General features: G+C 37.8%; 6 protein-coding genes and 1 long non-coding RNA gene across 16 annotated transcripts in view; 5 read left to right on the top strand and 2 right to left on the bottom strand.

The window, feature by feature from the left end:
• KIFAP3 (kinesin associated protein 3) overlaps nucleotides 1–99,615 on the top strand; it is a 138,986-nt gene extending 39,371 nt beyond the window's left edge. Inside the window, exons 8-20 of the mRNA XM_061160297.1 lie at nucleotides 585–683; nucleotides 5,706–5,884; nucleotides 13,015–13,177; nucleotides 35,583–35,683; nucleotides 43,303–43,411; nucleotides 44,624–44,736; nucleotides 45,182–45,347; nucleotides 45,969–46,094; nucleotides 49,844–49,942; nucleotides 51,739–51,824; nucleotides 62,762–62,951; nucleotides 71,267–71,366; nucleotides 99,146–99,615. Coding sequence (XP_061016280.1) covers nucleotides 585–683; nucleotides 5,706–5,884; nucleotides 13,015–13,177; nucleotides 35,583–35,683; nucleotides 43,303–43,411; nucleotides 44,624–44,736; nucleotides 45,182–45,347; nucleotides 45,969–46,094; nucleotides 49,844–49,942; nucleotides 51,739–51,824; nucleotides 62,762–62,951; nucleotides 71,267–71,366; nucleotides 99,146–99,254 — 1,640 coding nt within the window. The 3' untranslated portion in view covers nucleotides 99,255–99,615. The remainder of the gene's footprint in view (nucleotides 1–584; nucleotides 684–5,705; nucleotides 5,885–13,014; nucleotides 13,178–35,582; nucleotides 35,684–43,302; nucleotides 43,412–44,623; nucleotides 44,737–45,181; nucleotides 45,348–45,968; nucleotides 46,095–49,843; nucleotides 49,943–51,738; nucleotides 51,825–62,761; nucleotides 62,952–71,266; nucleotides 71,367–99,145) is intronic.
• A 19,088-nt stretch (nucleotides 99,616–118,703) lies between these two features.
• Nucleotides 118,704–158,109, top strand: SCYL3 (SCY1 like pseudokinase 3). Of its 6 annotated transcripts, none has more exons than XM_061160289.1 (14): nucleotides 118,719–118,962; nucleotides 124,503–124,720; nucleotides 132,017–132,202; nucleotides 134,010–134,123; nucleotides 137,016–137,072; nucleotides 138,165–138,267; nucleotides 139,473–139,584; nucleotides 141,633–141,710; nucleotides 143,912–144,051; nucleotides 144,697–144,881; nucleotides 152,862–153,033; nucleotides 155,337–155,495; nucleotides 156,303–156,976; nucleotides 157,399–158,109. In XM_061160289.1, exons 2-14 carry the CDS (start codon nucleotides 124,556–124,558, stop codon nucleotides 157,456–157,458), a joined length of 2,205 nt encoding a protein of 734 aa, XP_061016272.1. In that variant the 5' UTR covers nucleotides 118,719–118,962; nucleotides 124,503–124,555; the 3' UTR covers nucleotides 157,459–158,109. The 6 variants fall into 6 exon arrangements, with proteins under 6 accessions (XP_061016274.1, XP_061016272.1, XP_061016273.1 ...); XM_061160290.1 differs by lacking the exon at nucleotides 118,719–118,962 and adding an exon at nucleotides 119,121–119,262; XM_061160291.1 differs by lacking the exon at nucleotides 155,337–155,495 and having other exon boundaries at nucleotides 118,704–118,962.
• FIRRM (FIGNL1 interacting regulator of recombination and mitosis) lies at nucleotides 157,088–206,839 on the bottom strand. Of its 3 annotated transcripts, XM_061160286.1 has the most exons (25): nucleotides 206,647–206,835; nucleotides 201,094–201,133; nucleotides 199,801–199,889; nucleotides 198,299–198,403; nucleotides 197,660–197,800; nucleotides 196,718–196,883; nucleotides 193,756–193,840; nucleotides 192,022–192,160; nucleotides 185,851–185,931; nucleotides 180,968–181,032; nucleotides 177,939–178,087; nucleotides 177,565–177,694; nucleotides 176,288–176,474; nucleotides 174,031–174,113; nucleotides 173,630–173,681; nucleotides 172,031–172,120; nucleotides 167,644–167,829; nucleotides 165,733–165,855; nucleotides 164,524–164,619; nucleotides 162,841–162,954; nucleotides 161,160–161,264; nucleotides 160,464–160,544; nucleotides 159,502–159,621; nucleotides 158,258–158,437; nucleotides 157,088–157,772 (listed from the first exon to the last, which is right to left on the bottom strand). In XM_061160286.1, exons 1-25 carry the CDS (start codon nucleotides 206,755–206,757, stop codon nucleotides 157,749–157,751), a joined length of 2,742 nt encoding a protein of 913 aa, XP_061016269.1. In that variant the 5' UTR covers nucleotides 206,758–206,835; the 3' UTR covers nucleotides 157,088–157,748. The 3 variants fall into 3 exon arrangements, with proteins under 3 accessions (XP_061016269.1, XP_061016270.1, XP_061016271.1); XM_061160287.1 differs by lacking the exon at nucleotides 161,160–161,264 and having other exon boundaries at nucleotides 206,647–206,837; XM_061160288.1 differs by lacking the exons at nucleotides 157,088–157,772; nucleotides 158,258–158,437 and adding an exon at nucleotides 158,529–158,741 and having other exon boundaries at nucleotides 206,647–206,839.
• Nucleotides 206,840–206,903: 64 nt separating this feature from the next.
• Nucleotides 206,904–209,317, top strand: METTL18 (methyltransferase 18, RPL3 N3(tau)-histidine). Its single transcript, XM_061160296.1, has 2 exons — nucleotides 206,904–207,071; nucleotides 207,938–209,317. The coding sequence occupies exon 2, from the start codon at nucleotides 208,148–208,150 to the stop codon at nucleotides 209,267–209,269; it is 1,122 nt and encodes a 373-aa protein (XP_061016279.1). The 5' UTR covers nucleotides 206,904–207,071; nucleotides 207,938–208,147; the 3' UTR covers nucleotides 209,270–209,317.
• A 4,975-nt stretch (nucleotides 209,318–214,292) lies between these two features.
• On the top strand, nucleotides 214,293–278,834 carry SELE (selectin E). Its single transcript, XM_061160281.1, has 13 exons — nucleotides 214,293–214,500; nucleotides 265,439–265,589; nucleotides 265,926–266,010; nucleotides 266,919–267,305; nucleotides 268,309–268,416; nucleotides 269,403–269,585; nucleotides 270,506–270,691; nucleotides 270,790–270,978; nucleotides 272,580–272,756; nucleotides 273,297–273,407; nucleotides 274,267–274,288; nucleotides 276,069–276,140; nucleotides 277,540–278,834. Exons 2-12 carry the CDS (start codon nucleotides 265,461–265,463, stop codon nucleotides 276,118–276,120), a joined length of 1,629 nt encoding a protein of 542 aa, XP_061016264.1. The 5' UTR covers nucleotides 214,293–214,500; nucleotides 265,439–265,460; the 3' UTR covers nucleotides 276,121–276,140; nucleotides 277,540–278,834.
• LOC133069128 (uncharacterized) lies at nucleotides 226,882–234,388 on the bottom strand. Its single transcript, XR_009695783.1, has 3 exons — nucleotides 234,292–234,388; nucleotides 230,869–231,005; nucleotides 226,882–226,928 (listed from the first exon to the last, which is right to left on the bottom strand). It is a non-coding gene; the product is annotated as an uncharacterized LOC133069128 (long non-coding RNA).
• A 5,415-nt stretch (nucleotides 278,835–284,249) lies between the features above and the next one.
• Nucleotides 284,250–288,358, top strand: part of SELL (selectin L) — a 22,020-nt gene continuing 17,911 nt past the window's right edge. For all 3 annotated transcript variants that reach the window (XM_061160285.1, XM_061160283.1, XM_061160284.1), the window contains exons 1-3: nucleotides 284,250–284,408; nucleotides 285,408–285,489; nucleotides 286,766–287,152. In XM_061160285.1, coding sequence (XP_061016268.1) covers nucleotides 284,406–284,408; nucleotides 285,408–285,489; nucleotides 286,766–287,152 — 472 coding nt within the window. In that variant the 5' untranslated portion in view covers nucleotides 284,250–284,405. The remainder of the gene's footprint in view (nucleotides 284,409–285,407; nucleotides 285,490–286,765; nucleotides 287,153–288,358) is intronic.

Raw genomic sequence — 288,358 nt, 5'->3', positions numbered from 1 at the left:
TGTTTTTGAATGCTTGGGGATCCTGAAGTCATACTGCAGTAATTGGTTATTTCTGCAGGTGTGCAGGGGACTGTCTGGGGTTATAACATATAATTTTAAAATGTTTTTCTCTCGCTTTGGGATATTTTATTTTTGTATGTAATCTGAAGAGGGTGCTAACAAGCTTTAGATCTAATCTACATCCTTTGAATATACTAGACATCTGTCTGAAGTAGAAATCACTATCCTTATCAAGTGAAGCATTCTTTAAGGCTGTAACCTTTTTGGTTCATAGGCCCACTTTTTAATCTGGTGAAAGTTGGAGACTTGTGCACATTTATAAAATGCATACAGTTTTTCAGGATTTATGTATTTGGTGAAGCCTAAACATGTGGTCACCCAAGGTCTGCAAGCACATCCGTGAACCCTAGGTTAAGAAGTTCTAGTCCAACACAATTACTGTGCAGAGTAGAATATTTTAATTAAACTCATGGTTGCAGAAAATAACTGGATAAAATTGCACATAAAATTTAATAGTTTTTCATAGTGTTTTTCGGTAGGTTTTCTTTGCTTCTTTGGATATGGATGATCCTTAACTTGTTTACTTGATGAAGACCCTGAAAACCAAACCTTGAGAAAAGATTATGAAAAAACATTTAAAAAATACCAGGGGCTTGTGGTAAAACAGGAACAGCTGTTACGAGGTATGAGTACATAAGCAATGAGAATGCAACAGAGTGCTTACTGTACATTTAGTTTGTTTATGTTTGTTAGATGAATAAAGCTAGTGTCAGAATAATTGAAAATTTTATGAATCTTAATGTGCTACAAAATCTTGTCTTTAGCATTGATATTAATGTTTTAAATTTCACTCTATCTTTCCACCAAAAGGTCCCATCCAGTTCTTAAATGTATAAATCACATTCTTGAAATTGTTTTGATCAGAAAGGATTTTTTAATCCATTGTGTGGCCTTTTCAGTAATAAGAATCTTGTCTCTCAAACCCTACCATATGTGTCTTATATGGTGACAATTTTGTTGCTTTCCTAGGAAACTGATGTAAAACTTTTCAAGATATATCTCTTTAGTAAAAAAAAAAATAGTCTCCTCTTTCTAGGGTTTGTTGACAGATTTAACAGTTTAATAATATGATTTCTTAGGCATTGATAAGATGCAAAATCTTGTATCATTTATAAGAAATTACTGCTTTGTAGCTGACTATTGATTTTTCACCCAGCTTTTATTGAGATATAATTGACATATAACAAACATTGTATAAATTTAAGGTATACAGTGTAATGATTTGATACACATATATATAGCAAAATGTTCACCACAATAAGATTACTTAACAAATCCTTCATCTCACATAATTACCATTCTGTTGTTGTTATGGTGAGAACAGTTAACATCTACTGTCATAGCACCATTCAAGTATACAATACAGTATCTTTACCTGTGGTCACCATGCTATATATTAGATCCCAGAACTTATTCATCTTATAATTGAAAGTGTGTATTCTTTGAATACCATCTCCCATTTCTTCCACAATACAGCTTCTGGTAACCATCAATTTACTTATTTTTGTGAAGTCAAAGTTTTTACAATCCACATAAAAGCATATAAGTGAGAACCTACAGTGTTTGTTTTCCTCTGTCTAACTTATTTCACTTAGCACGATGCCCTCAAGATCCATCTTTGTTGACTCAAATAATCAGAATATCATCCCTTTTTATTAACAAATAATATCCTATTCTGTATATATATGTTACATATAATATATGTAAGTAATATACAGTATATATTTCATATGTATTATCAGCTCAGTTCAGTTGCTCAATTGTGTCTGACTCTGCACCTCCATGGACTGCAGCACGCCAGGCTTCCCTGTCCATCACCAACTCCCTGAGCTTGCTCAGACTCATGTTCATCAAGTCGATGGTGCCATCCAGCCATCTCATCCTCTGTCATCCCCTTCTCCCCCTGCCTTCAGTCTTTGCCAGCATCAGGGTCTTTTCCAATGAGTCAGCTCTTTGCATCAGGTGGCCAAAGTGTTGGAGTTTCAGCTTCAGCATCAGTCCTTCCAAAAGAATATTCAGGACTGATTTCCTTTAGGATTGACTGGTTTGAACTCCTTGCAGTCCAGGGAACTCTCAAAAGCCTTCTCCAACAGCACAGTTCAAAAGCATCGATTCTCTGGTGCTCAGATTTCTTTATGGAATATATATTATATTTTATATAAATGTGTATTTCACATCTACTCTATCCATTCATCTATCTATAGACACTAGAGTCGCTTCCACATTTCAACTGTTATGAATAATGCTGGAGTGAACATGGGAGTGCAAATCTCTCTTTGAGATCATGATTTTATTTCCTTTGGATGGATACCCAGAATTAGGATTGCTGGATCATATTGTAGGTCTGTTTTTAACTTTTTGATAAACACCATACTGTTTTCCAGAGTGACTGAACCCAATTTATATTCCTTTCAACAGTACGCCAAGGGTTCACTTTTGTCCACATCTTGTCAGCATTTATCTGTTGTCTTTTTGATAATAGCCATTCTGACAGGTGTGAGGTGTTATCTCAGTGTAGTATTGATTTCATTTGCTTGATGATTAGTGATGTTGAGCTTTTTTCACGTGTCTGTTGGCCATCTGTATGTCTTCTTTGGAAAAATTTCTATTCAGATCCTTTGCCCATTTTTTAATTGAGTTTGATTTTTTGATGTTTAGTTGTGTGAGTTCTTTATATGTTTTGTATATTAACCTCTTATCAGATATGTCATTTGCAAATATCTTCCTTCATTCAGTAGGTTGCCTTTTCATTTTGTTAACAGTATCCAGTGGTGTATAAAATAGCTTTTTAGTTTGATGTAGTCAAATTTGTTTGTTTTTACTTTTGTTTCCCTTGCCTGAAGAGACATATTCAAAAAATTATTGTTAAGGTTGATGTTATAGAGCATCTTGCCTGTTTTCTTATAGGAGTTTTATGGTTTCAGGTCTTATATTTAAGCCTTTAATCCATTTTGAGTTTATGTATATGGTGTGAAAAAGTAGTCCGGTTTGATTCTTTTACATGTAGCTGTCTAGTTTTCCTAACACTATTGAAAAAGCCATCTTTAGCACTTGTATATTCTTGCCTTCATTGTCATAGATTGACAGTTATTCTTGCACTCTCTGTTCTGGTCCATTCATCTGTGTGTCCGTTTTTTGTACTGTACCACACTGTTCTGATTACTGTAACTTTGTAGTATAGTTTGGAATCAGAGTGGAATATCTCCAACTTTGTTCTTTGTCAAGATTGTTTTGGCTGTTTGTGGTCTTTGTGTTTCCATGTGCATATGTGTTTAAAATTGTATTTTATTGTTGGAGTGATCCCTTTATCATTATGTCATGTCCTCCTTTGTTTCAAGTTATAGTCTTTGGCTTAAAGTATATTTATCTGATATAACTATTGCTCCTCCATTTTTCTTTTTGTTAGCATTTGCATGGAATAGCTTTTTCCATCCTCTCACTTTCAGTTAGTTTGTGGCTTTAGATCTGAACTGATTATCTTGTAGGCAGCATATGTATAGGTCTTGTTTTTATATCCAGTCAGCCACTGCATGTCTTGATTGGAGCTTTTAGTCCATTTACACTTAAAGTAATTATTGACAGTTATGTAAGTGGCTCAGTGGTAAAGAATCCACCAGCAAATGCAAGAGATGCAAGAGAAGTAGGTTCAGTTCCTGGGTCTGGAAGATCCCCTGGAGAAGGAAATGGTAACCCACTCCAGGATTCTTGCCTGGAGAATGCCAAAGACAGAAGAGCCTGGGAGGCTACAGTTCGTAAAGTCACAAAGAGTCAGACACAACTCAGCAACTGAGCATTCACATACATACTTTTTGCTGTTGTTTTGTTTTGACTAGTTTAATTATATTGTGCTTTGGTGTAGCTGGGCTTCCCTCATAGCTCAGTTGGTAAAGAATCCGAATTCTATGTGGGAGACCTGGCTTCAATCTCTGGGTTAGGAAGATCACCTGGAGAAGGGAAAGGCTACCCACTTCCAGTATTCTGTCCTGGAGAATTCCATGGAGTATAGTCCATGGGGTCACAAAGAGTTGGACGTGGCTGAGTGAGTTTCACTTTCACTTTGATGTAGCTTTCTTCATGTTTCTTATTCTTGGATTTCACTGACCTTACTGGGAATGTGAATTTATATTTTTTATCAAATTTTAAAAATTATCAATTATTATTTATTCAGGGCTCCAGAATATTCAGTTATATTAGGTCATTGAAGTTGGTTCCATAGTTCACTGATATCTTTACATTTTTGCTGTTGTAGTTTTCCTTTGTGTGTTTAATTTTGGATAGTTTTTAGTTTTGCCTTTAATTTCAATAATCTTTTCTTCTCCAGTCTCTAAACTACCATCAATTCAATTTAGTATACAAATCTCAGGCATTGCAGTGTTCATTGCTAGACATTTGATTTAACTTTATATCTTCCATGTCTCTACTTAACTTGTATAACATTTGAAATAGTTATATGACTTTTAATATTCCTGTTCCATAATTATAACTTTGGTGTCAGTTCTGGGATACTTTCAACTGGATGATTTTTCTTCCCCTTATAGATTGTGTTTTCTTGCTTTTTAAAAAATAATTAGTTAATTAATTAATTTGACTGTGCTGGGTCTTAGTTGTGACTCATGTGATAGTTGGCGCATGCAGGATCTAAGTCCCCACCAGGGATTGAACCGATGCCCCCTGGATTGGGAGCTTGGAATCTTAGCCATTGGACCATCAGGGAAGTCCCTCCTGCTTTTTTTAAATGGTTAATAATCTTTGATTGGAGGTGGGACTATGTGAAATTTCCATTGGTAGGTGATGAATGTTATTTTATTCCTATAAATATTTGTGAGCTTTATTTTGAGGCATAATTAGATTACTTGGTAACAGTTTAATCCTTTTTGATCTTGTTCTTAAGATTTGTTAGTTTGGACATGAGCGGCATTTAGTCTAAAACTAATTATTCCATACTTCTGGGGCAACACCCATATGAATATGAAAAATAGGTTTTAGGATCCTTAAATTCAGGCTTTCCAGGTGGCAGTAGTGATAAGGAACCCACCTGCCAATGCAGGACATGTAAGAGAGGCTAGTTCAGTCCTTGGGTTGGGAAGATTCCCTGGAGGAGGGCATGACAACCCACTCCAGTATTGTTGCCTGAAGAATCCCATGGACAGAGGAGCCTGGTGGACTACAGTCCATACGGTCGCAGAGTTGGACATGACTGAAGCGACTTAGCATGTACATCATTAAATTCAGCTCTGGCTATACTGTACATTTTTTTAACACAGCAGCCTTTGGGTGTTGAAATTTTACCTTGTTTTCCACATGTATAAAATTATTTTTCTCTATTTTCCAGTTTTATTATTTTCTAATATGTACCTTTAATTGATATTTGATTACCATGAAACTTTCAGCTTGAAAATGTAGGAATCATTGTCTTATTTTGGTTATTGTGTCTTTCTCAGCATCATGAAAATATTATTATATATATGCTATATTATAGCATATATATCAATGTTAATAATTTTGTAATGAATAGCTAGTTAAAATTTTCAAGATAACATTATCTTCTTAGAACTACATCTGTCACTTTAGTGAGTAGAAATGATTTATTAAATTGTTGATTCAATGTGCCGGTTATTTAACTCTCATTTATTTTATTTTTCTAGTTGCTCTTTATTTGCTTCTGAATCTTGCTGAGGATACACGTACAGAGCTGAAGATGAGGAACAAGAACATAGTTCACATGCTGGTGAAAGCTCTTGATCGGGACAATTTTGAGCTGCTTATTCTAGTTGTGTCATTTTTGAAGAAACTCAGCATTTTTATGGAGAATAAAAATGACATGGTAACTTATGTTGAAACAGTCCATGTTCACCATTTTCAAATTAGAATATTTTGATAAAAAGTAAACACATTATCCCCCTATTAAGATAATTCTGAATTAAAAAAATTACAATAGCAGTAATTCACTTAAGTGGCTTCATTAGGAAATACATTTCATATTAGTTAATAATCCAGATAATTGAACTTTTCTGAATAAAATATTTTCCTAATATATTATACAGAATGGATCTTTCCATATTATACAGAATGAATCTTTCCATATTAAACATAATATATAGAAAGTAATTTTAACTTCAGATTGTGATTCAGAGTTATCTGGCCTTATTATTTTCCCCTAAGTTCTTTTTTCTCCTGCATTTCTGGTATTAGTGTGTGGCAATATAGTTTAGCCCAGCCTCCTCCTTATTTATTGTTCCAGTTGGTAGCTGCAGTCTGTTGATTCTGCTTTATAGATCCCTTGAGGCTATCCTTTCATTCTGTTACCAGAGCCATTGTATTAGTTAACGCCCTGTTTATTTGTACCGTCTTCATTTCTTTTTGTATCATTAGAGTAGGTTCCCATTTGCCATCTTGTATTGATGCAGTTATTTTTGATAAATGGTACAAATTGATCATACATTATTTCTGCAGCTTAAAAGTATATGTAATACAGAAAGATGTAAAGATGGAATAGGGAATTCTCTGGTGGTCCAGTGGCTGGGACTCTTCACTTCCACTGCAGGGGTGCAGTTCTGTTCCTGGTTGGGAAACCTAAGATCCCACATGCCACAAGGCACAACAAAACAGTAAATAAATAAAGAGAATAAAAATTATCTGCTTTTTTCCATGTTATTAAAGAGTCTTTGTAAGAACGATGTTACATTAAATAGATCATACAATAACCATACCTTGCCTTCAGATGCTTAAGTTGCTTATACTTTCAGCTATTATAAATAAGACTTCAGTGGACACATTTGTACATGCATTTTTTGTCTATATTCTGTTTGTTTTCTTAGGATAGATTTCTAGGAGTGAAACTGTTGGGTCATTGGCTTTAACCTGATTGGAAACTTAGAACTATATGCTGTTACAAGTCATTAGGTGACTGTGTCTGCTTCAGGTAGTCTAAATATATAGTATTTCTACCTGTTTTTTTCTTCCTTCTTTTAAAATCTAATGAGCTAGGAAATAACTTATGCTTATTGAATGACATGCTATACTCTTTGAATACCTGAGACTGATTAATTAGGTTTATTAAATGCCTTGAATTCTAATACTTGAAATACATGAAATTTTATTTTACCCAAAAATATTTAGCTTGCATCATTTTCGTCATTAGTTTTGATGATTATTGAAGATCGCTGTGTGTGATACTGTTTTAGGATTGAATTTACTTAAATTAGTCAAAAATATGTTTTTTATTTTCATTGATCTTATATTCTAGAAGAATATGACATGGTGATATATTAATATATACTCCTGAGTATAGTTAGAATGTGGCTAAGTATTTGTTTCCCCTTGCTGTAAGTTGAAATATATTCTTCCATTTATGTGTTTGAAATAAGTTCACCTTTAACAAGTGTGCACAATTCAAATTGATTTGCTGTAAGTATGTATCTGCTATGCACTGCTTTTATTTGTATTTAGATAATACTCTTCTTCTTATGTATTTATTCTGTCAAAAGATGATCTCAGAAACATAATGAAAAATTATTTTCTGGTAAAATCATAGATTCAGAAGATAAAATATAAATTATCTTATCAAATCTCACAAATTATTGGGGAGGAAAAACTGAGGATCAGAAAAGGTAATTCATCCAAAGTCATAAGAATAGTTTGATTGGCAGGAATTTTAGTGTACATGATGTGCATTTCATTTTTCATTGTGGAAAAGAATTCATTTTTCCTAAGGGTATTATATAGAATCAGCATTCTTAGAGCTCAACTAGACCTAATATCTATGTCTGCATTTGTAGATTAACTCTTTATTATAAAGATGAAGTAGCAGAGAGTTAGAGAGGTTAAATAATTGGCTCAAGGAAACATCTCCAGGATTTGACTTTCTACTCTTCCTCTCTGACTCCAAGACAAAATTCATTTTATGTTACTTTTTAAAATAACATTTTTAGCAAGATGAAGTATAAGCAATTTTTAAATGTTGGCTTTCAGAAACACTGAAAAATAATTACTTAAATACTGAAATAAATTTGCTTATAAGTGTTTGATAAGCTGTCACTTTGCATAGAACTTTTAATAAAAGTGCTAATTAACTATAAATTTCATTTTAGAGGCATCAAATTGAGAGGGCATTATTGAGATAAAATTACTAAATTTAGCTTTGGGGATTGGGCTTTATCAATCAAAAACATGATTAGAAGACTGTGTTTAGTTTGCATAAAAAGACCTTTCAATTAATTACTTAAATTGAGTTTTCATTTTTAATATAAATACAATATGCTTAAAAGGGACTAAGTCATTCTAGAATATAAATTTAAGAACAACATGGTGTCTAGTGTTTAACTATATTATTGTGCTACCTGGCACGTTTTACATTTCATTCTGTGCAATGGAAATACTAATTAATTAAAAAAAAAACTCTCCAAGTTACTTTATTAAGTTTGCTATAACAACCAGTGTGTATTGTGGCTTTTTTGAAAGAAAAATATTACTTAGTATAATTAGTAACAGATGAAGCCTGTGGCAATTTTATTTAAAAAGAATGGAGGGGAGGGATAACTGATCTGTTTCTGACATTGTATTATTTATTTAAATAAAGTGTTCATTTTACTGTTGAAATGAACTAATATTGACCTTGCTTTTTGGGGTTATGTATTTTAAAGGAAATTTAGTTTGCATAAAAAATCTTTCAATTAATGATTTAAATTGAGTTTTAATTTTTTAGTATAAATACAATATGCTTAAAAGGGACTAAGTCATTCTAGAATATAAATTTAAGAACAGAGAGGATATATGTTCCTGGGGTTGCATATCTTATTAATTTTTGAGCCTTGTTTTTGTATTTTTAATATAAGTTTTATCAGTTATGTTTTAGAAGTATTTACTCCCTCTCTATGGTTCATGTTTTTATTTTCCTGTGAGGAACAAAGGTTAGGAAATACAATACATAAAAAAACTTCAATGGATTATATTTTGGTGTTGTATCTAAGAAATCTTTGCTTAACTTAAGGTCATGGAGATTTTCTTCAAAAAGTTTTGTAGAGTTTGTCGTGGTGGTGGTGTTGCTTTTGTTTTAGTCTGTGATCCTTGCATTTTTAGTTAATTTTACATATGGTGCTTACATATGATTAATTAACTTTACATATTAAGTTAATTTTACATATGATATAATTTTACATATATATCAATAGCCATGTTTTGAATATGGATTTCTAATTGTCCTTGCACCATTTGTTGAAGAGACTGTCCGTTCTCCACTAAATTGCCTTTGTACCTTATTAAAATGCCTTTGTACTGTTGTTGAAAATCAATTGCCCTATGTAAGTGTGATTTTATTTTTAGATTCTTTTCTGTTCCATTAATCTGCTTCTATGCTTTTGCTGATGCATGTTTTTCTTGATTACTGTAACTTTTGTAATAAGTCTTGAAATCAGGTAGAGTGAGCCTCAAAAGTTGTTGCTGTTTTTCAGAATTGTTCTGGCTACTTCAAATTCTTTATCTTTCCATACATACTTAGAATCAAGTAGTATGTTTTGTTAAAGAAAACAAAATATCTTGGAATCTTGATTGAGATTGAATTGACTCTATTGGCAGGATACAGTGTGTTAACCATATTGAAGTTCCCAATCTATGAACATGGTATAACTCTCCATTTTTTTAGGTCTTTCTTGATTTCTTTCATGATTTTGTAGTTTTAAGCATACATATTTTGCCCATATTTTGTTAAATCTATATACCTAAGTGTTTTACCATTGTAACAATAGTTGCTAAAAAAGAAAGTATCAGTTTTCTGACTGTTGAATGATAGAATATAGATACATAATTTGTATATTGACCTTCTTATGTCTTGAGACATTGCTAAATTCATTTTTTACTTGTGGCTTTTTGACCTGCCCACCTCTGGGTTTACTTATTCTGGCATTAGCTATGTCAAGTCTACTAATGAGCCCTTTGAAGATTTCCTTCATATGTGTTTTAAAATTTAATTCCTTTGGTGTCATTTTTTTCTGTGAGATACTCTGTCCCCTTACCTGTGGTGTTCATCTTTTCCATTAGGGTCTTTAACATGTTAATCATAGTTATTTTAAATTATCTGTCTAGTAATTATACAAGTCATATCTGAATCTGGTTCTGTTGATGGCGTTATCAGTGGGTTTTTTTCTTGCTGTTTTGTGTATCATAATTTTTTTGTTGTTGAAAGCTGGATACTATGTGTAGATTAGTAGAGAGTGAGATAAATGATATTTATGTATGGAAATGGTCAGACTTTTTTAGGGTTTTAATGTTGGGACTTAAGTCATTTTTGTCAGGAGTTTAACTGTTTGGTTACCCTCCAGGCATCATCAGCTTCAAATTCATCTAGCATTATTTTGTCTTTGGTGGAATATTGATTGCCAGAGGATTTTTCTCAGGTGTTCATGTTCCACCCTCCACTTCAGGCTTTTGCAGTATGCCTGTACCTCAAAGAGAATCTTTCTCCTCATTTTAACTCTCCTCCAGTAATATACTGCTGTTGTTTGTCACTTGGCTTTGTTAATTTGTGCCAGGAGCGGGGAGGAGGAGAGAAGAAACTTTTTCCATTGTCCTAATTTAGTTTCAGGCTAGTTTTAGGCTTGTCCTGTGTCCATGATTTTCAGCAGTGGGGCTTCCTAAGTCATACTGTCAACTTCTTTCCTCAGGATTATTTTTTCTGTTTCCTTCCCCTTGCTGCAGTGGGTCTTCACCAGTGCTTCAGATGTGACAGGATTTGCCATATTTCCCTGAATCTTAAGTCTTTTGTCTTTTAGGAGAAATAGGAGAAAAAAGATCTGAACAAGATTTTGTGCGTTTTCCTCATTAACAGTAATGCCTCTTTCTCAGGCCCATGCCTCTGTGTGGAAGTTTTCTACCATCTTCTGTTCTATCCCTAGTATTTCTTGTGACCATCTAATAAGGTCCTTGGAAAAGAGTTTGCAAGTGGTTGCAAACTCCCTGAGCATCTATAGCTTCAGAGTTCTGTAGTCTCAGGCTGCTTCACATTTGGCATTTAGCTAAGCTATTTGTTTAAAAGTTTTTGTTCAGTGTTCTTAGTGAATTCTGTGGTAGCCCTCTTTTTCTTCAGCGCTCTGCTCCTTATAAACCAGTGCTCATGACCCTTATCTCCTTGTGTATGCCTATTTTCCTTATATTTCAGACCAATTGATTTCCCTGCAACCTTACCTCTGATGCTGTTTTATTTTTTAAGTTGTGATTTTGGAGGGAGGCAGGAGGGGGGGTTGGGAAGGGGAACACATGTAAATCCATGGCTGATTCATGTCAATGTATGGCAAAAACCACTACAATATTGTAAAGTAATTAGCCTCCAACTAATAAAAATAAATGGGAAAAAAAATAAAATTTAAATTAGTTAAATTATGTAAAAAAAAATAAGTTGTGATTTTGTATTTGGGTTTTTCTTACAGTTAGAGTAAAAACCACATGCCTTCTCAGTTAAGAAACATTTGTTGAATGAATAAATAAACTGAAAAAGAAGTTATTCACTGTAATCATAGAAGCTAGTAATAGAATTACAATTCTGTATAACATGACAAATACTTGTCACTGGCCTAAGTGGGAATTATTGTGTGATGTTAACGACTGAATCCCACAGCCTGCTTGGAAGATTAAGCTGGGAGAAAGAGAGAACCAAAATTAGAGAGTCTTTGGAGACAAACTTGTACTTCTTCGTGCAGAGCTCTAGGATATAACTGCAGTGTGTCCATGAAATATAGATACACGTCTGAAGGAAAAATTGTTGTTGGATTGTCAGTTTAACATTAAAAATAATTGTTTACTCATTGGCATAGAATGAAAGGAAAAATTATATTGAGGCCTCAGTTATTAATGTGGTTTTTATGAGGTCATTGAAAATTTTCACTAGAGATATGGGAAGGATGGTATAAATAGATGCTTTCAGTTACTTCAGTCGCTCAGTCATGTCCGACTCTTTGCTACCCCATGGACTGCAGCACACCAGGCCTCCCTGTCCATCACCAACTCCTGGAGTTTACTCAAACTCATGTCCATTGAGTCAGTGATGCCATCCAACCATCTCATCCTCTGTCGTCCCCTTCTCCTCTCGCCTTCAATCTTTCCCAGCATCAGGGTCTTTTCAAGTGAATCAGCTCTTCGCATCAGGTGGCCAAAGTATTGGAGCCTGGTGGGCTGCAGTCCATGGGGTCATAAAGAGTAGAAGACAACTCAGCACACAGATACACAGATTATCATTGTCTTTGTTATTGCTGTTTGCCGCTAAGTCCTGTCCAACTCTTTTGCGACCCCAGGGACTGTAACCCCACTAGGCTCCTCTGTCCATAAGATTTACCAGGCAAGAATGTGGAGTGGGTTGCCGTTTCCTTCTCCAGGGGATCTGCCTGACCCAGGTATCAAACTCGCATCTCCTGCTTGGCAGTCAGGTTCTTTATCACAGAGCTACTGGGAAAACCCTATCAATGTATTTACCAGAGGGCAAATTATTATACATTGTTTAAACCTTGGTTTCAAATTTAGTCTTTGCTAGGTAGCTTGTAGTTCCTTCCACATTGTTTCTAGAGTACTTGGTGCATTCCACATTTATCACATTGCATTTTAATTATTTGTTTCATGTCTCTGCTCTGTTTTTAGACTGGAATCCTTAAAAGCCAAGACAGAATCTTGTTTAATCTAGGACAGGTTCTGGCACTTAGTAGGTGGAGTTCATAATGTGCTTTCAAGAACCCAAAGTAATTTGTCTTCCAGTTGATGCTATGAAATAAGAGAAGGAAGGGATGAACTGGAAATATATATTTTCTCCTCAGAAGTTTGGTTTCAGAGAAGTTTACAGATTAAAATGAGAGTAATAAACCCATATTACTTATACATATTCATGAGGGTGAAAATAATGAAAAGATAATTCTTTGTAATCTTTTTTGTCTTATTGTATAATAGAGACTGCATTTGTATTATTATTTTCTATAGGTGGAAATGGATATTGTTGAAAAACTGGTAAAAATGATACCTTGTGAGCATGAAGATCTGCTAAATATCACCCTCCGACTTCTACTAAACCTGTCCTTTGACACAGGACTGAGGAATAAGATGGTACAAGTTGGACTGCTTCCCAAACTCACTGCACTCTTAGGTATGCTTTTTAAAAATTGATAGTGCTGCTTAGAATTTCCAACATCACTGGAAAATTTAAGTCTGTCTTGAAAAGTCTGCTGAAAAAATTGTTCTGTGTATGTTCTTTGATTAGGTACTTAATTATTAAGAATGAATGAAAAATGACTGTGCTAGGATTTCCATGGTGGTATAGAATGAAATGAAATAGGAACTTTTAGCTGTTTGACTTCATTTACCCCTGTGAAAGTGAAGCCAAAGTGAAAATATACTACCATGGGAGCAAGAAGGAAAAATTACCCTCTCTTCAGCATTTTTTTAAAGTAGATACTCTTTGAGTTCTTATATTTTGCCATACCTTTAAAATACTCATTACCAATACACAAGCCTTTATGGAGCCTTTTTGTCATTAAGTAGAAAAGGTCATTTTTATATAGTGTTAGTTAGAAAATGTTATATTAGAGGATTCCATTCATACATCATTTTCTTTTAGCTTTTAGCAAGATACCTATATAGCAAAGGTGGATTCAAGAGTTAATGCTTTTGTGCTCAGACATAATGCTTCTTATACATAAAACCTCTTAGTACAGAATGCTTCTTAGCAGAGTATTTCAAAACCCTTTTTGGTCTATTAAGTGTCTGTCTTTATAGGCACCTGCTCCTCCCCAGCATATGCTTTATACCTTGTCCATACTGATCTCCTTACCATTCTCTCAAAAGTTCTCTTATGCCTAAGTGCCTGTCCACCTGCCTTTTTCCTCCACCTGGAATGCCACTGCCTCTCTTAACTAGAAAGCAGATTTTTCTCGGCTTTTCTAACCGTTTCTTTGTTTAGCACTGCAGTTTCATTTGTAGCTTTCTCCATATATTCAAATATTTTTAAGTGGTGGAATAGATGGAATGATTTAAAATTAAGTTTATTCTTAGTTGTCTAAAATCTGTGAATCTACTTTCTCATTGGCTTCATCATTATTTTTTTACAACACTTGAAGTAAAATTTATTGAATGTGTACTCTGCCAGCTATTTTGCTTTGTGCTTTATATATTATCTTGTGGAACCCTCATCTGAGGATTTACATTTATATCCATTTATATCCATTTATTTCCATTTACAGTGGATAAAAGACAAAGCCCAAATTCAAACTCAGGTATATCTGCTGCCAAAGTTGGATTTATTATCTACTATAATAAGCTACTGTGTATAGTTATATTAAGTCGACTATGATTAAGTAGATAGGGAACACTATAATTTAAAATCTCAGTTCTCCAAGTCCCTTTGAAAAAAAAGTTTTAAGGAAATTTATTTCTTACTTTCTTTTTCTCAGAAAAGGAAAACTTTTAGTCTGTTAGTCAAAGAACATTTGATCCATTGGCCATTCCACAAATATTGCACAGAGCTTTGATTATGCATTTTAGAAGAAACTCTTATTGAAGAGCATTTTCAGAAACTGCTTATGGGGAACCAAAGCAATACTACTATTTAGTGAGGAAACAGCAAAACTTTAAAAGTAAAATGGGTGGGACTCAAATTTAATTTATATGATCCTTTTTTATCATAAATTCAGCAGAATTATGTATCAAATATCAGGTTAGATTCTTAATGTATGAAGATGAATAAATTACAGTCCTTTGTCCTGAGATAATTCATTGTCTGTTTGGCTTGTTCAGTATCAAGTCAACTTACTTCTAGGAAAAAAATGATTTAAATGAGATTTTTGGGAAATTACTCATAGGATTTTCATTTCATATTTTATTCAGTTCAGTTCAGTTCAGTCACTCAGTCATGTCCGACTCTTTGCGACCCCATGAATCGCAGCATGCCGGGCCTCCGTGTCCATCACAAACTCCCAGAGTTCACTCAAACTCATGCCTATCGAGTCTGTGACGCCATCCAGCCATCTCATCCTCTCTCGTCCCCTTCTCCTCCTGCATATTTTATTAACAAGTAGTAAATTTTGGCATATATAAGATATTCAATACAAAAAATATTTCTTTAATCTCTCCTGGAGCTCATTTCTGGAGTCAGACTGTCTTATTAGAATTGTTACTTTTTTTACTTTTTAATAATATTACATTGGGCAGGTTACCCAAACTCTGATTTAGTTTCCTCATCTCTAAAATGAGGATAATAATTATAACCAATTTAAACTTATTTTGAAGATTAAATGAGCTATTGCATGCAAGGTGCTTAGAATGGTACCTGACACATAATATTTTCTTAATAAATATTAGCTATAATCATTTTATTACCAACATCATCATTGTTATCATTTAATATTAAGTGGACATTCTGTAAGTGTTGCTGACTTACCTTTCTGTAAGCACAAGTTTCCTTCTTACAGATATTAAATCATTGTTAACAAACAGGGTAGATTATTTTTACTTCCCTGTGATATGCATGTTTATTCAGTTTAAGTCATTAAAATGTTGCTAATCTACTAGGGCAGAGCATAATGCTAAACACTGTAGAAAATATTTTTCAATCTATAGACATTTTGAAATTTAAAAGAAAGAATGCGTCCATATTGTTACTTCATTACAAAGTGCCGTTTGAGACAGATATTGATAGACTTATCTCTTTAACAAGATGATATTTACAAAGGAAGGAAGAATAGAGGCTGTAGAAAGAATTTCAGATAAAGTGGTCAGTATTACCTAAGGCATAGATGGTGCCAGATAAATATGAGAAACAATAACTCAGTATATAGTGGGAGATAAGTTTGAAAAAATGGGTTCATATACATTTATGTGGTGGTATGAAGCTTAAGGCTGTGCTAAGAGTTATACTTAATATAGTTGATGATAGTAATAATTACAGGATTTTGAGCTAGTTGGGTCGTAATCAGAGTATTGCCCTAGGGAAAATAATCTGGCATCATTCTATTAGGTACACAAAAACTAGAGTCTAAAGATGAGAACAATAGCCTGTTGTGGTAGCAGGACAAGTGAGGAAAGCCTCGATTAGGGAAGAGGTGATATGTCAGGTATGAGGCAAAAGGAAAGGGTAAAGAGACATAGCGTCATTGTTCATCATTCAGTCACTCAGTCACATCCTACTCTTTGCAACCCCCCTGGACTGCAGCACACCAGGCTTCCCTATCCTTCACCATCTCCTGGAGCTTGCTCACTCATGTCCATTGAGTCAGTGATGCCATCCAATTATCTCGTCCTCTGTCGTCCCCTTCTCCTCCTGCCTTCAATCTTTCACAGCATCAGGGTCTTTTCTAATGAATTGGCTCTTCACAACAGGTGGCCAAAGTATTGGAACTTCAGCATCAGTCCTACCAATGAATATTCAGGGTTGACTTACTTTAGGATTGACTGGTTTGATCTCGTTGCAGTCCAAGGGATTCTCAGGAGTCTTCTTCAAAAGCATCAGTTCTTTGGCGCTCAACCTTCTTTATGGTTCGACTATCACATCCACACATAACTACTGGAAAAACCATAGCTTTGACTCTAAAGATCTTTGTTAGCAAAGTAATATCTCTGTTTCTTAATATGCTGTCAAGGTTTGTCATACTTTTTCTTCCAAGGAGTAAGCATCTTATAATTTCATGGCTGCAGTCACCATCTGCAGTGATTTTGGAGCCCGAGAAAAACTCTGTCACTGTTTCCATTGTTTCCCCATCCATTTGCCATGAAGTGTTGGGACTTGATGCCGAGATCTTAGTTTTTTGAATGTTGAGTTTTAAACCAGCTTTTTCAATATGTAGAGTACATGTTACAAAATGCCAGGCTGGATGAAGCACAAGCTGGAATCAAGACAATTGAGAAGTATCAACAACCTCAGATGTGCAGATGACACCACCCTTAAGGCAGAAAATGAAGGTGATGAGGTGAAAGTGGAGAATGGAAAAGGTACCTTAAAACTCATCATTCAAAAAACAAAGATCTTGGCATCCGGTTCCGTCACTTCATGGCAAATAAATGGGGAAACAGTGATAGACTATTTTCTTTAGCTCTAGAATCACAGCAGATGGTGACTGCAGCCACGAAATTAAAAGACGCTTGTTTCTTGGAAGAAAAGCTATGACAAGTCTAGACAGCGGATTGAAAAACAGAGACATTACTTTGCCAACAAAGGTCCATATAGTCAAAGCTATGGTTTTCCCAGGAGTCATGTATGGATGGGAGAGTTGGACCATAAAAAAAAGCCTGAATGCTGAAGAATTGATGCTTTTGATCTGTGGTGTTGGAGAAGACTCTTGAGAGTCCCTTGGACTGCAAGGAGATCAAACCAGTCAATCCTGAAGGAAGTCAACCCTGAATATTCATTAGAAGGACTGATGCTGAAGCTGAAGTTCCAATACTTTGGCCACCTGATGCAAAGAGCCGACTCATTAGAAAAGACCCTGATGCTAGGAAAGATTGAAGGCAGGAGGAGAAGGGGACGACAGAGGACGAGATAATTGGATGGCATCACTGACTCAATTGACATGAGTTTGAGCAAGCTCCAGGAGATGGTGAAGGATAGGGAAGCCTGGTGTGAGGCAGTCCGTGGGCTCTCAGAGTCAGACATGACTGAGCCGCTGAACAGAAGTTAATAGAACTCTGCATAGAAGTTAAATAAGCGGGGTGACACTATACAGTCTTGACTTACTCCTTTCCCTGTTTTGAACCTGTTCGTTGTTCCATGTCCACTTCTGACTGATATTCTTGACCTGCATGTAGGTTTCTCAGGAGGCAGGTAAGGTGGTCTGGTATTCCTATCTCTTGAAGAATTTTCCACAGTTTGTTGTGATCCACACAGTTGAAGGCATTAGTGTAGTCAATGAAACAGAAGTAGATATTTTTCTATAATTCTCTTGCTTTTTCTATGATCCAGCAGGTATTGGCAATTTGATCTGTGCTTCCTGTGCCTTTTCTAAATCCAGCTTGTACATCTGGAAGTCCTTTGTTCACATACTGTTGAGCCTGGCTTGAAGGAATTTGAGCTTTGCTTTGCTAATATGTGAAATAAGTGCAGTTGTGTGGTAGTTAGAACATGCTTTGACATTACCCTTCTTTGGGATTGAATGAAAGCCGACCTTTTCCAGTCCTGTGTCCACTGCTGGGTTTTCCAAATCTGCTGGCATATTGAATATAGCATTTAAACAGCATCATATTTTAGGGTTTGAAATAGCTCAGACATATCATAGGTAAACTTAATGTGACATGGCTGCTGTTTGGATATGGATAATGATTAACTATTCATAAACACTCAATGACTGTTAGAATGTTACTGCTAGGAACAGAAATAGAGAAGTATAAAAGAAGTAATTTGAGGGCATCAGTGATAGATTTAATTTCAGATGTGTTAAAGATATCTTTGACAAAGATGTTTGATGAGCAGATAGAAAAAGGTCTAGCGTTCAGGAGAGGTACAAGATTAAAAAAGGAAAACTTGTCCATTAGATGAATAAAACTGGACAAAGGACACCACCAAATGAGATATAACAGTCAGAGAAATATGATTCAACAGATACATAAAAAACATGTAGTTTAGACTGTTACTGAGAAGCAGTGAAGTTCTTGGAATCGTCATGAAGTAGAGAAATGAAGAAAATGAAAAGGAAGAGCAACTGAAAACTTACTTCCTTTCACTCGTTCTTTCAAAGTGTTGCTTCATTATTTTCTTTGAAATATTGTTAATTCCTAGGGCATCGGATTTTGCTACGCTAGGGAAAGTGAAGAGCTAGTATTATTCTAACCTTACATTACATAGCTAGAAATTGATGATCTTAAAAGCTTCCCCCTCTGTTTTTGGCTAAGCTGTAAAAACTGATTGAAAGCAAAATAATTCTGTTGAGATGTTTACAGTTACCTTGCCTTAGTAACTTCTTGGCTTATCTTTCTGGGTAAGTAGAAGAATATGGCTAAAAAGCATTCCTCATAAAAATATACACAAAATTTTTCTTGTAGAATAAGTTGAAAAATACTATGAAAAGATATTGTGATTTGAATAATTATTAAAAGCAAAGAGGAAGTTGGTTACAGCTTGGCTCTTTTGCCATGTGAAGAAACAATATTTATTTATAAACTCAATGAAAACTTTTCATCTATCTGAGAACTACTAAATAGGCTCTAAAATCATTCCTATTTAGTCATACTCTTTTTTCTGCTTTTTTTCTCTTTCATTATTCACAAGTCATTAAATTTGAGTAGAAGCAATTTCTTTTCTTTTTCTCAAATGTTCATGTTTTTTGCTTGTTAACTTTCTTTAGTTCCTCCTTTACATTCCACTTACAAGCCATAGAAGCAATGGCAATCATGTGTAGTAAAGAAAGAGAATATCTTCTGATGTTCCAGGATCAAGGAAAGGGAGAAAATGTACATATTAAAGAGAAATTAAAATATACTAGATAACAGTGCCTTCCAACTTATAGTCTATAAAATGCTTCAAAATAACTACAGGTGTTCGGAATACCCAACAACTGTTTCACATGCTTTTTATTTAATTATTTAATGACACTGTTATTTTCAATTCTTTTTCATTTAAATTGTAGGCTAAATAAGCTTATATAGTTGAGCCTATGGGGAAAAAAGTGTTCCAAATTCCAAGTAACTGATTCAATATGAATTTTTTTAATAGAACGCTTTTGTAAATTTTAGAATTGTTTCTATTTTATTAAGTCCCCAAAACAGCCCTTTTATCCATCATTTCCCAGAAAAACAACCCATTTATTAAATGTATTAGTTAGGAGGACAAGACTATGATTATTAATAAATAACTCTAAGCTCTCAGTAACTTGAAATAGAAAAAAGTTTTATTTTTTGCTCATGTTTAATATCCACTATAAGGAAGTTGAAAGTGGTGGTCCATGTTAGTTAGCATCAGTCAAGGACCCAAATTGACAGAGCCTCCAGGTCACCATGGCACCAGAGAAGGGAGAACAGAGAAAATGGAAAATTGCAAACTTAAAAGCTTCAATTTTGAGGTAAAATGTCATTTTTGTTCACATTTCCATTGATAAAGCAAATCACATAGCCATATAGAACTTTAAGGGGGTGGGCAAATGCTTGAAAGGATTAGAACTGGATCGCTGGTGAGCAAGTAGCCTAATGATCCTGAAAGACACTTTTAAATTTTCCTGAATTTTAGCTGGGTTTCCAGGATTGCCAGAATCTCTTGAAAGTACATCCTGTGACATTATTGCACATATTACCGCATATAGCGCACCTAGCAACTACAGTAGCAGCAGCAGCGGCAGCTACAGTAGCTCGGAGCACACAGAATAAAAGCTAGAATTCTGGAGCCAGACTACATGACTTTGAGTGTTAGTTTCATCAGTTACCAGCTATGTGATATTGTACGAATCAGTTAACCCATATGTCAGTTTTCTCATCTCCAGTTTGTAGAGAATAATGGTATATAATAGGGAAGGTTAAATGATATAGTACAGTAAATATTAGTGAATATTAGCAATATTATATGTGAAATTACTGTAAAAGTACATAGAACACAAATAATTGATATCCTGAAATGGGTCTTTATTGATGTTTGTTTTTCAGGCTTATACCATTAAAAGTATGTAATCCTTTTGTATTGAAAATTTGATTACATCATTCTTTTCTTAAATATTTCCTTAAATTTACTTTAATACATAAATGTAATTTAAACTTTTATTGAGAAGCAGTATAATGTAGTGGTTAAAACCATGGGCTTTGGAGCCAGAGTGCCTGGGCTCAAGTGCTGTATAAAAGTATTCCCTACTGTTTTTGTTATCATTGACTAAAATTTATAATTCTGAAGATAATTTATTACACAGGGCTATAAATATTAACAGCTCAAGTATTCCCCCTTGCTAAATGACCCCAGAATGCCATGTATTCTTAAATTTTATATACAGTTTTTCTGTTTTCCTCTCTTGTCCTTGGCTGTCCGTTCTCATTTCTTCTGTACCAACAGCAATTCCATGGCAGCAATTTTCTTTCCTCTAATGATATATTTCTAATCTCCTTTCGTCTTGGAAACCAACAACTAAACTTACTTGAAATTTATATTTTGTTAAAACTGAATTCCAAATGAGTGCCCAAATGGTTCTCTTCCTAGTAACATTTATTGCATAGACTTTGTAAAATTTCTTTTAACTGTAAAAAAACCCATTTTGTTTGATCGTGCTCTTTGCTGTGTTCAAAGAAATTATATGTAGTGTAGACAGAATGATTTCCTGATAAGTGATTAATAGAATGGTAATTTTTACATTTGTTAATGTATATGTTATATGTGTGAAAAATTAAATCATTAACTCCTAATACAATAAAATAAACTTCTCAATTGAGTTTTCAAGATTTTTGGCCACTACTACTATGTATAAATAGAAGTTGGCATTATAGAGAGCACAGATTTTAAAGACATAAGAAATAATTCATCTAGAGCAGTGCCTTTCAAATATCTTTTATCCCAAACTATAGTATCATACTTTACATTGCAACCCAGTACTCACATATGCATGTATGTATATGTTTGTATGTATATATGTGTGTATATTAATATACATTGTTTTGCAATAAATATTACACATTTTGTTTAATATGTAATTTGTAAATATTCATGAAGCAGTATTTACCATTTCTATGTGCAGTGTGGTATATTTTCTATTTTTTATTCTTTTTAAATTCTACTTATGACTTAATCATTGATTTTATGTCCTCTGATTCGATGTTCAGTTAGACAGCTGAACTAGGGAAAGTGATTATACTTCTTTCCCTTCAAATCTTCAGAAATATCAGTCTCTTGGATTTTTAATGTGTTAATTAAAAGTTAACACATTAGTAGATAATCTACATTATTCTAGGTTACTCTTGGCTGGCACTTGGAATGATTCCATGGAACTGAAATTTTTTTGGAAAGAGGAAAAAACTTTCTGTAAATCAAGTATTTGAAGAACTTGAGTTACATTTTCTTCACTGTAGTTATCAAGAAAGAAAGAGCATTTACTATATAATATAATATGACTGGTCAGTTTGCTTTCTTCATTAGAAATAAATTCTTTATTCAGTATATGTTCAAGTTGACAAATGACTGAATTTAACATTATATATAGAAATTACTTAATTTTTTAAGGAGGCAAAATGCAAAAGCACTTTTGTAAAGTTGTACATCTGGTAGAACTTTTCAGAAGTGATTTTTAAAGGATGCTGTTTCAACTGGAAATGCTATGATTTTAAGTAGGTTTATTTATTATTATTTGGGGACCCCATAACTGAAAAATGTTCGTATGATTGATAATAGATTATTTTAACTAGAGAATAATGAATCATTAATCTTTCAGGCTCTAATAAAGCTGCACTATATGAACATTTAATCCCTTTCCTTTGGATCCTGAAACATTTAACTAGTACATTGCGACCCCTGCTGTTGTGAGAATTGCTGAATAACTGGAAAAAAATATCTACTTGTGGAAGGTTTTGTGATTTGAATAACTATTAAAGGTTAAGGAGAAATTGTGCTATAGGTCAGCTCTTTTGACATGTGAGGCTCTTAATAAAACCAAAAATTTTATTAGTACTGATTTATCACATGAGTATTTTTTTTTTAGAAATTTTGAATTTAGCTTTTTCCTTTGACATCAGGGACATATAAAGGGGTTGATAGGGAATTTTAGAAATTATCATTTAAATTGTTGTTTGTTGATTTATCCTGAAATCTATTTTCTTGAATAGTTTTGATCTTTTCCTAGGCATAGAGAAAGAAGGCATTATCTCGCAAAATATTTCAAAACTTTTATTTGGGTCCTTGGAAAACCTAGTATCCAAAGATTGTAAAAATTTATATCTAAGTTCCTTTGTTTTATTTGCCTAAATACCACCAAAATTATTCACTTATTTGACTTTTTGATATCTTAATATTTCATAAGGATCTTATATTTATCTCTATTTAGTTCAGTATCAATTTATAATCTTTTCAGCTCTATTAATCCCTGTACTTGACATAGTTTCTTATGCTTAGTAACTACATTACCATCTGGGAGACCTATCATAGCCGATGGTTTCATCAATTGTAATTATATGCAAACTGAATTAGACCTACAAAGTTTAGCTTTATTTATATAATTGTTAGACAGTTTGTTCGAGTTTCTTATGATATTGAGTTAAGTTTTATAAAGTGTTTAAAGATTTTTGTCTCATCTAGGAATCATATCATTAAAAGAAAAATTCCCTTGTCATAAGTCCTTAAACCATTTGACATTGATATGTCTCAAGAGTGCTTCCTTATGTCATAATATCCTGGGTTGGGAAATGGCAAGGAAATTCCTTGTCATAGTGTATTCTTCAGTTCCCTAGAGAATGCACTGATAGTGTTTCAAAAGTAACTTGAAAAGCTAAATTTTAATAGCTTTTTGTCAGATGCACCAGGCAAATAATGTTTTTGTACCTCCTGAGAGGTGTCATAGTTTTGCTGCTTCATACACTGAGTATTGTTTAATGTGCTTGGGGATGGTGTTAGCATAGAAGCAAGCATAAAAATACAACTGAAATGTATTCTCTAGAAGAGCCTAGTTCATCGTGACATTGCTTCATGCATAAAGCTTAAATATCACAGAAGCAGTGTATTACAGAGTGCATGCTTAATGATTTCATTAAGAGACTGCCACAGTTCACTAATGAACTCTTTGGGACAGTTTTAAGTTTACTTACACTGTTTTTCGCCTTTTGTGAATGACATTGATGTGTATTTTAAATTGAGTAGTGTTCTGCATTTTCATGTCAGTCTTTCAGTTTTGACTTGATTTTCAAAGGCATTTTAACTCAATGGAATAAACTTTACAAAAAATACAAGTCTTATGTTATAAACATGAATTTTTGCATGTGTTAAAATAAAAATAGAATAAGCACAACCAACCTAATGATTAGGCAGATTACGTAGCTACCTTTAAATTACAGGCAGTCACCACTTTCCACACTTTCTCTGCTATTTTGTAAGTTCCTTATTATTAGGAGATTGCTGGAATTCAATGGTTAGAGCATCAAATTTCAAACTTTTGGTCTCAGGACATTTTTATACTCTTAAAAATAATTAAGGACCCCCACTATTTTTGGTTTATGTGGAGTTATGTTTATGGATATTTATTATATTCAAAAATAAAACAAAATGTTACATATTTATTTTAAAATAACCTGCTATATGTTAACATAAGTATTTTTATGAAAAAGAACCCTTTTCCAGAAATTTCTGAGAGGAGGGACATAGTTTTACTTTTGCAAATCTCTTTACAGTCAGACAACATCTGGCTCTCATATCTCCCTCAACAGTATATTGTGAAATCATGTCATATATGTCATATATATTATGTCATGTAGCCTTTTATGAAATAATGAGAGTAAAAAGATGAAAATAATGTATTAGTAGTATTATAAAATGGTGTGACATTGTGGATCCCCTTTGGGAATCCTCAAAACATAGTTTGAAAACCAGTGAATTAGAGCATTCTTTTAAAGCTTTTAATTCATATTAAATGCAAGTACTCCTCATAGTGACAGTATGTCAGGAGTCCCAAATTAGCAGGTTAAATCTAGCTGGAAGACATGTTTGGTTTTGCCAAAATACGTTTTCTTAATCTTATATTTGGATTTCTAGGCAAGACCCAAGCACTCCTATTCCCATAGGATACTCCTGCTTTTCTCTTAAATTTAGACATTTACTTATTTCTTGCCTTGCCCTTTGAATATCTAAGTGTTCATCCACTCACATCTTAGTAAGAATCGTTTTTACCAGTTTCTTTGGTGCTTCATGAAGGTTTGGAGATACATGGCACAGTCTAGGAAGATGAGAACAGAAGACCCTGAGCTCAGAGGGACAGCCGCATGAAGATAATCTAGGTAATCTAGCATCTGGATAATCAGTACTAGGCCTTTAATGCTGCCCAGCAGTTATCCTGTTTCCTTTGTCTAATCATTCTCCCATTCTTTTAGGTGAGAATTTGATTCCTCCACCTTCTTCTAAATCCAGCGCCTTATCCTCATCTCATTACATTCTTTTGCTTCCTATTTCACTGAGAAAGTAGAAGCAGTAGAAGAGAATTTCCATGAGTTTCTGTTGCCACACTTAACCCTCCTGCCTGCATCTGTTTCCACACTTTGCTTCTGTCCCATTGTTACGAACTTGCCCCTACTCTTACCATAAGCCATACTCCCTCCCTATTCCATTCTCTCTCCTACTCAAGATTCTTGCTCCAGAAGTTCCCCTCTGTCCCACATTATTAACTTTCCCTCTCTATTAGATCATTCCCATCAAATACAATTATGCTATCATTTCATCCATCTTAATAAAGATTCTTCTTGACTCTTCACTCATTTACCTTTTAGCTGTCATCCCATTTCTTTTCTTTCCTTTTGATTTCTTTACAGTTGAGGGTCGTGAATCTATGCTAATTTGCTGAAACTAATTTTATTGGTTATGGCAGAAAAATTAGGATTCCTAGATTCAGTAGCACTTTGTCATGCCTTTTTCACAATTACACATGAATCATTTCAAAACGAATCCAAATGTTAGACCATATTCTCTTCAGTTGAAGATAAATTAGTTTCTAGGGTGTTCTAAATAGATATAAATTTTTCTACATTATGTGAGTAGACCCAGAATGGTTTTAAGAGTAAGAATAGCACCTGATTCATCTTGATCTGGATTAATTAGGTAATCTGGGTTTCAGGGCCTTTTCCAAGGCTGTAGAAGGATTTTATCAGCATGTAGGGAGTCAGACCAGGTCAAAAGTTAAGTGATAAATGTTTGATTTCTTCCGGTTGAAACAAGTCTGATTTTCCTTATTGTTGGAGATCACCAGAGTAGATACTGTTAAACTCTAAACTTTGATCACTTAAAAATTAAGGGTTATTTTCTTTGACCATTCTGTCATATGTCCTTAAGATAAAATTTTAGAAGTTAAATTCTAAACACTCCTGAAATTCCCTCATAAAGTTTACTTAACTTTTCATTATATATGAATATGACTTAATTTACAAAGTATCATAAAATGAAGAAATAAGCTTGTCTTTAGAAACAGATTAATATTTTATAAATAACCTTTTCTGACTTGTTTATTAAAAGCAAAATGGTCAGAAGGTTTTCCAATAGGAACTGTTTTTCATTTTTTAAATACTAAGTTGCCTTTATGATGATTTCTTTAAGAAACATAAAGTAGTTTTTTTATAACTTTATTTGGCCTGTTTGTTACACAACTGTTATGGAATTTCACACATCTATTTCAGTACGTAGCTCCTATGGACTACTACACTGTTTCTCAATTTTAACAGGCCTCATTTATCCTATAAATAAACCTACATTTTCTTACCTGATCAAGTGAGCAAACAATAGGGGTCAGATGTGGCAAACACTTTAACAAAAAGCACATGTCTGGCCGTCAGGGTGAAGTAGAGTCATATCAAGATTGCTTGAAGTTATTAATGGCAGTAAAATTTATGCTTCCTCCTGTTTTCCCAATTAAATCAAGAAGCCTTTTTTCTTAGGATTCTTCTATCACCAGCTGGTTCCAATACTCCGTGTGTGAATATTGCCTGGGGTGTCTCCATTTCTAGGTGGTAAAAGCTGACCAAAGCACATTAAGAAAGATGTGAGCCTATAGGCTTGAAAGCAGCCATTGTTGAGGGCTTTATTTTGGACCTTATCATTTGTACTACAAGCATGCATGTTTTGTAGTGTATTGTAAATAAGTTGTAGTATGCTCTGGATAAAAGAATACTCCAGACAAGGTAATAAAATAATTGAAACATTGAAAATATTTTAAAAATAAACCACATGGCAAAATGTACAGTTGTACATACTAAAAAGAAAGGGCTTCCCTGATGGCTCAGCTGGTGAAGAATCTGCCTGCAGTGCAGAAGACCCAGGGGATGTGGGTTTGATCCCTGGGATGGGAAGATCCCCTGGAGGAGGAAATGGCAAACCACTCCAATATTCTTGCCTAAAAAATCCCATGGACAGAGGAGTCTGGCGGGTTACAATCCAAAAGGTCTCAGAGTTGGGCATGACTGAGTGACTAAGCACAGCACAGCACATAGTAAAAAAGAGTGAAAATATGTCAAAAGTGTTGAATTTTGGAGTACTTATTTTATGAATATGTCTTAATGTGACAGAACTATTAAGCTTAATGGTAGATTTACAATTTAAGTTTTGTTACAATTTTTAAATTAAGTAACTGGGCACAAAAATCTTCCATAAACCATTGTATCACAAAACTTATTGTTACGCTTGTTTTCATACTGATCATTATAACCTATAAATTCTGTCATCCCTCCCCAACTCATGGTTAAAAACCCTTGGCTTTTATCTATTAATATCAAATCTCTATTAGAAATGACTGAACAAATCCATTCTAGAAGAGAAGACTATCCAGTAGAGTTGCAATCTTAAAAATTGGTCTCTCCAAATTCAAGTTTTAACTAACGCTATCTATCTAGTCATGCTGGTTATGTATCTGCAGTATGTGCTCTAATAAGTGAAACAAAAAATGATATGGAAACATGTACAAAAGAATGTCTAGTATACTTGCAATATATTTTTTTAGTGTATTTCAGTGTAGTCAATATATATGTTCAATAATTGTGGCGGTTATCTTTTAAGTGGTGATTTTCCCTGTGACATTTTTCACTATATTGATAGAGCATTAAGGGCTCCAACTCTACTGTAAATTTAAAGGCACTTATGAATTTTGAAGTATGCTATTCACATAGACTTTCCAGGGGTAATTCATCACCCTAATGCTGCTCTATTCTAATAAAGGGGTGTTCATATTCCCACTTCTCTTATCTTTTCATGGATCCTTTGTGACTTCAAAGGGAGTTTTCTGCTTTGAACGAAGACATGGAGTGCAGAAGGGAATCAGAATCTGGCTAATAATGTGGCCCATAACTTGTGTTCTCACTCTGTTTTTACAAAGTGTTGGGCTGGGTCTACTGCAGCAGTGGAAATTTGGCTTTGAGTTCTGGTGTTCAGAACTCATGTTTCTGCTTGACTGAACTGTGAATGGAAAATCCCAAGTGTCTTACAAAATTAGTAGCTAAATGGTATTTTTACTAATCACTTGAGATGAAAAAAAACTGAAGACATTTTAAAATTCAAAACCCATCAGCATGCGTTTGCCCTTTAATTGGCAGAAAATCGGTCATGAGAGCAACCAGAGTGGACTTTTTTCCTCCTTCAGCTGCTCCAGCTGAACTACAGCTGCAAATTTCTTTAAAAAGAAAAAAAAAAAAAATCTTGAATGTACATTATAAGTGTAGTAATTCCCACAAAATCAGTTGCTGGAGTTAATGACCAGTTTGTTAAGGCATTAACTGCCCTCAGCTGGGAATGACCAATTTTGAGGCGAATGGCTGCACAACTGCTAAGATAATTCAGTAACGCTTTCAAATAATGATCCAGCTAATTAACGGTGAATTCCTGTGGAAATCCTATCGAAGTACTTATGACCTCTGCATTTAATAGCCAGTGAGTTCATCATGATTCATGTTTATTACCATAAATACCAAAGGAATCATAATGACTAGGCTGTTTTTTTTTTCATCCTGTGCTTATTACTTGAGCAGATCTGACTAAGCCACCTCTAGTCATTAAGGACCTTAGTTCACAAAATATTCAATCTTTTCACTGCTCTGCTCAAAATTCACAGAGCCTTTGGTGCTATGCCAGCATAGCAACTATTGGCAGACTGTTTTAACTTGGGATGCCATTAGGGAATAATTGATGTCTATAAGTCTTAAAGGAACCCTTTTGAAATGTCTGCTATTTGTAGGATGTGGAGAAATCATAGTTGGTTAGCTAGAGTTTATGGTTCTTAATCACGAGTTCTTATGGGAAAATTGTAACTCCCAGCCCCAGATTCCTTTAGGATATGCAAGAATTTGGGGGGATTTGTTTTTTAAGAACACATCTTTTCTACCAGCGAGTGAAGAAGACTATTAAGGATAAGCCTTAATTTTACTTGGACCATTTAATCTCTCTTAATGGCTGTTTATTGCTATGTGATCTTTAAATTTGTTTTTAAGTAATAGTTAATAATACATGTTGGCTGCCAGAAAGCCTCTACTTTCTGTGTGCAGCTGTGTTTGAAGAGAGGAATTTGGGTTATTTCCAGACACCTTCTCCCTCCAGGTATTCACTTTTTTCCTCCAGTGCTTTGTCCTTCTGCTGTATCTGTCAGATATCTGCTAGATGCCATTAAGGTATAGGCTATGTTTTTATCAAGCAGTCAATCATTTGTATAGTCATTTATGATACAATGAGTAAGATACCTGTGGTTCATATACTATAATTTTCCTATCTTGCAGTTCTTTAAGGGAGATTGGAAATATGTGATTTGTAACAATAAAATAAGAGTTAGAACCATCAAGGTAATATATAGGTAACAAGACAATTTACAAAACATTTGCATCATTTTTTAATAAAAGGACAAGTATCATTTTATATCTCTTGTCATTCCCTAAACAAATACAGAATGAGAAGAAAATCAATTTTATAGATATTTGCAAATCAATTGATTGAACCTTTACCCAGATAAAATCTAGAAGACATCTCTGCAAATTGGGTATATAGACCTCTGGGTACAGTGTTGTAGTCCCTTAGATCTGTCATCACCCCCTTTCACGCTTCACTCAAGGGGAAAAGAAATGTATCTCTGGTATAGTGCTGGTTGTATTTCAGTTTCTGTTGTCTAGTTGTGCTCAGCTCAAACAAATGGGAAACACCTATACATTTTATTTGCCTGGGACATGCTACTTAAAGATAAGTGAATTAATATAGTTAATTGTGAGGTTTGTCTTCTGTGTTTTCAGACTTTTCTCTCTGTATCCTTTCATCTTATAGCCCATCACCTCCACAGCTGTTCCCTACTCTAGGAGTGAAATTAAGTTCTGTTACAGGACAGAAGGAAGAGAGGTTCACAGTGTGTTTGTGGTAGTGGTGGTGGAAGAACACATACTGGTGACAGTTATCTCTCCTTTGATAATTTTCTTTTCCCAATTTTTGTTCTGATTAGGGGTTTATAACCCTATGAGAATGAGAGGCTGATGAAGGGTTCAGATGAAGCAGATAGGGATCACTGAGCAGAACCTTGAGACAGAAGATGACTCTCCTAAGACCGTGCTTTGGGTATAACAGAGCTTTATTGGAAAGTGACTGGGAGCAAGTGGCTCAGCTGCAGGGGCAGAATATACCTGTGAACCCTGTATAGCCATCTCAGAGGAATCTTGGCTGCTTCTTAAACCTGCATTACCTCTAAACTACAGTCAAATCTTGAGGATAGAAAACCACAAAGACAGCATATATATTAGGAAAACGTGATACGGCAGAAACCAACACAGTATTGTAATTATCCTTCAATTAAAAATAAATTTAAAAAGAAAATGCAAGAATAGTGTTCTCTCGGTAAAACAGAAACATTATTTTCAACATAATAATAGTAAGTAATGACATTTATTGAATCAGTTTATTGTGTATCAGACTCAGTACTAATTGTTTTACCAGGATTCTCTCACCTAATCCTTGCATACCAACTCTTTGGGATAGATACAGTTGTTATTCCAGTTTCACAGATGAAGAAACTGAAGCACAGAAAATTTAAATAACACTCAGAAGGCCATTTTTCCTAGTAAGTGGCAGAGCCACAAATTGAACCCAAGCAGTCAGCCTCTAGGGTCTGGGCTTTGAACAACAATGTTATACTGCCTCTATTTACCAGTTTATTCAACTTTTAAGCTTTTAGCACCTCGTTTTTCTCATAAAATCAAGCTCTGCTTGACAGCAGTTCTTGTCCAATTCAGTGAGGATGACTTTCAGAACAGATCTAGTCTCCCATACTGCTCAGGAGACAATGTAAATTTGTCCCTGTCAGGATCTTTCATCCATTTGGAACCTATTGCATCTGGACACAGGTACTCTGATAAATAACTGATTACTTTTCTGCCTTTCATCTCCCTTCTTCCCCTCTTCTATCATCTTCTTACCTTTTTTCCCCCAAGACCCCCAGATCCTATAGAGTCCCTTCTTAACTGCATTTCCTTTCTGTACTGTGCCTCTAAGGAATAATGATAATAATTCCTGTTTATTAGGTTTTATTTCACCCTTTCTGCTGTTTCCTGGAAGGCCTACTTAGAGAGTACATGCACACAGGCTTTATAGTCAGACCTAGGTTCGAATCTAAGATTCATCGCTGTTTCCTTTTGAAGGATTCGTAACCTTAATGAATGTCATTAGCTCATCTCCAAATCAAAGATAACCTACCTCTTCAGTTGTTTTAAGGGTTAAATGAGAAAATACATGCTTAACATACAGTAGGAACTATCAAGTTTACTTAATTCTGTCTTCCCCTCTCTCAAAGAATTGTAGTTATGTAAACATTGGCTGTCCACCAGTCTTTTGGGATAGCCTCGTATCCCTTAAACTTCTATTCCCTTCAGTCCTTTCATTTTAGCACATTCTGGGATTATGATAATCATTTTAGGTAAAGATTACGGGAAATTGGGGATATATTCAGAGATTTTTTTAAATAGAAGGTCACAGATAAAGAAGAATTAGGAAGGTATAGGAGAACTCAAGGAGCTTTCACCTTTCTCTGTCCCATGAATATGGGGAGAGGAGAAAGAGAAAGCGAGCACAGAAGAATGGAGTTAGAACAGGTAGCACAATGAATCATCCTACTTTTTGAAACTAGAGGGTTTTGCTGTTTTAAAAAAAAGAAAGTAATGTATTAATAAGCTATTGTATCTGAGATGTTTCTGGCATATGTTATTTATCTACTTTTTAAAAATGTAATTTTAGGACTACAGACTTTCTATTATGTCACATACCCTTTCTCCTGAGTTGTCCTTTGTAAGTGATAAAGATATAGATACATAGTCACATATAATACATATTTGTGTGTGTGTATACACACACATATAATTTGCTCTAGAAAACCTTCCTTGTTATCCTATTTATGGGGCACAGATCTCTTAAACATGAATCTGTTTCCTCTCGCCTTTCATAAATGGATGTACCATGAGAACACTGTAGTTTAGGATCTTTTAACTAATACCAGCAGTAGACAGACTCTTCTCAAACAAAATAGCATCCTATTTCATTCTTAGTGCTACTCTGAGTTTTAATGTTTGATGATTTACTTTCATATTAAAAAATCTTTTATTTTGGATATTGAGTTCTCTGTTTCTTTTACCATTTATTTAGTATGGCTTCCCTGGTAGCTCAGAGGGTAAAGCGTCTGCCTGCAATGCAGGAGACCTGGATTTGATCCCTGGGTCGGGAAAAATCCCCTGGAGAAGGAAATGGCAACCCACTCCACTACTTTCGCCTGGAAAATGCCATGGATGGAGGAGCCTGCTAGGCTACAGTCCATGGGATCACAAAGAGTCACATATGATTGAGCAAATTCACTTCTCTGTATTTCATTCTTAGTGCCATTCTGAATTTTAATATTTGATGATTTACTTTGATGTTGAAGAATCTTTTATTTTGGATATTGATTTCTCTGTTTCTTTTACCATTTATTAAGCTGTGTGACTTAGAATCCCACTTATCAGTGAATCCATTACATAGAGAAAAGTAATAATATTTTGTAAAAACTAAGTAGGACTCGAACCTACCGACAGCTGAACAGCATACAGAAAGAAACTGGAATAGCAAGGAAAGAGATTGTGCCTTCAGAATATTGAGTTTACTGTTGGAACTTCCTTAAAAAGATTTTTAATTATCTCAACGCCAGATGAAAAGCTAAATACTGTAAAGTATATATACTCTGACCAAAACCCTAAGAGACACTTTTCCTCTCTAGGGAAGAAAGTTGGAATTTTTCATTTTTAATCTGCATATCATGCAAACCCAAGTCTTTTCTGTTTAGATTGCTCTCATCCCAAGCAGAATAATGAAGTTGGGAATACCCAGTTAGTCTCTACTTTTCTCTTTCTTGGAGTTATTTCACAATTTTTGAATTACATTTTCCTCCAAATGTAGGTTCTGCATATATTATATTCCAAGTGGTTGAGTATAGTGAATTCATAGATTTTTAGTTAAGATGAAAGTGTTTACTAGTATGTATTCATCTGACAAGCATATGCTAGATTTTACTGTTTTCGTTTTATGCCAAGAAGTTATTTTTACATTGATATTGAGAGTCCCTGGAAATAGGCTCTAGCCAAACAATTTAAAAAGATACAAAAGTCTTGATTTTTAAAAATTGTTTTAAAAATGTGCTTTATCCTATCATATGTCAGTGTATGTCAGTCTTTTATACCTGCTAGTAATATCTCTTGAAAGACCATTTCACCTTATGATACAAAACTATTTGAGAGATATTGTAACATACCTTTGGTGTATATAACTTCACCTCTGTGAAGATTTTTGAGTCAGAGAGACCTGTGTTTAAAGCCCTGTTCAGCTGCTTACCATGGCTGTGTAGGAAGTATTTTTCTCTGTTAGGTTCCCCATCTGACACATAAAGATGACAAAATTGATTTGACAGACTGTTTTGAAGATTCACATTGTTCTTTCTTAGCATATGATATATTTTTGTCTAACATATAATAAGCTCCAGGAAAACAAGATGATAGAGAGAGGCTCACTATATTTCTTAAATTTACCTGTAAAAGACCCTTGGAAATTTTACTTAAAACACTTCTCTGTCACATCTGAAGATCTTGTAAAACCGGTGACGTCTTTGTGCTTATTTTTTCAGTTTTAGCCTCTGATTTTTTTAAACATAACATTGTGTTTTTTCCCAGCTTTATTGAAATCTAATTGATGTAACAATTGTAAGTTTAAGGTGATAACTTTATATATATATATATGTATATATATAGTAAAATGTGTTAAGTTTAGATATAAGGTTAGTTAACTATACCACTGTAAGGTAAGGTAAGGTTAGTTACCACATCTATCACCTCACACAATACTTTTTTTCTGGTTGTGAGAACTTTTAAGATACATTCTCTTGGTAACTTTCAAATAACCAGTACAGTATTGTTAACTATAACAGCTTCTCTGGTGGCTCAGACAGTAAAGAATCTGCTGCAGTGTGAGAGACCCAGGTGAATCCTTGGGTTGGGAAGATCGCCTGGAGAAGGGCATTGCAACGCAGTCTAGTATTCTTGCCTGGAGAATTGTTAAGTATAGTCACCTTGCTTCTTAAATATTAAAAATAGAATCAATCAGCAGATATTTTTTGAGAAAATTACATATACTAAGCCTGTAAGAATACCAAAGTTTATGTCCTCTAAGAATTGCTAACCACCTTACAAAGATATATCTAATATCTGAAAAATTTTAGTAATTTTGTACTATAGTAGACACAAGAATAATGGTGCTGAAATTATCTTCCTTGTTAGAATATATTTAAAATTTTCTTGATATATTAATTAAATTTGTGTACATACTTGATTTTTTTAAAATTCCAAGTATCTCCCAGGATTTTCTTATAGCCAAAAATTTTTTTAAAGAATATTATTTTTTGGATAAAACTTTTTAGCAAAACAACTTTTCTAGCTCAAGTTTTGTCACTGACTTTGAGATCATATAAAGATCCTTAAAATATGGCATATGAAAGCATGTAGAAGGATTAAATGACATATTCAAGTTCCATTGTATTTTTCAAATCTATGATATATGATTCACTGTCCTTTTTTCAGTTTCAAGGTGTATAAAATGAGAATCTTACCTCAAAGTTCTAAGACAATCCTTAGACTATGCTTATTAGTCTATATTATACCCTTTAGCAATTTATAGTCATGTTTTTTTTAAATGTTGCAAATACTGTTCTACTTTTTATCGTTTATGTTATTTTTCCAGTTTCTGATTCATAGACATTAAATAAACTTTTTTGTTTACTATATTTATTGTACATTATCACTGAAATGTGTTAATTACATATTTTGATAAAACAGGAGGGATAGGGAGACCAGTGGCCAAATATATATTTTAGTGGGCTGCTGAGAACAATTAATTCTTCAGTTTGTGATTAACTTTTTCCAAAAGTATACCTTGTAAAATACATGCAATTTCTTGGAACTTAGTGATATTTCACAGTTGGTGTGCTCCAGACTTTGGAATTCAGATCAGTCCAGTTCAGTTGCTCAGTCGTGTCCAACTCCTTGCAACCCCTCCTTGTAGCACGCAGGCGTCCCTGTCCATCACCAACTCCCCGAGCTTGCTCAACTAACTTTTGGCTGTGCTAGGTCTTCCTGGCTGGGCAGGCTTTCCTCTAGTTGTGGCAAGCAGGGAAATTGAAATAGGAAGCTCAAATTTTTCATATTTTTCTAAATTAGAAAAATTTCATATCTTCTAAATTAGGATTTGTATAAGGATTTTTATTGATTCTGTAGTTTAAAAGTTTTAATGCATTAATTTGAGTCTGTTATACAAAAAATTAATTTCTTTGTGGTCATTGCATGCAAGGCATAGCATAATATAAAATCTCACCATATCCATGATGTCTTATTTCCAGGCAATGAAAACTACAAACAAATAGCAATGTGTGTTCTTTACCACATAAGCATGGATGATCGCTTTAAATCAATGTTTGCATATACTGACTGCATACCACAGGTGAGTGGTTTAAGTGTTTTCTTAAAAAAGCATTAAAAAAATGTGTTTTTTGCTTTCTTCTCTTGATTTGTCAAATAGCTTTTTTCTTTTAAAAATTCCTCCTAAAAATAATATAAATTTGTTATATACAGTCTGAAAGTACAGACAGTATAAAAATGAAAATAACTTTCTAGTTTATCCCATGAAAGCTGATGTAAGTAAACATATGTAAGCAAATGAAATAATGTGGGATAAAAATCATAGTATATAGAAGCTTAATCATATCTTGATTTTTTAATTTAGTTTTAATTCCTAAAAGTAGAATTAATTGACCCAATATGGCCAAATTACCTTCCAAGAAGACATGAGTTGATTTCTCCCAACTATCATTTCACTTTTAACAACACTAGATACTATCATTTCTCTAAAAATAGAATGTCAGGGGGTTTTTTTATTTGCATTTCTGTGAATATTGGTGAGGTTGAACATTTTTCACATTTTTATTGTTGACATGTTATAAATCTTTTTCTATTGATAATTTTTCCATTGGCATGTCAATATTTTGGGACTCATACATAAGATCTATATATATAATAACTATTTTAACTCCTTGTCATATTACAGACATTTCCCAACTTTGTCATTTGCCCTTTAATTTTGTTTGTGGTTGACTGTTTTGAATGCTTTGCATGCTCTGATGAAAAAATTCTTCATTAAAATACTTTTGCTTTCTTTTATAGCACTGTTCTCAAGAAAGATTTTTGCAATAACTCAGTCGTTTGGTATATTTCATATGTTAGGTTTATTTGTCTTCAAAAAGTTTAGTGATTTTTCTTTCATGGACTCTAAGGGTTGAGATTCCTTGTTGTTGTTTAGTCACTAAGTCGTCTCTGACTCTTTTTGCAACCCCATGGACTGTAGTCTGCTAGGCTCCCCTGTCCATGAGATTTCCAGGCAAGAATACTCAAGTGGGTTGCCGTTTTCTTCTCCAGGAGTTCTTCTCGACTCAGGGTCAAATGAATGTCTCCTACATTGACAAGCGGATTGTTTACCACTGAACCACATACATATATGGTTTTACTCTTAGAGAATTTACATTCAAAGTCACTATTGTGCCATTAATTTTTATTAAACTGAGCTCTACTAATTTGATTACTATCTGATGATCAGAATACTAGTTGGGCTGATTTTTAATATTATTTTTTATAATATGGTTTTCTAAAGTAGAGAAAGCAGGGATTCTCCTGTTGGTCAGTGGTAAAGAATCTGCCTGCCAATGAAACAGACATGGGTTTGATCCCTGATCCAGGAAGATCCCACATGCCTTGGAGCAACTAAGCCCTTGTGCCACAACTGTTGAGCCTGTCCCTAGAGTCTGGGAAGCCCAGCTACTGAGCGAGCCCGTGTTCTACAGCTACTGAGGCTCGTGCACTCTAGGAGACGCCACCCCAAGGAGAAGCCACTCACACAACTAGAGAGGAACCCCCAGTGCCCACAACCGGAGAAAATATAGCGCATCAGTGAAGACCCAGCACAGCCAACATAAATAAATACATAAAAGGAAACTTGCAGGATGTATAATATACAATAAAAATATAACACTTTTAAAAGATACTTTAGAAGAATATGAATAGTAAATTATGCTTATTAAAGTAATCTTCTTAAGCCTCCTACTAGGTAATTCCTTATTAGCCTAATGTAAATTATTAAATGTGTATTATATTGACAAATGATTAATATGTAGTAAAAAATAAGACCATAATTTTTCTTTTTATTAATTCTTATTAATCCTTCTATTCATCCCAAATTAATAAAACAGTTCTAAAAATTGAATTTGCGATTCCAAAATTTTAATGCTTTATCCATATATAATTAAAAAGCTGATAAACTCTCAAGGATAATTTCTTAGGCTTTTAAATCAGGGGATAAACTAATTATGCTTGTTTACAGAAAGTAGGCATCCTTCAAATATACTGCATATCTAACATGGCAAGGCTTCTTACAGAGATAACACATGTCAGACTATAGCTGATGCAAAATGTAATCAAACTCTTTGTCAAACAAGTTTTCAATAAAAGAGTAGCCATGTCGAAGGGAGATTACAAGTGATTTACTACAGTCTCACTCCATATGTTCCAAAGGTTTTCCTTCACAATTTCAAAGGGTATTCTTTTCCAAGCCCATTTAATGTCAGAAATTCATTGACTACAACATACAAATTGGAAAGCAGTGACAAAAAAATATTTTTGTCTAAATTGATTGTTTTCATCCAGATTAGATTTTAAAGAGAATGACATTAAATAAAAGAGAAATGTAAACTAAAAAGAGATGGAAAACTTATTTTGTTAAATATTTTATTCATTAAATATTTATTTAACCCTTCTCTCTATACCATAGAATTTATAATCTCAAACATAACATATAAAACTGTTTTCAATAAATCAGAAATAAAAGTCTGTTTAGATTTCTTTTGAGACATTAATATTATTGTAGTTGAAGACTTTGTAGAAAATTCTCCCATAGCTTTTCAAGAGCCATATTCATGCATTCATGCATATTTCCTTGCCAGATAATTTTCTAACATCAAACATTTCTGCAGAGGGATTTTCAGAACATTTATGGTCTGTATTTCATGAACAAAATCTTCCAAAATTCATTCAGTGGTAATTGTTTGGGGGTTTTAATTTATTATATTCTGTTTTTAAAAAGCGCAACCCTGATAAGAATAGTGAAAGTGTGTCTTCAAGTTATTATGTTGTAGACATCCTGAAACTTTTTAGTATGAAGCCATAGTTGAGAAAGTAAATGATACTGTAGAGTATGTTTGTTCCTAAAGTGCTATCCAGGCTATAACTTGTACTTTATAAGGCTCAACTTTGACATATTGGGGAAAAATTGGCATGGTTTAATTGCCACCCAGTGCCAATTATGAAAGTACATTGTAAAATAAAAGAAAGAAAATTTGGTATTATGTTGAAATTTCCAAGCTTCCTTCAGAAATTAAAAAGATACTCCTTTCAGAAATATTGACTATTCAAAGTAATGTTTATAACACTAGCAGAGCTTTAAACTCATTTGTGACAGTAACTGATTAACCTTCTTCTTAAATAAAACTATATATCTGGGTTTTGAAATATGTTAGAATTAATGTAATACTTTGTTCACTTCAAAATTATGCACATTAATTTTTCTGTAGTAAATATTGTGAAGAATTGCAAATGAATTTTTCAAATGACAAGCCTAAAATAACTTTGAAAGTAGGAATGTTGCATGCTCAGTTGCTCAGTCGTGTCCAACTCTTTGCAACCCCATGGACTGTAGCCTGCCAGGCACCTCTGTCCATGGGATTCTCCAGGCAGAATACTGCAGTGGGTTGCCATTTCCTCCTCCGAGGGATCTTCCCGACTCACGAATCGGACCCACAGATAAAACCTGCATTTCCTGCATTGGCAGGCAGATTCTTTACCACTGAACCACATAGGAAGCCTCAGAGTAGGAAAGCAGTGATTAAATTGTCATTCATATTCATTTCAGCAATCAAAAAAGAATAGGTGGTATGGTCATATTCTTTAATTATATTAGCTATATATGTAAAGAAACTTTATAAACTGTGAAACACTGTACTAAAACAAGATGCCATTAGTAAATAGTTCTCACTATTTTGGAACCACTCAGAGTCCAATTTAAATGCTCCTTTTCTTAAGTGTGTTTACACTTAAGGAACCTATACTATACTTTTTAAAATTTCTTCAGAATTTTATTAGTCCAAATAAACAGTGTCTTAACACTGCTCATAGAACAGCATTTCATAAACTAGATTAACCTAAAGAGGTTGTATATGGTGCATGATGATGGTCTTTTGGGGAAAAATTATTCTGTTGATTCTTTTTTTTTTTTTTTATTCTGTTGATTCTTAAAGAGCTGGACTTTGGTGGAAATAGATTGAGATGCTCTATAATTAGAGTTCACTTTTGTAAATTATTTAACATCCAGAGTAGGTGTTATAAATTCATCATGCCTCATAATTTCTTCCACTATTACGTTGCTTTTCTTCTTTTGTATTTTATTACCTCTAATTATCCAATATATTCTAATTTTTTCCTCTTCCAGTATTCTATAAAATTTGGGGGTCAGGGCAAGTCTTTCTTCATATATGATCTTAATGGTCTCAGTGGGTGAATTGTTTCAGGTGAGCATACTTGGGGATAACCAGGAGTTAATGGTTGTATTCTAATAATAGTTAAGAGTACACATTAACAGTTCATTGTTATTTAGACCTCTGAGATGCATGTTTTGTTTAAATAGGTGCAAATGCCATCCAGATGCTTATAAAAAGTATTTATTGGTAATAGAATGGCCAAAGTACATGTTTAGGTAATGATGTCATGGTGTTATTTAATATTTTACCCTAGAACAGTGTGCAAGAATCTTCATAGTAATCCACATGTTTTCCACCACAGTTGTCCTATTTGGCCCCTCTTTGATCTACATGCCTCTTTTTAGCTGAATGCTGGTAAACGTCCTTTCTGACAGCCCCCTTTGCTCCTGCCTGCCATTATCTGCTGAAGTTCAGAAACCAGAGCATCACTTCAAACAGCAGAGTTAGGGAGTAGCCAGTCAGAAGAGATTCCTGAGGCATGCAAAGTTCTGCCATAATCATTCAAAGATGTTTGGGGAGGGGGGTGGTGGTGGTAGAGGTGTATGTGAATATAGCGAGCTGTGGGGGTTGGCCTCTGGTCACTGGTAAATAAGTGAAGTCAGGTGCCAGAGAGTCTAGACACAGTGATTTCAGTCCTGGGTCTTTGGTATCTGATACTCAATATGGGACTTGTCTGATTGAACACTATTGCCTCTTCATTGCAAAGACTGAAGCCCTTTTAGTGCCTTCCTGTTAAATTAGTAAAAGATGACAATGGACATAGTTAAAACAGAACAAATCTAGTTTTAATATTTCCTAGTTGTTAGCAATTACCTTACTTTTGAAGTGTTGTAACAATCAAATTAAAGACAATGTTGCATGTGGAGTTTGAACTAAATTAATATTTTAAAATGTGAGGGCTTTAATTAAAATTTAAGTGTCTCTCACTATGAAAAACTAATCCTATATCATGATATGTTTCTTTAACATTTAGTCTTGATTTGGGAATGTGGGTAGTTGGATAAGGTTTTAAACCATCATTATTTTTTAAAAAGATAGCTCCTGAATATTTCACCACAAAACTTAACATGGAAATTACAAAAACAAGGCAAAACAGAACCCCTCAGCTTCTAACAAATCGCCTGTAGTGCCATTTTTAAGGGCAAGTTTCACACTACAAGATTAATTTCAAGTAAATAACAACATAGCTTGCCTTGTTTAAGTGTTACCTTGATGTAACAAACAGACTTTTGTTATTTTTAAAAAGCTTCTTATATCAGGAGAAGTTTCAAAGAAATCTGTATATAGTAGGTTTTTAATTATAGTATGAAAAACATACTGTATATATTTACAGTACTGTCATCTACATTTTTATTAATTTATAATTTAACTTTAATTGATAGTTAATACATAGGTAGCAAAATCTGTTAAATGTATATCCAGTAATTTAGGATTGTTTTATCTATGCCATAGATTTATTTTTTGTTGTTCTGCAGCATTTTTAAGTGTTAGTGATGAAAGATTCCACTAGCGGCAATATTTGTGTTAAAGAGGTGCTCTCTGAGGAAAGGCGTGATACATACTAACCATTTACCGGCTATAGTGTTTTTGTAGTTCACAGCAAATAAATGAATTTTACACACACAAACACACACACACACATACATACATATATACATACATATATGGGCTTCCCCAATGGCTTAGCTGTGAAGAATCCACCTGCAGTGCAAGAGACAAGGGTTTGATCCCTAGGTCGGGAAGATCCCTAGAGGAGGGCATGGCAACCCATGCTAATATTCTGGCCTGATGAATCCCATGGCCTGCGGAGCTGGGCGGGCTCCATAGGGTCACAAAGAGTGGGACAAGACTGGAGTCACAGCACACATGCGCGTACACACACGTATACATGTCGTTTTGTTAGAGTGATATCAAAGGATTTTTTGGAGCAGCTGTAAGTGGATTTGTGTTTTTAATTCATTGCTAGTATATAAAAGTAAGATTAATTTTTACAGACACATGATATGTTGACTATGTATCCTTTTTGAAACTTAGATGTTATTTGGAACTAACATAGAGAATAACCACAAGATTTAACAGAATAAGGTCTAACCCATCAACAAAGACATGTTGATCTTAAAGGTATTGCCTCGAGATAAAACATAAGAAAATTGTAGGTTATAAATTTTAGGATTAACATCCATATATTGTTAACAATTTGACTAAGAGAAAAATATCTTTATATAATATGCATTGAGTCAATTTACTATTTGCCAGTAATAGAAGACTAGCTTCTCAAAAGTATGGCATAAGATTTGTCATTTCTCCTTTATTATATAGCAATGACCTCTTATCATGACAAATGTAGATATAGCTAAATGGCATAAGTAGCATATCCTTTCCTTCCTCTTTTTCTGTCTGCTGCTTCCCATACCCATCTTTCTTTCTCTTATTAAGTAGAGTTCTTCCTTATTTTATATACATTCCCAGATGATTGGGTCAGACCTTGCAAGTTCAGTTATCAACCGTAAATGACAGTTCCTAAAATCATACGTTCAGTCTGAACATGTCTTCTAAAATTGTGTTTATAACTTTTATTGACTATCTGCACTTGACTGTCACATAGGCAGCTTAAATTCAACATATCCAAAAGCCACAATTACTGTCTTCCCTTTGAGGTTTTCTCCTATTCTAGTTTCTGTCTTAGGGTAAGCATTGGCACCATTTTTCGTGTTGTTCAGGATATAAAACTGGGAGTCATCTTCGTTTCTTCTCCCTTAATGCCAACATCCAGTCAGTTATTAAATCCTGTTGGATTGTCTTTCCTAAATATATCTCTGAGCTGTCCTTGTTATCTCTAACCTTACTACTCTACCTAATCCAAGCAGCCATCACCATACCTGGACTTTTCTGCTAGCCCTTTAAATGGTCTTACCACATTTTCTTAGGCTATTTCAGCCTGTTTTATATACTGGTCAGATCTTCTTGAAACATAAATCTTATTCTGACACTTTCCTTATTTGGAAGCCTTTAACATCTTCCCATTTTCCTTAGGATGAAGCCCCAAATCCTCAACATGTACTTCAAGACCCTGCATTTTCTGGCTTTTACCTTCTTATCTCTTATCACTGTTTCCCTCACTCCAACCATGTTTGCTTTCTCTTAATTCTTCAGAAGAATGACATTTTTTCCTGCCTTATAACCATTGCACAAGCTGTTTTCTTTGCTCAGAGTCTCTACTTCCCCACAATATTTTAAGTTCCTTTAAAGCAAAATCTTTAATATTTCTGTTACATTCTCCACTGTACTTGGGAGCTTATATTTAATACTGAGCATCTAATAGTTCACTAAGGTATTCAGTAGGAAAAGCCTACTCTATGTTGAAAATGTAATTGTATTATTTCCAACATACATTCTATAATATACTGTGATTAAGCATTGCCTATGTTTTACATGTGTTCAGGGGTGTTTTGAATGAAATATGTCTTGTGCTTCTTGCTAGTTAATGAAGATGCTCTTTGAGTGTTCAGATGAACGAATTGACTTGGAACTCATTTCTTTCTGCATTAATCTTGCTGCTAACAAAAGGAATGTACAGCTTATCTGTGAAGGTTAGTGCCTTTGAGCTTCATGGATAATCTCTATCATATGCCAATGGCAAATGATAGATAATAGAAAATAAGGAATTAAGAGTTATAATAAATATGTGAATTACATCTTTCTATAATTTAAAAAAATATAGCCCAAATCCTTAAACACCAGACTCATAAATATTCTTACATCATGAGCAGACTTACTCTCTAGTAACATTTTATACACTGTTTTGTCAGTTACCCTTAATTGAAATTTGATTTTTAAAAATATTTTCTAGGTGAAACAAAACTTTTTATTTGTAAAGCAGTCTGTTACAGTGCAAAATGGTGCAGTACAAATGTATTAGCTATTTGTTTCTGTAATATCTTTGTAAAATGATTTGTCATGCATTTTGGTATTTCAGAGTTTGCTCAGTAGTTTTTACTTATTTGAAAAGAATACATGTAAATTATCAAAAAGTACAAACTAGCAAATAGGAAAAAATAAAAAATTTTATTTCCACTATCCAGAGATAGTCATAGATAAAACTTTGGTACAGTGCTTCTGCATATTGTAAGTTAAAATGGGATTCTGTATATTTGGTGACATGTGTTTTAAAGTTAATAATATCTGAATATCTTTCCATGTGATTAAATACTTTTATAAAATGTAATTGCCAGTAGCTGAAAAAATAGCTCATTAAAGGATTTTCCATAGTTTAATCTGCTGTTTGGATAGTTTGTGCCACTTCTTTTCTATTACAGACAATGCTGCAGTAATTTTTCTTTCTCTGAATCTTTCATGTTTCCATTTTTATATTCTTAGGATAAATTCCTGGAAATACTATTTTTATGGATCAAAAAGTATTTATATTTTACAAATATGTGGTTGGTACACATTTCATATACATCCTGTGTTTCCATTTATGTGATATTCTAGAAGAGGCAAAATCTGTGTTTAAAAAGAAAATACAAAAAAGAGGAATAAGAGGAGGAGAAAAGAAGAAAAGTAATTGTATTGGGGAGATCAGCTAAGCACAAGGGTACTTTCTGCAGTGAATGGAAATATTCTGTCTTGATATAATATATGAATTATAGAGAGGCATACATTTATTAAAATTAATAGATTCTATAAAATTTATGTATTTTCTGTGTGTATATTGGGTTTTCTTGAGAGCTGAAAATATTAAAGATCATTAAATTTAAATGAACCTTAATTTTATTGGGGAATTTCTCTGTTATTATTATCAGGAAACGGGCTGAAGATGCTCATGAAGAGGGCTCTGAAGTTCAAGGATCCATTGCTGATGAAAATGATTAGGAACATTTCCCAGCATGATGGACCAACTAAAAATTTATTTATTGTAAGTGTTGTCTTTGGCTTTCTGTCTATTAAAATAATCTGGAACTGAAGTTTTAAAGTGCTGTGTTTGGAAATATAACTCTTCCTTAACTCCTGTCAAATATTAATTCATGACCCAAGTTGGTTCTTCTTGTTATCAACTTCCTTGGAAGTTTAGCTCCTACAGATTTCAACCTAAGTTTTAATACTGTTTTTGTTTTATGATCCCTGTCCCTAACCTTTTCAACCTCACTCCAGTTTTCTTCTCTTAAGCCAATTCCATAGACTCCCTTAGCCAAGTTAGCAGTCCATGGGCTTGCAAAGAGTCGGACATGATTGAGCGATTGAAGAACAACAATTAAAACAAGAGAATCACATTTGATACTTTTTCTTCCTGTGCATTAAATTATTAGATTAGTTCTTCTGTAGAAATATTTTAAGTTTATATTAAATTTTGTTTTATTCAGGATTATGTTGGGGATCTTGCTGCTCAGATCTCTAATGATGAAGAGGAGGAGTTTGTGATTGAATGTTTAGGAACTCTTGCAAATTTGACCATTCCAGACTTAGACTGGGAATTGGTTCTTAAGGAGTATAAGCTGGTTCCATACCTCAAGGATAAACTAAAACCAGGTCTGTGCTAAGTATTTCACTTCTGCATAATCATTATTTCTCTCTTTTGTGGGTAAAGCTGCTAGAGCAGTATTTTGTGACCATTATTATACTACATTCCCAGGCCTCTAGTTCTTGCCCTACTTCTAATTTCTTTCTCCCAGAAAAGCAGTCACTAGTTCTCCTCTTATATGTATATACTTTTTTCCCTAACAATATGTTTTCTTAATATTAGTTTCCCTTTACTATCCTGCCTTACTATTTTTTTATCCTGCCTGTTTTAAATTACCAAATAACCATCCTGCTCTACATGAGTTTACATGCACACACAAAGTTCTTTGAGGCATTGGAATGACTCTTCTATTTTCTGTGTTTACATTGTCATTCATTTATATTTCCAAAGACTTATTGAAAATACAATACCACCTTTCTACTACTCCAGAAACCACAAACTGTCATTGTGGAATGGAATTCTCTGAACATGGAACTTTGGGAAAAGGAAAAATTTGTACACATGTTAAAGGTTCATAAAAACTGATTAATAGCTTTCAGTATCTTTTCTGTGAATTGGAATCTTGGAAATATAAAAGGATTTGTATCAGGACATTTCAATGAAAACTTTCTGTGATGTTCTCTCCACAGGTGCTGCAGAAGATGACCTTGTTTTAGAAGTGGTTATAATGATTGGAACTGTATCTATGGATGACTCTTGTGCTGCATTGCTAGCCAAATCTGGGATAATCCCTGCACTCATTGAGTTGCTAAATGGTAAATTATAATTTATCTTATTTTTATGCTAATATATAAACCCATTATCTGCAGTGATAATATATTAAATAAATATATAAATAAATATCTTGTTGCATTGGTCATCTTATAGCCACTTCAATTATATAGTTAGCAAAATGAATTAAATATACATTATACTAGAATTAGATAGCATAATACCAAATAGCTTTAGGTTGCAAGGTTGAGAATGTTCCTATAAAGTGATTGAGGACCAATTTTATAGATAACTACCTTGCTCTTATCAACCTTGAACAGCTAAATATTCTGCCATTTATTCTTTCTGTTGAGCTTTGTCTTGGTTGAATTATATCGCTTTTCTTGCACAAACGCTTATAATAACTTGATTTCTAATCAGAAAGGTTTATTAGGAAGCTAATTCAAATCATCATATTCCTTCCTGGATCCATATATAGTGTTGGCCTCTAAACTTTCTGCAATGAAGAAAATATTCTCTATCTGCACTGTCCAATACATGTGGCTATTGAATACTTGAAATGTGGCTGTTGGGACTGAGAACCTGGATTTTAAATAAAATTTAAATAAATTTAGTTAGCCACATTGGCTAGGATTACAATATAGGCTAGGAGTTGTAGATAGTCTTCCTTTACCTTTATTTTGCTCTTAAGAACCCAGATTCATCGCTTTCCACTTCATACAAAATTTGTCTGACTCTAAATATATTTTATTAGGGCCAAGTTCTCTAGGACCTTGTTTTATTAGTCTGCTCGGACTGCCATAATAAAATATCACAGACTGGGTGGCTTAAACAACCAAAATACATTTTCTCATATTTCTGGAGGTTGGGAAGTCTATTTGATTCCTGGTGAGGTCTTTCTTCTTGGCTTACACAAGGCCATCTTGTTATATCCTAACATCCTCATATGGTGGGGGCAGTTGGGTGGAGAGAGGGAGCGAGAGAAAGCACAAGCATACACAAGTGCTCTGGTATCCCTTCTTATAAGGTTACTAATCTTATAGGGTTAGGACCCCAGCTTTATGACCTCATTTAACCTTAATTACTTCCTTCTAGCCCTATCTCTGAATATAGTCACATTTGGGTTTGGGGCTTCAACATACAAATTTTGGAGGGGTGCACTTTGGCCCATAGCAGATTTACATTAAAAGTAGCTAATTAGTATAGAAGTTAAATATACTAATATGGAAAGCTTAAAAAGACTCTCTAATCTCAGTCTTTCCTGTACCAGATATAATATATATGTATTTTATATTATTTTAATAGTCTTTTTTTGAAGTGTTTATAAAGAAAAACACACAAGTTACAGGTATATGTAGAACAGTGAATTTTTAAAGTGAGGGTTCTCATGTTATTCCCACTCGTATAAGGAAATGAATTATTACCAGCACCCTAGAAATCCCTCTTCTGCCACGTCCCAGTCACTGCTACCTTCTCCAGAGCGGTTCTGTTTTTCCTCTTATCACCCATAGATGAATTTTGCTTAGTTTTCAACCTTTTAGAAAGAGAATCTAGTTTATTTTGCCCTGTGTTATAACTGTGAGATTCATCTTTGCTGTGTACTGAAGTGTTTCCATTTATTGCTTTGTAAATAAATATACTACTATTTTTCCTTTCTAACTATTGGTTCATAGTAGAGTGGGTTTTCTGTTTGTTTTTTAAGAGAAAGGGGCTTTTATAAGTAATGCTTCTGTAAACATTCTTAAATGTTTCATTTAGTGAACATATTTACTCATTTCTATTAGACACATACTTAGGAGTAGAGAGAGTATGCATATATTTGACTAAAAATAATGCCAAAAAAGTAGTTGTGCCAATTTTCAGTCCCTCTAGCAATGTACAAAACTTCCAGTCATTCTACATCACCAGTGTACCTCCATAGTGGTAGTGCATTGTGATCTTAATTTGCCCTTCCTAATAATTAATGTGGAGAAGGAAATGGCAACCCACTCCAGTATTCTTGGCTGGAGAATTCCATGGACAGAGGGGCCTGGTGGGCTACACAGTCCATGGGGTCACAAACAGTCGGACACGACTGAAGGACTAACAATAATTAATGAAATTAGTATCTATTTGTGTTTATTGACTGTTAGATACAGCAGATAAAGTGAGGTGCCTATTTATTCTTTTGCCCAGTTTTCTCTTCTAAATCTTGAAAAGTTTGATTTGTGAATTCTTTTACATAATCATTTCTAATGATCATCTAGAGATGGTGCCTCCACATTTGAAGTATTTCTACAAGTAATATATATGGATTTGCTTTGGTACACTCTTCTCACAGCCAGGAGTTTTCATGTTAGAAGTAATTGAAACGTTAGGTAATTGGGAGGTGAAACTAAAGACAATGTAGTTGTCATAATGAGAGTGAGGATTTTGTAGTGAGCTGGAGAAAGTTGAAACAAAATGACCTGGGTCCTTAAATTGCTGTCTCACATTGATTATGACTGAAAGATAAGATAACAGTGCCAGCTCAGTGTTTTACCATATGTTGATGTTCTCTGACATGTTATCATAGGCAGAGGCTGTATACTAATATTTTTTGGAAATAAATGGATTTTGAAAATTAAAACCCTTAGGGTTAAGTGAGGGAACATTGTATGCCAACAGAGTAATTAATAAAATTTTAACCCAAATAGTCTGAGTAGTACTTTGGTAAATTAGTGAGGAAAATTATTTGGAATGGCTGGACTTTGAAGGAATCACAGTTTATTTCACCCAACTAGTCAGATGCTCTGTTGACCTGTAAATATTTGTCTAACAGATATCACTGAACTGTTGCCAAGAGTTGAGGTCAAACTACTAGTAAATCAAATTTCATAGCCAGTACCTATAAATTGTATTTCTATGAGTATTTGCCTTTGCCATTACATAATATTAATTCTGTTAAAGTCATCTTCTTATGATAATAACCATTTCTTAGTTTGTATGAGTGCATAACATTCTTTTTTACTAGTATAATTAATTAGAGTGGAGCTAAAGTTACTTGATTGCTTCATGCCAATAATTGAAGTTTAATTTTGTTAACATTATTCAATGAAGAAAAAACCTGTTTATAATAATCTAATTTCTACCAGAAACTTAGAATTTAGAGGGTGTGATTTTTTTTTTTAAGAACCATTTTTGTCCTGTGAGGTCAACATTGTAGAGACAAAATAGAACAAGATTTATTTTACAAATTAAAATTATCTGAAGAATTTTTATGAGGGACCAAAAAAACCTCCCCATAAGTGGTGGTAAGTTTTGCCATTTCACATTAGAGACTTAGAGGTTAATTTAATGAATTTCTTTATACTTGATGTCAATGTAGCAAAAATTACTATTAAAGCACTGTTACTATTCTCTTAAACCTATCTTGTTTCTCATTTCTTCCTAGATACAGCCTTTTGAGATGAACAGTCTCAAATAGTTTGGTTTGGACTCAGAGATGATATAATTTCTCTCTTCAAAATCTTATTTTTTATTTTTGTTTTACAAAGTCATAACTTATTTAGTTTAACAACACCCAAACTTAGTAAAACTTATGAAAATATATCATTATGAAATTTTTGACTGATCATCATGTAATTTAGAAAAAAAACATTTAAGACATAAATGATGTATGGCAGCCATATATATTAAATAATTTAAACTAACTGTCCTTTACCTGTCTCCTTGTCACCTTTGGTTTTTCTCGTTCCCCACTTTTTCCCCTCAATGTTTTTCAGTTTTGTATATAACTTAGTGTTTTTATTTGAAGTTTTCTGTTGCCTTTTAGCTCAACAAGAAGATGATGAATTTGTGTGTCAGATAATTTATGTCTTCTACCAAATGGTTTTCCATCAAGCCACAAGAGATGTCATAATCAAGGAAACACGTATCCTTTCAGTGTTCATCATAAGTAATGACACTTCACATATTCAGAAAAGATACATTTTTTGGTATTGGAAATTATAACTTTCTTTACTGCCTCTTTTAGATTCATTGAGGTTTCTATCTTGATTTAAGTTTTCTTTATTTATCCTTCCCTTTTCCCATACTGTTGTTTATACATTCCTTTTCTTTTTATAACATTTTAAAATTAACTATTATTTTGATTATTGCTTTGTAAAAGCCAGTGTTTATTTAGGATTTATGGTATGTTAAACCCACTCCAGTATTCTTGCCTGGAGAATCCCAGGGACAGAGAAGCCTGGCAGGCTGCAGTTCATAGGGTCGCAGAGTGGGACACGACTGAAGCCACTTGGCACACACGCATGGTGTGTTAATGCATGTATTTCATCATTTGCTGTTTTTTCCTGAATTCAGTTCCTCTGTTTCTCTACATTGATTTTCTTTCTTAATTGATTACATTCTCTTATACTGCTTAGTGAACATCTATAGTAATAAAATGCATCTGTATCTGAAAATAACTAGTTTGTCCTCTTTAAATATAATTTGGCAGAATATGAAATTTCTAGATTGCCCATTGTTTTCCTCATCAATTTGAAGGTATTTTTCCACCTTTAATTGCTGCCAATGAGAAGTCTGTAGTCTACTAATTATCTCTCATAAAGTCTAATGACAGTTTACTTTCCTTTCTCTTATAAGTGACTTGATCTTTCTGCCAGGAAGACCAAAGGATGTTTCTGGGTTTTGTTTAAGCCACTATAGCCACTATAGTTTTATTAGAATTTGAGTTGGTATTCATCACCCTTGCTTGATTTTTCTAAGTATGTAAATACAGTGTTTGTACTTTGTCTTTTTTCTAATCTTAGGAAAGTTTTCTTGAGTTACAGTTTATAGTATTTGTTTTGTTCTATTGCCATGATTGTCTTTAGAATTTCTGTTGTTGGATCCTCTTTGCCTACCTTTAATATGTCATTTTCTAATCTTTTTAATCTCTTTTCATCTTTTTAAATTTTACAAGTTTTCTTCTTTTTTACCTTATATTTAATTCAGAGTTTATCTGTTGCTTTTATTTATTCTTGTATTACTATAAACTTAGTTTTAATATATCTGAAATGATTTTTAGTTATTTCCTGAATTACCTCTCTGAGTTTTCTAATACTGATTCCTATTATTCTTTCATATATATATATATATATATATATATGTGTGTGTGTGTGTGTGTGTGTGTATATATATATATATATATATAATATTTTCTTAAATTCTTTTCTTTTTGAAATACTAGAGTTATATGAAATTATCTTATGTTCTCTCTTCCTTATAATAACCATATCCATATATATGATTTTTTTTTTGTTGACTTGATTGACAGTGATTCTTTTCCTTTATTGTGTGAAATACTTTGTGAGTTTCTGTTGAAATGAATTTTTCTGAACTTTTAGGAGGGTCAAATCAATCAAGGAAGTTTTACAGCCATGCAGCTCTGGAGCTTCTTCTTTAGTTACTTTCACAATTTTCATGTTTTCAAAAGTATGACCTTATACATTCCAAGATTTACTAGCTCTTTTTCTTGCCCATTTTTATCTCATATTTTTCCTTTATCATCCCTGTTTTTCAAATAAATGAAACATTAGATTTTTTGGTCACCTTGTATTAATGATTGTATTTTATAATTTAAAATTAGATTTCAGATTAATGTTTGAATTTAGAGAAATGCAGGTTTCTCTAACATGACTGAACAACCTCAATATCAGTTTGTATCTTTAACCACTTTTTATATAGAGGCTCCAGCGTATCTCATAGATCTGATGCATGATAAAAATAATGAAATCCGAAAAGTCTGTGATAATACATTAGATATTATAGCGGTAAGTAATTTTTCTTCCTACCAAAAGTATAATAGTCTTTATTTTATGGAATGAAAGAGCCATTGTACACCTGTTTAGAACTTTGCATTCAGTATACAGTTATTACAAATTTGTATTTTGGTAAAGCTCAGAAAATGAAGTAATACTGAATTCACTTTTTGATTGACATATGGCTGATTTACAATGTTGCATTAATTTCTGCTGTACAGCAAAGTGATACATATACATGCATTCTTTTTTATATTATTTTCCATTATGGTTTATCATAGGATATTGAATATAGTTCCCTGTGCTATACAATAGGACCTTGCTGTTTATCCATTCTATGTATACTAGTTTGCATCTGCTAGCCCCAAACTCCCACTTTATCCCTCTCGACCCCTCTACCCTTTGACAATCACAAGTCCGTTCTCTATGTCTGTGAGTCTATTACTGTTTTGTAGATAAGTTGATTTGTGTCATGGTTTAGATTCCACAAATAAGTTATGTCATATGATATTTGTCTTTCTGTTTTTGACTTACTTCACTTAGTATGATTATCTCTGTCCATTCATGTTGCTGCAAATAGCATTATTTATTACATTTTATTTTTTATGGTTGAGTAGTATTCCATTACGGGCTTCCCAGGTGGTGCTGGTGGTAAAGAACCCCCCTGCCAATGCAGAAGATATAAGAGATGCGGGTTCAATCCCTGGGTCAGGAAGATCCCCTGGAGGAGGGCATGGCAACACGCTCCAGTATTCTTCCCTAAAGAATCCCCATGGATAGAGCAGCCTAGCAGGCTACAGTCCATAGGGTCGCAAAGAATCAGACATGACTGAGCAACCCAGCAGCAGCAGCAGTATTCCAGTGTTTGTTTGTACCACATCTTTATCCATTCATCTATCAATGGGTGGATATGTTAAATAACCTATATAGGTTAAACCTATATAGGTTAAATAACCATGTCTTGGCTATTGTGAATAGTGCTGTTGTGAATATGGGGTGCATGTCTCTTTTGAATAATAGTTTTGTCCAGATACATGCCCAGGTGTGGGGTAGCTGGATTAAATGGCAGCTCAACTTTTACTTTTTTGAGAAACCGTCATACTGTTCTCCATAGTGACTACACCAATTTACATTCCCACCAACAGTGTAGGAGAATTCCCTTTTCTCCACACCCTCTCCAGCATTTGTTATTTGTAGATTTTTTTAATGATAGCATTCTGACTGGGGTAAGGTGGTGCTTCACTGTAGTTTTGATTTGCATTTCTCTGATAATTAGTGATGTTGAGGATCTTTTCATTTGCCCATTGGCTGTCTGTTTGTCTTCTTAGAGAAATGTCTGTTTAGGTCTTTTGCGCATTAAATTCATTGTTTAAGCATTATTAAAACCTTTGGCTTTCTACTTTTGAGTAGAGGTTGTATACTTAAAGAGATTTTATACATATTCAAAGTTTTATATCTGGTCTGCATGTCATCTCAGAATCACTTGTTTTTCAGAAAAATTATTGCAGAGGAGCAATACTGCAGAGAAGGGGGTTGATGACAGTCTTATCAAAACTCAACACCATCAACTTTACAGTTTGGTCATTAAATTTTTTTTAATAAAATAGAATCTCACTACTATTTTTTAAATCTTTGATAAATTTTGTTGTATACGTTGACTTGTTTTACAAGTTGTTTTGGAGTGATGTTAGTTCACTTCAGTTGCTCAATCATGTCTGACTCTGTGACCCCATGGACTGCAGCATGCCAGGCTTCCCTGTCAATCAGCAACTCTCAGCACTTGCTCAAACTCATGCCCATCCAGTTGGTGATGCCATTCAACCGTCTCATCCTCTGCTGTTACTTTCTCCTCCTGCCTTCAGTGTTTCCCAGCATCAGGGTCTTTTCCAATGAGTCAGTTCTTCGCATCAGGTGCCCAAAGTATTGGAGCTTCAGCATCAGTCCTTCCAATGAATGGTCAGGAGCTATTTCCTTTAGGATGGACTGGTTTGATCTCTTTGCTGTCCAAGGGACTCTCAAGAGTCTTCTCCAACACCACGGTTCAAAAACATCAATTCTTTGGTGCTCAGCTTTCTTTATGGTCCCAACTCTTATATCCATACATGACTACTGGACAAACCATAGTTTTGACTATACGGACCTTTGTCGGTAATGTCTCTGCTTTTTAATATGCTGTCTAGGTTTGTCATAGCTTTTTTCCCCAAAGAGCAAGAGTCTTTTAATTTCGTGGCTGCAGTCACCACCTGCAGTGATTTTGGAGCCCAGGAAAATAAAGTCTGTCACTGTTTCCATTGTTTCCCCATCTGTTTGCCATGAAGTGATGGGACTGAATGCCATGATGTTAGTTTTTTGAAAGTTGAGTTTTAAGCCAGCTTTTTCACTCTCCTCTTTCACTTTCATTAACAGGCTCTTTAGTTCCTCTTCACTTTCTGCCATAAGGGTGGTGTCATCTGCATATCTGAGGTTATTGATATTTCTCCCTGCAGTCTTGATTCCAGCTTGTGCTTTATCCAGTCTGGCATTTCGAATGGTGTGCTCTGCATATAAGTTCAATAAGCAAGTTGACAATAGACAGCTATACTCCTTTCCCAATTTGGAACCAGTTCATTGTGCCATGTCTGATTCTAACTGTTAAAACTGTTTGCAATAATGAAACACCCCCAAATTTTAATGTTTTTCCTGACTTTATAAATTTTAAAAATATATGTCACTGTTAAGAATTTGATTAGAGGGATAATCTGAGTCCTGCATTAGAAACTGGCTCACGTTGCAGACTTTTCTTCAGACTTTGTGCTGCCCTTCCGCTTGGACTTGACCCTTGTACCCGAGATGTGCTAGATGCTACATTTCTTTGAATATTTTTTTCACTTGTTGCATACACACGTGGGCAATCTCATTCCTTCTTTGGACTCTATTTACACTATTTATTTTGATTCACCCTGTAAAAAGTTTCTTGAATATAGCCTACTCAGTCGTTTTCAACTTAAGTGTTTTAAAAGGATCAGCTGAGCCACCAGAGAAGTCCAAGAATACTGGAGTGGGTAGCCTATCCCTTCACCAACAGATCTTCCCAACCCAGAAATGAAACTGGGGTCTTCTGCATCGCAGGCAGATTCTATCAGCTGAGCTAACAGGGAAGCCCTTTAAAAGGATTAGAATAGAAGTTTATAAAGAATCAATTAATAATGTCCTTGAAACCCTCTAGGTTGGCATTTCTGCTGGTGATTTCATTACAAAATCAGATAATCAGCAGGTACTTTCTGGCCAGTCTCCTACATTTTAGTTCAGAAATTCATGTTTATTTGGTATCACCTGATTTGTTAATTTGACCAATATATCTTTACTGGTTTAAAACTAAATCAGTACATTGACATTTTAGCTTTGATATATAAGTTAAAATAGGGAAACTTTATGTATTAAACCCTTGTTTAACCAAGATGTTTCAACGCATAAGCCACTGGTCACAGGGTTTATGAACAGTTTCATGGTTCTTGTACTATTTTCTAGATCACTAATGTCATTGTTGTATATAAAGTATATAGTGTAACAGTAAGAAACTCCCTAAAATTCTATATCTGATTATCTTACCTTAAGCAAGAAGAAGAGAGATGTCAGTCTGTTATGAATCACCTTTATCATACTTTTAAAATTACCTTATTTTGAGAAGAAGTGATGGAAAGTAAAAATACGTTTAGATGTTTGTATTAGGTAGGTTTGGCTAAGAATATAAGCTAGTGATAGTTCCAAGAGACCAGCTTAGTCTTATAAAAATATTTATTGTAAAATATGAATATGTTTCTTATTAGATAAAATTCTCATTCCCAGTATTTCTAAGCTCTAGGCTCAAGTCTCTGATCTTAAGTCAGAGTTTTCCCTACCCTGCATCTTCTGTCCTAGCTCTCTCTCTCTCTCTCTCTAGAATCCACATTTTGAAAAAAATCTCTACATATTACTTCCTCCATTTTTTCATTTCTCCATCTTTTCTACCTTCCCCTTTCTCTTTTCGACCAGTTCTTCCTCTGTGTCCATTACTCCATTGAAATGGTGCTTGTGGAAGTCATCTGGGCCTTCATGTTTTGAAATCCAATGAACATTTTTAGTCTTCATTTTACTTTGTTGATCCTACGTTCCTTGCAAGGACTTATAAATTTTGGTTGGAGTTAAAAATGTAAACTCACAAAGAAAATTATTTTAGATTATTACATTCATAAAAAATCTTGTGAATAAGAGGACATCCAAGAAGAAGAATCAGTGAAATGAAACTGGTGATATATCAGCTACCTATACATATAGTTCCCTAAAATGCTATCTGATCATTAGTATAAAACAAATTTTAACAAGTAATCTGAAGGTTTACCTAATCTCTCGACATCAGACTTATGAAGTATGTATTTGATATGCTGCCAAGCAATTTTAGATTGTTTCATTACATACTTTGGAAAACTTAAGAGTCTAAAATGTTATTCAGAAATACCAGTTGTTAAACTGAGACCATTTAAAGATACTCACATTTTAATTATTAGTGTGATCTGGAAGTCCTGTCCTGTGCTACTCCATCAACTGAGTCATAGTTATAGCCGAGTTTCTTAGAAGAGAAGAAGTCCAATACAGCGGATAGATGGACACCAGACTCTGGAAACATCCCATATTCTGTTCGAAGAATGTTTCTTTACCTTTTTGTACTATACACCTACAGGAACCGAGGCCCTGGCTCAATTTTAGCTTGTCAATAGGGAACTGCACCAGCAGGAGCAACTTCTTGAAACATTTTTCTCCTCAGTTGAGTGGGGGTTCTGGTCTTAGAGTCAACCTTTGACCTTTCTGAGGTGGCAGCTTGACCCTGTAGAGTATTGCATTTAGAATACAACTGACTCTAGTTCTCTCACCTGCTGAATAATCTCAGGCAATTTATTTAACTTTTTGAAGATCTAGTTTACATCGATACTTCTGAGGATTAAAAAATTAGAGAAAATATACATGAAGCATCTACCACATGATGGTCACTTGATATGTTTTGTTCAGACTAAACCAAAATTCAATCCTAGTTGTGAAGTTTATATATAGATTAAAATCTGGATCAACATTTCCTTTCCTTAGTGAATATGAAAGTCATTCAGTCGTGTCCGACTCTCTGTGATCCCACGACCACTCTTTGTGATCTAACCTGCCAGGCTCCTCTCTCCATGGAATTCTTCAGGCAAGAATACTGGAGTGGGTTGCTGTTTGCTTCTCCAGGAAATCTTGCTGACCTAGTCGTTGAACCCGAGTCTCCTGCATTGCAGGCATATTCTTTAACATCTGAGCCACCTGTACAGTTAATCATTTACATTATTTTCTGTTCTTTTTTTTTCATTTATTTTCATTAGTTGGAGGCTAATTACTTTACAGTATTGTAGTGGGTTTTGTCATACATTGACATTATTTTCTGTTCATTTTGACTGTTAAAATGATATGGGAAGATAATCTGTTCACAGTTTGGATTTTAAGTATGGAAAGTTATTTGGAATATATGTTTTGGCCAGGCATAGTTGTATTTGTAGTTTACTTTAGGATTGTCTTGCCGAATGGCTGAATTTGGCATTTTAAGACTTCATGTCAAAGAAGTTAACTGAATAGTGCGGTTTCCTGAAAGACCTTGATTAGTACAGTGTAGAAGTGCTTCATCTGTTCAGTTACCCATGTTCTGAATCTGTGTTGACTAAGTTGAATTTGGACTCAATTTATCCGCTAACCTCAGACCAAAGTTTTTTCCTGGCTTGCTGGGCATCCTTATTGGGGAGAAATTTGAGGAGTGGGCCATTTTAATGCATCAGTAAAAGACAGTTTCTCAGGTTCACTTGGGACGTTGCTGCCATTCTTTGGATTTTTGAGCTTAGACTCAATTACTGATCACAACTCAGGGTGCTGTTTGCTTGTCCCAAGTCTTTTTAAAGAGTAAAACAAGAGAGAATGGGCTTAATTTGAAACAGGAGAAACTTTAATTAGACACAGCAAAGATGATGAAACAATGGGAATAGACTGTCAAGGGATAATGTGAAGTCTTGTCCATTTAACATTAATAACAACTAAATAACCAACTTTCTAAAATCGTTTGTTAGAAACCTGCCTAGAATGGAAGTAGATGATCTCTTAAGACTTTTTTATCTATAGATTTTGATTCTTGAGTATTTTTAGCATAGCTGTAGTCTATAATAATAAAAAATAAAAGAGTGGGACTATTTGTAGCTTAAGGCAATTTATCTTTAAGAAAACAAACTTCTTGCTCTTAAGACAAACATCGTGAAATAATACTAAGAAAAATTAGATGCCATGCAAGCCTTAGGGAAATATGCCATCTGTAGCAAAGTGTTTGTCCCCCAAATTATGCAAATGTTATTTTACACTAGTGGTAAGTGTTTAGTATATAGTATTTAGGCCCAAGCCCTCAATTAGTGAATTAAAACAGATATGTGTTCATAGTACTCTCTCTACCATAGAGGACTACATGGTTGGTGATGCAGTCTCTGGTCTCATCAGCAAGTTGTCACAAGTCTGACTAGGCCTTGCATGTAGCTTTGGGAGGCAGGGAATGGGGTAGCTGCAGCAAGGGAAAGAGAAGCAAGGAGAGAGGAGCCTCGCTTTCTCCTCTTCCAAGGCAATCACGCAGCAATTGACGATTGTCTTTTCTCTTCCAAGCCTTGGGAATTATCAAGGGAAGAACAGAATCCTCTATTCATAGAGAGCTTCTGAAAACCCAGTTAGATTGTTATACCTCAGTATTCCTTCAGTTTTGTATGAAGTATTTGAGAACCTCAAATTCCTCCCCAATTAATAAATGATTTCCTCCCCTGACATTACTGGATTGTCAACCATCTAATACATGTTTAGTAAGCACATACTATGTTCCAAATACTAAAGTTGACCCTGAAGATTAAAGGCAATAAAGAATATAAAAATTTACAGTCTGGACACCAGGATACTGTTGTCTAGACATGAACTGACCTTTTAGGAGCAGTACTACCACATGGCCCTATCAATAGATAACTGTGTACTAATGGCAAATTGTATCTACCGGTTGTTTGTGAAAAAGGGAATGTGCCTAGGTTCTCTGGTAAGACTGTTGTCTGTTGTCTTTCCAGCCAGCCACAGGCTATGTGTGGTTTGATACTAACAGAGGTTTGTGTCACTGAGATTTTGAATGGCAGTCTTTTACTCTTAATAACTCTTAATTTTGATCATTGGCAAATTGTGTGTATTGTAATAATCTGGAATTATTTCAAACTAGGGAAATAAGGTGCCTTCTTCATTCTAGGATAGAAATAATTATATCTAATAAGACTGGCATATTGAAAGGAGATAAACTAATGTATGCTTGCATTAACTTCTAAGACATCAATTGTTTGTTAGAGTCTCCACAAAAATTATCAGGGCAAGTCTGTGTCAGGCAGGAAAGGTGGGTTTATTAATAAACTTCCATCAAGGAAGACCACTTCTAAAAATGTCATACAACATCTTGAAAAGGAAAGCTATAGAGAAATTTTCATAGGGTTAGCTTTTAAACTCAGGTTATTTCAGGAGAGGAATTCAAAAGCATGGAGTGGATAGGAATTGGTAAAATGAATAGAAAGTAGTTACTTTAAATTAGCTTGCAGGTTGGTGATGGGCACAGAGCAGGGATTTTTGAGTGAGTTGTCAGAAACTTCTAAAATGTTCTTTCCAGAGCAGGTGGAGTTCATTCTTGTTTGTTTTACAGTCTTCACAAATTTTCTTTTCTCAGATTTGTAAGTTTGCTGTGTATTCTCAATTCCATACAATCAAATTGGACTTTGTGAGATAAACCCAGTTGGGTTTAGTGTTTAGTCTTCTTTTGGAGTTCTTTTTTATATTGCAGAAATTTATGGTTTTTCTTAGTTTGTTAGAATTTACATGTGTGTGTATGTGCGTGTATATATATAATACGTGTGTGTGTGTGTGTGTGTGTGTGTGTGCGCGCGCGCGCATGCGTTCATACTAAGTCACTTCAGTCGTGTCCAACTCTTGTGCAACCCTGTGGACTGTAGCCCGCCATGCTCCTCTGTCCATGGTCTCTCTAGGCAAGAATACTGGAGTGGATTGACATGTCCTCCTCATATATATAAACACACACACACACCACACACACGTGTGTGGTGTGTGTGTGTGTAGTCCCTGCTAGTATTATGCATGTTACTTTATTGGTATTTTAATTGTCAGCAGTTGGATTTAAAAAAAGTATAGTATGAAAGAAGAGTTATGGTTTCTCACTTAAATAAATTTCCTTTAGTTATATCTTTCACTTTGTGGGCATAATATTTGAAGTGATATTACACAGATAAGCCTCCTCAGTGCTTTAAACAGAAGTTGAAGAGATAATTTTACTTTGAGGTCTGGTTAGAAAATGCCATAGTCAAGACTAAAGGGCAACTTTTGGGACAGTACTAATGAGAATATATGCATATGTGCATAAAAATCAACAATTCTTATGTATGTGTGTTTAATTACGTGTATATCTGTGTATACATATCATTGGGAAGACGTATTTTCTAACATATAAAAGGCATCCTTTTAGCAGCTAATACCATAACCTTAATGAGCTTTAATTTAGAGCTAGACCTGCTTTAATTTAGTATGAAGAATTGTATTAAATAAACCATATTACATTTTCAATTAGGGGGCTGCCACATTAAAGGAGAAAGAGAAATCTGTTTTCCATCAGTTACATCAGAACACAAAGCAGATCTATGTAGTTCTATGTTACCGTATAGTGTGTTAATCAGATACAAGGTGTGACGGAAGCCAGTGACAAAGAGTTTTCCTGATAGTGAACAGGCTCTGATAATAGGCTGGTTAAGGCTTTATAACGTTTCAGTGGTTAAGTGGTAAACAAAATGATATAGGACTTCAAAAAGGATGGCACATTCCACCTAAAATTAAACCATAAGTCTTTAATGATACTGTAGAGTTTTTGAAAACTAGTGTTTAAGATAATAATGTCACGACCTGAGAAGAGAAGAAAATAAAAGATAAAGCATGTTTACCTTTAAATACAAGACAAACTAAAGTTCCATAGCAAGGATGTTAGGGTGCACTCCTTGTGAAAAGAAGCATTTCAAAAATGAAGAAAAAGAACTATATTTCTAGAGTATTTCCACAATAGCTTGATAAATTTGGATGACATTTCTTGGCTGTGTTTGAGCTATATGGCATCTGATTTCCCAGAGTTATTTTCTGATGAGGTGGTGGTGTAAGAGGAAAGTAGAGATTTGGAGGAGAGGGGTTAAAGGGAATTGGTTTTAATTGATACATGTTGAGTTTCTTAAATTTCTGACACTGTATATTCATTTAGAATTGCTCTGTAATTTTTAAAAGATGAACTCCATATATTGCTGCTATTCTTCAGTTTGGCAGAGGGATAGTTATTTTGACAGTATTATGAAGTAGTGGTATTAATCATAGATTTTTATTTAAAGAACATTAGGACTTCAGTAAATATTAGATTTGATTTATAACTGAAGAATCTGAGACCAAAAGATACTGAAATACTTTCAGAAAGTTGCATACTTCTGTTAGTATCAAACCTAGAAGGAGAACCCAGGATAAGACCTGGGTTCTTATCCAATGTTCCTTGTGTTATACCATACCACATGGTTAGTATCTATAAATTTAGACTCTGATACATAAAGAAACTATGACTTTGAAATGATTACTAAGCTATATTCATTGAGGATAGATCCAGAAGATAGCTGAGGCTAGGGATTTCAGAATGCTGATCTGTGGGGGTACAAGTTTCAGAGTTGTGCACTATAGAACACACAGTATGACAGCTGACACTGCTAAGAGATATACCAATAATGTGAAATTTTAAATTTAACAAGAAAAATTTTTATAATAATAATTACATTTATTATAAAATTTCAGACTTATTCTTACATCCCAGAAACTTATTCTGTGATGACAGTTTTTGACTTGAGCCTTACTTAGCTTTGGATGAAAATTGCTCAGCATTTAAAGTTACTGTAATCATTTCAACTACTAGAGAACAATAGTATTGCCTGGCACCTTTCCAACTTAAAATAAGTATAAACAAAAGTGTTAAAGATATGACAGAGGAATTTAATACTAAGGAACCTGTGATTAGAACGACAAGAAATACCAGAAGTCTTTTTTCCAAGTAATCCATGGTACTGGCCAGTGATTTTTAAGTGAAAATACTTGTCAGAAGTAGCCACAGCCGGTGAAGCTAAATAGGTTCAGGTGTAGCTTTTCTAATATTTATAACTTGTCTCCTTGGCCTTCAAAAACACCCACCAATGAAGTTCTCTGTGAACAGATGTTATAGATACAGTGAATAAGCCACAATCTTGCTCCTCAGGAGGTCATTGCCAAACAGGAGATAATTTTTTTAAAAAATTATGACCAAATAAGACATTATTATTTTGTTGTTGAAACAGAATTGAATTAAATTCTATTTGTTTTTTGTAGTAAACCATTTCAGTTTTTAGGAAAAATACTTTAATGTTGCTTTTTTTTTTGCTACTAAAAATGTCATCTGAACAAAAAGATATAGCAAAAGATGTGATTTTAATGCTTAACCACCTGTCATTAGTGCCACATAATTATAGTCACAAAACTATTTGGAGGTTTAAGTCTGGCTGCTTACGTAAATTCTAGTAATGCTTAGATAAAGAATTTGTGAAATTTGAGCTTTTCCAGTTTTTGCCATTGGCAGTAGCAATTGGTTTCCAAACAGAGATGTCTTTAATATATGTAATAAATTGATTTTTATTGATTATTGTATACATTATTCCTAAAAGGTAATTTTAATGTTTCCTCTAACCCAAACAAAAGCCCCCTCAAATGTTCTTCTTGTAAGAGAAAAGTACTGCTATCTGAGAATCAAAGAAATTCCTTCATAAACTTATAAAAAATAATTGACTATTTGTTTATAATAGGAATATGATGAAGAATGGGCCAAGAAAATTCAGAGTGAGAAGTTTCGCTGGCATAACTCTCAGTGGCTGGAGATGGTAGAAAGTCGTCAGATGGATGAAAGTGAGCAGTACTTGTATGGTGATGATCGAATTGAGCCATACATCCATGAGGGAGATATTCTCGAGAGACCTGACCTTTTCTACAGCTCAGGTAAGATGATAACCAAGACAAAAATAAATCCTTTTAATGTATGCTATAGGGGTTTTTTGTCTGCCACCTTGCTCATTCCCAAGCTTTATAAGCACTTCTTTCAGTATGTAAATGGTCTTCTGCTAATGATTTTAGACATAACATCAGTACACACCGAGCAAACCTATTAACTCATCATTATTTTTTTCCAAGGTAGTCTTTGATGTGATCTCCATTAAAAAGGCTATAACAAGGAAAATTAAAACAAGGAAAATTGCTCTTAATTTATTACTTTCTAGAATGTATAACTTAAAATGACATCTTCAGGATTTACTACTCTTTGAAAATGTGGTGTTTTTCTCTATTCTGTATTTATTTAAATATATAGTTTACTAATTTATGTTTTATTTTCCAGTGTATTTCATTTTAACAGTCTCATTTTGCCATGGTTTTGCTTTAGTTGGGGCTTCCCTCATAGCTCAGTTGGTAAAGAATCCGCCTGCAATGCAGGAGACCCTGGTCCAATTCCTGGGTTGAGAAGATCCACTGGAGAAGGGATAGGCTACCCACTCCAGTGTTCTTGGGCTTTCCTTATGGCTCAGCTGGTAAAGAATCCGCCTGCAATGCGGGAGACCTGGATTTGATCCCTGAGTTGGGAAGATCCCCTAAAGAACAGAAAGGCTACCCACTCCAGTATTCTGGCTTAAAATTCCATGGACTGTATAGTCCATGAGGTCACAAAGAGTCAGATATGACTGAGTGACTTTCACTTGCTTTAGTTTTGAAATAGTAACCCCTATTTGATTCTCTGATTGGGAAGATTTAGACAGTTTATAACAATAGTTTTTTTCATTCTACACTCTGCTAGTATTTTCAAGGTGAAATTTAATTTTTACATGAATCTTACATTTATTATACCCTTGTTGATTCTGCCATCCTTCCTTTGTCCAGGGATTCTGTACTTGGAGCCTAAGTTGTTGCATATTCTGCCTTCTAATGTGTTGTGAAGTGAAGTCGCTCAGTCGTGTCCAACTCTTTGCAACCCATGGGCTGTAGCCTACCAGGTTCCTCTGTCCATGGGATTTTCCAGGCAAGAATACTGGAGTGGGTTGCCATTTCCTTCTCCAGGAGATCTTCCCAACCCAGGGATTAAACCCGGGTCTCCTGCATTGTAGGCAGACGCTTTACCATCTGAGCTACCAGGGACTATTGCCAATATTAATTACTTCATTGAACTCATTTAGTTGAAGAGATAAGGAAAGGATTTCTAAGATCTGTAGTAGGTTAGAAATAAAAGGCATTGAAAGTAATTGTATCTGAATTAATGGCTCATTTTTATTCCTACTGTGTAGTCATTCGTATGTTTTCATAATTGTATGCACTGCATATTGCACATAAGGCTGAATTATTTTTATATTTGATTTAAGGTACTTCAATCCTGGAAAGTTGGTACTTTACTTTGAAAATAAAATAGATTTCTTCCTAAGTGAACTTAACAGTAGTTATGAAATCTGCTTTGTGTTTCAGCCCAGATGGAGTAGATCATTAATTTCAACTAACCAGAATTTCTTAGTTCAGTAATGGCAAGCAGCTGTTCCTTACCTAGTGAGATCGTCATGAAGTAAAATAATGTAAAATATATGTGATATGAATTTTTTGATAATAGAAATCAGAATTTCTTAGAATCAGATTTCTTGCTTTGAAAATTGATAGCTACTTTTCAGTGTGAATCAATGAGCAGTTTCCAAAAACGAATAAAGCTTTTAACCACTTCAGTATTTAACTTTGTTGTTTCAATACAGTTAGCTTCTGAACAGAGTTCTTAAAAATTATTCCTCTTTTCCAAAATCAGTTCATTTAAATTTCTTAAAATGAAAATCATAACATTTTTCTGTGAGATACAATTAAAATGTACAATTTAAGCTTTGTGAGAAATCTAAATTGTACATCTTTTTATATATCTAAATTTAGAAACAGATACAGCTAATGGAAAGATAAATTTAAGCATTTGAGGAGTGAAATGTTATCATTAGATAGCCTCATGGTGGTTGGTTTTTAACACCTGTAGCCTGAATATGGTAGACACTTGACAGCAGGGATTACATTGATATAGTTCTCATATCAAGCCATCTGTACTTTTTTAGTTCATTATTTTATCTACTTTATTTTTCATAGATAGTTCATCAACTAAAAGAATCTCTGTGGTATTCTTGATATGTGTCATGGAAATCCAGATAGTGGTAGTCTCTTATCTTTTATTATGTACAGTTGTATCTTCAGAAACATCAGAAATTTGTAATACTACAGATTTATTTAGATGCTTGAGCCATCTTATTTAAGTCTCTGAGTGTCCATGAAACTTTAGGCTGCTTCTGATAAAGGCAACTTTAGTAGTTTTTCAACCACAGAAGTTAAGCTAAATAAATGGACAGTGATACCCTGGGCTTATCTTTTATTAAAAAATGAAATAGCATTTGCTATTTCCTGGTCAATAACCTCAAATGCAGATGACACTACCTTTATGGCAGAAAGTGAGGAGGAACTAAAGAGCCTCTTGATGAAGGTGAAAGAGGAGAGTGAAAAAGCTGGCTTAATACTCAACATTCAAAAAACAAAGATCATGGCATCTGGTCCCATCACTTCATGGCAAATAGATGGGAAACAATGGAAACAGTGACTTAATTTTCCTGGGCTCCAGAATCACTGCAGATGGTGACTGTAAGCCATAAAATTAAGACTCTTGCTCCTTGGGGAAAAAAGCTATTACAAACCTAGACAGCATATTAAAAAGCAGATATTACTTTGCAAGAAAGGTCCATCTAGTCAAAGTTATGGTTTTCCCAGTAGTCATGTATGGATGTGAGAGTTGGACCATAAAGAAGGCTGAGCACCGAAGAATTGATGCTTTTGAACTGTGGTGTTGGAGAAGACTCTTGAGAGTCCCTTGGACTGCAAGGAGATCCAACCAGTCAATCCTAAAGGAAATCAGTCTGGAATATTCATTAGAAGGACTGATGCTGAAGCTGAAGCTCCAATACTGATGTGAAGAGCTAACTCACTAGAAAAGACCCTGACGCTGGGAAAGATTACAGGCAGGAGGAGAAGGGGATGACAGAGGATGAGATGACTGGATGGCATCACCAACTCTATGGACATGAGTTTGAGCAAGCTCTGGGAGATGATAAAGGACAGGGAAGCCTGGCGTGCTGCAGTCAATGGGGTCTCAAAGAGTCGGACACGACTGAGCAACTGAACAACAACTTCCTGGTCATTAGTATTGCCTTCTGTATTTTCCAGCAATTAAATATGTCAAAACCTATCTGTTTCTTTCTTGCTATTTTTTTTTAAAAAACGGATCTTCATTTTGTTATATGAAATAGGAATATATTTAACATCTCCTTATAGTTACATAATTTTTTTCTTAATCTAAAATAAGTGTGATTGTAGCTACTAATTCCCTTTCTGTTATGAAATTGCTGCTGTTTGCTTTAATACTTTTACCCACAGAGGAAGTATATTATAATCTGTAAAGCTGTATTGCTATTTTCATTGTTATTCAGTCTCTAAGTCATGTCCAACTCTTTGTGACTCCATGGACTGTAGCACATTTCTAAATGACTTTTTACTTTTTTGCTGTTCTTCCTTATTAGTTGTAGTGAATCTTCTTAGCTTTTAATATATAACTATATTATAGAATTTGAACCTTAAAATGGTTAGTTTCTGTCTCAAAATCATTGTAAAACTGTAATTTTCATTTACCTATATGTTTATGTGATGTATCTTATCAAGTGTGGCCAAATAAGTTATGATTTATCTATTTTAGTCATTTCTTTTTGTCACTTTCTCCACTATTGATATCCATGTTCTCCCACAGTCATTTCACTTTTAGCTAGTTCACCAAAGAGCTTAATATTATGTTTTCATTTGACTTTTAGAAATAAATGTGTTTCAGTAACAGTATATAAAATGATACTGAGTTTTTGTAAGTTTTTTATTTTTATGCACAATATGTATAAGCCACTTTTTAAATTGAGTTTCAGAAATTACAAAGTTGATAAATTACCTATACTGGCAATAAATTTGCTTTGATTTCATTCTTATTCTAGTACATATCCCCATTTTACTCATAACCATATTTATCATCAGTATTTTGTTGTTATTGTCCAGTCACTCAGTCTTGTCCAACTCTTTGCGACCTCAGGATTGACTGGTTCATCTTTTTACAGTCCAAGGGATTCTCAAGAGTCTGCTCCAATGCCACAGTTCAAAAGCATCAATTCTTCGGTGCTCAGCCTTCCTTATGGTCCATCTCTCACATCCATACATGACTACTGGAAAAACCATAGCTTTGACTAGATGGACCTTTGTTGGCAAAGTAATGTCTCTGCTTTTTAATACACTGTGTAGGCTTGTCATAGCTTTTCTTCCACGGAGCAAGCATCTTTTAATTTCATGGCTTCAGTCACCATCTGCAGTGATTTTGGAGCCCAAGAAAATAACATCTGTCACTGTTTCCATTGTTTCCCCTTCTATTTGCCGTTAAGTGATAGGACCAGATGCCATGATCTTCGTTTTTTTTAAATGTTGAGTTTTAAACCAGCTTTTTCACTCTCCGCTTTCACTTTCATCAAGAGGCTCTTTAGTTTCTCTTCGCCTTCTGCCATAAGGGTGAAGTCATCTGCATATCTGAGGTTATTGATATTTCTCCCAGCAAACTTGATTCTAGCTTGTGCTTCATGCAGCCTGGCATTTTTCATGATGGGCTCTGCATATAAGTTAAATAAGCAGGGTGGCAATATACAGCCTTGACATATTCCTTTCCCAAGTTGGAAGCAGTCCATTGTTCCAGGTCTGGTTCTAACTCTTGCTTCTTGACCTGCATTCAGGTTTCTCAGGAAGCAGGAAAGGCAGGCTAGTATTCCCATCTCTTTGAGAATTTTCCACAGTTTGTTGTGATCCACAGTCAAAGGCTTTAGCGTAGTCAATGAAGCAGAAGTAGATCGTCATTACTTAGAGCACCTCAAAAAAGGTGTGTTACATAACTGCTCTAAAAGGTTTCATGTAATTTAATAACCTTAATGTATATAATGCTCTACAGTTTAGAAAATGTTTGGTATATATCATCTGTCTTCTCTTTGTTCTCTGGCTATTTAAACATTACATGAAAGTATTTGATTCTTTGTTGCTATCTTTGAACCAGTGAGGTAAAGTAGAAGCCTGAGAAGGACACTGCTGAATTTATTTGAATACATGATTTCAATCAACAATGCATAATTCCTTTCCAATACTTCTATAAAAGAATTATTAATTTTGGATACAGAATACTGAGAAACAGATAGTTCCAAAGAAGCTAAAGTGCTTGTATTAAAGATTTAAGATATAATTTAACTTCTGTACTTCATTCTAATGAAGAATGATTACTCATAATTAGAGTTACCTAAATTTTGTCAAGTCATTAAAGGGCAGTGTACAAGGTGTAGTTTATTGAATGAATTGCAGTGTCTTAGAATTATTAGAAATTAAGTTCAGAAGTATAAATTTACCATTTTTTATTCACATAGCATCAGGCTTATTTATTACTAAACTTATTGTATTCTAGGCTTATGAAATTTCTTAAACTAGCTATATTCTGGGTTCATGAAATTTCTGGCTGAATCTTTAAACTCAGTTTTTTTTTTTTTTAGTATCATCTCTGTTTGATGAAATCCCTGTTTGTAGCTTCCTGTATTCCATTTATCCTTTTTACTCATTTTTCCCTTTGAAGACAATGAGAACTCTGAATCAAAATGAAGATGTTGAGAATTTAACAGTAGTTTTTCATTTAATTTCTTCCTCATCTGGTTCACCTCACTAGATCATGTTTCACGTAATATAAACTTTTAAAGTATAATTCAGGTATTTTTATTTGTTTGTATTTTTATCTGAGTGTGATATTTCTGAGTGTTAGAATCTTTTATTCTTTGGCATGCTGGATATCTTTGTATTCATTTTCAATGTGTGGTATACATTTTATTTTGACATTTTACTTTGCTTTGTTCCTCTAATATTGGCAGATTTCATAAAACCTGATCTGCGATTATTTGATTTTAATTGAACAGAGAAACTTGTTGATTTTTGCAGAATTAACCTTGTTAACTTTAGCCTAACCTTAACAGAGTCTTGGATTGATAGAAAATAATTCTTTTAGCTGCTTAACTCTCAATCTGTGATGTCTTGGCATTCCCGTAATTTTTTTGTAACTTTTTTGTGTTTAGCTGGTCTTTTGTTTATGGGATTTTCAGCTTTTAGAGGGCACAGAAACTAGACTAAATATTACACACATTTACACTTCCTCATGAGTATTTTAACTTTCCTAAAGTAAAAAGGTAAATACCAAAGGTATGATTAACAATTCAACAGCTAAATACCAATACAAGTCTTCAGTATACGGTATACAGCAAATAGTGAAAGTCACTCAGTCATGTCTGACTCTTTGTGACCCCATGGATCACAGTCCGTGGAATTCTCCAGGCCAGAATACTGAAGTGGGTAGCCTTTCCCGTCTCCAGGGGATCTCTCAACCCAGGGATCGAACCCACGTCTCCTGCATTGCAGGTGGATTGTTTACCAGCTGAGCCCCGAGGGAAGCCTATATATCCATATTGCAAATGGATAGTGTTATGGAAATACAGATTAGTTTTACTTATTCATTTGCAAGCTCTATTAATTTTACCATATAATTGATTTTTAATACCCTTACTCTTAAACAGATTTTATCATTAATTCCCAACTGTCTATTAATACTCAAATCAGTTACAGCTCTTCCTCCCTCTCTTCCCAACTAGGACTTTCTAACCTCTGCAGAACACAGTAATCCATCTATAGCTTTTTCACCTCCAGCACTCATTTGGCACATAAATCCCTTCCTGTTACATAATCATTTATTAATAAAATATATTATTTATTTGCATCTTAAGTGTCTATTTTATATTTCACTTAACATAAAACTCCTGAAAACAGAAATTGTGTATTGTAATTTTTTCCACAGGACCTAGCAAATGGTAAGTGTTGCATGTGGTAAGTGTAAAATGATCATCTCATTACTAAATAGCTTGCTTACTGTGTGCCAAATTTATAAACAATGTTGTGGATACAACCTAGCCAACATTTACCTAGAGGTCACTTGCCAACTTGGAATACTTGAAACTTTAGAAAGCCTCAGAGCTTTTCAACTAGTAATTACAAGAGCCATATAGGACAGCCCTGAAGCCCTGAGATCTCTTTTCCTCAGATTCTTCTTCTTCTTAACTTATTAATAATTCTATCAAAAATAGGTTATCTGAATTCTTTGATTGGAGCAAATGGGAAAGCAGTATCACTCTAAAATCAGCAAGAAGTAATAATAAATTCTTAGGTTTAGGAAAAGGAGCACTTTATAAGCAAAGAAATAAGTACTCAAAAAGCATGGTAGTGTAACCACTTAGTATAGGTAGTCCAATATACCTAATAACCTAGGGCATTACTATATAATGACTGATGTTTATAATGAAGATTGAGTTATCAAGAAGTTTTTAAATTATCTTCAGTATACACAGTGAATGTAAAATGTATTTACAAGGGTTTCTAACCAAAGTGTGTGTGTCTGTGTGAAGCATTGCTTATATAAAAATTCACTTATTTGAAATATATAATTCCCTAATCATGCTACACAAATGAAGCTGCCCAGATATAAAAGGTGGAATATATTAGAGTGTTGCACTTTACCAAAACCATGCTATTTAATGTCTGTTCTATTTCCTTACTCATTCTCTTTCTTAGCCTGAAAGGCTTATTGTTCCTCTCTATCCTTTCTCACCCCCATCTTTTGTTGTCTTTTCCACAAAACTATAAGCTCCTTGAAGGCAGAGATCATGTCTTATTCATCTGTGTAATAAAATAGTACTGCAACATAGGTTTAGTGGCTCAGTCGTGTCTGACTCTTTGCAACCCCATGGACTGTAGCTTGCCACACTCCTCTGTCCATGGAATTTTCTAGGAAAGAATACTGGGGGGGGTTGCTATTTCTTTCTCCAGGGGATCTTCCCTATCCAAGATGGAACCTGAGTGTCCTGCATTGCAGGCAGACTCTTCACCGACTGAGTCACCAGGGAAGCCACTGCGACATAGTGGATGCTTAATAAATGTGCAGAGCACTTAAGTATGTATGCTCTTCATTCATGCTCTCAGAACTGAACATCATACTAACATTTTTTCTTCTGGATTAAATGTACAGGTTATTTTCTATTGTGTTACTTAATATAATAGTTTCCTTTTTATTCCCTACAAAGATGTTTCATTAGTTACTGTTTTCTTTCTAGATGGACTAGTTGCCTCTGAAGGAGCCATGAGTCCAGATTTCTTCAGTGATTATCACCTTCAAAATGGAGATGTAGTGGGGCAGCATTCATTTGCTGGCAGGTAAACAGTCTTCCAAGAAAGATCTAGTATATGGTGTTTCCCTTGATTTTAAAAAGCTAAAATTCTCTCATCACTTCCCATTTTTATTTTTCCATTAAAGAGTAAAAAAAATCCTGAATATTTTCAAGAACATGCTTATTTGATTATAAATTAACTTACAAAGTCACATTTTTCTATGTAAAAAATGAAGATATTATAGTTCTAAGAAAAAATATATATATATATTTTTTCCTTAGTTTGGAACATATAGGATGTCTGTTGAAATGGGCAGTACTTTTGACAAATTAATGATGCAGGTTATTTCATGTTTTCCAAATCCAATAAAATATAAAATAAGAACACAATACATGCATTTTAACAATTATTCAGACACCACTGTTTTTTAAAAGTTGATGCTTTGATTAAATTAAGGACTTTTCCTCCTTGCATGGCATTCAAATAAAATATTTAAGGAAAAAACCTGACATGCCAGCACTGTTGTACAATTATAATAAAGTTTCCCCCAACATATATTCTGCTTCATTACTGGTCTCATAGATTTTTAAAATCTTGCCAGAAAGTGTAAATAATAGTTTTCCCTTCGTATCATTACTAAGATATGATACTTTAATTTAGGATGACATTGCAATTTCACATTAAAATGGTCCAAAGAATAGGTGTAGTCTTTTTATGCTTAAGACTATTTTTTTCTTTAAATTATTGATTTAATTTTCTCTTCTAAAATTATATATTTTATTAACATAAGTATTTCTGTTTGGAGAATAAGAATACAGTTGTGTGTTTAAGAACATAGTTGTATGTTCACCTGAAACTATCACAACATTGTTAACTGGCGATACCCCAATGCAAAATGTTTTTGGTGTTAAAAAAAATTTAAAAATTAAATTAAAAAAAAATTTTTTAATACAGTTGTGACCAATGTGTAATAACTCTTGAATCATCACTTTATATTAGCCATTTTAATTCAGTAGTAAAATTCTTAAAATAGCAGTTACTCTTACTGCATGTAATTCACAGTGATATGTTCTGCTCTAGTCTATTCTATTTTTGAAATGCAGATTGCAACCCACTATATTGGTTTCACAATTCACTGATGGTCATGACAAAATTTAAAAGCATAGTGGAAAATACAGGAGTATTTTATGAAATGTAGTATCCTTATATGTAGTTCAGTAGCCTTTAGTGAACTTTAAATAAATAAATAATACTTTAGAAATTGTTTCATTGGTGCACTGGATTGTCATGGTGAGAAACTACTTGCCTTAGGGAAAAAAAATTAAACATGATTAAATACCAGAAAGCATATGGCTTTTGACTACTTCTGATGTCTCTGTCTGTATTAGTTGTAATTAGAGATTCTATTTAATTATTATAACTAATATATTCCATTTTGTGACAATTCACTGTACAAATGTTTTCTGAAACATAATTAGAAAAGGATGAAATTATTTTGCTATATAATCCTAAAGTTTATTTGAAGATTTTTGCTGATAGCATGTAAGATTAATTTTTCTGCCATTTATGTTTCACTATGAACAAAACTTTGCTTTTGTGTCCCCTGCATATACTTCCAGCTTAAAAAAAGCAAACTAACCATGCATTACTTATTTGAGAAAGACAATGTTTTGTATAGTTAAGTGATTTTTAAGAACCTGATTGTATGTTTTGAGAGATGGCTACACTCACTGACTGTTTTGTACTGTGTCCACAAAGATTTCAGAATTTCATTCCTCAGTTCTGTTAACAAGTTTCTATTTACAAAAAGACTTTTGGAAAATTCTCTTACTTTTGCACCTTTAGTTCTTTTTTAAGATTAAAAAAACGTAAGTAGTTTCTTTCACATCATAAAAGACATGTGACGGTAACTTTGGCTTAAAGGATTAGTTAATAAAACTTCATGTAGACTATATATTTTTTCAAATCAAAAAAATGGTATACTTATTTATTATAATCATTTTGAATTGAGATTGTTTGCCCTTTAAAAAGAACTTCCCCCGAGAAAGTTAAGTCTTTCATCTCTTGTCTTTTTTAATTTTTCAGGCTTTAAATATAGTAACTGTATCATTTTCTCTTTATATTTCCAGAAGAAATAATTTTCATTGAATTTCCTTAGTTTTTTTTGTAGGTAACAGATCAAAGGGGACTCTAAATTTTATCAACAAGATACAAAGAAGCCTTATAATATTATAGCCAAAAACTCAAATAGTTGTTCTTTGCTACCTTGTTTTATTGATCCTCTGTAGAATCATTTACTCTTCCTGTTACGCAATTATTTTTGGTTGGTTAGGATTGTCTTCTAATAGGATTCCTGTGTTGTTCTTTGTAGTAACTATGGATTTAGTCTTAGTTTTTTAATTCTACAAACATTTTATTTTAAATTGCTCCACAATTATTCACATATTTTGACATGATAATTTTGATGCATAATGTCCCAGATGTGAAATTTTAAACTAATGGCTACCTTTAGGTTTCTGAGATCCAATAGGTAAATATAAAACCTATTAGATCAAATATCATTGACTTAAAATAATATTTTTGAAATATTTCATTTTAACTGATTTTAAGCAAAGTGGGATTTTAAAAAAAAATGTAAACGAAGATGTTGAACTCTTATTCTTCATCTCTACTGTTAAAATGAGAATAAACAGACTTAATGAACAACATAAAGAATTTGGGTTAATTATGAAAGAAAAATGTCTTGATTAAATTTTAAATATTGAAAAAGCTGATTTTAAGAACAAGAGATGTTATCTATTTTGAGAGGTTTTTTTTCCTTTAAATGAGGAAAATTGTTTACATGACTTAAAAATTCATTCCCTGTTCATCATATGTCTTTGATTAACAAGCAATGTCAAGTTAATTGGAATAGTAATAATTTTTAAAATAATATATAAAATGTGAGTGTTTATAATTACAAATGTTTTTAATGATTTGAGAACATGAAAGAGTATGACAGTGCCAAGTGGCATGCTATTCAGCCAGTACTCAGGACTTTTCAGTCTTTGTGGGTTTTTAACATGACAGTTTCAGTGGGTTCAGATGAAGTATATGATCCCAAATTTCTGCAAGGTAAAGAATAAATTTCTAATTTGTGTAAGAGGTTTTTTTTAATTGTTCAGAAAAAAATTCTTTAATTTCTTTCTAAAATGACCACATTTCATAATGTGACAAATCTGTTAAAATGGGGAAACTGAGTCAAATTTAGAGAATGATTTAAACAGTTCAAATTGTATGTTTCTTAAAATCCAAGTCAGGGTGCCCTTCTTAATATGAATGTCTACATTTGTGTAACATGGCAAGGCCGTTTAATTGGAAACAGTGAAAATTGTTAAGTGCGTACATCCTATTCTTCAGGAGGCACTGGGTGTTTGATAAAATACATACTGGCAGCTAGTGAATCCTGGATTTTAGACATGTGTCACTATCAGTTTGAACCTCTTGCTACCAGAATTTCCCAACATTTAGGGGGTAATGCAAAATATATTAGGGCTCCAAGGCATTAGCTATTGAGTTGCCATTCCCAGAGGGTCAGATGTAAATCTTGCACTCCCAAAACCTGAACTGGTATTAGAAAGTAAATTGGAACTTGCTATTGAAGCTAATTAAAAATAATAGGAGTAAGACTAGCTTTTTTTCTCCCTTATATACAATGTATCTGTACCATATTTTTGAATCGTTTTTTTTTTTATAACTCTTACTTTTCAAGACTAACAAGAACCTCATGTTGAGAATTTTTAAACTGTTTCCAGCTTTTACAAATCAGTTTTTGTTGCAGTAAAAATGGTCCATTTTTCTTTTATGGAATCCAATTTTCGTAAACTGGAAAAAAATTTCAGGGACTGCTTGGATTTCCTTGGGGCTTTGAAAAATATTTTTCAGAGGGCCTGGAGTTCTTTGTGGTTGGCACAATGATGTCACTTACTGATGGTTTCACTAAAGTCAGAGATGAACTAGATGTGTGAATTATCTGAGCCATCTGATTCTCACACTTTCATTTTCTCTGTGTGTGCCTGCCTCTTTTTTCTTCTTTCTTAAAATACTTGGCCATTAACTTTTCTGTTCATTATATATATATATATATATGTTTCACATATATATTTTATTGTTTTCTCTAATTTATTTTCTTTAAAACATTAAATCATTGTTGAAATGTTAGTCATTTGCACAATTTTAAATGTTAGTCAGTTGTACAATTTTAAAAAGTACTAGATAGGACTAACACATTATTTTGTTAATACATAAGTAGTTATCTTTTATCAAGATTTGTAAATGTATAATTTTTCCTTCATATGAAACTCTACATGTAAAATTTTGACTTATTCTTTAGCTATAAGGTCACTTTCATTATACTCAACTATTTAACTCAGTTATTTCACTTGAGAAAAGCAACCTTAAAATTCATTATTCCCTGTCTAAAAGGCATTGTGTAGTAGTATTATTTTCTGCCCTTTGTATTATTCCTTGAATTACATATTAGGATATTATGTTAAAGCGGTTATTCAAAAGATAAATCAAATTATTTTCTATAATACAGCCTTTAATTTGGCAATTGAGAAATTATCATATATTGAGATAAAGTTAAATATGCTTATAAAATCCCTTATTTGATAAGTCCTCTATAAAGTTTTAATTGATAAACCAAACTCTTCCATTTGTTCTCCTAGTATAAGTTTTAGTGACCTTCATTACTGTGGCAGTAATATAGAAATTATATTGAAGGATCAAAAGAAAGTGAAAAGAACCTCATAGAAACATTTCCTTTGATAGATATTGAGACCAGCCATTTGCTCTGCAGTATTTTAAGAACTAAATGAATTATTATGAAATACTTATTAAATATTTTAAAGATAATCATTAAAATCACTGCTTTATTAAGTATGTAACTTTTTTGTTCCTAATTTCTTTCCCTATAACTTTTTCTCAGAGGAGAACATGCTTCATGAAGTCTTTAAAAAAACTTCTAACTTTAGTAGTTTTTCCAGTCATGGTGAATACAAATAAAGCAGCCAGTTTCCATTTTCACCTATCAGTTGCAAAATAATTTTTAATGCTAATATCCACACATGGGAGCAAAGAGGTTCGTGATACACCTTTTGTAGGCATTTAAATGGACAAAACCTCAGTGAACTATATTTGGTAACAGAGAACAGAAGCCTAAAATTCACTAACTCTGTAATTTCTTTTCTAAGAATTTATCCTCAGGATATAATCAGAGGTAAAGACTGAATAAACAATTGTGTGTCAAAGAAAATAGATTCATTGAGTGTAGTGAGATCCACTTCCCTACTTGTGGAATAAATGTTATTTTTGTGAAGTTTTCTAATACTTGATCTTAGCTCTATCGAAGTTGGGATATTTGCAAGAATTGTTTTTCAGCTTAAGTGGAATTTTGTTAAATCATGATTAAAACATATATAGCAGAATCTAAACCATGATCTTGGGTAATAAGACAATATCCTGTTTACTTTTAAAAGTTACTCCTTTTCAGGGTGTATGATTTGATCTAAACATATCCAAATCTGTGCAAATTTTTATATAATTATATTCAGTTATCCAAATGACATTATTTTAGCATATATAAACGTGTTATTTCAGGCTCAGTAATAATTGCTATAGCTAACTATAACCAGTAGAAATAATTTTAAGTTGTTCCCATCTTTATTAACCAATCAGAAATGCATGGTAAAATTACTTGAAATGAATAAAACTATTCATAGGAAATAATACTGTGTGATAGGTAAAATTCCATCTAACGTAATGAAATGGTTTAATTAGTGGGATAGTGAAAACAGGAGACCAAGAGTGGCAATAGCTATGTGACAGTTCTGATGAGAGAAGCAAACCAATGCAAACAAATGGTTTCTTAAGTATGAGACGCTTGCTCTAACACAGTCTTTACATTAAATCACATTACATTTTTTTCTCTCTAAATACTCTCAACAATTATGCCAGTTATTTTTTTTTTTTTTAATCTCAGAAGATGGGATGTCTTAGGTGCCTTCTAAGAGCTTCAAAGAATAAAATTTAAGGCACTTTTTTGTCTAAATCTTATTATACAAAGATTAATAACTTGCATGTAGCTAACATTTGGGCTTCCCTGGTGGCTCAGTGGTAAGGAATCCACCTCAATCCCTAGGTCAGGAGGCTCTCCTGGAGACAGAAATGGCAACTCCAGTATTCTTGTCTAGGAAATCCCATGGACAGAGAAGCCTGGTGGGCTGCAGTTCATGAGGCTGCAAAAAGAGTTGGATACAACTTAGCAACTAAACTAAAGAACAACAACAAAGCTAACATTTATTTCATTGTGTGTCTCATTTGATCATCAACAGTGTGTAAGGTATATAGGGCAAAGTAGTACTGGCCCTATTTTAACAAATGTAGAAATTAAGGCTCAGAAATTTTTAAGGCACTAGTCCAAAACCAGTTAGGTAATATAGTGAGGCCTTTAAGCTTGGTAAGAGTTAGCATTCTTAGTATTACACCACTACTGCCTCCAAATGGCAAGCAGATACGTTAGTTTAACAGTGAACTATGCTTTAGAGAGTTTGGAGTAAATCTTATTAAAATTCAGAGTAAGATATGTAGACTTTATTGTATAATACAGGATATTGTTTACTTATTTTGCATTAGTACACTATATGGTTTACTGAAAATTGGTGTTTAGATTGCTTGGAGACAAATTGCTAAAGTTTATTAACACATCAAGTAACTAGTTCACTACCATTAAACTGTGTTAAGTAGTTCATTAAGTTCTCTACAGATTAATCCAGTTGAACAAAAAATGAGGATGAAATGAGTGGGATAATCAGTCTACAAGGATTAATGTCTCCAGCAAATCTTTAATTAAGCTAATTAACCAATGTAAATGTTTATATACATGATGCTATTGTATTATGCCTATAAGTGAATCCTTACATATTAGTCTTAGTTGACTTCTTTGTTAAGCCTTTTTAATAGAGAAAACTTCTTTTTAACCATAAAAAAGGCAAAGGAATTCAATTCAGTTCTACTGCTTGGATACTAATGATTTGCATTTCCCAAGGAAAATTGAATTACGTTTTATTAGTAAATTGGGCCTATAACTTTTAAGGCCAGATTTTATTAGATTATCACACATCAGCATTAGCAAATTGTAAACTTTACTGAAATATAGAAATTCAAGCCAAAAATCAAGACTTAAAATACTGGAAACCTGGGAAGATATTTTATCCTAGAAAAAAATTATACTGACTTGAAAAAAATATTTTAAGTGACTTGCTTTCCTTTGGAAATTTAGAAGCAAGAGAAGTTGGTTGTAGAACTGCTCTCATCAAACTCCTGTTAATTTTCAGTCTGGTGATCTGAGCTTGGGTTTTGGAGGCATGTGTGTTAGCTGTGTGTAAAATCCAAAGATCCTCCCAAAGAAAACCAAATTTGTTGTCTCTTTATTGGGACTTTCATTTAGGAGAAGAATTTCAGTATAATTGAGTCTATAAATTTAATAAGTAATCTGAAGATGACTAGATCCTATAAAAATGTTAACACATCAAGTACCGTGTAGTTTTGTACCAGAAGAAATGACATGGGAGTTCATCCAGTCATGACTACGAACTTAATTATATCACCACCGTTTAAGTGTGATTATCCAGTGTTAAAGTTCATTCATTTTATATGTATTAATAGCATTTTTGTTGGCTGTACAGATATACAGAAATGAGTTATAAATTTTAAAAAGAAAGGAGAAAGTCCTTAAGCATGGATGACTGCTTTTATGATATATTTGACCAATAAAATGCTCTTATTTTCCGAAAAGATTAATGAGTTTTTTTAAGAGAATAGGATACACATTACAATTATAAAGACTTGCTTATTCATAGTCTAATGAGAATTTTAAAATTATAAGCAATTTGGTTGATAAGCACTACCACCCCTCCAGAAAAATAAAAGAGAAAGGAAAGTAGAGCATGTCATCTTTTATTTCCCTTAAGTCTGGATCCAGTGAATCTGAGCTTACTCCTAAACTTAGGGGTCGATTTGTCTAGCACGTCTGTGTTTTGATTGATTTAACAGTGTGATTTAAGTGTTTATGATTAATTATTTTGAAAGCCCCTGTATTAGAAACGTGAACCAAATGTTTTTTTCTTAAATAATTTTTTAAAATAGATGAAACCTAGAGCCTATAGGTTTTTTAGTGTAATATTAATTAATTCCCATATTCTCCATATTGCCCGTAGACCTTCCAGATGTGCTATTAGCTCACCCCTCACATATGAGCCATATGGGTTCTGTAAACTGATTTGCACTTATTTTGAATAGGGATTGTACAGATTACAGATGAATTATTAAAGTAAATGTATATTGCCAAATAAATCTAAGGGCAAAATATTAAACTGTAGTAAATGAGAAAGGAATGTGCAAATGAAGACCTGCCTGTTTTAATAAGTGTAGTGGTTACCTTCTCAGTTTCAACCAAAAGAAAAGAATTTCTTTTTTTGTTTATTTGTTATTGTGTGTGTGTTTTTTTTTTTTTAAAGTCTATAAAACTGCTTACAGAAGTATCTAAGACAAAAACAAGGAAATATAATGTTCTGAACTCAACCGGTCCAAACCACTTGAGCTGCTATGACAGCTCATAAAACTGAGAGTAGTTTTTAACTGGGCTCTGTTTTACATTGCCAAAGTGAATTTTCCTTGCAGGAAGTAGCCAGAGGGTTTATTTGGTTTCCAGTCCAAGGCTTTGATCTTTCTGCACTGTCACATCTCGGGTTACATAGCCCTTTTTCACTGCAGTAAATCTGCAACCGTTAATGAGAATAAAATTTCCTCCTCCTTACTGATCGCATGCTGTTAAATGCCAAAACACAGCCAACTGCATATTTGCAGATTTCAGCTACAGTGTATGAAAACAGGGCAATCAGTTTAATCTTGTTGTCTTTGTAATTCATTTTATTGGTCGTTCTTCCTTTCTAAGTGACCTGTTTTATCAAGTAAGTGGTTGCAAGGCCAAACCTGGGAGAAAGATTTAGAATGTTAATAAGCTGAGAGGAGAAAGGTGTGCATGTGTTGGGGAGGCAGGGTGAGGAGTGACTGCACATGCGTATGTACTACCATCATTGTTCAAATTAGGTCGAGTTTAATGCTCTTGAAAACTCAAACCTTTCCTCCTCAAAGAAGCTAGTTTTTTATTTCTTGGATTATGTCATATATTCAGTTTCAACATAAATTTGCACTTAATGAGTTTATTTAATAAGTCAGAACATTGTTTTTCACTTTTGCCTTCAGAGAAGATTTCATAGTATTTAAAGGACTTCAAAAACTTGACTTCTACGTTGTAAGAGCTATTCTTACATCATTTTAAGTATCCACCAAACCATCTTACCATATGGGTCCTTACAAATACTGGAAATGCTATAAATATCTGTTGAATAAATCAGTGGAAATTCAAAATCACATTTAAGCAAGCTGAATCTTACACATTGTTAAATATATACATCTTCATAGTGAAGTACAATAAAGTCACATTTATTTTTTGCTACAATGAAACCTCCCAGTTGAAGCATCAATCATTTGATTCAGTTAATATATGTTGTTAAATTTATTTTTCACTTAAACTTATTATCTTTATTACTGTCTTATTTTCTAGTTGGTAGCTGGAACTTATCTCTGTCAAGAAATTCACTTTTAGAATGCCAATTTAGATGATGGGCATTGATAAATATATTTTATTAATAATACATGTTTATATAGATCACATTATACATAAATATGAAATGTTCTAAAATATATAAAAGAAATCTGCTTCTGGTTTCTCACCATTGAAGTCAGTTTCTGTTATAGCTGTTTGTTTTCACAAAATAAATTATTTCTATTTTCATCAGCAGTGTGTAATACCAGTTCATTGATTTATATAGCTATCATAAAAAGAACAACTGAAAAATAGGTTGAAGCACAGAATAAGATTCTAAGATGGGAAAGTAGAGTCAGATCTTCTGATAAAACAGAGGACCCACTTTGGGTAAAGTGCCTGTTAGTTACCCCAATAAGAGGAGAAGGATAAGAAAAAAGAATGGCTTGAACATTTTAAGAGAAAGGGATGTACAGCACTACCCTTGCCTTTTCGGAAGATACTTGATCTAATGTGGAAATGTTGAACTTTAAAACTGTAGCTTCTGCTTTTAGAGTTAGTGTTTCCAAATAAGCCTATCTGTATGTGGTTAGACTGTAACGTGAAAGTTTGCATGTGGGGAGAAAAATGATGGAAACTAAAGCAGAATTTTTAGACTCTGTATTTGAGGGTATTGGGGGCTGTTAAATAGTTTATTTCTTTGTTTTTCTACTACTTTTAAATCTGCATCAGACAGTCCATAACCCATTCAAAATTCTAGACATGAAAGTTCACAGAAAATTCCTGCACAAAACAATTTTTTAAAGTTTTTGTTGGTCTTTAAAAAATGAAAGAAAAATCCTAAATGAGTGAAACTGCTCCAAAAAGTTCATTTCTGTAACATAAACCATCCAGTCCAATTTTAAATGAAATTGCTAGAATGGAACAGAAATGTGCAGGCTTCAATGCCATACAGACTTAGTCTTTATTCTAATTGTATTATTTAAAATGTTATTCTCTAAAGCTGTTTCAAATCTGCCTATAATTTGAGATATGCTGATTAATAATAATGTGGCATTTATTGAAATATATTTACTGAGTGCCAGACAGTATGCTAATTGCTGTTATTATATCCCTTCTCTAATTTGATCTTCACAACAACTCAGGGAAGGAGACATTAGGAAAACCAAAGCTTATTGAGTTAAGCAGCTTGCCCAAGGTTATCTCCTTACCTCCAGGTGTCTATTCTTATTTTTACTCCATCTCACTCTCTTCCCTCTATTACAGTGAAGAAAGGGCCTTTTTCTTCAAAGTCCAGTTGGTTCACTTTGCTTGGAACCCATCCCTTCTTGCCTTCCTGAGATCTTCTTTCATGTCATCATTCTTCTCACTTCTCCTAAATCATTCCTGTCTGTATATAAACTCAGTATGGAATCTCCAAAGTTAAACTCTTTGCCCCAACATCACATTCCAGCCTCTCCCCATTTCTCATTTCTCTTCATACAGTACATCCAAAAGATGCCCATTCACTCTGCTATTTCTCCAGTTTTGTCCAGAACACTCGTAAGCTTCAAATTGCCAGATCCATGGACCTTTCTCATCTTTAACTCTCAGCAGTGTTTGACACACATGTCCAGGCCCTGCTTTTTGAAACTGCCCCTTTTTCAGCTTTCAAAGTACCCAATTTTTTTTTAACCTTCCTCCTAGGATCTTCTCCATTCCTTCTCAGTGTTCTCTGCTGGATATTCCACTTCCTTTTCACCATTAAATGCTGGTTACTGTAGAATTTCGACCCCATTCTCTATCCCTATCATTTTGGGGAGTGCCTTCTCTAACTGCACCCACTACCTAAATAGAGGATTTCATCCAGATCCCATGTCATTAAATGTTAATACTGTCTAAAGGCTTGTGTTTTTATCTGATACCTCTCCTCTGAGCACCAGCTTTATTCCTCTATTTAACATACCCAATTGAATGTTTAGTAAAATCATGAGACTTAACTTTTGGTTTCCCACATGCAAATAGGTGCCTGCTCTAATCTTCCACTTCAGCAAATGTCACCATCAACCAGTAGTTCAAGCCATGAACTTTGGAGTTTCCCCTGGTTCCTCCCTTTTCTTCACCATTACCAGTGCAAATCATCTTTAGGTCCTGTTGTTTTCATTACTAGACTGTCTCAAACTTGGCCTTTTCTTTGCATATCCACCCTTATTACCCTAGTCCATGCCACTATTATCTGTCACCTGAACCATTCAAAATAGCCTCCTGACTTCCCTGCTTCTATATTTGCCTTCTCTTGCAATCCATTTTTTTCCCAGAGTAACCATTGTGATCTTTTTAAAATGTAAATCAGATCATTTCAAATGCACAATGTGTAGTATTTATTAAATATATAATCAAGATGTATATATAGTATTATGTGCTTGTAATACAAAGTTGTTGGTAGGAGCCTATGCTAAATAGGAAAATTTTTAGTAACCTACATAACATAAAAAACTGCCTTTTTAATTGCAGTGTTTTTTATACATAAAGGTGATTGCCTTCATTGTTATGATTGAGTTAAGAAAATCTTAGTGCACATGTCTTACACTACCACATATCCAGTTGAATATACCTATACTGAAAAGTACCATCTATACTGAATGTAAGCTTTCTCTAGCTTTAAAAAAAGTTATTGTCAAAAGAAACTTGTAATGTCCCAGTATTACAAGTTTTATGTTAGTTTTCATTGTCAAATAGCCTATGTTTTGTAGAAACAAATTTTACCACATACTTAATGAATAAAAGGTTTTTTCATCTTGTTACTTTCTTATTATTGGGTCTTAACTAGTTGACCTGTTGATAATCACTTTATCAGAAGTACAGATTATATACTGTTAGAGATTATTTTATTTCCAAAAGATACTTTTAATTTTTACTTAAAGTTTCTGTGATGACGAATGAAGATAACTTTATAGAGTATTAAATAAAAATACAATTGAAGTAAGAATGTACATTTAATGTTTTATTTTTAACATTTAAAATTTATTTTATTCAGTAACCTTTTTAATTTAGAAACACTTGGATGGGCTCAAGGGTTAGAAATCAGTAAGAAATGATCCCTTTCCCATTGAGAAGGATATATATAAAGTTCAGGGTTAAAATATAATTTTTTGTGATGACTTAAAGTATCCTATTTATTATTCTTTATTTCACTCTTTAAAAAGATTTTTAAAGGTAATAGTATTATCAGGCTTAGAAAAATAATTAAATAATTAATACTAAGTACAGTGGCAGTTTTTATATATCAGTGGTCTTCTACATGTTCCTGCCAACATTTATATTGTTCTCACACCTTGATTAAATGTGTGTGTGTGTCCTAGTGACATAAATGTCTTAAACATTTTTTATTTGTCCTTAATCTTTAGACGACACCAATTAATCATTAGAGAAGAATGCCATAATATCTTAAACACTTTTTTAAGAGCATGCTATTTGTTAATTTACCTCTGTTACGAAAGATTATACCTTTAACATTTTCTTCCAGAAGAAAAAAGATGATCTAATGACAATATTATATGTCAATAATATTTCAAAACCAGAAAAAATAAAAATAATTTTTAAAGATATTGTGATTAATTTTCTTAGATAAATAAGTAAACAGATTGATATTTTTGCATTTTAACCTAAACAGTGCAATATTTGGCAAAGAATCACATTATTATTAAAATACAACCTCCTGAGTTTTATAGGCTGTTTAATAATACTGCCCCTTAATGGTCTGGTGATTGACTAGAATTTAGTTGCTTCATTATAACAGTAAGTACTTTGGAGGGACTGATTCAGACAACAGCTTTTTGTACTTTCGTAATAGAAGGCCTCTTAAGAAACATGTCAGTGTCCTACAAAACATAATTTGAATATTGAAGAGACATTGTGTCAAAGAGCTTGATGTAAATGTTGCTTTCTGATGTCTTCCATCTCATGAGCAAAGGTTTACTCAGTAGAAAGCTTTCATTTTACATAAGAAGGTAGATAGGGAAGGAAGGAAGTAGGTAGGTAGGTAGATAGATATTCCCAAGGAAACGAGAGAGAAAACAGTTTAGTCTTTGAACTTTTTTTAATGCCGATGTCATAGCTGTTGATGAATTCTGAAAAATTTTAATTGAAAGAGTTTTAGATTTGTTTAAATGCATTAGATTTCTCATTTTTAAAAAGCAGTAAGCCTCCGTTGAGGGTTATGGAAGGGAACTCTGGAGTTAAGGGGATTAACTGTGAACTATAATCCTGTAAATTTTGTTGTTGTTCAGTCTCTAAAGTCATGTCCAACTCTGCAGCCCCATGGGCTACAGCACACCAGGTTTCCCTGTCCTTCGCTAGCTCTCAGAGTTTGCTCAAATTCATGTCCATTGAGTCAGTGATGCCATCCAGCCGTCTCATCCTCCATCACCCCCTTCATTTACTTATAGGAATTGTAGGCCAATATGAAGTTTTTCAGTGGTAGCCCAAATTACTTGGTAATCTCACTAGGTATTCAGTGGCTCTGCCAACTAAATATAACTCAGACCTACTTCAGAGAGACAAATATGACATTCTGCTATAAAATCTATTTTCAAATGATGCTTTGCTTTTGTATTTGAGAAGAATTATTAGTATTTTTCTGAACTTTATACTTTTATCATTAAAGTTAATTATTGGTGAATGTAAAAATCTATGTATGTCTATGTTGGTTTTTACATAAAGACTACTATTTCAGACTAGAGAGGCATAACCAACAAATGCTTTCTTGTGCCTATAGTCAAGATTAAAGATTTTAAATAGTCTTTTGAATAGATGTATAGAGAGGAGCACAGTTAATGATTTTCTGAATATTGTCTCTTTTGTGGACGTAAGTCTGCATTCTGTAACAAATAATATAACATACTTTAATATATTTTTAAGCCAGTCTTCTTTGTTTAGCTTTATCTAAGTTGATACATCCCACTTTTTCAGAAATTCTTTCCATCTCAGGTTTTTCCAGCCAAAAACAAAGCACCTTTATATTGGCCTGTAAGAACTTAAAAGGCAAAGCAATCTTAAAAAGGAATCCAGATTTGTGTGGACAATTTCAAGTGGCTAATTTAGAGCCCCTCAAATGTGAAAGGATGGAAGGAGGCTTCTATGATCATAGTTAGGCAAGTAAATTTTTAAATTACAACTGTAACTTAAACTGATACAAGAAACTCCGTAAAGCTGTATTTACATGGGTGCTTAAATTCCATGAGATCTCTTTTGAGATAGTAAAAAGCAGGAATTCTTAAAAGTTTCAAAAGGTCTTTTTTTTTTTTTTTTTAAATTCTAGATTTTAAGGACTTTATAAATATTGGGCAATTATAGCTCAACTCATTCTCTGTATATACTAAGGGAACACAGAAACTATGTCAGTATCCTACAGTTGCATCTTACCTTTTTCTTCTAAAATCTGGGGGAAGGAAGTAATATTTTCCGTCAGGAGGTGGGCACCATCATCATTTTAAGTCAATTTTTAATTTTTCCTTGTCCTTTATATGTGAATTAACTAATATAGATATACCTATGTGCCCATTGGAAATGCTACTTAAAACCCTCTACTGCCTGTGATCTCAAAAATGTATGGTACATTTCCATCTCCCTGAAGAATTCTCCTCATAGTTGCCCAGCTTTGCTTATGTATCCCGTATTGTCAGCTTGGCACAATCACAAGTCAGCAAACATCACAGAATGAAAATACCCACCCTAAACACTTCTATAACCCTGTGCCCTTTGCAAAGAAAAGCCAACACTATAGCAATAAACCTACGTACAGAAATGTTTGCAGTGTGCAAAGTGATGATTTGTGTGGAATAACTAAAAACTTTATCCTTGATTTACTACTTTCAAAATAAACTCCCAGAATATAAAATAAGATGAAAAAGTGTGTAAAGAGACGTTCCCCATATTATTCATCCCTAAAGGTGCTGTATCATTTGCATCAATCTTGACATAGCATCTGAAGGATTTTGATTGAATAATTTTATTTATATAAGCAGTCCAGTCTCACTATGGTAAAGGAAGATATGATTGGCCATGGCATTATTTTAGTGCAACAACAATTAGTTGCCTATATGTTGGCATAAATCTTTATGAATTATGTAAGAGCTCTGTAAAGGCAAACAGAAAGCATGTGTAAGAAGCATGCCAAGTATGATAGAGTATCTCTTAACAGTCTGGATTATATGGCAGGAGCCAGAATTTCTTAAGTATTTTTAGGGAAGGCTCTATCATTTTCATATGTCATAACGATAATACCACCAAATAGATGCTATAAGGGTCTTTGTACTGTTCTTGTAAGAGACTTGGAAATACAATAATCTTAAGGCAGAGAGATGTTAAAAGGGATAGCCATTATTCTTATTTTACCACAAAAAAAAAAAAAAAAAAAGAAATCGTGACAAAGAAAGTTACAAATACAGACTGAAACAAGCTATATCAATAGAGACATAAATCATATCCAGATATTCTGGTTTTGAGGTCATCGCACCCTACTAACTTTAATAAAATGCAGGAGTTGTTGATAAGCTCATACTTAAGTTTGTTTTGCTGAATTTGTAAACATAATCACAAGGGAGAAAAATGCCAATTACATCAATGATAAAAAGTGTGTTTCCTTATGTTGCTTTGAAAATAATAACTTCAATTTAAAATATAATAAGGGGACACAAGTCAGAAAAGTAATCTTTACAATCGTGTACTTCTGCGTTCCAGTCTGCACTGAATTTGCTTGATGTCAGTGCTTGCAAAAGGTGCTTAGCCCCATCTTATGAAGAAAATATTAGAAATACTTTGTTTCATCATCACAAGACTGCAACCTGGTTGACCAGGATGGCTTCAATCAGGTTGTATCTTGACAACCGAAAATTAGCCTTAGACCTAAGTAGAAAATGAATTTACCTTCTTATATACAGACCTATAATATAATAAATGCATTCTCAGGAACCAAGAGAGTTTATAAAGTTTGAGTAGAGATTTACTTTAGTACCTGTTCTTCTAGTGCTAAATGCAATATTGGTGTATTATGTAATGTACTGAGATCCTAAGTGCTCTAGAAGGCACTGAGTAACTGTTGAATATTTATCTGACCTGTATTGATTAATGAAACTACTGAGTTAGTGGCTGAAAGTACTTGTATATCACTGCCCAACATATATGTTATAATTATGCTAAGTGAAATAAGTCAGACAGAGAAAAAAGTAAATATTGTATGATATCACTTCTATGCAGAATCTAAGATATACAGCAAACTAGTGAATAAAACAAAAAAGCAGACTCACAGATAGAACGGACTAGTGGTTACCAGTGGGAAGAGGGAAAGGGGAGGGACAAGATGTGGGTGGGGGAGAAAGGGGTCTTTATTGGATCATATGAAATCATGTGTATGAAACTTGAAAATTATAAAGCACTACAGAATTTAAAGAATCAATCTTCTTATTAAAAAACAATGTCATAATAATGTAAGGAAATGCTTGTATATTTGGTATTATAAACTCATTTAGAATCAAGTTAAAAACATGCACTTTTTATTTGTTTAAACATAGTTTCTAGTATCCATATTTGTGCCCTCAATTTTAGAAAACTATTACTTAGTTTGATTTAGCTATGAAAAAAGGTCTTTATCAATCACCATTTGATTTTTATTAGCCAAAGGTAATTTGAAGGCTGCTTAGCCTAAAAATTACTGAGACAAATAAATAAGTAGACTAGGGCATAAATTGGAAACTTTACATTAACATATATTTGATAAGATTTTTAAGATTTTCTTTTACAACTAATATTTGTGTACCTCTTATGAAAGGTAGTAAAAGTTAAAAGTTTCAAAACTATATAAAAATATTCCCACACTGTATTATTTATTTAAGGACTTTGGAGACCATGCTTTACCAGAAGCGTAACATTAATTTTTAATTTAGGAGAGACTGACATGTCAGTAGGGGTAGCATGCATATTAGATATGATATTACTTTACCTCTTTGGTTATATCTGTATGTTGGGTTTCTGTGTGTTTTATAGAGAATGATGGGGAGTTGATATAGCCCATTAGGTATGGTATTTGTGATAATTTTGGTTCCATCTCTTGAACTTGTTCATTTTGATATAGTGCATTATCTTTCTAAGATTCTGGTTGGTGTTTTAAATTTCAGTAACTGAAGGTCATTATTCATATTTTAAGTGGACTAAAAAATTTTAATGCCAGCATTAACTTTTGAATTACGCTCGAGCTCTTAGACTTTACAGCATGTTTAGTTTCTTTTCATTTCTTATTAGTATTTTTCAGTACTTAATAGTCTCCTGCTCCCACCTCCAACAAGAACTCTACTCTCTGTTCAACATCAGAAACATTTTTCTCTTTGGCATGTGCTTTTAGTTCCCCAAGCAGTATAAGCAAATTGGAAAGTTCAGCTGTCATTCTTGGAAGGTCATAGATCACACTAGCAGCCTGAGTAATCCAAGAGGTTTTAAGTATCATAGCATTTAGTTTAAAGTGAAATTTGCTCTGACAGAGCTGGCAGACCAATAGGAAAAAGAAATATTTGTGCTTAGAGAAGTGCATATGTAGAGACCAAGAGCCTAACTGATGGCTGGAAGTGATTTCAGTCTAAAAAAACAAATCATTAAGAGAGTGCATAGGGGTAAAATACACAGTTCATATTTTAAAGAGTCTCAAAATGAACCAGCAACTAAGGTTAGCATTATATAGTAATTAGCTGTGGTGTTCAGGCTTTAACTCACTCGGTACCAGACAGTATGGTCAAACTATCACTGTGAAAACATCGCTACTTAAACTCTCTACTTTAAGCCTACAGCAGTAATTTTTGTATCTTAAAAAAACCAAAGTATTATGACAGATTATATAAATGTTGAGCCAGTAACAGACAAACAATTCTTTAAAAGAGGTGCTAATGACTCAGTTTATTGACCTAGGGGTTACTTAAGCAGCTCAGCAAGTTCCCTTAACATTTGGTGGTGTGAACTGAGGCATTGCTTGATATTATAGAACTGCTAATTTCAAGAAGTCCTTGTACTAAATTGAATAAATTCAAGTTAAAGATTACAAGATGGTATACTTACATTAAAAGATTGCTATAAAAATTTTGAGACCATTATGAAAAGTGAAAGTGAAGTAGCTCAGTCGTCTCCGACTCTTTGCAACCCCCGTGGACTGTAGCCTACCAGGCTCCTCCCTCCATGGGATTCTCCATGCAAGAATACTGGAGTGGATTGCCATTTCCTTCTCCAGGGGATCTTCCCAACCCAGGGATCGAACCTCGGTCTCCTGCATTGCAGGCAGATGCTTTAACCTCTGAGCCACCAGGGAAGCCTTTGAGACTGTTACAGGTTTCAGTAAGAATTCACTTCAGCATCACAGTCACATCTGACAACTTCTACTAGGCACCTATTAGAGTGCTACCACACCGCTGCAAATAAGAGAAAAGAAAACACCTTCTATCAGCTCCAGTTATTTATTTCAAGTCATTGTTCTGTTCAAAAAAGCCAGTTTTGAGTCACAGAAATATAGGACTTAAAAATTCTTTCCTTTGATGTGGAAAGCAGATTAATAAGAATAAAGTAGAAGGGGCTCCAGCAAGATGGTAGACTGACCTGACTTGGATACCCCTTCCTATATAGATATAGAAAAGGTAGACAGAATATAACCCTACATGACACACACACAAAAGAACTACCACAAGAATATTGAACTAGGTGTAGGTTACATGGTATAGAAAGATAAAACTTAATTCTAAGTTCCCTATATAGAGCCTGGAACTTCAAAGAGCTGCCTTTTTCTCATCAGTTGAAAAGAGGACTAGATGATTTTAATTCACTAGCGCATAAAAGTAACTAAAACTTGTCTTCTGCACTCAGACCCTAGATAGGGTCTTAGATGGGGAAGATAGTCACTCATGAGGAAAGGAATCATACTCTTGCTCCATGCAAACATGTGGGGTCAGAATTTATACTATACATCTAGTTCAGGAAACCCCAAGTCAAGAAATTATCTTTCAAATGGTTTCAGGACAGTGATATCCCAGGATCTTGATGTTTAATAAATACAGAACCTCTCAGTAGAAGTATTCCCAAGCTCAACAGCTAGCAGACAGGCAAAAAACAAAACAAAACAAAACCCTAAAGTTGAATACAGTAAAAAATTATGAAGTTCATGACGAAAGCGACTGTCGTGAAGAAATGTCGGAAGCAATGGCAAAAGACCTAGGATACCCAAGAATGAGAGTTAATATAAGAATCTAAATGAGATTGTAAGAGTTTTTTAAAAATAAAAAGGGCTAGATAATATAATATGAAAAAGTACCAACTGTAATATCTCCACATGAAAAATATAATCATTAAACTAGGCTAAATAACAAATGAATATGTTAATAACAAATAACAAATGAAGATGTATAATAAGTGTAAATTGTAAAAGAGTGTCCATGAAATGGAGCTTCTTTCCATTTGAAATAAATCAATGACTATTTTACACATGCTTTCTTTATCATTAGTACAAATTGGTTTTTATCTGAAGCATCTCAGTAGAGTAAATTGAAAGGATTTGTCCCTGAGGTGGTATTTTCCCCTTAGAACTGACGGGTGTCTTTTCAAAAAAAATTTTTAGTAAGTTTCAAATTTATACATTACATACAACCTCCCACTCCTGCTATCATTTACCCTTAATTTTGAGGAAAATATTACTTAGTTTGATTTCACTAAAAATATGATTTTTTATAAAGATTCTCTAGCCATTTAGTTTTATCAGAATAAAGGAAAAAGTGATAATTATGCATATAGAAGATTAAAAGAAAATAAATGGAAAGTGTCAGCTAAGTGATATATATTGGTGAAACTCAATAAAAGGCTGCTTCACTCTACTCATTTTCTCAATAATACAAAGGCTCAAGCCAAAAGCAAAAAGTAACACCTTTGAGCAACCTAAAATATCTATCTACTATATATACATTTATAGAAGCAAAGTGTTATTGACAAGTTAAATGATAATTTTAGAAGCTTTCCTGTTACAGTAGTACTTTAACATTATAAATGCAGTACATTTTTCAGTGTCCAGGACAATCAGCATCTTCTGTTCTTTTCATAGGCCTCCTCATTCACAAAACTTTTTGTAAATGAATGAGAAGAAATTCCTATTTAACTCAACTGCTTATCTAAATCATATCAAATATATAAATCAAAGACATAAATTATATGAAAAAGCAATAGAAACCACATTCTGTCAATGTTAAATATGCTGAGAAGCTTAAATTTGATAAAGCTTGCTTTCAAACTTTGTAAAAGTGGTACTCAATGATAAAGCAAGCTCTCCATCTAGTGGTAGATCTGTAAATTGCAAACAATTAGATCCTGATTAAATAATGCATCATTATTTATAATGCATATAAATATGGCTCGTTTGTATTGTATTCAAAGGTGGCTCATTGGTAAAGAATCCACTTGCCAGTGCAGGAGACGCAAGTTTGATCCCTGGGTCGGGAAAATCCCCTGGAGAAGGAAATGGCAACCCACTCCAGTATTCTTGCCTGAGAATTCCCATGGACAGAGAAGCCTGGCGGGCTACAGTCTATTGGGTCTCAAGAGTTGAACACGGCTTAACGACTGAACAACAACAACAACGACATACAATTGTTAGGTATAGTTTTATAGGCATTATCTCATTCAGTCCACACTTCTCTTGTTGCTATAAATATGAATTTCCAGAAAAAAATATGTTTCTTTCTGCCAGAATAACCCAACTCTTCCCATTCAATACAAAGACAAACTGCTTCTACAATCTGATTTCTTCTATCAATACATGGAGTACTACAGCCTCGTAGTTATTTGATGAAACATATTCCCATGTTAAAGGAATAAAAAATGTTTCATTCCAGTTAACTATAGTGTCAAACTTTTGGCCATTTTTGAAATTCTTTCTCTTCATTCTCAGTTAACAAATAGTAAAGGTATAGCTTAAAAATCCATTTCAAAAGAGAAAAGATACCATTTTGTCATGAAATGTAGCATATCTGATCATAGTGAGTTTTGCCATTGCCTCTACAGACTTGCATTACTTCACATGTGGACAGCCTTAGTATTCTCTTAAATGTTCCCCATGCTGTTGCTTCTCAACTGCCTGTCACCCCAATTACCTTTCTAAAACACAGAAGTAAGTTGTTTCCCTTCTTAAAAACCACTGACAATTCTCCAGAAGTATTTGATTCTTAGTGTGGCATATGAGGTGCCACACTTTGCAGATGGTGCTGGTGGTAAAGAACATGCATGCCAATGCAGGAGACGTAAGAGACACAGGTTCAATCCCTGAGTTGGGATGATCCCCTGGAGGAAGGCATGGCAACCCACTCCAGTATTCTTGCTGGGAAAATCCCATGGACAGAGAAACCTGGCGGGCTATAATCCATAGGATCACAAAGAGTCAGACACGACTGAAGTGACTTAGCATGCACGCACTCACGTGGCATATGAAGAGCTTTCAAAATCCAGTCTTAAAATCCCCTCTTTCTGCCTTTTATCTCCTGCTACTGCTTCCATTGCAAACCTAAGACTTTAACCATAACAAATAGTTTTGCTCTTCTTCAGCCTTTTCTCTTGCTCAGGCTGTCACATTACCAGGAATTCTCTTTCCACTTGTGAAATCCTGCTTTTCCTTTAAGATTCATCTATTCATGCAATCAAATGCTTTCTGAAATCCCATTCCATGTCAGACACAATATTAGATGCTAGTGGGAGAGCAATGGATAAGATACTTCTTACCATTTGTGGTGCTTACATTCTAATAGGAAATAAAGACAAAAACAAATTACTATGTCAGGAAGTGATAGATACATTAAAAGACAAAGTGTTTTCTATAAACGCTTTCTAGTTCTTGAGATTCTTCTGTAACAATCTGTACAACCTTTAGTATACTCTCACATTATATTAAATATTTGGTCCTATTCTCCGCTGTAGTAATTTATAAATGTACTAGGGTAACAGCATATTATCAGATTTTGGTTCCATGTTAGTTGTCATCAATCCATGATCAGGGACCATGTCTTGTTTATTTTACTGCCTTCCAAGCACCACATCCTTTGTTTTTAACATTGACTCTCAACACTATATTTAGCACATTATAGAAACTCATGTACTACTTGAGTGGATGGATGTACAAAGGACATAGACATAAACTTCCCATGACAAATCATACTTAAGCTGAAATTATAAATTTATCTGATGATAAATTTACAGTCTACTTAGAAAGATAAACATACTGATTTTGATTCTATGATCAGTATACAGGAGTATTTAATAAAAAGAATGAGCTGTTCTAGAAGACTATTACTAAATCATACATTTTGGAGCTGTTTCCTCCAAAAAATGCTAAATCCTTTCACATGACAATCCCAAAAGAATTCCAGCCTTCAGTATTATCTTATGGATCACAAAGATAGACAGTTAATATATCACTGTTTCCTACTTGTAAATATATTGTCATAAAAGATTTTAGCATAGGGAGAACAGAATCCCCAAAGAAAGACCCAAGCTAAAAAGATGAAATTAAACATGGTTAGTTTTAAGTTATCAATTTCATGTGTGTCCATGTGTGTATTACACACAGTTGTACCCACACACATTCAATGTAAGCCATATTGTGGTAATGACACCTTAAAATTTTTGTTCAAGATCAACACAGTTTGGGCCTATATTAACAAAGAGTCAGAAACAGGATCTCATTTTTATGTTCTATGCTGGTTTCAGACCACATAAGTACTGCCTTCTTTTCAGCTTATTTTAAGATAAATACTGAAAAAAAATCAAAATGCTTTAGAAAGCAAATGATTTTAGAGATCATGTCATGAGGATTGATTAAATGAGAGTTGTGAAGCAGTCATACTAAAGAATAATTAGACTTCTTGTGTGTTTTGAGAAGGTAATTCTAGGACTAATAGAACCAGATTTCAGCTCACTGTCATAAAGAACTTTCTAATGGTTTGATGTATCTATAGAAGGGGTGAACTGCTTTGACAGTATAGTGTGATGGAGGTGTTATGACAAGAACTGTATAGACCCTGTCAATGGTGTTGTGAATGAAAGGGTAGAATAGATTATTTCTAAGAATGTTTACAAGTCAAAGATACTATGTGCCTGCCTATGAAAAGAGAACTTGACTTGAGTGTAGCCTTTTTTTTTTTTTTCCTGCAGTATCCACTAACATATTCCTTATTTGCTTTGCATTCGTTTTGCTGACATGGAAATTTCAAAGAAGAAAAAAACTTGCATTGCTTTTATCTAACATTAATAAAATAATGATAATACTTTTCACTTATGCAGCACTTTTCACCCAAGGATTTCAAAGTGCTTTACAAATACGCACTAATTAAGCCTCACAAACAGCCAGAGGTAGGTGATTTTTCTCTGTTTCTACAGGAATGCCATCTTCTCTGGCACAGAAGTCTCAGCAGCACCTCGGAGTGCCTAGGACTCCCTGCTGGCTGCCATTCCCCTTGTCATGTGCTGCATGTGAAGCATCACTTGTCATACCTGGATTTCTTTTTTCCCTCCCTCTCTGAATCATCTCAAGTTGAGAATTCTAATGAATGCTGTTGAAAATTTATTCTGAAGCCTTGTAAATATTACAGAAAATTTAGTCTTTTGCTTGCCAAATGCTAATTAGATCTCTAAATGTTTGTTTAAAAGTAAAACCTAGGTGTGGTTTTAAGTTGAACTTTAAATATATTTTTTTTCACTTAGGAAGAACTTACTATTTTTTCTAAGTACCCCAAAATCATTGTTCTTGGGACATGAAACTTAATAGCAAATGGATTGCAGGGGGCCTTACCTTTCCTAGATGTCTTTCCACAGCAAACAGTAACCATTTTCTTTAGAATTATGTATTTTCAAGAAACATTATTGCATTTTGGTATTTTTCTAATTGAAAGGTCTAAAATATGATACCTGGATGTTGAGGGTAAATGTTAAACGGCACCACATAATTAGTATTATAAAGGAAATGTGGTCTCGTAGTGGCATATTCTAATCTAAAGGAACACACAGCTTTTTTGTATAGGTTAGGAGTACCAGGAAGAGAATACCTACATACAGAAACACCCATGCAAGTGTTGAATTAAATTCCGATATAAACAGCGAAATACACGAACTCTTGTCTGAAGTAGGTTGGTCACATAGGGCAAGAGCAGGTACAGCACATCACAGTAGTTTCTCTTTGTTTGCAAGGGCCCTGGTGACGGCATGCAAGTGGCTTTAATATCATGTACTCTTAAGTCTTAGTGGGTTAGGAAAAGACAGTTTTTGCTGTGACACTTCCTTTTATTTTCATGTGTCTATCCCTTTCCAGCAGAATTTATATAATCTTATCTGCTTTCTATTCAGAAAACTTACATTAGGCTCTCCTGGTTTTGAACCAAATTCAGCATTAACAAGGCTACATCTTTATGCCAAGGGAGAAAATAAAGTGTCTACATGTCCCAAAAGAATATCCAGGTTTTAGCATCCCCAGAAGTCTAACTTCCCCACTATATTAGAACCAAAAAAGTGACTAAAGAATCAAGCTATTCTGTTTAAGAGTGAATTTTACTTAGAAGATATTAATTGTAGGGATATGATTGATCTTTCGTAATACAAAAGGATGTAGGACTTACATGAGACTATCACCCAAACTGGTTACAATGTTTCAAATATTCTTTAAACAGCAATTTGATCTGTAATACATGATGGATAATTTTGGAAAAATTCATTTTATGAGTTGATTTCAAATTCTCTTATTTAAAAATTTTTCCCAAGTGGTATTTATGGAACTTCAAAAAAATTGGCTTGTATGTTGTCACTGGCTTGGGTGCATAAATAGAAGTTTATCACAGTAAACCTGCAGGCTTGGAAACTCAAACTCTGATGTTCAAGGTTTGGTCTTACTTTCACTGACATGGGGATACATAATTCTTATCAAAAAATGTGACTAACATATTAAAAAAAAACTATCCATTTGTCAATTCAATTTACAATGAAAGTATAACTATTAGGCAGATAAGATAAACTTAATGTCTTGTTGGCAGGTCATAGGAGGAAACAGTAATTAGACATTTGCTTATTGGTCATAGAAATAAAAAATAGTTTTGCAGTTTGAATATATAATAACTTCAGACTCAGAACCTTTGTTAAAGCCGCTTCCTCAATGAGGACAAGCCTGTGAAAATGGTCATATAGTCCTGATGATGTCATATGTCACCCCAAGGAGTTGCTTGGGTTGGTTCTACTGCAGCGTGGCCTCTGAAGAGCTCCTTGTTCTATGCCAACGTGGCTGACAGACTCTCTTCTCAGTATCATCATCACCTTTTAGATAGAATTGCCGTCATATTGTTCTGTTGTGAGATGTTCTGTTTTGAAGGCACTTTTGCGTATATATTCCCTGATCAATCATATTCCTCTTGTTTCCAAGTTCTTAAAAGTAATCTCACCACAGCTGCTAGACTGATAAAGACAAAATTAAATCGAGTTTTACCTAAGTCTCCTGCTATTTAGCTTCAGAAAAGATGCTTTAAAATGTAAGGAGGGAGTAGCTGAAAGATGAAAAAGGAAAGGAGCTAAAATCCACAGGCTATATAGTTATCCTTTATGTAATTGACAGTTTTTTAGTTACATGAGTATTTGTTAGCCTTAGTGCTTCAAGAGAAAATTTTTCAATGGCCAACTTTTCCTGTTTTTAAGCTGATACAGATATGTCTAGTCATGGACTCCATTAATTTCTAAAACATCTTTAAAGCTACCTCTAGAGTAATAATTTCCCTTTATCAGAAAATTTAGTCTTTCTTTCATGGGACCAAAGTGGGAAGGGTATACTTACATTTTGGCATTTCAAAATAAAATTCAGACTTAAAAATTTCAAATAGCTTTTAGAAATAACAGACAATTTTTTATATAGAAGGAGCCCAAAAGTTTGATCTGTCCAGGATCTTTCATTACAGATTCTAATGTAAACCTTGTATTTTGGAAATCCCATTCCCCTGCAAGGTAGATTCACATAAATTATTAATATATGCCCTTTATTTTTAGTGTTTAGTCCTAATCCAACACATGCACACAAATTATTTAAAACCTTAACATTTTAATAGTTACTTCTAAAGTGTTTTAACTTAATCTCATGTTGTGAGAGGAAGTTACTGCCTATATGAACATATTTTTTAATCGTTGAGATTGCTGATAAAGGGGAAAATGTCTTTCCATTTAGCATAATCTCAATCAAATCATTTAAATATATTTATTTTTCAAAGCTTAGATTTCTGCATTATGAATAATTTCTTTTGATTGGAAATAAGCTCACTAGCATTCACTGCATGAGCTATGCATGAGCATGTTAGAGCTGCCATATTTGCCTGGCAAAATAAGTATCTTGTCATTTTGCTGAGTGTTTAATAATTCTCTGACTCTTTAAAAGTGCTTTTTCTTCTAAATTTATTATTAGATAAAAGAATAATTTTTAAGTAATAGTTTATCCATGTTTCAACCTACATTTGTAACTTCATTCTACCTTTATAATCAGCTTGCTATAACTCAAAACATGCACTATTTAGTCTTTTTTTTTTTTTTTTGCATTGAAGAGTCAGAAGAAGAATTTGCATATCAAATCTGGCTAACTTCCAAATTTTTAAAAATTCTTTATCTTCTGTAGTCATAGTCTTGTAGTATGATTTGGCTCTGAGTGAAAGATTACTGCTAAAACTCAATTGCATGTCCTTACTAATAGTGGATTAGTCCTATGGAATAGAGATCTTATTATAAATAGCAAAACTCTACTAGTTTTAATTTTATCATTTCTTAGTAATGTATTCTATTATTGATTATTGCTAACATGTAAAATATTTTCATATTCTGGCATATAAGCCATATATGAGTAATTTATTAAAACTTTTCTGATCCCTCTTTCTCTTTGCCCTGAATGATGCCTAGTGATAGAGATTTTCAGTATTTTTAACACATTATTAGAATTAAATAGTTATTAATATATTTTTATGGCTGTACTAATTTAAAGAAGAAAAAAAGTTAATAATAGCCAGCCACGTAAGTTATTTTGCTGCTAGAGAATTTCGGAGGTGTAAATCTCCAGGCCTCTTACTCAACCTGCATTGGGATGAAGAATATAACTGACTATTCTTCCTTCTCTTTTTAGCCTTGGAATGGATGGCTTTGGCCAGTCTGTCGGCATTCTCGGACGTCCTGCCACAGCTTACGGATTCCGCCCTGATGAACCTTACTACTATGGCTGTGGGTCTCGGTAAAGTCATCCCTCTCCCTGTGTGCTTCCAGTTGAGAAGGCATCTGTGTGGGTTGGGTTAACTTTGAATCTTGGCCTAATAATGCATGTTGATACTATTTGCAGGTCTGTGTCTCTTTTTAATATTCCCTGTTATTAGCTGCAGGTTAACTTCAACCCCTTCTGTCCTATGTTAAGTACAGTTGATGCTTGACCTTGTTCACTCATCAAACCACATCTCAATGCTGAGTAACAGTTACCATGAGACTCAAAAGTGAATGCTGAAAAGCACCTAGACTGGAAAACAAACACTGCATTATGTACATTAATTGACTAATTTAATTTCTATTAAAAAGAAGCATAAAGTACAAATGAATTGGCAAAAATCATGTGTTTCTATTTATTGAGTTTCATTAGGAGTTACATGCTTATATAGAGTGCATATAAATTTTATTTTTTTCCTGCCCCTTTTTACCCCCTTGTAAACTCTTGAGTATTTCACGTGATAGTGCTACCTTTAAAATTTATAAAAAGAATATCACCTTTTTTATTTCATGCCATGTGCCTGAAAGGTTGCTTCCCAAAGTTATTAACTATGATTTTTTGATTAATGGTGGAACATATGCCATAATTATGTTATTTGTGAGTAGAGTTTCTTCAGCAGTTAATTCAAATTAATTTTGTCTTTCTGATTTTAATATAGAAAACCTAGAACATATATTAGTATACATGAAACTAGGTTAGTATTGGTTTTTAAATTTTACTATTCATGAAGTCTATAGTATGGAAAAGCTAATAAGTCTCTTTGACAAAAACTAAAGAACAAAATATTTTGCTCACTTAGATATGCATTTCCCATTTGTTCACTTGTTTTTACTAGGTAGGTAGAAATGGAAAGATATAATGAGTTGTGAAAATAACTCATTCATGTTATAATATGGAAAAAACTTACTTGAAAAACAGAGCAAATAAAATAAATACAATATACAGATATTTCCTTGAGCACCTGCTGTGGAAGAAATTATATGAGACTTTGAAGTGAATTCATAGATCAAAGACAATTTAAAATCTCATAGGTCTACTATACTATTTATTGGACTTGATTCATATTTTAAGCATAAATTAGTAGAACTGGAAAGAGCCTTTGAAATAATTTAGTCCTCTACTTATTTGTGAAACCAATCACATATAAACTTAAAATATAGTCAACAGATATTTTCTTACCACCTGCTACATATAAGAAAGTATATCATGCTCCTTAGGGAATAAATGAATCTAAGACATGATTTGTGTCTTTGAACTCACAACGTAATTGATATTTATTTTTGTGTTTATAAAAACATGTATTTATTTGTCTTGGTTTCTGTTTTAACTATAGGATAGTAAAACTGGAAAGGGTCTTAAAAACAACCCTATCAAACTCCTTTCAGTTGGAAAAACCATGCCAAGAGAAATTAAATGACTTTCCCAAACTTGTGTATTTTTCTGTGACATAACTTGCTTCCAATGCAGTAACTTCAATACTAAGTATCATGCCTTATTACTTGTCATATGTACAAAGTATAAATACAAATAAGAAGTGATATTATTAGAGAGATAAAGCAAACATTCTATAACTTCCCTCATACTATTATAAACTGATTTAGGAAGAATATTCAAAACAATTCATAACACTTTGAGGGTGGGCTCCAGCATTTACATGCACATGCTCATTCTCCCTGTATACATTTTTGTAATTTTTATTTTAGAAATTTACAGATTTAGAAATTGTGATCTTTCCACTCAGGCCTGGACTAATTTACCTTTGCATTATTTATGAAGGAAAGTTTGACTAAAGGAATAAGGAAGAATGTCTAGCATTCTTACATACTTAAGAGAACAAAAGGGTTTTGCCTTGGGCAAAAATACAATACCTTTTATGTGTAAGAAATATAAAAATAGAAATACCTTTTATATGTAAGTCAGATATCCTGGCCTTACCAGATTTTGACTACAAGTTAGAAGTCACATTTACTTTAAGAACTAAATTGCTATGGCCTCAACTCATGGTTTATAGCTGGGAATTATTTCTTCTCAAGAGTTTTCTGCTCTTTCTCAGAGTTCCCTAAAGTGCTTCCTCACATGGGGCCAAGGATAGGTTCCCTGTGTTCTGTTCACTCCTCTTGTGTCCACACCGCTCCGTCCAGCGTGGTCATCTTCCTGACATCACAGCTGCCCTCTCCATGGAAGAGCCACCGTTACATTCAGTCAGGACAACTGCTCCACCCTTTGTTTGCCCCTTCCATATATGACACACGCCTATTGCTTAACTCTGCACAGCACAGTAGAACTAGCCATGTGTCCTACCTACCATGACTTCACAGCAACTTCAGAAATGTTGTGAGGCACATCACACAAAATGACGTGCTACAGTCACTAGTTGTAGCTGTGATCAGAGCTTACAGTCACTAGGCTCCCACTTGGCCTCGTGTGGCAGGGCTTACTCCATGCCACCAGGAATATGCCAAGAAACTTTAGCACTCAAAGACTAAGCCAGATTGTCAGAAGGTCTCACACAAAAGAGAATGCCTTTTCTTCAACCCAGTTGAAGGCCTATTTTCAGAATCTTTGTTTCTTGTTACAAGATTTTTTACTAGCTGCCTGGTCTTCAAGGTTTTAAAGACCTCACATGTTTTAAGTCATGAAGCCAAGAATAAGAGAGAAATACAGATTGATCTTCCTACTTTTTGCCAAGTAGTACCTGAAGGATTTTTTCCAGATCCAGTCAAGTTTGTCCTGTTTATTGACAAATTTTCCAAAATTCTATCATTGAGGATACATCGACATTTTCAGTGAGGTGAGTTGTGTTCTTTTGGGTCTTTGTTGCTAGCTCAATGAGAATTTGGAAAATAATGGTGTCTCCTCAGATATCTAAAATCCTGCATACACATTTTAGCCAGGTACATGACAGCCTACTAAAGTGAAGAGATAACATTAAACTTCAATATATGTTTTCTTTGGAGTATAGCAGAACCTCCCTACTATTTGGGATAAAGACTTGAAATAGAGCTACATTAAAGAATAGAATTTTTAATAATACTGAAAAAAATCAGCAATGGGGAAGGAAAATTTGATATATTAAGATGACAGAGGAAAATAACAGATTAAATAATACGTAAGAAAATAATGTAGAAGATAAAAAGCAGAGCATCAAACATTTGGCTGGGTCATTTTCCAAAAAAAGAGTTGTTGTTTTTTTTTAAAAGGTATAGAAATAATAGCCAAAGATAATACAAGATGGTATTTTTCAGCTAAAAAGGACTTTTCCCCTGTAATATGTGAACCATTTTTTAAAGTGGACCCCTGATGCAAAGAACTGACTCACTGGTAAAGACCCTGATGCTGGGAAAGATTGAAGGCAGGAGGAGAGGGGGATGACAGAGGATAAGATGGTTGAATGGCATCACCAACTTGATGGACATGAGTTTGAGCAAGCTCTGGGAATTGGTGATGGACAGGGAAACCTGGCGTGCTGCAGTCCATGGGCTCACAAAGAGTAGGACATGACTGAGCGACTGAAGTGATCGACATCTATTTTGACATACTGCAGGAAAGCTCTTGATAAAAATGAATTAAAATTTCATAAGAATCCTGAAAAGAAAGACAAAATACCTTCCAAAAAATTATCTGCCCTTAGACTTGACATCAAGGGGCATAAGATAGTGGAGTCTGATCCATAGAGTTGTTTGGTTTTAGTGATAGTTAGAACCCAAAAATACCATACTTAACCAATTTCTTTGGTTTCGGGTTTTCTTTTTTTTTCTTTTACGTTCTGTTTTTATTTGGTTTTTCTTTTGGCTTTTTTGTTTTGTGAAGGAGATGGATATTCTTAAGTGAGAAAGATCTCATAGAGGAAGCCTATCTGTGAAGAGAGAGAAATCTCCCCTGAAAATTCAAACATGTTTGAATATCTTTGAAACTGGAGTTCAAATTTACACTATCTGTATAGTTTCCAATACTGGAAATTCTGGAGCACATGGCAGAAATAGGCACAAATCTCCTCTTGAAGAATATATCTTCAACCCAGGTTTCACAGGATTCTCACAGAATAATATCAACTGATAATGAACTCATGGAAAGATTACAAAGCCCTGGAGGAAACAAGTCACAGTAAGAGAGCAGAAACAATAAAATGAGGCACCCTTCTCCCATCAGATGTTGGAATTTTCATACAGAGAATATTCAAATGTGTTAAAGTATTTAAAGAAGTAAAGGGGGAATGTAAACATGAGCAAGAAATAAAAGACAAATGGAAAACTAGAAGTTCTAGAAACTTTGATATTTCAGGTTCAGTAGATGAGTTATAAACAAGTTAGACACAACTGAGGAAGATAATATAAGTTAGATTTTTTTAAAGTTAGCCAGAATACATCACAGAATGATATATAAATATAAGCAATTATGGGACACAAATATAGGTGGAAAGTTCTAGGAGAAGAGAGAAGGCAATACTTGAGATAATCTTCAAAATGAGTGTCTTAGGCTGTTTAAACCACTAAAACAATACTGCAGACTGTATGGGTTATAATCAACAAGCATTTCCTTCTCATAGGAAGTCCAAGATCATGGTGTTGGCAGATTTGGTGTGGTGGCTAATAAGGGCCACTTCCTGTTTCATAGATGTTACCTACTCACTGTGTCTTTACATGATGAAAGAGACTCTAGAGACTCTTTCAAAAGGAGCACTAATTCCATTCATGAGGGCTCCACCCTTATGTCTTATCCTAAGCACCTTCCAATGACTCCACCTCCTAATATCAACCCACCTTGAGGGTTAGGTTTCAACATATAAATTGTGCAGTTGCACAAACATTCAGGTCAAAGCAATGAGGAAGAACTCCAAATCTGAAGACAGGAAACACACAGATTTATCAGCATGAAACTACAGCATATCAAAGAGGAAAAAAAAAAAAAGACAAAACTCAGCAGGATATTCGATACTATAATTAGGCTGACAATTATGGAAGCAAATAGCCAGTAGAAAAATATCTTCAGTGAGTTGACAGAAAATAACTGCTGATCTATAATTGTATATTCATCATCAAGGGTACAAGGAGATTGAATAAATATATATAAACTTCTGGTTTTGCCAGCAACCTTTGGCATTCTTTGGCTGGTAAATGCAGCACTCTAGTAGCAACAATGTCCTGGTTTCTCAGGCAGAAGGATTTTTAAATGATACCAGATGAAATATGGATCTCTACAAAAGAAAGAAGAACACCAAAAAAGGTAACAAAGGGGAAAACATTCCCTGTCTTCCTGGTCTTAGTCTTAGAAGCTCCTACCATGAATTTCTTATGGCATAGGGGGAGGGAGCAGGGTGATTGACGGGAGGGAAGGGAAGAAAAAGGAAAGAAAAAGAGGAGGAAAAAGGAGGAGAGGGAGATACAAAAAGAATGTCCGCTTAAGTATTAAGTTAGTGAACAGCAATGTTACTCTCCAGAAGAAATCTTAATTTTCCTGGAAGTGTATCAGGCATTTTCTTAGGATAATTAATTTCTTCCCAAAAAGAGCAAATAGTCACATCAGACTACAGAGTTCTGCCCCAGCTCATACTTGAGATGATTGTCTGTCTCACCCATTAGTAGAAGTAAAATGATGCTTGCTCAAACTCCATTGAATAATTTCACCAGTTCGGTGGCTCTCAAACATCAGCTTACATGAGAATCACCTGGAGGACTTCCTGGACTACCTTTCTAGGCCACATCCCAGTATTTCGGATGAGTAGGTCTAAGATGGGGCCCCAAATTTTGCATTTCCAGTGAGTCCCCAGATGATGATAATGCTTCTGAACCAAGGACCACACCTTGAGAACAATCACATTAGTTCCTAGGGTGGGTACTGTTTTTTGATACTAGTATGCATTCAATAGAATTACCTGAGGAGCTTTTTTAAAAATGCAGGTACCCAAACTCCAGCTCAATCCAATTAAATAATAATCTCTGGGAATGGAGCCCAAGAATCATTATGGTTTAAAAGTTCTTCTGGGTGATTATAATGTACAGCTAGAATTTATAATTGCTGATTCACAGGAAACCAATTGGTAAATACGAGCTTCCCAGACGGCTCAGTGGTAAAGAATCCACCTGCAAATGCACAAGATGCAGGTTCTATCCCTGGGTTGGGAAGATCCCCTGGAGGAGGAAATGGCAATCCACTCCAGTATTCTTGCCAGGAAAATCCCATGGATAAAGGAGCCTGGCGGGCTACAGTCCATGGGTTTGCAAGAATCAGACACAATGTTGTTGACTAAACAACAATTGGTAAATATGCAGGAATTCCCACACAGAGCATGTTTTAAATGGCCATATGCATGTCCATTCACCTAAGTTATAGGTTATGTCCAAATTATATGAAGAGTAGTGATACTGTGAGCATGAAATTCCTGTGCTGGAGATCCTGTACCAGTATCATTTACTGCAGCACATGTCGCAGATGCTGATGTTTTGGCATTCCTACAATTATTGTTCAGGCACCAGGACACAGGACTCTGCTTCCACCTAAAGCAGCCATTGCAAAAAGGACCAGGCTGAATACCTGCAAACAGGTATTCCCAACACAACTCAGTACACAAAAAACAAACATCATAGCGGTCATCACAAATGGGGGTTGGGTTACACAACTGGTCATAAACATTGTCATTGTCCCTGAACACAAATGTAAGGCAGTAAATCAGTACTGTCTGTTGTTACTTTGATCAGCAGCCCTATAGAACCCATCTACCTTGTTCCCTGGGAAAGGGTATCCTAGGAACACAGTCCTGCATGTGTGCATGCTAAGTCGCTTCAGTCAAGTCCATCTCTTTGTGATCCTATGGACTTTAGCCCTCCAGTCTCCACTGTCCATGAGATTCTCCCGGCAAGAATACTGGAGTGAGTTGCCATGCACCTCATCCAGGGGATCGTCCCAACCCAGGGATCAAACCTGCAGCTCCCGCACTGCAGGTGGATTCTTTACTGCTGAGCCATTGGAGGAACCCCAAGAACACAATCCTAGGACCTATTTATACTGTCCCTAGGACAGCAAATTAGAATGTATTTGATTACCATTCACTAGCTTAGATCCCAATTTGTACATCAGTTACTTATAAGGGTAAGTGCCCGCCTCTCAGAATGTTGTCTAAACCTACCTTCCTAACACTTCCATGAAAAGAATCAGTGATGGATAGAACTCCTATTGTCTCAGTTTAGGGTTCAGTTTACACCCTCTATTTCACTGTGCTATTTAGAAACCTCTTCCTCAACAACTGAGTATCTACACATAACACCATTGCTTATGATAGCTCCTTTTCCCACAGTGGTTTGTCATTAATTATCTAGCTATTTTGTTTCCATCTACTTGACTATATGGTTCCTCCATTAGTTACAGCTCACCAGCCACTTGGCTTCCTGTGCTGCCTGCGCTGAGAAGGCCTGGAGCTAAGCATATTGTGCTGATCAGCTTAGTCCTTTGACAAGGGACTCATCAGATGGAAGGAAGAAGCCTAGCATTTAACCTAATTCCGGGTTGTGGTGGTGTTGCTCTCCTGGACCTACAAGTAGTCTTTGTGTTTCCTCTGTTAACGCTGCCAGTGCGGCTGCTTTTTATCAGAAGCCCCAGCTTTGATCTCAGGGGACAGAGCCGTCCCTCAGAACAGGAGAGGACCAATGTTTGTCTCGCCACCTGCTTGTCAGTGTGATAGTTTAGCCCTTTCCTTATTTCAATCAGGTCAGGATCTAGGCCGTCATTCTGGATTGTTCAGAGTTTTAATGGATCAAAAGTATAATTAGAAGCTTTGCTGTTATGGCTGTAGACAGCAGACCCATGAGGCCTTTGAACTCACATAGGTTCAACTAGATAGAAACTGGTTGTTTTTCTAAGGATATAAATTTGTCTGTGTCCCCCGAAATTCCTGGCATCAAAATTCCACTGTTGGCTGCTGCTCTTCTCCTGACCTTACAGGGATCATCCTCAGATCCGAGATCCAAAGCCCACAGTGAGTAATACCACCAAAGAAAATGCTGGGACAGATGGAGTCAGCTATTTTTAATTGGTCTTATATCATTCAGAGTTTGATCAGAAAAACAGAGCCACTCTGAGTGATATAGCATATGGAATTTATCACAGGAATTAGACTTTATGTAATTGTGGGACCAGTAGAGAAGTCTGTGAAAAACTGCTTCTTCTGAGTCATGTGTGGGGTTTGAAGTTTCTAATAGGTCAGCTGAACTAACACCTGGGAATGGAATAGAGAAGATTCACCGGTAGCAAAGCTAGGCCTTAACTAAGGACTGTTCCCTGACCCCAGAGTGAAAGGAATGAGCAAACATGCCCGGCAGGATTTCAGGTTTGCTGTGAACCAGCAGCTCCCACGGCTCCCCTTTTTGACTAGGATTGTCCTTCGCGGTTGTCCCATCCTTGTCTCATCATTGCATGCTGAGTGGGGGTAGCGGGGCAGGGTGTCGAGTAACTTCTTTCAGTGCACAAGTCTCTGAACCAAAAGAAGCTATAACAGAGGAGAACCTGAAAACCACAACCAGGAGCCTCATTCTCACCCAAATATGATTTTGATGAGAGGCGCCTGCACATCAAGCCAGAGCCTGAGGCCATAATGGTAGATGACTTGTCAGGGGTGGGGGTGGGAATTGAGTATATTCTGCATGTGGACAGAATATAAACAATTGTGGCCATAAGGCCATGTGTACTGGTTGAAAAAGATGTCCATGGTATTCTTCTGCTCTCCTCATCATGAGATGGACTCTGTTTCTTCACCTCTTGAATTTGGGTTCACTTTGTATCTTGCTCTGGCCAATTCAATGTGGCAGAAATGATATGTGAGTTCTGGGGTCTGCACCTTAAGAAGGCTTGTAGCTCCTGCCCTTGCCCTTGTAGAATGCTCCCTGAGACTGACATGCTGTGAAAAGACTTAGAAAAGCCCAAACGCCCGTCTCTCTCAGCTTCGGTGACCCCAATCCTGCTGACATATCACCCATACTCTGTTACATCAGTGAGACCAGAAGAACGACCACACAGTCAACCAAAAACCTGAAAATGATCAACTGATGTTGTTTCAAGCCTTTCAGTTTTGGGTTGCTGTGGCCGATCGTGTTTCCCAGTGATGACCACCCCAGCAGACCCCATCCACCCTGCTCATCTCACAGAGTGAAATTGGTACTCCTCCCATCTGGTAATGAGTCCACGTCCCTTCTCCTTGAACCAGATTTTCAATTGATAGGGTTAAGCTGAAATGATGCCACATGACATCCTAGACCAAGTCATAAGAACACTTTCACTTCTCCCTTGTTTTCCGGGAACTAGCTGCCATGCTATGAGGGGGCCCAGCCATATGGAGATGGTCCCACCTGAGGTCCCTGTAGACAGGCAGGATTAACAGCTAGAGGTAAATAAGCCTTCAGAAGATTCCAGCCCTCCCCACCCTCAAACCCCCACAGAGGACACCACATGAACCAAGATGATCTGCCCTGCCAAACCCTGCCCAAACCCTTACAGATTTGTGAGCAAAAAGGAAAAAAGTTGCAGTTTGAAGCTACTAAACTTGTGATGATTTGTTATATAGCAATTGATAACTGATGTAAATTATATAGAGAACAATATATATATCAAAGCCTATACAAATGTTTCAAATCACAGGTACTAAGCCTTCTTTAAACCTTTCACTTTCTCTTCACATGTACCACCACACAAGTACAGGAAGACTGTGAGTTCATGAGTTATTACCTAAATGAAGAACAATCGAGAAGAATAACGTATCACTCTGTAGAGCAAATACTTTAATTTGTTTCTCAGCAAAATTATCAGTTCCTACAGATCTTGATCTCTCAAGGCCATTTAGAAACCTTTGATGACCAGAGTTCCCACACATGGGACTTTGCAGTAAAAAGAAATACTTGTGCTTGATCCTCATGACAGCTCAATATAGTAACACAGCAGTTAATTAATTTGTGAGAAGAAATTTTGTGTTTTTTTTAATTTATTTTTACTTGAAGGATAATTTACAATATTCTGTTGGTTTTTATCACAAATCAACATGAATCAGCCGTAGATACATGCATGTCCCTTCCCTCTTGAACCTGCCTCCCACCTCCCAACCTGAGAAGAAATGTTTAGCACATACTTGATTTCCGATACTCTTTCCTGTTCCAGGCATCTTAATCTTGCTGGGTTGGTGGTTTGGGGAACTGAAGTAAGTGAATCTGGAATCTAGATGTTGTAACCGCTACTTCAAAGCAGAATAAACACCTCTTATGAAGTCAGCTCTTTTTCCTCCTTATCCACAATTTACCAGTGTCTCAAGTCTGCTTGAGCTGCACTGTCATCGGCACTGGGATAGGGCATGTCTGTGAAGTTGAACCCCACAGAGCACGAATATTATCGTTTGCACCAGATGGGATGTGAAGCTACCCATTAAGGTCTAGACTCTAGGAGGGCAAGTTAAGGAAGAGCTGAAACTTCTCAGTGATCTTAACTTTCAGAGCTCATTGATTTCCAATCCTGGGCTGAAGGAATCCATCTTAATTCTGTGATTTTGGAAAGGAGACCCATGTTTTTTGGAGAGGGAGCTCAAACCTGCACACACATCAGAAATGCAGTGAAATACTTTGGAAATGGAAGCGGAACCTGTCAATCTTATCTCATTGAAGTTAAGTCTGACTACTTGTTTCGTTTTTTAACATTCCTAATGTTGTCTTTATGACTAACCCCACTTGATTTTTCTCACACTTGACTTTTAGTAACATAGAATATGACAGAAGGCACCAGTTAATACAGAGTTACAAATGCTGAACAACAACTTGGTGAAGATGATATCCATGGTCCTTCAGGGTCACACATATTACATGGACTTTTTTTTATTGATAACTGAGTATTCTCCAGCACCACAATTTGAAAGCATCAGTTCTTCAGTGCTCGGCCTTCTTTATGGTCCAGCTCTCACATCTATATGTGGCTACTGGAAAAAACCATAGTCCATTTGACTACATGGACTTTTGTTGGCAAAGTGATATCTCTTCTTTTAAATATGCTATCTAGGTTTGTCATAGCTTTCCTTCCAAAGAGCAAGCGTCTTTTAATTTCATGACTGCAGTCACCATCCACAGTGATTTGGAAGGGAGCCCAAGAAAATAAAATCTGTCACTGCTTCCACTTTTTCCCTTTCTATTTGCCATGAAGTGATGGGACCAGATGCCATGATCTTGTTTTTTTTAATGTTGAGTTTTAAGCCAGCTTTTTCACTCTCTTCTTGCACCCTCAGCAAGAGGCTCTTTAGTTCCTCTACAATTTTGGGCAAAATCATTTAACACAAAGCCTATTTTATAAAGTGTTGAATATATCATGTAATTTATTGAATACTGTACTGAATGTGAAAAAGAATAGCTGTCTGGGTGCAGAATGGTCGTGTGGCTGATGGAGAGCTGTGGCTGCTGCCATTGCCCAGCATCATGACAGGGTATTATACCACACATCACTAGCCCAGGAAAAGCTCAGATTCAAAGTAACAGTTTCTGCTTAATGCATATTGCTCTAGCACCACCTGTGAAGTTGAAAACTCATAAGTCAAACCACCAGAAGTCAGGGACAGCCTGTACTTTATTCCTTTCTATGGTCAAATAATATTCCATCCTATGGAGAGACCTGTTTTCTGGATCCATTCATCACTCCAGTCCCTCTTTGGGCAGCAATAAAATGCTCAGAATGAAAGGTAAATTTCCAAATGCACACGTCCACTTGAGCAGACATGAGTTTACTACCATGGGGAGCAGAGCACCAGTGAGTCAGCTCTGAGACTTGACCAGACTCACACCTCAGCCCTGCTTTTGTTCTGAGCGTTAATCTCATGGCATGTCCTGTTTTGGTTAATCTCTCCCAAAACCCTCTTACTGTGATCACATTTTTATTGTACTCCCTAACTTCCCTTCCTTGATCTGACTTCTGGTTATGAAAATGCCCTTTTTATTTGGTTCAGGCTTACTCTCATTTCACCACATCCCTACCTGATTCTTTTAGCATTTTCATGGTTTCTTATTTTCTAGAGAAGGCAAGAAAGGCAAATAAACCCTTGCTCTTCCCCTCTTGTCTCTTATCAAAATGATGGGAAGTAGCAGTGGTACCATTCCCCGCACTCTTGTGACACAGGCATCTGTCCTGTCCACCTGTTTGAACACCCTGGTGTGGTCTTTTCTGCCCAGAATGTCCCTGGTCTGAAGACTTCATGCCTGATGGATTTGATTTGCTCCGTACAGTGGGGAAAAGAAGTAAATAAAAAAAGAAGTAGAAGTTGGAACAGAGAAGTAGATGAAAGAATACAAGGGATTGGTGAAGAGAATAGCTGCCATGAGTAAAAGAAAACATACTTTTTAATAAACTTTAGTAACAATAGTGAGGACAAAAGCTTGCAAAATCTAAAATCTTTAGGATCATTTATTTGTTAAAATGTTTGCTGACCATTGGACAGACTTTTCACAGAATCCCTTTGTCCTAATTGATTGTGACAGTGTTAGCTGAACTCTTTGCAACCCCATAGAACTGTAGCCTCCCAGGCTCCTCTCTCCATGGAATTCTCCAAGCAAGAATACTGGAGTAACTTACATTACCATATGTAAAATAGATAGCCAATGGAAATTTGCTGTAGGGCAAATTTCAGGAAACTCAAACAGGGGCTCTGTATCAACCTAGCAGGGTGGGATGGGGAGGGAGATGGGAGGGAGGTTGAAGAGGAAGGGGACATATGTACACCTATGGCTGATTCATGCTGAGGTTTGACTGAAAGCAACAAAATTCTGTAAAGCAATTATCCTTTAAAAAAGAAAGAAAGAAAGAAGAATAGTGAAGTGGGTTGCCATTTCCTTCTTCAGGGCATCATCCCAACCCAGGGATCAAACCCAGGTCCCCTGCATTGCAGGCAGATTCTTTACCATCCAAGCCACTAGGGAAGCTATTTGTCCTAACAAACTTGCTTCTTCCTCCTCGACTTTGAACTTAGACTGGGGTGGATGTTTGCAAGGAGGAGGGGTATAACTCAGGAGACTAGGCAGCCCTGAGATTCTTAGGGGAGGACTCATGGAGTGCTATGGAGAGGAATGAGGACTTTTTGTTGTTTTAAAGGTAAAAGAGCAAACAGTTTTTAACTTGAACTATAGACACAGCTTTGGAGAGAACTGAGAAACTAGCAGAGAATCATGTGTTAGTATTTCTCACCTTAAGTATGTAATGATAACTTAGCACTTTGTCAGGAAATATGCACATGCTATATCCCTTCATCTTTCCTGTCAAATGTTTTACAGCTGCTCTTTCAGGTTCTCACACGCCAAGATTGTTACCACATAGTAACAAACTATGGGCACAGCTCAGGTAGTAAAGAATCCACCTGCAATGCAAGTGTTCAATTCCTGGGTCTGGAAGACCCGGGAAGAAGGGATAGGCTACCCACTCTAGTATTCTTGGGCTTCCATGGTGGCTCAGATGGTTAAGAATCTGCCTGCAATGCAGGAGAGCTGGGTTTGATCCCTGGGTTGGGAAGATCTCCTGGAGGAGGGCATGGCAACCCACTCCCAGTATTCTTGCCTGGAGAGTCCCCATGGACAGAGGAGCCCGGCAGGCTACAGTCCATGGGGTCAGAAAGAGTCGGACACGACTGACCAGCTAAGCACAGCACAGAGCACTGTTTTATTAGCTATGAGACTACAAGGGCTTCCAGTCTAAGTTTACATTTCAGTTCCTTATTCCTTTATTAAGTTATCTTTAAAATGACAAAAGTAATCTATGCTTAATGAATCACATAACGTGTTACACACTCAGTCATGTCTGACTCTTTACATGTGTCTAACTTTCCACCCCTTCATTCACCATTCATCTGTAAATGCTTGTTGACAACCTACAACGAAGGTTAGATCAATAAACAAAGCAAAGATTATTTCCCTTGTGGAACTCATATCACAGCAGAGGAGAAAGAGGTCATTAAAATATAATTGTTTAAAAAGATAGGGTGGGATCTCTCAGGTAAATGAGTCAGAGGTTAGGGCTCTGCACCCCAAAGGCCAAGGAAAAGCAAGGGTTCAAAGGTGAAATGGTTTGAACCTTTGGGTTCAGACCCAAAGGTTGAACCAAGGGTTCAAATGAGAACTTTGGTGAATAAAGTCAGGCCCTCTGGGGTCTGGACCAGCCATGGAACAGCAGTAACAAGATGTAACAATGATGGGATGTTTGGCATGTGGTAGCCCTCCACATGGTTTACCTAGTCTGACCCTCACAGACACAGATAGGTACTAGTTTAATCTCTGTTTTGCAGCTGAGAACACAGAGGTTAAGTAAAATGAATTTGCCCAAGAATACTCCAGACAGTGAGCAGCAAATGTGTACTCAAACCAACCTCTGCTAACTTTGGAACCTGCCATGTTGGAAGGAAATATATGATGAAGTTGAAAATAGTCTTAAAGCAAAGTAGGGAAATAGCTAGAAGGGCTCTGGTCAGAAAGTGATGCTGTGATTTTGAAAACAATGCACAGTGAAGATTGTAGGATATGACATGAGAAAGGCTTTGTATTTCCCAGACACATCCCTGAAGGGGGGCCACAGGTGATCATGCATACTAGACTCTAGTGTTTGGTCCTCAGTTTTGCTGGATTGGAATTGAGAGTTTGGATACCAGCTATTATTATTATCCATCATCAGAGATTATTTACATTTGTTATATCTCTATGGGGGCTTCACAGGTGGCACAGTGGTAAAGAATTCACCTGCCAATGCAGGAGACACAAGAGAGGCAGTTTCAATCCCCGGGTCGGGAAGATCACCAGAGAAGGAAATAGCAACCCACTCCAATATTCTTGGCTGTAAAGTTCCATGGACAGGGAAGCCTGGTGTACTACAGTCCATGGGGTCGCAAAGAGTCAGAAAGGACTGAGTGACTAAAAAACAAACAACAAACAATAAATCTTTCCCCAACTCTGCATTCAGTGATGTCATATTGGTACCATGAAGTTCACCATGGTGGGAGTATTTACACTATAGAATTCAGCAAATGCTGCAAATCAGGGCTTTGTGTAACATTTTGTTGACTGTCTAGACTTAATTAAGTGATGAAGAATGTTACTAACAATGCAAATTAAACTTAAAAGTCCTTCTTGACTGTAGATGTTACATTGTGATAGCAGTAAGAATTGAGAAAATATTCTACTGTTAAAAGCTACATTGGATTCAGCACAGAAGATAACTCATACCATTGATTAATGAGTGAAGTTCCAACATATGTCCTTGTTGTTTTGTTTTCATTTTAACTGTTACTATAAATGAAAACAGTCACCTCCATTCATATCAGAACTACACTCATTCACCAACTGTAACCACAGGTTGACCATGAACACAAGAGTACAGCAAAAATCAATGAAAGCATATTGTGAGAATCGATTGGCTGTGTGGGATCTACAATAAAGAATATTATGTATTTTATTAGTATGTGTGCAATGTATCTTTTGATATAATAAACTTTATAAGCTGTTAACCATTTACCAGCACACCACTGAATAGTGGAGAAAGAATCTTACACAGAGAGGCAGTAGTCTCTAAATTCATTTGTTCAGATACTGTCTTGTGCTATAGCTGTTTTATTCTTTTTTTCCCCTTTTTTTATGTGTTAAGTATAACTGAATTATACAATATATCAGGATATTTGCAACCTATGAGAACATGACATCCACTTTATTATCTCCTGTCTGGAACTTTCCAGTGACTCTTTAAAGCTTTATCAGCTGAATTCACAGTTCCACTTGGATATCTAACAGGTTCTGTGAACTTGTTACGGTTTCACCATGCACCTAATTGCTAGAGCCAAACCCAAGGCAGCAACCTTGATCCCTTACTTCACTTCTTCTTACCAGCAAACACCATTCACTCTGTGTATTAGTGGACTTACACCACCAAAATAAAATACCATAGGCGCAGGGGCTTCACCACCAGACATTTACATCGTCACAGTTCTAGTGAGAGCACTCTTCCTGGCTTGCAGATTATTGCCTTCTCACCCTGTCCTCACGTGGCAGAGACGGAGAGAGAGGGTAAGCTCTCTGGTGTCTCTTCTTACAAAGGCACTAATCCCATTATGAGGATCGCACCCTCATAACCTCATCTAACCCAAACTATTGACCAAAGGTCCAATCCCCATTTGGGTTAGGGCTTCAATCCATGATCTAGGGTTTAGGATTTCAACATCTAGATGTGACGGTGGGTGGGGGTGGCGGTACACCATGCATTCCACAGCCCTCTACTGCATCATATATTTCTGACCACTTAACTCCATCTCTGTTCCTTGTCCTGTAGCCCAAGTCACTATTACTCCCCACATAGACTATTGTTAAATTTGCCTATGCTGTCTCTTTGTTGCCTTTCTCTCCTCTACACTGTCTCTTTGTTGCCTTTCTCTCCTCTTATGATCCATTCTCCACATAATTGCCAGTATGTTTTTAAAACTGTAGACTAGATTGTTACTTTCTTGCACAGAATCCTCAGTGGTTTCCAAATGCCTTCCCATGACCGTCAAGCCCTAGCCCCAGTGGTCTCATGAACATTCTCCCCATTACTTACTACCCCTCCAGCCACACTGACCCTCTTCTTGTTCCTTAAACACATCAATCTAGCTCTTGCTTTGGGAACTTCTCCACTGATGTCTCTGTGCCAGGAATGGTTTACACACTGGTCTTCACATAATTGTCATTCAGTGTTCAGATCAAACATCACCTTTACAAAGAGGCCCTCTTTGGAGGGCGTGTCCTGTATCTGCCCCTCTCCCCCGCCACCGTTACTCTCTGTCACATTAGGGTGGCAGCATTGCATGGTGGTTAAGAAAATGAAATCCGTAGGCAAACTACTCTATGCTGTTACCACTGTGTGACTTTGGTAGAGTTAACCAACCTCTCTGTGCATAAGTTTCCTCATGGAAGTTTCCTCATGGGTAAAGTAGGATTGATATACAGCTTCAGTGAATTAACACTAAACCATAACAGTAAATACTCAACATGTGTTAGCTGCTATTATTATTACCTTGTTTCATTTGTTCAGAGGATTTACCATTATTCATTTATATGCTTATTGTCTCTCTCTCCCCTTATCCCCACCCCCACCCCACCCCACCCCTCCAAGATGCGAGGTCTGTAGAAGTAAGAAATTTATCTTGTTTTGTTTGCCAGGATGTTTCCCCAGTCTCTAGAGCAGAGGTTGGCATATAATGAGCACTTATAAAGTATTTGTTGACTAACTGAATGAACAAAAAGCAATTGTCAGGAAAGCATGAGCGTAACCACGGGCGTGTAGAGTCATTTAGCTCATACCCAGCTTCACACCAGTAGTTTGAAACTTATTTGTTGGTGGTGGGGCAGGTACTTCAAAAAACAAAAATAGCATTCCTAGCACCATCACTGCAATCACTTAAAAAGTTTAATTTGGGCCCCTCAAAGAACACACTTTTCTGTAATGACTGTTATCTTCTTTTCTTACTGGTTAGCAGAGTGCGTGGCTCAGAAAGGTGTGTCTTAAATATCTATGGGATACACACAGTCTGTAACATAAGCTTGTAAGTTCTATAACATTTGTATAGTGTTTACAGTTTACAAAGCAGGCCAATTTTCCTTACAACATGGGTGCACGATGTCTGTGGTTGACTTTAAATTTCTTCAGGACAGTGTAATATTCTCTGTGGGTTATTTGCTTTAAGCTATGCCCTAGAAGCAGCTAGCATTCTAGTAACTAGGAATCCACACTCCGGAAATAGTTAGCTGGCATCATACCAGAAAGGCCACATTCCAGAGATGGAGCTACAAATAATTTAGTCACCTTGATCTCTGATAACACTGGATATTTTGCTAATTATCACAGTAAATGCCAGAAATAGCTTTTTACAGATTAATACTTATCATGATGAATACTAGAGATGAAATCTCAAAAGAATGCTCTCCATTCCTAATAAAACAGGGTTTAAAAATTCTAGTCCTCAACCTTTCCAGATGCCATCTGAGGCTTCATCCCTGTTGACTCTGGCTTTCCCACCGGTCTGCAAGATTTTCGGTTGCCAGATGCTGACAGTGGAATCCTGCCTCCTCAGCCCTGTGGGTCTGTTTCTCAGCTTGTCAGTACAAGCTGGTGGTCAAACCTACCTACAACTGCACCCTCCAATAGTGTGATCACACTACCTACATGTGAGTTTTAAGCATTTATATATGGCTAGTTTAAATTGTAAAAAATACATATCAGATTTTGAAGACAGTACAAAAAATGTAAAGTATCTCATTAATCTTTTCTATTGGGTGCATGTTTAAATGACAATCTTCTGGCCATGTACCCATGCCCCTCAAGTGGGAGGTCACAGTCTTAATCACTGGACTGCCAGGGAAGCCCCTCTTTTCACTATTTCAGATATGGCTCCTAGAAAACTTAAAAATACATTTGTGGCTCAAATTCTATTTATATAGGACAGTGCTGACCCAGGACGGAGAGCACCACTTTCAACCAGCTAATAAGACAGATTAAATACTAACTGTGCCTGCTTTCTAATATTCATTTCTGAACAAGGGACAAAATTTGGTTTGATATTTGCTTTCACTCACTTAATCTGGTGACGTAACTGTGGGGTCCTTATCCAAACTGTAATAAGCCAGAAAGAATTGAAAACTTTTAGGTGATTGAATGATTTATATCAACTGCGAGGTTGTAAAAGTATTAAGTAGTAGCGATGACTAAGATCATGTGTAGGATAATAGAGAAAATATACTCGGTTTGAGTCAACTAGTTCTAAAAATATCACGTTTATTCACTTTACTTTCACAAGACCCTATTAAGTAGAAACTCTCAGTATTAACAGTGTGTGTGTGTGTGTGTGTGTGTGTGTGTGTGTGCGCGCGCGCGAGCCCCGTCGTGACTGATCCTACCCGATCCCATGGGCCACGGATTTTCCAGGCAAGAATACTAGAGTGGCTTGCCGTTTCCTTCTCCTAGGGATCTTCCTGACCCAGGGACCCACAAACACTATTAATAATCCCAATTTCACTCCCCGCTGATTTAAGCGTAACTTCAAATTCTCTATCTGAAAGGGCTTCAGCTGGAATCACTTCCACCTCTGCCAGCTTTTAGTCGGGGAGTCTTAGGACTTCGGCCCACGCAGCACAGCCAATCAGAGCTGCGGGGTTAGCCACGTCACTCTCCTAAAAGTCCTCACCAATTTCTTCTCCGTCCCGCCCCTTTCCTATTTGTTAGAGGCTACCAGCGGCCATTTTTGATCCGGGCGGAAATCCAGTTAAGACGTGCGGTTAAAAGGCTGAAAATTAAAATCAAGGCTGACTTTCACGTTTAAGTCAGAGTCCAAGAGAGGAGACATCCTCACAGACCAACTAGGAGACTAGGGGCAGAGAGTGAGCCGCGGGCCCGCACTGTCGCCCACACTCAAGATGGCACCGGCCTGAGAAACACCTGCGCGGCCGCTCTATCTCGGTTCCGGGTTCTCTCGCCCTCGTGGTGGCGTTGGAGGGCTGAAGGCCGGCATTCTTTCCGGCTTCCGGACCCGTCTCTATGGTGCCGGAGAGACCAGACTCAGAAGATTGTGGGTGTAGTGGCCAGAGCGTCACGGGGGAGGCGAGGGTGGTTGGTGTCAACACGGGGCGAAGAGGGGACCGGAGCTAAGACCCTTGGCCGCCTCCCCCACCGCCCACCCGCAGGTAACAGGGAGCCGCCAGCTGCGTCCTGCGTCAGTGCGGGCCTGGGCCGCCGGGGAGGGGGCCGGCCCGGGCCGGGAGCGAGGCGGGGGGCGCGCGCCCTGCTCGCGGGTCCGCGCTTGGGACCCGCGCGGGGGCGAGCTCGGCGCGGCACCGCTGCCAGTTGAGCGCTGCTTGCCGCCTCCGCGCAGCCTCCCTGCTCACTGTAGGGCCCCCTGCTAATCTGGGCGTTGCGGACGACCCCCGCCCGGTGGGGCGCTGGAAGGGAGCTTCTGAGCCCGATCTCGCGGGCAGGTGTGGAAGGTGAGCGGCCAGCGAAGGGGGATCGCCGCCCCGGCCTCTCAGCGACCCCGAGGAGTCGCTGTCAGATCCCCGCCGACCCCCAGCCTCCGCTCCCGGGCTGCCCTCCTGGCCCCCGGAAGGGCGAGTGTGCGCGGCAGGGGCGGGACGGTGCCGGGCGCTTGGGGCCGGGCCGCGGGAGCCGGGGTTCGCGCCCGCCCTGGGATGCTGCCTTCATTCTCGATCGGAGACCGGTGCAGGGCCCCAGGGGCCCCGCTGGCTCCTGTCTCTGGGTAGTGCATTTTGTTTAGAATAAAGATGAAACATATATAGGAAACCGTGCGAATACTCAGTTGGATCCTGAATTTTGGAATCCCTGTTACTGTTGTTTTTAAGGACCCGTGCGCATACCCCCAAAACATCCCGTGCCTTAGCTGAAGTCATACTTAGTTCTTTAGGTACGCAAAGGCTTCATTATATATTGCTGGACAGAGTTCATTATAGGGAATGTATACGTGAAACAGATCAAAGCGAAGGGCCTCAAGTAATGTTATCACCAGATAACAAAATACCGATCAGTACCTTTGAACTCTCAGTGCAAAACCTTATCGTTGGAACTCCAAGCTGAGGGAGTTAAGATCACGATTATCCCAATTACTTGCGAAGGAGAGCGAGTTCCTCAAAGAACACTCATTTCTTAGTTTAGTGTATGAGTTGCCCAGTAACATAGACAAGGGCTTTTAATCCCACAGGTGGCCCAGAAACCTGATGTGCTGCCCAAAGAAGTAAAAGGATGAAGCAAGATAGGTGAACAACATTTTAAAGAGAAGACGATGATACCTATACAAGTCAAACTCTCTACCCAATATTTTATTTTAGTGTGTGTGCGCTTGCGCAGGAGATCACACTTGCCCAACTCTGTGACCCCATCGACTGTAGCCCACCAGGCTCCTTTGACCATGGAGTTTTCCAGACAAGAATATCAGAGCTTGGAAATGGGTTGACATTTCCTTTTCCATGGGATCTTGCTGACCCAGAGATGGAGTCTGTGTCTCTTGGTCTCCTACTTTGGCAAGCGGGTTCTTTACCAACTGAGCCACCAGGTGGTAAATTCTGAAAAATACCTATGCTAATATTAGAGTATCTTTTTCTGCCTTTTTGTGACTTTTTCATTTCAAGGTTAAATGATTTGGTGCTTTCCCCTTTACTCTTCAAAACAAAAAAGAGCATTTTGGAGGTCCAGGTGTTCTTGTTTACCAGTATTACATTTCAGTAAGTCCATTTTAGCTGAATTGTCATTTTTAAAGCGTTGTTTATAGCAACAGTTGTGCCTCTTAGGATACAACTATACAACTTATATCTTAGGATGTAAGAATTGTGAAGCTGCATATTAACAATTACTGCTTTTAAGACATAAACAAATTGCAGTCAACAACACATCTTTTTATTTTCCTCCTAATATTTATTTCTCAATAGGGCCTCCCTGGTGGTTCAGAGAGTATTGAATTTTCCTGCAGTGCAGGAAACTGGGTTTGATCCCTGGGTTGGGAGGATCCCCTGGAGAAAGAAATGTTAACCCACTCAGGTATTCTTGCCTGGAGAATTCTATGGACAGAGGAACCTGGTGGGCTAAGTCCATGGGCTGGCAAATAGTCAGACACCACTGAGTGATTAACTAATGAAGTTTTTACTGAAAGTAGGCTGTAATCCTAGAAAAGGAAATGGCAACCCACTCCAGTATTCTTGCCTGGAGAATCCCAGGGACAGAGGAGCCTGTTGGGCTGCTGTCTATGGGGTCACACAGAGGCGGACATGACTGACGTGACTTAGCAGCAGCAGCAGGCTGTAATCCAACTACTGTAAGCGCTGCAGGGTGGTATCAGTAGACTGCTGTCAACATTAATCATGCTTTCAAACTAATAAAATGTCATCCTTTTGAGTTTTCGCAAGGAAGGGGTTCATTCCTTTAAATTTTCAGGTGGTATTTCTTGAGGTCATGGACCCAAATAAAACCCAGTTTTTAGTATCTTCCTAGAGCTTTTATAACCCTGAATTGTTAGTGATCTTATAGTGGAATTCATAACATCAAATGGAAGGTTAATAGGTGTTGTAAGGCCCTATATCCCCATAAGAAAGTGTTTTGCCCTTGAGAAATGACCAAGTTTATTAAATGTCTATTGCTGTACCTCTGCTGATGGCCATTCCTTCAGCCAGAGTCCCCGCTGAACTCTTATGACCACTTTATCGCCTCTGGAGACTAATATTAAAACTAAGTGAATGGCATGAATTTTTTCTACCAAGGTTATTTTCTTGCAGCAGTTCCTTACATGTAGATTTTGGAAAGCTGTATTTTGTGGCTAAGAGAGAGAAAGAAGTTAGATTAACTTCAGATGCTACTTTTGAAAGTAGCACCTCTCTAGCTCATCCTTCTAGTCTGACTTGCGTTTCAGATAGGAGGAGTTAAAAGTTGTGCTTATGAAATGGCAGTTACTTTCAAAGAGCATGCACCTGTTCGGGCTACCTCAGGTGTCCTTGGCATCCCACTCTTCCCCTCCCACAATTGTAAGGGTGGCAGTGAGGCAGTGGATTAGAAGCTGGGCTTCCGGCAGCCTCGATTGGAGTAGTACTGTACCTAAGTTATTCTCCCAGTGCTTGCTTTTCCTTCTGGTGCTGCCCGCCAGTTTCTTCTGCACTTGCCCAGTTTCTTCATTTCCATGGCTTTGGCTTACCACAGCCCTGACTCTGCCTTATGGGATCCTTTTAACCTTCAGCTATGCTGCTAATAGACAAAAATGGCTCTTGTTCATTCAGATTCCTGGGGCAGACAGTGATTGTCCAGCTTAGCTCTTCCTTCAGGTCATGGGTCCTGGAGATGGCTCATGTGTGATTTGACTGCCCTTCGGCTCAGGGTGTCATCTGACCCATAAATAACTGTGCCTAAGAGGAGGGGCGCAAGATCTGAGTGCTAAATGTGAGGCTCCCAAAATGGGTGGGGAGGGGGCGTTGCCACAGGCTGGGCAGGCACCGCACCATCTCCAAAACAGGGGAATTAATAGTAGTTGCTTTTTTCCTCCAAGATCCTACATAAATACCAGTTTTATTTGTCGTCCCAGTAGAAAGGTGAGTGTTACATGCACAGATGATCCTTGAACCACATGGGTTTGAGCTGCACAGGCCCATTTACACGCTCAGTAAATGTACACTACGGTACTTCATGATCTGTGGTTGGTCGGATCCCCTTTGTTGGTTGAATCCACAGATATGGGACCGCAGATACGGAGGGTCAGCTGTAAAGTTATACTCAGGTTTTTGACCAAGAGGTTATGGGTGCCCCTAATTTCCTGTGATTTTAAAGGGTCAGCTGTTGTTGAGACACTTTGTAATACTGTTTCTTGTTGTCATTTGGGGTATTTTTTTGTTTGTTCGGAGGGGTTTACTCTTTTTTTTGCCTCTATCATTCTTAGGAAAGATAAATTGGTAGGTAGGAGCTCAGTGGATTTGTTACAAAGCCAGCTTAGTTCTTATCCTCAGAAACATTCTTGGGTTTTTAAAAAAACATCAATTTTAGCTAACTTTAGCCCTTATACATGTTATAATCCTTATTCAGGTTTATATGTAGGTCTGTAGCCCTTTGAAATTCTTTGGTTGGGGTATGTGTTTTAAGCAGTATTGCATACTCTGATAACCTAGTAAGTGTTGAATGGAACTTTACCAAAGTGACGGGAAAAAAATCTCAAGTAGAGGGTCTATGTATAATGATTCTTGGGTTTATATTTACCCAAAGGTTGAAGATTTTAAAGTGAATTTTTTAAAGGTCCACCTAGAATTTTTGGCTGTTACTTAGAGCTTGCAACTTGCTTCCCACGCTGCCAGAGTTAGTAAGAACTCTTTTTATCTTGTATTTTTAAAGTTATGGTAAAGCCAGAACTAAAAACTGACTGCCATAAACTTTTCAGACATGTGTTGTTTGGCCTATACATGTTTAAAAATGTTGGAGCCAATGTTGAAATATATGGAAATTTCCACATAAATATTCTGGCTCTTGGCTCTTTGTGGGTAAATCGTGTGACCTGGCAGTTCTGAAGTGGCAGTTCTGGTTGGAATCTTGTGATGGTGGCTGCCTTCATAGTGTAAACCAGTCACAGTAGGTGCCTGTGCGCACAGCAAGCCCTTTGCTTCTCCACCAATACTGCGGAACCTCTGTGTATTGTCTGTTGTAACCACGTGAGTTCGTATCCTTGAAAGATATACTCTTATTGTGAAACAGTTGGGAGGTGCAGGCAAATGTATGTCTATGTGACAAACACAGAATGTGAATTCACATTCATGTATGTGAATCATCCAAGGTCTGACATCCACAACAAACCTGTTAATACTTAACACACCTTTCAAGTGTGTGTGTGTGTGTAGCTATAGCAGTAGATCACTCATCGCTATAATCATAATCAAGGTATACTGAATATATCCATTCCCCCCAAAGTTTCCTCAGACCCCATTGTATTCCTGTCCTCTCCCATGGTTTCTCTAACTAGTCTTACCCCAGGCAACCACTTACCTGTTTTCTGTCCTTATAGAAAAGTTTGCATTTCCTAGAATCTCACGTCTTTTTAATGTTTGGGATTATACAGTTTTGCTTTTTCCCCTTTTTAGCATACTTTGGAGAGTAGTTATGGGATTGTATTTTTTCTCATATTTGTTAGCATTTGTGTCCAATGAGTTATCTATTTCCCTTTCCATTATTCTGCTGGTGTTTTAATGTTTTCTTGGTTTATACAAGCTTTCCATTTGTTAACATGTTTTTCAACATTTTTAGAAATATTCTCCAGTTTGTAATGTTCTCCATATAATTGTAAGTTGTTTTAGACATCCAGAAGTTTCTCATTTTTGAATGATCAAGTTTTGCAGCGCTTTCCTCTGTGAGACTGGATATAAGTGGGGTAGGGTGCCAGAGAGCCCTTGTTCTGTGTTGGATCGCTTTTCCTCTGTGGAAGTTCTGTGTGTGCACTGGGGGTTGGGAACGACAGTAACTGCATGTGTCTGTCTGGTTAAGTGCGTTTTTTCTAGAGCTGTTATTTGTTCATTGTCAAGCCTTGCAGGTAACTTGCTGAACATGGACTGTTTTTGTTGTAAAATGGCCTGGTTTATGAGGATTGTGGGCAGTGGTAGGAGTTCCTACAGCGGAGCGCCTGGGTCTGGTTACTTGGCTGTCTCTGGCTCATAGCTCAGATACGCAGTGTTTGGAAACGTTTTCTATTTGCTTTCAGGTCTGCTTGGCTTTGAGAAGGAGCTGCAGCACCCCTGTCTCACCGAACAAGGGATGGGCTCAGAGAACAGTGCTTTGAAGAGCTATGCCCTGAAGGAGCCGCCGTTCACCTTACCCTCCGGACTTGCTGTCTACCCCGCTGTACTGCAAGATGGCAAACTCGCGTCGGTTTTTGTCTATAAGAGAGAAAACGAAGATAAGGTTAATAAAGCTGCCAAGGTACCTTCATAGGTGACTGCCTAATAGCTAGTACTTTTTACTGTCTTCTTGTTTTTTAAAAATCATGAAGTTAATAAAGTTCCAAGGGGGTAGGTCTTAGTAATATTTTCATTCATGGCCTTTGAATATATAGTTGTCCTTACTTCATGGGAACGTCATCAGCTTGCATCACGAGGTCAAGTACCATAGATAAGCCTAATAGCTCTTCTCATCATATTGTATTTTTTTTAGTGAGAAAGTTTGGGAGGGGATTTTACATGCCTCACAGAAGATAAAGGGACTTAATTTTAGCTTAGCAAAAATGCTGTAAGTATGGACAACATTTTAATTGGTGTGCTGATGATGGAATGGACCTGAAAATTATATATTTTAGGAACTGTAACGCTGTTTTTTCCTTTCCTGAGGCATTGTGGTGCTCCCGGAAAGAATGTGAAACTGGAATGTGGGACAAGATGCCCCAGAAAGACTGTGACCTGGGCCCTACTTCTTGCCAAGGCACCCTAGAGCATTAACTTCTGGCGGCTTCAGTTTTATTATTATGAAAAAGTTCCTCCCACCTCAGGCCTCCTAACTGCTGCTCCTGTGAAGGGCACCAGTGGGCTAGCAAGCTGGCTGACCTGCTGTCGGGATCCTGGGCTGTCATTAGAAAAAATGACTCCACCTTGGAATATAATTCAAGAAATAGCCCTAAGTATCTTTTCAGATTAGAGAAAAGAAAAGTATTAGCTGATATTTCTTTGGCTAGTTAGCCATTTCCTTGGGTATTCAGGCATTCAGATTATCTTCAGGAAGATTCTAAAAAGGAAAGCCCTTTCAGATTGATTCAGTATCTTTATTTTGTTAGGAGTTATAATCTGTATTACCTTGAGTCTCTTTATACTAACAATAAGAATAAAACATTGATATATATTTCATAAGTGTTAGTTGCTCAGTGTCTGACTCTTTGTGACCCCATGGACTTTAGCCCATCAGATTCCTCGTCCATGGAATTCTTCTGGCAAGAATACTGGATTGGGTTGCCATTTCCTTCTCCAGGGGATCTTCCTGACTCAGGGATCAAACCTGGGTCTCCAGAACTGCAGGGAGATTCTTTATTGTCTGAACCACCAGGGATGCCCTGTATTTCATAGATCTGTTTAAATGGTTTATACCTTGTTAGTGATTATAAAGGACTATATTATAATATGTAGTGATAGGAATATAATTTAGGCATTTTGTCTGTCACACCAGTTCATTGTTTGATGTCTCTGATCAGCCTTGAGATTAATAGTTGTAAGATGGTTCCTAAAGAAAATGTTTTACTCAGAATGCATTTTCCGTTAATGTGCTCTGATAAAAAGTGTAGTTGGCTGTTGTGTCACTAAGGAATTGTGCTTTTTGGTAAGACCACACATTTGTCTCTTGTCCCATCTGGGAATTGATAATAATTTTTTATTGTGATTTTACAAAAAGATGCAATGCCTTGCCTCCCTGTCTTTTGCTTAGGTACAGTTAATATCTGACATACTTCTTGTCATTACCATCTAATGAGATTGCATATTTAAAAAAATAACAATTGACTATTACTAGTGAAGTACTAGAAATTTATAACCATTTATAAGACCATAAGATTTTTTAAATTATGTTAATCTTTATGGTGTATGTAGCATGGAAGTTGAACAACCCAGATCATAAAAGTTTTAAAGGGAAGAAGCAAAGCTCATGCAATGTTTGATAACTTCCGCACTGTAGGAATTTCAAAACTTGAGAAGAAAGATTTTTTTCCACCCTTGGTATCTATACTTACTCTTCTGAGCCATGACGCTTCTCAAGTAGTTCATATTTGTCTCTTAGGTTCATTGGGCTATCATATGGCTTTGAATACCTGAACCTTGAATCTGAGAAATTTGAAATGGCAACAAAATGATAAGGAGTTTAGATGAAGGTCACAGTACTTGAGAAATGAATGGCATTGCATTGGGTTTTAGGAACTTGGTTTCCTAGATACCTGAAATATTAAAGTACCATCATTAACTTGCTTCCTTTCTCTAGAGATCAGGTTCCTAATCCTACCACTGACATTTCTAATAACTGTCAATGGTAGGATTACCATTTCAAGCAGATATACAGTGTTTCCTTTGCCAAACATTGTTAGGTAGTGATTATACTCTTCTAGTGAGTGAGTGAGTGAGTGAAGTCGCTCAGTCATCTCCGACTCTTTGCGACCCCATGGACTGTAGCATACCAGGCTCCTCAGTTCATGGAATTTTCCAGGCAAGAGTACTGGAGTGGGTTGCCATTTCCTTCTCCAGGGGATCTTCCTGAACCAGGGATCGAACCCGGGGCTCCTGCATTGCAGGCAGATGCTTTACCGTCTGAGCGACCGGGGAAGCCATACTCTTCTAACCATGTTGTAAACAAATAACAGCATCTCAGCACACTGTTTAACCTCTGAAGTAAGATGAAATGCAGGTATAACCTTTGGCTAAAACAGGATTAGAAATACTTCAAGTCCATCATACCTTCTCATTTTATCCTGAATTCTTTAGCTGTTGATACAATAGTATAATTTTCTCACTGGGATTATGATTCATTTCTAACCAATAGCCTGCAAGGGGTGGTAAATCCTAAGTGAGAACTTGGTTACTATATGGTTTGCTATAATATAATGTATGTGTTTAGTCAGGGCCTCATGGTGAGTATAGGCTCAAAGAATGGTTCCTAAGTGTCTTTCTATCAAGCAGCCACATCAGAGTAGGTATTTAGATGCTGTGTAGGTGCTCTGTTTAGTGCCTTAGGAGACATGCTCTAATTCCATGGTGGGAATTAGACATGCTCTAATTCCAGGGTGGGTTCACGCTGCTGTTGGTCAACATGTTTGAGAACCCATGTTGTGTGGGCATGAGAAAGAAATAGAAGGACTGACTGCTGTGCTTAAAGGGGCTTGAATTCTGTTTGGGAAATGCTTTACTGCTCTTCCTTATGCTGACATTTTCTTTCTGTTCCTCTCCCTCTCAGCCTTTTTTATGTTATTTACAACCCCCATTCCGGTAAATCAACTTCCCTGTATCGTCAGCTTTGAAAAAAATGATTTCCTTCCCCTCAAGATCGAAGTCTGGTTCTCTTACAAGGCTCCCAAGCACCACCTGCTCAGAAGAACTTAGGAAGCATTACCCCTCCCTCAGGGTGTTACGGTCACCAGGCGGCACTGGCCCTTGGCCAGTTCCCACCACGGTTCTCAGACTTCACATTCTCATCCTTTTGTCTCTAAATATCTGTCAAAACCTCTTGTCTGAGCTCCAGATCTATTATTTCCACCTGCCTATTCAGTATCTCTTGTACCCAAAAGCATGCTTTCCAGCATAGAATTCTTTATCCTGCCTCTTATTCTTGGTTTATGATCCTACCTCCAGGCAGTGAACATTTAAAGACAGAATGGACTTCTGTCTTTTTCTCCAGTTTGCATTTTAGGGGTAGGAGGAAGAGTATGTCTCCCTGAAGATTCTAGCTGTCTGGTTTAGGCGTCTTGTTATTTTGTTGTATTTCTTTAGCAGAGTGACAGTAGAGCTTTCTCCCTGTCTAAAAACTTAAAAGTGAATTTAAGCTACAGTTGAGAACGACTTTGTGTTGTTTTCAAAGTGAAGTAGCAAGTCTGAGGTAGAATGGTAATGAAAAGTCAAGCCCCTGAGGCTTGAATTAAGTCTCTGAATGGCTGAGTCCTAACTGATTCTTGAATAGTAGGGATACCACACACTTAACATCTGTGTATGGGCATAGATCGGCAAAATATCTACTACAACTCATATTTAATAACATAAAGGTCCTTATTCAGAATCCTCTTTTAAAGAGCAGTACCTCCTGGAGTGAATGAGATGTGATGGATACTCGGTAACTTTGCAACAAATGGTTTCAAATCAGTCTCATTGGACAGCAGTCACCTTTCTTCACCAGAAAAAAAACATTTTTCTCTTTAATTGATGTTCATTGAGAAAATATCCTAGTTACACTTAGCAAGTACATCTTGTCATTTCGTCTTTTGTTTGGAATAGCAGAAGTTTAAATCAAGAAGTATTTCTGTTTCATTCTTAACTGCTAACCTTTCCTGTGAATTTATGCATAATTTTATGCGTAACTACATATGCCAAAGAGGAGTGACAAGGTTTTTGCTAAGTTAAGTGCCTTATTCAGAATCATGCAAGATTTACTCCATTCTTTCTTCCTTCATTTAAACAAATAAGAAGCCACTTGGGACACCTAATGAGTTAATGAAAAGAGAAGAGTTTTAAAGATGGTTGAATAATGTGCTGGATCATAAAACAGTTTTGAATGGATTAGTACCCTGATCCACAATAAGCAGTTTAATTTTGTTGATCTTGCTTTCTTATTTTTTGCCTTCTTGCTTTCAAACATTTAATCCCCTTAATCATATTCAACTATCTTTAAAGCTTTTCTCTTTTCATTAATTAGAAAACTGATCATTACATAAAGAATATGTATTCTGCAATTGGATATAGTGTTTTCTAAATCTCAGTTTGATTCAGGTAGTTGATATTATTCAGGTTTTTTATGTTTTATTCATTTTATTTAGTTTATTCTCCGCTAGTTCTATTGATTTTATTTTTTTCTGTTGATTCAGCAGAAATCTCCAACTCTGATACTATGATTGTGAAATTGTCTGTTTTTCCCTTTCATTTTCCCAGTTTTCGCTTCATGTGTATCTTGAGTTTCTGCTCTTATGCACATACACATTTATAATTGGTTATGTCTTTTTAATGAATTATCCCTTTTATTCTTTAAGTAATTGTCCCATTTTATCTCTGGCCATACTCTTTGTCTTGAAGTATCTTTTGTCTGATAGGAATATATCCGTGTCAGCCTTCTTTTGCTTACTGATAGATAGCCTTTTCTGTCAAATTAATTTATTTTCTATTCATTTACCTATCTCTGTCTTTTATGTCTAAAGTATGTCTTCTATAGGCAGCATATAGTTAGATCTTCCTTTTTTATCCACTCTTAATTGGAGTGTTTAGTTTTTTAACATTTAATGTAATTATTTATCATTTGTTTTCTTCTCATCCCTTTCTGATTTTTGTTCTTCTGTTCCCCCTTCTTGTGAATTATTTTAATATTTTTAGTATTTTATTTTAATGTATCTTGAATGGGGGCTATATATTTCTTTACTTTTTTAAAGTAGTTACACTGAGGGCTTCAGTATACATAACTAACTTTTAATTAGTCCTGGTTATTAACTGTGGTTAGTTAATACTAACCACTAATTGTGGTTAGTGTGTACCACAGTCACAGAAAATGTAGAAGCCTTGGAATCACATAGATGTCTCCAGCCTCCAAACCTGCTGTTCTTCTGTGACATGTATATTAACTGTATGTCCACACAGGTACGCAGGCATGCATATACATGGCACACATGGAACACCTTTCCAGGCAAGTGTTACAGTGCTTACTCTACATAGTCATATATACTTTAAATAAGAGGGGAAAAAAATGTAAGCTTCAGCTTTAACCTGATAGTTACTGTTTCGGATGCTCTTCTTCCAATCCTGAAGATCCAGGTTTCCCTTAGGTGTTGTTTCCTTTTCAGCTTGAAACTTCTTTCGCATTTTTGTAGAGCAGATCATCTAGCAACAACTTTTCTGTTTTCGTGATCAAAAATGCTTTTAATTTGCCTTCTTTCCTGAAGGGTATTTTTGCTAGATACAGAATTCAGGTTTGATGATTTTTTTTGTTTCATTGCTTTAAAGATAGTTTCCTTTTATCTTTTGGATTCTGGTTTCTTGTGAGAAAGTAGTATCATTCAGTTTGTTATTTCTCTCCACCTATGTTGTTTTTCTCTGGCTGCTTCTAAGATTTTTAAACTGATGTTTGATTTTCAGCAGTTTGATCATAATGTGTTTAGGTGTAGTTTTCTCTGATTTATCTTACTTAGCGTTCATTGAAGTTCTTAAATCTGTAAACTTAAGTATTTGGCCAAATTTTGGGAGTTTTCATCCATTATATTTTTCTTATGTCCCAATTATTTCTGCTTTTTTTTTTTTAGAACTCCAGTTATGTGCATTAAACTTTTTGTTATCGTCACCCAGGTTTCTGAAGCTCTGACCTTTTCTTTTACTTTTTTGTCTTTGTTCTTTAGATTGGTTAACAACTTTAGGTTCACTGAGTCTCGTCTCTGTCATTATCATTCTGTTATTAAGTTCATCCATTGTATTTTTTTACTTGTAATATTTTTAATTTATAAAATTTCCATTTAATTCTTTTGTGTAACATTCATTTCTCTTCTGAGAGCTTCTGCCTTTCTACTTATTTTATAACTGTTTCCTTTATCTCCGGGGGGAATGGTGGTGATAGCTGCTTCAGTTTCCTTCTGATAATTTCTGGTATCTGGTGTCTGGTCAATCTTGGGGTTGCTATTTGTTGGCTGTTTTTTCACATTTTCATGATTCTTTATCTTCTGAGAGATTTTGGATTGCGTCCTGGACGTTTTGAATGCCCTGTTGCACAGACTCTTGGTTCTGCTATAATTCTCTGGAGACTGCTGATGTTTTTCGTTTGCAGATGGTCAGTTCCCTTGGGTTCAAGCTTCCCTTTTTTTTTTAACTACTCTCCTGTCACCCTTCCTGTGCATGGTAGTTCAAAGCTTAGTTCACTTTTCACAACTTTGCTGTGCTAATTTGGGTCTGTCCTGTGCGTGTTTGGTTCTGGGGTTCGTCTGAGACCTGGTGGGTACACAGGTAACTGGGGCCTCTTCTCCCTCCCTCGGCTCTCTCTCCTCGGGGACAGCTTCCTCATGCTCGAACCTGCTCCGGTTCTCCTGGCCGCAAAGATGGCAGAGTTTCCACTGGAGTTTGAGCCGCCTTCGCTGCACTGCTCCGCGCGGGGGCCTGCCTTCAGTACACAGCTGTGAGAAGGGGCACCCCCAACCGGGAAACTCACCCCATGGGTGACTGCCCACCACAGTCTACATGCTCTCGTTTACTTTTCAGAGTTCCCAGGCGTTGTTTTCGGTGCTTCGTTCAGAGTTTATAGCAATAATCATTGGAAATGTGGGCTCTTGGGGGCTTACACTCATGGAAATGAAAGTCTCTGTAGAGTAATATAAATGCTGGTAAAGTGAACACTGTCAGAACACGTCATAGATTTTTCTTTGCCTTATTTGAAACTTGGGGGGTTAGGTGGGGGAGGTAAGAGACTGGAGAAGACCTAAGTATACATTTTCTGAATTGATTACAATATATATGAGTCTATAATTCATCTTGTTTTGAGTCATTAACTTTACCGACTTTTCTGTTTGTATTTTTAAAGCACCTGAAGACCCTTCGTCACCCGTGCTTGCTAAGGTTTTTATCTTGCACTGTGGAAGCAGACGGCATTCATCTCGTCACTGAGCGAGTGCAGCCTCTGGAAGTGGTTTTGGAAACATTGTCTCCTGCAGAGGTCTGTGCTGGGATCTATGACATATTGCTGGCTCTTATCTTCCTTCATGACCGAGTAAGTAACCTGGGCAGTCTGCCTCACAGCCTTTCCTGTAGACCGGGAGTGGGAGATGGAGGCCGATGTATGGGGCAGTGCTTGTGAGTTTGGGTATCTATGGAAATCGTAAGTTACTATTTTCATCAGAAAGCTTCCTGAGGGAAAACAGCACATGAGATGCTATAGACAGACAAGCGGTTTGTGGAGCAGGCAACAAGTTCTTTGTCCCTGGGTAGTTATTTATAGAACTTTATTTCAGTTTACTATATAGTCTGTCTCTAGTTTTGGATAAGTCTTTACCGAAAATTATCTACAGCTGGTATTTGTTATTAGGATGAGATAAAAGTTTAGTAACATCAGTGCTGGTGTGGACCGTGTTTCTATTTGTTTTCAGGAATTTTTTTTTTTCTTTTAATGAAAGAAATGATCATTTCTTAGAAAGAGGCAGAGTTTCACACACCCTTTCCAATTCAAGTAGGTGGTGCCAAAGAGAGGCAGCCCCTTAATACCACGGCAGTATTTGCTATTATGGGGATAAAGTGGTATTGTTTACTTGTGGTCTGTTTCTTAACAGTATTATTGAACTACTAGTTTCTTACTGGGATTTACATTCTGAAGTATAAAGGCCTATGGCAGCCTCCCAAGATTAAAAACCACATTACAGGTTAGAAGCACTTGCATTTGCCTCATTTCAATGTGTTTTTAAAAAATTTTTTCTGTTAATGGGAGATAGACTCTCCAAATCACTTTGAATTTATTGTCTCTTAAAAGTATTTCTAAGATACACATAAGTAGAATTATTAATGCTGCACTGTGGTGGAATAGTTTCTCTGTTGGAAAAATGTTTGAATGCGGTAAAAAGTTTGAATAGTATGAGAGTGCAGACAAGGAAACAAGTCCCTGTCCTTGAAGCCAGGGCCCTGCTTCTTGCCACAGACAACCTCGGTGATCAGTGTGCTAGGCCACAGGTGCTCTTCATGTGTCTTAAGCAAATATATGTGTTTATTCGCCTTTACTTTTTCTCAAGCAGAAAGACACCCTAATATTATTCTAAGCTTTCCTTTTAAAAAATATATACATACCTTGGAGTGTTTTATATGTAAAATGTGTACATATTGGATCTGATGGGTAGAATATTTAAAATGCACTTATCTACTGGAATACTTTCTGGTTTGAGAAAAAAAACATACATCATCCCCGTTCTCCTTTTCTTCTTCCCTCATTTATTTGATTGTACTATTTTTTTTATATAGTTTTGAATTTGGCTCGTCTGTGGGATATCTCTGGTGGTCCTTATCATTCCATTTTCCTCTTCTTCAGGCAGAATTTTTTTAATGCCTACTGACAAGATTTCAGGTGAAGTGGATCTGGGTTTGTGATAGAATGTAGGTGAGAAAGAATTTAGAGGAGAAAATTAATACAAAACCTTATGGGAGCAAAGATAAATTTTTCCTTTAAAAGTGGTTGAAGCACACGATGTAGGCTGGAAAGACTTGTAAATTTACCTATAAGGACACTTTTATCTCCCGACTCTGATGGAGATGGGGATGTACAGTGTCTGTGCAGTGGCTTTCGTGTCTTTATTAACCTGCCTCCCTGGGCAGGGGGAGATAAGCCTTTCCATTGTGTTTTTCATTTTTTCCTAACCTCATAATGCTTAAGCTGGCTCATTGAATTTGTCATTTCTTAAAGTTGTTCGGTTTATTATGGCACAAGTAGGAAGACTTGCCATAATTGTCTTTTTTTTTTTGGTGATGAGTTCTTAGTTTTCTAAAACTACTCAGAAAATGGGAATGGCAATCTTCTTCCTGTTCTTTTTTCCCAGGGACACCTCACACACAACAATGTCTGCTTATCATCTGTGTTTGTGAGTGAAGATGGGCACTGGAAGCTGGGAGGAATGGAAACAGTCTGCAGGGTTCCTCAGGCCACCCCAGAGGTAAGCCAGGTGCCAGGCCCTCCGTGTCACCCAGAGTCTGGTAGCATTTTTGTGTGCGGTAGTGTGAGCTGAGGTTTGGAGACGTGACTTTTTTTTGTCGATACTCACATTCACAGGGTTGTAGGATTTTACTCTCCAGAGGGGCTAGGCATCATCTATTCTTAGCAAAGGTATCTTGAGACTGGAAGAGGTAAAGTGGCTTGGTCAGATTTTCCATTAAATGCCCACCCTCTGTGCTCCTGTAGTAACCTGCACTTGGTTTTACCCTGAGTGTTTAATGTCGAGTTACCTCCATGTGTCTCCCTTCTTTACCAGTGGCTGAGCTTCTTGAGGGTGATAGTGTTGTATATGTATCTTTCTCTATCCACCTAGAATAGGGCCTGGCACGTACTAGGCACATTAAACATGTTCACTGAGCAATTGTTCGTGTTTTCCAGAGTCATACATTATGTCCTAAGAGCTGGTGTCGGGGACTGTGCATCGTAACTCCTCATGGGCTACGGTATTGCTGCCCGTGCTCCGTCTTGTAATTTTGTCTGACAGAGGTCTACAAAGTCCCCTCCTGAGTTGAGCAGTCTTACTGTTCTCTGTTTTGTTTCTTATTTCCATAATTTTGCATGTTGCCACTAGACTTAGCCTTAAAACAAACACACACATCATGGTTTCCTTACTGATGAGGGGGCTCCCTGACTTCCTGGCTCCACCTCACTCCCCCCGTTCCCTTGTGTGCAGGTCTCACACACACACACACACACACACACACACACACACCCCATTGTTTCCTTACTGATGAGGGGGCTCCCTGGCTCCACCTCACTCCCCCCGTACCCTTGTGTGCAGGACACACACACACACACACACACACACCCCCCCACCATTGTTTCCTTACTGATGAGGGGGCTCCCTGACTTCCTGGCTCCACCTCACTCCCCCCGTTCCCTTGTGTGCAGGTCACACACACACACACACACACACACACACACCATTGTTTCCTTACTGATGAGGGGGCTCCCTGGCTCCACCTCACTCCCCCCGTTCCCTTGTGTGCAGGTCACACACACACACACACACACACACACACACACACACACACACACACACACACACACACACACACACACACACACACCATTGTTTCCTTACTGATGAGGGGGCTCCCTGGCTCCACCTCACTCCCCCCGTTCCCTTGTGTGCAGGTCACACACACACACACACACACACACACACACACACACACACACCATTGTTTCCTTACTGATGAGGGGGCTCCCTGGCTCCACCTCACTCCCCCCGTACCCTTGTGTGCAGGACACACACACACACACACACCATTGTTTCCTTACTGATGAGGGGGCTCCCTGGCTCCACCTCACTCCCCCCATTCCCTTGTGTGCAGGACACACACACACACACACCATTGTTTCCTTACTGATGAGGGGGCTCCCTGGCTCCACCTCACCCCCCTCACCCCCCCCCCCCCGTTCCCTTGTGTGCAGGACACACACACACCATGGTTTCCTTACTGATGAGGGGGCTCCCTGACTTCCTGGCTCCACCTCACTCCCCCTGTTCCCTTGTGTGCAGGTCTCACGGGGCCCTTGTTGCATGTGTACCTTAAGGGGCTCTGGCTCAGCTCAAATGCTCCTTCCACCATGAAGGCATTTCCTCTGTTATTTCTGTCCCCGCTGACCCTTTCTTCTCAGACGTCAGCTTCCAGCTGTCAGTATAACAGCCTAATTCCCTCTGTGGGGTGTACCCCAGATGCTGTACCACGGCCCCCAGGCCCTTCCCCAGCTCCTCCCCAGCCTGCCTTCAGCTCCAGGTCCACTCGGTTATTGAGCTCCACTCCTGTTCCATGCTGCCCAGCGGGGTTCTCCTCCTTCACCCCCTTTTGCCCTTGTGTGCCGTTCTGTCGCCTTTCTTCCCCTGGACTCTGCAGGATGTAAGATGAGGCAGACGTCTCGCCGAAGTCTAGATTAGGCTACATCTCGTCTTTGTGAAGCCCTCCCCGAGGTGTCCCCTGCCCAACACCTGGGCCCCTGGGCTTCCCAGGTGCTCAGCCCGCACAGGTTATCGAAGTTCTTAGTTTACATTTTAGGTCGTGAGCTCCTGGCCGGGGACGGGGATTTATTGCATTCAATATGTATTCCTGGTGCCCTAGATGGTGTTTGGAACAGACAAGCTCTTGAGAAATAATCTTTGATGAGTCAGTAGTTGAATGTTGTTCTGTGGATGCTGGCTCTGTCTCTAGTATATAAGGTCCTCACATATCTCATGTGGCAACCAACTTATGACTGACTTGATTCAGAGAGCAGATTAACGATAGATTTGTCCTATGCGAGAGAAGTCTTTTATTTAATATCTCCGTAGGATGAGGGTCTTCCCTGGTGGCTCAGCTGGTAAAGAATCTGCCTGCAATATGGGAGACCTGGATTCGATCCCTGGGTTGGGAAGATCCCCTGGAGAAGGGAACAGCTACCCACTCCAGTATTCTGGCCTGGAGAATTCCATGGACTGTATCATCCATGGGGTCGCAAACTGTCGGACATGACTGAGCGACTTTCACTTTCATGCAGGATGAGAAAAAAGTATTTCTAATTTCCTTAAATAAATCAGATATAGAGATGCCTCTGAACACCAGAGGGTGTCTGTTAAACCAGCTGAAAGGAAAAGGAAAGGAAACTGGTATTTATTTTCCACTAAGTCTTGTGCCGTATCAGGCACTATATCTACATTTTTCAGTGATGAAGATTTTTAATTTATGTATTTAGCCTGTAGCATTGGTTTGAAGGTTTTATTGCTGCTGATTGCTCTTTGCTTTTGTAACTTGATGTAAGAGATTGGTTCACCAAACATATGCTCGAATTACTTTCCTTAATTTATTTCTCTTAGTTTCTGAGGAGTATTCGGTCAGTAAGAGACCCAGCATCTATTCCTCCTGAAGAGATGGTAAGATGATACACTAAAGATGTCATGAAGGCTTCTTGGTGTAACTGAGTATGAAACTTAAAGCAAAACAAAAACCTTTCCTCTGCCCACCTCTTTGCTAAGTCATAGACACTTCCTAATTCCTATGGCCTTGAAGGCTTCTGAGACTGATCATGTCATCACAGCAGAGAGCCTTTTTTCTTGAAACTCAGCTTACATTTTGGTCATGTAGACACCTGTGATAGTGCTGAAAGATAGGCGGTACCTCGGTGTGAGCAGAGTGGGGGCATCTTAGCCATTTCACGGTAAGCCTTTGTACCTTCGTGGAAGCCGTGAGAGTTTAGGAAACGAGAGCGCAGCCCTTTGCTGTGCTTCCCCCAAGCTGGTCCTCGGCCAATCTGCCATTAGTTGGGATTCCAAGATGTGAGGAAGAGTGATGATTAATATTATGGTGCTGGTAAGGAAAGATAATATTTAACAATAAATTCAAAAGCACTTGTTCTTTCTAAATTTGCCCTTAACCACTATAGACTTTAATCCCCAAAGACATATTTAGTGTGCTGTGCAGGAAACACAAACCCAACAATAAACTTAAGTATAAACCTAAGACTTGAAATAACTCAGGTTTATTCAAGCAGTACTATGTGTATATACTAGCATCTTTCAAACCGATTTGTAGGTTTTGAATCAGTTTAGGGGCCCTGACTGGCATTTTAAGGGAGAAAAATAGGGAATAAAATAGAAAGTATCACTGGACATCTTGGGGAGCAAGACTAAGAACTGTTTTAAAAAACTTTTGTTTTTGTTATGTACTTACACATATATGTACATATAATGCTGATGATAATTTTTTTTACTCCAGTTTGTAGTCAGAAATATTTCTGAAAGCCACAAACATATATTATGGCCTTTCCCCCGTCCTTATTTAATATTATTAATATCTTTGATAAAGTCTATTCACTAATCATTGTAAGAGCTTATAAATTTGTGTGTGATACTATGTAGTTAACTTTGGATACACTACATGGAAAAATGGGAGAAAGTGCTTCAGAGAAGATTAGGAATGGTTTCTAAAGCAGATCCTCTGGTTGTAATGATCTTTACTGCTTTTAGTCTCCAGAATTCACGACTCTACCAGCGTCCCATGGACACGCCCGGGATGCCTATTCTTTTGGGACACTGGTGGAAAGTTTGCTCACAGTCTTAAGTGAACAGGGTGAGTTGGACTTGTGCTATCTGCATCCACAGAATTAGCGGGACAGCCATCCACGGCCTGTTCTGTGTGAATTCAAAGGACTGTGGTGGTTGATCATAGTAAGGAACTGTTGCTTACCAAGTAACTTTGTGCAGGGCAGATCGTAATAGCAGTGAGGGCAGAGCTTTGGGTTTCTTTACTTTGCATAGTTAAAAGAATTTTAAGTAGGGAGTACTTGGAACTATGGCTTTGGGTATCTTATATTATGATCTTATTGATTGGTACTGTATGTATGGTCTAAAGACTATTCCTTATCAAACCAGCCTATAAATAAATGAATGGTGCTATTGATGTGTATGTAATGATCTGAGGATAAGATTCAGAGTTTTTTTAAATTAATTTCTAAATTAAGATTAACATTGCTTTATCTTGATTCTTTCAAAGTCCTTTCGATTTTTTTTTGGTCATGATTTCATTTACTCATTACTTTTTTCTTTGGTTGGCCCTTAAAGCCCAGGCTAGTGAGCACATAGTTCTCCTCTGAGTTCTCTGGCGGCATGTCTGACAGCCCGCTTCACTCTCCTCCAGCCGCTCCAGGCCTTCAGATGTCCATCCTTTGCGTGTACTGGGGTCTGTATACTTTCAGCCCCTTTACCAGCCTGTAGCTCATATTGCTGCAACTTTGTGCAGTTCTAACGCAGTTTCTTCTGCCTGGTTCATTCCGTCCTCTGAAGTTACAAGCACCATTCAGCCAGCAGCTCTGAGCTGTCTGAGCCTAAACATTTGAGAATTAAGCCCTGGGACATCCTTTGTGGGTGATGAACTCACTGCTCTTCACTGTGTCTGGCATGGTGGCAATTATGTACCATCCTTGAGAGAAAATACAGTCCTTCAAATAACTTCCTGTTTTGAGGGTTAGGAGACTTGATTGAAAAGGCCCTCAAACCTGCCACTTACTAAGCTTCCTCCTCTAGGCCTGAGCTGAGTTAAGCTGACAGTCAGGAAAGGTGGGGGCCTCCACGGGGAGCAGGGGGGTGGACGTGTTGGCAGGAGGATTTTCTCCACCTGCCAAGGAGTCTGACTTCAGGCAGGCGGGGAGCTGTAGCAGCAGCCAGGGCTCTGTCTGGGCTTTTTCCAGGTTGGTTTTTGCTCTCCTCAGCCTCCAGCTGCAGAGGTCCTAACAGGAGGGAGGAGGCAGTGGGAACTAACTGTCCTCTGGGTTTCAGTTTCAGCGGATATTCTCTCCAGCTTCCAGCAGACCTTGCACTCAGCCCTGCTGAGTCCCAGCCCGCAGTGCCGGCCGGCGCTCTGCACCCTCCTCTGCCATGACTTCTTCAGGTGAGGCGCCCGCCCGCGCTGACCGCGCGCGCCGGCTCCCGTGGGCCGCACTGCGCGTGCGCTTCGGAGGGCCGAGCGACGCAGGCCCTTCGCTGCTGCTGCGCCTCCGTGTTAGGGGAGAGTCACGTCCACGTGGGAAGGAGAGGGCGAGTGATAATTGCCTCTCACGTTCCTCTCACAGAGAGGGAGTTCTAGAAATCCTTCACCGTGCACGCCTGGGTCTAGACGTTACAGCAGGATTCCTTAGGACTTCTGTGAACGTGAAGAAGCTAGGCTGTGTCCAGTGGTGTAGAGTTGGAGAAGTTAATTGAGGAACTTAATGTTAACACAGCCTCTCTGTTTTGCTGACATTGTATTATTTATATGAGTCTATTATTGTTGAATTTTACTTGTTGGTGGGGGATGGGCATGGAAATGAGCTTATTTTTCTTCAGGCAGGCAGAAGATTGTTTTCTTTGTTTAGTAATTCGTGATGGAAGAGCAAAGAAGTCAATTTAGAGGGAGGGCACAGTATAGCTGTCAATACTGTCGCTGGATTCAGAGAGATTTTTGAACCTCTCTTCAAGGTTAGTTTTAATTATGTGTCCTTTGTTTTTTAAATTTCCATGTCTGCAGAACTTCTGCACAGGTTAACTCCTCATTCATAACTTTTATTAGCAAAATCAAACTCGTGTCAGTTGTGAAACTAAAAATCCTTATGTGTTTGCAGTCAGAAAGCCTGAGAGAAATCAGAGTGAAGGGAGAGCTGATATTATCCCTGGAGGGGGAAAATTTCCTCTAAGATAGGATGAGGATATATCATTAAACACAGCAGAGGGGGTATTTTCCTTTTGGTTACATGGGCTTTGTTACTTATATTCCAAAAGAGCTATTCAAACCTTTCCCATTATGAGTCCTTTAAGCAAGGTATCTCCATGTGTTTTTGAGGGGGATGTTTCAGACTGATACACTCTCTGCAGAGAAGAATCCTTTACAGTAAATAGATTCTCTCATCACTGTGTGGGGTAGGAGTTCTTTAGTATGAATTGTGGATGAAACAGAGGGGAGAGGAAGGGGACATAGGTATACCTGTGGCTGATTCATGTTGATGTTTAGCAGAAACCAACACAACATTGTAGAGTTGAATTATCCTTCAATTGAAAAACAAAACAAAACAGGAGAGGGAAGGCAGAACCACACACCGGCTCCTTCTTTCATAAATTGTTACACAGGAGGGGATTGTTGCCCCTGAGGGGAAAGCCCAGCCACGGGCAGGGGGAGGAGGCAGGGCTGAAGCTCCTGCCGAGGCAGCCGAGCCGTCTGATTTTACACTCTGGTCAAGGCATTTGTGCTCTTTCTGCCAAGCCAGAGGGAAACAGTGCAAAGGTGAGGTGTGGAGACCCAGGAGAGGAGGTCAGCCCTGCTGGTGGGGGCTGCTGGCTGCTGCTGAAGCCTCTCTGCCAGGGGCCACGTTTGCTTAGAGCTGAGCTGGCTTTGGGACTGTCTGGAGGCTCTGCAGGAAACCGCTCACTCCTGTCACCCTCTTCACTGCCTGGCTGGGAAAGTGACCAGACAACTTAAAACAGGCGAAATGAGAAGACCCCTGTGACTTGTACCTGAAATGCCTCTTTCTGCAACCCTCTTTAATAATTACTACTTCCCCAGAGGAGACTTGAGAATCAGCAACTGTTCTGTAATGGTAAAAGCATTTCTCCCAGGACATTTCATGTAACCACATCCTATTACAACAAAATGTTTGGATGATTATGATGATTTTATTAAAACCACAGCATTTGTTCACGTTTGTGTATGCACACATGTGTGTGGTTAAGCATGTATCCTCTTCACAGATCTCTTTGATATTCTTAAAATATTAAATTCCCTATGGGCTTGTCCTATAGCACTTGTCTTCTAAGCTACGTAGTTATAGTAGAATCTTCCACGTGGTCAAGGGAGATGTGTCTTTGTTGAGTAGTATTATTGTGTGGTCTGCGGTTATGGCTTTGATATTTAATGTGCCTTCTTTAATCTGTTGTCCTGCATTTTTTTTTTTTCTTTTTGGGATTTAGGAATGATTTTCTAGAAGTTGTAAATTTTTTGAAAAGTTTAACATTGAAGAGCGAAGAGGAAAAAACTGAATTTTTCAAGTAAGTTCAGAAAATTCGGGCCTTAAAATTCAGTAACTTGGATTAAGTGCATTTAATCACTTTAGGTGTCCTAGAGAAGATGAGTCTATCATTGGCTTTCTTAGACAGAATTCAGTGACATTTCCTCTATGTCAGGCTCTCTGCTAGACCCTGGGATGTATAGTTCTGGTGAAGGAAACAGATATAGACTGATAAGCCTTAGACAGTAGTGGAGCTTAAGGGGGGTGTCCTGAGAACACAGAGGACAGGGCAGGGAGGAGGAGGTTAGAGAAGAGCTATTCTGGGCGAAGAGGCAATGTGAACCAGTGCACAGAGGCGCAACGCAGTAGGTCTTGTGTGTGGAGTGATGACCACTTGAGTCCTGCTGGAGGGGGTGGGCAGGTACCCTCGGATGTTGCCGAGGGAAGTATTGATGCTATTGGTAAGCAGTGGACTTCAGGCCTTGAAACTGTCAAAGGAGTGAAAAGAGGCTGTGAGACGGCTGACTCTCCCCTTGGGTGGATTACTTTGTTTTCTCCGGAGGGGGCACAGCTTTACTTCATGTAAGATTTGGGTTGGTTGGCAGACCATAGCAGGCCAGCAGTAGATGGTAGGCCTCATATAAGGGCAGTGATGGTACGGTGAAGACACAGACAAGAAATATTAAAACATAAAACCTGGCAAGCCTTAGTGATTATCACTAAATGAGTTGGAAAATACTGGAGGGAAGACGTAGAATCTGGTGTCCTTGTTGGTTGGAAGTGGCTGTAGGCCTCCAGGTAAAGATGGACATGGGCCTTTGGGTAGATGGGTCTGCATCTCAGGAGAGAGGTCTGATGAGGATTAACTGGAGGTGAATATTAAGGTTCATTAGCCTGTAGTCACATTTTCCCGGAGAAAGTAGGTAGCATGAAAAGGACTTGGGGCACCCAGCTTGTCAGGGGGCTGGTGGGGAGGAAGTGGCTGACAAGTGAGGCAGAAGCAGTGGTTAGGGGAGATTCAGAGAGAAACAGGAGGGCTGGTATGCCAAACGGTAGAGATTTTGAGAAAGACAGGAATTGCTTTGCCATCAAGAGAACTTTTGTAACCTTGTCTTAGAAAAAGCTGTTTCAGCAGAGAGAATCAAACTGCTGTGAATTGAGATGTGAGCAGAAGGTGAAAACATGGACTTTGGGTAAAACCTCCTGAAAAGCTTGGAGGAGAGGAACATGGAATTGCTACTGAGTTGCTAAGGGAGTCAAGTACAGCTGTTTTTAAGGCTGGAAAAGATGGGAGCATGTCTTTGGACTCGCAGAATGGAGCTGGTGGGGGAGTGAGAGAGGAACTGAAGCCCAGCCTGTGCTGGGGGGCTGTTGGCCTGTGGCCCTGGGGCACAAGGGAATGTTGGGGCAATGCCCCTGTGAGGATGGCCTTAAATAAGAGGAATCCCTTACATCCTTGGTACCTGGAAAAGAGGTGGGAATTTTTCTGGCCATGGACCTGTTTGTGGATGGTGGCTGAGGGGCTTGAAGGAGGTAATGCTTGGTATGGTCCGTTTCCTGATTAGGTAGGAGACAAGATACTTGCTTAGGGTGATTGTATGGTGGCACGTTATTACTGTTAATACCTGATGTCTGTGTATTTCTTAAAGTGCTTGTACTTAGCTTCTTCTAACAAAAGCCAGTGCTTTGTTTACCATAGAAACTTTAAGTAATGTAATATCCTATGTGTTTTAAAATGGGCTTCCTTGGTGGCTCAGACAGTAAAGAATCTGCCTGCAATGCTGGAGACCCGGGTTCGATCCCTGGATGGGGAAGATCCCCTGGAGAAGGAAATGGCAACCCACTCCAGTATTCTTGCCTGGAGAATTCCATGAACTGAGGAGCCTGGTGGGCCACAGTCCATGGGGTCACAATGACTGAGCGACTAAGCACACACATGTGTTTCAAATTTGAGAAAGTACCTTTTATTGACTAACAAGACTCTGGCTTATTAGGGGGGAAAGAGGACACTCTTGCTATTATTAATGAGGGGCAGTTTGTGGAAAAAACTTTCCTGGCTTGGATTGGAGGTTGTATATGTACTGACTAGCTGGCATTGTCTCACACCTTCTGTGTTTTTCTTAAATATCTGGGAACCTGTTCAGTTCCCCTAGCCACATTTCAGATGCATCACTTCGATGATGTGGGCTAAGGCTGCAAAAAGCTGCTGCAGTGTCCCAGGTGTTCCTTCTTTGCCCCTAGATTCCTGCTGGACAGAGTCAGCTGCCTGTCAGAGGAATTAATAGCCTCACGGTTGGTGCCTCTTCTGCTTAACCAGCTGGTGTTTGCAGAGCCAGTAGCTGTTAAGAGTTTTCTTCCTTATCTCCTCGGCCCTAAAAAAGGTGAATTTTTTCCCAAAGTGTTCTTGGTAATTACGGAGTTTGGGAATTATTCGTCCCCATTTAAACAGTGTGCGCTTACTGTGTGGTGATCTGAATGACCTGGGGAGCTTTTTCTAAATTTGTCTGTGCCTGGCCCCCTAGGTCTGGGACAGAGCGAGGACAGGTGAATACATATTTTCAAAGGTCCCCAAATGGTTCTGATGCCTATCTCTGTTGAAGGACCTTCCTTAACTGCTCGGAAGAGAGGACCAGCTCCTGTTGTAGCATTTAACACTTCCTGGCTTTGCAGGAAAAACTGCAACAATAATATCAGTTGAATCCAGTATATGAAATTTCTCCTTGATTAGACATGAATGTATTCATACAGAGAGCTATCCACTCAGAATTATATTAACACATAAGGTTTCTTTGCAGTACATTAAGTATGATAAGAGTGTTTCAGAAACACTCCTACAAGGTGGAGTATACTTAAGACAGTTAAGCCTGGAGTAATATGGGGTCAAAGAAGCACTTGCCTTTGGTTTGGGACATGAGAATTTCGAAGAGTACTTAGGATTGTGTGAAGTTCCAGGCTCAGCTTGCACTAGGCTTCCTGCTCCTTTCACTGAAATGATGATTTTTTTTCCCTGTCTGACCTGGGGGAAGACGACACGCAGGGAGAAACGCCCTGCCTGCTCTCGCCAGCCCTGTTCCAGGCGCGGGTGATCCCGGTGCTGCTGCGGCTGTTCGAGGTGCACGAGGAGCACGTGCGGGTGGTGCTGCTGTCCCACCTGGAGGCCTACGTGGGGCACTTCACGCAGGAGCAGCTGAAGAAGGTCGTCCTGCCCCAGGTAGGGCGGGCGCGCAGTCATCCGGGGAGGTGGCCTGGAAGGAAAGGGGGCTGGGGGCATTTGGTAAGAGCTAAGAAGGCCTGAGACAGCGTTTCAGTGTGAAAGCCTCCTGGAACCCAAGGGCGGACACACAAACTACATTTCCAGGCCAGTCACCCAGGCAAAGCAGTGAAACCAGCATATTTAGTCTTCACTTCTTCATAACCGGAAACCTGTGATTCTGCTTGCTAATTCTTTGGAGGAAAACTAACAAGATTCGTTTGTGGGATGCTCTCTGAAGAGAAACTGCACGTGTCGTAATTAACTTACTATAAAATAATTAGATTACAGCTGAGAGGAAAGGACACGGTTCCTGTCCGTGGTTTTTAGCTCGTTGATCCACCACCAGGGCTCCTGTTACCTCTGCCCACTCTGGGCCTCCAGCTTTGGTTTCCTGTGGCAGAACAAATTGCCACAAACTGTGTGGCTTAAACAATAGAAATCTATTCTCTTCTGATTCTGGAGGCCAGAAATCCCCAATCAGGGTGTCCACCGGGCCCCCTCTGAAGGCGCTGAGGGAAAGTCCTTCCTTGCCCTCCTCTCAGCTTCTGGTAGCCCTTTGGCGTTTCTTGGCTTGTCGCTGTGTTACTTCAGTTTCTGCTTTTGTTGGCACATGGCCTTCTTATAAGGACACTGGTCATTGGATTTAAGGTCCACTGTAACACAGTATGATCTCATTTAAGGTCACGTTCTGGGTGGGCATGAATTTTGCGGAGACACTGTTCAACTCACTATGAGGTTTGGAAAGATTTTGTCTGTTTTTCTATGAGATTAATTTATTTAAAGATGATAAGGCCTGGTTTTAGGCCAGTTCTTGTGCCTAAGTACTGGGGCCATAGAGGTGTGTAACACACTCCCTGCTTTCAAGAAGTGAGAAGATGGGAGATAATGAATATTTGTTATCTGTGTAGCAAACCGCCCCAAAACTACTTAGTATCTTAACACGGCAGTCATTTGATGTATTTACTTTTTGATTGATTTGGCTGCGTTGGGTCTCAGTTGCAGCACAAGGGCGCTGCCATTGTGGTGCGCACTCGGTTGCCCCACGGCATGTGCGATCTTAGTTCTCCAACTAGAGATCAAACCTGTGTCCCCTGCATTGCACAGCGGATTCTTAATCACTGGACCACCGGGGAAGTCCCACGACACTTCATTAATTCTCATAATTCTTTGGATTCATTGAGCTCAGCTTGGGGTTCTGTTGTTCCACATGTCAGTGGAGGCAGCAGTCATCTGGGGCCCAGAACACATACACACAGCTCCTTGGCACCTCGGAGGGGAGGGCGGAAAAGCCAGGCTTACCTGGGGCGCTCTCTCCACAAAGTCTCAGGACATCTCAGGGCCCTTGTTCCCCCATGTGACATCTCCAAATGATTTCCCTAGCAGGGCTGGTGGACATCTTACATGGCTGTCCAAGGTGACCACAAGAGCCCAAGCAGCCTTCCTGAGGCATAGATTGGGAACTGACCATGTCTCTTCAGTCACATTCTCTTGATTGAAGTGAGTCACATAAGTCAGGCCAGGTTCACTGTGGGGTGGGTTTATACAAGGCCAAGGATACTGGGGGGTGTGGTTCACTGGGGGCTGGCTTTACAGCCTAGTTACTCTAGCAAAGCACTTTGCATTTACATCTGTAGCAGTAGTTGTCACTCTACCTGCAGCTGTTTTGTGTCTGAGAATGTAGAAGAGGAATGAAGCACTCTAACTCTGAAACAGAGGTCCTGTCATAGGTCTCAGAATTGGCACTGAGCTGAGATCAGTATTAAGTTTTTGGAAAAGTAATAGTGGTTTCAGACTCTGAGTTTTAAATCATTATAACTAGGCTCAAGCACACCTATATTAATAAAAATAGGAACCATTACAGTCAACACATTTTTGCCAGTAAGAAATAAGTTTGTTAATTCCTGTAGCAAAAAAATCTGTGCTTTAGGATCCAGCGAACTCTTGGAAAGCATTTTCTGCGTCCTGCTGGTTGGGGAAACGTTTTCTCTGCAAAAAGGTTGCCGAGGTGCTTGAAGAATGCTAGTCAGTTGGTGAGAGGTCAGGTGAGGCAAAACTTTGTGGTCCAGTTCATTCAGCTTTAGAAGCGTTGATTGTGTGTGTGGTTGAGCATTGTTGCAGAGAATTGGGCCCAGTCTGTTGACCGGTGCCAGCTGCAGGTGTTGAAGTTTTCATTGCACCTTATCAAATTGCTGAGCATACTTCTCAGATTTTGATTTTTGCTGGGATTCAGAAAGCTGTAGTGGGTCAGGCTAGCAGCAGACCACCAAACAGTAACCATGAACCCTTTTTTGATGTAAGTTTGACTTTGGGAAGTGTTTTGGAGCTTCTACTCAGTCCAGCCACTAAGCTGGTCTTCTCTGGTTGTCTTATAAAATACACTTTACGTTGCACATCACAGTCCAATTGAGAAATGATTCATTGTTGTTGGATAGGATAAGAGAAGATAGCACTTCAAAATGACAATTTTTTTGATTTTCGGTCAGCTCATGAGGCACCCACTTATCAAGCTTTTTCACCTTTCCAATTTGCTTCAAATGCCGAAGGACTGTAGACTGATTGACGTTGAGTTCTTGGGCAACTTCTTGTGTAGTTGTAAGAGGATCAGCTTCAGTGATGCTCTCAGTTCATTGTTGTCCGCTTCCTATGGCTGGCCACTGTGCTCCTCATCGTCAAGGCTCGTCTCCTGTACAGAACTTCTTGAACCACCACTGCACTGTACATTCGTTAGCAGTTCCTGGGCCAAATGCATTTGTTGATGTTGCGAGTTGTCTCTTGCTTCTTGACCCGTTTTGAACTCAAATAAGAAAATCGCTCAAATTTGCTTTTGTGTCTAACATCATTTCCATAGTCTAAAATACATATAAACAACAAGTAATAATAATTAGCAAAAAAAAAATAAAGCAAGAAATGTGCATCAAAATGATGTGTGACATAACCACATTTATTTAAGAATATATTCCAGTATCAAATGGAAAAGTTCAACAGTGCAAACCTGTGATTACTTTTGCACCAGCCTGTTAACAAGTAGATAATCAGCACGTGAAAAGCAATGAAAACTCTCAGTGGTTACTTCCCCTGTAGAGGAATAACTTGGCTGATTTCTAATGTTCACTTGGGTGGCAGTGTGGAAGATGGACTATAGCAAGGAGGTTCAATGAGGACATTATTAGAATAGTCCTGCTAAGAGATGACAAGGACTGGGGAAAACATGGTGGCAGTGGTTAGGGGTAGCTGGGGGAGGACTCAGTTTTTCACTAGATGGCAGAGTTTTGAGGATGACTGTTGGTGTTTTGGCTTGGGTGGTTTCTTATGATTACCATAATTAGCTGACAGTTCTAACCATGATTTAGTTTACATGTACAGCTGTGTTTTGAGACAGTGCCTCGTTTGTTAGCATTGGACCTGATACATCTTTATTGAGTCCTGTTGGAAACCTTTATCTTAGGTAAATGAGGAGACTGGACCAGAAAAATGAAATGATTAATTGGCTAAGTCATATTGAGAATTCCCAGCAGAGACTGAACCAGAACCCAGGATTCCTGAACCCGTGATGCCCTCTCCACCAGGCAGTCTGGTCATCCTGGCCTTGTGTCTGACTGCTGCAGACGCTTTGCCTCTGTCTTTCTCCTATATGTGTTTGGCAATTCAGAGCAAAACCTCCCCTGATAGCTCCATGTGAATGTCTTAATCAAGGTTCTTCTGGTTGCAAGTTGAAACCCACTTAAGTGGGCTAAAGCCCAAAAGAGAGACTTTAATCAAAGGATGTCAGTCTACCTAAGAGGGAAATCAAGTGCAGCTGGGACTCAGCCATATGGTCTTCATTTCTTTCCTTTCTCTTTATATCCATTCACGTTTGACTTTTGAAGACCAGCTTTTGTTATTTGGTATACACGTGGCCAAGCGTAGTTGCCCCGTAGTTTCCAAGTTTACTGTCCTCCTTTTAAGCAAACCAGAGATAACCAGTTTCTCTAAATTCCAGTTTTTATTACTGGGAAAGAGATCATAATTGGCTCAGTTTGGGATAGGTGTTATATGCATCAGATATAAAGAGTTTTCATAGTCCTGTTCTTGTGTATTAAGCTAAGAGGTGAAGGACACAGCTCTTAGTGACCAAGATGAGTGTTTTAAGTGTGCCCTGAAGAACACTGCCTGGCCATGAACTGTTTGTTACAGTTCTGCTCCATTGAGCTGAGTACAGATACGGAAAATTAACATTTAAAATCTTTTTTTTAACTGAAGTACATTATGGACATGTAGTTTCAGGAATACAGGAAAATGATTTGATATGTGTATATATTGCAGATGATCACAATAAGCTTAGTTACCATGTGTCACCATACAGTTACGAAATTTCTCATGATGAAACTTTAAAAAATATCCTTTGTGACTTTGAAATACGCAATACAGTATTACAACCTATAGTCACTATGCTGTACATTATATCTCCATGACCTTTTTATTTCATAATGTAGTATATACCTCTTGACCCATTTTATTTCCTCTACCTGCTCACTTCCGCCTGGCAACCACTAATCTGTTCTCTGTATCTGTGTTCTTGTTTTTTTTTGTTTGTCCTCTACCCCACCTCCCCCACCACACACACATATAAGTGAGCATTTGTCTTTCTGTGTCTCATTTATTCCTCTTCGCATAGCATAATGCCCTCCAGGTCCATCCATGTTGTTGCAAATGGCAAGATTTTATTCTTTTTGTATGGCTGAATAATCTTCCTGTGTGCATACTACATTTTCTTTATCCATTCATTCATCAATAGATACTTTGATATAAATAATCCAGCAGTGAATATGGGAGTGCATATGCCTTTTTGAGTTGGTAAGGTTTTTCCTCAAATAAACACCCAGAAGTAGAATCACTGGATGGTATGGTCATCCCATTTTTAATTTGATGAATCTCTATACTGTTTGCCATAGTGGCCGTACCCATTATGAAAATTCCCACCAGCAGCACACAAGGGTTCCCTTTGCTCCACATCCTCGCCATCCCTTGATTCTTGTCTTCTTGATAATAGTCTTTCCAACAGGTGTGCAGTGCTATCTCATTATGGTTTTGATTTGTATTTCTCTGATGTTTAGTGATGCTGAGCATCTTTTCCCGTACCTCATGACCATCTTTATGTCATCTTTGGGAAAACATCTATTCATATCTTCAACTTAGTTTTTAATCAAATTGTCTCTGCCTTTGAGCTGTATGAGGTTTTTTATATTTTGAACATTAGTCCCTTATTAGATATATGATTTGCACATATTTTCTCCCATTGAGTAGATTACCTTTTTTCTTTGTTGATGGTTTCCTTTGCTGTGCAGAAGCTGTTTAGTTTGATGTAGTCCCACTTCTGTTTTGGATTTTGTAACCTTTGCTTTTGGTGTCAGATCCAAAAACTCATCACCAAGGCTGGTGTCAAAAAGCTTACTGCCTGTATTTTTTTCTAGAAGCTCTGTTATTTCGGGTCTTACATTTACGTCCTTAATCCATTTTAAGTTAATGTGTTATAAAACAGTTGTCCAGTTTTCTCAACACTTTATTGAATAGACTGTCCTTTCTGCATTGTGTATTCTTGGCTATTTCTGTCATAAATTAAACTGATCATATATGTACAGGTTTATTTCTAGGCTATTTTGTTCCACTGACCTATGTGTCTGTTTTATGCCAATACTATACTATTTTACTACAGCTTTGTAATATGGTTTGAAATCAAGGAGCGTGAGGCTTCCAGCTTTGTTCTTCTTTCTGAAGGTTGCTTTGGCTATACAGAGTCTTTTGTGGTTTCATACAAATTTTAGGATTGTTTATTCTAGTTCTGTGAATAATGTCATTGGAATTTTGATGGGGATTGCATTGGGTCTGTAGATTGCTTAGGGAACTATGGGCAGTTTGTTAACAATATTAATTCTTCCAATCCATGACACAGAATATCTTTCCATTTATTTATGTCTTCTTCAGTGTCTCTCATCAGTGTCCTATAGTTTTCAATGTAGAGGTCTTCCACGTCCTTGGTTAAATTTATTTCTATGTATTTTATTCTTTGATGCAACTATAAATGGGATTATTTTTTTTTTCTGACAATCCATTATTAGTGTATAGAAATGCTACAGATTTCTGTATATTGTGTATAGTTTTACAATACTTTTTATTTTCTGATTTAAATGTCTTCACCCTCCCACCCACCTTGCTTAATTGCTGTGGCTAGGGTTTTCCAACACTGTGTTGGCAACAGTAGGCATCCTTGACTTGTTCCTCATGTCAGAGGGAACTTTCGGCTTTTCAGTGTAATGTTAAGTGTAGGCTTGTCGTATATGGCCTTTATTATATTGAGGTATGTTTCCTCTATATCCAGTTTGTTGAGAGTTTTTATCATAAATAGATGTTGAATTTTGTCAGATACTTTTTGTGTTCATTGAGATGATCATATGATTTTTATCCTTCATTTTGTTAATGTAGTGTATTACATTGATGTGTGGATGTTCCACCATCCTGGCATCACTAGAAAAAAATTCCACTTGATTGTGGTATCTGATCCTTTTAATGTATTGTTGAATTTGTTTTCTAATTTTGTTGAGGATTTTGGCATCTTACATTCATTAGGGATATACAGTTCAGTTCAGTTGCACAGTCATGTCCGACTCTTCGGGACCCCATGGACTGCAGCACTCCAGGCTTCCCTGTCCATCACTAACTCCCAGAGCTTGCTCAAACTCATGTCCATCGAGTTGGTGATGCCGTCCATCTATCTCATCCTCTGTCGTCCCCTTCTCTTCCCACCTTCAATCTTTCCCAGCATCAGGGTCTTTTCCAGTGAAAAGTTTTCACTGGAAAAGTTCTTCGCATCAGGTGGCCAAAAGTATTGGAGCTTCAGCTTCAGCATCAGTCCTGCCAATGAACACCCAGGACTGATCTCCTTTAGGATGGACTGGTTGGATCTCCTTGCAGTCCAAGGACTCTCAAGAGTCTTCAACACCACAGTTCAAAAGCATCAATTCTAAAGCACTCAGCTTTCTTTATAGTCTAACTCTCACATCCATACATGACTACTGGAAAAAACCATGGCTTTGACTAGACAGACCTTTGTTGGCAAAGTAATGTCTCTGCTTTTTAATATGCTGTCTAGGTTGGTCATAGCTTTTTTTCCAAGGAGCAAGCATCTTTTAATTTCATGGCTGTAGTCACCATCTGCAGTGATTTTGGAGCCCCCCTCCAAAACTTGGTTTAAAGTTTATTTTGTCTTGTCTAAGTATAGCTTCCCTAGATTTCTTTTGGTTTTCATTTGCATGAAACATCTTTTTCTGTTCCTTCACTTTCAATCTATATATGTCCTTACATGAGAAGTCTCTTATGGCGTCATACAGATGAGCCTTGTTTTTTGTTTTTTTTTAATCCATTCAGCAACTCTTGTCTTTTGGTTGGAGTATTCAGATTTGCCAAAAACTTGGGGAACTGTCTACAGCCTTACCACTCTGAATGCATCCATCTCATCTGAGCTCAGATGCTAGGCAGCATCTGGTTTTACTGGAATGGGAGACCGTCACCTGGGAATACTTGGTGCTGTAGACTTGAAAGGGCTGAGCCTCGGGAGGACTCTGTGGCGGTGGTCTGGAGGCAAGAGCCGACAGGCATCATGATCTAAAAACTTTTATAGCAGCTTAACAGAGTAACCTTATTTCTAATACATTTCTCATGTATGTATTTGACTTCATTTTTATTGTATCTTCAAAAAAGTATCAGGGTGTGCTGGATTGGGAAGGGAAAATATTGGTCCTTGACCACAAATATGTAGAGCTACGACCTAGAACACATCTAAGAAATGAAGTTCACTTGAACAAACACAGTCTGATTGCAGCCCAACTACTTGTTGGGGTTGGGGGGAAAGGGAGAAGAGACAGGCAATATGGTTGTGTAACTTACTACCCAATGTACTCCTAGGTTTTACTGGGCCTGCGTGATACCAGCGACTCCATCGTGGCCATTACTCTTCACAGCCTGGCAGTGTTGGTCTCGCTACTTGGACCAGAGGTGGTTGTGGGAGGAGAGAGAACCAAGATCTTCAAACGCACTGCCCCAAGCTTTACTAAAACTGTGGACCTTTCCCCAGAAGGTAAGAGTGATTAAAAGGTCCAGTGTTATTGTTTTATTAGATTTTAAACATTATACAAGTAACACAGATAGATTATATTCAAATGATACATGAATTAAAAGGAAAAAGTTAATTTCCCCTTCACCTCCTTCTGGGGCATCTAAGGTAACCAATTTTAATGGTTTAATGGGAATTCTTTCATCCTTTTTGCAAGCCCACAAAGACACAAATGTATTTTAACACACACACATAGGATTTTAAAAAAAATACTATGCACAGTTCCACAACTTGATTTTTTTCATGTAACAACTTATCAGGGACCTGTCTCCAGGTCAATACATAACTACCTAATAATTGTTTTACTGATAGCTGCCTAATATCTCATTGACTATAATTCACTCAGTGACCTCCCTCCCTGTTGATGGCTGTTGCACTCCTTTCTGAATTTCTTACTGAGTCAAAGAATATATAGAATATTTTACATCTTAATAGTTTCAGTTTCCAAAAAGGCTGGAGCAGCTCTTAGTGATACCAAATGTTTTAAGTTCTTTTGATTTTGATGGCCTGTTAGGTGACAAGCTATTCATTTTTAGTTACTGAAGGAAATCAAGAGACGAAAATCCTTAATTCTGATGTTCCCATTGAAATATTACCTGGGAAGTAGCAGCAATTTCTGGTCTTTATAGGCTATAGAAGTCAAGAATAAGAATTTTGTATTGACGGCGCCATTGCTTCTTTGCCCCTTTGTATAATCCTGAAGGATGATGGCCATGTTATAAAGCTCTAAATCTGATTCAGTTCTCAATGATAGTGAGTAGAGAGCATGGAAACAGTTATTAGTAATAAAGAACTGCCAGACTTTTCTCTAATTTTGCTGCCAAGAGAATTTTTAAAGCAACATTGACTTCCTCAGTGCTACTGAGTCAGTGTTAGTGAGACTGAGGAGCTTGAAGAGGGTGATATAGAAACTGTCGCCACCTCTTCAGCCATGAAACATGTACGCCAAGCTGAGTGAGGTCTGTTGCTAGCAGTTTTTCTTCTAGAGAGCACACAGCGAGCAGGTGACGGGCTTACATTTTCATACTGGAGGGATTTCTGGCCAGAGGGGAGGATGTGCATAGTTGTGAGGCAAGGTTTAGGGGTCAGTCTCTAGGGACAACTTTACATGTTGAATTAACAAAAGTCCCCACTCCCAACAACTTTATTTATTGGATGGGGTTTTCTGGTTCTAGATATTTAAATACTCTCCATTTGGATCACTCTGTAATCTGAATAGGAAACAGAAAAGGGCACCAAAGCATCAATAGCAGATAAGTTTTTATTAAAACAGATTTTCCTGAAAACTTTAATCCCACTGACTTGCCATGTTAGACTCTTCATCCAGGATGGCTGAGACCCTGGTGGCAGCTTGTATTCCAGATTTACGGTAGAGAGGCCCTTGTCCTATAGGACAGAGGGGCTGCTGGGAGAGGGGCGTGTATAAAGGAGGTACTCTTAGATTTTTTTTCCTTCTGTTCTTATAGTTTACCTGCATGATCAGACTTATGAAGGCTGATACTAAGGTTTATGAAAAACGTACCTGAGGGAAATAAGTCTGCATGAACAGAGTTAGGGAAGACAATGTAGAGAAGGAGACAATTTATATGAAAAATTAGTAGGTTTCAGCAGGGAGGATGTGGCAGAAATAAGTTAAGAGGGTGGTGGACTTGGGGTGAGGAGGGGAGGTGCGGCCTATGATGACTTAGCCCAGACCACCCCCTCATTTTCCTAAGGCAGGCAAAGCAATCAAAAATTTTGCCTAGGATCCTTTTGACTACTACTCATTCTTGAATATGAACTTTCTAAAAGGTGCTAAAGACTACATTTTCTTAAAACATTTTTCTTTTTCCAATTGGGAATTAAATGTCCATAACACAAAATTTACCCTTTTAAACATTTTAAAGTGTACAGTTTTGTGGCATTAAGTACATTCATATTCGTGTGCTTGTACTCTTTATTCTTAAAAGGAAAGTAGAATCAAGTACAGTTTTAAATCACCACTGAGATGTTTTTAAAGGCTGTTAACTTTTATAACTAGGTATCTTAAAGGTTTTCTCTCTCTATTCCAAATGCTTACCTAATGCTTGAATCCTTGGTTTCCCACCATGTGGACACTTCCATAGTAGGTATGTCTCTCCAAATATTTGGAGATGTCCTCTCCCAGCAAGTTATCTTTTATCTGCGATCAGTATTCACCCCTACTCTTAACTGTCGCTCACCTAACGTGATAGGAAAAGAAGCAATTTACTCCTCTTTCATTTTTTGGAGTTTTTATTCATCTTCAGATTCTCCTGTGCATGTCACCTGCAGCCAGCGCAGTCAGAGCTTGCCAATCTTGAAGAACCCCTCCCCTGGCATGTTCCCTAAATGTTTTTCTGACAACGTGCCCATCAACAGCAAGAAGCACATACCACAAGATTACTACAGTACTCTTCTACAGACAGGTAGATTTATTAAATTTATATAGCTGTTCCACTGCTTGGCGAGTGTGTTCCTGAGTAATTAAAATTCTGAAACTAAAGGGCACTTTGGGTCTATTGAGACTTAATTCTCTTATTATTTACAATTATGTAGTCAGCTTGGGTACATCTGTTTTCCCTGGACTATAGGGTAAATACTTGTCTTTTCTTCATAACTGGTGGAGACATTGCTTGAATTCTTTTTTGCACCAGATACTTCACTTTGGGGACTTTCTCCAAATTATATCAAAGTATGATAGTTCTGGAAGATGTTATCAGGTGTATCATGAAAGAGGAGTTCTGTGATTAGATAAGTTTTTGGAATTAAGCACACAGTCAGACCATACTACAAAGGACTTCATGACTTGACTATGCTTGTGAAAATCTATTTAGAATGAGGATATGTTAAAGTGAGGCAGCCTACTTGAGCATACACTTTCTCAAGGTGTACATAGTTAACATCTTGAGGGTATTAGTGCCTGGCTAGAACATTTTTGTATTTGTTATAGATAAATAGTATGTTTGAATATTTAGTAAAGGATTAGGTGCTCCAGTTAATTGTTGCTTGGTATGTGCCCATCAAATTACATTTGTTTAACTTTTATCATAACTTAAGTATTTGTTTAACTTGTATCTTTGTTGGTTTATGTTCTTCTGGGCTATCTCATAGTTCAGTGCACATGGGTTATTTCCAAGGAATTGGGTCTATACATTTCTTCAGTGTTAACTTTCTCCTAAATATATTGCATGTCTTAACCAACATTTTATAACTCTTGTACATATCCCCCACAGGTGATCAATTTTCTCAGCCTATCAAATTTCCCATCAATGGCATCTCCAATGTGAAAATTACCTCAGGAGACAGTGGAAAGTTCCCATCAAGCTCTAAAAAGTCTGAGGAGTGGCCTGACTGGAGCGAGCCTGAGGAGCCTGAGAACAAAACTGTCAACACAGAGGTTTGTCTGGCAGATCCCCACGCAGCTGCCCAGTCCCCGCTCACTAACCTGAATGCAGAGGAGGAGCCTTGGGATGACTTTGAGCCCGGCAGCTTAGATACCGAAGTAAATCTGGAAGGTGGAATGATGGCCACAAGACCTGTTACCTCAGGGGAGCAAAAGGCCACTCCTGCTTTGCCTTCGAAATCAAGCCTACCCCAAAAGACCAGTCTTGCACAAAGCAGGGATGACCCAGACCAAACCAAGCCACCGAAAGTGTTGTCACAAGAAAGGCGCCTTAAAGTTCCATCAGAACTGGGTTTAGGAGAGGAGTTTACCATTCAGGTAAAAAAGAAGCCAGTAAAAGACCCAGAGTTGGACTGGTTTGCTGATATGATCCCAGAAATTAAGCCTTCAGCTGCTATTCTTATTTTGCCTGAACGGAGGACAGAAACAGTGGTTCCCAACAAGGATAATGTCTCACCAGTGATGCACTTTTCCTCAAAATTTGCTGCAGCAGAAATTACTGAGGTGAGGATTATTAAATTGTGTTACTAGTTTACATATTTCCCTCACAGGCAGCAGCTATACTGTCCCATTTATTTAAAAAAAAAAAAAAATTCTTTCCCAGTAAGAGAAGACTGATGTCCACAACTGGTTTATTAACATGATCAGAAAATGAACAAAATCAATTCCTGTCAATGGCATCTTTTCTTTCCCAGGAAAATGTATTAATAGAAGTGTTTGGGCTAAGTGTTAAATAGTCCTTGTGAAAGTTATTTTCTAATGCTGTGATTTTGTAATAGCGGAACCACAGAATTCACATTTCTGTTATAGTAAATTATTTTGCTTAGTTTGAAGAAATGTATTTGTTGGTCCCCTTTTGAATCCCCGATCTTTCAAATCTGAATATGACTTGTTTCAGCAGGTGCCCTTGTTTGCTCTTGTTGCAGGGAGAGTCTGCAGGCTGGGGGGAAGATGGTGAGCTGAACTGGGACGATAACAGCTGGTGACAGTGGCTGCAAGTCACTTTTCAGGAAAAAGGATTTCTTTAAAAGAAACAAAAAAAATCAAACTAATACCTCAGAAGCAGGCACTGCAGATGAGAAAGCCCCAAAGCACCCTGTTTTTCTCATGTCAGGAGCTCTTTTTCCAGTCTGCCAATGGAAGTGAGAGGAGACCTGGCTTGCTGGCGGAGAGCCCTGGGCAGTGCAGAGGTTCACAGCCCTTCTCAGAGGAAGAGCCTGTGCGTCTGACGGAGGCCAGTTTCTGTGAAGAGCAAGTGGCTGTGGGAAGGTGGAACTTACTGCTTTCTTCCAGAGCAATTCTGGAAGTAAAGAAAATAAATACAAAAATTCAGGCTGATTAGCTTAATTCTGTGCCATTTCTTTGTCAGAAGAGTAAACTCTATTATGGAATACAACTTATTGAAAAACTTTTAGCTATAAAGTATATAAATGATTTTAGATTGCTAAGGTTTCCTTAGGCAGCTTATTTATTTGTTTACAGAGGTACTGTCTGAGTGAGTGGCCCTGTGGAGACCTGGGCAGTTACCGACTGTTCCACCTGTATTACCTTGTACCAAAGTCCTTAATGAGAAATATCCCCCACAATCCTCCTCTCTAAATGTCCAATAAATAAAGACTTATTTTCACTAAATTCAACTTCAGAAAAGTTTTATGTGTTAGACCATGTACAGATGTCAATATTTTCATTTACAAAATGTACTATAGGGTAACAAAAAAATCATATTCGACTCATTTACCTAGTTGACAAAGTGGTCTAGCCCACTAACTCTTCACTTTAGAGTACCTGACGTTTTAGCTTATCAATCCTTTCCTGAAGTGTCTCCATTTCCATCAGGAGCCAGTCTGGAGGAGGAGACTTCTGGAGTAATAATTCGATCGCCTCCAAGGCTGCTGTTGCTGCTTGCAGTGTTGACCTGTACTCATCTTCCGAGGGGAGGTCGTGACGGGCTCTTTTCACACAAGGCTGGCAAATGAGAACAACATGTAATGCCATGATCCCTGTTCCAAATAGAACTTTCCTTTTGGACTCAAGCTTACAAGGACAAATTCTAAAATTGTAAAGTTTTATACGAAAATTTTATTCTAGTCATTGGCCCACAAGGGCAGGAGACCCCTACCCCCGCATTCATCTGGAGAGAGACATGAAGGCAGTGTTGATTTGCGACAGGGATTCAGGGTGCTACCACAACTGATGCTCAGGGTCCAAGGAAACGAAGAGGTGCTGCCTTGTCCAGTGACTTCAGGTGAGTGTTCTTTAGCCATATAATCTGTCCTTACAAAAAAAGCCCCAAGTATGAATTTTTTAAAATGCCTTTTTTCATGCTAAGTTAATAATGATGCTTTTACTGCACCCCTAAAGGAGGACGAAAGGTTAGAGCCATACAGTTTTTAAAATCATTGTCTTCCTAAAGATGGTCGTAATATATAAATTCTTTAGGGCTTATTTACACTACTGATATATTTAACTTTGTAGATTTAAGGCATAAAAGTTAACATGTCTTGAAAACCAATTATTAGGTTTTTAAGAGTTGTAACATATTTACCATTATGGATTGCCGTTCTAAATATACTATTAGTGCTCAAACAATTTTGAATATCCTTGGAAGTGTCAGACTTCTGCCTTTTGATAGATGTAATTTCTGGACTGTGATGAATGAGGCAAAGGATCAAACTAAACATTTAAGAAGGTATGTGAATTAGTTTTCATCTGTGGTTCAGAAACTACTGCATTTGTAGCATCACTGGTACAAAGACTTAACTTTTCCAAAGATTACTGCAAATAATTGAAAGTTATATTAAAGGTATATTCAGTATGATGTTTAAAACTTTTTGGAGTCCCACCTCTGTTCTATGTGTTGGCCTTCCAGAAAGAAGAAATGTGATTTTTAAAAGAGCAGCTACCATAAAACAATTTCACATGTCTATTCTGTATGAGGCAAAGAACCACGCTAGATTCTGTTCTACTTTTATAAGTAATAAAGCAAATTTTTTATTAAAGCTTGATCCACACTGAAGAGCAGTCCATACCTGTAAAGATGACATCTTTGTTTCTTCTTGAGTAACTTTAGCAAAAGGCTCCCAGAAAGTACCTTTTTCCTGTTTGACACGTTCCACTCTCGCAGCTGTAGTTTCATCTACAAACCCTGTCTGCCAGAGATCATGAGAACCAAGTAAATACCAACATCAGTGCTCTCAACTCAGTATCAAAATGGTGTGATGCTCAGAAACTGAAAAGACCTGTGTGTATTAAGTGCCGAATGTTTAACTACAAGGCCCAACTTGTGAACTAAGCAAATTCTGGAAGTAAGTTGGACTCATCTGAAAAATTATCCTCAGTGTGATTTGGGTAAAAATATTTTACAGTGTACACCTTCCCTACAGAAAAAAAAAAAAAGATCATCTGCTAGCCTCTACTGAATAGGGTGAGAAATTTTTAAAAGAAACATGTACACACACTTACATCCAGCTTATATGTAATATATGCATATATATGAAAAAGAGACATAGCCCACTTCAGTGAGATATTCTTAAGAAGATTAAGTACTTAAGAATAATTCACTTTATCATAGTATTCTAAATTTGTGGTTTAACTGTTCTATTAGTGTTTCAGTTAACCTTTAACTTACATCCTACCACTGTCCCCATATAAGTTTCAAAGCTCACACAAATATGGGAGCCACTATTTGGAAAAGCCCTGATTGGATCATGGTGGTGAATATGACCCTCTTGGGCCTACAATTCCACCTGTGAGTCTAATGATGGTGGGGTTACTGGTGAGGGATACACATTCTTCATCTCTGGGCCTGGATGATCAATGCTGCAGTATCCCAGACTACAGCCAGAGTGACCCAAGTGTTTCACTTCTGACCTGCAGTGAGGTCCCAACTGCTTAATAAGCTAACAGGATATTCAACCTGGCAATAATTTTTTAAAAAGTAACATGATAACAAAATTTGTACTGCTACTTGGATGCTATATAAATAAAATACCTTCTCCAAAAAGGATACAACTTTTTTCTTTGTTTCTTCAGAACTGAGACATTGTGGAACTATCTCTTCATGAGTTGTTCCCTATTAAAAGATTGATAAAACTAATTTCAGTACATTTTAATAACTTGCAAAAAGAAATACACAATTTTAAGAGCTACTTTAATTAAAAATGCAACTTTCAAAGAAAAATCGCTCAAAAAATAATAAGCTCATGGTTATTTGAGACTGCACAAGTATAAAGTTGTGAGCTGTAATGATTTCTGCCCAGTCATCCCAACATTTTTGGGCCCCATTAAGATGAAGGGCAGGATTGGACAATAGCGGGTTAGAGTAAAAGCAGCCCAGGGCGGAGTCGCCTTCTCTACAAAGCTGAGCTAACAGGTCTGTGTTCATCAACTTAGCTCCCATGAAAGGTGGAGATGAAATATATTATCATTCAACCCCAAACAGCATCTGAATTAGGACACCTGGTCTGAATACCTGTTCTGATCATTACTACTGAGGACCTTAGGAAAATCACTTCCCTTCTCTGGCCTTCATTTTTAGATCCTGTAAAACAGAAGGCTAGTAATATCACCTCCAGAAATTTTATGGCTAAGATACAAAAAGCAGCTCTATACATGTTTTTGGAATATTTTGCAATATCAGAAAATGTTTTAGAGGTCACTGTGATAGACTGGCCTTCTAATTAATTACCTCAGCAAACTGAGTAAATGCCTCCAAGGAATGTTGTTCTAGTAGCCAATTCCTGTCAGCTAGCAGTGAGGCAAAAACAGAAGACAGGCTGGGCAGAATTCTGTCCTACAAAGAAAACCAAACCTTATTAGAGGAGAACCTCAGCAGAGTATATTTGTTATCAGTTTTCCATAATTCTGTCCCAGGGAACACAATAAAACATTTAAATCGTGTCCCTCCTTTGCTCAAAGCCCCACCTGCCTTTGTGCTAGCTCTCCTATCAGAAGAGCTTCCAGCTGGGGGTGTTCGCTTCCCATTTCCCCTGTCCTGGAGAGCCTTCCTCAGGTACCTGCCTGGTGTGGTCCCTCAGCGTCAGGTGTTAACCACTTGTCACTACGGTGAGGATTCCAGTGACCAAGTCTGATTTCAGACTCTACTCCCACATGTACATCCTTTCTTCCCCCTCTCTCGCTTTATTTCTCTCCATAGCCCTCAGTGCATTTCACATATCCCCACTTTAGTAGTCTGTTGCTTCTCAACAGGCGGAGGGTATTTATTAGTTTGATTTACTGAATACTGAATCCTCAGGGATTAAAACAGCACCTGACATATAGCAAGAACTTTTTCTTGAATGAATAAATGAATCAACATCACATGGGTTAAATGCCTCTCATATGCTGATGAATTCCCCCAAATTTCTTCAGATCTTAACTTCACTCTGGGAATATGTAAGGTGATTTCTGCTTTTATTAAACATTTGTTCCATAGGTTTTGGGCCCATGAGGGTCCATGGCTATGCACTGATGAAGCAGAATTTCAGAATACATTTACATTCATTTTATGCTAAAAAGATAGCTCAAATGCAAGTATCTTTGAATACTTCTATCCAGAGAGTTGAAAAGAAACTGTCAAGTCTACACTTACCTCAAGAAACACAACGTGATGAAAACCAACAGTATGGTATTGTCTACCTTTGAACAAGAGAGCCCTTTACAAACTAACTAGTTCAAATTTTGGTTTCAAGGTTGTAATTATTTAACATGTACTGAGAAAACATTCATCATATTTTTGCCCCACTTACATAAAAAGTTCTCAGCATTGAACTCTTCATAGTATGACCTGGAAGTAGGGGGAAAATGTCAACTGTCTAGAATTGTCTTGACCACAGTAATAAGGAAGGAAAAACTCAATTTAGGAGGAAGACTTCTTTTTGCTGTGAAGTATGTCTTAAGATTCAGTAGAAGTGTATCACCAGGACTTTACAGTTTTATAAATAAATATTTGTCAACTATATGTACTTTGCAAAATTTTCAAAAATATCTTCTAAAAAACAAATAGGCTCCCTTTAATGGATACAGAAACCAAGAGAATAACTGATAAATCACCCAATTTCCTCACGATACATTGTTCCCTAGAAGACATAAATATTTTCCTTCCTCAGGAACTCTGTATGCTAGAACCCAACTATCATAAATCTTACTGTAGCCAGTTCTATAAATTATTTGTATGTCAACATTTTTCTAAAAGTAAATGACTTGACATGAGTTCTACTAAGACAGTCACCCTCTCTTCACAAAATAGTTTTTCTTCAATTTTCATTTGTCAGCAATCCACAGAATTCCAGAAATTAAAGCCTGAAAATCCCTCAGTAATTATTAGAGATTTTGTTAACATGGGAACAACAGGATTAAGAGAGTATTACCTGGATAGTCTGAGGTATAAAAAGTTTTCCCAGAGAAGAGAGAAAATCCAGAAATGCCAGTCGAACATGGTCAGGAGGCTCTAATTTAAGCAGTGAGGTCTGCAAAGTTATGACCTGAAGATGCAAAGACCAAAGAATAGTTACAAGCAGTTATAAAACAAGTGCTTTGTAGAGACACGACTAAGATTTTGATGGGTATGCAGGACAGGAAACAAAACCAAACCCAGGACAGTCAAACATCTAAGCCTACACTTCACAGGTGGAATCTGAATAAAACAGTAAAATCACTCATTCAGTTACTACCACAATATTAGTTTTACCAACCATTGAAATAAAAAATTAAAAATTCATGTGTTTCTGAAAAACAATATGCCAGTGTTCTTCCTTTAAATCTTTAAAAATTATTTTGTATTTTAAATTCTAGAGGGAGAAGTTCATTCTTTAAACACGGATTGGCAAACTTTCTGTAAAGGGCCAGATGGTAAATATTTTGGGCTTGTTCCTTGTTGCATACATACATATATATATATATTTTAACAAACCTTTAAAAATATAAAATATCTTCCTTAGCGCTTATGCTGAAAACAGGAGAGCAGAACCTAGTCAGGAGGTCAAAGTTTGCCTGGTGTAAAGGACACTGAGATAGTCTTCTATGGAAGCAATGTCTCAATGAATAATTGACTTATGTTGAAATTTTAAAATGTTATTTGGATTTTTTAAAGGTAGGTACAATTACATCAAAACTATCACTATTTTTCAAAAAAGAATCTTCAGAATAAACATATTTGAGTCAATTATTTTACTATATTCTCTGTAAATACATATCTAGTAACTAAAAATATATCTAATTAGTAAACATTTTTTAATGCTAAGTTCTTCATGTACACAACCAAAACCAGAGCTACTAAAAACAAGGTGTTGCTAGTCTCACTCTCTGCAATATGCTATAACTTCCTAAATAGGAAGGACTAGCTTTACCTCGGAATAGTTTTTATTTCTTAAGTGACAGTAAGCTTAAGCCAACTGAATTAGAGGATCAAGTCTGTCTAGTATGAACTCATTCCAAATCCTCAAATCACTTCAGGTAAGATGAAGGCCTTCTCCCCTTTTCCATCTCTTCATCACTTATACCCACCCAAAGCAAGGCATACCTGAGGCAACATCACAAGGATCCCCCAGTGGCCCTGGTTCTGCCAGGTCCAGCCATGCAAGCTAGGGACCAGAGAAAAAATTCAGTAGTGCTCCTCATTTTATTTCTTCAAAGAAATAATGAGGATTATCCTCAAGTCCATGTTGGTTTTATTCCATGGCTTCCCTAGTGGCTTAGATGGTAAAGAATCTACCTGCAATGCAGGAGACCAAGGTTCAATCCCTGGATTGGGAAGATCCCCTAGAGAAGGAATAACAACCCACTCCAGTGTTCTTGCCTAGAGAATCCCATGGACAGAGGAGCCTGGTGGCCTACAGTCCATGGGGTCCCAAAGAATTGGACAGGACTGAGTGACTAACACAACTTCAACAACAGCTTCTGGCACACCTTTGAAAATGCTATGAAGGCAGGGTTCCCACATGAACTGACTCCTAACCTCAGGGTTTCCCAAGCAGTTACCAGCAACAACAAAACAGGTCTGACAATTCAGTATCAAAGAGATAAAGAATAGATAGCTTGCTCACTATTCTTACCTGACTTATCAGCTGAGGATCTAGAGCTTGAATGAAAAATCCCAGCAGTGGAAGTAAAAGGCTGAGTGTCTGTTGAACATAAGGTTGACCTATTACCTTAAATAAGAAGCACAAAATAATTTTGGTGAAAATTTTCCATTACATGGGACTAGCAACATTCACATTTATTATATTCCAGGAAATATGCTAAGCACTTCATATTTATTACTTCACTTATTCCTTACAACTCTATAAAGCAGGTATTATTACCCTCACTTTACTACTAAGAAAAAGGAGTAGAGGTTAAATAATTTCCTCTAGACATACAGTTAGGAAAAAGTATAGCCAAGTTCTAAACCCAGATTTAATTCAGATGGCCATCTCATTATTTTTATCTGTCTTAGAAAAAGCTTGCTTATTCCTTAGTCATCTTAAAATTCCATTTCTCCTCTCCATAACTGTTGCTTCTATTATGATATTGTAAGATTTATCACCAGGAAAGATCCTCAGTGAATATTTATTGAATGATTTAATGAGGATTGGGGGCAAGCACTTGTTGAAGCTAAAATGCTGAAACAGTGAAATCTAACCATATACATAAACTATAATGATAAAATATCATCCGCAAAATCATTTCTATTATTTCACAAATGTGAATGTTGCCTCTTCACCTTCCACTGACTGGGACACCAGAGGCCAGTATTTCAACTTATCAATGTCATAGTTAGATATTTAACTAAATATGATTTTTAAATTACAATGATCTGTGGGACACATATCATTCTAATTCTAGCCTGATTTTGGCTTTTCTGGAGAAGAGGAATACAAGTTAGACACATCCATTTGCTTGCCCCTTCTACTATTAAGCCAGACCACTCTCCACTGCTCAAAAGATTTTATAAAAGAACTCCAGAATCACAGAAACAGGCCATAGCAAACAAAGAAAGAAGAAAAAACAGTAGGAGAAGAAATAAACAAAATAGGGTCCAACTGGTCTTGAAAATAGTAACTAGACTATCACTTCACTAGTTTCTAGTTTTATTAATATAATTCTATCACACTTAAATAGAACTGGCTGAAAGAGTAAAAGTAGGTATTTTTAAGTTCTAATCACAAGTGCTACCAAGAACCTAAAGAAATTACATACATTTTACTCTGTATGGAAATTTCATTCTCTTTTCCAATATTTTATTTGTTCTTCAGTGAAATGATTACAGTTGCTTTCCTTACCAGTTTAACATTTAAAAGAACTGAAAGCTGACTTCCAACTTCCTTAACTGCAGTTTGCTGCCCCATATCCAGAGCTTCACCAGAAGAATTACATACAGCAAGCAGAGCAGAGAGCACTGGGTTCTAAAGGCGAGAGACAGGGAAAGGACCTGAGTGTAGACATCAGTCTAAAGGAGCTGGAACCCAATTACCTGCAGGTTTTGAGTTACTTATAACTCTTCATAAAAACACTAGAAGTGTATTTCTAAGACCCAAAGCCATCTTTTCAGTGATGACTTTAATACATGTATCATGTTGGCCAAATAAGATGTTAAGATGTTATAGAAACACCCAAAACAAATTTTTGGCCACCCAATATATTTTGTTAAAACTACTTTTCCTTATACACAGAAACATTTGCTTCATTTTCCTAATTTTTTTTTTTCCCTTTTAGGTTGAAAATATTAACAAAATGAAAACTGCATCATATTTTAATAAATAGACTTGATACAAATGGCCAATATGGTCAAGCTAACTCATACTATTTATCAACTAAACTTTTTTCATATTATGTACTTAGTAACCTTTCAAAGTTTACTAAATTATTGTTGCTCTTGTTGTATAATTAATCTTTAAAATTTTTAGCAACACTGCATTCAATCAACAAATATAGTACCTAAGTACACTATTTAGAATTTAAAACAAAAGATAATTTTTCCTGGATTCACTCTTAATGATATATCAAATGTCTGTCTCTCTGGCCAGGAATGGGGTTGGTTGGGGTGTGGGAACAATCAGTAATTTTGCCCTTCGTCCATTATACTTCAACAACCACACTTAATTTTGTAATCACCACACGGCTTTTAACTTATGATTTACTTATTTCCTTTTACAATAAACATTAAATAACTTGCTGATCTAGTTTTGGTCATAGAGCAAAGGATTTGTTGAATTTTAGAAAATAGGTGCTTTTATTTTATCTAATACAAAAGTTTTTGTCTTTACTATAGAAATTTGTGCATAATGAACACAAAACCTGAACAATCTCACCATCTCCTAAGGAGGTATTTAATAGGTTTCTTAAAATAAAGGCACACAGAAATATTTCCTTTCAATATAGGTAAATGTTTTAAATTATCTTGATGATTAAGGTCAAATGCCACTATGTAAGAGAGTATCAGAACATTTACACTCAGTTTAGAAATATACGTCTCAAGAAAACCCTGAACTCAATGTAAAATTGCAAATAAGCCCTCACTCCTTTGAATGCTCTGTGCCCATCCTGCCTTGATTTGTCTCTTCTCACAAACTGATATATAAGTTTTACATATATATATACATGTTACTTCTCTGTCCATAGTTAATGAATGTAAGTCCATGAGAACAGGAATTTTTGTTGGTTTTGTTCTTTGATATATTTTTATCTCCAATGCCTAAAACAGAGCTTGGCACATATAAGCACTCAAAATATGCTGAATGAATGAATCAAAAGAATGTGCAAATAAACACCAAACAACATGTACTATATTCAGTTTTTAAAATTGTATTTTAACTTATAGATCAACTTCTTCTTCATTTCATTAAGAGGGAGCATTCTAAATAGAAAGGTACATAAAGACTCAGAAGAGATTTGCATAAAATGAGGGTTGTACAAAAAGAAGAATCTTCTCTACCAAATCTAGAAATATGTCAGCAAATATACTACAAATAAAATATTTTGTAATGTGTTTCATGTTTTTCCACCCTCCCCTCTCATATTTACCTCAATCAAGATAATAGCACATTTCTCACAGACTCTTACAGTGTAGAAATATGAAACTCTTGCTAGATTCTGAGGGCACAAACTGTGTCTTTTTAACAACACATCCCCAGTAACTAAAACAGCTTCATAAACAGCTACAGAATGAATCAAGGCCATCATGATGCACTTACCAGAGACTCAAGTTCTTCCAGCGTGCGGTCGCTGCCTAGCCACTTCCTACACCACGCGATACCCGCTCTGCTGACCTCAAGTGCAGTTTGTTTCCTGAGCTCAGCAGGTAATGCCTGAAAGGAAATACACTGCCACAGAAGCAGATTTTCTGTTTCTTTTGGGGGAAATCTCTGGATAAACTCCACCTGAAATTAATTGTTAAAAAAACAAGAGTAACATAAGACAGTCTAGTGAACTGATACACCAAAGCTAAGTAGTAGCTTCCGTATTTAATATTTTTTTAAAGTTCTTGGGATTTCCCCTGGTGGCCCAATGGTTAAGTCTCTGATTCTGCACTCCCAGTGCAGGGGTGCAGGTTGGATCCCTGGTAGGAGAAGTTAAGACCCTACATGCGGTGTGGGTGGTATGACAAAAAACAACAGTTCTTAACTACATAATAGTATCATAAGATACCAGATCACTGTAGCCTAGATGAACATGCATTTTAGTTGTTATTTTTGTTTTTGCATTTTTTTCCAAATTGAAAAACACAGGTTAAGTGGAACACTATATAAATGCATTAAGAAATGTTAAATAATATATTTCATTATTAGTCATGTCAGCTATTATAAATGCTTCTACCCAATAAGTCTATTTTTTCCTAAGAATCTGTGTACTCAACAACTTGTACAGCTAAATCGAAAGTAATAGTCTAAAATACACCAACAAGATTGATTTAGCCAAACTTTGTGGCTTACTACTTAGCTATCACATAGAAGCAAAGGTCACAGGTTCAGTTTTCCAATGGGCTAACCAGCTCTGCTCTACTTTAGACAACATGTGAAACTCATTTGCAAGTGTTCAGAACAGTATGGTTGGCAAAACGATTCCACCAATGAAATAATTCAAAGTGTTTGCCAGGTTAACAGAAAAACAGTACTGTTTTAAAATGTCATGTTAACGGACTAGATAAAAATGGCAAACAAAAGTTATTTTAAGAAAGAGCTAAACTGTTAAATCAGTTTCTGGTGGAAAAACTGCAAAAGCAGTGGTGTACTTAATTACTAATTAAGGTATACTCTAGGAATACTGATTTAATTTTTTAAGAAGAATAATTCAGTTTACAAATATTCAAAATCTACTTGCTGAATTAAAAATTTTCTTACATCAAAAATGAGAAAAGAAAAAACGCACCACTGTATTAAATCTGATAGAGAAACTCTTCTACATTATATATCATATTTATATTTGAATTTTATCTGTTTGGAGAAAATACTTAGCTGTCAAAACAAGGGAGAAATTACATGGCTATCTTCTGGGACAGCTGATAAAGCCAGAAAAATGGATCCCTTCATGAGCTATGCATCTATTATAATAGGCAGCTTTACTCATGAAACCAAACTGCATCAGGAAAGCCAAGAGAATTGTGCCAACTAACATCAATTCAAACAAGACCTTTCTTTATAATAAAGTCCAGTGAGTGAATGAGTTCCCTTTCCAAAACAGAACTATAAATAATAACACCCTGGACAACATAGGTTGGTATTGCCAAGATCTGTTACATACAAAGACTGATTTATTTATTTACTATTCTGGGTTTGAAAACCTTGGCCTCAACACAGTTTTCAAGATTTAAAACTGCTAGTGCTGACAGTTCACAAGGAGTGAAATATAAGGGGATCTAATGTGCAGAGCACATGACTTCCCTCCTTAACACTGAGAGAAAAATACACCAGTAGGCTTAAAATGTAAATATATAATCATTCCTTTACATAAAAATGGTAGCACAGCTGCCAATGTGCTTCAACCAGACATACTATATCCTTTCCCCTCAGGTAACTTCAGGAAATAAAAAAGCATATTTCCTAGGGTAAAAGGGAGTAAGAAGACAGAGGCAACATCCCACAGAGGAGGCCCCTGAGGCAGCTGCATGAAAACCAGCTAAAAACAATACGGGAGCCATGGAAAGAGCACAGACTTGGGAGCAAGACAGATCTTATCTGAATCCTAGCTCAGTCATTTATTATGTGTGAGCTTGGAGAAGGTCTTTAATTATCCTGAGTTATTGAATCTTCATCTGTAAAATGGACATAATATATCATCTATCCCACAAAGCTGAGGTAAGGATTAAAAGAATTAAAGTGCCTATTGCAAAACCTGGTCCATAGTATAGTCTGAAAAAATACAGGTTTCCCTGCTGCTTCCTTTAAGATGCTGGATTATGTCTTAAGAGAAAAGGAAAAACAGCTGACATGACATGACATGAGAGAAGAACTAACACTTGTTAAATGCTCACTTGATGCATATATACACTCTATATCTCCTTGAGTCTCACAACTGCCATCTAAGTAATATTTCAATTTTAGGATTAACTAACTCTCCCAAGGACTCTCAGAACAGGAATTCAAATTCAGGTTTCTACTGTTATACAGTAACTTGAACACAGCAGGAAAAATCAGTATTTGATAAATGAAGGAAATGAAGGAAAATGTCACAAGTAACCCCCCATTTATCCGTAACTTCGTATCTGATAGTTGCAATTATTGGAAATTTCAGAATGAACTGAGGAGTATGTAAGGGATCTCTAAACATACACCGGAGTTTGCTATAACAGACCTGCGAGAACTCACCTGGGGCTAATGCATTCTGCGTTGTATTAGCCTAAAAGTTAAAATTTCTCAACTCTGAGAAAAGAATTTTATTCCTATAAAGCGAGAAAATGGAGGATCTCTTCCAAATCCCACTTCTCCAGGAAGGGCCTGCCAGTTAACAGGGCTTCTAGGAAGAACCATATACCAGGAACCAAGAGTACAATCTTTGATAGGGGAGTGGAAGGTATTAAAATTGCATTTGGAGCACACAGTTCTTCAGGAGTTTTAGAGGCATGAACAGCAACTCTAACCTGTTTTCTGGAGGGCTATGAGGTGGGCCAGCTGTGCTGTTCTGCCTTGGAGACACCTAAGGAAGAGGGCCAGAAGGTCAGTGTGGCTCCTCGCTGCCCTGCCATCCTCTCTTGGCAGGAAAGCAGGCATGGACTTGGGGTAAACACTCTAGTCAGAAATAACTCAGCCTTTACTGAGTACCCTCTAAACTTGGCACTATGCTAAGTATTTCGTATATATTATCTCTAAATCCTTATGAAAATTTTCTAAATAGTTACACATTTCTGTCACTTTGTAGGCAGGGAAACAGTTTCAGAAACAATGACTTGCCCAAGGTTATAGTAAGTCAGGATTCACACCAAGGCCTTTAACCCAGTTCACTAACCTAGTGTTTCTCCAGCTTGTATCCATGTCAGAATCATGTAGGAATTTAATAATAACAAAAACAAGTTACTGAGCCTCCCCTAACAGCCACCACTCCATACCCATTCTATTCACAGGTTTAGGTCCTAGAACCTGTATTTTATAAAAAGCTCGTAAGAGCTCCAAAGTGACTAATCCAAGGGACTACACCAGGCTAGCAAAGCTCCTGTAACTGGAGAATCTCTCTGTCATGCAGAGCTTGTCTTCCTCACAATGGCAAACAACTAAGGCTCATTATGCTTCCAGTTTTCCCCAGGAAGTTCAACTTGTTTACTTTGAAAAAGAAAAGAGTTATCATTTTCATTTAAAGCATAAGTAATATTCTAGCTCTTCAAAATAAGTTAAAGGGACAGGGGATACAGAACCATTTCATTCCAAGTATCTTAAATGTATTAGAAATAAGAAGAAAGGAGACAGAGTTAGATGTACTGAACCTCCACCTACTCCTCCGCCATCTTGCTCTCTCAGAAGACAGTTAGAATGATTATCTGTAACTTGCAGCAAAGACACTGACAAAGACCCTCTCCTTGACCAATCTTAAGTCAAGCTCTTCTTAGCTCTCTTCTTGAGAAGCCTTTGACCCTGGGCTTGTATCCATCTTTTCTGGGTCTTGCATTATCCAGTTTTAGCAAGAATCATACCTAAATTTAGAAAGAATCCCTCACCTTTAGTATCTGATCATCCTGGTCTGTGTTCAGCAAGAATCTGGTCAAGCCAGAATGACCCCCTTACCTCTGATGTTTCCTTTTAGGAATTTTTATCCATGGACTCCTACCCTGCTTCTTGACCCTAGATTCACACTAGTCTATGCTGTATTCAGAACTGAGCCCAGTTCTACACTGAAATCTCTTCTCTCCTATTGCAACAGCTCTGAATAAAATCTATTTTTATCACTTTAACTCCTGTATAGCTCTGGCTTTTCTTAATCAAAATCTAAATCCACCTAAAAGCAATAAGCAAAGCAATCAATACATTAAAAATTTACACTCAGATCATGTCAACATTTACATGTAGAATAAATGGGAGTGAAAAAGCCTTCAAAAGTATCTGAATCCAATTCTCAGCAGCTGCTCAAAGACAGTGACAAAGATGATATCCTTGCCTGTTGGGGTGGGGCCATGAAGAAGAAGAGACGCCTCAATAGTATTGATAGGTTGGTGAGCTGATAACATTCTCCAGGGCAAGATTTTATCTGGGAAAAGACAGGAGAGAGAGCAGAGATCAACACTTAAAATCATAGCTTTTATAAGCTTTCATGTGCCAAAATATTAACAATAGCTCTTTCTGGGAAATAACATGGATTTTTGATTTGGCACTTTCCTCTAATTTTTTCTCTTCCATGAACCTAGATTACTTTTGTAATATGGAAACAATTTTGATATATTTAAAAACAATACTTTGGAATTTCTATTTCTAGTAATTAGAAATTTTTATTTTTATTATAACTTGATATGTTAATCCCCCTACTGAAAGATAACTTGTGAAATTTTTTTAAGTCTAAGCACAAAAGCACAGCGGTGAATATAACTATAAGATGGAAGCGTAATTAAAAGAATTTAAAATTCCTATCATAATGTGCTAGGAAAGCTTTTATTTAAAGTAGTTATGATACAAATAACATAAAAGTCACTGTTTTGTGCAAGATGTGATAAGGATTTAGAAAAAAACTGGGTAAGCACTCCAGACCATTAGCCATGGAGACATAGATGTCAGCTGCCTGGTTTTCATGCACCTCAGTGGATTTAGTCTACAATATCCTTATAGGGTAAACCGAGAAATATATGAAACAATGACTCTACTGAAAAACAAAAGACACATGGCCCACATAAAATCTTATCAAAATCCAGAGACTAAAAACAGAACAAACCAGTCATGCCCATCTTATATGGAACAAAAACATCTTGGTATTTAAAAGTAAAAGATCAACACTGAAAAGATTAACATAAGTCATCATTAATTTTCTCTTTGTATCTATTCACATTACTTCTTTACCCAAAAGGTATCAATTACTATCACATTTAGTCCTTCTCAGAAAGAGATACAACAAAATCAAGAGTCAGAATGTCTAAGTCATATTAGAGAGGCGGTTGGGGCAGGAGAGAGGGGCCCGGGAGAGGGAGGGAGTAAGGAGGGGAGAGTAAGAAGAACTCTGGGTCATCAACATTAAGCTAACTCCTATTCTCTACTTTGTATTCAATTTTAAATTTATCCTCAAACAACCTAATTTTTCTTCCCCAGATCAATGAAACTCCATAAAATTTTGAAAATATGAGACAATTTCCCCAGTGTTACAATCTTTCTAATATATCTTTCTCAATAGCATCAACATTGAAAGTGAAAGTATTAGTCACTCGGTCGTCTCCGACTCTGAGATCCCATGGACTATAGCCTGCCAGGCTCATCTGTCCATGGAATTCTCCAGGCAAGAATACTGGAGTGGGTTGCCTTTCTCTTCTCCAGAAGATCTTCCTAACCCAGGGACTGAAACTGTGTCTCCTGCATTGCAGGCAGATTTTCTACTATCTGAGCTACCATGGAAGCCCAGCATCAGCATTAATGCAGAGTAAAGAAACTAATTTACTGTCAAAATCATTTAACTAACATGTTATTTCTCCTTTTATATTCACATTCTTTCAGATTATCATATCCCTAAAGGAAATGCATGGAAGTTGAATGTTTTAGGCTTCATAATTCTACTTACCAGATGGGCCATTATGGTCACATGATGAGCACAGAGTTCAGCAGTCCCATATCTGTGACAAAAAGAGAAGGCAATCTTCATACAACTATTTATATAATTATTCAGAAAAGCAAGATGAACTACCATAAAGCACTAAATATTCTAAACTGCAGTTACTTCCATGGCAAAGGACTATCACAACATACAAAACTACCTAAGCTATAGGTTCTGTTGATCTGAGCCAAAGAAAGGAAAGAGGGAACTCAGCCCCTAATTCAGTGCTGTGATATGAAATCAAGCCATTTTGGGGGGCTGTTAAAGGATTATCAAGATTTAATCTTCTATAAACTTACAAGTATAAAGTCATTTACTATCAATCACTACAGTAAATCAACCCCAAAATTTTAAAGAGTATGTTGTACCGAGCAAGGAAGCACCATGCGTCCATGGCCAGCAAAGAGGTGATCATATTAGCACTAAGAACAGCATTCAACAGAGCAGTGTCCTAATGAAAATCAAATGGTTATGATAAATCATCATTAATATAACATTTCTCAAAACAACAAAATACTGTCACAATCCAAAAAAACCCAACAGATCCTCAATAGGAAAGCTCTACTTTCTAGTGTCTGAAAGAATCTATGTTGCCATCCCCTCAACATTTATTGAGTACCTACATGTTCAGCACTGGACTAGGCTATGGAGATGCAAAGTGATTGTCAATGTGGTAACTCAGTCACTGGGCTCCACAAAAATCCTCTATGTAGGCTGAAGTCTCTAAAACAATATATGTAATGCACACGCCTATACTTCTGTTTCTGTCTTATAACCTATTCAAAGACAATATTTAATATGTGCTGAATATTACCCATTTATAATATCATAAATGATACTGATTTTTAAATAAATTTTAAGAATTTTTTTCCTAGAATTTTATCAATATCTTTTCTAATCCAATTCCAGTAAAAAGGGACTTCCCTGGTGGTCCAGTGGTTAAAAATCCATGCTTCCACTGTAGGGGTTATGGGTTCGATCTCTGGTTGGGGAATTAAGGTCCTATGTGCTGCATGGTGCAGCCAAAAATTTTTAAAAAACCAAAACAAACAATTCCAGTTTAAAAAAAAACAAACACATTAAGCCTAGGATCTGTAAGAGACTTGGTACTACATTCTGCTATTCTCTGTTTCTTTTTAAGAAACTGAATTAGGTGAAATCATACCCATTTTTCTTCTTCTCACACTGTCTTTCCATACCTTTCCACCCCAAATGTTTTCTGAAGTATTTTAGCTAAATATTACATCTGAATACTACAGATGTAGTACTACTTAAAATTACCATTTCCTAAGACCCAACTGAGTTAAAGCATAAAATGTGCAAGCTAAGAGAATGACACTCAAATACACATTTCTGAGTCATATGGTAGTTCTATTTTTAGTTTTTAAGGAACCTCTATAGTGGCTGTATCAATTTACATCTCCACCAATAGTGCAACAGAGTTCCCTTTCCTCCACACCCTCTGCAGCATTTATTGTTTGTAGATTTTTTTGATTATTGCCATTCTGACCAGTGTGAGGTGATACCTCATTGTAGTTTTGATCTGCATTTCTTTAATAATTAGTGATGCCAAGCATCCTTTCATGTGTTTGTTGCCCATCTGTGTGTCTTCTTTGGAGAACTGTCTCTTTAGGTCTTCTATTTTTTGAAGACACATGCATCCCAACATTTATTACAGCACTATTTACAATAGCAAGGACATGGAAGCAACCTAAATGTCCATCAACGGACGAATGGATAAAGATGACAGGGATATAGATACATATGGATAAGATGATATGGGTCATTTGTGGAGACATGGATGGGCCTAGAGTCTGCCATACAGAGTGAAGTTAAGTCAGAAAACAAAATATCATATATCATCACATATATGTGGAATCTAGAAAAATGGTAAAGATGAATCTATTTACAGGGAAGGAACAGAGATGCAGATGTACAGAACTATATTCAGGGACGGCAGTCAGGGTGGAGGTGGGTGGATGAACTGGGAGACTGGGATTGACGTATGTGCACTGCCATGTAAAACAACAGTGGGAACCTGTTGTATAGTGATGGGAACTCAGTTCAGTGCTCTGTGGCAACCTAGATGGGGAGGATGGGGTGGCGGCGGAGTTAACAGAGGGAGGGGATATATGCATACATGCGGCTGATTCACTTCACTGTACAGCGGAAACTAACCAAATGTTGTAAAGCAACCATTAGTGCTCAGTCATGTTCAACTCTTTGCGACCCCGTGGACAGTAGCCCACCAGGCTCCTCTGTCCACGGAATTTTCCAGGCAAGAATACTGGAGCGGGTTGTCATTTCTGTCTCCAGGGGATCTTCCTGACCCAGAGACTGAAGCTGCATCTCTTGCATCTCCTGCACTGGCAGGCAGATTCTTTACCGCTGCACCACCCGGGAAGCCCGAAAACAACTATGTGCTGTGTTAGTCACTTCAGTCAGGTCCGACTCTATGTGACCCTAAGGACTACAGCCTGCCAGGCTTCTAAAGCAATGACACCCCAATATAAATAAATGCATACACATTTATTATTCCCACACTTTCTTCTATATCTGATTCACAGTTTCAATGAAAAGAAAGCAAAAGTAATCTCAGCTTAGCCCTGCAACTGACAAACTTACCAGCTCAGGGAACAGTGAGGGATGAAGGGAAGCAATAAATGTGCACAGATGGACACAAACATGCTGATACAAGGTGACTGCCACCTCGGCTTGCCCCTTACTCTCAACTCCCTGTAAATGAACAGGTAGAGAGAGTTCACCAGAACACTGCTCAAAACTGGAGAAAATGGCTTTGAGGAGAGACACCCTGCAGGGAAATTGAGAACATTGAACCCAACGTTATTAACATTTAACAATTAGTGGGTATAATAACACTACAGAGGGTTATTTTAGCAAATACAAATGTCTCAAGATGTATATACCAGTCACAGTTTCTAATATATGTGACTACGTATCCATGTATCCATAAAAATAAAATATAGTTAGAGAAATGCCTTAAAGGAGAATTTTCCTATACATCTTTTATGATTTACCAAGTGATTAACAAAACACAGAACTATACAAAGTCTAAGACAAAATTCATCAAGGAACCTGAAACTTAAATAGCTAAACTAGGTATCATATATGAAATAAAAAATAGGTCCTATTATACAGACAGAGAAGGGTCATTTTAAGATTGAAATGGTTTAAGAATTCTTCATAGAGGATTTAAATAATAAATTAAAAATAAGCTAAATATAATAGGTAATGATGACAAAGCCTGAGTAAAAGGCAGACAGGAATCACCAGTCTGACAGAAGCAAGGTATATGTGTAGAAAACTGGATAAGGAGCAAAAGTTAATGATGACAACAGCAGATTTTAAATGCAAAGCTGAGGACATGGGACATTATGCTTCAGTTACTGAGCAGGAGAATTGGAAGCTCAAAAAGCTGGGGCTTAGGAAGACTAACCCGACAGTGGTGCACAGGATGCCACTAAAGGAAAGGATGAAAAAGTAGAACACAGCAACAGCCACGGCGTAGGAACTAAAGCCTGATATTGGGAAGAAGAATGAATACAAGGGAGATTTGCCAGGGGATACCTTATAGTGTCCAAGCGTTCTATTTATCAGAGCTCATCTTTAAATGTTATCAACTACATCTCTACTACATTCAATGTTTATTAACACTATTAGGAAATACCTTTTAAAAGAGTGAACAAAATAAAAACATTTTCAGCACCTGTCATAGATTTATGTATTTTATATTTTTAAGTAGCAATATGTATGAGGTCTACATAGTAACTATTAATTAGAATATGTGGTATAACAAAGAATTTAATTTCAAGGAAATTGCAAACAACAGTGCATTCTACCATCGTAATGTGATCAGAGATAAACAACGCCGTGTCTGTTACCTGGCTGCAGCTTCTGAGACTTGGCTCTCTGTGCACCACAGGGCCTGCACATCCTCAGACCCAGAGGACAGCTCATCCATAATGACAACCAGCAGTAGACACTGGGGAAACTGTAGTTCACACGGCAGCTCTTCACGTGGTAAAAACACATTAAGTTATAGCAAATTGGTAAAAACATACTCTATTATTATATAACTCTGATTGCTATATTAAAAAAAATATAATTTTTTTTTTAAAGTTAGAAATATACTCCAAGAAAAGAAAGTAGAAGAAACTTTAAAGAAAATTTTTAAAACTTAAAAAAAGGATGACTATGTAAGGGAAAATTACCATGTGTCTCACACATTTAACATTAAATATGTTTTGAAGCTTACCTAATTTACTGTCTAAAACCACATCCATGAAAGGCTGGAATGTGAGAAGCTGACTGATGAGTGGACTCAGTGTAACCAGGAAAGTACCGGCTATTTCCTCCTGCTGTGCTTTAGAAATCCCAGCAGCATACAGGCTTGGAGGAAACTTACTAGAAAGGAAGGGAAAAAACTCATTCACTTAATAGCTACCTTCTAATTTTAGCCAGAGGCTAAGCACTACAAAATCATGTTCTTCTAGAAGTAAAAATATATTTAAAAATTAAGTAGCATGTGTTTTATAAAACAAAACTCAAAAGTACTGAACTGATACCAAAATTGTATGAAGAACCTCTGAACTAAATAACATGGCTATAATTCTACAAAACTAAAAGTTTATAATCTTAGGGAAAATGTTAGTATTGTTTTGATGCATTTTAATACATTGTTGACAATGATATTCTCAAAAAAAGTTATATGAACCAAATAACTAGTAAAAATATATGTAAGAAAGATACTTCTGATAAATTCTGGATTAATTACTTCTATTGAAAGTTGTTTTCAAATAGGTAGAAGGCTAAACTGACGATGAATTAATGCCTGGAAGCAAGAGCTTTACAAGAACAAACTATACTAACACTGAAGGAAGATTCAAAGACTTTCAGAGAAAATGTCTCAGTAACTGCAGTTTAAACTAAACTTCATCAAAACTTATGTGAAATGAGATACATATTCAGTATATTTTGCAGTGTTAATTTTAACTATGGCAAACTTGACAGAAAATGAGAATACCCTGTCAGGGGATGACAGCATTTAAAAGGAAATCCTTAAGATAAACACTTGATATTTGAAGAAGGAAATGGCAACCCACTCCAGTACTCTTGCCTGGAAAATCCCATGGATGGAGGAGCCTGGTAGGCTACAGTCCATGGGTCGCAAAGAGTAGGACATGACTGAGCAACTTCACTTTCACATATTTTATTGAAGTATAGTCAACTTATAATGTTTCAGGTACACAGCAAGGTGATTCAGTTATACACATATATATACACATATATTATTTTTCAGGCTATCTTCCATTATAGGTTATTACAAGATATTGACTATAGTTCCCTGTGCTATGTTGCATGTTGCATAGCCATTTTTTAAAATTAGAAATCTAGCACTCTATTCATACTAAATCAAACAAGTGGAATCAAAATGTCATAAATTTTTTAGTTAGGCAAAACTTCATAAGTTTTCTAAAATATATATATTATACACACTATTTATATATATATGTATCACAGAAGCTTTTTTACTACACTTGATAAAGAAAGCCTTGAATAAGAACATCAAAAAAGAAAAACGGAGACAAAGAAATTGGAAAATATAAACTAAGCTAAATGGGAACACTAACTACGAAATAGAAAACCCCAGTTTGTTTCATTTTTTCTATATACTGCATATATACATATTTATTCTGAAGGTTATACGGACAGAATTTGCTAATGGACTAGATGAGGGGTAAGAGAGCAGAGAAACATCAAAGATGACAGCAAGGTTTTTTGGCCTGGTCAGTTTGCAAAACCAAGTTACAACTTAAACTGAAATGAGGAAGCTTGGTGGCGGGTGGTGAGGAGGGTCAGATGACACGGGCTGGAATCAGTCCTGATTGATGGTTAGACATTAAAGGGAAGAGATACACATTTAAAGTCTTGAAACTAAATGACCACAGAGAAGAGAGAAGAGCCTGAAGACTGAGTGCTGGGGCACATCCATCTTGAAGTAGCTGGAGAGACGAGAAGGAACCTGCTGAGAAGGGAGGTTGCATGGAAGTCAACAGAATGGAGTCTAAATGACAGGGTTATGCACTGCTGACAGATTACATAAGATGAGGTCTAAAACTGTCCCTTAGACATAGCAACGTGGAGGTCACTGATGACCTTGACAAGAACTGTTCTGGTGATGTGTTAGAATGCAAAGTCTGATTGGAGTAGCTTCAAAAAAGACAACTGTTTTTAGGAGTCTTATTGTAACAAATGCAGAATAAGGGGAAGGTGCTTATTTGCAGGAGGATGCAGAGTTGAGACTGCTTTATGTTATTTTTAAGATGGGAAGAAAGCATGCTGTATACTCATGAGAATGATCCAGAAGGCAGGGAGGACTGATGATCCAAGAAGGAAAAGGAACAACTGTGACAGTGAGGTCCCTGAGCATGTGAGAGGGTGAAATCCAATGCAGAAATAGTGGCTGGCCTCAGATAAGTGCACAGTCAGTTCACTCTTGCGAACAAGGAAATACACGGGCCGAGATACAGGCAGAATAATAGATGTGTCAGAAGAAGAATGTGGAAGTTTTCTTTATATTGCTTCCATCTTTCTAAGTGACACAGAGTGAGGATGCTGCCAGCCAGAAATGGGGAGGTGGTACTGGACATTTAAGATGTTTAAAGAGATATAAAGTTGTCTAGGAGACTAAATGGATTAAGGACTGCTGATGAATGAGCTGAGAGTCCTTTAGTGTCAAATCAAGGCTTCTTCTGAGGTTACCATCAATTTTAGATGTCATTCAGCCCTTATCTAAATTATGATACCCTTTCTGTAACTGTGTTTTTCTCTAAGGTGGAGTCAAGTACTACATGACTTAAATCTCGTAGAAGTAAAATAAAAATTGAGATAAAAAAACAGTATGCTGATACAAAATACGTACATATAAACATAACCTCTTTTTTTGCCTTTGGTATTTATTAGCAGACCAATTATTCATCACTTGGGTATAAAATACTAGTTAGAATATAAACATAAATAAAACTAATATGGAATCTATTCTTACAAAGCTTCCATCTCCATTAATTACTTTTAAGCAAGCATATAAAAATCCACTAAAACATTAAGAAAAATTACTGATACTTGATCTTTTTAAATTTATTTTAATTGGAGGCTAGTTACAATATTGTAGTGGTTTTTGCCATACATTGACATGTGAAACTTGATTTCTGAATGATTACACTAAAGGGCTGCAAGGCTCAAATGGCTCTATTCATGTTAATGGTCATATAGCATTCTTCTTACCTGTATATCTGAAGATAAAGCTGGTGCAACGTACAGCAAGCATCAGAGAGGAAAGGAAGAAATTCCTAAAAATAAAGCAACTCTCTTCACTTCCTTGTACACAATATGCTTTGCTTAAATATATATTTTTTCATCAAAATTAAATAAAATTAAATAAAAATCCTACATGTGCTACATAGGGAAAACAAATTTTCTTGCATGAAAATAAAAAGGAGAATGAGGCTAAGCACCTAAAATTCTTTACTGTTAACTATCAACACAACCACAATTAGTAGCTATCATTTAATGAGCATGTCCAAGTGCTCAGTAGACATGTAATGACTTTACAAACATTACTTTAGTTCTCTAAGACAGTAAAGAATCTGCCTGCAATAAAGGAGATCCAAATTCAATTCCTGGGTCGGCAAGATCCCGTAGAAAAGGGAATGGCTACCCACTCCAGTATTTTTGCCTGGAGAATTCCATGGACAGAGGAACCTGATGGGCTACAGTCCCTGGGGCACAAACTGTCGGACATGACTGAGTGACTAACACTTTAGAGGTTCTCTGGTGGCACAGACAATAAAGAATCTGCCTGCAATGTAGGAGACCTGAGTTCAATCCCTGGGTCAGGAAGATCCCCTGGAGAAGAAAATGGCAACCCACTCCAATACTCTTGCTTGGGAAATTCCATGGATAGAGGAGCCTGGTGGGTTACAGCCCACGGGGTCGCAGAGAGTCAGACACAATGGAGTGACTTTCACTTTTCAAAAAATATGACGACATATTATTGTCCCCATTTTATAGACTAGAAAGGCTGAAGCTAATGTACCAAATAAACTGAGTCACATGGCAAAAAAAGAGTAAGGTTGGGATTTAAGTACAGTTGTGACAGCTTTATCCATTATGGCTATCTTATATCCTAGAATGTCAAAGAAATAATTTTAATTGTTATCATAGGATATAGAAAACAAACTGATTATTTAAAAAATTTAAATTTCCCTGTAAGAAAAATAAACTAATTTTAAAAGGGTATGTGGTTGTTGTTCCGTTCCCAAGTCATGTCCGACTCTTCATGACCCCATCAACTGCAGCACACCAGGCTTCTCTGTCCCACACCACTTCCCAGAGTTTACCCAAGATCATGTCCACTGAATTGGTGATGCCACCAATCTCATCCTCTGTTGCCCTCTTCTCCTTCTTCCTTTAATCCTTCCCAGCATCAATGTCTTTTTCAATGAGTCAGCTGTTCACATCAGGTGGACAAAGTACTGGAGCCTCAGCTTCACCATCAGTACTTCCAATGAATATTCAGAGTTGATTTCCTGTAAGACTGACGAGTTTGGTTTCCTTGCTTTCCAAGGAACTCTCAAGAATCTTCTCCAGCGCCACAATTCGAAAGCATCAATTCTTCAGCATTCTGCCTTCTTTATTGTCCAGCTCTCACATCTGTACATGACTACTGGAAAGACCATCAGTTCAGTTCAGTCGCTCAGTCATGTCTGACTCTTTGCGACCCCATGGACTGCAGCACGCCAAGCCTCCCTGTCCATCAACAACTCCCAGATTACCCAAACTCATGTCCATTGAGTTGGTGATGCTATCCAACCATCTCATCCTCTGTCATCCCCTTCTCCTCTTGCTCTCAATCCCAGCATCAGGGTCTTTTCAAATGAATCAGCTCTTTGCATCAGGTGGACAAAGAATTGGAGTTTCAGCTTCAACATCACTCCGTCCAATGAATATTCAGGACTGATCTCTTTTAGGATGGACTGGTTGGATCTCCTTGCAGTCCAAGGGACTCTCAGGAGTTTTCTCCAACACCACAGTTCAAAAGCATCAATTCTTTGGTGCTCAGCTTTCTTTATAGTCCAACTCTCACATCCATACATGACTACTGGAAAAACCACAGCCTTGACCAGACAGACCTTTGTTGGCAAAGTAACTGGGTGTTGTTTTTGCTTTGGCTCCATCTCTTTGGAAAGACCATAGCTTTGACTATACGGACCTTTGTCAGCAAAATGTTATCTTTGCTTTTAACACACTGTCTAGGTTTGTCATAGCTTTTCTGTCAAGAAGCCATCATCTTTTAATTTCATGCCTGCAGTCACCATCCACAGTGATTTTAGAGCCCAAGAAGAGGAAATACGTCACTGCTTCCACCTTCTCCCCTTCTATTTGCCATGAAGTGATGGGGCCAGATGACATGATCTTAGTTTTTTTCATATTCAGTTTTAAGCTGGCTTTTTCACTCTCCTCCTTCACCCACATCAAGAGGCTCTTTAGTTCCTCTTCGCTTTCTGCCATTAGAATGGTACCATCTGCAAAGGTGAGGTTGTTGATCTCTCTCCCAGCAAGCTTGATTCCAGCTTGTAACGCATCCCAACATTTCACATGGTGTGCTCTGCACATAAGTTAACAACAGGGTGACAACAAACAGCCTTGTCGTACTCCTTTCTCAATACTGAACCAGTCAGTTCTTCCATACAAGGTTCGAACTGTTGCTTTTTGACCCACATACAGGTTTCTCAGGAGACAGGTAAAATGGTCTGGTATTCCCATCTCTTTAATAGTTTTCCAGTTTGTTATGATCCACAGTCAAAGGCTTTAATGTAGTCAATGAAACAGAGGTAGATGTTTCTCTGGAATTCCCTTGCTTTCTCTATGATCCAGTGAATGTTGGCAATTCGACCTCTGGTTCCTCTGCCTTTTCTAAACCCAGCCTGAACATCTGGAAGTTCTCAGTTCACATAATATTGCAGCCTAGCTTGGAGGATTTTGAGCATAACCTTACTAGCATGGGAGATGAGTGCAATTGTCCAGTGGTTTGAACATTCTTTACTTCTGCCCTTCTTGGGAACTGGGATGAGGACTGACCTTTTCCAGTTCTGTGGCCACTGCTGGGTTTTTCAAATCTGCTGACATACTGAGTGCAGCACTTTAATAGCATCATCTTTTAAGATTTTAAATAGCTCTGCTAGAATTCCATCTTTCCACTAGCTTTAATGGCAGCAGTGCTTCCTAAGGCCCACTTGACTTCACACTCCAGAATGTCTGGCTCTGAGTAAGAGACTACACCATAATGGTTATCCAGGTCATTAAGATCTTTTTTGTACAATTCTACTGTGTATTCTTTCAATCTCTTCTTGATCTCTTCTGCTTCTAATAGCTCTTTACCGTTTCTGTCCTTTATTGTGCCCATCTTTGGACGACATGTTCCTTTGATATTTCCAATTTTCTTGAAGAGATCTCTAGTCTTACCCATTCTGCTGTTTTTCTCTACTTCTTTGCACTGTCCACTGAAGAAAGCCTTCAGGTCTCCCCTTGCTATTTTCTGGAATTCTACAGTTGGTTGGGTATACCTTTCCCTTTCACCTTTGCTTTTTGCTTCTCTTCTTTCCTCAGCTATTTGTAAATCATCCTTAGACAAACACATTGCCTTCTTGCATTGCTTTTTCTTTGGGATGGTTTTGTTTGCTGCCTCCTGTATAATATTACGGACCTCTGTCCATAGATCTTCAGGCACTCTGTTTACTAGATCTGATTCCCTAAATCTATTTGTCACCTCCACTGTATATTCATAGGGGATTTGAATTAAGTCATACCTGACTGGCCTAGTGGTTTCCCCCACTTTCTTTAGTTTAAGCCTGAATTTTGCTATGAGGAGCTGGTGACCTGAGCCACAGGCAGCTCCAGGTCTTGTTTTTGCTGACTGTATACAGCCTCTCCATCTTTGTCTACAAAGAAGTTATCAACTGGATTTCAATAGGTCATTTGGTGATGTCTGTGTGTAAAGTTGTCTCTTGTGTTGTTGAAAAGGGGTGTTTGCTGTGACCAGTGCATTCTCTTGGCAGAATTCTTTTAGCCTTTGCCCTGCTTCATTGGTACTCCAAGGCCAAATTTGCCTGTTACCCCAAGTATCTACTTTAGCATTCCAATCCTACAATGAAGAGGACATCTTTTTTTCATGTTAGTTCTAGGACGTCTTCTAGGTCTTCATAGAACTGATCAACTTTTAGCTTCTTCAGTACAATTAGGCACATTTTACCTCCTACATATCAGCAAATATCAGATGGGTAACTACCCAAAAGTACCACTGGAGCTAGGACCTCCCCATCATGTACCTCTGCCACTGAAATACACACCCTGCAAACTTCAGGGAACCCAGTGTCAGAGCAGCCAATTACAGTGAGTGGTTGTGGCCCAGAGGACAAACTCAGTACACCAACCAGGATGGCGTGTGCCAGTAGTCAGTGTATCTGTCACGGAATTTTGACTAATAAACAGTCATTGAAGATCCTTATCTTTTCATCAGAAAGGAGGACAACAAGGGCAAAAACAAATTCAACATAAACAATAGTTTTTAAATTACTAACATTTATTATTAATGCTATTTCTTTCACTGGCTGCTGTTAAGTATCCCCTGCTCTTCTCTCTAAATAATCTTCCTTGACAACTTATCTATTCTGTTCATATATCTTCAATTATCACTATGCTACCCTGACAACTCCCAAATATGCAGGTCTTAAAATTATTACACAGCTTGAACATTTAAACTTTAATATTAAAATTTTAACAACCTACTTTAGAAATAATTTATCAACAGTAAAGATAAATTGAATTATCTTTTTAAAAAACTGATCTGTGCTTATAGAAATAATTTTGTTTATACTTACAAAATAAATTTTTCAGAAAACTGAATAAAACTAGTAACAATATGATGGTAGCAACCTAAACAATATAACAGATGCTCAATATTTAACAAATATTAAACCAAAAACCCTACAAAATATACTCTTGACAAAATAACTTCAAGATTGTTTTGGGGGGGGATTAAAAAACAGGATAACTTACAATATATTGTAGATTTCACATTCATGTATTATAAAAAAAATAAGCTTTACCTTAGTATAGTGCAAAAGGGAGTTGGCAAAGAAACGACATAATTTGAGTGTTTTCTGAAATAATCTGTAGTCTGTATTATCCTGTTTCAAAGAAAATAAGAAAGCATAATAAATATGAAAAGAACATGAAATTAGCTAAACCTGTAAATGAGACAGGATTTTCTAAAAATATCTCTTAATAAACACAGAGTGGAAACATTTTCCATGAGAAAATAACTGTTCTCTGAATTATTGTTAGAAGCAATACAAAACACACCCAGTGATGATAAAGATATTTCAAAAAATTAGTCTGTATTACTGAAAATAATCTAAAATAGGTGATATTTGATTGATCTGACAGTGAAACAATCTTTAATATCTTAATTGTCCCTTGTTATATGGGGATCAGTAAGTGGTCAAAAGAAAAAGGTCTCTGTTGTTGTTCAGTCACTAAGTCATGTCTGACTTTTTGCGACACCATGGACTGCAAGAAAAAGATCTTACAAACCCATAAAAGAATGAGATATAAACGAAAGCAGATAAAAGACATGAGAAGGAAGGTCGTAGAAAAGAAACGACAAAATTTCCAATTAAGTAATATTGGAAACCTCCAAATTACAACTTAATTATATATCTTTTGAAGCTGGAGGACAGGTGACTATTTGATTAGCAAAGATTTAGAAGACTAATAATATTCCCTATTACTCAGCCATTAACAAGAATACATTTGAATAAGTTCTAATGAGATGGATGAAACTGGAGACCATTATACAGAGTGAAGTAAGCCAGAAAGATAAAGACCATTACAGTATACTAACACATATATATGGAACTTAGAAAGATGGTAATGATAACCCTATATGCAAGACAGAAAAAGAGTCACAGATGTACAGATCAGACTTTTGGACTCTCTGGGAGAAGGCGAGGGTGGGTAATCTGAGAGAATAGCATTGAAACATGTATATTATCAAGTGTGAAACAGATTGCCAGTCCAGGTTGGATGCATGAGACAAGTGCTCAGGGCTGGTGCACTGGGATGACCCAGAGGGATGGGATGGGGAGGGAGGCGGGAGGGGGGTTCAGGATGGGGAATACATGTTAACCCATGGCTGATTCATGTCAGTGTTGGCAAAAACTACTACAATACTGTAAAGCAATTAGCCTCCAACTAATAAAAAATAAAGGAAAAAAAAAAAGAAACATGGAAAAAAAAAAGACTAATAATATTCCAGTGTTGATATGGAAGTGTAGTAATAAGCACTTTAACATTTATGGGAGCATAAAATAACACCCTCTTTGCATTACTATTATTATTAAAAAGCTTGAGCATTAAAACTCCTTGACCCAGTAGCAATTCCACTTCTGGAAGTATATTCTATTGAAATACCAGCATAGGAATGCAATGTAACCTTTCTTATGTCGTGAAAATTGAAATGAACCATTCTCCATTAGCTGGAGAATGGTTAAATAAATCCAAGGTATATTCATAAACTGTAGTGGCATAGAGCTATTAAAAAGAATTGGGTAGACATACCCTCAAGGATACAGAGAGCCTCAAGATAGATTCAGTAAGAAATCAAGCTGTAAAACAATTTGTATAATCCTATTATTATTATTTTTTTTCTATTATTATTTTTAAATGTGTGCTATGTGTTTAATGTTTCAAAATATTGAGCCATTCTTCCTTTCTTTAAAGTACTGATAAAAGAAAAATACTGATAAAATCTAAATGTAGTGAAGAATAAATCCAACTGTAGGCAACAGATTTTAAAATGAGTTTTTCTAACTTTCTATAAGCATTACATCAGCAAAAGTAGGAATTATAGTACAAATTTATATCTAAATTTTCCCCATCTAAATTACTGGTGATGGAAAAAGCTTGTCACAAAGTCTATATATAATCGTTCATTTTGAAACCATGTTCAAGACTTGAGAAAAAGTATCCATTATAGGAGCTGCCATGGGTTGAACTGTGTCTCCTAAAAAGACAGGTTGAAGTCCTAATGCCCAAAACCCCAGGAAGTAGGGACATTGCAGATGTAATTAGTTAAGATGAGGTCATACTGAAGTAGGATGTGCATTTAATCTAGCATGACTGGTGTCCTTATTATGAAGATAATGTGAAGAGACAAGGAGAGAAGATGATGGCAGCAGAGACTGAATCTGTTCAGCTGCAAGTCCAGGAATGCCAGTGACTGCAGAAACTAAGAGAGAGGATGCAGCGGACTCTCCCACAGAGTCTGCAAGTGAACAAGGTCCTGCTGATATGTTTCAGAGATCTATCCTCTAGAACTGTGAGTGAATAAATCTGCCACCTGATTTGCAGTCATTTGTGATCATTTGTTATATAGTTGCCTCAGCTACATAATTCAGGGACTCATACATCTATATACTTCCATAAACAGCATACTACCTGTGAAATCTAGTGGTTTCCTTCTCATGTTTTTAAAAACAAGGTGAAAAAACTGCTTGGTAGAGTTTAATGAAACAGTTTGATTCCTCAATAAATATCAATAGTAAACAGCAGAGGGCACTGCTATTTAACATTTAGACTTAAGAATGGAGAAACTACAGAGACTTTTTCAAAGCTCCATTTCAGGCAATGGACAGCAGTAAGTAGTGCTAGTTACACTTATGAATCCCAAATAAATAAAGAAAAACAAGTAAGGAAAAACATGAAAGTCTACTTGGACAGTTAGGAAAGTTTACAATTCTCTGATTTTCATATACAAGGAGTTTATATGCACTGAACTTATATACCTTATGTACAAACAGCCGTCCTGATCAGGTATCCTCAGGACTTCTCTTTCCTCTTCCACTACAGACTATACTGTGGCTCCAGCTTTCTCCATCTCACTCCTCTCCAAGGAATCTGTCTAATCTTACTCTCTGAATAAGTACTAACTGGGGGATCTGTGGTGTCAAGATAAGCACGATAGAAATTGGGAAAAGAGGAGACTGCGGTGGAGGATATAAATGTACAGGATAAAGGTGGAAAAAGGAGCATCTTTCCTGCCACTGACACAGCATAGTTAAGCAAATACCTTCTCCTTTCAGCAAGGTGAGGGGAATCAGAAAGGGTAAATGAAGGAAGTGGGGACAGAAAAGGAAAAAAGGGATGGAAGGAGAGGATAGATAAAAAGAAGAGAAGCAAGAAGGAAAGGGCTTGCCCCTTCCTAAAGCTACTCCACACTCCCTCTTACCAATTTCAGAAGCCCTTTTCAAACTTCCCACCCTCCTCTAGGTCTCTATTTCCAGATCATCCCTGCCCTAGAAGTTGTAACCAGTGTTTAGGAACTGAATGAATCCTCACACGCCCACTCCCACAGTTGCTGGGCAAAGAACTACAGACAAAGGAATTTCCTGTATCCATTCACAGGTCTATGACAGGAAGAGATGTTATTCTTATCCTATGGAAAAATATTTAACTCATTTACCACTGAATTTATTTAACTTCTGTGCAGAGTACACCATGTGAAATGCCAGGCTGGATGAATCACAAGTTGGAGTCAAGATTGCCAGGAGAGATATGAACCTCATAGCACTCTAATGGCAGAAGGCAAAGAGGAACTAAAGAGCCTCTATGAAGGTGAAAAGGAAAGTGAAAAAGGAGGCTTAAAACTCAACATACAAAAAACTAAGATCATGGCATCTAGTCCCATCAGTTCAGTTCAGTCACTCAGTCGTGTCCGACTCTTTGCGACCCCATGAACTGCAGCACACCAGGCCTCCCCGTCTATCACCAACTCCCAGAGTTTACCCAAACTCATGTCCATTGAGTTGGTGATGCCATCCAACCATCTCATCCTCTGTCGTCCCCTTCTCCTCCTGCTCTCCATCTTTCCCAGCATCAGGGTCTTTTCAAATGGATCAGCTCTTCGCATCAGGTGGCCAAAGTATTGGAGTTTCAGCTTCAACATCAGTCCTTCCAATGAATATTCAGGACTGATTTCCTTTAGGGTGGACTGGTTGGATCTCCTTGTAGTCCAAGGGACTCTCAAGAGTCTTCCCCAACACCACTGTTCAAAAGCATCAGTTCTTTGGCGCTCAGCTTTCTTCACAGTCCAACTTTCACATCCATACATGACCACTGGCAAATCCATAGCCTTGACTAGATGGACCTTTGCTAACAAAGTAATGTCTCTACTTTTTAATATGCTGTCTAGGTTGGTCGTAACTTTTCTTCCAAGGAGTAAGCATCTTTTAATTTCATGGCTGCAATCACCATCTGTAGTGATTTTGGAGCCCAAAAAAATAGTCAGCCACTGTTTCCCCACCTATTTGCCATGAAGTGATGGGACTGGATGCCATGATCTTAGTTTTCTGAATGTTGAGCTTTAAGCCAACTTTTTTCACTCTCCTCTTTCACCTTCATCAAGAGGTTCTTTAGTTCTTCACTTTCTGCCGTAAGGGTGGTGTCACCTGCATATCTGAGGTTATTGATATTTCTCCCGGCAATCTTGATTCAAAGCTTGTGCTTCATTCAGCCCAGTGTTTCTCATGATGTACTCTGCATATAAGTTAAATAAGCAGGGTGACAATATACAGCCTTGATGTACTCCTTTTCCTATGTGGAACCAGTCTGTTGTTTCATGTCCAGTTCTAACCATTGCTTCCTGACCTGCATACAGGTTTCTCAAGAGGCAGGTCAGGTGGTCTGTATTCCCATCTCTCGAAGAATTTTCCACAGTTTATTGTGATCCACACAGTCAAAGGCTTTGGCATAGTAAATAAAGCAGAAATAGATGTTTTTCTGGAACTCTCTTGCTTTTTCAATGATCCAGCGGATGTTGGCAATTTGATCTCTAGTTCCTCTGCCTTTTCTAAAACCAGCTTGAACATCTGGAATTTCATGGTTCACGTGTTGCTGAAGCCTGGCTAGCCCCATCACTTCATGGCAAATAGATAGGGAAACAGTGACAAATTTTATTTTACTGTGCTCCTAAATCACTGTGGACAGTGACTGCAGGCATGAAATTAAAAGATGCCTGCCCCCCTGGAAGGAAAGCTATGACAAACCTAGACAGTGTAACAAAAAACAGAGACATCACTTTGCTGACAAAGGTCCATATAATCAAAGCTATGGTTTCTCCAGTAATTATGTATGGATGTGAGAGCTGGACCATAAAGAAGCCTGAGGGCTGAAGAAGTGATGCTTTTGAGCTGTGGTGTTGGAGAAGACTCTTGAGAGTCCCTTAGACAGCAAGGAGATCAAACTAGTCAACCTTAAAGGAAATCAACCCTGAATATTCATTGAAAGGACTGATGCTGAAGCTCTAATACTTTGGCAAATGATGCAAAGAGTCACTTCACTGGACAAGACCCTGCTACTGGGAAAGATCGAGGGCAGGAAGAAAAGAGGGTGACAGAGGATGAGATGGTTAGATAGCAACACTGACTCAATGAACATGAAGTTGAGCAAACTCCAGGAGACAGTGAAGGACAGGAAAGTCTGGAGTGCTGCAGTCCATGGTGTCGCAGAGTGTTGGATACGACTTAGCAACCTAACAATAACAACTCATTGAAATTATTACTTACAACTGGTAAGTCATGAGTACTGTTAGTCCTATAATTTAGGACTATTATGAGTTAAACTTTAAAGAGCTAGTCTGAGAACAGACTATGCGTAATACAGTTATAGGAAAATAAACTGTCATTCCCAATAAGCATATTACAAATTTTCAGAATATAACCTGTTTTATAAAACTAATGCCAATTCAACACTATAATTTTTTGAAATCAATATAAATATATATAAGTATAAACCAAGTTTAGAAGACTGACAGATACACACACATATGCACAGCTGTATACTGCTTCTCTACAAGTTGCAATGGATTGATGAAGAGAAGGTTCACTGTGGCTATATCAAAACAACCTTAAATAAAAACAGCACTAAGGAATTAGACTTCTGTGTAAGAGTAGAAAAGACTGAAAGGATTCTGAGGAGAATGTCTTGACCAACCAGCGAGTATTTAAAAAGGCAGTGACAGACTTTTTAGAGGGAATGAAAGTAGAGGAGTTACAGGAGTCTAATGTAACATTCTGGGTGAAAAGTAATACTGGGCTGCAAATAGGTTGAAAACAAAAACAAAGCAAATTAAAACCCATTTTGGTAAACTGATACACAGATTCAAATAAGGTTTAGTAATAACTGTCAAAGGAAAAAAAGCTGTCAGCCCATATTTTTACCTGTGCATCTGACTGTATCATCTGCTCAGCTAACTGTAAACAAGAATGGAAGGAGCAAAGAATGTCTTCACACAAGCTAGCAATTATATCTTTGTGTTTCAGCTGACTCTTTATAACTGACTGGTGCTTAAGGCTCTGCCTAAATGAATAAAAAGAAAATATAATCACCACAAGTAACATATCAAGTAACTTAGGACCATAAAAACATGATTTGAAAGAACATATAAAAAATCAAAATGCATCATTTATAATAGACATGGCATAATTAAGACATGCTGACTTTACCTCTGAAGTTGTCATATTAGTTTAAATTGCTAATTTTTAATTTCTCCTTATAAAATATTAATTGAACTCTTACTATACACTGGAGTCTGTGAGGGCCTGGAGATAGAGGAGTGAATGAAAAGACACAATCTCTGCCCTGTCTGTATGGAATTTCTGATCCAGCACAAGAAAGAAGATTAAATAATGTAAGAATAATTGATTGGTTGCAGCTGTGACAAATGCTAAGGTGCAGAAGTTCAGGGTGCTGCAACAGAGACATCTACTCTAACTTGGATGGATTTTAAGCAGTAGAGTGACATGATTTGATTGACATTTTTGGAAGCAGATCAGTCTGAATGAAGAATAGACAATGAATCAGAAGTCGGCAAGAGTAGACGATATTTGATGGTGATGGCATGTGTGCTCAGTTGCTCAATCACGTCTGACTCTGCGACTCTATGGACTGTAGCCCACCAGCTTCCTCAATCCATGGGATTCTCCAGGCAAGAACACTTGGGTGGGTCGCCATTTCCTTCTCCGGGGGATCTTGCTGGACCAGGGATCAAACCCGCGTCTCCTGCGTTGGCAGGAGGATTGTTTACTGCTGTACCACCTGGGAAGCCCTGATGGTGATGGTAGTATGACTAACTCATTGAGCACTCACTATGTGCCTTGCAGAGTTCCAAGCATTTCACACTGATAAACTCAATTAATTCTCACTATATCCCCATAAAGAAGGTGCTTTTGTTATAACTTCCATTTTCAGATGAGCAGACTAAGGCTCAGAGAAGTTAACTAACTTGCCTAGGACTTCCGGAGGATAAGTGATTTCAGAAAGGATTCAAGTATCTGCAGCATGGCTGTGAGTTGACACTTTTAACCACTGCACTATTTATTACTTGTTGGCAATGGAACGACCTGGTGCAAGAAAAGCACCCAAGACCTGAAAGTATTACACTGATCTTTAATGTTTTATGCATATGTATAAAGTAGAGGTTCTTAACCATTTTCACATCTCACCTATACTTCCTCCCACCCCCAAGTATCTGATGAATGCTATGGACACTCTCCCTAGTAACCTCACACAATGTTCTAGTTAAAATTATAAATGAAATTAAACTTAACTCAAAAGCATATAATGAGGGGATTGTATTCAGCTCTAATTAACTTACCTAAGCCTGGAAAAAGGATAGTTGATAGTTAAACACCAGTAGCAGTAGGCAAGTGGTTAAGACCCATGCCCTATTATTTCAGATGTACTAGCTAACTGAGTAGAACTTTTTTTTAATTTTAGAGATGGCAGGATAAATAAGTAAGATTTAGTTTGAGAGTTACATGTACAATATCTGGATTATCAGAGAGCAGTGTCAGTAAATATTACACAAACCCACACAAAATGTTTTAAATGCAATCTAAGAAAACTTAAGACTTAAATACATTACAAAAAGTAAAAACAAAACAAAAACTTACTTAATTATAAATTTCCAAGTATTGGCATGAAATGCATGGTCCATACTGGAAATAACAGAGCAGATATCCAACAATGAATGAATAACTACAAGGAAAGAGAACAGAACTCTTAGGACATTGAAATATCATATGGAGTGAGTTTAAAAATATCTAATGAATGATCTTAATATTTGTTAAAATAAGCAATATAATTTTAAAAAATTATGTCAAAATAATTAGTGAAAGTGTCACACTTTTGACTTAGTTTTTATAAAATATGGAAAATTAAGTTTGATGCTTATAGCTACTCTATGACCTAAATAAAATGAAAAATGTTCAGTGGAATAAAATTTGTGCTCTATTATAACTGAGATATTCTGCAGATATTCTAACAAAAAATGATATATTGCTAAGGAAAGAAAACCTAACAAAGAAGAATCAAAACAAATCTGTACAGTACTTATTACGGCTTCTACTCTGTCAGCAGTAGATAATTTGTAAAAATAAGCACAATAAACCCCCTTTCTGTGTCCATGAGCTTGAGCAGTTCCCTTCCACAGACCTTAGGCATGGCCACATAACTTACTCTGGTCAGCAGGACAAAAATAAACGTAAAGCAAGCAAAGACTTTAAAGTGCCTGACTACTGGGGCCTGCCCTCTCTTGCTGCTCTGACAACCCCTGAGGCTAACAGCAGGTAGCTGATCCCAGGCTAACCTGCTGGGTGATGGGGTACACACAGCTGACTCAGCACATTATTCCTCCCTCTGCTCATAACCAGTCATGAGTAAGGTCAATGGCCACAAACACCCAGGTGAGCCAGTTACACCCTGTGAAGCAGAGAAATCTTGTCCCACCTCAGCCCAGCCCAAAAATACTCAGAACTGTGAATAAATGAAACAGTAATTGCTTTCTTTTTCTTTTTTTTTTTTTTTTTTGGGGGGGGGGGGTGCTGTGCCACTCAGCTTGCAGGATTTTCAGTCTCTCACCAGGGACTGAACACAGTCCCTGGCAGTGAGAGCCCCAAGTCCTAATCACTGGACCCCCAAGGAACTCCCTAGTAGTTGCTTCCATATAATAGATTTGGGGGGTGGTTTTACAGAGCAAAAGGTACCTTATAATACTGTACAAAACCAACTTATTCTCCTTATGCTGAAGTTATGAATGCAACCTTTGCCCTTATGGAGTATTGTTTCTTAAACTCTGGGTCATGATGCATTTGACAAGTGATGAAATTAATGAAGGAGCAATCAGTACTTTTAAAAAATGAAATAGATTATAATAAGAGTACATTATTTCATGTACAATAAATAAATGTAGTATATACATACACATGCACAAACATACACATACACATGTAATTATATGTGTTTCAGTAAGGAATGAAAACTTTCTTACTATGAATTTATGGCTTAAAAATTCTGAAAGCTACTGCTTTAAAAGGTACAAGGTTGCACAGCTTTCTTTGCTAATCATTGTGGAGAAACAACCTACTTTGAACATTGACTAAATATATCAGTTCAGCTCAGTTGCTCAGTTGTCTCTGACTCTTTGCGACCTCACGGACTGCAGTACAGACCATCACCAACTCCTGGAGCTTACTCAAACTCATGTCCATTGAGTCAGTGACGCCATCCAACCATCTCATCCTCTGTTATCCCCTTCTTCTTCCGCCTTCAATCTTTTCCAGCATCAGGGTCTTTTCAAATGAGTCAGTTCTTCGCATCAAGTGGCCAAACTTTGGAGTTTCAGCTTCAACATCAGTCCTTCCAGTGAACACCCAGGACTGATCTCCTTTAGGATGGACTGCTTGTATCTCCTTGAAGTCCAAGGGACTCCCAAGAGTCTTCTCCAACACCACAGTTCAAAAAGCATCAATTCTTCGGTGCTCAGCTTTCTTTATAGTCCAACTCTCACATCCATACATGACTACTGGAAAAACCATAGTAGCTTTCACTAGACGGACCTTTGTTGGGAAAGTAATGTCTATGCTTTTTAATATGCTCTCTAGGTTGGTCACAGCTTTCCTTCCAAGGAGTAAGTGTCTTTTAATTTCATGGCTGCAATCACCTTCTGCAGTGATTTTGGAGCCCAAGAAAATAAAGTCTCTCACTGTTTTCATTGTTTCCCCACCTATTTGCCATGAAGTGATGGGACCAGATGCCATGATCTTGGTTTTCTGAATGTCGAGCTTTAAGCCAACTTCTTCACTCTCTCACTTTCATCAAGAGGTTCTTTATTTCTTCTTCACTTTCTGCCATGAGTGGTGTCATCTGCATATCTGAGGTTATTGATATTTCTCCCAGCAATCTTGATTCCAGCTTGTGCTTCATCCAGCCCAGCCTTTCTCATGATGTATTCTGCATATAAGTTAAATAAGCAGGGTGACAATATACAGCCTTGACGTACTCCTTTTCCTATTTGGAACCAGTCTGTTGTTCCATGTCCAGTTCTAAATGTTGCTTCTTGACCAGCATACAGATTTCTCAGGAGGCAGGTGAGGTCGTCTGGTATTCCCATCTCTTGAAGAATTTTCCACAGTTTATTGTGATCCACACAGTCAGAGGCTTTGGTGTCGTCAATAAAGCAGCGGACATCACCAGATGGTCAATACCAAAATCAGACTGATTACGTTCTTTGCAACCAAAAATGGAGAAGCTCTATACAGTCAGCAAAAACAAGACCAGGAGCTGACTGTGGCTCAGATCATGAACTCCTTATTGTCAAATTCAGACTTAAATTGAAGAAAGTAGGGAAAATAACTAAACTAAATATATAAATCTATGTTAATGCACCAAATATCAACTTCACAAAATCTAAAAATTGAAAACATTAAAAGTTTATTGGGTAAGATTTAAATTTTTTCAGACATTTAATATCATGAATCATTAATGAGAAACAATGATTGGGTTCAATAATTTAGTTGATGCATGGTTTATAGTCAATATACATCACATACTAAGTAGTAAGTTTTTCTCACTCACCTACTACCATATTCAAAATATCATCTTGCTCATCTATTAAAGGGTTCATGCACACCATATCCAGCAGTTCCATGAGCTGCTTCTGAAGAGAATAGGCTTCCTTAAAAAGAGCCTGCAGTAGGTCTGCGACTAGGTGTAGACGCCCAGAATAGACAGATTCACTATTCTGATCACAAGAAATAACAAGAGGAAAAAAGTAAATCAGAGAACACTCAAGAGCCAAATTTATTTTAACTCATTCTATCAGAGCTTATAAATTTAATATTTTTACTGAATGACATATTCATTCACTAAAGAAATGCTTAATGAACTTTCATCATATATAGTGTACTTTGAGAGTTGCAGGCATGTATAAAATACAATCTCTGACTTCTAAGATCTTACAAATATAGAACAAAAAAGGAGATAGTAGATTAATAACATTAGGTCCATGGCATGACATCTTAGTACCCTATCACAAAAGAGAAGGATTAGGTAACTAGAGATGTGCATTCACCCAACAAACAGCATTATCAAAACTCCCTGTGACCTACAAATCTTAGGCCAGCTTTTCTGCTTTAAAGCTGCCACAGGACTAAATAAAGGTCAAGGTCCTTTTATAGGCACCTAATTGTTAAGGAATTCACCTGAGTCACCAATGCCATGACAGAACTATTTCAGGATCTCTGTGACTTAACATGAATCCATATCACTTCTTTCCTTATCAAGAAGAAATAGAATAAGACAACAACGAAACTGCAAGAGCCCCCTTTATAAGATTTCTCTATAACTACTTATTTTGAAACAAATATTTACATACATGCTATTTGCTCTGTGGAAAAATCCATTGCAATAATACAGGTTAAATGTAAGCTTATGAACAAACATTTTAAACACCACCAACTCAGGCCCTTTGCTCATGGATTCTAGGCCATTTAAACTGTACTTAGACCCATTACTCACCTTACAATGAACAAATGTACTTTTGATTACATGTAGGACTGATGAGGGAAGACTATGAATGTTTTCTAGAATGACGGATTCCTGAGTGGCACAGACATGCTGAACACATCCAGTAAGAGCTCCTAATAGCTGTACCATTGTCTGGAAATAAAGAAAGCAGTTTCACTCAGAACATATTTTCTGTGCATCTAAACGGTGTACTCGGGATACAGCAATGAACAAAACAGACCCTCTGTTCCTCCTTACACATAACTTTAGTCTATCAGAATTACAAATGTTAAAACTGGCTAGCTATTTGGTTAAAAAAAAGAAGGTGGCATACTAACCCACACATCAAAGTATATGGCAGGTGTTCTACACATATGCCTTGGAATTATAGATAGGGCATGATATCTTGATTCTATTTGTCTTACACTAGTTTATTACTTGTCTAAACTTATACAAGTTTAGATGTTCATTAAGCACAAAATTGTATAAAAATTCATTTATGCCTTTTGCAATATCTTTATATCTTTATTTCTATGAGTTTAATTCTAGCATTGGGCCATTATATAAAGAGTATACAGCTAATATTAGTATAAAAATCCTCACACTCTTGAAGTTCTGCCCCACCCCTCCTTCCTAATATACTTGACATACTTGTAAAATATTTCTTAGAGTGCTCTGGATTTCTAAATTTTGGCTCGACAGTTCTCTGGCTTGACTGGTTAACTCATACATCATGTCATCAAATAATCTCACGGTCTGTGAAAACAAAGCAGGTCATAAACAGCAGTAATAGAAATCACTAGAAAAGGAAAGACACACCGTTCAAGAAAAAAATTGACTTGATTTTGCATTATTAATAGCCACAGAATATTGTCCAATATAACAACTGTACCTAATAAAGTTAATAGTATGTGTGTGTGTGTATATATATAGTATTTTTTGTATAGTATTTTCACAATAGAAACTCTTTGAAAAATACAAAGTCTTCAACAAAAATTGATGTCTTCCATTTCTGTAATAACATCCATAAAGAAATCACTCAAAGTTCACTTTTTGGTGTTGTAACAAAAGTGCTCTTCTTACACTTAAATAAATAAAAGATGATGATCTTAACCAATCAACATCCATGTGAACATTAAAAGGATATTTTCTGGTAGTGATAATGAATCTGTGCTGAATTACCTATTCACTTGTTTTCTAACCAGTTTCCATTTTTGACCAACTCAAAACACCATTCCTAGATTGGAGACACAGTACTGACCTCAGAACTAAGTGTTTTTGTCTGAAAAGTTAACCAGATTAAGATCTAAACAAGTTAAGTGGCCTAAACACTACACTACAAGAATAATCACAGTTGACAACACACTGTAATTAAAGAGGGTATTGTTTCCCTTAGGCCTGTTAACACTCAACATCTCCTTTTCATCCATGTTAGCTGGACCTTTTTTTTTGGTATCAAAAAGAAATTTTAAGAATCTTTTTAGAGAACCAAGTGAATGAATAAAAGGAGTTTGATAACTATCTGCTTTAAAACTAAACTTAGAAGTCCATTCTAATAACAGATAAGTTATCACAAAAAAAAAGTTTCATTTTGTCAGCAAAGTACCTTTAGTTCTCATAATAAAAAGTAATGACTCTGCTTTTCAGAGAAAAGGTATACCTCATATATCTAAAAGACAATGCAGTGATGAATTTGATGCTTTCTCTTAATTTACTTAATTTTACCAATATTCCAGCCATTTTTATTCTAAGACTGCTTTGATAAATTTTGGTTTCATTTTTCCAGACAATGAAATTTAACAATTATTAATAAACTGTACGGAGAAGATACAAAAAGAGACTTAACTAACTTCATCATCCATCCCAATTTTCAATGATTAGCTTTAAAAGTAACTAAAAGCTTTAAAATTAACTACAAATAAAAAAAATTCAATTAGTAAAAAATCCATATTCTCCAAAAACATAAGTTGTTTATTCACCTAACAATCACACTAACATCATTATATTCTCACATGAAATCATTTTTAACTGTTTTATTTGTATTTCAAGCATGTGATACATTAAGAAATTAAGAATAAATGGCCTAAAACTGAGGCTAGATTTTAATAGCCTTGATAACATGTAGATTGATTAAGATAATAATAGTACTATACCTTTGGCAGCACTTGTGAAAAGAAAGTCTGTTCCAATGTCAGGTGGTTCATATGAGGTAAAAACATTTCCACAATAATTTTCAGAATTTCTATAAAAGAAAATAGTAACATATTTTGTAACATATTAAGTCACATCAGCTAACAAAGATTACTACCCCTTCCCAATGCAAGCATATATAAGTAATACCAACCAAAAGCCTTGAATAGTTTCAAAATGCCATAGTCTATTAGAGAAACTACTAACAATTAAATAACCTGAAATAATAGCAAAACTAAAAAAAAAAAAAAAACCAACGTATATGTCCAGTAATTGAAGATCAGTTAATGGATGAGGTACATCTACTGAATAGGATCTGCGATCATTAAAACATTTGTTAGAGATCATGTAAAACTATGATAAAATGTCCACAATACTTTAAGCTAAAATGAAGAGTTTCAAATGGTATAATTCTAATTTTAATATACATAAACATGTATACACAAAGAATAATACAGATAGGCTGGCAGGAATATACAGAATCAAGATGAGGATGTCTTATGCCAAAATCTTAAATATTTCAGATTCATAATTGTTTTATTATTCTGTTTTTCTGCATGTTAACAAATTTTCTATACTGAATGTGCATAACTCTTAACCTCAGGATTAAAAAAATAACTGTTACTTAAAAAAAAAATTAGACTCCATATGCCCATATGCAGCACATAGGTTCAAGATTGTAAGCAAATATTCCACAATCAAGTGAAATGTAAATAGAAAAGAACTCAAAATATATGGGTAAACTAGAAAGGACAGTCTTAATTCTGTACCTCTTCTAAGTAAATAAGTAAATCACATCAAGTAAGAGTAATAAAGACAGATGAAGATAAAGTCAACTTTTCCAAATAACAAATTTGTCATGCCTAAACAACCAGCTTTTTGTAACTTAGAAAGTATTTTCTGACACTACACCTACAAAGAGGTTGAAGGTTATTCAGTAGACTATAACTTATGTTTTTTATAGGTCTAATCAGCTTAACAACTAATATTTAAAATGTACATTGTGCTTATCACACGTTATCAAATAGAACACTTTTGGTATCTATGCAGACTGAAATTTAAAACTTTTTAAGTACTATAATTTGAGAGAATTGGTCATTTTAAGTAACAAAATGTTGTAACACTACATTAGATTATAAATGTTGTAACACTACAATAGAGAATAAATTTAAAGGGAATATGAAACCGTACTGAGATGTGGGAATCATGTTTTAATGACATCAAAGCAATCATACAATTAAGACAATTTTACTTACGAGTATGCTCGATCCAACTGTCAGAATGCTGATACATAGAGTAAAAAAGTTAAGGAGGATACTAGTATTATAGTATTAATATATTCAATATCACAGTAATCCAAGTCTATGCCCCGACCAGTAATGCTGAAGAAGCTGAAGTTGAATGGTTCTATGAAGACCTACAAGACCTTCTAGAATTAACACCCAGAAAAGATGTCCTTTTTATTATGGGGGACTGGAATGCAAAAGTAGGAAGTCAAGAAACACCTGGAGTAACGGGCAAATTTGGCCTTGGAGTACAGAATGAAGCAGGGCAAAGGCTAATAGAGTTCTGCCAAGAGAATGCACTGGTCATAGCAAACACCCTCTTCCCACAAAACAAGAGAAGCCTCTACACATGGACATCACCAGATGGTCAACACTGAAATCAGACTGATTATATTCTTTGCAGCCAAAGGTGGAGAAGCTCTATACAGTCAGCAAAAACAAGACTGGGAGCTGACTGTAGCTCAGATCATAACTCCTTATTACCAAATTCAGACTTTAATTGAAGAAAGTAGAAAAAACCACTAGACCATTCAGGTGACCTAAATCAAATCCCTAACGATTATACAGTGGAAGTGAGAAATAGATTTAAGGGACTAAATTTGATAGACATGAGTGCATGATGAACTACAGACAGAGGTTCATGACATTGTACAGGAGACAGGGATCAAGACCATCCCCAAGAAAAAGAAATGCAAAAAAGCAACATGGCTGTCTGAGGAGACCTTACAAATAGCTGTGAAAAGAAGAGAAGCAAAAAGCAAAGGAGAAAAGGAAAGATAATCCCATTTGAATGCAGGGTTCCAAAGAACACAAAGTAGCGATAAGAAAGCCTTTCTCAGTGATCAGTGCAAAGAAATATAGGAAAACAACAGAATGGGAAAGACTAGAGATCTCTTCAAGAAAATTAGAGACAGCAAAGGAACATTTCATGCAAAGATGGACTCAATAAAGGACAGAAATGGTATGGACCTAACAGAAGCAGAAGATACTAAGAAGAGGTGGCAAGAATACACAGAAGAACAAAAAAGATCTTCGTGACCCAGATAATCACGATGGTGTGATCACTTTCCTAGAGCCAGACATCCTGGAATGTGAAGTCAAGTGGGCTTTAGGAAGCATCACTACGAACAAAGCTAGTGGAGGTGATGGAATTCCAGTTGAGCTATTTTAAATCCTAAAAGATGATGCTGTGAAAGTGCTGCACTCAATATGCCAGCAAATTTGGAAAACTCAGCAGCGGCCACAGGACTGGAAAAGGTCAGTTTTCATTCCAATCCCTAAGAAAGGCAATGCCAAAGAATGCTCAAACTACTGCACAACTGCACTCATCTCACACCTTAGTAAAGTAATGCTCAAAACTCTCCAAGCCAGGCTTCAACAATACATGAACCGTGAACTTCCAGATGTTCAAGCTGGTTTTAGAAAAGGCAGAGAAACTAGAGATCAAATTGCCAACATCCACTGGATCACTGAAAAAGCAAGAGAGTTCCAGAAAAACATCTATTTCTGCTTTATTGACTATGCGGATCACAATAAACTGTGGAAAATTCTTCGAGAGATGGGAATACAGACCACCTGACCTGCCTCTTGAGAAATCTGTATGCAGGTCAGGAGGCAACAGTTAGAACTGGAAACAGAACAACAGACTGATTCCAAATGAGAAAAGGAGTACGTCAAGGCTGTATATTGTCACCCTGCTTATTTAACTTATATGCAAAGTACATCATGAGAAATGCCGGGCTGGATGAAACACAAGCTGGAATCAAGACTGCTGGGAGAAATGTCAATAACCTCAGATATGCAGATGACACCACCCTTATGGCAGAAAGTGAAGAGGAACTAAAGAGCCTCTTGATGAAAGTGAAAGAGGAGAGTGAAAAAATTGGCTTAAAGTTCAACATTCAGAAAACTAAGATCATGGCATCTGGTCCCATCACTTCATGGCAAATAGATGGAGAAACAGTGGAAACAGTCACATGTTTTATTTTGGGGGGCTCCAAAATCACTGCAGATGGTGACTGCAGCCATGAAATTAAAAGACTCCTTGGAAGAAAAGCTATGACCAACCTAGACAACATATTAAAAAGCAGAGACACTACTTTGCCAACAAAGGTCCATCTACTCAAAGCTATGGTTTTTCCAGTAGTCATGTATGGATGTGAGAGTTGGACTATAAAGAAAGCTGAGCGCCGAAGAACTGATGCTTTTGAACTGTGGTGTTAGAGAAGATTCTCTGAGAGTCCCTTGGACTGCAAGGAGATCCAACCAGTCCATCCTAAAGGAGATCAGTCCTGAATGTTCACTGGAAGGACTAATGTTGAAGCTGAAACTCCAAAGTTTGGCCACCTGATGCAAAGAGCTAACTCATTTGAAAACACCCTGATGCTGGAAAAGATTGAGGGCAGGAGGAGAAGGGGACGACAGAGGATGAGATGGTTAGACAGCATCACTGACTCAATGGACATGGGTTTGGGCGGACTCCGGGAGTTGCTGATGGACAGGGAGGCCTGGCGTGCTGCAGTCCATGGGGTGGCAAAGAGTTGGACATGTGAGCGACTAAACTGAAGTGAGTAAGATATTCACTACTGAGAATAGATTTTCAAAAGATCTTTCTTGAAGTTTAAGCAATGATAGTAAGAGACTAAAATTAGACTCAAATTACTGGCTTAATTTTGCTTTTAAAAAAGTAATGCTTATTAAGCTAACAAAGAATAGAATGAAAATACTTTAAGGAAGTATTTTCAAAACGCTCAAGGATAAACTTATCTCTTCAAACTATATGTAATTATGACATATTTCTGACAGATGAGAAACAGCCCATAATAATCCATGGTTTCTGGTTTCTGAAACAAATTTCTTTCCCCTTAGCACTTCTATAGTACTGTATCTACACCTGTCAGGGATCATTTTCTACCCTCTTTTCATGTTATTAGCATATCTATCTTATCACCTTATCAGACTGAAACTCTTCTGCAAATAGGAGCTTACAAATATGTGATAATAAACTATCCTATATGCACTGTAAACATCAACAGTAACCACATTATAAACTATATACTTTCAAACCATTAAGAATAATTGTTACAAAGTTTTTACTATAAAAATAATATGAATTATTAAAGCATGTGTCAATCTTAAAAATTAAAACACCACAACCCCAATACAGTAATATAAGAAGTCATTCTTCTTCTGAAATCTTACTTTGCAACTACATATCTTACAGCAGCAATCAAAATGAGGCATGGTCATTAATTCATTTTAGTTCAGGGAAGAATCTGCCTCGTGGATAAATTTTAGAAAAGGTTAAAAAAAAAAAATTTAGCCTCTTCCAAAATTTAAACTTAAGTTATGGTTATACAGACAAGCAGGCAAAGACTGAAAAATAACATGCAAAATGCAAAAGATAAAAATAATTATGTTTGGTGACAGGGCTGTGGATTTATAGAAAATTTCTTTCATTTGTTGAAAAGTGCTGTAGTAAAACCAAAAGCTGAAAAACAAAAATTATATAACGAGACTTCATGCTGTTTTAAAACGTGACAAAATTTTTTAGCCCTTCACTGAATGATTACTATGTGCCAGGAACTATTCTAAGTGCTGGAGACAATGTGGCGAAAACAAAATTCCTGCCTTTATGAACTTTACAGTGTAGTGAGGAAAAGCAAAAAGAAAACAAAGCAAACAACATAATTTCTATTAACGATCTGACTGCTCTTTAGAAAACTGAACAGAGCAATGTGATGAGTATTACTGACTGGGTTTGGGGAAACCACCTCAAACTGAGGGCTCTGAAAAGGGCTTATGTGACATTTGAGCTGAAACCTGAATAATGAGATCTACCAAAGGCTGGGAGAGCTACATGGAACATCAACAAACATGAAGATCCTAAGGCAGGTGAGCTTCATGTATCTCTAGTTAGAATGTAGTGAGCTAAGAAGGAGGACAAGGCTTCGAACATGAGGAGACTTGAAAGTAAAAGTTTAGGTTTTATTCCTAATTTGTTAAGAAGCCCTTGTGGTAAGGGGTGCTTTAAAAAGGAAATGACATGTTTTTCAATCTGAACTTTTATTGGAGAGATTATAAAAGGGCATGAGTAGAAGCAAGAGAACTATTAACTACAGCCCAGATGAGAGGTTATGGGGGCTTGGAGCAGTGGCAGGAAACGGGGATGATGGATTCAAAATACAGTCTGAGGGCAGAAATGAAAGAACTTGATTAAAGGTTCTGGCTTGTGAAACTGTTTAAGAAGCCTAGGGGTTTTGGTTCTTTCAAATTTTGAGATGAAACTTAAAATTTCATCAAAAGAACAGGTTTTGGTTCTTTTGAATTGTAAGTTTGAGATGAAAACCAGGAGGAAATGCTGACTTTTTCTTTTCTTTGGCGGGGGGGAGGGGCGGGAATAAAAATTTTTACTTTCAATTACTGAAATCCCGTATGAGCTTGAGGTGGGGAAGGAGGAACCATGTTCTTTGTTCCCCCTAAGCCTAACACCCTGCCTGCTATGTATTATGTACACTGCAAAAGTTTTTGAGAAGAATGGCTATTAGCTGCAGAAATCAAAAATCTTTTAGGACAGAAATTCCATATCGGCCCAACTAAGAAAGGCTTTTGGCACCGAAGTGCGATTTTGACATTGTCCAGGTGAATGATTTCTTTGTGACAGTAATATCTACATCTGGCTTTATCTGTAAAAAATTATTTGTGCAGTGTTCAGAATGTCTCAAGTGAGGCTCTTGTTTTTGAGTGCAGTTTTAAGTTTTCTGTGCTCAAAGCTGTTTAAAAAAAAAAAAAAAAGTTACCCTTTAACATGAGGGCCCAGGCCTCAACATTGATTGATTGTAAATGTTTTACAATCAAAAAGGGATTCAAGTACTAAATGGTCTGCACCTGAACGGAGTACCTCAAACGCAGCACATGAAAGCCAATTAGTAAACGAAGCAACTCCTCACCAGCAATACACCAAGAGGTTTGAAAACCGGACGGGAATAACATTTGAACTTGCTTAACATCTTTTACAGACCTGGCACCATGGCAGAACTACGCCTTTTAATTTGATTCTCAAAATAGTGGAGGAAGGTATTCACTTTCACCACCCATTTTAGAGATGAGCGCTCGGAGTATCTCGCTCTCCTCTACTTCATCCAGAGTCGGCTCACCTTACAGCTCAAGGATAAGTTCCTTTCTCTCCCGATCTCCACCAAGCAAAAGTAATCACAGTTAATTGCACGTACAAAGCAACCTGAAGGCCCAGAGCAGTGGAAGAAAACGCCATATCCACTGCCAAAAACCATTGTAAGAACACCCGAGAGCCCTCCCAACGCCAAAGCCAAGCGTACTTTGGCTTCAGCACCCACGGCTCTCGCTCGCCCTTCATTTCCTCGCTTACTCATCTCGCTGTCAACAGAGAGAGGAGAAGGTTGAAGCCGCATGGATCCAACAAGGCCCGAAAGCGGGTTAGATGAGATAGAAGGTTGGAGACCGGCCCCACAGCCCTCTCCAGGTGGAAATGACAATAAAGGATATAAGGAGCCGAGGCAGGACAGACGGCAATTTCCGGCGGCATAGTTCCTCCGGCCAGCTACTTATTTCTTCCAGTGGAATCGCGCTCGCCGGAACAGCGCGTTCCTGAGACATGCTTTCGCCCAGCACCAAAACTTCAAAACACTCCCGCCAGAGCCAAGCCCGGAAACTCCCACAGTCCCGGCAGGCCTTGCGAACCAAGACCATAGAGAGGAACGGCTCCGCCTTCCTTGGTGAGCCCGGGCCCCACACGACTGGGAAGAAAGCCGGGCTTGTCTGGCCTGCGGAGGACTCGATTCACTGGTGCACGTTTCCGGTCTGGCGAGTCTGGCCGGCGTTCTCCGCGAGGTGAATGGGGAGTCTGCCGGGTGGCGAGCATCTGAAAGTTTGGATCGCTGTCAACGTTGCTTTGAGACGCTGTGGGGGAGGTGAGGGCCGAGAGTCCCCAGATTTACAACCTTCCATCCCATGGGGCATTTTGGTTGCACATCTGGGGTTGGGTTTGACCCGGGCCTGCGACCAGGAATGACTGCAAGTCCCGCGGTGAAGTGGGATAGAAACAGGCGCCTTCCTACCCTCTTAATGAGTTGACCCTACTCTGTACATCTTGTGTAATGGGGCTAGAGACCCACCTGTCAGAATTGGTGTGCAGATTGAACTGATGGTATATATTAAGTGTCTAGCACAGAGAAGACCCTCTGATTAAGTTGCTTCCATTTTCTACGGGCCTGTCCACACGGTTCAGTACCCTTATTTTGTGTCAAGCTAATCTTTACTAATTACTCCAGAGTTACCTCACTCCCAGTACACTTAGAGCTGCTGATCTCGGCTAAATGTTTGTAGTTAGGTCATTTGGATGAATTTACACACATCAGCATACCTGTGCATGTTTTTAAAGGGATGCTCATTCAGCAAAATACAATCTTGAAGTCCTGTTACTTGAAACGGTAACAGACTGAAGAGATTCTGGCAGTTTAAGAAGGAAATATTATATGTTTGCGCAGGGTCATGACAATCGCTAGGCTGATCATTTTCTGCCTGAGAATTTTGGACTGTATTGTTTTTAATTGTTGTTGCTGCTGCTGCGGTTATTTTCTTCGTTTTTAGAATTTATTATCTTCAGCTTTTGAACCCTGAAGGGTGTGTGTGTTTCCAAATCTCTGTCTCCTTCTCCCTCCACAGCTTTCATAGAAAAGCTGTTGGTGGGGGAAGGTGGAATGTTTAACATTAAATTTAAATGAAATGTGTCACTTTGCTTCTTAATAACAATTTTCATTTCTTTCCTTTTCTCTAGAGCTGCACTGAAAGAAGAGCAAAGACCTCTTAAAACTCATTTGGAAATAGCTCCGAATATTTTTAACTGTATAAGCAACTAAAGAGAAATAGACTTTCAGCAAAACTAACAATAATTAATTGAGGCAGGTTTACATGTGTGTCATCAGTTCTATCCAGAAGTTGAAGAACCTTCCTTGGAGTTTAACAGTTGTGTGCATTTTATGAGAGAATGACTTTTCAATTTAATTTCACTATAGAAGACCATCTGGAAGATGAATTAACATCTCTTGCAGATGGAGCTTCGGCCCTACATTCCTCAAAAGAGTCTTCAGTCTCAGAAAGACAAAAAGGTACACATAGAGACAAAAAATGTTCCACAGAACATTCTGATTTGCTGCAGGACCATTTGTGGGAACATAAGTCAGAGGGAAATGAGGCTCCCTCTCAAGACCCAGACAGTTCATTCAGTGCAGCTAACAGTTCAAGTAACTTGGAACCACACGAGGAAAAGACCTGCTTGAGAGTTGCCAAAGAGCATGCTATGCCTAAAGATTTAAAGAAAGTGTTAGAAAATAAAGTCACAGAAACATTACCAGGTCTCCAACACGTTAACATATCCATAATGAAAACCACCTTGTTGAAAGAGAACTTCCCTGGAGAAAACATCATTTCAAAAAGCTTTTCTTCTCACTCTGACCTGATTTCAGGTGTTTATGAAGGAGGCTTGAAAATCTGGGAGTGTACCTTTGACCTCCTGGCATATTTGACAAAGGCCAAAGTGAAATTTGCTGGGAAAAAAGTGTTGGATCTTGGTTGTGGATCAGGGTTGCTGGGTATAATGGCACTCAAGGAAGGTGCCAAAGAAATTCATTTTCAAGATTATAACAGTGTGGTGATTGATGAAGTAACCTTACCTAATGTAGTGGCTAACTCCACTTTGGAAGATGAAGAAAATGATGTAAATGAACCAGATGTGAAAAGACTCAGGAGATCAACAGTAGCACAAGAGCTATGTAAATGCCGCTTCTTTTCAGGGGAGTGGTCTGAGTTTTGTAAGCTTGTACTGAGCAGTGAAAAACTCTTTGAAAAATATGATCTCATTCTTACCTCAGAAACGATTTACAATCCAGATTATTATGGTCCTTTGCACCAAACATTCCTTAGATTGTTAGATAAAAATGGACGGGTGCTTTTGGCCAGCAAAGTACATTATTTTGGTGTGGGTGGAGGTACTCATCTCTTCCAGAAGTTTGTAGAAGAAAGGAAGGTATTTGAGACTAGAACACTTGAAATAATCGATGAAGGACTAAAGAGATGCCTAATTGAAATGACTTTTAAGTACCCCAGTTAATGCCCACTGACTGTCCTAAGTGAAATAAACAGAATAACCAAAACCTTATTTTGAATTATTTCTGCTTTTCTATTATTTCTGAAATTATGATGTTTGTTTAATTTTGTTTAGCCAAATAAGAGACCAACTATATTAACAACACTTTACTTGCTAGGTGAGACTGAGAGAACAGTGTTTCTGAGCATTTGAAGAGATTTCCTAGGAAGTCATTTTGTGAGGAAGTTTTCTACTCTCCACTTTCATTCTATTTAACCTTTCTACCACCTTTGACATATAAATTTGCCATTTCTTCCTTCACGTTTGAATTTCTTCCCAGTCTTGTCTGTTCCCATGGAGTGCCTGGTCAGTCACCATGCTGTTCACTTTGAAGGCATGCATGCGTGTGTGCTTGCTAAGTTGCTTCAGTCATGTCCAACTCTTTGTGACCTCATGAACTGTAGCCTGCAAGACTCCTCTGTCCATGAGGTTCTCCAGGCAAGAATCTTGAAGTGGGATTCTACGCCCTCCAGGGGATCTTCCTGACCCAGGGATTGAACCCCCATCTCTTACCTTTCCTTCTCTGCCAGATGAGTTCTTTATAACTAGAGCCATCTGGAAAGCCCAAAGGTATACATATGCGTTACTAAATGGTTCTGAACCTAAATATTAGATCGGAGGTGTTAAGTAACTAGGAAGAAGTTTTGGGCTTTTTAAATATTCATTTATCTTGTATAATAAGAATCAGAATGCTGAGCAATTGAATTCACACTGAGATGGAAAAAATAAAGGGGAATCCTGATAGTATAAAAGTGATACAGAAAACTTACAGTGCTTGTAGCCCTTTTGTAGCGAGTAAGTAGGAGATCCTAGGGTCTTGGTAGGAGGAAAAAAAATAGGAAACAAAATTTCAGATTCTAAGGAGTAAAGATGCTTCATTCTTTTAAGTAATAGGGAAGAGAAGAAGAGATAAAGTATTTTTATTTTAATGCAAAATTTTCACACTTAACATACCTGAAATTGGAATCTACCTTACTGTTTATAACTGCAATGCTAGAGATCCAGCTTCCATCTCTGGGTCGGGAAGATCCCCTGGAAAAGGGAATGGCAATCCACTTCAATGTTCTTACCTGGAGAATTCCATGGGTAGAGGAGCCTGGCGGGCTATAGTCCTCGGGGTAACAAAGGGTGGTACACGACTGAGCGACTAACATTTCATTTTTCAACCTTACTATCTATATAACTATTGTGCAACTGGCAGTATTTTTTGTCTTTCTTGGAGGTAACTAATGGTACAACTTGGATTCAATGAAATGTGATATTCACAATGTCTGTTAATTAGGCAGTTTGTCTACTTCTTGCTGAATATTTACAATCTTACAAGGTATATATCATCGCTATTTTAATAATGATCATAATAGCTAACAGTTTTCAGCATTTACTATGTGCAGGGTAGAAGGGATTTATATACACTGACATTTAATATTCATAACAGCCCTGAATTATAATTACTGTCTCCATTTTATAGATAAGTTGAGACTCAAGAAAATTTGATCCTTATCACAGTCCTCATATTCAGAACCTGAATCTGAATTAAAATCTATTTTAAAAGGTGGTGAAGATTACTCCTCACCACCTCAGTGGTTTTAACAGTGCCTTACAATGCCAAATATTTTAGGACCCTTTTATTATTCTGAAATGAAACCCACAGTTAAGCTTATTTACATGTCATGTCCAACTCTTTGCAACCCCCTGGACTATGGCCTACCAGAGTCCTCTGCCCATGGGATTTTCCAGGCAAGAACACATGGGCTGTGTTTTATTCTCCAGAGGATATTCCCAACTCAGGGATGGAGTCTGCATCTCTTAATGTCTTCTGCTTTGGCAGGTGGATTCTTTACCACTAGTGCCACCTGGGAAGCCCAACTTATTTACATACATCATTAAAAGAATTTTTTTTTTGTAGTCATAATTTTTCCAGTAGTCAGGTATGGATGTGAGAGTTGGACTATAAAGAAAGCTGAGCGCTGAAGAACTGATGCTTTTAAACTATGGTGTTGGAGAAGACTCTTGAGAGTCCCTTGGACTGCAAGGAGATCTAACCAGTCCATCCTAAAGGAAATAAATTCTGAATATTCATTGGAAGGACTGATGCTGAAGTTGAAGCTCCCATACTTTGGCCACCTGATGCAAAGAACTGACTCATTGGTAAAGGCCCTGATGCTGGCAAAGATTGAAGGCAGGAGGAAAAGGGGGTGACAGAGGAGATGGTTGGATGGCATCACTGACTCAATGGACATGAGCTTGAGCAAGCTCTGGGAGTTGGTAATGGACAGGGAAGCCTGGTGTGCTGCAGTCCATGGGGTCACAAAGAGTCAGAGACAAGTGAGCAACTGAACTGAACTGAAACATAAACCCCTAATGCATTTATCATTTGTATATATATATATATGTGTGTGCCTATATATATGTATAAACCTATAATATGAAGAAAGTCATTTATAAACAATTTGTGTTCCCTCAGGTAAATGCACAGGTGTAGCTGCTGAGAAAATATGTAGTAGTAAAATGTTTGTACTTAGGATATGGTTACTGTCAATGTCACAGCTACAATTCCAGACCCACATACTAAATAAAGCAGAATAGCCCTGACAGCAGGTTTGGCTATATGAGGAGGTACAAAGCGTTAGAGTCCCATGACAATGGTCAGCATCAATGATTTTGAGACAAACAGGTATCTCTCAGTTCTCTGTGATGAATTAGACACCCAAAGAGGTGTCATTTAGGAGGCTTCTCCAGAAGCAGAAGAGACACCGCCCTGAACAGGGGCTCAGGGAACAGTTTCAGCCCCAAGGGAGACGGGCCTAGTGAAAACAGCAGGAGTCAAAACAGAAGCCCAGTCCTGGGAACTAGATAATCCTGGGTATTATAGATAATTCTGGAGGTGACCGCTGATCAGGAACACATCTACCTAAGATAGCTGGCAGCAAAAGAGACTGGAGATAAAATTATGCATATAAATCCAAGAGAAGGATGCATAGCATAGTACACTTTGTCATGTAAATAGTTGAATCATTTAAAGAAGCATCTATTAATATGTCAAGACAATGAGTTTTGGAGTTCAATACCTGGGTTAAAATTCAGTTTCCCCAACTAGAGAGCAGGGTTTGTAGTAGTATCTCTCTAAGAGAATTCTTTTTAAAAATAACAGTGAATATTGGGAAACTTTCAGGCAGTTTGGAGTTTTAGAGCATGAACCACCCATTCTTGTATTGGTTCCTTACAATAAATGCTGCACTTTACCACACACACACACACACACACAAAACAACCCAGCAACTTAGTTCTGAGCCTTTATCATGGCTCCTTCAACATGATTACTATGGATAAATGGAAATTATTATGTTCATGAATTCTCATAGTATTTAGTCGCCCTGTTTTCTCAATCAAATAGGAAGCCTTAAATTCACTTTTGTTAAAAATTGGGTTTGAGACTTTACAGTTTACAAATCCCAGTTCAGAACTTGGAGATATAAATAGATTTAAGAACTTTCACTGCCCAAGGCCAGCCCTCATTCTCTCCCTTCACAACGCGCCCACAACTTCACCTTCAGTTTCTAAGTTGTCTTTTTCTTTTTGAATACTTCGGCATTACAGAGCATTAATGATGAACAAGAATGCATCTTGGAAATCTGTTTCTAAAAACTCAGTCACATGCAAGTTGTATTCTGCCTTCAGTTCAGTTAAGTTCAGTCGCTCAGTCATGTCCAACTCTTTGCGACCCATGAACTGCAGCACGCCAGGCCTCCCTGTCCATCACCAACTCCTGGAATTTACTCAAACCCATGTCCATTGAGTCCGTAATGCCATCCAACCATCTCATCCTCTGTCATCCCCTTCTCCTCCTGCCCTCAATCTTTGCCAGCATCAGGGTCTTTTCAAATGAGTCAGCTCTTTGCATCAGGTGGCCAAAGTATTGGAATTTCAGCTTCAGCATCAGTCCTTCCAAGGAACACCCAGGACTGATCTCCTTTAGGATGGATTGGTTGTATCTCCTTGCAGTCCAAGAGACTCTCAAGAGTCTTCTCCAATACCACAGTTCAAAAGCATCAATTCTTTGGTGCTCAGCTTTCTTTATAGTCCAACTCTTACATCCATACATGACCACTGGAAAAACCATAGCCTTACTAGACGCACCTTTGTTGACAAAGTAAACTTCCCATTTGTCAGATTGCCTGTGCCCTTAGCTCCCTTTCCATTGCCCCACAGAGGCTCCCTGCCAGTAGCTCAGAAATTGGGGAGAGTTGGGGAGGGGGATGTCTCCCTGCAGACCCGGAGCTGACACACTGCCTTTGTCAAATGCAGTCGCCAATGGCACATGTGCTGTTCTGTCCTCAGGGGAGATGGATCAGATGGGGTCAGCTGCTCAGCTAGCGGGTACTTCTTAGCACCATCCGTAGTGTTTTATTCAGGTTTTACTAGAGCTTAATGAATAGCTATTTGAATAAAAAGAAACAACAAGAAACCTTTGTGACAACATAACCTTGATTCTTTGCTTACACTTCAGCCAGAGTTTCCTGAACTTCTCATCCTATGTTATGGTTGCACTGAATTTGCTGATATTAAATTTTTTCTTTAGGTAAAAGTGCAATTCAAAATCACCATCGTAACTTGAGTGCAGCCCAGCAGAGAACATTCTCTGTGCTATAGAAGACTCCATTTTTGCAGCTCTGGGATGTAGCTTCTAGTCATCCAGGATGGTTGGGGGAAGCCACCGTAGGTTTATCACTATTAGTCTCTCACAATTCCGATTGCTGTTTTCTTAAGGGATTAAAAGTGAACTAAGATAACCCTTAAAAGTAACTTCATCATCTATACAGGAAGTTGTCAAAGTGCTTTTTCAGGAGAAGGAATACTACTCCATTTGAAAGAAACAGTCAAAGTTACAATAATAACAAACAACTTAGTGACCTAAACATTTTTAAAGGCAGTGTGTCAGTTCCGGGTCTGCATGGAGACACCCCCATCCCCACCCTCCTCAGTTTCTGAGCTACTGGCAGGGAGCCTCTGCGGAGCAGTGGAAAAGGAGCTAAGGGCACAGGCAATCTGAAAAACGGGAAGTTTGAAGGCAGAACACAGCCAGCATGTGACTGAGTTTTTAGCAACAGGTTTCCAAGATGCATTCTTCTTCATCCTTCATGCTCCGAAATGCCAAAGCCTCCAAAAAGGACAACTCTTATCCTTTATAGAACAGGGTAAGTGGCCAAGAGGGTTATTATGATCTTTAAAAATGCAATGAAGGGGGTGCTGCCTCTGTCTTTTTCCATGGTATGTATTGATGGGATGGGAAAAGGTGGTGTGAAGGCTTGCCTTTGGCAGTGTGTAGCACAAGCCTTTGCAGTAGAATCGGATGTACTGGGTGTCATGGAACCCAAAGTGCCTTGGGCCATGCTGCTGCTAGACTGTGGTGCCTTTGTGTCAAAAAAGAAACTCTACCCTCCAGGCAGGCTTCCCAGGAGGTGTGAGTGGTAAAGAACCTGCGTGCCAATGCAGGAGACATAACAGACACAGGTTTGACCCCTGGGTCGGAAAGACCCCCTAGAGGAGGGCATGGAGACTCACTCCAGTAATTCTTGGCTGGAAAATCCCACGGACAGAGGAGCCTGGCAGGTTACAGTCCATAGTGTCACAAGGAGTTGGACAAAACTGAAGCGACTTCGCATGCCCTTCAGGCAGACTCAGCCTCAGGTTGAGAACAGAACTGGCAAGTGGAATAGGGCTGTTTTCAGTTCCATGTGCCCCTCAACACTTCTTCATGGCCCTGCGCTTTAGCCTTACAAACTTCCACAACTTTCTAACTCATTAAAGGATTGGAAAATGGGCTATAAACTGATGAACACCAAGAGAATCAGGTAACATCCACTAAATACAGGAAATGAGAAATTATCAGAGACAGTGCTTTTCTTTTCTTTTCTCTTCTTTTCTCAAGGTGATTTACAGCCTTTCTGTCAGGGGCAACCAGCACAGTTTGATGGCATTAAGGTCTTAGGGATCTAACTGTGCAGCAAGTGAACTCACAGGAAATGTCTGAACTAGGGGATGAGCTGCCGAGACAAGCATTCCCATGTGATCTCCCCCTGCACACTGGACACTGCAGCAGAGGTTGTCAACGTGAGTGATGAAGGCAGACAGTGACTGAAACCTGTCCATATCCCCCCATCCAGGATCTTAGAGGTTCTCTGGAGGGCTCAGCTGCATAGCAGCTGCACAATTCTGAAAGCCTCCTAACACAGCATGTCCAGTTAGCCATATAGCGTGAGTGTAGCTCTAGCAATTTTCTCAGCCTGCTCTAAAATTCAGCAGGTCCCCACCAGCAAGATCCAACTCCTGGTCCCAATATAATGGTCAGCAATCATTCAACCAACCTGGTCATATTTCAGATCTGAGGCTACAGAGAAATCAATGCCTCAGAACCTGCCAAGAACAAACCCACCTACTGTGAGAAAATTAGTCAAAGAGATAAATAGAAAAATGTACCATCCTCATTCAGTTAATGGAAATCTGAGGTAGAAAAGGCCAAGACTTGACAGCATTCTTTAGGTGTGTCTAAAATTTTCTAGAACTCAAAACTCTTGTAGGTCTTTGCTGTTCTAGGCTAATCATTTCTTGCTATAAACTTGACTCTGAACTTGTTTTAAATAGCCTGAAAAAGTGTTTGGGCTGGGGAGCATTTTTTAGGAAAGATTTTGTATAAAAAAGTAGAATAGGGGACTTCACTAAAGATCCAGTGGTCAAGAATCTGCCTTTCAATGCAGGGGACATGGTTGGATCCCTTTTCCGGGAACTGATATCCCACATGCCCTGGGGCAAATAAGACAGCAATGCTGCAACACTAGAATGCCCTTGCATCTTCAACCATAAAACCTGTGTGCCACAATGAAGACCCAGCACAGGGGGAAAAAAAAAAAGGTAGAATAAAGCCCTAGAAACTCAAAACAGACCAGTTAGTCACTGGCATACCACATTTTCATTAGCCTATCCCTATGCCAGTTTTTTTTTTTTTTAATCATTGCTTCCCCACCTCTGTGTTTAAAGAATCTTCAGAAGGAGCTACATTTTCAGTGATATGCTTTTCTTCCCTTAACTTTCCAGAAATTGAACTCTGCTTCATGTCTGCTTTGTTGATTTCAAGCTTCTCCAAGATTTTTACAAAAAGAACCAAAAAGAATCTCTCTACTAAGGAAAATAGCTCAGAGAAACATTTTCTCGGAAGAGTGGCAGCCAGTTCTAATGTGCTGACATTTTAGTACCTTTAATGGGGAATTGGTTCAGGCTTTTATTTTAAACATTAAATGTTTTAATGTTAAATTTATTTTAAACATTTTTCATCTTCTCAGAGTAAGAAAAATGTCTTATTCTATAAACTTCCCCCCAAATACTTCAGAAACTCTTCTGTCCTGTATCCTGTAATCTTGTAATTCAGCAGAAAGAAACATAACCTTAGAGTCAAAATCACTAGATATCTTTATGTCTTGGTAATTTTAGTTTCCTAACTTCTATTATCACCATATAAACATTTTACCCAATTCCTTAAAAATAAAGGACAAAGCCAAATGTCAGACCCTGAATGTGAATTGCCCTACCATACTTGGTCTAAAGAGTCATTTCGGTTAAATTTATTCCTAGGTATTTCATTCTTTCGGATGGAATTGTGAATGGGATTGTTATCTTAACTTCTGTTTCTGATAGTTCATTAATCTGAAAAAGGAGACAAACAAAACTCGAAGATACAGAGAACATTTTGTCAGAGGGGAAGGGGGTTAAGGTGGTGGGAGAAGTGGGTGAAAGGGATCGAGAGGTACAAACTTCCAGTTATAAACAAATCATGTAACAGACAGCAATCATGACTATAGTCAATAATATTGCATTTCAAATTTGAAAGTTCCTAAGAAAATAAATCTTATAAGTTATCTTCAGAAGAAAAAATTTGTAACCTTGTATGTTACAGATTATAACTCGACTGATTGTGACAATATAAACAAATATCAAGTCATTATGTTGCCCATCTGAAACTAAGATAATGTTGTATGTCAATTATACTTCAATTAAAAAAAAGACATCTTGGATGGGCCCACTGTTTGGTCACACATAAACATGCATGTGACATTTTGGCCTCAGGAGTATTATAGTAATGTTACCGAAAGGTGTGGGGTGTAGCTGCTCACTGCCCCAAAGTCAATAAACCAGGCCAGGTTGGTGGAAAGGAAAGTTTGCTTCATTTCAGATGCTGGCAACTGGAGGGGATGGCAGACATCTGTCCAAAGGCTGACTCCCTTACCACCCCCACTTCCCCTGACAAAGAGGAGGTGAGCGCTTTTATAGGCTGAGGGAGGGGGGCTACATGCAGGAACAGTACAGTCAGCTCTGACAGTCATCTTCAAATTGGTCATCGGTGGTCTGACCAGCACCATCTTGGTTATTTTGCTATGTTGTACCTGCATGCTTAGTTGTATCCAACTCTTTGTGACCCTATGGACTGTAGTCAGCCAGGCTCCTCTGTCCTTGGGATTTTCCAGGCAAGAATGCTGGAGCAGGTTACCATTTCCTTCTCCAGGGGATCTTCCCAACCCAGGGATCGAACCCCGTGTCTCTTGGATCTCCTGCATGGCAGGCAGATTCTTTATCCACTGAGCCATTGGGGAAGCCCCTGGTTATCTTAGGTACAATTAATCTTCAGTTCCAGGGTGGGGTTTTTTCCATTTCTTTGAGGTCAGTTCTCATAACTGGGCAGCTTACGTCATGGCTACAGCCTGGCGATCATGTAATCAACTTCTCCTGCTAGTGGGCCTTTTGGTATCTATAAGACAGCTCACAGGATGTGGTTCAGAATATTATCTATAGCCCTTGAGAAGGAACTAAAGGTCCTTGATGATGCTTATTGAGTACATTATTATTATTTGGTCTCCTTTGGCTGTTTTCCTTTGTCTGTGAATGTGCTCATTTCTCTGATTAAAATTATTTTTTGATGGAAGTTTTCCACAGACAAATGGCAGGCAGAGGACATGGGGGGAGAGTCGGGGGGAGGGTCCTGCTCCATTTCAGTCCTCCCTTTTCTTTGATGCTCCTCAATCTTGTGGAGGCCCAGAGCAAGAAAGGGAATATTACTTTGTCATAGTACCTGGACAAACATTTGAAAATTACTAGACATCTACAATGAGGATAATAATCAAAATGCATCTTTGTATTACTCTCTGAATCTATTTTTCTCAATGGTTAAAGCAAAAGTACAATATATGTTTAATAGGCCACACATAGACTGTTTTGGTTAGCCTAAAGTTCAAAGTAAATCATGTATAAGCCAGAATGATTTCCCCATACCTCAACATGTGAAAAGCTCTTTCATCATTTACCCTTTTCAATTGGAAATCTTTCCATAGAAATTGTTGATAATCAGTATATTCTTCCAGCATTGCCAGGGTGGCTCAGAAGTCTGCTCTGGGTCTATCCATGTCCCTCGGTTCTAGACCTCCTTTATGTTTATGCATCTGCCTAGTTGTCCACATTGGGGGAAGACTAATCAGGTATCATGGACAGGCTCTGAGGTATATTAATAGGGAAGCACTTTATAAGCCACGCATTTTATCATATATACCCAATTGTCACACAAACATTGGACATGTGCTTTAAGCAGTGAACTTATAGCCATCAATGCTACACATTATGAGAAGTTACACTCTGTGACAACTTTACTGGACAATTTCCCCATAATCTTAATCCTGACAATGTACAAAATTCTTTTCTCAAAGTTCCTTGTTCACAAATCTTTTACCATTTTATGGATTCAAACAAATCTGTCCTATATTTCCCCATCCAGAAACAAACAACTCTAGGACAAAATCAGTATCATTTTTCCTCAACAAAAATATTTCCATTCTTTATGAACCTTCTCTTCACTGATAACACACATATCCTACTTGCTTTATACACTGAAATGCTTCCCTGATCATTTTTATATATCACAAGTTTTAACCCTGGAAAACCTAAACAAAACCAAGAAACAAGTGATTGAAATGTTATACCAGCATTTTCTGCTTGGCAAATTCAAGAACATATTCTATAACCTTTAAAAACACACATTTTTCATATCACAATTTCTCTTAAATGTGGTACAGGGTGTGTGTTTATAAACCCAAACATTTTTAGTTTCTTTCTTGGTCTTGCAAGACAAAAGTAGATAAATTTAAATTTGTTGGATTTTTAAGCACTTATTTTTTAAGCCAATTAAATGGATCTCCTTTACAAATTAACCTCAGCAATATTATCCAAAGACAAAAACACATATTCAGACATGTAGACATTCAGACAGAGATCTCATTGTTTCATCTTTTTACATTTCATAAATTAGGCATTGTGATTAAACTTTATCAGTTCATGAATAATAGAATAGTTGAATTTACACTCTCAATGTCAAAAGGCTTCCCTTTGTTTTCCCTTGGCTTAAACTTTTACTATTTAACCCAAGGCTAGAGTCCCAGGCAAAGTGGTCTGTATTTGCATTTCAAGGACATGATAAAAGCTAACTTCAAATTTTCTCCTAGGCATATTCATTTCCTTAGTGTCTAAAAAAAAAATTGTTTTATCCAGCGAGCTTTCTCTAACTGCATATGCAAAAAGAACAAGTTTTGGAATTTCAAAAGAGTTTGATCTTAACCAATTTTCTCTGGAGTCTAAGGAATACCTATGCCATACATTGTTCAGAAAAAAATCATCTTTCTTTTTTTATAGTCATAGTTTTATAATTTTAATTTTTCTTAATGAATTGAACCTGATTTTCTCATTTTACATAGGCAACGAGAATATCAATCACACAAATAGAATACACAGTGACACATTAAACAACAGATCTGTCGTAAACCCTCTCCATTGGTGACTGGTACGGAGTCCCAAACAAACACTTCTCCAACACAAATGGTCCTCAATGGTAGTCAGACATCAGAACCAATTAGCAAAATGCCCAAATGACACTCAATGCTCACAAACGGTCTTCAAAGATAGATGGATGTCAGAACAAATTGGCAAGAATGCCCAAATAGCAGTCAGTGCTCACTAATGGTCCTCAACATCAAACACACATCAGAAGCAACTGGCAAAATGCCCAAATAGCACCTTGTGCCCCTAAACAGTCTCAACATCACACACACATCAGAACCAACTGGTGAGAAAGCCCAAATAACATTAGCACTCAGAGATGGGAAGGTTGCCTGGGTGCACACCAGTGAACTTGGGAGGGTGGGTATCTGTCCAAAGGTCAACTCCCATCCTGACAAGCAGGGGGTGAGAGCTTTTATAGGCTGAGTGAGGGGGCCACAGCAGAAACAGTACAGTCAGCTCTGACAGTCATCTTCAGATTGGTCATCAATGGTCTGACCAGTGTCATCTAGTTGCTTTAGGCACAGTTAGTCTTCAGTTCCAGGGTTGGTTTGTTTCCATGTCTTTGAAACCAATTCCCCACAGCTCAGTTGGTAAAGAATCTGCCCACAATGCAGGGGACCCCGGTTCAATTCCTGGGTTGGGAAGATCCCCTGGAGAAGGGATAGGCTACCCACTCCAGTATTCTTGGGCTTCCCTTGTGGCTCAGCTGGTAAAGAATCCACCTGCAATGTGGGAGACCTGGTTCGATCCCTGGGTAGGGAAGATCCCCTGGAGAAGGGAAAGGCTACCCACTCCAGTATTCTGGCCTGGAGAATTCCATGGACTGTATAGTCCATAGGGTCACAAAGAGTTGGACACGACCAAATGACTTTTACTTTCACATTTTCACTCATAACTGTGGCAGCCTACAACATGGCTACAGCCTGGTCTTCATGTAATCAACTTCTCCATCTGATGGGCCTTTCAGTGTCTATAAGACTGCTGACAGGATATGGCTCAGAATATTATGTATAGCCCTTGAGAAGGAACTAAAGTTCTTTGATTATACTTAATGAGTACTTATTATTTGGTCTCCTGTGACTGTTTCCCTTTGTTTGTGAATGTGCTCATTTCTCTGACTAAACTTCTTCTTTGACTAAAGTTTTCCACAGACAAAGGACAGGCAGAGGACATGGGGGAAGGACTATAGGGTCCTGCTCTGTTTCAGTAATAGGAAGAATTGAGCCCCTTCTTGGTGCCAGTTCCTTCATGGTTAGTTTTGTCCAATAGTTGAAAATCAAATAGAATTCTGTTTTATTCTAATGCAGATTCATTCTCATGCCAACAAGAATTCATCAAGCACTTACTGTTATATAGAAAAGACCATTTCTATCTTTAATAATTTCTGTTAAAGACATGTAATATTTGCAATAAAAGTTTCTCTTCAGTTCTCTGGTAACCAAACACTTCCAGGTATACTCCATTTCTTCGGGATCTTTCCAGAAGTGGTGCAAAGAATAAACAAGTCCCCAAGTATATTTAACTTCTGTGTGCCCCCTTTACTGTGACTTGTGTATTTCCTTTGTTAATCAAGAGACTTAGTCAAATTTAATTTATGAAAGGTCAGAGATTAACAAACAGGAAACAGAACGATAGATAACTGACAGGATTCAAGCCTCAGAAGAAGAGAGATGTATGAAAGCAAAACAAACACCCCAAACTGGGAAAGTATGAAGGAAAAGTCAGAAATGAAGAATGATAGAAATGAGTACTTGCGCGCTTAGTAGCTCAGTTGGATCTGACTCTTTGGTGGAACTGTAGCCGGCCAGGCTCCTCTGTTCGTGGGATTCTCCATGCCAGAACTGGAGTGGGTAGCCATTCCCTTCTCCAGGATATCTTCCTGACCCATGGATCGAATCCCAGTCTACTGCATTGCATGTGTATTCCTTACCATCTAAACCACCAGGGAAGCCCATAGAGAGATATATATGGAGTTATATCAACTAAAATGTAGGAAACCAGAAAGAGTTTGGGGAAAGTTAAGATGGTGGAACCCAAGGAAAAAGACCAATCAGGAAGTCAAGAGACTTCCTGGAATTTGCACAATAGCTGATCTTTTAGGTAGAACGCTTTACTGCCTGAGCTACCGGAGAAGCCTAATAGCTGAACTTTTTTTTTTTTTTTTAATAGCTGAACTTTTAAACAAGTGACTAGAGGTGGGATTCCTGGTAACTCACAGCAGAAAAGACAATGAAGGAACAAAGTCACGTGATAATGGTAAGAGGCCAAGGAAAAGCATTTTATGGCAGCCCCGAGTGACCTGGCAATACCCCTAGCATTTCATCCCCATTGGAGATTTGGTTTTACAGGACAATATTGCTGAGCTTCAAACCTAGAATGACCACACATCCCAGTGGCCCTGACACAGTCCTAGGTCCACACCCACTGCCCCAGGGTCTTATCTGGTTTAACATTCTAGCATTCTCAAACTCTCCTGATTTGAATGATAATGATATGGTCATTTATACCAATCCTGTAGCACTGTCCTTAATCTTATAATTTTGTGGAGTAAGTCACAATGGAAAAAACCACTCAATAAATCAGTATTAACTTCCAAATTCAGTCTTTTAAAAAACCTACACCCAGGAATCAAGAAAAATTCTCCTCTTCTTATCATATGTCAGACACTGAGCTTGACAATGGAATATAAAGATAAAGTAATATGTTCTGTGTTTTAGGGAGCTTCCAGTGTGGGGTGGAAATAGTAACACAACTAGTGAACTGCTTACATCACACACACTGTTCAGGTTTCTTTTCCTTTTTTCTTTTAGAAAATTGTATTAGAGTATAGTTAATTTACTATGTTGTGTTAGTTTCCACTGTACATCAAAGTGAATCAGTTATACATATACATATATTCAGTTTTTTTAAGATTCCTTTGCATATAGGCCACTGTGAAGGTTTCTGATAGAGTTTCTTTTTGAGTTCTAGAGTAAGACCATATGCCCGTAATGGCATATATTAGGGAGAAAGTGGATAGAAACGAGAATAGGTGGGTATTTTCTAATGTTAATCACCTGATGGTGACCTGGTAATTTTTCAGACAGAAACAGAAGTCAGAAGATGGGTCACAGAGTTAGGAAATCCTGCCTTCCTTATTTTTACTTTTAATTTCAAAATTGAGACAGTCTTATAGGGACAGATAGCCTCTTCCAAGTGGAGGCAAGATATGGGGGACCATAGGCTAAAGGTGAGAAACCTAGATCTTAGAAGGGGATTGTTGGGTGAGTACTACCTCCCTTCCTAATTAGAGTCTCCTCATTGCCAGTCCTAAAGGCTAGGGGTTTTATTTTATTAGAGGAAGTTACCAGTTTCCTTACATAAACGTGTAAGCAAACCATTAACTTGCAACAGGAGAATAGCAATAATGGTAGACACCGTTGACCCAGCGCTAACACAGAGGAGAAATTCCTTTGAGCCAGTGAGGAAAGACTTCTCAGAAGGATAACACTTGTTATCAGACTCAAATGTAAGTAGATTTTTATCAGATTGTGAGAGGAGTGGGGTTGGAGAGGCAAAAGGACTGTGAAAAAGAACTGAAAGCTGAGAGTATGTTAATTCATTGACTTATTGATTATTTATTGAGCACCTACTATCTGTCAGGCACATTACTAGGTGCTGCAGAGTGAGGGTGGGGAGAAGTGATTCCGGTGACTTCTAACAAACTCAGGTGTGGCTGCTACTAGACTATGGATGGTACCATAGGAAGCAAGGGGCTTCCTGGTGGCTCAGATGGTAAAGGATCTGCCTGCAATGCAGGAAGCCAGAGTTCGATCCCGGGGTCAGGAAGATCCCCAGGAGAAGGGAATGGCCACCCACTCCAGTATTCTTGCCTGGAGAATTCCAAGGACAGAGGAGCCTGGTGGGCTACAGTCCATGGAGTCACAAAGAGTTGGACACAACTGAACGACTAGCACTTTCACCTTCACAGGAAGCAAAACTCCAAATAATGACACCACATAATCTCAGTCAGATGTGAAACTGACTCCTGGTGACTGGTGAAAGCTTCTGAATTCAATGCTTTTGCTGTTAAAATTTGACATCAATTAAATTTGTTCGAAATCTCATTTTACCAATCTAAACTGTAAGTTCTATGGGCACTTTACAAATTGGCTTTCTTTTAAAATGAGTCAATACAGCACTTTAGTTTTAAATTGTGTTGTGGAGAAAAAATCTTTTAGAGAGTGGGTTCAGTTTTTTATAAACCTACACCTAAGATTCAAGGAAAGTGTCACCCTTTCTATCTGTTAAGCTGTAATAGACCTCTGAGCATAAACCCTTGATTTTACTTATCACACATATAAGGATCAATCTGTGAAGTGTGTTAATTTCTTGTGAGGCAGTGACTGTGATAGGTTTGAAGTGAATTAGGTTGCCTTCTTACTTTAGCCTGGCTGATGGACAGATTAGTACGTCCATAAAATTCTCAGGGAAAGCAATAGAAATTTTACAGGCTGAATATTTCTTGGGGGTATCTCCACACCAGAGTGTTATGACTTTCTGCTGTTTCTTAATCAAATGACCGAGATCTCTCTAATGGCCTCCCTATAGTAAAATATGGGGCATTTGTTCTATTTATACCCATTGAGCTATAAGTTTCAAACGTAATATTGTACATTAGAGTTTCATATAAATGTGTGATTAGTCTTTTTTTAAAACCACTGTTCTTGATTCATTTTTCATTTTGTTGCCATATTTGGCTAAAACAAACTTTCCTCGTGCTGCCACTGCCATTATTTAGTTAATTCCTTCCTTTGTTTTTTCTCTCTCTCTAATCAAGGATTTGCCCCTTTTGCCAAATGCTAATTTGACCAATACTAATCCATTCAAATCATAACACCAGATTATAATGATAGTTTTCATAGCACACCAGTTTCATTTTTTTCTCATTACCATCTTTAATAGCTTCCCATTTTCAAAGACTGTGGTCTCCAAAGTGGGCATAAAAGATCCTCATTGTAATAAGAAAGGAAGAAAATATTAGACCATACATTTGCATTAGATTTTTAAAAATCTACAGCATAACAAAGAAATTAATTCTTGATTTATTTCCCATGGCATAAGACACACCAAAAGTTCAGCCTAATCTCCTAGTACTCTGCCATCATAATTGTCTCTGCCTTTATTTACATTACCTCAGAACCACTAGAGCCTCATGTATAGAAAAGAGGACCAGAATGTCTTGGGGTTACCACGGGAGACTTTCCAGGGGAAATTTTGAGAAGAACTTACTTTGGTATCTTTGATTATTCCAAGAGTAGCCTCCCCCTACTCTGGAGAAATGCCTGAGTGCTTGAGAAATGGGTCAATGTTTTATTTTATCACTTCTTTACTCAAAAACTTTCAGTAACTCTATTATCTCAAGAGTGAAGTTCAAATCTCTTAGTCTGCATTCAAGACTCTCCTTATTTAGCCAAACTACCATTTCATTCTGTCTCTGGAACACTGCTATAACTATTCCTCCTAAAGCAATCTTTCATTATCAAAGGTTACTTACCCCATTATGGATTTACCAGGTGGTGCTAGTGGTAAACCTGCCTGCCAGTGCAGGAGACATAAGAGACACAGGTTCGATCCTGGATTGGGAAGATCCCCTAGAGAAGGAAATGGCAAACCACTCCAGTATTCTTGCCTTGAGAATCTCCTCCTTCTCTTGGATAACCTCACGGACAGAGGAACCTGATGGGCTACACACAGTCCATGGAGTCTCACAGAGTTGGACACAACTGAAGTGACTTAACACACACCCCATTATGACCACCTGGGTTTCCTTCTCTTTCTTTCTTTTTAAATTTTATTTCTTCTATCAGTTTTTTAGCTGTATAATTTTTATATTTTGGCTGTGCCATGCAGCATGTGGTATCTTAGTTCCTTGACCAGGGATTGAACCCATGCCTCCCACAATGGAAACACAGGGTCTTAATCACTGGACTGCAGGAAAAGTCCCCCTCTTCTGTCAGTTTTATTGAGATATAATTAACATACCACACAGTGTAAGTTTAAGGTATACAGACTTCAAGTCAAGCATAATGACTTGACTCACATACATTGTGAATGATTACTACAAGTTTGGTTAACATCCATCATCTCATATAAAAATGGGAAAAAAGGAAAGAAAAAGTATATTTTTTTTTTCCCCTTGTGGTAAGAACCTTCAGGATTTGCTCTCTTGGCAACTTTTAAATATCCTGTAGAGCAGTGTTAACTATGCCATCATGTTGTACATTCCATCCTGCATACTTTTTTGTTTTCCACGTATAAAATGGATGTTTGTAACTTTTGACCACCTTCATCTAATTATCCAACTCCCCCTGCCCAAACTCTTGCCTCTGGTAACCACAAATCTGATCTTTTTTTCTATGAGATTTTTTTTTTTAAAGATTCCACATATAAATGAGATCATACAGCATTTGTCTCTGCCTCATTTATTTTATTCAGCATAAAGCCTTCATAGTTTATCTATGTTGTCTCAAATAGCAGGATTTCATTTCTTTTCCACAGCTGTGTAGTATTCCCGTGTGTGTGTATGTGTATACCACATTTTCTTTATCCATTCATTGTTGATGGACACCTAGGTTATCCCTCTCTTTGGGATCTCTTTGAAAATACAATTACATTAGAACAATAATACTTCCATGTAAATTATTTTATCAAATCACTTTCTTCTTTTTCTGTAAAGCTAAGATTCAGAGAACACAATACGTCTGGGTGCCTGTGGAAGGAGAAAACACACATTAAAAAAAGGGAAAGAGGAACTCCAAAGATTCATTTTCATTGCATGACAATTTCCCCAGTAGTTGCTCTGAGAAAGGGAACTCATTTGCAAATGAAAAACTCTTATTTTCAGTTCAAATTTTTTCCTTTCAGTTATCCCCATGGCATATAAATATGTCCATTGTAAGTTTCCTGCATGTATGTAATTCCCCAGAGGCTAGTCAACCCGTGGTAAGTTTATGGATTTGACAGTTTCAGAAACAATTTTAGGAAAAGTAAGATACAGCAAGCCAAGAGGTTGGGGCAAACAGCTAACACCCTTTGTCTGAACATGTTAGTCACTGAGGACTACTGCCTGATTGCTATGGAAAGTGTCTTAAAGCAAATCTTGTTTGAGAATTGTCTTTCCATTGTTTAGACTAGTCAAGTATATCAACGATTTTCTTGTTACTGACAGTTTTGGAAACAGTTTGTACTAAGGACCCCTGGGAACCGTGGGGCTATCCAAATGGGGCTTTCAGCTTTTTATCCTGAACAGGAAGCAACTTTGCAAGATACTAACTACAATCAATGAAACACCAAAACTTTTCCACCAGAAACATGTTAGTATCAATTATCACTTTTTGAAATTCTAAGCAAATAATTGCATCTAATTTTCTACGGAGGGCTTTCCTGGTGGCTCAGTGGTAAAGAATCCGCCTGCCAATGAAGGAGACCCAGGTTCAATACCTGAGTTAGGAAGATTACTTGAAGAAGGAAATGGCAACCCAGTCCAGTGTTCTTGCCTGGGAAATCCTATGGGCAGAGGATCCTGGTGGGATATAGTCCGGGGGTCACAGAAGAGTTGGACATGACTTAGCAACTAAACAAAAACAACAACAACAACAACAATTTTCTAGGGAACCTTCATGAGCTGAGTTTCATGTTTCACTGGCATCAAAGTTAGAACAAAAATCGAAAGCCTCCTATCTCCATTGTTGCTTTGTTTCTGTTGCAAGTGTCCTCTTGGCAAGTCATAAGTCATCCATCCATCTATCCACCTATCCAGGCATTCAGCCAGTAAGAATTAACACACTTAGGAGTATAGGTGTATGCTAAGTAGGATGTGTTCACTCAGTTGTGTCTGACTCAGTGACCCGATGGACTGTAGCCTGTCAGCTCCTCTATGCATGGGATTCTCCAAGCAAGAATACTGGAGAGGGTAGCCATTCCCTTCTCCAGGGGATCTTCCCAACCCAGGGATCAAACCCGGGTCTCCTGCATTGCAAGTGAATTCCTTAACATCTGAGCCACCAAGAAAATGCAGGATAGAAGTATAAAAAGAATAATAAAATACTATTCCTGGGGAAATAGATGGGAAGACAGTGGAAACAGTGTCAAACTTTATTTTTTGGGGGCTCCAAAATCACTGCAGACGGTGATTGCAGCCATGAAATTAAAAGACGCTTATTCCTTGGAAGGAAAGTTATGACCAACCTAGATAGCATATTAAAAAGCAGAGACATTACTTTGCCAACAAAGGTCCATCTGGTTAAGGCTATGGTTTCTCTGGTGGTCATGTATGGATGTGAGAGTTGGACTGTGAAGAAAGCTGAGTGCCGAAAAATTGATGCTTTTGAACTATGGTGTTGGAGAAACCTCTTGAGAGTCCCTTGGACTGCAAGAAGATCCAACCAGTCCATCCTGAAGGAGATAAGTCTTGGGTGTTCATTGGAAGGACTGATGCTGAAGCTGAAACTCCAATACTTTGGCCACCTCATGTGAAGAGTTGACTCATTGGAAAAGACCCTGATGCTGAGAGAGATTGGGGGCAGGAGGAGAAGGGGATGACAGAGGATGAGATGGCTGGATGGCATCACCGACTCGATGGGCATGAGTTTGAGTAAACTCCAGGAGTTTGTGATGGACAGGGAGGCCTGGCGTGCTGCGATTCATGGGGTCGCAAAGAGTCGGACACGACTGAGTGACTGAACTGAACTGAACTGATTCCTGGTCTCAAACTGTTAACATTTACCATGGAAAGACAAGCCATGCTAAGACTCCATCTACTCTTCCTTTTTAAGAAAAAATGTCTCCAAAATATTATTTCTACTCACATGTTACATTGCCTCATGTTCCACTATTTCCTCAAGCTCTTCTAATTGAGCTTCTGTCTCACCACTCTACAGGCCTCCCAGGTGACATTAGTGGTAAAGAGCCCACCTGCCAATGCAGGAGACATAAAAGATGTGGGTTCGATCCCTGGGTTAGGAATGATACTCTGGAAGAGAACATGGCAACCCGCTCCAGTATTTTTGCCTGGAGAAGTCACATGGACAGTGGAGCCTGGTGGGCCATGGTCCATAGGGTCTCAACAAGAGTTGGACATGACTGAAGTGACTTAGCATGCATGCACTCATCACTCTACACCAATAGCTCATTACTCCATATTTCCAAATCCAGTGGTGGTGGTCACTTTTCTGTCCTTACATTACTCAACAGCTTAGGGGTTGACGACAGCCTTGTTAAAATCCTTTCTTCTCCTGCCTTCTATGATGCTACGCTTTCCCAATTTTCTGCTCCACTCCATTGCCTGCTCAGTCTCAATCTCCTTTGCCAGTTCCTATTCCTCTGATAACCATCTAAATGCATCCCAGAGCCCCAGGCCTTCATCACTTCTTTACCTTCATCTATTCAGAGTAAGTGTCTCATCTACTCTTGACTTTAAATGCCTTGCATACACCAGTGACCCTCAGGTTACTTTCTTTGTCCCTTACCTTTTATCTAAACTCAGCTGTGGGCAACCACCTGCTTGCTTAAAATCTCCACTTGAATATTTAAAGGCTTTCAATATTAATGTAGCATAACAAAGCTTGTGATCCTTATTCTCTTTCCCAACTTCCTTATCTCAATTCATAGCTCCCATTCATTCAGTTTCTCAGGCATAAACCTAGGAATCATTATCAATTTCTTCCTTTTCCCTACTCCTATTAATGATTTATAAACCAGTCGTATTATCTTTACCTCTAAAATAAGTCTTAAACATGTTCCATTTTCATTTATTTCCACTACTATAATCTGAAAAATAGACCCTAATTTATTTTATACCTGCCTCTACATAATTAATTCTCCATAATTATCCTTTAAAATATAAATCAAATATCCCATCCATTCTAGCTTAAAAAGTCTAATGGTTTCAGATGCCCTTGGAATAAAATTAATTTTCTTATCATGACCTATAAGGGACTTTTTATAATTCTAGCCTCAGCATATACCACTTTTCCCCTCCTAATTCACTACACTAAAGGCACACTGACTTTTTTGTTCCTTGAGCAGAGACCAAGCTAGCTCCCACCTCAGGGTATTTACCCTTACTATTCACTCTAAACATCTGTCCCACATCTTTGCACATTCTTGACATCATTTGGGTCTCAGTTCAAATGTGGTTCCCTTCTCAGAGAGACTATCCAAAGTGAAGTACCTTTCCTTCCCTTACTTTCTCATCGGCCATAGCCTTGTTTTGTATTTTCCACAATAGAAACCATTGTCTGAAATCACCTTGTTCAATTTTATGTTTCCTTATTTATTGTCTTCCTCTCCCTCTCTGGAATGTCAGCAATCTGGAACTTTATTCATCCTATTCATTGTTATATCCTCAATGTTTAGAAGGATGCCTGCACTTAAAAGGCTCTCAATCAATATTTGTTGAACAACTGGCTGAAAGACTCTTCAGCTGCTCCCTAGTGCATTTAGGATAAGGTTCAGCAACTCCACAGGGCTTACAAGTGAGTCCCTGCTTCCTTATTTAGCCTTATTCACTGCTCAGATGCTCTGAACTCTCCTTAGCTTTGGTCAGGTACTGTCACTACCCAACACTTCTGGACTTTCACATTTGTTATTCTTTCTTTGGATTCTCTCCCCGTTCTGTATTCATCTTTGCCTGACTCATGTCTACCTACCTTTTAACTCTTAGCTTGGGGTTCAGTTCCTCTGTGTTGGTGGTTGATAGATAATCTTCCCAAACAGCTTCCTATTCAGACCAGAAAGTTTGAAGTCCTCATTTAGAAAGTTCAGAGGTCTCCTTGTCTTCTTGGAACTGTGGATGTTTCCACAAAAGGCAATAACAAGAAAAATGTTGGGAGTTCTGACTGAGACAATGGTGTGACAATTCTTAATGAAGGCTTGTTTTAAATAGTCTATTACCATAGCATTCAGAAAGCAGTTGTAGTGACTAATATAGTAATAAAATTTTGACGGTTAGGTTAAGCAAGGTGTTTCCTATGCAAACTGATGACTTTTAATTCTTTACCCCTCTGCCCTTGCGCCCCTTTGCTTTTCACTGCATGTTTTCTAAGGAATGGGCGTTTTCGGGAATTGGGCTTTAATTATCAAGTTTCATGAGTACATTTCTAAGTCAAAGTTAGACTTGTGATTAATTTAAACTAGGAAACATCCTTGAACTTAAATATGGGAATTTTCCATTTGTAAGAAAACATGTTTTCAGGGCAGACAGCTGAGGAAAAAAAACACAATCAAATATCATCATATATACAGGTTCACTATAATCTCACAAGTGTCTTTCTACAAATCCCAGGTTGGATTGTTACCCTTGCTCTGTTCACTAAAGCTTCTCCTATCATAAAACTTGGTGGTGGTTTAGTTGCTAAGTCGTGTCCGACTCCTGTGACCCCATGGACTGTAGCCCACCAGGTTGTCAGTCCATGGGACTCTCCAGGCAAAAATACTGGAGAGGGCTGCCATTTTCTTCTCCAGGGGATCTTCCCAACCCAAGGATCAAACCCACATCTGTTACATCTACCTACACTGCCAGGTGGGTTCTTTACCACTAGCTCCACCTGGGAAGCCCATCATAAGATCAGCTGTGAGTAAATATGAATTAAAGAGTCAAAAGGATGGGACATACCTATGTCTGATCCATGTTGATATACAGCAGAAACCAACACAGTATTGTAAAGCAATTATCCTCCAATTAAAAATAAATTTAAAAAAATAGTCCAAAGAATATCCTGCAGTTCAGAATAGGTAATGCCTTTCTCATCTATTTCCACATTAAATTCAAAACTTGGATAGGCTCGTTTTAACTCTTAGTGAAGACAGAAAATAAAAGAGGATTACTGGTATGTAAGGGAAGATAATGAACTCACATTTTAACATGCTAAGTTTCAGGATGGAAGATATCCAAGGCAATTTGCCCAATAAGCAGTTGGAATCAAAGGTCTGGAGCTTAAGAGAGAAGCATAGCCTAAAGGCGGGAGGATTGTAAAATGGTATAGACACTCTGGAAAATAGTTTGGCAGTTTCTTAAACTAAACATGTGCTTACCATACAACCCAGGAATTAAAGTCCTAAGCATTTATCCCAGGGTTGGGGGGATACATGTTTACATAAGAACCTGTAATTGAATATTTTTAGAAGCTTTATTCATTAAAAACTGGAAGCAATCCAATGTCCTTTAATGAGTAAGGTTAAGCACATTTGGTATATCCACCCAATATACACCATGGACTATTTACTCAGCCATTAAAAAAAAGAATGAAATTTTGCCATTTGCAACAACATGGATGGACTTGGAGGGTATTACACTTAGTGAAACAAGTCAGATAAAGACAAATGTTTAGCAACTAAACCACCACCAAGTTTTATGATAGGAGAAGCTTTAGTGAACGGAGCAAGGGTAACAATCCAACCTGGGATTTGTAGACACTGAAAGCCACCTTGGATTCCTCTTTCTCATCTATTTCCACATTAAATCCAAAACTTGGATAGGCCCACTTTAACTCTTGTCTTTCGAACAGAGAAGACAGATCATTATGCTCTACCAATAATTATAATTATCTAAAGCATTCACATAATGATGTTCTAGCTTGGGGTACTTCCTTGCCAAATTAAGCACAAGTATTTTAGTCAGTAGGTATATTAATGCTTATGGTATGGAGAAGTGAAATAGACCCACTGGTCACGTATAAGTAGGTCTAAATTGCCAAGTGAACTTAAAACCCTCTGCATAGTAGCAGACTGGAAAACACAGATTTATTTTGGGAAGAACTCTAGACTTCTATCTGGGTCAAAACTGCAAATAAATTCTACTATGTTTATGAAACAAGTATTTTAGCAGTGTGAAGACTGTCAAACAATCATACGTGGCCCAGTCTGCTGACTTAGATCCACTGTTAGTTATAATAATGTGTGGTGGTGGTTTAGTTGCTAAGTTGTGTCTGACTCTTGTGACCCCGTGGACTGTAGCCTGCCAGGCTCCTCCATCCATGGGATTCTCCAGGCAAGACTACTGGAGTGGGTTGTCATTTCCTTCTCCAGGGGATCTTCCTGACCCAGGAATCGAATCTGGGTCTTCTGCATTGCAGACAGATTCTTTACCAACTGAGCTACAAGGGAAGCCCATAATAATATGTAAAAGTCACCAAGGAAATTAGCTAATATTAATAATAATTGTGCCTTGATGGCTCAGGAACTAAATATTTACATTTAAAATTTTTGAAAGAAATTTTCAAGTTGTTTGTGAAATGAGCTAGGGCACACTTGTTTCTGGTCAATACTCTGACAATTCGACAGAATTTGAGTCATACCTCACTGCTGTTACTAACTATTCTTACCTAGTTAGGTCAACTGCATGACCCCAGGCTCCAAACTATGTCTTCTTTGTCTAAGGAACAAATTATCCTTAGATCAAATTCTCAGAGACATGACTTAACACTCATCAAATTGACGTTCTGAAATAAAAGCCCTGTCAGTGCTGAGAAGTAAAATAAAGAAATGTACAATGAAGAGTCAGGTGCCAGTCCACTTAGTGGAGATTACTGTCCACTTCTTGGAGATGACCCTTTCCGTGTCTTCTTGGGGTGGGAGATGAGGATCAGAGTTAGCAATACCAACTGTGACCAGAACACACGTACCACAGTTATGGTTGTTGAAGAGTGTCCTATGTTACCCTCTTCCTGTCTTCTTTTCCAGTTGGGTAGCCAATTCCACTTCTGGTGGAAAAGCCATCATCTCTTTTGCATTTAGCATAAATGTCTATTAAGAAACTGCTTATATTGAAAGTAACTGGTAATATCGTTGTCCCCAGAGACTGTGTAGTGTGACTGCTTGGCATAATAGTAGGTGAGGAAGCCAAACCAGCTTTGTAACAATGGGGAATATGTTCAGGAAATTCCCCATTTAAGCTCATTTCCAACCAGTTTTGTTCAATGAGTCCTATGGGACATTGGAGTCCTTGGACGCCAGAGCCATTATTACTGTTATAACCAGGTCCCATCACATTACTGGGCCGTCACCAACAGCTGCAAAGGGAAAACATTCATAAGACTGCAGCTTTAGAAATGAGAAAGTGGCCAGGCTCCTACCTCTTGTCTTCTTGCTTGGAGCACAACTCATTTCCAATCCATCTTCTCTTCCCAGCTACTCAGCATCCAGGTTTGACTTTCCTGTGGATACACTGGACATACAGTGAGCCTAAGAAAGTGAAGCTGGAGAACTACACACAACAGTTTGCTGCAGAATCAGTTAATCTTCTGAGAAGTGTGTTTGGCATAGGCCCAGACACCTGGAAAATTTTCAGGGAAGAGCTCACTCACTCTTGCTTAAGTCTTTCTGTGTTAGCTTTCCATTGAAGCAGTAATCAATGATCACAAATGTATTATCTTATAGTCTTGTAGGTCAGAAGTCTGACAGGTCTCTCCTGGCTAAAATCAGGGTGTCACAGGGTTGCATTCCTTTCTGAAGGTTCCAGGGGAAGATCCACTTCCCTGCTCATTTGAGCTGTTGATAGAATTCAGCTCCTTGTTCTTTAGAACTAAGGTTCCTGATTTCTTGCTTGCCATCAATTCAGGGCTTTCCCCAGTTTCTCAAGGCTATTCACTTTCCTAGGTTTGTGGCTCCCTTCCTCCATCTTCAAAGCCAGCAAAAGTGGGTAAACTCATTCTCCCACTTTGACTCTCTTCTCTTTTCCCCTCTATCTCATCCTTTTATTACTTAGCCAGGACATGTTTTCTGCCTTTAAGGTCTCATGTGATTAGACTGGGCCCACATAGGTAATCCAAAATAATCTCACAATCTCAAGGTTCATACCCTTCATTACATCAGGAAATTCTCTCTTGCCATTTCATGCAACAGACAAATTCCAAGAATTTGAGTTTGAGCATTTGGGGAAGTCCACTACTGTGCCTATTAAATTATCTAAAGGTAAGAACTCAGTCATTCATTTATTTATTTTTCAGCAAACACTTATTTAGTACCTTTTATATACCAGATGATTTACAAGGCATTGGATGTTCTGGCCTTTTTCATTTGTGAACTGTGAGAGGTGATAAAGAATTTGTGTGTTGAGCAAATTTACCTGCTGAATTTTCTCTTGTGCCACATATCGTCCACAAGAAGAAGAGGCCTGGGAGGGAACTGATGACATAGGAGACTCTCCAACAACCATAACTGTGGTACATGGTTATCGATCTCTAACTCCTATGCTGATTCAACTCACTTTTCACAGATCAGGGGCTGGGTGTCAGATGAGGAATTAATGATGTATATGGACTACTGTAGGAGTTATCTTTAATTCAGAAAGAATCAATTCATGTAGCAGTACAAAAGGACATATGATATGAGCTATGGTGTGACACTAGCATCCGTAAATACAAGTTTTTCTCTACAAGAGCTTATGATTTAATTCAGGAGATATGACACTTCAAATAGTTTGATAATAATGCAGAGCAATATTTCATTTAAATGAAGCAAAAGTCATGCTTCACTTACAGGGAGCCTAAGAATGACACAACCAATGCAAGTCTGAGATGTAGGAAAACTTCCTTTCTTTCTTGTATACATCATCAGGGGGGTGGCGCTGGTAGTGGGAGAAGAGGATCAGAATTAGTAATATCAGCTGTGACCAGAACATCTCATTAATTGATAGACTACAAATAAAAGATAGCATTGCTATTATATATTCTTTCTCTGTTATCTGTTATCTTCCTTGAACAAGGAAAAACTAGGGAAAATTACATAAAATATAATACTCAAACAGTGACAAAACCAAATGCGGGTGAGGACATGGAGTAACAGGAACTTTCATTCATTGCTGATGGAAATACAAAACTATGCAGCTATTTTGAAAGGCAGTTTGGCAGTTCCTTACAGAAGTAAATATACCCTTACCATATGATCCAACAATCTTGCTTGCTGGTATTTATTCAAATGAATTGAAAACTTATGTCCACATAAAAACCTGCACACAGATGTTTATAGCAGCTTTATTCACATTTGTCAAAACCTGAAAATGATCAACGTGTCCTTCGGTAGGTGAATGGATAAACAAACTATGGTATACTCGTAAGTAGACAGTATCAAAAAGAAATGCACTATCAAACCATGAAAATATATGAAAAAACTTGAATGTATATTACTAAGCGAAAGAAGCCATCTTTCAAGATTATGTATTATATGATTCCAACTACATGACATTCTAGAAAAGGTTAAATTATGGAGACAATAAAAAGATTAGTGGTTGCCACAGGTTTGGAGACACAGAGGCTCTTTAGGGCAGTGAAACTATTCTGTATAATACCACAGTGGTAGATACATGTCATTAGAAATTCATCCGAACCCATAGAATGTATGACACCAACAGTGGACCCTAAGGTATATTACGAACTTTGGGTGACAATGATGTGTCACTGTAGGTTCATCAATTGTAAAAAATGTACCCCAGAGTGATGAGGCCTATGAATGATGGGGGTAGGTTGTGCATGGGAAGGGGTAAGGAGTTATATGGAAGCTCTGTAGATTCAGCTCAGTTTTCCTATGAGCCTAAAAACACTCTGAAAATAAAGCCTATTTTTAAAAATGCCATTACTACTATTTTCTGAGCACCTATTTTGTGTCAGACACCAGGCCAATCTATGTAAGCTAGCTCTTGTCCTAAAATAGATGCTATTAACTTTTTTTGGGGGGGTTCCAAAGTCACTGCAGATGGTGATTGCAGCCATGAAATTAAAAGACGCTTACTCGTTGGAAGGAAAGTTATGATCAACATAGACAGCATATTAAAAAGCAGAGACATCACTTTGTCAGCAAAAGTCTGTCTAGTCAAGGCTATGGTTTTTCCAGTAGTCATGTATAGATGTGAGAGTTGAACTATAAAGAAAGCTGAGTGCCGAAGAATTGATGCTTTTGAACCGTGGTGTTGGAGAAGACTCTTGAGAGTTCCTTGGACTGCAAGGAGATCCAACCAGTCCATCCCAAAGGAGATCAGTCCTGAGTGTTCATTGGAAGGACTGATGTTGAAGCTGAAGCTCCAATACTTGGTCACCTGATGAGAAGAGCTGACTCATTTGAAAAGACCTTGACACTGGGAAAGACTGAGGGCAGGAGGAGAAGGGGACGACAGAGGATGAGATGGTTGGATGGCATCACCAACTCAATGAACATGAGTTTGGGTAGGCTCCGGGAGTTGTTGATGGACAGGGAGGCCTGGCGTGCTGCAGTCCATGGGGTCACAAAGAGTCGGACACGACTGAGCAACTGAACTGAACTGAACTTTGTCCTACAAATTAGAAAACTATTACTTGTCCAGAATTATGAGTTTGTCAAGGTCATTCAGTTAATAAGTGAGAACCTGAGATGCTAACCTTTATTCCCTGGCTGAAAAGACCAAGTACTTTTTTTTATTATACTATACTGTCTTCAGGAACCTGGCTGCCAATGCAGAAGACTTATATAAGAGATGTCTTCCAGTTCAATCCCTGGGTTGGGCAACCCGCTCCAGTATTCTTGCCTGGAGAATCCCATGGACAGAGGAGCCTGGCAGGCTACAGTCCATGTCGTTGCAAAGAGTCAGACATGACTGAAGCAACTTAGCATGCACACACACATGCATACTGTCTTCTCTAATAAACAAAAATACATATTCCTTTTTATAAACACAAAGTGAAGGGAATTATATTTGACAATATGGAGGACACTTTGATAACAATCACTGAATCTTCAAGCAGAAAGATACCTGACTAAGAAACTAGGAAATAAAAAGTTTAAGGCTAAGAAAAACAGAAACTAAGAAGGTACACAGGAAGTAGCTATAAGTCCTTTCCAAAGAAGAGCACTATTTAAAGGCCAGTTATATCTAGAGGATTCAAACTTCCAATTATGGAGAAGTAGTCCTTTCAAATGTGGAGAAGGCAATGGAAACCCACTCCAGTACTCTTGCCTGGAAAATCCAATGGATGGAGGAGCCTGGTAGGCTGCAGTCCATAGGTCTCTACGAGTTGGACATGACTGAGCGACTTCACTTTCACTTTTCACTTTCATGCATTGGAGAAGGAAATGGCAACCCACTCCAGTGTTCTTGCCTGCAGAATCCCAGGGACGGTGGAGCCTGATGGGGTCACACAGAGTCAGACACGACTGAGGTGACTTAGTAGCAGCACCAGCAGTCCTTTCAAATCAACGCTTCAAGAGAAAATACCCATAAATTCTGGACTCTGGAGAGCAACCCAAAGCAGGTAGACACTGGGGTGGGGAGGGGGCTCATCTATACTTGGAGGAAGGGAATAACACTGAGATAAAAAATGTTTCCATTTTTGTCAACTTTTTGCCTCAAACAAGGCTAAAACTTAGATTGGAAATCTAAAATCTTACTGACCTGAAGAATTGGAAGGCAAAGTTTAGGGAAACCATAACAACTAGAAGGAAAAATTCTAAAAAAGGAGAAATCCAGAGAAATGGAGTCCCAAATTCTGTATATAACGTCCCCAAATCTCTAGCTACTCATGAACTACTGTGTGAATGGCAGATGTCAAGCACATGACTAGGGTTCAAAGAATTGAACAAAGATTTCTGCTGCTGCCCATTATGAAGCAGTGAGTTTGGAGTGTGAGTTCGATTGAATTGCCTGCCTGATAGAAAAAATTATTCCATACTCTTCAGGGAATCCAGCTGAACTTGCTTTTCACAATGAACAGTTCAAAATGTTCAGGTAGCATCAAAATATTATTGTACATACAAATACACCAGAATATACAATCCACACTTTTTCAAAAAAGGCAATGTAATAGAGACTGATTCCAAAATAACTCAGGTGTTGGAAACTGAGACAAAGATTTTAGGTTAACTATTATAATTATTCTCAATACTGTAGAGGAAAATATGGTCCTAATTAATGAACAAATAGGAAATCTCAGCAGAGAAATGGAAACTGTTAAAAAAAACGCCGCGGGAGGAAAAAGCCGCCTCTAAGGATCGGTGGTAAAGGCCTTTATTGAGCGGTCGCTCACGGGCAGAATGCCCGGGGGCGGGTGGGCGAGGAGACAAAGGGAGTCTGCGAGGTATGAGGGGTGGGGAGGGGTTTTATAGCCAGGGCCCGCGTCCAAGCCAGGTGTTTTCATATAAGGAAGAAAGCGCGGGCTACAGCGAGGTTAGTGTCCGAGGGCTCTGTGTTGGTACATGATTGGACCAGGCTGCAGGGGGTCGGTCCCCGGAAGTTAGCCAGCCTCCGGAATTTGCCTTGCGGCACTTTTTCTGGGGCATGCCCCGACCTTTCAGAAACTACAAGAAAGTATGGGTATTCTAGAACTAAAAAACATCGTGTCTAAAATTTTTTAATTCACTGACTGGACTTAACAGTAGATTGGAGATGACCAAACAGAATGAATGAACTTGAAGTCAGCTAAATAAGAATTACACAGTCTGAAGAACAGAAAGATTGCATACAACAGAGAAAAACAGAAGAAAGAAAAAGAAAAAAGCCTCAGCAACTTGTGATACTGATAATATGGTTGGGTAAGATAATACAAAGGGGCTTACCTGGTGGTTCAGTGGTAAAGAATCCACCTGCCAATGCAGGAGACTCAGACTTGATCTCTGGGTTGGGAAGATCCCCTAGAGGAAATGGAAACCCATTCCAGTATTCTTGCCTGGGAAATCTCATGAACAGAGGAGCCTTGAGGGCTACAGTCCAAGGGGTTGCAAAAGAGTAGGACATGCTTAGCAACTAAACAACAACAACAACAAAGACAATACAAAGATATTTTCTTACTGACCATAACCCACATTTCCTACATTCTAAATAACTGCTATCTTCATATACTAAACCAGCTTTCAGGATGATGTCAATACTTGGCTCATTCTATGAGGTCTGCTATTCTCATTTTCAGCAGTGCTATTAGTTAACTCACCCAGCTGTTATTGAGCCTTTTTTTTTTCTTGTATCAGCCACTGTGCTAACTGTTGTAGAAAGTAGATGAAATAGATATTATACTTGAGAGGGCATGAAATGAGTGCAACACTAGAGATTCAGGCAAAGGGCTGTTGTGTTACTGTGAAGAGATGTTCACTAGAGAAATTTTTTCAGCAACTGTCCACCTTCTTTTATTGGAGAGATCAGGAGAAGGAGTTGACCCCACAGTGTTTCAGTCCCTCCCTCTCTTCTCTTTGGCATTTGCTTGTCCATTGAGAATTTGTGTCCTAGTGATATATGGTATAAGGCATTGCCCCTGCTGTACAAACCTTGTGTTGGCCATGTGAGGTCAGAGACTTAAGTGGCTAAGTCCAATTCTGTGAGCAACATTAAGAAGTCAGTTGCTGAAGACCTAAGCCATGTTCACCAAAAATGTATGCCTACATTAACATTTTTAGTGGTGGTATAGTATTTTGGTGACCTATATGTACTACAGTTTAGGTTGTTTCTGATTTTTTTTTTCTTTTTGTTGTTATTACTGCAACAAACAACTTTTTATACGTTTATCTACATGAATATTTCTGAAGAAAGAAATAGAATTGCTGGGTCAATTGGTAAAAGTCTGATAACTATTGACAGTTTCCTCCAGAATACATTGTAACAATTTTTACAGCCACCAATTTGTCACAACCTCTTATCTTTTTATTTAGACCATCCATTTGTCCTCACATGAATTTGTAGGAGCTTCATTTGACTGCCCCATTCATCCACATCCTAGTACTCTTTATAGCCATTAATCTTTGGCCACTAATCTCTCTTACAGGAATTGCTGTTGGGACATTCTGTAAAAGATGCAAGACTTGCTGAAAAAAATGTGCAGTCCTCTCTCTCTTCTATAATATCTCCCTGATTTCTATAGAGACAGCACAAATATAGCAATTTTTTCAAAATATTGTTTGAATATGTGGATGTCAAATACTCAATAAGATTTATTTTTAACCATGCAAAACTTGCCATTTCGTGAGGGCTTGGTGGTGATGAATGGGGATGAAAAAGTAGGAAGGAAGTAACTTTTTAAGGATAAGGCTTTTTAATTCCGTCTTTTGAACTTGGAATATGCCAGTGGAATTACACCAAACATTTTTGTTATCATATCTCAGAATAGTTTACCAACATAAAGATAATAGTGACTTAACTATGTTTAGGTTAGAGGCCTTGCAAAACACTTGCAATACAAGTGGGGTGTACATTAATATCCCTGTTTTACAAATGAAGAAATGGAGGTTCAGAGAATACAAGTATCTTGCCCAGGGTCACTTTCTACGTGGCCAAACAAGGACTTAAACTAAGACCCACATCCTAGCTTGAGCTGACGAGAAAGACTAAAGGCAGATTAAACAGCACAGTGAATAGCTAAGAGTAAACTTGTTTTCATTTTCTTTACTTTCATTCTGTTACTAGTCCAAGTTCCCTCTGCTTGCCACATGACAGGCCAATGAATCCAAGAGACAAGGTGTTGAGGCAAGGCGTTGAGATAACTTCATTTGGAAAGCCAGCTGACTGAGCCGATGGCAGACTAATGTCTCAAAATAACCATTGTGTTGGGGCCTGGATGCCAGGTTCCTTTATAAAACAGAGAGAGGGAGGATCTTAGGAAGTAAAGGCCATTATCTTGCAAATATCTCCTGGAATGGCCAACCTCAGGGAAGGAATGTGTTAATCTTTTCATTCTAGCAGCCATTCACAGATGGGCAGGGTCAGATTATCTCCCTGTGAGCTGAACAAAGGAAATTATATAGATTCCTGTTGAGGTTTGACAGAAAGCAACAAAATTCTGTAGAGCAATAATCCTTCAATTAAAAAATAAATAAATTTTTTAAAAAAGGCAGACGGGCAGGGTTCCCTGAGGCAGGCTATTATGTATGATTATGTTAACAACCACCTCATGCGAACTATAAGCATTGAGGAGCTGGGGGGGAAATGAAAAACACAAGAAGTAGTCATCCACCATATCAACCACCCCTTATTGTAAATGAGAAAGTCGGATGTGGCCTGATAGCTGCCTTTGCGCTTTCTCACATCCCGCTCACTCCCACACCCAGTTCCTCAGTGCTTACCACTTACAGTGGGGGGTAAATGATGGCTGCTAGATAGCGGCATTGTTCTTCCTGGGCTTGGAAATTTACGTTTAGGAGGCTGGAATCCCGATGAAGACTGTGACATCCTTGTTTACCGCTATGGCAGGAAATAGTCCATTTCACAGTACCATCTTAATCTTATTTGCACATGTTTTTCTAGAAGTTGTGATTGGCCTATAAGCAAATTTTATGTTCACTCTTAAAATTTAGCGTCAGAACCATCATCCTTATTACCACAGTCTTCATAATGAGTGTTTTATTGGTTGCAGAGTAAATGATTTCCCCAGTGGGCATTTAGATTGTTCCCAGTATTTGGTCGTCCAAATCGAATTATGTTTTGTGCTAAGTGTTTTGTTGCTACTAAATTATTTCCTTAGAAAAAATTCTCAAGAGCCATGTTATTGAATAAACGGGTATAAACATTTTTTATAGCCCTTCCCACATGGTGCCACATTATTAGGCAAAGGGCTCTATGAATCTAAGTGACACCCATAAGTAAGTGCAGAGTTAGCTATTTTCAAAGGAAACCATCCTGTTTCCCAGTCCTGGTAATTTGATGAGTTAGAAACTTTGAAAGACTCTCCACATTAAAACAACCAAGATACTGAATAAAATGTAAAAGCCTTTTAAATGAATTACTGAACTGACAAGAAAATACAGAATCTGAGATCCTCAAAATGGATTAAAACCAACAACCCTGGAAAGTAAGTAATAAAGCTCTCCTTTACCTTAGGTACTGCTCAACACAGAAGAGTATCACACTGATAATTTGTATTTTTCCTAAGCATGATATCATATAAAGAGACATATGATTCAATTTGATGCATTATTGGTGACATTAAGTTTGATCACTAGATTTAAGGCGGTATCTGTCAGACTTCCCCCATGTAAAGGCACCTCTCCCCATGAATAAGTTATCTTTAGGGTGTTACCTTAAAACTGTATAAATACCTCATTCTCTTTGCCCAATAGTACCTTTACCCAGTAGTAATACATCTGTTACAGGAAGGGGAACCCCTTCCAGGGCCCGAAACTGGGCTCTTGTCTAATACTTGGAAATGAATTGTCCGAGGAGACACATGTGCTGACAAAGCAAGAGATTTTATTGGAAAGGGCACCCGGGCAGAGAGCAGTAGGGTAAGGGAACCCAGGAGAACTGCTCTGTCACATGGTTTGCAGTCTCTGGGTTTATGGTGATGGGATTAGTTACTGGGTTGTCTTTAGACAATCATTCTGACTCAGAGTCCTTCCTGGTGGTGCATGCCTTGTTCAGCCAAGATGGATGCCAGGGAGAAGGATTCTGGGAGGTGTTCGGGCATGTGGTGTCTCCTTTTGACCTTTCCCGAACTCTTTTGGTTGGTGGAGGCTTATTAGTTCCCTGTTCCTTACCAGGACCTCCTGTAGTAAAACAACTCATGCAAATAGTTACTATGGTGCCTGGCCAGGGTGGGTGGTTTCAATCAGTGTGCTTCCCCTAACACATCCATTCATAACACTTGCCTGAAAGAAGGTGATTTTTTTTCTCTATAATTTAAGTGCTGTCAAATTCAAACTGCTTGAGCCAATTTGTACTCCTACCAGCGAGACAGGAGTTTCTAATGTTCCATATATGCACCAAACTTGCTAAGGTTGGATTTACCAAGTTTTAGCATTTTAATGAATATAGGATTGTATTTCCTATAAGCTGACAGATTTAGATGCTTGTTTTAGATTCAGGTTCATTTATTTAGTCAAAGATGCTTCATACATGATACTATATACTTCCTATTGTATCATATCAAGAGGAATGTAATGTAAGGTTGTCAATCAATAGGTAAAAAGATAGTTAACCTGATGTATTAATAGATATAATAATAAGATTCCTTATCAAAAACAAAACCAAAAAACAAAACACCCTGGTATGTAGTATAGTCTATTTTTATAAAAATTTCATATATGTATTCAAATACTTAAAAATAATACTTACCTGAATTGACTATTGCAATCATTGCTTGCAAAACAATTTTTCTCCAGTTCTGTCACTTCCTCTTTATTTATTATTTGATACTCTTCTGTAAACAAGAGCTTCCCCTTTTTCACCTTCTGTGGGCTCGTAGATTCTTTTTTAACCAAAGTGTTATAATTCATTATTCTCAATATTCTTTTCATGTTCAAATTACTCCATATTTGGTCAGTGAGGATTATATCAAGCTGCCTCATATATCCTCTGGTACATTCCCATAAGTTTTTGAGCACTTGCTTATTTCTGGCCCAGCAAGAAATGCCAAGATTACATCATGCTTTTTATCTGCTACAGACCTGGGGTCAGTCATTTCCCCCAAGAAAATGACTATTTTTTAGTGAAGAATCTCCCGCATTGCAGGCAGACGCTTTAACCTCTTATCCACCAGGGAAACCCAATGAGATATTAGATTCTACCAATAGATGTGTTTATTTCTACTAGGATTGCTAGTGAATCTAGGCCCTGCCACACAGAGCTAGGAGATATATTTTATTTAGTAATGAGCTTATACAGATATGTCACCATATAAGGATTGTTGAGTCCATATTATAATATCCCTTTATTGATAATTTTAGTTCCCAGTGACATCAATATATTTATTCATTTACTCAGTCCTATAATACATGAAAATAATTTCAAGGTTAGTATGTCAATTTCATTACCAATAAAATCCTACAAGCTAAAGTTCAAGGTATTTTTGCAATTCTTTTTCTCCTTATAATGTTTCTGGTGACCATGCACAGGGAGAGCATTATGCTCCACTGATACTTGGACTGGCTCTTTTTTTTCTTCTCTGAGTTTATGTTATCAATTCTAGTAGGATCAATTATTTCCTGTTTGCATTCAATTTTAGGGATTTTTTTTTTTTTTTTTTGCTACTCAAATTAGTTTATTTTTGTTTTTGAATGTATAAACATGAATGTGGCTCAAAAGTCATAACCATATATAGTTGTATACCCAAAGATGCTTCATTCTCTTCTATCTACCCTTTCCCCACTGACACCAGGAGTTAATCAATTTCATTAATTTCTGATTTACCCTTTTTGTGCTTATTATTACAAAGTAAGCAGATGCATACATATTTACTTAATTTCCCTTTTTTATATTAAAGGTAGAATACTCAAGTATTTAAGAAAGGAAAATCAGGGTAAATATGCATCTATCTGTTTATTGTAAAATAAGTGCCTTGATTTTTTAAAAACTAACAAAGTAATTGAATAGCACTCCGCTGTATAGATAGTCCATAGTTTGTTTAATGTCTCTTATTTTGTCCACTCTGATTGTTCCCAATAATTTTTTATTAAAATTAGAGCATAATGAACATTCTTGTGCATATATATTTTTATATTGTTGCAGTGCATATTCACCCCAAATTCCTAGAAATTGGGTTGCTTGATCAAAGAATAAATTCATGTGTAGTTTTGCTGTGCCTGCATGCTCAGTCGCTTCAGTTGTGTCTGACTCTTTGTGACCCTATGGATGGTAGCCCACCAAGCTCCTCTGTCCATGGGATTTTCCAGGCAAGAATACTGGAGTGGGTTGCCATGTCCTCTTCCATGGGATCTTCCTAACCCAGGGATCAGACAAGCATCTCCTACATTGCAGGCAGATTCTTTTATTGCTGAGTCACTGGGGAAGCCCCATATTGTTAAATTCCATTTTGTAAGTGGGTTACTGTTTCTCATCCACACGAGCAATATATAGAAGTGAATGCTTCCCTTCAGCCTCACCAAGAGAGTATATGCTGTAAAGGTTGTGAAGATACTACCGTTTAAATGGTTTGGCCTCATATGGTCTCTATTCTCTTTCTTCCTCCCATCTCTCATCGTCTTTATACTAATTTATTTTGCTTGTCAGGACTTTTTTTGGTTCTGTCAAGTCTCCAGAAACAGCGCAGACTAGGAATATATCATATCTGCTTTGGAGTTTTTACATTTACAACATTAACAGTAAAGTTGCTTATTTGTAACCAGTCTGTTCTAGGACAGGAAGGTTCTGCTTCATAATCTTAGAACATCTAAACAAGCCAAACCACTCCTAGAAATGGTGAACTATGAAAAATTCACACCATATCATGCTGAACTTCACAAAAGCAAAGCCAAATTTCTTTTAGGATTAATCACTCGGCAAAACAGATATTGGTATAATTTATTCCTACCTTGAACTTTAACATGATTATGTGCAATAAAGAAACTGAATGTCCAAGACAGCACCAAAGATTGTAAGGCAGACATAAAAGATGATAGGAAAACAGCTTACATTTCTGCTTAGATAGGTAGGAGGCTAGGAGAACTTTATTCTTGCACAAAATGTTTTCCTTACTTTTAGCAACAGGACTATTTTCTTTTCTTTCTTTCCTTTTTTTTTTTTTTGTATGTGTGAGAAATAATTGAATGGTTACAGTCTTAAGGTATTATAAGTTTTAAAAATTATATATTTATTTATTTTTGGCTGCACTGGGTCTTCATTGCTGCACGTGGGCTTTCTCTAGTTGTGGTGTATGGGCTATGCTATTTGTAAAATGGGAATTCTTTCCATATTGTAATTCTGTGGTTTTTAAGTAAAAATAGATGACATAGGGACTTCCCTGGTGATCCAGTGGCTAAGACTCTGCACTCCCAATGCAGGGGAATAGGGTTCCCTCCCTGGTCAGGGAGCTAGATCCCACATGCTGCAACTAAGACCTGGTACAGACAAATACATGAATAAATACTTAAAAAAATTTTTTTAATAGATGGCATAACATGAATCAAGCACTTGGCATAATCACTCAATAAATACTACTGTGTAAAATACTGTTAGAAATGCTAATTTTATTTATTTTTATTTTTAAAATTTTATTTATTTTTTAATTGAAGGGTAATTGTTTTACTGAATTTTGTTGTTTTCTATCAAACATCAGCATGAATCAGCCATGGGTGTACATATGTCCCCTCCCTCTTGAACCTCCCTCCTATTTCCCTCTCCATCCCACCCCACTAGGTTGATACAGAGCCCCTGTTTGAGTTCCCTGAGACATACAGCAAATTCCCATTGGCTATCTATTTTACACACGGTAATGTAAATTCCTGTGTTACTCTCTCCATACATCTCACCCTCTGCTCCCTCCCTGTGTACATAAGTCTGTTCTCTATGTCTGTTTCTCCATTGCTGCTTTGCAAATGAATTCATCGGTACCGTCTTTCTAGATTCCATATATGTGTTAGTAAATGATATTTATCTTTCTCTTTCTCACTTACTTCACTCTGTATAATAGGCCCTAGGTTCATCCACCTCATTAGAACTGACTCAAATGTGTTCCTTTTTATGGCTAAGTAATATGCCATTATGTGTATATACCACAACTTCTTTATCCATTCATCTGTCGATGGACATCTAGGTTGCTTCCAGCGCTGTTGTAAATAGTGCTGCAATGAACACTGTGGTCTGTGTGTCTTTTTCAATTTTGGTTTCCTCAGGGTATTTGCCTAGGAGTGGGTTTTCTGGGTCATATGGAGGTTTTATTCCTATTTTTTTAAGGAGTCTCCATACCATCTTCCATAGTGGCTGTATCAATTTACATTCCCACCAATAGTGCAAAAGTGTTCCCTTTTCTCCACAACCTTTCCAGCATTTATTGTTTGTAGACTTTTTGACGATGGCCATTCTGACTGGTGTGAGGTGATATCTCATTGTAGTTTTGATTTGCATAGAAATGCTAATTTTAGACTTAGCTATTAAGAGATAATCAGTCAAGGCTAGCTATGTCAGATGGCAACTAAGAATTTACTTCATCTTTAGAATAGGAATAAACAATTCTTGAAAGTGAAGTGAAAGTCACTCAGTCATGTCTGACTCTTTGCGACCCCATGGATTATACAGTCCATGGAATTCTCCAGGCCAGAATACTGGAGTGGGTAGCCTTTCCCTTCTCCAGGGGATCCTCCCAACCCAGAGATCAAACCCAGGTCTCCCACATTGCAGGCAGATTCTTTACCAGCTGAGCCACAAGGGAAGCCCAAGAATACTGGAGTGGGTAGCCTATCCCTTCTCCAGCGGATCTTCCAGACCCAGGGATCAAACCAGGGTCTCCTCCATTGCAGGTGGATTCTCTACCAACTGAGCTATCAGGAATTCCCTGATACAATTCTTAGCAAAGTGTCAATCCTCAATTGGAGTCTATCAGCCTGGGCAGGTGGGAAATTTCTGGTCTAGCGTCAGAAACCCTTTCCTTGAGAAATAGATTCTGGATTGAGTGAAGGAAAATAAACAGAAATACTGCCCATAAAGCAAATCACCAAAACAAACAAACAGTTCTGGCTGTTGCCACAGACTGGCTGTGACCTTGACCTAGATATTAAATCTCTCTGAGCTTCAGGTTCATCATCTATAAAGCCATATGGTATCATGTTTCACCTTTGGGAAAACTTGATTTGTGTTTGTCTTGACCTTCCTTGGCAGTTATTGCTGTAGGAAGGTATTAATAGCTTTATCTCATATAAACATAACTTCCAAGTGCTAATGTAGAGGACTAAACATGTATCTGGTATTTAAGTAATCTGAGCCAGTTGTGTTAATGACTGTTTTGCATTACTGTAAACATGTGAAAATGTAATTAATTAATGTCAAGTGTGTTCTACATGACTTCTTTTTAAAAAAAAAAAATTTAATTATTTATTTATTTGACTGCACTGGGTCTTAATTGCAGCATGTAGTATCTAGTTCGGAGAAGGCAATGGCACCCCACTCCAGTACTCTTGCCTGGAAAATCCCATGGACAGAGGAGCCTGGTAGGCTGCAGTTCATGGGGTCGCTAAGAGTCGGACATGACTGAGCGACTTCACTTTGACTTTTCACTTTCATGCGCTGGAGAAGGAAATGGCAACCCACTCCAGTGTTCTTGCCTGGAGAATCCCAGGGACGGGGGAGCCTGGTGGGCTGCCGTCTATGGGGTCGCACAGAGTCGGACACGACTGAAGCGACTTAGCAGCAGCAGCAGTATCTAGTTACCTGACCAGGGATCGAACCCAGACCCCCTGCACTGGGAACATGAAGTCTTAGCCACTGGACCACCAGGTAAGTCCCCATAGCTTCTTAATTTCTATATTTCATCTCTTACTTTTCTTCAAGGGTTTCCTTTCAGTAAGCAACTTTCCATATTCTTAATGTATTCCTTACTGGTAGGATTCCTACCAACTGATTCCAAAAGTATCAGGTTGAATGGAAAATCATTCAACGTTTCTGGGCTGGGGATCACAAACTGAAATGCCTCCTGTGTCATATATGATGGAGGTCTGGTGTATCTATGACAACAGAGTTTCCTTATATATTCTTCATTTGCTGATATTTAAGTTGACAACTTCTCTTCCCAATAAAAATTCACTTCACTTACACCTGCTGCTTTTGGAGTACTGGTATTCACTTCACCATGTAACAGAAGTAACCTGTTGATGTCAAAATACAAGTATTGCTTTTGGCAAATAGAAGTGCGTGTCATTTTTTAATACACTAGAAAGGGGAAATAAGCTTAAGTACACAAGTCTGAGTCTAAAACTTTAGTACTTTTCCATGTAGATTTGTGCATGTGAGAGGGCATTCTGTATGTCTAGTGATTATTGTTTAGAGAGTTGGACCACTATTTTGTGTTGCTAATCATTGACTGTAGATCTAAAAGAGTTTTGTGAAAATGTTATGCCTTATATGACAGCAGAGTAGCAAAGATAAAATTATATTTTAAAAACAAAAAATTATCTGTTAGACAAAGAAAATACAAAAAATATATACTTTTGCTTCAATTTTCTGAATATGACTCATTTCTGATACTCCAGACAACTGCCCTTATTTGGGTCTTTTTAGTGGGGATAATGGTCCACTCATATCTGAGAAAATGTTTCATTTTCCCCGAGTCAGACAAGACTTTCTTAATTAAGGAAAACATTCTACTTTTTAGAATCATAAAAATGCTCCCATGCCAATTACCTTTAGCCAGACTGACTGGAGGTATCTTTCCAGGAAATAAAACTGAACTTCTTAAAAATGTATTGTTCATCTCTTCCTCTCTTCCTATCTATTAGAAGCTGAGATGAAGCCTTGCCGGCTTCATGAAACTGCCCTCTGTATTCCTGTAACAATCTCTAGAAAATGACCTCTGGGTTTTCAAATGCTGTTTTCTCTCCAAAATCAACATTGTTGAACAACAAAAGGAACTTCTAACCATCAAAGGCCAAGAAAGCCAACACCCAGAAAGCAAGGAAATTCCACTTTGAAAGTCAACCCTTAATCTTCTTTCATAGTTTCTTTCCTGAACAATACATGCAAACTCCTCATTGTCAGCTTTATCATTTCATAACCATGGATGCTCTGCCCCACATAAGCACTAACTTTTCATCCTATAACCCTGGCCATTTAGATGAAAGGAATGAGGTTGATTACCCTGACTCCTATGTCTTACACAGATGTCTATTGTATGTAGACAAGACACACAGAGGCAATGCCAGGATGGTTGACTCAGGTGGGGTTTCCAGATCAGGACTCTTTTTCCTAGATGTCCAAAAATTGGTTTCTTAAAAAAAAAAGAGGTTTCCCACTTTTATGCTAGCACTCCTATAATTAATTGGATAAATTGGATTAATAATTAGTTGGATTAAGATATTTCAAAGATGGTTTCAGGGAATTCCCTAGTGGTCCAGTGGTTAAGACTGCCCACTCTTACTGCCAAGGACCTGTGTTCAATTCCTGGTCAAGGAACTAAGATCCCCATAAGCCCAAAGGTGTGGCAAAAAATAAATAAAGAGGGTTTGCAGATGTTGTAGATCAGAGTCATTCTTTATTGAGCAATCTTCCTTATGCCTTTAAATATAAAAAACATTTTATCTATGCATCTAATGCTGTGCTGTGCTGCACTTAGTCATATAGTCAAGTCTCTTTGTGATCCCCATGGACTGTAGCCCACCAGCCTCTCTGTCCATGAGGATTCTCCAGGCAAGAATACTGGAGTGGGTTTCCATGCCCTCCTCCAGGGGATCTTCCCAACCCAGGGATCAAACCCAGGTCTCCCACACTGCAGGCAGATTCTTTACCATCTGAGCCACCAGGGAAGCCCAAGAATATTGGAGTGGGTAGCCTATCCTTTCTCCAGGGGAACTTCCCAACCCAGGAATTGAACCGGGGTCTCCTGCATTGCAGGCAGATTCTTTACCAGTTGAGCTACCAGGGAAGCCCCATGCATCTAATATTTGAGCCTAATTATTTCCGGTGTGGAAATGTGCCCCTGGAGGGGTGCTCTCTGATCTCCTGTGATCTGACTACCCACAGGGCTCTCAGCATGGTGAGGCATGTGGGTGAGGCTCAGCAACCCTCTGACTCAGGCACTCAGTTTGTTATTAGGAGACACTGAGGCTGACAGCTTTTCCTAGATGCTTTGTTGTTTTTACAATGGCAAAAAATTTAAGTGGAAAGAATAGTGCATGCACTTTTATTAGGATGCCAACCTTTCTAAAACTCATGAGTAGGACACATTAACAAATGTTTTACATGTTTCAAGTGACTTCATTTATTCATTCAATAAGCATCTGTTGATTGTTTACTAAAAGACAGGCTGAGTCAGGACCTGGGAATGTGACAATTAATAAAATACTCCATTAGAAGACCATCATTGTGATTTCCAAAATTACCTCCACTTTTCAGTAAAAACTTGGACACCAGTGACTATAGGACAGTAAACTGGATTACAGCAAACATCAGGTAGTGAAAAATGACTTCATACAGTGAGTTGACTATTCCATCTCTTTTCTTCCAAGGAGCAAGCATCTTTTAATTTCAAGGCTGCAGTCACATCTGCAGTGATTTTGGAGCCCAAGAAAATAAAACCTGCCACTATTTCCATTTTTTCCCCATCTATTGCCATGAAGTGATGGGACTGGATGCCATGATCTTAGGTTTTTAAATGTTGAGTTTTAAGTCAGCTTTTTTCATTCTTCTCTTTCACTTTCATCAAGAGGCTCCTTAGTTCCTATTCCCATTCTGCCATTAGAGTTGTATCATCTGCATATCTGAGGTTGTTGATATTTCTCCCAGGAATCTTGATTCCAGCTTGTGATTCATCTGACCTGGCATTTTGCATGATGTCCTCTGCATAGACGTTAAATCAGCAGGGTGACTAAACAGCCTTGATGTACTTCTTTCCCAAGTTTAACCCAACCCTTTGTTCCATGCCCAGTTCTAACTGTTGCTCCTTGACCTGCATATAGGTTTCTCAGAAGACAGGTCAGGTGGTCTGTCTCTTTAAGAATTCCCGTCTCTTTAAGAATTTTCCAGTTTGTTATGATCCACACAGTCAAAGGCTTTAGTGTAGTCAAGGAAGCAGAAGCAGATGTTTTTCTGTAATTCCTTTGCTTTTTCTATGATCCAACAGATGTTGGATGATTCCTCGGCCTTTCCTAAATCCAGCTTGTACATCTGGAAGTTCTTGGTTCATGTACTGTTGAAGACTAGTTTGGAGGATTTTGAGCATTACCTTGCTAGCATGTGAAATAAGCGCAACTGTACAATAGTTTGAACATTCTTTGGCATTGCCCTTCTTTAGGATTGGAATCAAAACCGACATTTTCCAGTCCTGTGGCCACTGCTGAGTTTTCCAAATTTGCTGACATATTGAGTACAACACTTTAATAGCATCATCTTTTAGGATTTTAAATAGGTCAGCTGGAATTTCATCACCTCCACTAGCTTTGTTTATAGTAATGCTTCCTAAGGCCCACTTGACTTCACACTCCAGGATGTCTGGCTCTAGGTGAGTAACCACACCATCGTGGTTACCTGGGTCATTAAGACTTTTTTTTAGTATAGTTCTTCTGTGTTTTCTTGCCATCTCTTGTCAATATCTTCTGCTTCTGTTAGGTTCTTACTGTTTCTGTTCTTTATTGTGTCCATCTTCGCATGAAATATTCCCTTGGTATCTCCAATTTTCTTGAAGAGATCTCTAGTCATTCCCATTCTATTGTTTTCCTCTATTTATTTACATTGTCCATTTAAGAAGGCTTTCTTATCTCTCCCTGCTATTCTCTAGAACTCTGTATTCAGTTGGGTATATCTTTCCCTTTCTCCTTTGCTTTTCACTTCTCTTATTTTCTCAGCTATTTGTAAAGCCTCTTCAGACAACCACTTTACCTTCTTGCATTTCTTTTTCTTTGGGATGGCTTTGGTCACCACCTCCAGTACAATGTTACAAACCTCTATCCATAGGTCTTCATGCACTCTATCTATCAGATTGAATCCTTTGAATCTATTTGCCACCTCCATTGTAAAAGGGATTTTATTTAGGTCATACCTGAATGGTCTAGTGGTTTTCCCTACTTTCTGAAATTTAAGCCTGAATTGTGCAATAAGGAGCTCATGATCTGAGCCAGTCAGTTCCCAGTCTTGTTTTTCTGATTGTATAGAGCTTTTCCATCTTCAGCTGCAAAGAATATAATCCATCTGATTTCAGTATTGACCATCTGGTGATGTCCATGTGTAGAATCATCTCTTATGTTGTTGGAAGAGCATGTTTGCTATGACCAGTGCGTTCTCTTGGCAAAACTCTTTTAGTCTTTGCCTTGCTTCATTTTGTACTTCAAGGCCAAACTTGCCTGTTACTACAGGTTATCTCCTGACTTCCTATATTTGCATTCCAATTCCCTATGATAAATAGGACTTCATTTTTTGTTGTTAGTTCTTTAAGGTCTTGTATGTCGTCATACAACTATTCAGCCTCAGCTTCTTTGGCATTAGTGGTTGGGGGCATAGGCTTGGATTACTGTGATGTTGAATGGTTTGCCTTGGAATCAAACTGAGATCATTCTGTCATTTTTGAGATTGCACCCAATTATTGCATTTCAGACTCTTTTTGACTATGAGAGCTGCTCCATTTCTTTTAAGGGATTCTTGCCCACAGTAGTAGATATAATGGTCATGTAAATTAAATTAATTTTGCCCATTCCCATCCATTTTAGCTCACTGATACCTAAAATGTCGATATTCACTCTTGCCATCTCCTGCTTGACCATGTCCAATTTACCTTGATTCATGGACCTAACGTTCCGGGTTCCTATGAAATATTTTTCTTTATAGCATTGGACTTTACTTTCACCACCAGACACATCCACAAATGGGCATCATTTCCTTCAGGTCCAGCCTCTTTATTTTTTCTGGAGCTATTTCTCTGCTCTTTCCAAGTAGCATATTGGATATCTACAGACCTGGGGGACTAATCTTCCTGTGTCATATCTTTTGCCTTTTCATACTATTTATGGGGTTCTCGAGGCAAGAATACTGAAGTGGTTTGCCATTCCCTTCTCCAGTGGACCACATTTTGTGAGAACTCTCCACCATGACCCATCTGTCTTGACTGGCTCTGCACCACACGTCTCATAGCTTCATTGAGTTATGTAAGCACCTTTGCCATGACAGGGCTGTAATCCATATGATCATATTGGTTGGCTTTCTGTGATTGTGGCTTTTGTTCTGGAGGCTGTGGGATTGTAGTTCTTGTTTCTTCTCTCTGTCCTCTGATGGATGAGCATAAGAGGCTGTGCAAGCTTCCTGATGGGAGACATTGGCTGTGGGAAAAACTGGGTCTTGGTCTGGTGGAGAGGGCTATGCTCAGTAAATCTTTAATCCAATTGTCTGCTGATAGATGGGGCTGTGCTCCCTCCCTCTGAGTTGTTTGGCCTGAGGTGAGCCAGTCCTGGATTCTACAGGCTATAAATCTTTATTTATATCTAATCCCCACTTAAAGGTCTGGAACATCCTTGGATTCAGGGAATTAGCCCCAGTTCTAAGTACAGTAAGTCCCCTACATGAGAACTTCCAACTTGAGAACATTCAAAGATTCAGAGTGTATGCTCATGACCAATCATGTCAGTCAGCTCATGTGTGTGGTGTACACTGTCACGTGTGTGCGTCCTCTGTAAGTGGTTGCACACTCATGTCCCTTACTGTACAGTAGTGTATTGAGTACAGTACTACAGTATCTTCATTATTTCAAGCGCAGCAAGTCCAGAAGTAAGCATGAAAACAGTAGTAATGTAGCTGGTACTACTGTACTTTTCAAAGTTAAAATAAGATATAAAACATTTTCTTTATTTTTAGTGTTTGTTTCTTATGTATTAGTTGTATGAAAAGTATTATAAACCTGTTACAATACAGTACTATATAGGCAACTGTGTTAGTTTGGTACTTTGGCTGACTTTGTTGACTTTCAAACAAACTGGACTTAATAAACATGCTCTCAGAATGGAACTCATTTGTATATGGGGGGCTTACTATAGAGGAGGAAACATGAGAACAGAAATGGCTTTAGCACAGCAGCACTAATTTAGGCTAGCCATTTACCTAGTTTCTATACTGCATCCCTATAACCAAGTCCCTACTCTGGCAGGCAAATACTAAAGATGTCCTCCTCCATCCCAACAAATTCACGTCTCCTCTTTGATTATCTAATCAAACATTTTGATTATCCAATCAGATCTAGGTACTGTTGGGAAGGGATTTTGCAGATGAAATTCAGTTATCAATGTATTGACCTTAAAATAGGGAGATTATCCTGGATAATTTTTTTTTTTATCCTGGATAATTTGAATGAGCCCAATGTAATCACATGAGCCCTTAGTAGTAAAGTGGTGGCAGAAGATGTAGGCCAACAAGCAATGAAGCAGAAGGGAAAGTCAGAGAGATTTGAAGAGAGGAGAACAAATTGCCATTTTGGACAGTGAAGAGAACCATAAACCAAGGAATACAAATTGCCCCTAGTGGCTGAAAATGACTCCTGACAGCCAGCAAGAAAATAAGATCCCAGTCTGACAACCACAAGGAACTAGATTCTACCAACAAGTTGGATGATTTTGGAAGTATATTTTCCCCAGACTCCCCCAAGAAGAGCCCAACTGGCTGACTTCATGACTTTGGCAATGTGAAACCCAGAGCAGAGCACCCCATACTTCTGCCCTACAGAAATGATGGAACAATCAATTGGGGTTTTTTTACCCACTAGATTTGTAGTATTCTGTTAAAGCAGTGATAGAAAACTAACATGCCTATTATGTCCCAATACAGTTTATAGACCATCCTTTAAAAACCCAGGTCAAATCATGTCATTTCCAACCACAAGCACCTGCATCTCTTTGTGGAGGGCTCTCTCTGGCCTCAGGAATCCACTTGGAAGAGCAGGAGAATTAACCATGCCCTCCTCCCCACTAGGATCAGCCTCTAGACAATGATGACTGGGATTAATAGGAACATCCCCCACCTCCCTTGCCCTTCCTTGAGAATACTCTGAGGTATCTCCCAGTACTCTAGTGGGGCTGAATCCTGGTTCCCACAGTGGTTACCTGCTGATTAGCACACCCTTTACTAGATTCCTTCCTGCTTGTATCACTTTCTCACTCCCCTACTAGTACTTGCTGGGATCACCTCGCAAATAATTGACTTACACCTACATCCTTATGGCCGGATCTGCTTCAGAAGGAACTCAATCTAAGACACTGAACTTACAGGGCTGGTTGGAGGTACAGGAAGCCAAGGAAGTTGCTGTAACATTTTTTTAATGCAAAAACTAAAGTATATTTTCCTTCTGAGGTTTCAATCTGAGCAGGCATGGAATCAACACAAAGGACATGGGCTTAAGAATAACAAAGACATGGATTTGATTCCCTGCTTGATCACATATCAGCTGAAAAAACATAGGCCAGTTACTTAACTTTTTGAGGTCTGTGTTTCATCCTCTGCAAATGAAATTAATAATATCTACTTTTCATTTTGTGAAATTTGCATGAAGTAATGCAGGTAAAGTGCTTGGCACATACTAGGCACACATGTATGCCAATAGTACACGATATCATTATTAATCATTAGCTATAAACATCACAGCAAGGAAAAATGATGAACACTTGGATTTAGAGTTTCTTTCTGTATTTATGTTATATCATAATATATTATAGCTGGCAGGGACTGGGGTCAAACACCTTTAGTTCTAGATGAGAGATCTGAGACTTAAATAGGACAAGAAGCTTGCTCCAAGTCACAGTGTTGGTGTAAAACAGCAGATTTTTTTTTAATAGTATGTTTACATGCTCAAAAATTACAACAATATACAAGGGAAACAGAGTAGATCTTTTTATTCCAATAGTGACGAGGCCAGGTTTTTCTCCTGATGTAGGGCTCTGAGAGCAAAGCTAATAATAGTCACTTAGGAAATTCCTGATTACAAAACAAGCAGCACAATGGCCAGGGAAAACAAGCAAAGAAAGTTTTCTAAAATCCAGAGGGATTTTCCTTTCTTTGTTAATGACAGACGGCAAACAGTCTGGCTACATTCAGGAAGGATTCCGTCAATCTATCAGCCCATCTGCCCTTATTTCTTCTGCTTTGGGATCTCACTGGGCTTGGCTCATTTTGAAGATATTCCCGCTAGTTATTTCTTAGATTCCAAAACAGAAAATGGAGCTTCAAGATTGCTGGGAGAACTATAAACAACCTCAGATATGCAGATGATACCACTCTAATGGAAGAATAAGAAGAGGAACTTAAGAGCCTCTTGATGAGGGTGAAAGAGGAGAGTGAAAAAGCTGGCTTAAAACTCAACATTCAAAAAACTAAGTTCATGGCATCCAGTCCCATCCATGGAAAATAGAAAGGGAAACAGTGACCAATTTTGCTTATTTGGGCTCCCAAACCCCTACCAATGGTGACTGCAGCCATGAAATTAAAAGACACTTGTTCCTTGCAAGGAAAGCTATGACAAACCTAGACAGTGTATGAGACATCACTTTGGAGACAAGAGTTCACATAGTTAAAGCTATGGTTTTTTTCTGTAGTCATGTATGTGAGAGTTGGACCATAACGAAGGCTGAGTGCTAAGAACTGATGCTTTCAAATTGTGGTGCTGGAGAAGACTCTTGAGAGCCCCTTGGACTGCAAGGAGATCAAACCAGTCAATGCTAAAGGAAATCAACCCTAAATTGGAAGGACTAATGCTGAAGTTGAAACTCCAATACTTTGGTCACCTGATGCGAAGAACTGACTTGCTGGGAAAGATTGAGGGCAGGAGGAGAAGGGGGCGACAGAGGATGAGATGGTTGGATGGCATCACCGACTTAACAGACATGAGTTTGAGCAAACTCCAGGAGATAGTGAAGGATGTGGTGTGCTGCAGTTTACGGGGCTACAAAGAGTCAGACATGACTTAGCTACTGAACAATAACAAGATAAGGTGCTACCAAGCAGGAAGCAAGGAAATACATTAGAATTGAAATCTCAGAATCATGTCAGAAGTTTAAAAAGGGAAATTAGTGGAATTATGGAGGTGGCTCAGAGGTTAAAGCGTCTGCCTGCAATGCGGGAGACCTGGGTTTGATCCCTGGGTCGGGAAGATCCGCTGGAGAAGGAAATGGCAACCCACTCCAGTATTCTTGCCTGGAGAATCCCATGGATGGAGGAGCCTGGTGGGCTACAGTCCACGGGGTGACAAAGAGTCGGACACGACTGAGTGACTTCACTTCACTCTTGAATCAGAGCAGAAAGGAGAATAAACATATACATACTTATGGTACTTCTTTAAAGCAACTTGCTTTCTTTGGTTAAAAACATATACTTCTTTGGAGAAATGTCTGTTTAGGTCTTCTGCCCATTTTTTGGTGGGGCAGTTTGTTTTCCTAATACTGAACTGCATGAGCTGCTTATACATTCTGAAGATTAATCCTTTGTCAGTTTCTTCACTTGCAATTATTTTCCTCCATTCTGTGGGTTGTTTTTTCATCTTGTTTATGGTTTCCTTTGCTGTGCAAAAGCTTTTAACTTTAATTAGGTCCCACTTGTTTATTTTTATTTCCATTACTCTAGGAGATGGGTCATAGAAGATCTTGCTGCGATTTATGTCAGAGTGTTCTGCCTATGTTTTCCTCTAAGAGTTTTATAGTTTCTGGCCTTACATTTAGGTCTTTATTCCATTTTGATTTTATTTTTGTGTATGGTGTTAGGAAGTGTTCTAATTTCATTCTTTTACACATAGCTGTCCAGTTTTCCCAGGACCACTTACTGAAGAGACTGTCTATTCTCCATTGTATATTCTTGCCTCCTTTGTCTAAAATAAGGTGCCCATAGGTGCATGGGTTTATCTCTCAGTTTTGTATCTTGTTCTGTTGGTCAATATTTCTGTTTTTGTGCCAGTAACACACTGTCTTGATGACTATAGCTTTGTAGTATAGTTTGAAGTCAGTAAGGTTGATTCCTCCAGCTCCATTTTTCTTTCTCAATATTGCCTTGGCTATTTGGGGTCTTTTGTGTTTCCATGCAAATTGTGAAATACTTTGTTCAAGTTCTGTGAAAAATGCCATTGGTAATTTGATAGGGATTGCACTGAATCTGTACATACCTTTGAGTAGTATAGTCATTTTCACAATATTGATTCTTCCAACCCAAGAACATGATATATCTCTCCATTTGTTTGTGTCATCTTTGATTTGTTTCATGAGTGTCTTATAGTTTTCTGTATACAGGTTTTTTTTTGTCTCCTTAGGTAGGTTTACTCCTAAGTGGTTTATTTGTAGGGCAGGAATAGAGAAGCAGACATAGAGAACAGACTTGCAGACACAGCAGGGGAAAGAGAGGGTGGCATGAATTGAGAGAGTAGCGTGGAGGCATGTACATTACCTTACGTAAAATAGATAGCTAGTGGGAAGTTGCTTTAGGACGCAGAGAGCTCAGCCCTGTGCTCTGTGACAGTCTAGAGGGGTGGGACGGGGTGGGGGTAGGAGGGAGCTTCAAGAGAGAGGGGACATGTGTATATGCATGGCTGATTAATGCTGTTGTATGGCAAAAACCAACACAACATTATAATGCAGTTATACTCCAATTAAAATTTAAAAAAAATTACTTTCCATGTATAAGAAATCAAAACAACAACTCAACCTAATTATTTTCTTTATTTGCCCAGCACTGTTACCAATGGTGCCTCTAGTCTTCCAGTAGAAAGGGTGTCAGTAACTGTACTGACATTTGGGTCAAAATTCTACTGAGAGCTGAGCACCAGCCACAGGGTCTTCTTGGTATTCTTTCTCAAATTAGGTGACCCTGGACCAACATATCTCAAAGTGTGATAGAACCGGGGCATCTGTATCAGAATCACCTGAATATTAATATTCATTTAAACTACAGATTTCTGGTCCCAGCCCTAGACCTACTGAGTCAGAGTCTCTAAGTGTTGGGCTTGAAGACAATGCACTTTATTTTATTTTGCTTATTTATTGTTTTGGTTGCCCTGGGTGTTCATTGCTACACTTGGGCTTTCTCTAGTTGTGGTGAGTGGAGGCTGCTCTCTCATTTCAGTGTTTGGGCTTCTCACTGCCATGGTTTCTCTTGTTGCAGAGCATGAGCTCTGGGTGCTGGGGTTGCAGGCTTCAATAGTTGCGGTGCAGAAGCTTAGTTGCTCCATGGCATGTGGGATCTTCCCGGTCTAGGGATTGAACCCATGTCTCCAGTATTGCAAGGCAGACTTTCAACCACTGGACCACCAGGGAAGCCCAAGATACACCTTTTATTTTTTAAAAGACATTAGTTTGGTTTTATTTTTGGTTGCACTGGGTCTTCACTGCTACATTCAGTCTTTCTCTAGCTGCGATGAGTGGAGGCTACTCTCTGGTTATGGTTCATTGGCTTCTCACTGAGGTGATTTCTCTTGTTGCAGAGCACAGGCTCTAGGTGTGCAGGCTTCAGTAGTTGCGGCATGTGGGCTCAACAGGATCAGCTCCCCGGTACTAGGGCACAGCCCCGGTAGTTGCGGTGCACAAGCTCAGCTGCTCAGTAGCACGTGGGACCTTCCCAGAGCCAGGACCAAACCCCTGTCTCTTGCATTGGCAGGAGAGATCTTTACCACTGACCCACCAGGGAAACCCCACATACAGATTTTAAATGAGCTGCTCAGGTGAGTCTTATTCATATGAGAAAGTCTGAAAACGCCACTTCTCCCTAGGATTGGGAGTGCAGACTGAGGGCCCAAGGCTCCTACCTGACCCAGGTGTTTTGAGATGGCTACACATCCCAAAAAAGTGAACATGCCCTTCTGCAGAATGAATTTAGAGGGAATCAGACTCATTTTCTATCAAATATACTCATGTTTCAATCATGCAAGAAATGCCATTCTACACCATGATGGCGCATTGTTGATTAATTTTACTTCACAATTTTGAGTGTGCAAGAAATATCATATTTGTATACTCCCAAGTAGGATTGAATCTTTATTAGGATTTCCCCTCCCTACCTTGGGCTTCCCAGGTGGCACTAGTGGTAAAGAACTCGCCTGCCAAAGCAGGAGACATCAAACCCAGGTTCGATCCCTGTGTTGGGAAGATCCCTTGGAGGAGGGCATGGAAACCCATTCCAGTATTCTTGCCTGGAGAACCCCAAGGACAGGGAAGCCTGGTGAGCTATAGTCCAAAGGGTCACAAAGAATTGGACACAGCTGAAGCAACTTAGCATGCACACACTTCCTACCTTAGACTCTACAGAAGTACTTCAGATATTAGCGGAGTCAAATTTGGGGGCAAGTAACCAAGGCTTTCAAAAAGAAGCGCCTCACAACACTGCCCAGAGGTGAGGGAACCCAGAATCTCAGGAAGGCCACTGCCCATGAGTCTTAGTTCCTTTCAGCTGAGGGAACTGAGGAACCAAAGCTAAATGTACTTACGACCCATGCTACTTCCCATTCAACCCAATAATCTCCTGTCCATAGCTTTTATTTTTTTTTTCTTCAAAATTATTCTTTTTTTTCCATTTATTTTTATTAGTTGGAGGCTAATTACTTTATAATATTGTCCATAGCTTTTATTGTCCTTCGCTATGGAAGATGAACTGGATTGCCTTGAGTAAAACTTAACATTTGCCTTGGGAACCTTGACATCTTCTTCCGGCTCTCCCTCACTTCCTCAGGGATGTCCCTTCACCATAAAGAATAGAATGAGTTTGCCTGGGTGGGCAGCAGGAAAAGTGTTTAAAGTCCTTGGTGCCCCATTACAGGATGTGGAGAGGTCAGACAGGCACTTTCAGGAAAGTGATGATGACGCCAGGAAGGGCGGCACCTCAGACAAAATAGCCCTGGTAGTGGACGGAGCCTGAGGTGTGCCCGTGTTTGGACCATCTTCTTTCCTTTTCTCCTTGCCTCCCCAAGTTGGAGATTATAAGGGTGTGTCCATATGAGACCAGGGTTGAAAATGGAGCTCTCCAGGGATAACCAGCTGCATCTTCTGAGCTTGGGAGATTCCATATGGCCTTAAGGCACCTCTAATCAGCCTGCTATGTGGGGGCATTAGGTTCATTTAGGGAAGGGGAAATAATATTCAACACCCCCAGCTATTCAGTGCTCACCTGACTTCCTCTTCAACTCATTCTTCGATCCTCCAAGTGAGGGTGCCCCTCATCAGATTCTGATACAAAAAAAGCAGATGAAGAAGCTATAGTCCAGCTGTCAACCCACTCCTGGCCCTCATAGTGCTGGCATCTCTCTGTGAGAGGCAAATGAGGTCTGTCGACGGCCTCTTTCAGCAACTCTACAGCCAGGAGAAAGCCCCGCCACCCCCCCCACTCTTAGTGGCCAGGTACTTGATTTGTGGTCCCAACCTCAGATGACAGGCATGTGGAAAATATTCTGGGAGAAGGCAGGATAACTGTAAGGGTGAGTGAGCTTGGAATATTATACTTCTGGTGGTAATAACAATAATAATAAGTTACCTTTACTCACAATCACTTCTATTCCTTATTTTCCATATCCCTCTTTTTTGGTATTGGGGTACGTCCCTGCACCCTTTAGCCATGGAGAGAATCTGCTTTAAAACCAGGATCTCCTGGCAAGTGTGACACAGGGATTGAAACTTTTCCTGGTGTAGCTCAGCCTGCCTTGCTTTTTCTTCATCCACTTTCCCCCACAGCTGAGAGCCTAGAGTCTACTTTCACTGTATCTTCTGTCCGCTGCTCACTGCCCCCTAGTTCCCTTCCTGCCTTCATGGCTCCGAACCCAGGACACAGCCACTCTGAGGGAGAGCTGGGGCTATCACACTGCTCTTGGGAAGAAGAAAGAGATTGGAGACTTGGGAAGAAGGCAAGGGGAAGACTGGAGACTTGGGAAGAATAGGGAGGCTCGTCGTGGGGCAAAATAACAAGAGAAACCACAGACTGGAATATAGCAGTTAACGAAGCTGGCTCTGGAGACTGACTGCCCATGTTTCAACTCCTTAGCTCTGTGCTTTTAGTTGAGACCCGTAAAATCCTTGGTTCCTCAATTTCCTCATCTGTATTATGGGGATCATAAGAGTGCCTATTTCATAGGCTCTTGTAAGAATTAAATAATTATGTAGATGAATATGTAAAAAACAGAACAGGGCCTGGCACATGGTGAAGGTTCCATACATGCTACAGATGATAACTGGGGAGTCCAGGACATATATAGTATATGAAATAGGGACTGTACCACCATTGGAGGTATTTTTAGATATTTGTGAACTAATGAGAAAGGAAAAAGACAAACTTAATTTAGTTATGAAAAATCATAATAGTAAATGTAGTTATCTTGGGCTGTTATGACTAATTTCTATTTTCAAAATAATTATTAGGTACTTTATTATTGTGTCAGATAAAGATCTGCCTACAGTACACATTTTAAAATGACAAATCATGTGTTCACAACTTATTAAAAATTAACATACATATAGATTAATAATATTAATATTAACCCAGCTTCACATCTTTCTCTAAAATCTAAGCAAACACTTGTGACTGATTACTTTCCACATTTACTGAGCAACAACAACCACATTTACAAAAGTAAAGTTTGATAAAAAGTTAAAATAATGCTAACATCTGGAAAACATAGGACAGTGGGAGGGTGGATGGTGTATATTCTCTGTTAAAAGTTGGGCATATTTAGGAGTTAAATTAGCTAACTGGGTTATTCATTTACTTTTTAAGTCAGCTGTATTTATTGGAATTTTTCTTCTCTTTTCCTATTTGGTTTAGATCTTTATGCACACAGAAAAAACCAGGGTGCTAACAAGTAAGGAGAAAAATAAACCTGTTATGTCCCCCTCAACCCCCTCACTACTACTTCATGTCTGCTGAGAGTACATTGTTAGGTGTCCTATTTTTAAAAGTTGTAACTGTAGAATGTAGCTTTACTTGATCTCTACAGAATATGGAAATTAAAAGATTCCCATTTACTGTCTCTACCATTTGAATTAGATGGGAGGCAGAGATGGGGAATGGTGATTGTATTGTATATAATCCCCCAAAAGAAATGCCAATATAAAGAGTAGGAATCAGTGATATTATATATACATATATGAAGGTGATAACTATATATATAGTTATATTTGACACAGAATTCTTTAAACTGTGTTCATTTTACTATAAAAGTTATAGAGGGTCATTGCAAAAACTGGAAAATGCTGAAAATAATCATGAAACTTATAAAAATAACCCCTAAATCCTGCCTTGTAGGAATCTACTGTTGACATTTTGATACATTTAAAAAAAAATTTTTTTTTTTTTGCAATTCACATTTAAATTTTTTTAAAACCAAATTTGGTTCAATTAAATACAAATATGTATAGTTTTCATCTTTATTTTCTCACTGAACAAATCATGAACACTTTCCAGATGGAATATCTAAGTCTGTTTCTCATTTTTCTTATATTTAAGAAACAAGGAATTATTTCAGACATATAAGTGGGAGATACTATTTCTAGTAATTTAGTCAAAACTATGCATAGAATCTGAGGATTAACATTTATTTCATGATTAACATGACCTCTGTGAGACAGTGTACCTTAAAATGAGTTGAGTTGGCAGGTGAGAAAGAGAAAAAAAAAGTGAGTGATGGTATGTAGTAAGAAAATCAAAAGTAATAGCCCATAGATGACAACACTATTCTTAGTTCACTTCAGTTGATAAAATTCTGATTACTACCACAATTTCAGGAAAGGGATCGCTAATGAGCCACATTTTAAAACTTTCTAAAGACATAGATTTTATGTTAATAGAATTAAAACTGTGCATCTGTGTCAAATTAATAGAATTCATCTAAAATAAAAAGGAGACTTCATTTTGACATCATTGTCATTTTTAGCACTGTGGAATTGCTGGGAATTCCTCTTTACTGGGTTTGGACATATCTGTATTACTCACAGGAAGCACCCTGTCCTATAAAGGATGGTTCCAGCAGGAGCAGGGCTCCACTGTTCTTGGCAGACCTCACACCAAACCTGCAGGAGTGGCACAAAAGAGAAGCAGCAGCAACACGGGAGGAGTCTGATACTGAAACGACCACTTCACCGAACAGTAAGTGCAAGAAATCTTCACAAGAACAGTCTTGACCATGAAGCACAGATCATGAATATGAACAGATTTGCAAAAAGCCTTCCACAGAAGATCTGTGCAAGCTCTTATTGTATTCAGACTACTTAAACCTGGCTTTTCTTTTTGACTGAAATGATGAAAATCTTAACTTCTGTATTTATTCCTTTGGGCGAACTTCTTTGAAATAAACCTTGTGGCAAAAGATTATAATCCTTTAAACATCTTATGATGCCACTCTACACATCATTGTAGAATGATCTGGGTATCTGGTAGCCTGGGAGTTCATCCTATAATTAATTTTGCATTTTCCCCCCCCAGAAAAGCATTTTCAAGTCTAATCTTTGGATCAAAAGAACTCTTGAAGTCATGATTGCTTCACAGTATCTCTCTTTTCTCACTTTCGGTAAGTCAATGTCAGTTGATAGACTAACATTTCTTATCCTTAGCACTACTGGCATTTTGGACCAGGTAAGTTTTCCTTGTAGGCGGCTGCCAAGTGTAATGTAGGTTGTTTAGCTGCATCCTGGGCTCCTCCTCGTAATGTGTTGTGCCCTCGGCTAGGAGCCGTTTACCTCTTTGTGTCTCAGCTCCCTTAGGTATAAAGAATGATCATAAATAATCTATTTCCCAGAGGCCTTTTGAGGGTTCAGTATCATGGTTCATGTAAAGTGCCTCAGACAGTGCTTGGTGGTGCATATTTAGTGCTCAAAAAAGCTTAGTTATTCTGATTTTTATTCTACTATTAGGTAGGTGTATTGATAGATTATAGTGGGTGAATTGGAAGTGGAAGGTCAATTACAAGAGAGAAACACAGTAAATGGTAGTTTACTAAGTGGAAGGTCAATTACAAGAGAGAAACACAGTAAATGGTAGTTTCTCCATTCATACCCATTCTTACTTTGGAAAAAAATTTTCCAAAAAATTCTTACTTTGGAAAAAAAATGGAATAATCCCAAAGGAGCATCCTTTGGGGGCTTTCAGGGGGCTTCTCTGGTGGCTCAGCAGTAAAGAATCCACCTGCAATGCGGGAGCTGCAGGAGACCTGGGTTCAATCCCTGGGTCAGGAAGACCCCCTGGAGAAGCGCATGGCAACCCACTCCAGTATTCTTGCCTGGAGAATCTCATGGACAGAGGAGATTGGCGGGCTACGGTCCGCGGGGCCGCAAAGAGTCAGACACGACTGACGCGACTGAGCAGGCACGCACACCATGGCCACTAGAAGCCAAAAACACGACAACAAAAGATTCAGCTAACAGAGTCAAACCACAGCAGGGCTAAACTTTCCCATTCCTTTCATGTTTCCCCACTTAGTGCTTCTCCTGTTTAAAGAAAGCAGAACCTGGTCTTACCATGCATCCAAGGAAAACATGACTTTTGAGGAGGCCAGAGATTATTGCCAGAAAACTTACACAGCTCTAGTTGCAATTCAAAACCAGGAAGAGATTAAATATCTGAACTCCACATTCAGCCATTCACCAAGTTACTACTGGATTGGAATCAGAAAGATCAACAATATATGGACCTGGATAGGGACCAATAAGTCTTTGACCAAAGAAGCCACAAACTGGGCTCCAGGTGAACCAAACAATAAGCAAAGTGATGAGGACTGTGTAGAAATCTACATTAAGAGAGAAAAGGACTCAGGCAAGTGGAATGATGAGAGGTGCACCAAAAAGAAGCTCGCCTTGTGTTATAAAGGTAAGGAGTCTGCGGCAGCAGTGGGAGGGAGATGTTGTGTGTGAGCATCTTGACAGATTGACTGTATACAAAAACTGGTCTCTATTGTGTGGATTTTATGTTCTAAAAAGATACAGTTTTCAAACAATCTATTTGAAATATTTAAACACCTGAAATGTGCCTCTTTTTGCTTCTTTGTGTGAATGTAGTTAAGAATGTATGTGTTTATGTATGGTGGTGATTTAGTTGCTAAGTTGTGTCCGACTCTTGTGACCCCATGGACTGTAGCCCACGAGGCTTCTCTGTCCATGGGATTTCCCAGACAAGAATACTGGAGTGGGTTGCCATTTCCTTCTCCAGGGGTCTTTCCCATCCAGGGGTTTGAACCTGAGCCTCCAGCATTACAGGCAGATTCTTTACCTACTAAGCCACCAGGGGAGACATATATAAGTATATAAGTATACATGCATATATGTATACATAAATATAGGCTTCCCCAGTGACTCAGTTGGTAAAGAAACCACCTGCAATGCAGGAGACTCAGGTTCAATCCCTGGGTGCGGAAGATCCCCTGGAGGAGGAAATAGCAACCCACTCGAGTATTCTTGCCTAGAGAATCCCATGGACAGAGGAGCCTGGCGGGCTACAGTCCATGGGGTCACAAAGAGTCAGACATGAGTTAGCAACTAAACCACCACATACTTAATACAGCGTGTATGCACACATGTAATATACTTTTTAGTTACTTGTTATTTATTTGCAGTAGGAGAATTCTCTTTAAATTTGTGATAAAGTGAATTTTCTATTTTGGGTGCCAGTTACAGCTCTACCTCTGATATTAACATCAGGGTTTGAAATTTTTGAGCTTAAAACTCAGCTTGGGCATTTCATCAAGCACCTCCATTAAACTCTCTGACACTCTGTATCATTGGTGACATCCCTGTTACACATCTTTGATCCTAAATTCAAAGAAACTCAGTTGAAGTATAATAACAATAGTCATCACGGATTGTCTTTTCCACAGCTGCCTGTACCCCCACACCCTGCAGCAGCCATGGTGAATGTGTAGAGACCATCAACAACTACACTTGCCAGTGCCACCCTGGCTTCAAGGGTCTCAAATGTGAGCAAGGTAAGGCTTGGTCTCAACTTTTCCTTTGCCTGAGATTGTAGGAGCATTTTATGTCCTAGCTGGTTTTGGTGTCAGGTCTGCATGCTTTCCCTTCCCTGGAGCATATGGAGTCAGAAGGAGGTTAAGAGCTGAAGCTGTGAAATCAGACCCTCCTGTGTTTGAATCCCAGATCTACCACTTAGTAGTTATGGCACCTTGACAACAGAGGTAAACTCTCAAGTCCCGGGTTCTCATTGTAAAACAAGGACAATAGAGTACCAACTTCATAGGCTTGTGGTTTGGACGATGTGAACAAATGCAGACACGACATTTTCATAGTGCCTGTTCTTTGCTAAGTCGCTTCAGTCATGTACGACTCACTGCGACTCCATGGACTGTAGCCCGCCAGGTTCCTCTGTCCATGGGATTCTCCAGGCAAGAATACTGGAATGGGTTGCTGTGCCTTCCTCCAGGGGCTCTTCCCAACCCAGGGATCGAACCCAGGTCTCTTTTGTCTCCTGCATTGGCAGGCAGGTTCTTTACCACTAGTGCCACCTGGGAAGCCTGGTGCCTGACATTTGATAAATAGCAGAGTCCCTTGGACTGCAAGGAGATCCAACCAGTCCATCTTAAAGGAGATCAGTCCTGGGTGATCATTGGTAGGACTGATGCTGAATCTGAAGCTCCAATACTTTGGCCACCTGATGCATAGAGCTGACTCATTTGAAAATACCCTGATGCTGGGAAAGATTGAGGGCAGGAGGAGAAGGAGATGATGGAGGATGAGATGGCTGGATGGCATCACCAACACAATGGACATGGGTGTGGGTGGACTTCGGGAGTTGGTGATGGACAGGGAGGCCTGGCGTGCTGCGGTTCATAGGGTCGCAAAGAGTCGGACACGACTGAGCGACTGAACTGACTGACTCATAGTTCTGGTTTCCAGGGTTCTTCTCACATGCGACAGGGTGAGAGAGGAGCAGAACTGATTTGTTTTCCTTTTTCAGTTGTGACCTGTCAGGCACAGAAACATCCTGAGCATGGACATCTGGTTTGCAACCCTTTGGGGAAATTCAGCTACAACTCTTCCTGCTCCGTCAGCTGTGCAGAGGGCTACCTCCCAAGCAGCACGCAGGCCACGTGGTGCACGTCCTCTGGAGAATGGAGCGCTCCTCTTCCAACCTGCAATGGTAAGTCTCTCTCAGAAAGCACAGAACATTCTCCAATCCATCTCTCATCCCCTTGGTTTTTGTCCAACTTATGCCATTTTCAGCACTTCAGGGAAAGTTCCTTCTAAACTTGTTCTAATTAAACAAGTTCTAATTCAACTTGTTCTCTCAGCTAGCATAGATAGGGCCAATATGGTGTCAGCTGGCCTTGAGCAAAGTTTTGATCCTGTATTTGACATGAGTGTTCTGAGGCTCTCGTGATGTGTGAGGGAACACAGAACTGTGGAACTGTCCTCTCAAAATCTGAATGACTTCCTCTCTCCTTTCTCTGTTTAATTTCATCCATGCAACTGGACCATGGAAGATCATGATAACCAAGCAACCTCAATATATCCTTTTCTCTCTGTCTTATCTTTCTAGGCCAAAGACAGAAAAACTCTTTCCTCCAGGTCTTATTGTTTAGGCACCAAGTCATGTTCGACTGTTTTGTGACCCCATGGACTGTACCTTCTCTCTCTGTGGGATTTCCCAGGCAAGAATACTGGAGTGGGTTGCCATTTCCTTTTCCATCCTCCAGGTCTTGCTGGGCTAAAATATATGAATGTTCTGTGCATGCTGGGATTTGTTTTTTTTAATCACAACTAGTCATAAATCCTGATCTAGAATCTGCTATTTTTCTTTGGTTTTGCCTTTTGTAAAATAAGCCAGGTAAAATGATCAGGAACCACTTAGCACAGTCAAAGTCAATCAGAGAGAATAAAAATATCAAGAAAAAAACATAGCAACTTTATTGTGGGTGTGCTTGTCCCCAGAAGTTAACCTCGGGCTTCAAGTTCTACCCTCTGGAGGTAGTTTCCTTACTGTGTTATAAACTCCAGTTCAATAAGAAGTGAATATCTCACTCCTCTGTAAAATTTCATGGTGTTTTTTCAAATCCTTAGTGGTTAAGTGTGATGCTTTGTCAAATCCGGACAATGGAGTTGTAAACTGTTCCCAAAACCATGGAAGCCTCCCATGGAACACCACCTGTACATTTGAGTGTCAGGAAGGATATAAACTCACTGGACCCCAGCACCTACAGTGTAACTCCTCTGGGATTTGGGACAATAAGCAGCCAACATGTAAAGGTAAGGTGGTTCCACATCAAGATTTATTGTAACATCTCAACCTTTTCTCCAAATGGGCAAGCCTGACCTGCTAATATAAACGGGGACATGTGTTGCAGCTGTGACCTGTGCAGCCATCAGCCATCCTCAGAATGGCACTGTGAACTGTAGCCACTCCTCGGTTGGAGAGTTCGCTTTCAAGTCATCCTGCCGCTTCGCTTGTACAGAGGGCTTCGTGTTGCAGGGGCCACCCCAGGTTGAATGCACTGCCGAGGGACAATGGACACAGCAGGTCCCGGTTTGTGAAGGTAAGCCTGAGAGTCTCCTTTCTCAAAGAACAGCAGTCTGCAAACATGGGCACTTAAAATGAAACCAGATGCCTACATTAACTATAATAATCAGATCTGACGGGCAACAATCATTTTATGTTTTTGAGATGCACATAAAGAACTGATGCTTGTCCAGGAAAAGGACTGTGTGGAATAAGAGTGGATGCTTTGCTGGCTTCTTCATTGTCCTGGGCTAACATAACTTTGCAACCCCATGGACTATAGCCCGCCAGGCTCTTCTGTCCATATTTCCCAGGCAATAATACTGGGGTGGGTTGCCCTCTTCCTGGGGATCTTCCCAACCCAGGGATTGAACCCACGTCTCCTGGGCTCTGGCACTGGCAGGCGGATTCTTTGTTGCTGAGTCACCAGGGGGCTACAGTCCATAGGATCGCAAAGAGTCTGACACAACTGAGCACACACGGAAATATATAAATATATATAACTTTATAAACGTCGGCATCGAGTAAGCAAAAATCTTAATCTAAAGGGAAATCGCATTAGAAAATTTACAAAATAGAATTATGAGAACATGTTGTTGCTGTTGCAGTTCAGTTGCTGAGTCGTGTCTGACTCTTTGAGACCCCATGGAGTGCAGCAGTCCAGGCTTCCCTGTCCTTCACTATTTCCCGGAGTTTGCTCACATTCATGTCCGTTGACTTGGTGATGCTATCTAACCAACTCATCCTCTGCCACCCACTTCTCCTTAGGAGCTGACTCTAAAACTCTTATCATGCCCTTCTTCTGAAACTGCTCATAACTAGCAGTGATGAAAATGTTTCTAGTATGGTCTCAGTTAGAGACACCCTTAAAACCTACATAAGCACTAAAATTTAGTTTAATAAAGCAAGAGCAAGGATGTTGAAAACAAGCAGGTTTCACTATCAGGTGCTAACATTTTTGTAGACAAATACAGCACAGAGTTATTTCTAGTGGCAGAAAACCACAAGACAAAAACCAAACTGTAAAGCAGATAAATTTGATGTGGCTGCCTGCTTATCTTCCTTTCTTTTTGGCCTCATCTCTAAGTACTCAAGACTCATAAGTTGCTCCCTGACTACCTAAAATCTTTCTTCTGACCCTAACTTCATCACATGTCAGAACAGGAGCCATTGGTCCTGTAAAAAGCTGTCTAGTACCATTGTCAACAGAGGGACTGGAATTCAAAGAAAACACAGCCATCTTCCCATTTGTCCGGGGACTAATGAAGAGGCACAGTAGTGTCCGACTCTTTGCAATCCCATGGACTGCAGCCTGCCCTGCTCCTCTGTCCATGGAATTCTCCAGGCAAGAGTACTGGAGTGGGTTGCCTTTTCCTTCTCCAGGGAATCTTCCTGACCTGAGGATCGAACTTGGGTCTTCTGCACTGAGGGCAGTTTCTTTACCAACTGAGTCACTAGGGAAGCCCAATGAAGAGGCAGCCACATAAAATTTATCTGCTTTGCAGATTGCCCCCAAAGGACTCGATTCTAATTTCCTCCATACTGAAAACTATGTAGTACTTAGACTGTGACTTTGTCAGTTTTAGAAGTCTTCCAGTAGATTTTTCTTAATTGCTACCCGTATCCTATCATTTTCAGTGGTACGATGTTCACGTTTGGACGTTTCTGGAAAGCTCAGCATGAACTGCAGTGGGGAGCCTGTGCTTGGCACTGAGTGTACGTTTGCATGTCCTGAAAGATGGACGCTCAACGGCTCTGTAGTGCTGACCTGCGGTGCCACAGGACACTGGTCTGGGATGCTGCCAACCTGCGAAGGTGAAGCACGAGTGATGCTGGTTGTCTGGGGCGGGGGAATCAGAGAGAAGAAAGGGAGCAAAGAAAGGAAGCTATCTGGCTACAATAATGAACTATCCGGTATATCCAAACCAGGAAGGTCAGAAAGATTACCCAGGTTAACATTTAATGGGTGGATATTTCATTTTATGGGGAAGAGAGAAAACAGGAGTGACATGTTGTCGGAATTTTGACAATTGGAGAAAGGAGAGCTAGTGGGAAAAGTGGGAGGGGAAAGGAAAATGAGTGAAAAAGAGAAAGAGAGACAGAGGTTAACCAAAGTGTGCTGTAAAAGCTTGGCAAGTTAGAGCTCTGCCTGACCGTTTTGGGAGGTAAGCTCACAAAGAGGTTCGGGCTGATCTCAAAGGCCTTGAGTACCATGTCCCTGCCTCATGTATTGGACTAGATGACTCTTCTCCTTTGCACATTATAACCAGTGTACAAAGAAAAGGGCAAATGGACAGAACAGGAAGACTTTAAATTTAATTCCTTCTCATGACCGTTCACCCTCTGTTTCCTTAGCTCCCATTGTGTCCCAAACTCCCTTGGCAGTTGGACTTTCTACTGCTGGAGTCTCCCTTGTGACAATACCATCCTTTCTCTTCTGGCTTCTGAAACGCCTTCGGAAGAAAGGTGAGGGCATTTATGAATGTACTCCAAAAAGGTTTTTGATAAAAAAAATTTTTTTCTCTTTGATGAGGCATGTTGTCTCTCATAGATTTAAAAAGTAATTAGAAGCAAATCACTAGTCATTTAATGAAAAACACAAATAAACTGCAGGATAAATAAGCAGAAATCTTAGGAAAAGAGTTTTAATACAAATGTTAGTATGCTAACATTGTACAACTCCAGGGGATGCTGTTCACTTTGAACTCTATGGTCTGAGGAGTTGCTATACCGAGGCTGCCATAATTAGTGGTCCTGGGAAAAGGAAGAAAATGTTTCCAAAAATTGTATTTGGAATACAGGCTTAAATTTGGGAGCATCTCAGGAAATATGTAGTATTCTTGCCAGGAAAAATTATAGATAGGGGAGCCTGGTGGGCTACAGTCCACAGGGTCACAAAGAGTTGGACATAATGGATCGATTAAGCGCACACAAAGAATATGCAGACACATCTAGCCACACTCCTGATCTGTTTAGCCTACAGAGTCTTTAAATTTTTTTGAACTAAATTCTGACACTTACAAAATAGGAAATTTCATGTCAAATCAGATTTGAGATTTCTCATGACCAACTGGAAGATGGACAAACTTGGCAGGTGGAGCCTATGGGGTATCTGCTTGCCTTAGGAAGCTGCCGTGCCCTTTGCATGAATGTACACTTTGCATTCACCCTGTCCTGTTGTCTGATATGTTTGTGTTCTGATAATTATAGGGGCCTTGAAGGCCTTGAGTTTGCTATCCCTGATAAATAGAGTCATATTGTTTCAGGATTTAAAATGTCCTTGAAAGTCATTTAGCCCAAATTAATAGTTCTCTTTCTCTTGCAGCAAAAAAATTTTCTCCTACCAGGTAAGCTGCATTCTTGAATTTAGGTTGGTGCAAAAGTAATTACGGTTTTGCACTGTTGAAATTTGCTGTTTGATATTGGAATACATTCTTAAATAAATGTGGTTATGTTATACATTATTTTAATGCACATTTCTCACTTTATGTGTTTTTGCTAATGACATTGTGTGTGCTAAGTCGCTACAGTTGTGTCTGACTCTTTGGAACCCTATGGACAATAGTCCACCAGGCTTCTCTGTCCTTGGGATTCTCCAGGGGATATTTCCAACCCAGGGATCGAACCTGAATCTCTTATGTCTTCTGCATTGACAGACAGGTTCTTTATCACTAGTGCCCCCTAGGAAAGCCCTGCTAATGGCATTACTTGCTGTTTATTTATTTATTTATAATGAAGAGCAATAGTTTCCTACTCTGTTCCTATTTGCTCTTTTCTTAAAATTAATTAATTTATTTTAATTAGAGGATAATTTCTTTGCACTATTGTAGTGGTTTTTGTCATACATCAACATGAATCACCCACAGGTGCACATGTGTCCCCTCATCCTGAATTCCCCTACTAAGAGCACCAGCTTTGAGTGCCCTGCTTCAGGCATCAAACTTGCTATTTTGGACTACGGAAATGATGTTAGGCAAAACTCAAATTAAAGCGATTTTTTTACTCGAGTTCAAAATGGATTGTAAAGCAGCAGAGACAACTTGCAACATCAACACATTTGGCCCAGGAACTGCTAATAAACATACAGTGCAGTGGTGGTTCAAGACGTTTTGCAAAGAAGGCAGCCTTGAAGATGAGGAGCATAGTGGCCGGCCATCGGAAGTTGACAATGACAGACTGAAAGCATCACCAAAGCTGATGCTCTAACAACTAACTACGTGAGAAGCTGCCAAGGAACTCAATGTCGACCATTCTATGGTCGTTTGGCATTTGAAGCAAGTTGGGAAGGTGACAAGGTTCCATAAGTGAGCTGACCGCAAATCAAAAAAAAAATCATCATTTTGAACTGTTGTCTTCTCTTATTCTACTCAACAACAAATCATTTCTCAATCAGATTGTGACATGCGATGAAAAGTGGATTTTATATGATAACCAACTCAGTGGCTGGACCGAGGAAGAAGCTCCAAAGCACTTCCCAAAGCCAAACTTGCACAAAAAAAAAAAGGTCATGGTCACTGTTTGGTGGTCTGCTGCCTGTCTGATCCACTACAACTTTTTGAATCCCAGTAAACCATTACATCTGAGAAGTATACTCAGCAAATTGATGAGATGCACCGAAAACTGCAATGCCTGCAGTCAGCATTAGTCAACAGAACGGGCCCAGTTCTTCTCCACAATGCTGGACCACATGTGGCACAACCAGTGCTTCAAAAGTTGAACAAATTGGGCTATGAAGTTTGGCCTCATTCACCATATTCATCTGACCTCTTGCCAACCAACTAGCACTTCGTTAAGCAGCTTTACAACTTTTTGCAGGGAAAACACTTCTACAGCCAGCCTGAGGCAGAAAATCCTTGCCAAGAGTTCATTGAATACCAAAGCACAAATTTTTATGCTACAGGAATAGAGCAACTTATTTCTCATTGGCAAAAACATGTTGATTGTAATGGTTCTTATTGTGATTGCTAATGATGTGTTTGAGCCTAGTTATGATTTAAAATTCACAGTCTGAAACTACAAATACTTTTGTACCAACCTAAATGTAAAGCATGCCATTGAACATTTTACACATTTTTCTCTTCATGTTGAAAACCAGTGCTTTACCTTGGTGTCTCATGTGTTCCACAGCAGCTGCTCAAGCCTGCTCAAGATGGAGGCTACCCAGCACCTTCCGAGTTAATTTAAGTCCAAAGGAATCAGGTAAGATTTGAAAATCACATATGGTTTTGAAAAAAAGACATGTTCCCCACATATTCTATTGTTCTTTGAACCCTCCAAACCTGCTAGTTTCTAGGGGGGAAATCACCACCTTGGTGTTATTTTATGGAAAGTTGTTTCTTTCTTTCTTTTTGTAGGAGAGGAAAGGAACAAGAATCTTGCCTTCATTGAGTCATTTCATTTATGAAAATTAATAATAATAATGATAGTTAACCATTCTATGGCACTTACTATGTTCTAGGAACCACTCTAAGCTAGGAATTCTATGAGATAAGGGCTATTGTATTTATTATTATTATATATATGAAGAAAATGAGGCACAGGGAAGTTGAGTAATGCCTAATTTCTCGAAACTATTAAGTTATATAGTCAGGAATCATACTCAGGTAGTCTGGCTCTAAAATCTGTATTTTTTTTTTTTATTAGTTGGAGGCTAATTACTTCACAACATTTTAGTGGGTTTTGTCATACATTGATATGAATCAGCCATAGAGTTACACATATTCCCCATCCCGATCCCCCCTCCCACCTCCCTCTCCACCCGATTCCTCTGGGTCTTCCCAGTGCACCAGGCCCGAGCACTTGTCTCATGCATCCCACCTGGGCTGGTGATCTGTTTCACCATAGATAATATACATGCTGTTCTTTTGAAATATCCCACCCTCACCTTCTCCCACAGAGTTCAAAAGTCTGTTCTGTATTTCTGTGTCTCTTTTTCTGTTTTGCATATAGGGTTATCGTTACCATCTTTCTAAATTCCATATATATGTGTTAGTATGCTGTAATGTTCTTTATCTTTCTGGCTTACTTCACTCTGTATAATGGGCTCCAGTTTCATCCATCTCATTAGAACTGTAAAATCTGTATTCTTAAAAACACTCTGCTTTGCTTTGTGAGAATTTGGAAGGTTCAAGTTGCCTCTGAATAGATTTTTTTTAAATTAATAGACATTTTTATGTATGCAGTTTTAGGTTTACAGAAAAAATCAGTAGAAAGAACAGAGTTCCAACACACCTCCCTCATACCCTCTGATTTCCTCTATTATTGACATCTTACATTAGTATGGTATTTTGTTAAAATTGATGGGCCAGTTTCGATACATCATTATTAACTAAATCCCACAGTTTACATTAGGGTTCAGTCCTGGTTCTGTATATTCTATGGGTTTTGACAAATATATAATGACATGTATCCATCATTACAGTATTGTACAGAATAGTTTCACTATCCCAATTGAATAGGATAGTGTTCATATTTGCTGTTCATATTTGGACTAGCCTTGTGAGAGTATACACAGTTATCTGTGCTAGAAGGGGAATTTTGTTGTTGCTGTGAGTATGCAAAATATTAAGGATCCTGATGTCATGCACTCTCATTGCAGGAGCACAAGCAAATTAGGGAACGAGAGCAATACCCTGAAGATGGCAGAGACAGAGAGGTCTGCTTGGGTCTCCAGCTCTTCTCTCCTACTGCATCCACTGGCTACATTTACAGGTGGGGCCATGGTACCAGTGAGGACTTCAGTGGACAAAATCCAACGAGCAAGTCCAGTCTGCCACCAAAAAAGACTCAGTTCTCTCCTTTCCGGCACTGACTACTGGAAGGAAGGGATGATATTCTTGTCCATGCAAAAGCAAAGAGACTAAGGCTCTAGAATCTCAGAATTCCTTTCCTAACTCACCCTTCACTCACTTTGAAATCTTGTGGGGTAATACAATAGTTAGTGGCACTGTTTCTTTCTTTTGTCCCTCATGTTGTTTCAGCTGCTGACTCTGTAATTGCTGTCATGAGGATGAATAATAATTGTCAAGAATGTAGAGGAAACTGGTCATAGATATTCTATTAATAGACTTGGGGGGAAATGACAAAAGTTTAATGCCACGGGGTGATGACATGTGAAAAGTTGTTAATAGTGGAAATTCTATTTAGCACAGCAAGTACAGTCCCAATAACTTTGATCCCTGTGGGATTCAGTGTTTTTTTAAAGTGTTTTTACCTTCCCAGGTGGCACAGTGATAAAGAATCTGCCTGCCACTGCAGGAGATGCAAGAGATGTGGGTTCAATACCTTTGTAGGGAAGATTCCCTGGAGAAGGAAATGGCAACCCACTCCAGTATTCTTGCCTGGGAAATCCCACGGACAGAGAAGCCTGGTGGGCTACAGTCCATGGGGTCACAGAGTAGGACACTACTGAACGACTAAGAACTAAAGTGCTTTTAGAGGTTGCATTCTTTTTGCTTGCATTGAATATAGTATACATGCCATAAGTCTTAATTCAGTACAAGTATTTTAAGTTATGATTTTAAATGTTTTAAGTATGTATTTATTAAGCTTATATCATACCTGGGTTTACCAGGTGGCTCAGGGGCAAAGAATCCATCTCCCAGGCAGGAGATGTGGGTTCGATCCCTGAGATAGGAAGATCCCCTGGAAAAACAAATGGCAACCCACTCCAGAATTCTTGCCTGGAGAATCCCATGGACAGATAAGCCTGGTGGGCTAAAGTCCATGGGGTTGTAAAACAGTCGGACACAACTTAGTGACTAAACAAATGTCTACAATCACAAATATTGTACTTAACAAATACACAGATATTGTACTTAATAACTATTGTAATTAACTTATTGTATACAACTTTATAAACGTAAAGTTTGATAATAAACATGTTTATATTTATCCTGTGTAATGGCTCTTAAAAATCTATTTTACTTAGGTAAAACTCACATACCATAAAGTTCACTGTTTAAATATAAAATCCAATGGATTTTGGTATATTCATGAGATCCTGTGACCATCACTGCTATCTAACTCTGGAACATTTCTGTCACCCCCCAAAAGAAACCCAGGACTCAATAGTAGTCACTCTCCATATTTCCCAGCCCCTGATAACTACTTACCTAATTTTTCCTTCTATAAATTTACCTTTCTGGACATTTCATAAAAATAGAATCATCCTACTATATGTGGCCTGTTATGTCTAGCATCTTTTGTTTAGCATAACGTTTTCAAGGTTCAGCCTTTTTTTTTTTTTTTTTTACCACGTATCAGTACTCCATTCCTTTTCATTACTGAATAATATTCTACAGTTGGAATATGCCTCATGTTCTTTTTCCATTCATCAAATGATGGACATTTGGATTGTTTCTGCTTCTTGACTATTGTGACTAACACTGCTATGAACATTCATGCCCAAGTTTGGGAGTAAACTTATGTTTTCAGTTCTCTTGGTCATATACCCAGAAGTAGAATTGTTGGGTCACATGGTAACTTCATGCTTCACATTTTGTGGAATTGCCAAATTGTTTCCCAAAAGAGCAGCACCCTTTCACAATCCCACCTGCAATGTATGAAGGTTCCTATTTCTCCACATTCTTTTCAATACTTGTTATTGCCTGTCATTTTGATTATCACCACCCTAGTGTGTATGAAATAGTATACATATGGGTCTTTGCATCAATACTGTACAGTTGTTGGAAAAATATTAATAATCTAAAAACAATCATTAAACGCAATGAAACAAAAACTCCTGGAGTCTGTGCATCATGCTAGCCTCAATTCTAGGTTGCTCAAGTCAACCAATTCACCTTGGTTTATCCTCCAGATTCAGTTATTCTCCAGGGTTAGAGACAGTAGTTTTTCCTACACAGAACATATGCCTTCTCTTTGCTGAAATAGTGTCAACACAAAATGCCTTGTGTGTACCAAGCTAAAAACCACCTTGTGAATCTCATTGTTATCAAAGAATTGGAATATCTGAAACTCCTAAGAAAACAGGACTTAAAAAAAAAATTGTGGCTATAACATTGTTACAGGCTAAAGTTTTTTTCACTTTGATTTTATACTTCTTCTTAGCTCAAAGTACTACTTAAGATAAAATTAAAGAAAAGGGGAAAAACAAGTATAGATCCTGCTAATTAGGGATGTTTTCATGTAGGACTGAAATGGGTACACATTTGAGACATCAGCTAGAAATGCAGAGGAAGCAGGAATATTAGCTTTCCCTGGTTCCCCCAAAGAGAAAACTGAACAAATTAAATGTATTTAGAAGATATCCAAGTCAAACGGACATAGACAAGTATAGTGCACAGAGTAGTGCAAAGTGGAACAATTCTTGGTGTCAGCAGATTAAAAGATTAGAAAAGAAGTTTAAAGAAAGCAAACAAAAATCTACCTAAGCAGGAAGAGCTCAAGGTCCTCTTTCAGTTGTAAAAAATATAGTTTCTACCTTAAAACTTTAACTGCCCTCTCCCAAAAGATTCTAAGCCAAGAGAAATTAAAATATTTCTCTCTTTAGTTAGGCACATATGTAGTCCTGCTGTTGGTTTATAAGGTTAAAGTCTAAAATCAAGGAGATGTTTTGTTTTCCTTGATCTCCCAATAGTGCAAAATCCTATCAATAGCTATTTTAATAGCTTTCATCAACTAATTCCCACTGAGAGTCCTCAGAATGGGTCTTTATTACCACCCCTGGATTACATGATAAAATCCCCACAAACTCATTAGCTTCTAGGTTCTCAGTTGGCTGTTAGGATATACTATGGTTCCGAGTCATTGACACAACAAGCACACAAATCTAGTCTTTGCTCACCTCCCAAACACATTTCACACCAGCACTTGAGGAATTGTACTCCATCCACAGTGGAGAACTTTTTCTGCCTGCTTTGGGACACTAACTTCTGTCTGCAGTTACTCCCCCTCCCCATCTAGAAACCCCTTACTCTTTGCGTCCCTGATTCCTACTCATCTTTCAGGTTCCCTGCTTAAATTTCCCTTCATGACAAGTGACTCCTTAGACCGGGTCCCCTCTTTACTGCTCTCGTAGCCCATATTCTTCTTCTTTATTGTTATTAAATAATTATTTGTTTAATATCTGTCTTCCCCACTAGATTCTATTTTTCTTAGGAGTAGGAACTTATTACCTTATTCACTGCTATAATCTTAGAACCTGGCCTATTCCTGACACATGGTAGACACTCAACAAATGTTTATTGAGTGAACGAATAAAGAAGTGGATGAACAAAAGCAGATTTGGGCTCATCCTAAGAAGCAGGACTGCTTTTCACAAATGGAATGAGCTGTCTCAGAAGGCAAAAATTTTATATCCAGTTATGGAGCAAAATATATTTGGCAACAGTGCAGCATAAAATGGAAATAAAGGAGAAAGCTGATGGCTAGAAATAAAGGAACTAGGTAATATCCTCGAGGTTCCATAAGGTACGATTAAGAGGGAAGGCAGCGGGCTTCCTGGTGGCTCAGTGGTAAAGAACCCACCTGTCAATGGAGGAGATGAAGGTTCAGTCCCTGAGTGGGGGAAGATCCCTTGGAGAAAGAACAGGCAACCCACTCTAGTTTTCTTGCCTGGAGAATCCCATGGACAGAAGAGCCTGGCGGGCTACAGTCCGTGGGTTTGCAAAGAGTTGGACATGACTGAATGACTAAACAACCACAAAAGGAGACCAGAAAATGAGAAGAGAGAGTGGTCAGGTTATTTCCTACCCACTCTTTTCCCTCTTTGGTGCTATTTTTGGAAGCAGCTGCATCCTTCCTCTACTACATCTTCTGATGGGGGACTTCTCCCCAGGGTCCTAGTCCTAAGTGATACACTATGTCCTCTCCTTGAGTTTTCAGTCCCAAGGATGCAATAGCTTCCTGTATTGCCAGTCTCTGGATACTCATTTTCTCTTGTTTGTTTTCTTAACCTTGTTGTTCATCTGTTGTAAGTGGCCCCTCCGTTAAAGGCTCTTCAGTGGGAGAAGAATTCACTAATCTGGGGCCAGCGTAGTTTCTGCATGGGCCCCTGAATGATACTCATTTTAACTGAATCACTTAAAACTATTTTGTTGAAAACAGGCCATAAGAGGAAAAGAGTAGAAACATGGAGTCCAGATGGGAGGCTTTTGCAACATAATATAGGTGAGAGATGATGATGGTTTGGATTAATAACAAAATAGAAGTGATTGAATGCTGAAAATATTTTGATGAAAAAGCCAAAAGATGGTGACATATTGGATATGAGTTGTGAGAAAAAGAGAGGAGTCCCAGTTAACTCCAAAGCCTTGGTATAAGTAACTGGAAGGATGGGGTTATAATTTACTGAAATGGGAAAGGCTGTGGGAAGAAACCACCAGGTATGGTGGAAGTTCAGAAGTTCAATTCAGTACATGTACAGTTTGAGAGGTTTATTAAGGAAGTAAATGGCAATATCAAGTAGGCATTTGGCTAGGAATGGGGAGCATTCCTAGGGACCAAGGATGGCCTGGCTGGAGATATAAATTTGAAAGTCATCATCATTTAGCTGGTCATCAAAGTGTAGAGACTGGATTGTATCGTCAAGTCCATGAAGGTAAATAAGAAGAGAAAAAGCAGTGAGCGGTGGAGCACTCCAAAGGTCTGGTGGTTGGAGAGATGAGGGAGAATCAACAAATGAAACAGAGAAGGACTAATCAGGGAAGTAGGAGGAAATGAAGGAGTGCGTGTGTACTCAGCTGGTCAGTCATGTCTGACTCTTTGCGACCCCATGAACTGTAGCACACCAGGTTCCTCTGTCCATGGGATTTCCCAGGTAAGAATACTGGAATGGGTTGCCATTTCCTCCTCCAGCGGATCTTCCCACATCTGGGATCAAACCTGAGTTTCCTCCATTGGCAGGTGGATTATTTACTGCTGAGCCACTAGGGAAGTGAAATCCAGGAGCTGATGGGTCAAATAAGATGAGGACAGATAACTGGCTTTTGGCTTCAGTGAAGTAAAGGACCTTGGCAAGAGCAGTGTCTGAGGATGTGTGTGGTTGGATAGACAAGGGTTGAGAGAATTGAAGGGAAAGACTTAGAAACGCAGGTCTAGACATGTCTTGGGGCTATATATAGCAGGAGCGCTGCCATTTCTTGGTTTTCTAGCTCCCAGGTTGGTTCCCACTTTAACATGTCTTCTGGGTTCCTTCCAGAATTGCAGCTTAACCATCAACAGCATGGTTTCCAGAACTGACTGACCCTGGTTCAAGGCCCCAGCCCTGCCTCTTACTACCTTTGTGACTAAAGCACCTTTTTTAACCTCTCTGAGACTTTAAAAAATGGGGATAATAATTATATCCACTGGAGAGCAGTAATATTTAATATAATTACTGGATTATTGTTTTAATACGACTGGAAAAATATTACTGCTTAGATATAATAATTTTTAAGTGGTACTATTTAGTATAATTACTGGAGAGCAGTGATATTAAGCTTTATAAAGGTTAAATAAGGTGATAAATATGGAGTGCTGAGCTCTACACGATTGTTGTTGTTACTGTCTTTTTTAAAATGTTAATCTGACTATGTCAGTAACTCGTCCTTTACATTGCCCTCCACTATACGGGTCCTGATTTTACATGCAGTCTATCTCCTTTACATCTTAGGTCTAGAAATACAAAGATACCTGTAGGCCCTGACACCTGCTAGGGCAAAAAGCTAGAGTCGCTTCTCTTCAGGAGGCGCCATTGATAAGAATGCCCACTAGGGGGTGAGCAAGGAAAGAGGGAGGAGAAAGAGCTACCCTTAATCCAGTCTGTTGGGTTAGCTTTACTGGAGTTTAGTAGGGCCTCCCCATGTAGCTCAGGGGTAAGGAATCCATCTGCCAATGGAAGGAGATGCTTCCTGGTAAAATTCCATGGACAGAGGAGCCTAGTGGGCTACAGTTCATGGGGTCGAAAAGAGTCGGATACAATCGAGCACACAAACACTGAGGTTTGAGACTTTATAAATCCGGCCAAAATAGTAATATTTTGAGTGTGTGGTGCTTGAAACTATCAGGGGTTCTCTACCATGGATAGCCAGGAGCTAGTCTAATACTTATAGAAAGAAGGGAGAGAGAGACAGAGAAAGGAGGAGGAGAGGAAGAAGTAGAAGGGGGAGAAGAGGTGGGGAGGAGGTCGGAAGGAAGCGAGAAAGGAAAGAGGGAAGGAGCAAAAGAGGGAAGAAAGGAAAATCCAGCACTAACGTCCTGGGTCTGCGGTTCCTTTTTTTCTTAGGGTTGGTGTTAGAGCGAAGACTAGGAAAGGGGTGGAGAAAGAGGTGCAGATGAGGTGGGGGAAGGGGAGGAAGAAGGGGAAGGGGAGGATGTGAGCCTTGGTTAGAGATATGAAAGAAAGTAAGCCTTTCTGGGGACAGTGAGTGCAGTCTCCCTGCACACCCAGCCTTGGGCAAGGACCCAGAGACCTGTGGTGCTGAGCTGAGAGGCTGAAGGGCTACAAAAGGACGGAGCAAAGCCATGGTAAGCTTTTCAGCCTAAAATATGTCCAGATGCTCAGATAGAACCTCGTCTTGGGATGCAGAGGCAGGTGGCAAAGGACAAGAAGCAGCACATTTAATTTTTGGTTTAAAAAAGCCAAAACTAAAATTGCTGAGTCTAAATTAAAAAGTGTTCCTAGAATCTCTCTTCTCATGGGTGCTGATTTCCTCTCCTTAACTTATCTCTACTGAGGGTTCCTGAAGAAGTACTACTATCTTGCGGAAATTAGCACTCTTGTGACTGAATGCTGGTGCTATCTGAGAATTGATACATTTCAGAAAATATGATGTAACGGTGTGAAGAAAATTTATGGTCTTGTCATTTGAGTTGCTCAAAATGTGTTTCTCTTTAGTTGAGAAAAAATGAACTCCTTTCTTTCAGTAGTGTCTGTTTGGTTACCTAATTCTTTTAGGAATTTGGAGTACTGACACATCATAGTCAAGTGTGAGATTTTAATATTAAATCTAGACATTAATAGTTCATTAAGGACTAAGTAAGTAAGTGTTAGCTGCTCAATCGTGTCCAACTCTTTGCAACCCCATGGACTGTAGCCCTCCAGGCTCCTCTGTCCATGGGATTCTCCAGGCAAGAATACTGGAGTGGATTGCCATTTTCTTCTCCAATTAAGGATAAAGAACACTTTAAAAATATATGTACTAAATATCACATAGCTTTATCTGACAGCTTGGCTGATAAGTAGATACAAAAAGTTACTGAAATGTAGAAAAAAATATCAGAACAGTAACAATAGCAACTTCAGGTTAAAATAGGAGAAAAAAAAAATCAACTATATACCAGTTTTGAGGCAAATTTAATTCTACTTTTTCACCCATGTCTGAGAAATCTCTTACCTCAGACAAGGTTAGTAGGCATACATGTTATACTTTGAACTTTGAGAAAGTTGTAAGTACCTCTTCAAGGTACCTGTAAAATGGTGATTTAGAGTATAAATCTGAGTAAAATTTTGTATTCTATTTGCAGCTATGTCCATGGAAATGTCAAAATGCTCAGAGGGACTTATGGAATGTCTTTAAACTGTGGGTCTGGATTATGCTCTGTTGTGGTATGTTATGATTTTTATATATTGCTAAGCTTTTTAAAAAACATATGTTCAGTTTTTGGTAAATATTCTACTGAGTGTACATAGGTAAAAGTGGCAGGTAAAAGTATTAGGTAGATAGCTGCTAATTCTACCCTTTCTACAAACATCTTTTTTCTTCCTCTCACTTTTAATATTTCCTTCCTCAGAGAACTCCTAGCCTTGACCCACCCTCGCCTGCAGGGTTTATTTTATGATATTATTTATTCCTTAATCATAACTGTTTCCCAGTTCTCTGTACATTTTATATATGTTTAATTTTATCAAGATTAATTATGTATTCTTTGCCTTTGTTATTCCTTGCTCAGAGTCCTTAGGAAACTGTAAAAATTGAATCTGTGTTTTCTTTGATATTTCTCCATAGTGTTTGCCCTACACAGTGAAAACTCAGCAAATGGTGATGGCTGTGAAAACTTGCACCTTATGCTATCATGGTGCTTCACTTAGCTCATACCATGCTTAGAATGGCCTATATTACTATAGTGTCATTGTGTAATTATGTGTTGGTTTTGATTTCTTCAAAGCCCTCATATTTGAAGCACCCATGTAATTATTAAACACCATCAGTTGAGTATCTTTGTGTGTGTAACAAAATCTAAAATCAGTTTCATAATCCCACCTTATCTGGTTTTGTAAATTGTTCTTCTTCTATTTTGTATATAAGGCTTGGGCTGTCTGTTTTCTCAGAAGCAGCTCTTTTATGGCAAAACATTATCTTTTTGATATAAAAGAGACTACTTCAAAGTATGCCATTATTCCTGTTCTTATTTTACTTCTCCTTTAGAAACATAAATATTGGTCTTTAGGAAATCATCCCAGAATAAAAGAGTGGGCAGTAAATTTTAGAGTTATATGATATTATACTTAAATTAACTTTAAATGATTGAGAGCCACTAAGAAATATGAATTTCTAAAATATGCTGGTTAAATTTTACTGGAAATAATTTTTGAGGAAAAAAACTAGTTTATGAAAATCAATCTAGAAAGCCACCAAATTCATCTAAAATAGAGCTATGAGCAAAAGTATTCCATATTATGGTGAAAAGTGACTGGGACTAGAAGTCCTAGGTTCTGCTTCAGATCTGCAGATGACTAATTCCACGACGTCAAGCAGGTAGGTAACTTACCCTCCTGAGGTGTCAGCTTCCTCGTCTCTAAATGGCAGGCTCAGCTTGGATTAGTTCTAGGTTCTTTTCAGCTATAACCATGAGGCTACACAGTTCACACTGATGTCTTTCAGATTTCTTTGCGCATCGTGGAACCGATTGCTGGACTTACCATTATTCTAGAAGACCCATGCCCTGGGAAAAGGCTAGAGAGTTCTGCAGGGGAAATTACACAGATTTAGTTGCCATACAAAACAAGGGAGAGATCGAATACCTGAATAAGACGCTTCCCTTCAGTCGTACTTACTACTGGATTGGCATCCGGAAAGTAGAAGGGGTGTGGACTTGGGTGGGAACCAACAAATCTCTCACTGAAGAAGCAAAGAACTGGGGCGAAGGGGAGCCCAACAACAGGAAGAGTAAGGAAGACTGTGTGGAAATCTACATCAAGAGGGTCAAAGACTCGGGGAAATGGAATGATGATTCCTGCCACAAAGCAAAGACAGCCCTCTGCTACACAGGTAGGGATGGACCGGACCGCTGCACTTCTCAGGGGGCGCAGAGTGCAGAGAACCAACGCGCCAACCCCATGGGAACCTGGGCCCACATGCAGCTGCTAGGGCATTCTGAAATAGGGCCAGTGCTCTAAATAAGCTTGAGTCTTGTCACGTCTGAGCATTGTTGGTGGGTGAGACTAGGCCCTGTGCCCCAAATCTATATCCCTGAATCAGTTTACATTAAGATGACAAATCCATATGGAAAGTAAAGAGGAAGAGCTAGACAGTGAGTGTCCCTGATAATAAGGCAGGGAAGTGGAAGCAGAGGGCCAAGAGCTTAGGCTCACATCTTGTTTCCTCCTCATGAAGTAGGCGACTTGATGCTACATGTGTCCTTCTTGGCCTAATCTTACAGTGCTCAGTCATGTCCAACTCTTCATGCCCCTATGCACTACATAGCCCATTAGATTCCTCTGTCCATGGGCTTATCCAGGCAAGACTAGTGGAGTGGTTACCATTTCCTCCTCCAGGGGATCTTCCTGACCCAAGGATCAAACCCTCTTCTCTGGCATCTCTTGCATTGGCAGGCAGATTCTTTACCACTGAGTCATCTGGGGAGCCCTAATCTTATAGAATTCTATGTAATGAAACTTTGCAGTGTTTCATTATCTGTGGTATGTGTAGAGACAATGTGGTATTCTGTAGAGACAATGGTGACAGTTCAAAAGTAATCAGTATTTTTCCAAGTTATTTTTAACAGTGAAACATTCATTCAGTCTCTTGTTCACTTGGACTCTCTACCAATTTAGCAGGGCTTCTTCCCAGGAGGTTCAGTGGTAAAAAATCTGCCTGCCAATGCAGAATACACAGGAGACTCGGGTTCAATCCTTGGGTTGGGAAGATCCCCTGGAGTAGGTAATGGCAACCCACTCTAGTGTTCTTGCCTGAAAAATTCCATGGACAGAAGAGACTCGTGGGCTACAGTCCATAGGGTCACAAAGAGTTGAATATGACTGAGCACTCATGTACGTACTAATTTAGTAAGTTCAGATTCTCTAATTTTTGTTTAGTACTTTCTATAATGAAAGGGATTGCCAAACATACTACAGAAGTGATTCGGGTCAGGTTATCACTTAATCCACTTACTGCATCAAAAAAAAAAAAAAGAAATTTTAAGAGATTCAATGTATATCACTGTTTCCCCTAAATGTTATAGAGTATAAGCTTCCG

The sequence above is a fragment of the Dama dama genome, chromosome 14 (assembly GCF_033118175.1).
Source record: "Dama dama isolate Ldn47 chromosome 14, ASM3311817v1, whole genome shotgun sequence".
Classification (NCBI taxonomy): domain Eukaryota; kingdom Metazoa; phylum Chordata; class Mammalia; order Artiodactyla; family Cervidae; genus Dama; species Dama dama.
This window is presented reverse-complemented; position numbering and strand designations above follow the sequence as displayed.

Coding starts and splice junctions, on each gene's coding strand:
- SCYL3 (XM_061160289.1), top strand. CDS start 124,556: ATGGGCTCAGAGAACAGTGCTTTGAAGAGCTATGCCCTGAAGGAGCCG. Junction 144,052..144,696: donor TCTCCTCGGCCCTAAAAAAG/GTGAATTTTTTC, acceptor ACCTGGGGGAAG/ACGACACGCAGGGAGAAACG. Junction 144,882..152,861: donor AGAAGGTCGTCCTGCCCCAG/GTAGGGCGGGCG, acceptor ATGTACTCCTAG/GTTTTACTGGGCCTGCGTGA.
- FIRRM (XM_061160286.1), bottom strand. CDS start 206,757: ATGTCTCAGGAACGCGCTGTTCCGGCGAGCGCGATTCCACTGGAAGAA. Junction 192,161..193,755: donor ACTTGGAAATTTATAATTAA/GTAAGTTTTTGT, acceptor TTATTCATTTAG/GCAGAGCCTTAAGCACCAGT. Junction 172,121..173,629: donor TGACCATAATGGCCCATCTG/GTAAGTAGAATT, acceptor GTCTTTTCCCAG/ATAAAATCTTGCCCTGGAGA.
- METTL18 (XM_061160296.1), top strand. CDS start 208,148: ATGACTTTTCAATTTAATTTCACTATAGAAGACCATCTGGAAGATGAA.
- SELE (XM_061160281.1), top strand. CDS start 265,461: ATGGTTCCAGCAGGAGCAGGGCTCCACTGTTCTTGGCAGACCTCACAC. Junction 267,306..268,308: donor GCTCGCCTTGTGTTATAAAG/GTAAGGAGTCTG, acceptor TCTTTTCCACAG/CTGCCTGTACCCCCACACCC. Junction 270,692..270,789: donor TAAGCAGCCAACATGTAAAG/GTAAGGTGGTTC, acceptor CATGTGTTGCAG/CTGTGACCTGTGCAGCCATC.